The 288358-nt window shown below is 42.1% G+C and overlaps 2 protein-coding genes across 11 annotated transcripts; both read left to right on the plus strand.

The window, feature by feature from the left end:
• Window positions 1–2905: 2905 nt before the first annotated feature.
• scel (sciellin) lies at window positions 2906–81995 on the plus strand. 8 transcript variants are annotated; one of them, XM_055636766.1, is made up of 25 exons: window positions 2909–3099; window positions 20199–20315; window positions 23687–23777; window positions 25456–25527; window positions 26403–26468; window positions 30088–30147; window positions 32165–32224; window positions 38791–38856; window positions 42366–42401; window positions 44417–44464; window positions 45236–45295; window positions 48652–48741; window positions 56201–56263; window positions 57414–57491; window positions 59564–59641; window positions 60129–60206; window positions 63419–63496; window positions 64402–64479; window positions 69279–69362; window positions 70555–70629; window positions 71895–71966; window positions 72901–72972; window positions 75478–75586; window positions 77028–77130; window positions 81261–81995. In XM_055636766.1, the coding sequence occupies exons 2-25, from the start codon at window positions 20258–20260 to the stop codon at window positions 81275–81277; spliced, it is 1692 nt and encodes a 563-aa protein (XP_055492741.1). In that variant the 5' UTR covers window positions 2909–3099; window positions 20199–20257; the 3' UTR covers window positions 81278–81995. The 8 variants fall into 8 exon arrangements, with proteins under 8 accessions (XP_055492746.1, XP_055492747.1, XP_055492745.1 ...); XM_055636767.1 differs by lacking the exon at window positions 2909–3099 and adding an exon at window positions 7433–7581; XM_055636771.1 differs by lacking the exon at window positions 60129–60206 and having other exon boundaries at window positions 2906–3099.
• Window positions 81996–94897: 12902 nt separating this feature from the next.
• On the plus strand, window positions 94898–220848 carry slain1a (SLAIN motif family, member 1a). 3 transcript variants are annotated; one of them, XM_055636776.1, is made up of 8 exons: window positions 94898–95520; window positions 139536–139675; window positions 179315–179464; window positions 184414–184563; window positions 200078–200410; window positions 204769–204900; window positions 213983–214265; window positions 219457–220848. In XM_055636776.1, the coding sequence occupies exons 1-8, from the start codon at window positions 95108–95110 to the stop codon at window positions 219530–219532; spliced, it is 1677 nt and encodes a 558-aa protein (XP_055492751.1). In that variant the 5' UTR covers window positions 94898–95107; the 3' UTR covers window positions 219533–220848. The 3 variants fall into 3 exon arrangements, with proteins under 3 accessions (XP_055492751.1, XP_055492749.1, XP_055492750.1); XM_055636775.1 differs by lacking the exon at window positions 179315–179464 and adding an exon at window positions 101885–101952 and having other exon boundaries at window positions 95405–95520; XM_055636774.1 differs by lacking the exon at window positions 179315–179464 and having other exon boundaries at window positions 94901–95520.
• Window positions 220849–288358: the final 67510 nt, after the last annotated feature.

The raw sequence follows: 288358 nt of genomic DNA on the forward strand, positions 1-288358 counted from the left end.
TGCAAGTATTCAGTGAAATGGATGCCGAAACTGCACTTGATCTTACTGATGTACAGGAAGCCACATGGGGAACACTGGATGCAGTAGTTGAGGTTAGAGGAGGTGCACGTGAACACTTCGTTAAACACGTGCGTTCAGTTTGGAGTTAGACATCAGCGTGTTGTTTCAAAACCTCTTTGCACCAAGTGTTTTTTCCTGCTGCCCCTGCAATTTGTCTGAAGAAGTGTCCCAACTCGAAATGTCACCTATCCATTTTGTCCAGAGATGCTGCCTGACCTGTTGAGTTATTCCATCATTTTGTGTCTATCTTTAATATAAACCAACATCTGCAATTCCTTGCTATTCCATTCCCTCTAGACCTTTCCTATCCATGTACCTGTCTTTTAAATGTTGTTATAGTACCTGCCTCAACTACCTCCTCTGGCATTTTGTTTCATATACACACCAACCATCAGCGTGAAAAAACTTTGCATCTCATTTTCGTATTAAATCTTTTCCGTCACATTAAACCCAAGTGGACTCACTGTGGTGGATGTTAATATGTGTTTATTGTTGTTTTTATTGTATTATATGTATGACTGCTGCAATTTCGTTCAGACTTCGGTCTGAATGACAATAAAGGCTATCTAATCTAATGTCCTCTGGTTTTTGATTCCCCTACTCTGGGAAAAAGACTGTGTTCACACTATCTATTCCCTTCATGATCTTATACATCTCTACGGGATTGCCCCTCAGCCTCTTGAGTTCCAAGGAATAAAGTGCTAGCCTGCCCAACCCCCCTCTACAGCTGATGCCCACAGGTCCTGGTAACATCCTCGTAAATCTGTACTCTTTCTACCATAATAACATTCTTCCTATAACAGCATGATGAAAATTTAATACACTTCTCCAAATGCAGCCTCACCAATGTCTTGTACAGTTGTAACATAATATCCCAATTTCTATACTTAATACCCTGACTGATGAAGGTCCAATGTAACGAAAGCTTACATGTGATGCCACTTTCAAGGAACTATATGTTCTTGTGCTGAGACGGAAATTAAATGCTGGGGGTGTAGATGTAGAGGAAATCAAGAGGAAGAAACCCACACAAGAGTAACATGCTCAATGCTTTTTGGGATGCTTTTCTCTATTTTACTGGTCACAGGCCATGGGTTCCAATGATCCAATGAATTGTTATATATGTTACACAAGACTTTGACAATGTTCCTGAAGCATCTTCTTTGTATTTCTAGAAATCTCTTCCTCTCACAGAAATCAAAGAGGAATGCTGATTCATGGAGTGTAGTCAGGCACGCAGATGAAGTGACAATATAGCTGGATGTGGCTGTCCTGAACCTCAATGATTATAGAAACATAGAAGGTACACAAAAATGCTGGAGAAACACAACGGGTGCAGCAGCACTATGGAGCAAAGGAAATAGGCAACGTCCTGAACCTCAATGATTATAGAAACATAGAAGGTACACAAAAATGCTGGAGAAACTCAGCATTTTTGTGTACCTTCGATTTTCCAGCATCTGCAGTTCCTTCTTAAACATAGAAACATAGGAGATAGGTGCAGGAGTAGGCCATTTGGCCATTCGGGCCAGCACTGCCATTCAATATGATCATGGCTGATCATCCAAAATCAGTACCTTGTTCCTGCTTTCTCCCCATATCCCATGACTCCCATGAGCTATATCTCACTATCTCTTGGAAACATCCAGTGAATTGGCCTCCACTGCCCTTTGTGGCAGAGAATTGCACCGATCCACAGCTCGCTGGGTGAAAAAGTTTTTCCTCATCTCCGTCCTAAATGGCCTACCCCTTATTCTTACCCCTGGTTCTGACTATAGAGTCACCACTCTGCAGGACATTGTCATTCAGAAAGCAAAGGTGCCATGAGGTTCCAGGCACGTGTCACGTTAATTATCCTTGTCACTCCTACTCCAACCACTTTGTCACTGTCTCCAAAACTGTTCCATTAAGCATAATTTAACCTCAAGGAAGAGCATCTCATCTTCCAAAGAGCCATATTAAATGTAACACAAGCCTGAACATTGTTCAACAATTGCAGATTATTAGGCAGAAATCCTGGTTAAAATTACAGCTAAAATAAAGTTACGGGGAAACATTCAGGTGATTCTGAAATGACTTTCTTGCCATTGGAAGTAAATCAATAACACTGGAAGCTAACTTCCGATTGAATACTGGTTGTACCAAAGGGCAGCAAGGAAGATTTACAACCATTACTACTAATCAATCTGAAGATGGGCCCTGACCCGAAATATCGCCTCTCCTGAGATGCTGCCTGGCCTACCGATTTACTCCAGCACTTTTTTTTTTAGTAAACCAGCATCTGCAGTTCCTTGTGTCCCCATCTGGTAAGATATATGGAAACAGTTTAAGAAATGGTGTTGATCACTCCAGTTGAGGCAATTGAAATGCAAAAAAGCTGGAGATGCTGGAAATCCAAAGAAACAGACAACGCTCTGACCCTCTTGCTCCTGTCTGGCCTGCTGACCGAGTGTATCCAACTTTCTCTGTGTCCTTTCATTTATTGACATTTGCATATTAGTGATATTCTGAAAAAAATCAATACTTTGAAATCTTATTTCAGAATTTAGATGCCTGTTGAAGGCATGCTCTTCTGGTCTCTGACCTGCAATTTTACAGTGAAAGAGTTCTCTTATGAAGAGGTTAATCCCTGTAACCTCACAGACAGGTGTATGGCATAGCTGCATTGCAAATATGTATGGGTGGTGGAATCTGCTCAGGTGGAGTTACACTGATATGGAAGGAATGCTTTGATTCGAGAGGGAGTGGCGGAATGTGGAAACTCTACTGCCAATCTAATTATTTCGTTTAAGTGCTTTCTGCTTGTCACAAATTGCAAACTTTTTCTCCACCCAGAGGGAGTGAGAGTGTGAGTCAGTGCCACCGGGGGTGGAAACCTATCAATACAGAACAAATAAGCTGGGAGTGAGCTTTAACTTCACCATTACTCATTTCAGTTGGTCGGGACTGACGCTGAAACGAAAAAAAACCACTCACCATTTAACACCGGAGCCAGCAACAAAATTGCAAAGGAATTTCATTCAGAACTAATTCAGACAGGTGAGTAACAGAAGTTTAACATTTGTATTTTTCTAACACATTGGTAGCTTTGATACAATTTGGTGAAAGTACATCCCAGTACCTTAATTGGAATATTGTATACTGATCATTGTTGTATATACAAGGTCTATTGTAGAAATAACACTAAACTGGCAAATGTTGCCAATAATCTTGTTTAGTGAAAATAGAAGTGTTTGAGAAATAGTCACAGTCTTAAAGAAATTGCTTATCTGCGTATGTTTCATACATAATTAAAATCTTGTTTGGAGTGAAGATATGTTTTTCGCACCATGATTAAACATCAGGATCTCAGATCAGAGAGTGATGATTTTTGGAGGCAGGTTTTCAGAACGTAACGATACCTATTACATGGTCACTGTATATCTTATCTTATCTTATAACAACATGGAAGGAAGCTATGGTGTTGATTTTATTAGTCCCATTCCCCCTTTCATTATTTCTCTGGATCCCTGCTACTTATTCTCTCTCCCGTATGCCGATCATTTCTTTTGAGATTTTCCCTGCCTTTATCCTGCAATGAGGTAATTTACAGTCTCCAATTAACCTACACAAAACCCACAAATCAATTTACAAGCAGTTTCACATTAGGAATTTCACATTTCACATTAGTCTGAAGAAGGGTTTCAGCCCGAAACGTTGCCTATTTCCTTCGCTCCATAGATGCTGCTGCACCCGCTGAATTTCTCCAGCTTTTCTGTGTACCTTCGATTCTCCAGCATCTGCAGTTCCTTCTTAATCACATTAGGATATCATTGGTTTGAATAATAAGGGATGAACGCCCATCACTTCTAAAGAAGTCACTCTTCCCAGAAAATATGGGCAAAACTGGCAAGTGTCGAAGCATAAAAAGATCAAGATTGCATCACAATTACCCACAGGAGTTTAACCATCTACAATTACAGAGCCTGCTAATGCCAAATCCTTGGAACAATAGGGGAAGAATCCCAATTCCAGTTGCAGGTTTACTCCAACAGGTCTTTCTGTCTCATTTAGGTTTTAGAGGAAGAATCTGGAATTGGGAAGCAGCCAATAATTCTCGCAGGCAGCTGAATTCCAAGCCCCACATTTCCTTGTCAATTATATATCAGAGTTCTTCCTTCAGTGGTGTGAATGGGCTAATGCAATACAGGTTGTGACACCTCACTCACCTTGATGTTTTGGAGGCGCAAGTCCAGAGGCATTATTAAGATTTTCTCATCAGCTGGCCTGTGGCAAACCCTTTGCTGGGGGTTTTGACAAGGACTCAATAGACAATACAATAGACAATAGACAATAGGTGCAGGAGTAAGCCAGTCGGCCCTTCGAGCCAGCACCGCCATTCACTGTGATCATGGCTGATCATCCACAATCAGTACCCCGTTCCTGCCTTCTCCCCATATCCCCACTCTGCTATCTTTAAGAGCTCTATCTAACTCTCTCTTCAAAGCATCCAGAGAATTGGCCTAAATTGCGTTCTGAAATAGAAAATTCCACAGATTGAAAACTGTCTGGGTGAAAAAGTTTTTCCTCATCTCTGTTCTAAATGGCTTACCCCTTATTCTTAAACTGTGGCCCCTGGTTCTGGACTCCCTCAACATCGGGAACATGTTTCCTGCCTCTCGCATGTCCAATCCCTTAATAATCTTGTATGTTTCAATAAGATTTTCTCTCATCCTTCCAAGTTCCAGTGTATACAAGCCCAGTTGCTTCATTATTTCAACATATGACAGTTGCAATAGCAAGAATGTCCTTCCTCAAAATTGGAGACCAAAACGGCACACAATACTCCAGGTGTGGTCTCACTAGGGCCCTGTACAACTGCAGAAGGACCTCTTTGCTCTTATACTCGACTCCTCTTGTTATGAAGGCCAACATGCCATTAGCATCGAGACCGTCTGTACCTCCAGAGTACAGAGTGGCAGCGCCATGTAAATCAGAACATTTCTACCTTGCAATTTTCATTTCCATTTGAGTTAGTTGTACACTGTGGCCACATAAATTGGGAGATTAAAATTGAGATTGAAAAGCTAGTTAACATAAAAAGACTCAATATGTTTTTTTAAATGCTGCAAGCTGTAACATGAAAACTGTCAGTCTGTGCCAATTAACTCTTGACTTCCCTTTAACATTTTGAAGTTTTGCTCTTGGTGAGCCCTTGATGAGGATTTAAAGTACTGTCTTTTTATCATCTCTGCTGGAATTGAATTTGAAATAAAGTAAAAAATAACATTGTTGAACAGTATTTCAATAATCTTGCCCAGGTATCCTTTAAAGAATCAACGCTCATTTATTAGTACCTCAAGATGTCCAAAGCACATTTTGAAGTGCAATCATTGTTGTAATGTAGGGAACTCAACAGCTAGTTTGAATACAAGGTGTCCTCTCTGGGTAGACAAAAATGCTGGAGAAACTCAGCGGGTGAGGCAGCAACTATGAAGCAAAGCAAACAGGCAACGTTTCAGGCTGAAACCCTTCTTCGGACTGATGTAATGGGGGGGGGGGGGGGGGGAAGAAGAAAGGAAGAGGAGGAGCCAGTGGGCTGAGGGAGAGCTGAGAAGGGGAGGAGAAAATAAGGACTACCTGAAATTAGAGAAGTCAATGTTCATACAAAGGACAAAGGACAAATTACATTTATTACCAATTGGTGCAGTGAAATTTGAGTTGCCATTGCAGCACACCAATAAAATAAATACAACATTAAACAATTTAACATTAAACATAAAAACATCCCCCCACAATGGTTCCCACTGTGATGGAAGGCAGCAAAGTTCTGTCCACTTCCTCTCTGTTCATCCGTGGTCGGGGCCTATTGAGGCCTCCGTAGTCGCCGCTACGGCGGCCTGATGTTTCAGGCCCCTCTCGCCGGAATGATGGGACTATGGCGTCGGAAGAACACTCTTCAGCGGCTTGGAGTTCCAAAATGGCCACTAGCCACCTGAGACCGCGGCTTTCGAAGTCCACAGGCCGTGCTGGTTGGAGCTCCAACACTGGCGATCTCGGCGAAAGATCCCAGGCTCCGCGGTGTTTAAAGTCAGCGCCGCCACGGCTGGACGCTCCGCAGACCCCACAGCTCCATGATGTTGAAGTCGGCAATCAGAGCACTCCGGAGCTCCACACGGTGACTCGGGTAAGGAATCGCCTGCTCAGCGATGGTACCTCAGTGCTGCGCTGCAGCTGTAGCTACAGCTTGAAGCTCTGGGCGGTCTCCGGCAGGAAAGGCCATGCCAATCCAGGTGGTAGGCCGCGAGGAGGGGGCGAAGATGCGGCTCGGAGGAAGGATGCATCCTGGGTGCAGATGTGGCATAGACGGAGGAATTGGGAATAGGGGATGGAGTCCTTACAGGAAGCAGGGTGGGAAGAAGTGCAGTCCAGATAACCTCACCTTCCACCCTACCAGCCGTCACGTACAACAAATAATCCTGCGTCATTTTTGCCACCTCCAACGTGACACCACCATTCACCACATCTTCCCATCTCCTCACCTGTCCGCTTTCCACAGAGACCGCTCCCTCCATAACTCCCTGGTCAATTTGTCCCTTCCCACCCGAACCACCCCCTCTCCGGGCACTCTACCTTTGCAACCACAAGAAATGCTACACCTGTCACTTTACCTCCCCCCTTGACTCCATTCATGACCCAAACAGCCTATCCAGGTGCGGCAGAGGTTCACCTGCACCTCCTCTAATCTCATCTATTGCATCTGCTGCTCTAGATTTCAGCTGCTCTACATCGGTGAGACCAAGCGTAGTCTTGTCGATCGCTTCACCGAACACCTCCACTCGGTTCACAATAACCAACCTGATCTCCCGGTGGCTAAACACTTCAACTCCCCCTCCCATTCCGTATCCGACCTCTCTGTCCCGGGCCTCCTCCATGGCCAGAGTGGGACTACCGTAAATTGGAGGAGCAGCACCTCATATTTCACTTGGGCAGCTTGCACCCCAGCGGTATGAACAGTGACTTCTCTAATTTCAGGTAGTCCTTACTTTCTCCTCCCCTTCTCAGCTCTCCCTCAGCCCACTGGCTCTTCCTCTTCTCCTCCTTTCTTCCCCCCCCCCCCCCCCCCCTTCCCGCCCACCACCCTCACATCAGTCTGAAGAAGGGTTTCAGCCCGACACGTTGCCTATTTCCTTCTCTCCATAGATGCTGCCTCACCTGCTGAATTTCTCCAGCATTTTTGTCCACCTTTGATTTTCCAGCATCTGCAGCTCCTTCTTAAACAACATGTCATCTCTGGGTAATTGATTTAATGGACATTTGTAATTGCTATTCAGCGTTTGAGAAAGATGTACCACGTGTGCATTGGTGCCATTCCAAAGTGAATACAACCGCACCCAAAACTTGCATAACCAGTTTAGAGATATAGCAAACACACCCATCCAAAGACTCTCGCAAACTTTGTGACTCAGATAGAATTTTAAAGAAGCAAATTTTCTCCACCTAGATAATTTAACTACACAGTTACTCAGATCGACTAAACGTGTAAGTACAGACTCTAAACTTTGGTGTCATTGGCTGGGAGAGAAATTAGATGAAATCAAAAGGGAGTTAAAACTGGACAGATGAGCATTGCAACAAATCTAGTTGTTTATTTAAGTGTCTGCAGATTCGTGGCTGCTGTTACCCAGCATCCGAGAGAATGGTGTTGCTTTTGGCATTTATAATTGATCTGCATGCTAAGATTTATCTTTTGTACTTGTATATGTCTTTTATCTTTGTTTTCAGGGTCAAATAAAATGTTTTACAGGAATCTGATTTTACTTTAAGCATTCATGAAAAATACTGAGTTCTTCAGTGTCTTGTGTGTGTAGTTGATTTTAGGACATTTTTAGTTTTTCTAAAATGGCATCTTAAAATTGCAACCCAGTTTTCCATTCGTTTCCTCAGATTTAGGCATAACTACAGGAGACCTTGTAAGATGCCGTTAAGAGCTCACATTCAACAATTGTGAACATGTAAAATTATTAAATATCTCTCCTTCCAGTTGAGATGTTGTGTGTGAAAGTCCTCCCTTTGTGTGAAGAGGTACCGCTGCCACAATTCCAACTGCTGCTCCAAACTAGGTTGAGAAAATAGAAAAGATAATCTTGAGTGGATATTACCTTACAAATTACTGCAAAATTCTGGTCAGATCTTTGCCGTTGTGTAAGATACGATTGAATTCGGCAGGCAGTAATTGATATGAAAAGAAACAGATACAATTTGAACCATTTTAATGGCAATAAAGCCACAAGTTTAACTTTTATATTTGATCATTTTATTCACATGCTTGTGTATTATTTTATGGAATAAAGGAAAGTGTGTCAATTGGTAGGTAGATTTATTCAATGAATACATACTTAAATTAACAAAGCCTCTCTTCTCAGGTTTGCTGGTCATATGTGCACCTGCTGTTAGGTTGTCTGGGTTATTTGCATAGTACATTTCTATAGTGTGTACACCTAAGTAAATTTATTTTCACTGTTTCGAGACTTGTGCAAACCTTGAGACATCATTTACTTTCATAAATCACATTTAGCAAACAGACACTGAGAACATTACATTTTTCAGGAAATTCAGGGAATATGACAAACCGGGTATTATATGGCAAGAGATGCCTGGTTGTGTAACAGCACCGTCTGGAGTGAGTTTTTTGTGCAAGAGGGGATAGTCCAGAATTGGTGATATACTCAGCTAACGTGAGGAAGTGATTCAATATCCACAGCAATTATAATGCCTGTGCCTCATTTAAATTTTCATATTTGGGACGACACGCTGGCACATGACAGCGCCAGAGACCTAGGTCTGATTCTGACTACGGTGTTGTTTGTATGGAGTTTGTGCATTCCCCCATTGACCATGTGGGTTTTCTTTGGGTGCTTGGTTTCCTACCACATTGCAAAGATGTACAAGTTTGTAGGTTACTTCACTAAAAAGTGTAAATTGTCCCCACTGTGCAGGAGAGTGTTAGTGTATGGAGATCCCTGGTCGGCGTGGATTTAGTAGGCCAAAGGACTTGTTTCCATGCTGTATCTATAAACTAAACCTCTCTTATCGAAAGCAGGTGGTAATTTTATCTGAGCTGGAGTGCGGTGATTAGTAAATAGTGATAACTGGAATGATGTTGGGCAGTGTGCACACTTGTGTGTGTGTGTGTGCACAGATGCACACGTGCACAGTGATGAGTATGATGCAGTGAGGAATTGCTTCCCGTTCAGAGAGGGGGAGGAAATTTGCCGTGAGAAAATCTCAAAGATTCACTTTGGGATCTAAGGAAACAACATCTGCCAATGGCGGAGCTGGCTACACAGTCTGGGACAGTGGGGTGATGATGGGGGTTAACCTTAATCTATGAGCACTCTCTTTCAATTCAGAATTATAACTTACTTGACATTGTGCTATAATCAGGGCATTCATTTTATGGCCTTTGTTTTTAGTAGCGTCTAAACCCTCCAACCAATATACACATAGCTATGCCTACGACACCTCCCCACATGCCCGTGTCTCAGCCATCCATTTTGCAATTCCTACTCACCCTGACTCATAATCTATGAAAAGACAAAACATGCTGCATCTCTTTTATCTATTCATGCCCCCCAATAGCCTCCTCTGGCAGGTTTGGCCACCAGATTAGTCTGTAATCTCCTACCGTATCTAATCTTCCCAATTTACACCATCCACCCCTCCCACCCCTACCATTTGTTTCAGTAAAAAGGAGCACCACTTGGCTGTGATGGCAATTAAAAGCCGATCTTCAGTGTCTGGAGAGGCTGGTTCCTTCCTCCTGGAGAGCAGGAGGCCAACGTTGAAATCAGTGAGAGAAGAATGATTAAGCCTCTGCAAATCTGTCCATTCGTCTTTAGGGATGGGTAAGTTTAACCTGTGAAATATGTAAACTATGATTCACACCCTGACCTTTGGTAGAGACTTTAATGGGCAACTCCTCATTCCATTTCCTTTGTGATATTTGAAGCACTCCAATCTTAACTGTGCTTTATTTTCTGCTTTGGGTATTTCCTGTTGTTTAATATGCCTCTGCCTATACAACAGATATGTTTACTTTGCCTCCACCCACGCAGGCTGTCACACCCAATTGGGCTTGCAAAGAAGCAGGAGCCCAGATTTATATTGGCACTTGGGAGGCATGATGAAGTGCTTCAACTTGGTATGCCAATTGTACTTTCGGTACTGTGGTCAGCATAGCATAACTTGGCAGAGCCCGACCCTCAAAGAGTACGTGACACTGAATGAGCCTGACACACCACTTTTCATGCATTAAGAGGAGGGAGGCGGTCAAGGTGGCACAGCGGTAGAGTTGCTGCCTTACAGCGAATGCAGCGCCGGTGATTCCGGTGGGATTCGGGTTCGACATAGCAAACGATTTGAATAAAAATAATAATAAGTGTCCGAGATGGTAGAGTGACCTCACAGACTGTTCCTCGACCTGCTGGTTCGGGGGAGACCTGTAGATCCCGGATGGTAGGAGGGTAAACGTCTACGGGTGCTGTCTGGTACGAAGTTTGTGCATTCTCCTCGTGACCTGCATGGGTTTTCTCCGAGATCTTTGGTTTCCTCCCACACTCCAAAGAGTGTGGAGGAAACGTACAGGTTTGTAGGTTAATTGACTTGGTAAATGTAAAAATTGCCCCCGGTGGGTATAGGATAGTGTTCATGTGCGGGGATCACTGGTTGGCACGGACCCGGTGGGCCGAAGGGCCTGTTTCCGTGCTGTATCTAGTCAGGTTCAAGGATGATTGTTTGAGATTTCCGGAATCAGAATAAGCAGGCTTGACCAAAGTCGGAAACCCAGTTAGAAACTGGGAGCAGAATTGGACTTGGGCAGGGTGAATGGAACCAGAACTGAGGATTCAGAGCCATTGTTGGAAGACGGGTCATCACGGATGTGGGGTTGAGAGAGATGGGTGGGAGAATCTTTCATGTTGATGAATTTCCAACAGAATTACAACAGACAAATGACAACTGATGAAAATATTGGCCCAAAACTGTTTTGCTGCCTGGTGCTGAGCATTATTTTAATTTTTAATTTTAGATGTCCATCATCTGCAGAAAATTATAATTAAAAATAATACTCTATATGCTCATATCCTGGAAGAATAATCAGGTGCTTTTTGTCATAGTTATATCAAATGCAAATAGTGGATTTAGTATTTTATATGGTTGCTCTTTCAGTTTAGTTTTGTTTATTGTCACGTGTGTCAAGGTACAGTGAAAAGCTTTATTGTTGTGTGCTATCTAGTCAGCGTAAAGACTATAAATGATTACGATCAAGCCATCCGCAGTGCACAGATACATGATAAGGGGAATAACATTTAGTGCAAGATAAAGTCCAGTAAAGTCTTACTAAAGATCGGCCAATGACTATCTTGCTAAATATGGACTCCAGGAGTTCATAACTCTGGTGAGTACAGCAGAAAAAGCCATGTAGAAATAAATAAATGCATTCATATTGCATGGTAGTACCTCGTACCACTCTTTCAGTGTGGCTCAAAATGGATTGCAGCCATTTCAATTATAATCACGTTTGTGGAAAATACAACAGCAAGTCTAAGAGTCATTTAGCCATGCATAGGAACATGAAGGAAGGAGAGATATACACCATATGTAGGCAGATGGGATAGGTTTAAATTTTCATCATGGTTGACAGACATTGTGGGCTGAGGGGCTTATGCCTATGCTGTTCTATGTTCGATGCTCCTATAAGCATCAATGCAATAATGACCAGCTGACTTCCTTAAAGCGCTGTCCCACGGTACGAGTTCATTCCAAGAGCTCTCCCGAGTTTAAAAAAAAATCAAACTCATAGTAAGCTTGGAGAATGAACGTAGCGGGTACTTTGGAGCTCGGGGACGTCTCTTAGCGCTAACGGCGGGTACTCGGGAAGACTCGCTAACGGCAGTTAAGCACGGGAAGACGCGTGAAGATTTTTCATCATGAGAGCCCCGAGTACTGACACATGGCCATTACCGTAAATCTCCGAGTTCGAATCAGAGCAAAACTCGGGCGAACTCTTGGAATGAACTCTTACCGTGGGGCAGGGCTTTTAATAATAAAAGCAGTTACCAAAGACATTGTGAAAGAGGGGTTATAACTCTGAGTCATACAGCATGGAAATATGCTCTACAGGCCAATGTATCCATGTCAACCAGGTTTTATAGCTCAGCTAGTCCCATTTGCTTCGTCCATATCCATCTATACCTTTGCTCTCCATTTATCTGCCTCAATGGCTTTCACTCTCTATATCGTCTGCTGGCAGCTCATTCCACATAAGCACAACCCTATGGATGAAGACATTGCTTTCAAGTCTCTTCTAAATCTCTCCCCTTTCATCTTAAACTATCATCAGTTTAAACCTAGGCCATCTATTATTAGACAAATACTGCCCTGGAAGAAAGACTGTGATGCCTCTCGTGATTTGATATATCTCTATAAGGTCACACCTCAGCCACATGAATTCCAGAGAAAAATGTCCTAGCCTATCCACTCACTTGAGATATAAAATCTCAAGCTCTCAGGTCCTGGTAACATTCTGGTGAGCCTTTTCTGCACCCTTTGCAGCTTAATAACATCATTCCTATAGCAGGTGACCAGAATTGTGCACAATACTCCAAATATTGTCTCATCAATGTTTTCTTCAGCTGGAAAATGATATAATCATCATCATCGTGGAAAACATTAGCGACGCAGTGGTGCTGGTTTCCCTCGGGAACGGTGACGGACGCACCACACATCTCTGTCCTGCAGTTCCTGCGGACATCCGCTGCTGGAAGTATAGGATTTTATAGTATAGGGGGAGACGGTTTAGTCGCTGACTATCCGACCATGGAGCAGGGGTGACGGGATTACACGGTACCCGACTCCCCCGCGACCTAACCTGAACTGACATTCCATGACATTTTTGCATGACAAATATTGAAATAAGAACCTTGGTTGAATAAAAATGTAGTCAGCACACATGCAGGTGGAATGTAAGGAGGACAGGTCACATTGTTCTGATGTGCACATGTCATTGAGCAATAATAACAGACCTGGGCCTTTCCGTGGCAGGGATCCTCATTGAGTAGAATATTTTACTTATCGTCTCTTCATCGTGTCTTTTAGTGCCTTTAATGAATATATGAATAGTTGGTATTTGAGAAAGCAGTTAGCTGCTGGTTGCATCCAGTGACAATTTCCAGTAAAGCCTCACTGGTTTACTTGCAGGTACATAAGAACAAAACAAATGAAAATGGAAGTAGACCATTCAGCTCCTCTACTGTTTGACACAATTGTGTCTGATCTTCTATCTCATTGCCAACCTCCTGCTCCAAACAGATACCCTGTGATTCTCTTTTGAAAGAAAGTGAAGCAATTAAATCATTGGGTGGATAAAGAGTGATATCCCCAAATGCAATGAGCTAGTCCATGTTATTCCCTAGTTGACAGCCAAACAGCATCCAATTCATCCAAACCAAGAACCAACCAAGAACCCTATCTTTACCCTATCATTAATGTGCTACATCATTTATCAATTAATTTCTCAATGTATCAAGCACATTTAATTTTGTATAAACATTAATTAATTGTAATGCAGAAAGGGAAGTGGAAGTTTATAAGAGGGTCTGTTATTGGTACAGACTCTACACAGACAGCACTGAGGGTCAGAATCAAACCCGGGTCTCTGGTGTAGTGAGGCAACAGCTTTACCACTGTGCTTAGTCAATAATGAACTGATAACTGCATGATGTTGGCAACAGGGCACTTTGGGATCTTCTTGCATGGAAAAACCTTAAGACCATACCCTTATGGAGATTTAAGTAAGTGAGAAAAAAAGACTGGGGAACCAAAACAACAATGATGAATTAAAATCAAGTCAAGCAAAGCAAACTAAAGGGAGAGAAACATGTTCCAGATGTTGGGGGAGTCCAGAACCAGGGGGCCACAGTTTAAGATTAAGGGGTAATGGGCCTTTCCCAATTAGACGATTTTTTAGGTGGCAGCAGAAGACTCTGCGGTCGCCACATGTTCGTGGGTGGTTGCCGGGGAGTCACCTTCTTGGTCGTGAGGAGCTCCCGCATTCTGGGAACTAGTTGCGGCCTCATTATGGTCGCTGTTCAAGTTGCCGATTTTTCAGGGGACTGCCGGCAACTTGACAGTTGCTGGCAGTTGCCTGAAAAATCACTTAAGTGGGACCGGCCCATAAGCCATTTAGAACTCACATTGTGGAATCTACCCCAGAGGGCGGTGGAGGCCGGTTTCCTGCATGCTTTCAAGAGAGAGCCAGATAGGGCTTTTAAAGACAGCGGAGTCATGGGATATTGGGAAAAGGCAGGAACGGGGAACTGATTGTGGATGATCAGCCATGATCACATTGAATGGCGGTGCTGGCTCGAAGGGCCAAATGGCCTACTCATGCACCTGTTGTCTATTGTGTATTGAATTAAGATAGAGGTGAATAAACTAAAATCAAAAGATCAATTGTAAGATTGCATAATTTTTTTTTTTTTCACATCAACCACTCTTGGTTCACTTCTAAAATAGAGTGGCTGAGGTGACTATTTTTGACAAGTGCTTACATGTTCATTGTGAAACCTAACTTCCTTGCAATGGTTAATGAGAGATTAATGTACAAATCCTCAAAGTCTTTTAATAACACAGAGGCAAAGGGGAGATGCTGTCTGTATGAGAATCACAGAGAAGTTGTCTAAATTAAACTAGCAAGATTCATGAGATTTATTAGTAATGTGATTATTCTTCCTTTCAATTTTCTGGCTGCATTGCACATTAGTAAGAACATACTATTCCAGGAATAGTTAGTATAAAATAGACAGATTGTCCAGATCTAAGGCAATGAATAGAGATGGTTTGTATGTGTGTTGGTGTGTGTGTGAGAGAGAGAGAGAGAGTGCGTGTGAGAGAGAGAGAGAGAGTGCGTGTGAGTGAGAGAGAGAGAGACAGACAGAGAGACAGAGAGAGAGAGACTGGGCTGGTTGTTTGATTGGGTGTAAAATCTGCCGAACAGTGGAATGCTGTTATGAAAGAGTGCATATGTAAAGGAGGTAATTTATGATAATCCCCACCCAGAAACTCCTTGTTCAAGCAACCAGCTGCACCAGAATAGAATCTGAATCACTGCTTTGGCTGATTTAAGCACAGCTCACGCTGTTTAAAGAGACTATTAAAACACTGGCAGCAGAACAATACTGGTTCAATTTAATATTGGATGGTATTGTAATACAAACAATTATACCTTGATAGTCTTTACACTCAACACCGTCTTCCACTGCTTTTAAAACCATGAGATGAGTGTAAAATAATTTGCCCAATTGCAATAGCTGATTTTTTTATTGTGCTACTTATGGTGAATGGTGTTGCAACCATTACATTAGAGATGGGTGGATAATATGACTCACAGCAAACAATCGATTTTGCAACAAACAATGTCAGTTTGCTCAATGCATTTGTAGAGGTGCAAAAACTAACTTCTACCACTAAAAGCAAGGCGAGTTCTCTGTAGTAAATGTGTGTGGAGGAAGATGGTGAGAAATAAAATGCAGAGAATCAGTCTTAGGTACTTAAAGCAGTGCAGCAATCAAGCAAAATTGAAAGAGAGGTTATTGGCCTGTCCCACTTAGGCGATTTTTTTTGGCTACTGCCGGCGACTGTCATAGTCGTAGCAGGTGGCCGATAAACCAGCGCCTGGAACCCCCTACGACAAAGTCTACAACAACCTACCTCCTAGTCGAAGTCAAGCTATGGTACGCTACTGACAACCATCGAACCATAGGCCGTCCACCTACGACCACACCTACGACAATCTACGTCCACCCGCAACAAGCTACGACAAGTAAGACAAGCTACGACAAGTAATAAATAAGAAGATGATTAGGTCTGATAGGATTGCTCTGCTGGGCGCTGGCTGAATGGCTATCTTCCAGAACAGTAAAACTGCAATAATTTGGTATTGAATTATTTGGAAATTCATTCAGTTCAGCATATGGCTTGCTCTGTGTAGTCTGTGAATCAGGGGTTTAAAGTGCAGGTGAGGCGTGCAATCAGAGCTGAGATCTGGGGTGTGGTTGGTGCTGAGATCTGGACTGTTGGATCAATGTGAGGCCAGAACTGGGGTTGAGATCTTAAGCATCTGGTGTGAAGAATGAGGGGATGATTGCAGCGATACTGGGCTTCAGTTCCTGCTACCTTTAAACTCACTCTATTCATTGCAAAATTTAATATATTACTTTGTAATACGTAAATTAAAAAGAATTGAAAATGTGTGTTAGAATATTAACAGTGGTAACATCCAAAAGTCTGGAAAATATGCTTCTCCGGCCCAGAGGTGCGGGATGATCAGACTTTACAATAGATAACTTCTAAATAAAATACACAATCTAGAAATGTCAGCTGTTTTTAAAAATAATTCTTGGGATTTAGACATTGCTTACAATACATTTGAACTTGAACACTTTCATTTATATCCATTTTCTAGTAGGTTGTGAGGATTTGGTTTTCAATCCTTGCAGCTCATAAATTGAAGCATTATTTATTAAATGTAAGGTAGTTCTTACCTTACATTTGGAAAGAACTAGACTTGTCTTAAATGACAAACTAGAATTATTTGCTGGAATATGGTCTCCATTTATTGATTTTTTGAAGGGGTAAACTGGTCCAGCACGGAATCCTGACTGAAACTTGAACCCAGGATTAGATGAATAGTTATGTTTTATATCCTACGGACCTATCTCCAAAGTTGTATTATTGGTCATTTATTCTATTTTTTTATTTTTTTATTATCGTTTTTTTCCTCTCTTTTCTTCCTATCTATAAAATAAATAAACAAATAGAAGCTGTGTTAATATGTAATTGATAGACGAGGACCCCAGCTATTTTGATAGCCGGGACCCCAACTATTAACAATATGTAATTGATAAACAAAATGTATTATGATATGCATATGCTTCTAATAAAAATATTATTATTTTTTTAATAAATTAAAAAAATGAAGCAACTCCCACATTCTTATTCTGAAGAAGGGTCTTGTTCCGAAATGCCACCTTTTCATTCCCAGAGATGCTACCTGAACTGTTGAGTTACTTCAGCACTTTGAGTTTTGCCCACAATCTTTTTATTTGTTAGATATAATTGTATTATTAATGATTAGGTCATTTAATTGGCGCTTTAGTTTGAGTTTAGACCCATGTAGGTTCTCAACTGTGAAACAAAGGTATGCTTGCATAGAAACATAGAAAATAGGTACAGGTGTAGGCCATTCGGCCCTTCGAGCCTGCACTGCCATTCAATATGATCATGGCTGATCATCCAACTCAGTATCCTGTACTTGCCTTCTCTCCATACCCCCTGATCCTTTTAGCCACAAGGGCCACATCTAACTCCCTCTTAAATATAACCAATGAACTGGCCTCAACTTCCTTCTGTGGCAGAGAGTTCCAGAGATTCACCACTCTGTGTGTGAAATGCTTCCTTCCTGTAGGATTGTAATGAATCATTTTGAGATCTCAATGTGTCATCCCATTTGTTAAACAAATTAATCTCTCCCTTTGCGTTTGATGCTTTTACTTTGCTCTGGTTCCGACTGTTTCATTCAAACTAGCTACATTTATAATGGGCAGAACAAGAAAGTGGGTAGAAATATTTTCAAACAGATCTGAAGAAGGGTCTGACGGGAAACATCACCTATCCTTATTCTCCAGAGATGCTGCCTGATCCGTAGAGTTACTCCACCACTTTGTGTCTGTCTTTAAACATATTAACATTCTGGAATTGTAAATCACATATTTTGAGAATTTGTTACGTGACATGCTTTTGTAAATATGCAGTGCTCCCACTTTATGTCACATTGTCACTCTTTAATTGGTCTGTCCAGAAGGTCTAGGTTCATTATTTACCCTTTGCACTGAGGTACAGTGAAAAGCTTAGTTTTGCATGCTATCCAAACTGATCAGATACATTATACATAAATCCAATCACATCAATCTCAAGTACAATTGACAGAACAAAAGGGAAGATATAGTGTTTAGAATATAATTCTCAGTATTACAGTGCATCAGTTTTGTAGACAAATCGGATAGAGGTGAATTGGACAGTGACCTAGCTTATGTATGAACCATGCAGAAGCCTGATAACAGAGGGGGAGAAGCTGTTCCTGAGTCTGGTGATTGTGCTTTCAAGCTTTCGTGTCTTCTGTTGGATGGACATGGGAAGACAAAGGAATGACTTGTGTGGGACAAATCATTGACTATGTTGGCTGCTTTTCTGAGGCAGCATGAAGTGTAGATGGAGTCAATGGTGGGAAGTCTGATCTGTGTGATGGACTGGGCTACATCTACAACTCTGCAACTTCTTGCAGTCTTGGGCAGAGCACTTCCCAAATCAAATTGTAATATGGCATGACAGTATGTTTTCTATGGTGAATCTGTAGAAGTTTGTAAGAGTCATTGGAGGCATGCAACTCCATGCAACTTGCAACTTCATGAAACCTGACGGTATTTCCAAACCTGACGGTATTGCACGGAAGCTCTGAACCCATGTTTCCATGCTTGTTTGTTGCAGCATTAAAAGCCTACTTATTAAAAGGGCATATGTGGATATGGATAAGAAGGATAATTTAGTGGCAACAAGGGCTATAAACAATTCAATTTTAAAGATTTTTTAAAGAATAAAATGCATTTTACAATGTAACAACGTTGCTGGAATAACCCTAGCTTCAGCAAGCCCAATGGCAATGCTGCTATCTCTAGTGGTTTCAAACATATTCCAAAAATAATATAAACTTACAATGGATTCCATTATAACTAAGGTATAGTTCCGACTGCTGTTCTAGCTTGTCAAAGGGGTAACTTTTCCTCCTATACTGAAGAATATTCCTGGACCAAATATTAAATTAACAAATGTATGCTCTTGAATGTTGCTCCTGTTGACTCTCACCAACAATACTCTGAAATTCATCCAATTAGGTGGAGGGCCCTGTTTTGATGTACTGGTATATGGTTTAAACAGAATGTGTATGAAAGAACTGCAGATGCTGATTTAAACCAAAGATAGACAAAACATTATTTCTCTCCAGAGATACTGCCTGAGTTATTCCAGCATTTTGTGTCCATCTTTGGTAATATGTTCCTCCTTCACATGAACCAAGTGGAACATGTTCACCCATGTATTAATTTTATGGTGGCAAAAGTTTATTTCTTTGATTTCTTAGCATGCTTCACTTCAAAGGAACCAATTGTTAGTTTCTCAAGGTGGGACATCATAATTTTGGCTTGAATCACGCTCAATTGAGTTTGAAAGTGCAGATGGTCATTTATTGGAAGGTTGCACATTGAAGCCTTAGGACTGAAGCTGTACCAGATGTCTTTTCAATGGACAAATGCACAGAAAATACGAAATGTTCATGAAACAATGATAAGGGAAGAAATGTATAAGTTTACTCTGAAAGTGTTCCAAAAAGAAAGTTTGATAAACCAATCAAATTTTGAGCAATTTGGTGCTGTTTTAGATATACTAGACCAGAGGTGGTTTGTGGAGATCTACATCCTTGCTTTGTACATTTTAAGTCAATCAATAAACAGGTTAAAGGTTTATGTGAGTCACTGTCATATTAATCTAATGCTTATTACAACACCTATTTTATATTTAATCTTTAAACTAATTATTTGCTGCATTCTAGAAAAAATATGTTCTTTTGTCTGTGTCTTCATAATGAGTTGTTGTTTTAGCCATCACTTTCTTTTTTTATCTGGTGGGTTTCTTCCATTTTCTTCAATTAGTGTCAAATTTCCTTCTCTACCCCTCAACTGTTTGCACACCCGAGACTTGCAAGAATGCATTTTTCCACATTCACAGTTAGAAAACAGAAGCAGTGCTTGCCTGCTACAGAGCCCTTGGTTCACTGAAAACGCTGATGTTTCATAGCTGCTGCATTCCTTTTGCTTTTGTTGCTGTTGTGACTATTGCTCATTTGATTTTGTAGAAATTCGTTCCCAATTACTCAAGTAAATAAATAAACACATAAATAAATAAATAAATACATGTTAATTAATAAAGAGGCTGAACAGACCTCAAAACAAGAAATGCTGATTAAACCTGGCTCTATTTACTTACAGGAAAACCTTATTGTCGCATTTATTGTTGACGAATCAGCAGCAACTACAAATTGTTGGACATGTCTGTGTTTAAAAAACTAACGGATGCATTCTCCACTGACAAACCAGCCACTTCAGGTTTGTAACAATAATATCTTGCCAGGGCATATATATTTGAAAACTATTATTTATAAATAGCATGGTAATTTAACAGTTAAATCATGAGAATCATTTGTAGAGGCCTGGACTGTGGACTTTGAGATCTAAATTGGTGTAACTGGGAAATTTAAATTCCAGTAATTAAATAGATCTTGAATTTTTTTTTAAACATAATGAGAAGTGATGTTTGTAAAAGGGAAATTTGCAATTCCTAGGAATCAGAAAATACTGCAAACATTGTGCAGGACCGGCTAATGAAAGAGAAACATAAGTAATACTCTGGGGTGTAGAAGCAATCTGGTTCACTGATGTGGAAGGAAATCTCCTGTTGGCCTGGTCTGGGTTGGCAAGCCACTTAGTTAAGGGGAAGTTAGGGAGGGGCAATAAACACTGGCAAGATCCGAAATCAGGTAAAAATACTCATAGTTCAAATCTTGCATATATTTTCACTTATTGCCACCTAATTGGGTAAATCAGTCTCAAAATAATGGGAGGCCTTTAAGAAGATTAATGAGGTTCATTACAATTCATGCTCCGCCAATCTGACAATCCCAAAGCTTTGGCGCCAGACTCGAGTAATCACACTACTGAAACCGGGGAAGAGTTATAGACCCATCTCTTTACTCTGCCACACCTACAAAGTATTTAAGAGACTCATCCTCAACCGCCTTGCTCCATATGTAGATGAACACCTAATCTCAGAACAGGCAGGATTCCGCCCAGGCAAGTCCACAACAAGCCAGCTCCTCAACCTAACACAACATATGGAAGATGGCTTCGAACAAGGGCAAATCACGGGAGCAGTGTTTGTCAAGTTGTCAGCAACATACGACACTATCAACCACAAACGACTCCTCTACAAGATCCTTGAGATGACAAAAGATCTGCATCTAACCGAGCTAATACAAACAAAGCTCCAGAATAGAAGGTTCTTTGGTGAGAAAGGAGGAAAACATAGCAGATGGCGATGACAGAAGAACAGCCTCCCACAAGGAAGTGTTCTGACACCGATCCTGTACAACATCTACACCAATGACCAGCCAACTGACTTGGTAACTAAGCATTTCATCTTTGCAGATGATCTCTATATAACAGCGCAGGGTACACAGTTCCAAGATGTTGAGACAATGCTGACATAGGCACTCACCAGTTTATATTCATACTATGAGGAAAACCAGCTGCGTACCAACCCATTGAAAACACAGGTCTGTGCATTCCACCTGAGGAATCAAGAGGCCAACCATCAACTGCACGTCACATGGTCTGGACTCCCACTAACACATTGCCAAAACCCAGTCTACCTTGGAGTCACACTCGACCGCTGCTTAACATTCAAGGCACAAACTAAAGCAAAAGTGGGCATCCGCAACAACATTGAACAAACTCACGACCATCAAATGGGGTGCCAACCCAACAACAGTACATACTACTGCCTTTTCACTCTGCTTTGCTGCAGAATATGCCTGCCCTGCTTGGGAGAGATCTATACATGTAATGAAGATTGACTCATCTTTGAATCCCAGCTGCCATAGCATCACTGGTTGCTTATTGATTTATTTATGTCCGATCTACGGACATAAATAATGTCTACCTACTGGCTGGCATCACTCCCCCAAACATCAGGAGAGCAGTTGCAAGTAGGACAGAGCATCTGCAACAACTGACAGACGATAGACACCCATTACACAACCATGTGCCCCCTCCTAGGTGGTTAAAATCGAGTATGAGCTTCCTAACCAGCGTCACCCCATTGGAAACAACAACAACTGAAGCACGTCTCCAGATGTGGAAGAACAGACTAGCCACTGTCCCTATTTCCACCAAGATGGGCATACCCATACCAGCAACAGAGCGCTTACCATCAGGTGCTGATAAACAATGGCTGAACTGGAGATGTCTCAACTGACTGCGAACTGGGGTCAGGCGGTCAAGGGAGACAATGCACAAATGGGGCTACATCAAGGGTACAACAACCTATGACTGTGGCACACAGACCCAGACAATGCAACACCTACTGCAATGCCCATTGCTGGATAATCCATGCACTACTGCAGGCCTTGCACTTAACAAACCAATAGTGCAACGATGTGTACAGCAGTGGCGAGCCATTATAGAGCATAAGGACAGGAAAGAAGAAGAAGAATGGGGTTCAAGATAAACATACTACCGGAAAGAAAAAAAATATGGGATTGCCAAATCTAGAGCTGCTGAATGACAGGCTTCACTGACAGTAGTAAAAGTTGATAGGAAGGGTGAATAAGGACAGCCCAAGTGATATGAGAGACAGAGGAGAGCATATACGCTGATTGCAGAGCTGGTTTATGTGGTTGAAAAAGGCAAACTGGATGATGTTCTTTATGTCAAATCATAGAACATATGAGTAGAAAGGTCATGCTGAAACCATATGCAGCACTAATTAGTCTGCTTTAAGTATTGCATAAAATTCCAATTGTTATTTACAGGAAATATCTAATGTGAGTTGAGAGTGTGCTAAGGAAATTTACGTAATGTTTGTTGGGACTAGAAAACTGTAACAATCTGGACTGGATAAACGGACTGGGTAAACGGTTTGCTTTCTTTGGAGCATAGGGGGTTGAAGGGAAAGTTAATTAGGCATGTAAGTTTATGAAGAGTTGGGATGTCTTTTAAATAGAATGGGACCATTTCTCTAATGTGAAAGGTTAAAACTCAGAGGTCGCAGATTTGAAGTCATTGTTAGGAGATCAGAGGGAATAATGGCAGCTCAAAGTTGATTTTGAGCACAGATGCTATATGCCAGGATTGAGTTCCTTGGAATACAGAAAATTCAATAGTGATTTAATTGAAGTGCTTAATATGAATAAAGGATTTGATTAGATTGTGAGAAATACATTGTTTATTTTGATGAGAGGTTCCAAAGAAAAGGGTATGACTTGATAATTACAATAGTCATTCAATAGTGAAATGGAAAGGATAATTCTTCAGATAAAGAATAATGAAAATGTTCAGCCTTTTCACTAAATAACTATTTGAGGCTAGGTTAGAGGGAAATTTCAAAACATGTTGATTAATTTTTTGACACGAAGGAAAATTAAAGGAACTGAGGTGAGTAGATAGAGTTAAAATGCATATTCTCCCTGGTTACTGGAACAGGATGCATGAACTAAATTCTATGTTTAAGAATTGTAAATCACAGTCATAGAAAAAGATAGGGATGAGCTTTTAAAAAAAGGAGTGGACAGCATACATGAGTTTATTGTGTTGAACAGTATTTTATTGCCCATGAGTTGCTTTTCAATGATAGACTTTTAATTTTATCAATAGTGTTTCCTTCACTATACTTATTCACAAATTTTAAACTTCAATTTTAGGTGAAAGGGACCAGGTCATCCGAGAAACTACGAAGAAAACTCGGTTAATGAAAGATCAAGAATGGATTAAAAATAAAGGAGATGACTCTCAGTAGGTATCAAACAACATTGGGTTACCTTGGTTGAGTTGAGCATCAAAATATTGAACAGACTAATTGAATTAATAAATAATTCAGTATTATTAGTATAATGGAAACAAGGGTTTATTTTATTTTTTCAATTTTTTGAGATTTCTTCACATTGTCTCCTTCAATTCTGGACAACCTCCTGCCCAGGGAACATAGTGACTGGAGTTAGGAGGAAGGGAGATCTCTAAAGTCTAAAAGTTAGACTATTAGACTTTTAGACTTTAGAGATACAGTGCGGGAACAGGCCCTACGGGCCACCGGGTCCACGCCAATCAGCAATCTCCCCGTACACTAACACGATCCTACACATTAGGGACAATTTTACTGAAGCCAATTAACTTATAACCTGTCCGTCTTTGGAGTGTGGGAAGAAACCGGAGGTTCTCGGAGAAAACCCACACGGTCACAGGGAGAACATACAAAATCTGCACAGACAGCACCCGTAGTCAAGATCGAACCTGGGTCTCTGGCGCTGTAAGGCAGCAATTCTACTGCTGCGCCACTGTGCCACTCAGTGGAGATGCTGGTAATTTGAGTCAGTTCCGAAGAATCTGCCAGTACCACTGTTGTGTCAACCTTGACAAACTGGTCAGGATGATTATTGACTCTATCTTCTACCTCTTCTCTTGAGAACAACAGTGGATATTTTTAAGGCAGAGATAGACAAATTCTTGATTAGAATGGATGTCAAGGGTTATGGGAGAAAGCAGGAAAATGGGATTAAGAGGTAGAGATCAGCCACGATTGAATGGTGGATGGGCCAAATAGCCCAATTCTACTACTATAACTTGTGAACTTGTTTATTTGGTCAAAACTCCAGCAAAATTTAAACTTGGTTGTACAAATCACAAATATAAAAAGAAAATGCAGGACAAACTCAGCAGTTCATGCAGCTGTAGACAAAAATGCTGGAGAAACTCAGCGGGTGCAACAGCATCTATGGAGCGAAGGAAATAGGCAATGTTTTGAGCCAAAACCCTTCTTCAGACTCAAGCCGAAGTCTGAAGAAGGGTTTCGGCCTGAAATGTTGCCTATTTCCTTCGCTCCATCGATGCTGCTGCACCCATATAACCATATAACCATATAACAATTACAGCACGGAAACAGGCCATCTCGGCCCTTCTAGTCCGTGCCGAACACTTACTCTCGCTGAGTTTCTACAGCATTTTTATCTACCTTTGATTTTCCAGCATCTGCAGTTCCTTCTTAAACATCTTAACTACTGTACCTGCTATTTTTTCCACATCCCTCTATCTGCTAAAAGCAATGGGCCTTTGAGTCTTTACATGCCTTCAGTCTCCCTTTGATCTACATTGATCCAAAGGGAAAAAAAAACCATCCTAACAAGTTTCTCCTCATAATTATAATTCTGCTGTCCTTGTAAATCTTCTTCAAACCCTTTCCAGTGTTTAATCGGCCATTGCTATTGCTTAGGTTTATCCTTGAACCTGTAATCATCATTGATCTCAGATGGAATGCTCACTCCTCCTCCACTGCTGACACTTTAACAATAATCTGTAATTTGGTGAAATATGCCATATCTGCAACCCAGCATTTTATGCTATAAAATTGAAGGGTTGCACCAGTTTTGAAATGTGTGTACATGTATGTTCCTCAAAAACATATTTTCTGCATTCACAGAAATACGTCAGTTGATGTCAACTATGGAAAAAAAGCATTAAACCCAGTAAAGGCAGAAGGAAATCCGTTTAGGTAACAAAAATCTGTTGCATTTTAAATGCTGCATCATAACCTAATCACTGATAAACTGCACACGTTCACCGAGAACTATTCTGTGAGAACTCTCAATGGTTCTGTAATTGCAACTGCTTCATGTATGTGAACATTTATATTATGTTGCTTTTATGTTCCATTGGCCATTACATATTCTAATTTTCAATTTTGCCCATAGAGAAATTAGCAAAAATATGTTTTGCATTATCTTTGGCATTCATGCCGATTAGCTGCAAATCATATTGCCGATGACTGCCACATTATTCCTTCAATATGCATGATATAAATCTGGTAGAACATGCTTAAACAGGCCTATTGTCTGGATAAAGGAGTTTTAGAACATGGAATGACCGGTCATGACTGCATTGTGAACCATTGTCATATTTACAATTATATAAATGCAACTCTAATGTTCTATGGATCATTTAGCAGTATCACTCTGATACTCTTATTTACGGAATAAAGAATTTTGCAAGCTGGTTTTAAAAATCTAATGCAGTAGTATTAACGCCGACTGCCAATGGCAAAAGTGAGTTTCCCAACAATACAAAGCTATTATTGCTATTTACTATTGTTAGTTTGGATACATTTAGTGTAAAGTGGACTTTTGATTTTATTTTTAAGTATCGATTAATTATTTGATGCAATCATGAATATGCATATCCAGTGTCTCTAGATAATCCCACCATGAAGTTGAAATGAATAGGTTCTTTGATATCTCCATTAATTTTTCATACTTTAAAACACTATACCTTTTAAAATATTTTATTTTACTCAAGGAAGGAAAGGACATTGATTGAATTATGTTGCACTTGACATTTTTGATCACAACAATTTTAATGTTTTGCATGCAGGGATTCGACTGGGTCAAGTAAAGTGACACCAACAAAAAGGGGTGACACCCTAGATGGAAGAAAAAGGTATGACTTTTCTTATATTCCACATGATACCATAAAATATGTAAATACAAATATGCACTATTATGTTAGGATGGTTCATCAGTTAATGGACAAAAAGTACAAACTTCAGTTTAACAGAGTTTCAGATGAAAAACCTCAAAATGTGTTATTCCTGTAACAAATGGAGTGAATCCATTTTGGAAAATATGACTCCTACTGGCCAAAGGCAGAACAACATCACTACAAACCAAATGTTGCCGAGACAAATGAATATGTGTTATCAATAGCATTTATACATTTTGCAAAAGAGTGAAACATTCTTTGATATGAGAAACAATACTGTAGTTCATTCTTTTTGCAGTGTCCAACTATACATTCTGCAAAAAATCAAACTTTTGTGGTTCTATTACTGACAAAACTGTTACAGTTCAGTATCATTTCATCATGGAACTGATGTTTTCTGGAATGTACAAATGCACTGTTAAAGTCTGAAAGTTGCTTTCAATAATTCCCATTCCTTTATTTGATACACTATTTCCACTTCCTCTGGTTAAATTCAATGACAACCAGTGAACTAATCTGGCTAGGAAAAAATTATGAAAAACATTAGACATTGTTGGAATGATACGATACAATACGATAAACTTTATTCATCCCCAGAGGGAAATTGGTCTGTGACAGACACAACACACAAGGTACACAAAAACTTGAAATTAAAAGTGAAAACAAAAAGAAAAAGACAAGCGACTGTTGGCTGGCTACCGTGTGCACAGAGCCTTCACCGGAACAAATGAACAAACAAACACAGATGTATCCCCTGGGCAGAGGGTTCTAAACTAGAGTGCCCCCCTCCCACACACCGGGTCCCCCTTTGTTCTCCCACCGCCCCTGACGGCGGTCCCCTCACGCCGGGTCCTCCATAATTCTTCACGGCGGTCCCCCATGCCGAGTCCCAATTGTCTTCCCCTCCCCCCTCACGCTCATCGACCGTGAGGCCCCACCTGTTGCCGCCGAGGGCCACATTGGCACCTGTTGTTGCAGAGGCGCACATTGCCGCCAAGGCCCACGTTACCACCAAGGCTCCCATGGCCGCTGAGGTGCCTGCTGCCGCCGCCGAGTCTCCCGCTGCCATCGCCGAGGCTCTCATTGCCACCACCACTGAGGCTGCTTCGGCCCAGACAGACCTCTCCACCCGGCTTCACCGCAGTCCCCTGGGAGGCCTGTGGGGCGAGTTGGGCCTACCGGGGCGCGTTCCGATCCATTATGGTGCATTCCAGAAGAGGTGTAATTGGAATTTAAGGAACTTCTAGGACATCAATAATACTTCATCATGTCTCTGGCCCAGAGTACTAATTTTATAGGCATAGGTGACCTTTCTGTCAATTAAATAAGTTAACATTTCATTTTGGGTGTCTTTATGGTATTTTAACTTCTATCTTCATATCAAAGTTCACCGTTCTGGGTAAACAGTGGGAAAGAATGACCCACAACACATTTAAACAAAGGCATGTTGCATTTTAATGTTGGTTAATGGTTTCTAATATGTTTTGTAGAAAAGCATGGTTATATATACAATACATGTATTTCTGTAAATAATCTGATTCACCAAATTCTGCAAAGTGTAGTTCAACGTAATGATATACAGATCATATTCTTCTGAAAAGAACACAAACAAAATATTTGAGTTCAATAAAATAAATATACTATGAAATATCTAGAACTGCAAAGGTTATTTTGTTTTTGAAACATTTTTCCTTTACAATAAGAAGATAATGAAAATTGGGAATTTCAATTTAAGTTATATAAATTTTCATGTCTGTGCTTGCTGGCTTTATTTGGGTAATGGATAAATGTGAGGCTTTAATGTATGACCCTTTTTCTTTGTTAAATACAACTCTCTGTACAAAACCTAATACAATTATGCCTGAGATAGATGAATTCAGTGCGGAGAAATAATTTTCCCAATCCTGGACTATTTAGCTCATCCCTATGAATTGATAACGGCAATGTCAAAATTCCTTTCTCATATCTGAATACTGGGAATTGACTATCATATAACCAATGTTGAATCCATTTTCTTAATAGGTTGCAACAACTTTTAAATTGGGAAAAACCCCAATATTTGTCTATTTCAACAGAACTTGAGACATGCTACCAAATGTGACGACTTAGACATAACTGTTTTTTGCACCAGCAGCACATGGGTAATTAATAGCAGCCGTAAGAAAATTGTAATCAATCGATTCCGATCTGAAGAGTTGCTGCACAGGTACCAAGGCTGATGATGTCTCTCAGAGTCTATGGCTCTGATAGCGTATACCCCATCTGAAATCATGATGGCAATCAATTGATCCTGACATGATGCTGGCTTTTTTCCTCCAGTCACCTCAGTCAACTTAATTTTGTCTGATACTTCCTGACACATCAAAATTTACATCTTGAAATAACAAATCAGAAATCATCTAGTCTTGCTTTCAAATGATGCTTGCTTCGTGATATATCGCTGTTTTGCTAATTTCGTTATGTTTAAAGTGTATTTAATGAGAGCAATTAATGGCAATAAAATGAATAATAAATCCTGCAAAATTTGGCACATGAACATCTCCAGACGCTGCATTGCTACATTGTTAAAATCATCGCATCAAACTATTTCTAGTTTAAAACGGGTTAAGTAACAAAAATATTTTGGTATCTGTATCTTTCATTTGGAATATTTGTAGGTGACTATTCTTGAAAAAACATTGTATTAATGATGTGGTATCACAAAAAATGTACCCAGTGTATATGGAAATATTTTGTCATTTAATACACTAGGTGAAAACATGTTTTCCCAAAAATATGCTTTTCCCTATGATTGTTCATGGGTTGTTGTTTGGACCAAGACATTTGTCTTCCTAAACAAAGTCATGTGTATGGAAAGGGGCTGGGGATTATCAGCAAGAATATCTTATTCCAACATGGTAATTCATTGGCAGAACTGGGACGAACTTTATAGATCCTGCCTGGAAAATGGTCTGGAGCTTACTTTTTTAATACTGAACAAATGGGACTGAGGAATGTATTTTGGAAATTGCTGGTATGTTCTCGCTCATCACTCCTTCCCATGTATTCCAGTTTCCTTTGGAATTCCTGACCTTGTCTTGTGGGGGTTCCACAAGAGATGTGTCCCAAATGTGCAGCCCTTCTTGAGTCATTCAGCCTATTCCCTACTCCACATATTCCAAGAGAATCAGGGAAGAAGCTCACCAGAACACACAGCCTGGGTACATGCACTAGAAACAAACTCTTGTAAAGTGTATGCTCGATCAGTAAAATTCTTCAAAACCACGAAGATTAATGTTTGAAACTATGTAATAATAATATTGGTCCACTTTAGATTCCATAATAAAGGTTACGATTGCACATATAAAAATAACATGCTGGAAAGATGTAATAACGTCACCAAATGTTTGGAATTTGCACACACACAAGATGATGAAGAGCTATTTTTGCTTGCATTTCCTATTTTTTACTTTAGCACTTGGCCATTTCTTTCTTTCTTAGCTCATTTGATGCATGATGCAATGCAAATCAACTGACAAAATAAGATGACCATGTACCAGCAATGGAATCACTGTTTTTTTTTTGTCTTTTTTATCAGTGGCAGCACTACTGACCTCCGCAAGGCACCATGGACTTCAAGCCAGGAAAAACTCACAAGGTGACGTCATAACAGCAATTGTAGCAATGGGTCTAGGGCACAAGTGGCAGAGGGCTATATATATCCTTTACATTTGGAATGATTCAACAATCAATAAGCCTATGAGTCTTTCAGATTAAAGGTTACAGTGCGATTCTGTTCGTGGGTATAAGTGGGTATAAATATAAAGGTATATGTGGATTTTCCAGTGAGAAGAATCTACGTGTCTTATGGAAAATAAACCACGATGAAAAAATACATGGGAACTATGTGAAAATTTGTACGATTTATTCCCAATTCTCCATTATTCTTTTAATTTGTTTTGTTATGAAAATATAAATTAGTTTAAAAATGGAGAGAAATTGCTATTTACATTAACCTTTGCCATTTAGGATTTAGTTTGAAATTGCAAAGTAGTATAGTGGGTACAACACTTTAACCAATTCTTGTTGAATTTTCCAACTGAAATCAAAAGCAGGCAGCAAGAAAAAATAGCATAAATGAAGTAGCACATCTATAACACTAGTTCATAAAACTTAGGATGTGGCTATGGCACAACCGTGCAAATATATGTGTACCTGGTGCAGTGTTTCTAGATGAGATCAAAAGATCAGTTCTGGACAAACCTACATGCCTATCTCATGACACTGGCAACTGCTTAAGTTGCAGTGATCCTCAAGCACCCAATCTGATGCTTGAAATTATTTACACACCACGTTTTTACTATCCTTGCCCGATGTCCCTTTAGAAAACCCATATCTTACTCCAAGATGTTAATTATCACTTTTAATAATGTTCTTCATCTCAGGGCTGATTTCAGTCATCTAAATCGTCAATAATAAATTTCAAATTGTCTGAGTTAGCTAGATTCCAGCATGAGGATCCAGAAAAATCCCTACCTTGAGAAGACTTGGGCAACATCTTGGATTGTATATCATGTAAATTTGTTTCTAATGCACCTTAACTATGGCATTATTATTGTGTTTGAGCGGATATTTGAGGAACATTTGAGTCCTGTTAACATGGTATTGTATGATGCAAAAGGAAGTGATAAACAATGGCAGACATACAATCTTGTAATCACTGTGATGTTGTTTTGCCGTGTATGGTCAGATTTGTTAAGTAAAATTGTGTAGCTTTATATATTTCAGGTATAGAACTGTTTTTTCCGTTAGCACCTCTGAGCCATTTCAAAGGCTCCCTAATAAGGTTCTGCTCAGTCGATACAGATCTGAAGAATTCCTGAACAGGTAGAAATAACATCAGTTGCGATAGTGATTGGCAGTGTCCAAGCTGCAGTGACACTCCTGATGAAGAATCAAAAGAAGCAAAAACAATTGTCCCACAATTCTGAATCATTTTTAAATATAGATTGCTTGCTGGGAATGGTGGAAGCATGCTGTTCATTACATGAGTGTTTTAAGCCTAACACGGTAGAGTTTAACCACTGCAAACAAACCAGGTATTTGGATGGATAATAAACAATATGTTAACCATTCCCAACAAGTAGAATTTATACAACTGGTGTTGCACACATAGCAAATTTTCAGGTGTTTTCTAAATGTTGAAGTCATTTTGAATGTTAACATCCTACCCTGCCTATTCCCTACTCCACATATTCCAAGAGAATCAGGGAAGCTCACCAGAACACACAGCCCTGGGCACATGCACTAGAAACAAACTCTTGTAAAGTGTATGCTCGATCAGTAAAATTCTTCAAAACCACGAAGATTAATGTTTGAAACTATGTAATAATAATATTGGTCCACTTTAGATTCCATAATAAAGGTTACGATTGCACATATAAAAATAACATGCTGGAAAGATGTAATAACATCACCAAATGTTTGGAATTTGCACACACACAAGATGATGAAGAGCTATTTTTGCTTGCATTTCCTATTTTTTACTTTAGCACTTGGCCATTTCTTTCTTTCTTAGCTCATTTGATGCATGATGCAATGCAAATCAACTGACAAAATAAGATGACCATGTACCAGCAATGGAATCACTGTTTTTTTTTTGTCTTTTTTATCAGTGGCAGCAGTACTGACCTCCGCAAGGCACCATGGACTTCAAGCCAGGAAAAACTCACAAGGTGACGTCATAACAGCAATTGTAGCAATGGGTCTAGGGCACAAGTGGCAGAGGGCTATATATATCCTTTACATTTGGAATGATTCAACAATCAATAAGCCTATGAGTCTTTCAGATTAAAGGTTACAGTGCGATTCTGTACGTGGGTATAAGTGGGTATAAATATAAAGGTATATGTGGATTTTCCAGTGAGAAGAATCTACGTGTCTTATGGAAAATAAACCACGATGAAAAAATACATGGGAACTATGTGAAAATTTGTACGATTTATTCCAAATTCTCCATTATTCTTTTAATTTGTTTTGTTATGAAAATATAAATTAGTTTAAAAATGGAGAGAAATTGCTATTTATATTAACCTTTGCCATTTAGGATTTAGTTTGAAATTGCAAAGTAGTATAGTGGGTACAACACTTTAACCAATTCTTGTTGAATTTTCCAACTGAAATCAAAAGCAGGCAGCAAGAAAAAATAACATAAATGAAGTAGCACATCTATAACACTAGTTCATAAAACTTAGGATGTGGCTATGGCACAACCGTGCAAATATGTGTCTACCTGGTGCAGTGTTTCTAGATGAGATCAAAAGATCAGTTCTGGATAAACCTACATGCCTATCTCATGACACTGGCAACTTCTGCTTAAGTTACAGTGATCCTCAAGCACCCAATCTGATGCTTGAAATTATTTACACACCACGTTTTTACTATCCTTGCCCGATGTCCCTTTAGAAAACCCATATCTTACTCCAAGATGTTAATTATCACTTTTAATAATGTTCTTCATCTCAGGGCTGATTTCAGGCATCTAAATCGTCAGTAATAAATTTCAAATTGTCTGAGTTAGCTAGATTCCAGCATGAGGATCCAGAAAAATCCCTACCTTGAAACGACTTGGGCAACATCTTGGATTGTATATCATGTACATTTGTTTCTAATGCACCTTAACTATGGCATTATTATTGTGTTTGAGCGGATATTTGAGGAACATTTGAGTCCTGTTAATATGGTATTATATGATGCAAAAGGAAGTGATAAACAATGGCAGACATACAATCTTGTAATCACTGTGATGTTGTTTTGCCGTGTATGGTCAGATTTGTTAAGTAAAATTGTGTAGCTTTATATATTTCAGGTATAGAACTGTTTTTTCCGTTAGCACCTCTGAGCCATTTCAAAGGCTCCCTAATAAGGTTCTGCTCAGTCGATACAGATCTGAAGAATTCCTGAACAGGTAGAAATAACATCAGTTGCGATAGTGATTGGCAGTGTCCAAGCTGCAGTGACACTCCTGATGAAGAATCAAAAGAAGCAAAAACAATTGTCCCACAATTCTGAATCATTTTTAAATATAGATTGCTTGCTGGGAATGGTGGAAGCATGCTGTTCATTACATGAGTGTTTTAAGCCTAACACGGTAGAGTTTAACCAATGCAAACAAACCAGGTATGCCTCTGTCGATGGATAATAAACAATATGTTAACCATTCCCAACAAGTAGAATTTATACAACTGGTGTTGCACACATGGCAAATTTTCAGGTGTTTTCTAAATGTTGAAGTCATTTTGAATGTTAACATCCTACTCTGATGCACTCTTGAATCATTTTGATGCCTATAACAATTCAGTAGCACATAATATGGTTATTTTCCCCCGTAAAACCAATAAGGCAGTTGGAAGCCTCTTTGCCAATTTCTACATTGAAAACATATAATTTGTTTATTTTGAAATAGTCCCTCCTTCAAACAACACTGCTAAAAATATGTAAAGATAGCGAGGTGTATATTTATAATCTTTCATTTTTAATTGCCATTTTGTGATCAGATGCCAGTCTTGTAGATGTGACTTTGGAGTGCAAAATAGTAGGGACTATCCATAGTGTAACAATGCTCTCTTAAGGGCATGTCCCACTTGGGCGTTATTTGTGCGTCATTTACGCGATATCATTTACGCTGCACGACGTGCGCATTATGTGCATTTCGAATGCATGGCGCATGGTGAGACGTGGTGGTGTAGGCAGTGACGCGCGGTAGTGCGCTGCGCTCCAGGATTTTGGGATTCTCAAAATCCTCGCGCGCCACCTGCGTGATGCGCAAATGACGCCCAAGTGGGACAGGCCCTTTACTGATGCACTCCATCTCTCCCTCTCTCACTGACACACTCCATCTGTCCTTTCTCCTAAGGGTGAAAATGCCCAACACAGAGGGCATAGCTATAAGATGAGAGTGGGAAAGTTTAATGGAGATGTGTAGGGCAATCTTTTTGCACAGAGTGGTGGAAAGCACTGCCAGAGGTGGTGGTTTAGGCAGATACAATAGTGGTCATTTGAGAAACTTTTAGACAAGCATATGGAGTGCAGGGAATAGAGGGATATGGATCATGAATAGTCAGATGAGATCAGTTTAACTAGCTTTACTAGGTGGCATAGAGGCACAGCAGGGCGGCACAGTGGCGCAGAGGTAGAGTTGCAGTCCTACAGACCCTGGTTAGAACCTGACTACGGTGCTGTCTGTACAGAGCTTGCACGTTCTCTCTATGACCATGTGGGTTTTCTCCGGGTGCTCCAGTATTTTCCCACACTCCAAAGACATGCAGGTTTGGAGGTTAATTGGCTTCTGTAAATTGCCCCAGTGTGTAGGATAGAACTAGGATATGGGGTGATGGTTTGTCAGCACGGACTCGGCGGACCGAAGGGACATTTTCCCAGCTGTTTCTCCAAACTAAACTAAACTTTTGCACTAGGACTTTTTAACTTTTGCACTCTGCATTCCTGACTTTCAATACTGTGCATTACTTCTTAACTCTGCATGAAATGTGCTACTGGATTGCAAGCATGTGACTGAATGAACTGACTGTATAATTTAAATCAGTCAAGTGTGGTTCAGTATTTAAGGATGAAGCTCCTAGCTCGTTAAATTTAAATAATCCTATTAAATGTTGAATTTTTAGTTTTAATATTACTGCGAGCCTATGATGAATTACTCAATTCACTGAAATGCAACCAATGAAGAATTTACTAACACAATCACCAGTTGCATAAATGAAAGTCATTGGGTCACTAATTGATTGTAAATCAGAATTGACTGTAAATCAGAATTATTTTTACTTGCCGAAAGCTTATTTCAAATTTCTGACAATGTTTTCAATTGACTTGCATGTTGATTTGACTAAATTCATATCTTAATGGTCTGGTACAAAATTTCTGAGAGGGATTCATACCACATGATTGATATTTTATTGATGCATTTGTTGAATGATATTGATTTGATGGGGAATATACCATTTAGCCCACTAGTATAATCTGTCATTTTATTGGCTATGGAAGCTTTCTCTTTTAATCTCTTAGCCTGCTTTTTCTTCCTAAATAAATATCTCTTCTAAACTCTTCAGTTCAAATAGATACATAGATACATAGAAAATAGGTGCAGGAGTAGGCCATTCGGCCCTTCGAGCCTGCACCACCATTCAATATGATCATGACTGATCATCCAACTCAGTATCCCGTACCGGCCTTCTCTCCATACCCCATGATCCCTTTACCCACAAGGGCCACATCTAACTCCCTCTTAAATATATCCAATGAACTGGCCTCAACTACCTTCTGTGGCAGAGAGTTCCAGAGATTCACCACTCTCTGTGAAAAATGTTTTTCTCATCTCGGTCTTAAAGGATTTCCCCTCTATCCTTAAGCTGTGACCCCTTGTCCTGGACTTCCCCAACATCGGGAACAATCTTCCTGCATCTAGCCTGTCCAACCCCTTAAGAATTTTTGTAAGTTTCTATAAGATCCCCCCCAATCTCTTAAATTCTAGCGCGTACAAGCCGAGTCTATCCAGTCTTTCTTCATATGAAAGTCCTGACATCCCAGGAATCAGTCTGGTGAACCTTCTCTGCACTCCCTCCATGGCAATAATGTCCTTCCTCAGATTTGGAGACCAAAACTGTACGCAATACTCCAGGGGTGGTCTCACCAAGACCCCGTACAACTGCAGTAGAACCTCCCTGCTCCTATACTCAAATTCTTTTGCTATGAATGCTAACATACCATTCGCTTTCTTCACTGCCTGCTGCACCTGCATGCCTACTTTCAATGACTGGTGTACCATGACACCCAGGTCTCGTTGCATCTCCCCTTTTCCTAATCGGCCACCATTTAGATAATAGTCTGCTTTCCTGTTTTTGCCACAAAAGTGGATAACCTCACATTTATCCACATTATACTGCATCTGCCATACATTTGCCCACTTACCCAGCCTATCCAAGTCACCTTGCAGCCTCCTAGCATCCCCCTCACAGCTAACACTGCCCCCCAGCTTAGTGTCATCCGCAAACTTGGAGATGTTGCATTCAATTCCCTCGTCCAAATCATTAATATATATTGTAAATAGCTGGGGTCCCAACACTGAGCCTTGCGGTACCCCACTAGTCACTGCCTGCCATTGTGAAAAGGACCTGTTTCCTCCTACTCTTTGCTTCCTGTTTGCCAGCCAGTTCTCTATCCACATCAATACTGAACCCACAATACTGTGTGCTTTAAGTTTGTATACTAATCTCTTATGTGGGACCTTGTCGAAAGCCTTCTGAAAGTCCAGATATAACACATCCACTGGTTCTCCCCTATCCACTCTACTAGTTACATCCTCGTAAAATTCTATAAGATTCGTCAGGCATGATTTACCTTTCGTAAATCCATGCTGACTTTGTCCAATAATTTCACCACTTTCCAAATGTGCTGCTATCCAATCTTTAATAACTGACTAGCAATTTCCCCACTACCGATGTTAGACTAACTGGTCTGTAATTCCCTGTTTTCTCTCTCCCTCCCTTTTTAAAAAGTGGGGTTACATTAGCTACCCTCCAATCCTCAGGAACTACTCCAGAATCTAAAGAGTTTTGAAAAATTATCACTAATGCATCCACTATTTCTGGAGCCACTTCCTTAAGTACTCTGGGATGCAGCCTATTTGGCCCTGGGGATTTATCAGCCTTTAATCCATTCAATTTACCCAACACCACTTCCCGACTAACCTGGATTTCACTCAGTTCCTCCATCTCCTTGCGGTCCCCTGCTATTTCTGGCAGATTATTTATGTCTTCCTTAGTGAAGACGGAACCAAAATGGTTATTCAATTGGTCCGCCATATCCTTGTTCCCCATGATCAATTCACCCGTTTCTGACTGCAAGGGACCTGGCATCTTCACCTAAACTGCGGCATTACATCGTTATTATGGTTGGGACCCATAGAATCAATATATTTTATAAATGATGAAGATCAAGACAGAACTATCAATGTATTTAGAAACAAGGAACAGCAAATGCTGATTTACAAAAATGGACACAAAGTGCTGGAATAACTCAACGGGCCAGGCAGCATCTCTGAAAACATGGATAAGTGACGTTTTGGGGCTGGACCCTAGTCGAGTCTGAAAAAGGATTCTGACCCAAAATGTCATATTCTCCAGAGATGTTGCCTGACCTGCTGAGTTACTCAAGGACCTTGCATCCTCTATTTAGGTACCTAGTTCATTAAAACAAGTTCAACAATAATATGCTGAAATTATTGGCCAACGCATCAGCCATAGCAATAATACTGACAATACCGATGGTATAAAGATTTAAAAAAAGATAAACTTTGGTTACACCTTAAGAAACTTCAAACAATAATATTATGCAAATAGGGTAGACATAAAAAGCTGCAGTAACTCAGTGGGACAGGCAGCATCTCTGGAGAGAAGGAATGGGTGACGATTCGGGTCGAGACCCTTCTTCAGACTGATTATGCAAAAATCTCATTAGAAAGTCTGTCAATAATTGCTCTAAATTTTCTTTCATATTTAGAATTAAGATAGTAGAGGATCAACATGTTGGAACATTAATACAAATTTGCAAAATTATATGAGCACCTGCTGGTATATCAATAATTTAAATCCAAAGTACCTAAAAGTTACTGCAAAATAGCCTCTTGCATGTTGATGATTTCAATTGCAAATCAGGTTGTATTAGACTTTGCATCGATCCAAAATCTGTTTGTTATCAATGTTGTTACCACATTTAACTAGGTACATGTGACAATAAAGTAAACTCATAATTCACTTAGTGTCTTGCTGAAGATTACTTGTGGAAAGCAGTTGGCTTTCTTAGTGCATACTTGAGAATGTCCCTAAATTTCTTGCTCTGCAGTATTCAATTGATGTTTAGCCAATTTCCCTCCACCTGGAAATCCATTCCATGTACGTATCACTCTTTTCCGAAAAGGCATTTGTTCTTTTTGGTCCAAGATATAATAACTACCACCAGTAAAGTGTTACATGTCTCTACTGTACTCTCTCATATACCATCTTTCATTTCAGTGGAACCTAAACCTTCCCAAACTCAAAATGGAAAAATCGACTAAGTTTAGTCAATGGGGGCAGCTTTCAAATCAAGATGCATTCTAAATTTTATGTCTTAGAATTCTCCTTTTGATATTATTTTTTACTTTGTTGAAAGTAGTTGTGTGCTGAAAGAGTGTTTATTTTCTCCCTTGTAAACCAACCCTCTTTGTAACCTTTCATTTCCATGTCAACAGAGATAAAGAGAGCACTGATGTCACCAGTCCTTCTAGGAAATATTCAAGTTCGGACAGACTTAACAGGTATGATGGAAATTTCACCGCAAATTCCTCTCTAAAATGGGAATGGGGTTTCTTGTTATGTCATGTCAATTACATTTTGCAATAATAACAATACAATAGACATAGGTTGTTGTCATAGACAAGATGGGCCGAAGGGATAATTTCTGTGCAATGACTATGACTCTATACTTATTAACCCATTTATTTTGAAACTAGCACTGCACATCAGGGCTCATAAATAAAAAAAGAAAATGTCTGCATACTGATATAAATTTTCTTGTTGATTTGTATTTGACAATCGACTGTTTTGCATTACTTGGCCAACATCTCTGCATTACACGAGTCAGATGGGACTGTGAGAAACATGGGATAACCAAAACACTTACCCACCCAATTTATGTTTAAGAAAGAACTGCAGATGCTGGAAAAATTGAAGGTAGACAAAAACGCTGCAGAAACTCAGCGGGTGAGGCAGCATCTATGGAGAGAAGAAATGTGACATTTCGGGTCGAGACCCTTCTTCAGACTGATGTCGGGGGAGTGGGAAAAAGAAAGGAAGAGGCGGAGACAGTAGACTTGTGGGGAGCTGGGAAGGGTGGGGAAGGAGGGAGAAAGCAACCTGAAGTTGCAGAAGTCAATGTCATACCGCTGGGGTGTAAACTACCCAAGCAAAATATGAGGTGTTGTTCCTCCAATTTGCACTGGGCCTCACACTGGCAATGGCAGAGGCCCAGGTTGGATTCAGAATGGGAGGGGGATTTGAAGTGCTGAGCCACCGGGAGATCAGTTTGGTTATTGCGAACTGAGCGGAGGTGTTGGGCGCTTGGTCTCAACGCTGTAGAGCAATTGACATCTGGAACAGCGGATGCAGTAGATGAGGTTGGAGGAGGTGCAGGTGAATGTCTGCCTCACCTGGAAAGACTGCTTGGGTCCTTGGATGGAGTCGAGGAGGGAGGTAAAGCGACAAGTGTAGCATTTCCTGCGGTTGCAAGGGAAAGTGCCAGGGGAGGGGGTGGTTTGGGTGGGAAGGGATGAATTGACCAGGGAGTTATGGAGGAAACGGTCTCTGTGGAAAGCAGAAAGGGGAGGAGATGGGAAGATGTAGGGTGGAAGGTGAGGACAAGGGGGACTCTGTCCTTGTTACGAGTAGGGGGATGGGGAGTGAGAGCAGAGCTGCGGGATATAGAGGAGACCCTGGTGAGAGCCTCATCTATAATAGAAGAGGGGAACCCCCATTCCCTAAAGAATGAGGACATCTCTGATGCCCTGGTCTGGAACACCTAATTCTGGATGCAGATGCGGCGTAGATGGAGGAATTGGGAGTAGGTGATGGAGTTATTACAGGAAGCAGGGTGTAGTCCAGATAGCCATGGGAATCAGTTGGTTTGTACTAGATGTCAGTCAGTAGTCTTCTACTTGCGATGGAGATGGTGAGGTCTAGAAAAGGTAGGGAGATGTCAGAAATGGTCCAGGTGAATTTGAGTGCTGGATGGAAGTTAGTGGTGAAATGGATGAAGTCAGTGAGCTCTGCATGCGTGCAGGAGGTAGCACCAATGCAGTCATCAATGTAGCGGAGGTAGAGTTCGGGGATAGGGCCACAGTACGCCTCGAACAAGGATTGTTCAACTACAGAGAGGCAGGCATAGCTGGAGCCCATGCACGTGCCCATAGCAACATCTTGGATTTGGAGGAAATGGGAGGATTCAAAGGAAAAATTGTTCAGGGTAAGGACCAGCTCCGCTAGGCGGAGGATAGTATTAGTAGACGGCGATTGGTTGTTTCTGCGGTCAAGGAAGAAACGGAGGGCTTTAAGACCCTCCTGGTGGGGCATGGAGGTGTACAGTGACTGGACATCCATAGTGAAGATGAGGGAATGGGGGCCTGGAAAACGGAAGTCATGACAGAGATGAAGAGCATGTGAGGTGTCTTGGACATTGGTGGGGAGGGATTTGACCAGGGGGGAATAGGATGGAGTCGAGATATATGGAAATAAGTTTGGTGGGACATGAACAGGGTGAAACAATGTGAATTTGTGGATTTTAAGGAGAAGATAAAATCGGGCTGTGCGCGACTGGGGAACGATGAGGTTGGAAGCTTGGGAGGGCAGGGAGCCGGACGCGATGAAGCCAGTGATGGTGCTTGAGATAATCGTTGCTCCCAATTTATGAATTATTTATCTGACGTAGAGTCGGTGATGCTTTATGGGCAAACCTGGCAGCCAGTTATGATACAAAGCTCTCATTCAACAGAGAGATAAACAATTGCAAGACTAGTATCTGCTATTTTTCTAAATCAATAGATGTCATACAGTCTTCTCAATCCTCAGGAAAAGTGTAGGTCTACAGATACTTGGATCATACAATAAATAGATTTATTTTTCCACTAGGGGGTGCTGTCTTCTATAATATCAGGAGCCATGTATTTTTGTGATTTTAATTTTAGAGCATGGTACATTTTCAATAAGCGTCCTTATGCATTCATCAGTGGGATTAAAGGGCCATATTTTGCTCTCATCACCGCTTAAATGGTTTCTAATTTTTGCTGCGATAACTTTTTTTATCAGTTCCCAACCCATAAAGCCACCTGATAAACTGTTAATTGATGGATTGATGTAAGAATTTTAAATATAAGTAGCATATTCAAATTTAAATATCACACCCATCCAGTAAAATGATATTGATTGAAACAAATACATCGATAGATGCTCCTGGACACATCATCAGTGATGTAACCTGGGGTCATTGGGTGATTTGGGTCAGGTGGCATCAGGTGGCATCTCGAGGCCTTCTCCGCTGCCTCTGTGGTGTTCTTGATGGCCCTTCTCCTCGCCACTCCGTTGATGCCCAGTGCACTCAAGGTTTTGTAGAGCGATTGCCCTGCAAAACCTCTGCAGCCAACCTCGATGGGCATACAGCTTGCCTTCCAGCCCTGCTTGCGGCAGTCTATGACCAATAAAATGATATAAAGAATTGCTGCCTTGTAACTCCATAGACCCGGGTCCGATCCTGACCATAGTTGCTGTCTGTACGGAGTTTCCCCGTTGTCCCTGTGGGTTTTCTCTGGGTTCTCCTCTTTCATCCCACATTCTCAAGGTATACAGTTTTGTAGGTTAATTGGCTTTGGTAAAATTGTAAATTGCCCAGTTGTGTGTGTGGGATAGTTTTAGTGTGCGAGGATCAGTGGTCTGTGTGGACTCGATATTCCGAAGGTCCCATTTCCATGCTATATCTCTAAAATACACTAAAAATAAAGCACTTAAGATTATTCACTGCTTTACAATGGTCAGTATCAATTCGAAACCATTCAATATTATTGAACGCCAGGCGATATATGATATAAACTGTCTGAATATTGTGTCAAATAATAAGTTAATCTCTCTGGAATGTGGAATAGCATGTTGAATCTTGCTTCTGAAATTGGTCTTTGTCACTAAAATTTAAGACTGATTATGTTCTTTTTTATGAATCAAAGCCTTGATGTTTTATTGAGGAAATTACCTGATAGCTTGCTTCTTTATGTACAAATTTTAGGTTATCAACAGGCAATTCTGATGACTTGCCAAAGATGTAAGTATTTGTTTCTTTGTCTACTTATACAATTTACAGAAGCCAATTAACCTAAAAACATGCATTTGCCTTTTGAATGTACAAAGAACCAGAGCACCCGGAGATAACTCACGCAGTCACAGGGAGAAACTCTGTAAAGGCTTATGGTTGGAATTGAACCCGGGTCTCTGGCGTAAGGCAGCAGCCCTATTGCTGTGCCACCATACCGCCCTCAAACTTACACGTACATCAGTCATTGCAACTTAACTCAAATAATTTACAATTTGACTTGCTATTAGCTCACAATAAAACAATATTGTTTATCTGTTGATGTGATGTCAGAACGATTACATTAAATTTTGAATTTATATTTAACTCCATGAATAACCCCTTAAAGTTCTGCATGAATACCAAACTGCTGCTACCACCTATTGGCACTACTAATTATTCAACCCTTTGAATCTGTTTGAATCCCTCTTTGTTGCTTGTCAGGCCTTGCACTGTAATTAACATCAGCAAACTTACAGATTTAGCATATGGTACTCTCATCATATTAACTTATTCATTAAAATAGTATGTTAATCTTCGCTCCAATGCTGCAACACACCTTTCTGAGAAATTATGGAGCAGAAGGTGATTCGGCCCCTCAAACCTGTTGAAATAATTCCAAGTACTTTTCCATATCACTTTATCCAAACCTGACCCACAAAAATCCATTGGACTCATATATTCAATTATGCAGTGTTGGGGGGAGAGGATGTTTCAAATTTCCATTACATATTGCTTTTTAATTTTATTCCTGATTTCTTATTTTATCTCTTATTTTGTCTACCCTTGGGTTTGGATGGAGAAACGTATTTAATGATTCCATTCTTTAAATACTTGCCTAATTTAAGCATTGTCAATCATGTGAAATTCTGGAAGACTGAAGCTAATGTTGTACTGTTAATTAAGAAGGGCAGCAAAGATAAGCTAGGAAACTACGAGCCAGTGACATCAATGGTGGATAAGTTGTTTGAGGAAATTATTAGGGACAGATTCTACTAGAATTTGGATAAGCATGTAGTTAGATGTAATTATAGTTGTAACATGAAGTTAATCTAAGCAGTATGTAAGCATTCCTTATAACGGTTAGTCAGCGTGATTTTGTGTTGGGGCAATAATGTCTCACAAATCTGATAGTTTATTTTTGAAGTGTAAGGTGTTGCACTTTGGTATGTCAAACCAGGCTAGTTTTTACACAGTAAATGGTAGAGCCTTGGAGAGTGTTGCTGAAACAAGAGAACTGGGAGTACAGGTGCATGGTCCTCTAAAGGTGGCAAGACAGGGTGAACAGTGCGGTGACAAAGGCATTTGGCATACTGGCATTCATGTAACGAGTACATACTGGTATTCAAGGGTAACGAGTACAAAGATTGGGACATCATGATGTAGTACAAGCTGTCGGAGAGACCTAATTTGGAGGACTGTGTGCGTTTCTGGTCACCCAGCTATATAACAGGCTAAGGGGTGACCTCGTTGAGCTTTACATGGATGAAATTAATGCTAACAGTCTTTTTTCCCCAGGGAGGAGGAAACTCCCTGAGGGCATAGGCCTAAAGTGAGAAGGGAGAGATTTAAGATGAGCTTCAGGGTATCATTTTTCACTCAGATGGTAGTCTGGATTTGCAATGAACTACCAGAGGAAGCTACAGAATCAGATACAATTACAACTTTTAAAAGATATAGGGAAAGCTATATGAATAGGACTATTTAAGGGATTGAATGAATGAATAAGTTTATTGACCAAGTATTCACATACAAGGAATTTGCCTTGGTGCTCTGCCCGCAAGTGACATCATGACATACAGTGATAGTTAGGAATGACACATAAAACATTAAATTATGGGTTAAATGTAGATACTTGGGGCTAGCATATTTGCATGAACAAGGTGAAGTAATGGCCTTGTTTCCATGCTTTATGACTATGACGGTGATGAGAATTGTGAATTATTTCAAATTGAAATTGCATCTTCCCTCATTATTTTTCCTTATAGGACAATAGTTTCATCTGAAACAAAATTTGATACTCCGTCCAGTAAGAGGTAAGGTCATGATTGGATGGTTACCCACTGACCTTCATTTAGCCATTGTTGAATATAGGTTCTTGTAAATAATGGTGGCCCAGTTAATAAAATATCTCTCCCAAATCTATGGTCATTGACAATAGTTATAAGGTCATATGGCCAAAAGTGATAGAATTAAGCCATTCAGCCCAGTGTCTGCTCTGCCATTCAACAATGGCTGATCTATCTCTCCCTCCTAACCCCATTCTCTTGCCTACTCCCCATAACCTCTGACACCTGTGTTAATCAATAATCTATATATCTCTGCCTTAAAAATATTCACTGACTTGGCCTCCACAGCCTTCTGTAGAAAATAATTCCACAGATTCACCATCCTCTGACTAAGGAAAATTCTCCTCATTTCCTTCCTAAAAGAACGTCCTTTAATTCCGAGGCTATGATCTCTAGTCCTAGACTCTCCCATTTGTGGAAACATCCTCTCCAGATTCACTTTATCCAAGCATTTCACTATTCCGTATGCTTCAATGAGGTTCCCCGTCTTATTCTAAACTCCAGCGAGTACAGGCCCAGTGCTGACAAATGCTCGATTACTTCTGTTGCCATGAAATAATGTGAATTTTCATTTGGCTTGTATCCTATGAAACTTGCCATTTCCTTGAACTGGTAAATTTGACAACCAGTTAAACATCTTCTACGTGCTTCAAGATTATTTGTAGAATTAACATTATTTTAAAGGCAATTAAAGACGGAATTATAAATGGAATGAGTTAATTTTTCTGCCTGTTCTAGACCACAGACTAGGCCCTCCCCTGATGGTCAAGTGACAACGCAGGATAAAACATCCACAACGTACGTATCAGCCATTGGATACTTTGTATCATTTCACAAAACAGATTTTTTTTTTGTACTTTATACCTGAATTTCTTATTATCCTACAATGAAGATTCTCCACGGTTTACGAACGGCCGACTAAGGAACACACTGCACCCATGAACGATTGTTTGGGAGATTGGTGGGGTGAATGGGGACTGGGCTGCAGGCACCTTCTGCCTGGGTGGTGACAGGACATTTCCCCTTGCCTTCTCTCCCAGATCCCCCTCCTACCCCTGAGCTGCAACAATTGGGGGGGCTGTGCAAACCAAGCTAAGCTGAGAGCAGTGAGCAGATTCACTCGCTCACTCGCCAAGTCAGTGCACCCACTCTTCCCACACTTGCCTGCTTTCCTGCCACAGCTGTATCTGTGACCATCTTCCACGCACTGTTTTTGTTCATTTCTAACTTGAGAACAATTTGGATTATGGACAGTTTTCCAGAACAAAATCCTATTGTAATCTGGGGACTGTCCGTATTAAGCTTGTTTCTACTAAAACACTTTCACAATGTTGTAAGTACTCATTGTCATTGTATCCTGCAATTGCAATTAAACAGTCCTGTTGCCATTTGTATAACCTCTTAATATCCATTCTATGTTCCATATGAGATGTTTTCTTTTTGCTAAGGAAGACACTTAACGTCATTGAATCATATAGCATGGAAACAGGCTATTTGGCCAACCATGTACATGTGGACAAACAAGTATCTATTTGCACTAATCCCGTTTTATTCTTTCTGAATTCCTATCAACTCTGCCCAGATTCCACCACTCACCCACACACTGTAGAGAATTAACGTTGCCAATCTGAATGTCTGTAGAAGAAACTGGAGGGTCCAGGGGAAACCTAAGTAGCCACAGTGAGAATGTGAAAACTCCACATAAACAGCGCCAGAGACCAGTATAAGCTCGGGCCACTGGAGCCATGAGGAAGCAGCTCTACCAGCTACTCTCCTGTTCCCCCCAATCAATTATAGTATTTGTCACAATTATAACATTTAGAATTCCAATAGATGTGTTATAGATGTGACCCAATCATTATTTCATGAGACCGTAGATGTCCTTGACATTTTGTCTTTATAGAGCACAGACTTCCCTCAATTCCCTTTTCACAAGCCACTATTTGTAAATCTCCGATCTATGCTATATAAAACCCATGCATTATTTTTTTTAAGATCTTTCCATTTTGCATTGATTTGCTCTGGCAAAAATAACATCCACGAGATAAATTGTTTGGCTCCTGTAATGTCTGCCATGTAAGAATGCCTGTGGAGTAGAGGCAAGGCGGTGCACAATGTCTCCATGTTTAACACAGCATAATGGGATAACATTTCTATGTCTTGCTCCATGCCTGGATTCACATATCATCTGTTTCTTGACTAACTCTTTCCTGGAATGGATTATTCACTGTGAATATATACAAAGCAGCCTACTTGCAACTACCAGTTGCCATTTCAATTCCCCTTCCCATTCCCATAATAACCCGAAGATAGACACAAAATGCCAGAGTAAATCAGTGGGACAAAAGTCAGGACTGAAGAAGGGTCTCGACCCAAAACGTCACCGATTCCTTCTCTCCAGAGATGCCGCCTGTCCTGCTGAGTTACTTCAGCATTTTGTACCTATCTTCGATTTAAACCAGCACCTGCAGTTCCTTCCTACCCATAATAACTTGTCTGTCCTCAGCCTCCTCAATTGGCAAAGTGAGGCCCCACCACAACTGGAAGAAAAACACCTCATATTCCATTGGTTAGCCAACAACTCAATGGCATGAACGTACTTTCGAATTGCAGGTAACCCATTGCCAATGATCTTTCCTTCAGATCCAACCAGGTCCTCTCATGTTCATCTTTCCTTTCATAGTCCTCCTGGTTCCCATTTTCTTTCTTCTGCTCATCATCCAGCTGCCTCCTCCCCTCCCCAGCTCTCTTCTGTTCCTTCTTAAGCCCACCTACCCACCATCCCTCCCTCCTATTTTACATTTCACTCTTCACCTATCTTTCTTATCAGTATCCACCACCTACAGCTCTTTGTCTTCTCACTTCTCACCTCCATCCTTTATAATTATCTCCACCCATCCCTCTCCCACCTGAACACCATTTCAAGAATCAATAAAAGTCTAACGTACTGCTAAAATAGTTAAAGTATTAACAATTTTTAAAAAGGGAAAATAAAACAAATAAACTAAATCACTAAAATAATAAGTTCAGATTAAATTGACTCAAATTAAAAAAAATGGAAATCATGGGATGGCACACTGGTGGAGCTACTACCTCATTGCCAGAGACCTGGGTTTGATCCTTACCTTGGGTGCTGTTTGTATGGAGTTTTCTCCCTATGGGCGTGTTTCCTCTGGATGCTCCGGTTTCCTTCCACATCCCAAAGAAATCCGGGGTTGTAGATGAATTAGATTCTGTAAATTGCCAGTATGTAGGGAATGGGTGCAAATGTGGGATAATGTAGAAATAGTGTAAATGGGTGATTGATGGTCGGCGAGGGTTTGATGGGCCAAAGGGCCTTTTCCATGATGTATTTCTAAACTAAACAATGATTATTCCCTCCTATTGAATGGAATTACAGATGCTTGAATCTTGAGCAATAAACACTGCGCTGGATGAACTCAGCAGGTCAAGTAGAATCTGTGGAGAAAAATGGAAAGATGATGTTTTAGGTCAGGACCCTTTTTCCCGAAATGTCATCTATCCATTTCCCTGCACAAATGCCGCTTTATCTGGTGTGCACTTTGGTTTTGGTTTCCTTCCATTGAACCTGATGCACAAGCTTCAAACTAGTTCGTACAGTAGCAAATCTCCCAGTTCTAAATGCTGTGAAAGATGTAGGAATGAACTGCAGATGCTGGTTTACATCAAAGGTAGACACAAAATGCAGGAATAACTCAGTGGGACAGGCAGCATCTTTGGAGAGAAGGAATGGGTGACGTTTTCGGTCGAGACCCTTCTTCAATCTGAAGACTCTCGACCCGAAACGTCACCTATTCCTTCTCTCCAGAGATGCTGCCTGTCCCGCTGAGTTCCTCCAACATTTTGTGCCTACCTTCTAAATACTGTGAACTGGGCTCAATCCTAGGACAAACTGCTGAAGTTCGAGATTTCCTTCTTTGACAATGTTTGCATGAGTGCCCCAAACCACTACATAGTAATGAAGCTAAAATGAAGTGAAATTTTTGAAGCTGAGATTTTTGGCCACATTTCCCTTGGGGAAAATCAGCAATGATACACACTCATTAAATTTCTGTTCAAACATTTTAATGACTCGAATTTAAGATTGGATACGTCACATTAAGAATTAACATTTAAGCATTTTCATTTGATAGGCCAATTCTGAAATGGGATAACAAAAAAGATGAAACACTACCAAATGTCAATACTTCAAAGCCCTCAACTCTGGAGCGAAAGTCAGTCAAGTAAGGAATCTAGCATGATCCTGCCTTTTAAGAATTGATTGTGCTGCATAATGTATATAATATATATTTTTATTCCATAGTTATTAAAACAGGGTGCAATGTTTTAATAACAGAAACAAAGTGGGTGCTTCATTCACACAAACTTTATAGGAGCTGGCAAGCAAATCAGGAAAAATAAACTAACTTAAATAAAAATATTTGAATGTACTATCAGAGATTTGTTTTAGTCTACAGTTTTAGATTGGATACATCACATTAAGAATTAACATTTAAGCATTTCCATTTGATAAGACTTTGGCTTTTAATCAACAATGTTTTGGAATTGGACCCAGCTCCAGAGAATTCAGGCCACTGGTTTTAGTTGACGCTTGATTGCTATATTATAGGGTTCTTTCTTTTGGATGAGGTCTTGAACTGAGATCCTCTCAAATAAATGTAAATATCTCGTGACACTATTTGGAAAAAGATCAGGGAAATTCTAGATTCATCTATCTATATTTATTATAAACAACTTTTATTATCACATTATTTATGGGCAGTGCGCAGGTGCTATAGACCTGCACGGGAAGGTAGACGCTACTGCCCCCATGGGTCTCGGACAGATGGGGCTCAAGCCTGGGAAGGTGGTCCATCTAGGAGAGGGAAAACTCTTAATTTAAAATCTCCACTGCCTTGTGGCCATATCCAGTTATGGAAAAGGCTCCTGGAGTAAACCTCAAGAAAATCCGGAGTCGGAGCCCCTAAGGCAGTTTGTCGTTGTCAACAACCTCGCTCTGGCAGCTCCTGCGATGGCACTGGTGCCAAACTGCAATGGCCCTGCTGTTCCTTTGGATCGATCAGCGACGTGGAGAGGGGGGGATGTGCTGCATGGGCAACAGCCTGTCCTCCATATGACATCACCCAGGCTTGTATCTAACCACACATCACCTGCAAACTAGGATGCATCACCCATGGTCATGCATGACCGATGGGGGCATACTACTATTTATGGGAACATGCTTTGTTTAAGTTGCCTGTAATTATTTCTACATAGCTGCAGTGTTTCAAAAGTCTTCAGACACTTCAAATATAGTCGATTTTGCAATAATTTGAGAAACCCTGAAATGATATACAATAATAATCGTACAATACGATATACAATACAATAACCCTGAAATGATATTCAAACAAGAGGACATGACTTCAGAATTAAGGGACAGAAGTTTAGGGGTAATATGAGGGGGAACTTCTTTACTCAGAGAGTGGTAGCGGTGTGGAATGAGGTTCCAGTGGAAGTGGTGGAGGCAGGTTCATTGGTATAATTTAAAAATAAATTGGATAGGCATATGGATGAAAAGGGAATGGAGGGTTATGGTATGAGTGCAGGCAGGTGGGACTAAGGGGAAAAAAAATTTGTTCGGCACGGACTTGTAGGGCCGAGATGGCCTGTTTCCGTGCTGTAATTGTTATATGGTTATATGGTTATATATAGAAATATAATTAGTATTTTAGATATACTTTAAGGTTTCCACATATATAAAACACATAGTGATAGTCACAGCATGGACACATGCCTTTTGGACCAAGTTGTCTATGGCGACCAAGATGTCTCTCTGGGCTAGTCTATTTGTCTAGGCTTGGTCCAAATCCCTGTGAATATTTTCTGTACATGCACATGCCCAAATGTCTTTAAAATGTGATCGGCCCAATCCTAATTTTGGATTTAGTTTAGTTTAGAGATACAACGTGGAAGTAGTATTCCCACACACTACCACTATCTTATACACACTAGGGACAATTTACAATTATACCAAGCCAATTAGCCTCCAAACTTGTATGTCTTTGGAGTGTGCGAGGGAACCGGAGATCTTGGCGAAAACACACACAGGTCATGGGGAAAATGTACAAACTCCGTACTCCATACAGACAAGCACCCACAATCAGGATCGAACCCGGGTCTCTGGTGCTGTAAGGCAGCATCTCTACAGCTACGCCACTGTGCCGCCCCTGCCTACCTGGGCTAGTTCATTTGCCTATGCTTGGTTCAAATCCATATAACCATATAACCATATAACCATATAACAATTACAGCACGGAAACAGGCCATCTAGGCCCTACAAGTCCGTGCCGAACAACTTTTTTTTCCCCTTAGTCCCACCTGCGTGCACTCATACCATAACCCTCCATTCCCTTCTCATCCATATACCTATCCAATTTATTTTTAAATGATACCAATGAACCTGCCTCCACCACTTCCACTGGAAGCTCATTCCACACCGCTACCACTCTCTGAGTAAAGAAGTTCCCCCTCATATTACCCCTAAACTTCTGTCCCTTAATTCTGAAGTCATGTCCTCTTGTTTGAATCTTCCCTATTCTCAAAGGGAAAAGCTTGTCCACATCAACTCTGTCTATCCCTCTCATCATTTTAAAGACCTCTATCAGGTCCCCACTTAACCTTCTGCGCTCCAGAGAATAAAGACCTAACATATTCAACCTATCTCTGTAACTCAGTTGTTGAAACCCAGGCAACATTCTAGGAAATCTCCTCTGTACTCTCTCTATTTTGTTGACATCCTTCCTATAATTGGGCGACCAAAATTGTACACCATACTCCAGATTTGGTCTCACCAATGCCTTGTACAATTTTAACATTACATCCCAGCTTCTATACTCAATGCTCTGATTTATAAAGGCTAGCATACCAAAAGCCTTCTTTACCACCCTATCTATATGAGATTCCACCTTCATGGTTATACCCAGATCCCTCTGTTCAACTGTATTCTTCAATTCCCTACCATTTACCATGTACGTCCTATTTTGATTTGTCCTGCCAAGGTGTAGCACCTCACATTTATCAGCATTAAACTCCATCTGCCATCTTTCAGCCCATTTTTCCAAATGGCCTAAATCACTCTGTAGACTTGGAAATCCTCTTCATTATCCACAACACCCCCTATCTTGGTATCATCTGCATACTTACTAATCCAATTTACCACACCTTCATCCAGATCATTGATGTACATGACAAACAACAAAGGACCCAACACAGATCCCTGAGGCACCCCACTAGTCACCTGCCTCCAACCCGATAAACAGCCATCCACCATTACCCTCTGGCTTCTCCCATTCAGCCACTGTTGAATCCATCTTGCTATTCCTACATTTATACCCAACAGTTGAACCTTCTTAACCAACCTTCCATGAGGAACCTTGTCAAAAGCCTTACTAAAGTCCATATAGACAATATCCACTGCTTTACCCTCATCAATTTCCCTAGTAACCTCTTCAAAAAATTCAAGATTAGTCAAACATGACCTTCCAGGCACAAATCCATGTTGACTGTTCCTAATCAGACCCTGTTTTTCTAGATGCTTATATATATTATCTCTAAGTATCTTTTCCATTAATTTGCCCACCACTGAAGTCAAACTAACAGGTCTATAATTGCTAGGTTTACTCTTAGAACCCTTTTTAAACAATGGAACAACATGCGCAGTACGCCAATCCTCGGGGACTATTCCCGTTTTAATGACATTTGAAATATTTCTGTCATAGCCACGGCTATTTCTACACTAACTTCCCTCAATGTCCTAGGGAATATCCTGTCCGGACCTGGAGACTTATCCACTTTTATATTTTTCAAAAGTGTCAGTACTTCTTTTACTTTGAACCTCATAGTATCCATAGCTACTCTACTAGTTCCCCATACCTCACATAATTCAATATCCTTCTCCTTGGTGAACACCGAAGAAAAAAAAATGTTCAATATCTCTCCCATCTCTTTTGGCTCTGCAGATAGCTGTCCACTCTGTCTCTCCAATGGACCAATTTTATCCCTCGTTATCCTTTTGCTATTAATATAGCTGTAGAAACCCTTTGGATTTACTTTCACCTTACTTGCCAAAGCAACCTCATATCTTCTTTTAGCTTTTCTAATTTCTATCTTAAGATTCTTTTTACATTCCTTATACTCCTCAAGCACCTCATTTACTTCATGCTGCCTATAATTATTGTAGATCTCCATCTTTTTCCGAACAAGATGTCCAATTTCCCTTGAAAACCATGGCTCTTTCCAATTTTTACTGTTTCCTTTCAACTGAACAGGAACACTAAACCTTTTCAAAACATGTACAGGTACATGTCCAAATGTATTTTAATTGTGATTGGTCCAATCCTAATTGGGGATTTGGATTGGATACTCTACCATTCCAAGAGTGTTTAATTGTCATAAGCACCAGGAAAGGAAGAATAAAATTCTTACCTGTGTGGCTGAATAATGTCACGTAATTGGGTTGGAAGAGATGCCAAAGGGTGGGGAAAGCTTCATATGTTCCAAGCCAGTTATGTACTTCGTCATGGTTTTCATCATGCAGAGCGAAGTAATGTGATGTTTTCATGCACTAGTGGTGGGCATAGCCTCCTCCCTGGAACATATAACTCAGCAAAACATGTTTGCTAGATCACAAGATAATAATGGATTATGAACACCGATAAATCATACTAGTTCATCCAGTAACATCCTGCAGTGTCTCTGTTGCAATCTTTAAATGCACCGAGTTTTTGCCACGGCCATTCCAGGTATTATTCCACTCTTTGCACAAGAAAACCCTCAATACCTCACACCAGGATTGACTGTGGCTGGTTTGAATTTCGCTTTCTCACCATCTGAGCTAAAATAAAGATTTACATGCATATTTTCAACTTTATTTGCTATTTATAATTTATCATTCCCTTTCTAACCCCCCCCCCCCCCCTTTTCCCCCCCCCCCCCCCCCCCCCCCCCCCCCCCCATCTCTGCCAACATCCTGCACTCACTCCTCAAAATCCAAGATATAAATGCTCTGCAATTGGAATGGAACGGGTTGTGTAAATGTTTGTCCTGGCATAGACACCTTCTCAATATTGTTGCATGTCGGTGTCATTTGCTTCAGTTCAGTTCAGCCTTCTGGCTGTTCCTTGTAGCTTCCTCTAGTGTTTGATTGTCTCTCTCTTTCTCAGCGACCAACGCCTAATTCAGTGCTTAGTGTGTCAGAGTATCTTGCAGACAGGTCATGGATTTCATTGACTTGTATTCAACAAATTTCAAATGGGCCATGCTGCTGCAGCATTGTTTACACATTTCAGGGCAGGAGACTACTGTAAAATGCATTCCATATGATAAATAATAGGTTGCAAATATACCCTTGGTTGAAGGTAATACATAATGCATGTTGTGTTCCATTACCTTAAAGCAGTTCCATTATAGTCAGAAACAGAGTGGTTTGTTTAAAATGCTGAACAAATGCCCATATTTAGTGCATATTAGCAAGCATCACTTCCCACCCCAATGCCTGTGTATTTACAGTAATATAATTTTAACACATCAGTTTATTGGCTGAGTGCACTACCAAACAGACTTAGGTTACGTCGAACAATCCTTGTTCAATACATACCAGGGCCCCATCCCCAACCTCTACCTCCGCTACATCGACGACTGCTTTGGTGCCACCTCCTGCACCCGCACACAACTGACTGACTTCATCCACTTCACCACTAATTTCCACCCGGCACTGAAATACACCTGGACCATCTCCGACACTTCCCTACCATTCCTTGACCTCACTATCTCCATTGCAGGTGATAGACTTCTAACCGACATACACTATAAACCCACTGACTCCCATGGCTATCTGGACTACACTTCTTCCCACCCTGCTTCCTGTAAGGACTCCATCCCCTACTCCCAATTCCTCCGTCTACGCCGTATCTGCTCCACGGATGAGGCGTTCCACACCAGGACATCTGAAATGTCCTCACTATTCAGGGAACGGGGGTTCCCCTCCTCCACCATAAATGAGGCTCGCACCAGGGTCTCTTCCATACCCCGCAACACTGCTCTCTCTCCCCATCCCCGCACTCGCAACAAGGGCCGAGTCCCCCTAGTCCTCACCTTTCACCCCACCAGCCATCACATACAAAAAATAATCCCTCCGTCAGTTTCGCCACCTCCAACGTGACCCCACTACTGGCCACATCTTCCCATCTCCCCCCATATCTGCCTTCCGCAAAGACCGCTCCCTCCATAACTCCCTTGTCAATTCTTCCCTTCCCTCTCGGTCCACCCCCTCCCCGGGCACTTTCCCTTGCGGCCGCAGCAGATGCAACACTTGTCCCTTTACCTCCCCCCTCAACTCCTTTCAGGGACCCAAGCAATCGTTCCAGGTGCGACAGAGGTTTACCTGCATCTCTTCCAACCTCATCTATTGCGTCCGCTGCTCTAGATGTCAGCAGATCTATATCGGTGAGACCAAGCGGAGGTTGGGCGATCGTTTCGCCGAACACCTCCGCTCGGTCCGCAATAACCTAGCTGACCTCCCGGTGGCTCAGCACTTCAACTCCCCCTCCCACTCCGCCTCTGACCTCTCTGTCCTGGGTCTCCTCCATGGCCACAGCGAGCAGCACCGGAAATTGGAGGAACAGCACCTCATATTCCGTTTGGGGAGTCTGCACCCCGGGGGCATGAACATCGACTTCTCCCAATTCTGTTAGTCCTTGCTGTCTCCTCCCCTTCCTCAGCTCCCCTGCTGTCTCCTCCCACCCTCCAGCCTTCCGGCTACTCCTCCTTTTCCCTTTCTTGTCCCCACCCACCCCCACCCCTGATCAGTCTGAAGAAGGGTTTCGGCCCGAAACGTTGCCTATTTCCTTCGCTCCATAGATGCTGCTGCACCCGCTGAGTTTCTCCAGCTTTTCTGTGTAACCACCAAACAGACTTAATTTGATCAGTTACACAAATAATTGCTACATCTCTACTGAGTTACAGCCTCATGCCAATGGATTAGTGATTGGGTAAATGCTTTAGTCAATAAACATTTGAGAATTGTAGTCTCCTGCCACAGTATTTGGATAGGACTTAAGCCACACTGTCAGAAGAAAATTGGTCAGACATAATTTACAGGTGCTATCTCTGGAAGCAGACCACTCCTGCAGGACTGGGCTTCCAACTGTGGTGTCTGCAGGTAGACACAAAATGTTGAAGTAACTCAACGGGTCAGACAGTATCTCTGGAGAAAATGATAGGTGATGTTTCGGGTTGAGACCCTTCTTCAGACTCTGACTGCGGGGCCAGCTTCTGCACAAACTATCTGAGCAGTTCCAAGACCTGACTTGATCGAAAAATTTGTCCCACCTTCACTGACCATTTGACCCCACTCCTCTATAGTCCCTCGCTCGCCAGACTTTCCTTCCATGCAGAACCTCACACACTACCAACATTTTGTTATTAAATTCAGTTTCTGTGGCACTAGTGGTCTTGACCCTTGGGCGCTGTTGGCAGGCCTGTGACCAAAACAACCACTGGTCCACTGCACAATCACCAATAAGTAACTCCATCCAAGCACTGGGGAAATTATAGACTTTTAAGCCATCTGAAGAATCTGCAAAGGACTGGCACTGAGCATACAAACCACGGTTATAATCTAATTTTCCCTTCTATTCGCAGAACACCAACCAAGAGTGAACCTTTGATCGATCTGACTCCAACCACACAAAAGACAAGCAAGGGGTAAGCTTGCATTTCATGTACAATAGCTAATGTTTTGGTGGTGGACCATTATCAGTACTAACACCTGACGGCAATACAGCTTTCCCATGCAAGGGAATTTGTTATTTTCTAAAAGTTATTTTATAGATTTCTAAGCATCCTCCTACATATTCCGAATTACAAATTCAATGACATGGTTTGACTAAGTTATCTTTTGGTGAAAAAATGTGATTGCAGGGAGAGATTCACCATAGGTCACTGCCTTTACTTAATGTGAGTAGCTGACAGTTGTTCTCACATTAAGCTAATGGATCAGAGAGCAAATGATGGCCAACACTCTTGTGGACATTCATTACTAATGGTCACAGGTGAACTCCTCTTGGATTTACTCTCCAGTGTTCTCTCTTCCCCTGACGATGCTTGCAGTTGTTATGATGTAAGGGCATTCCTATGCAGTGGTAAATTCCCTGAGCATCCGTTCTTCATGTGAGATCAGTATGCATTGGCAGACAATTCATATTGTTTTTATGACATGGAAGGAGGCAATTTGGCTAATTTCATCAGTCCCATTAACCCATTTATTTCCTTGAAACCTATTTCACTCGCTCGTCCATCAACTCCCCATACTTGTTCTACCAACCATCTACCCTAGAGGTAATTTACAGAATCCGCTCGACCTTCCATCATCTTCTGGGATGTGGCACAAAGCCAGAGTACCTGGGAGAAACCCAAATGATCACAGAGGGAAAACTAAATAGACAGTTCCAGAGGTCAGGATAGAAAATGGGTCAGTGGAACTATGAGGCAACAGCATTACCTGCTACACCATTGGGCCAACCTTTCATCAGCTGAGTACCAGACATAAAAGCAGGGAATCTGTGGAGGTTGGCATGGTTTCTTGGCCGGTGCTTTGCTGAGCAGAAGGCTACACTACGACCTCTGGTCTGCAACAACAGTCAGCTGCTGCCAGGTTGATGTGATCTCAGCAGGAGATTAGTCCTTGTTGTGATGCTAAAGAAAAAGTCAGTTATTTTGCTTTTAAATCTGTCTGCAAAATGGTATGGGGTTCTGGTACCAGCTGAAGTCAAGTAATTAAAAATGCATTATTGTCCAAGTTCTCATTCCATGTGGCTATAATACAACTTCTGTTTTGTTTTTTTTTTGTTTGAAGGTCATCAGATATTTTGCCTAAGGTTGAAAGTAAAAGTCTTATAGATCTGTCTGTTACTTCAGACAAAACAAATGAAAGGTAAGATCCCTTAGGTGGAGAATCATTGACAATTCTACTGTTGGGATTCTACTTGGGATTATTTTTCCCGGCACAATGAAGTGAATGGGAGATTCCAAAGAAATGGTTCAAAACTGTGCAGTGTTTTGATAAGGAGCCATAGTTTCTCACAGCAGCCAGAAGAAACATTTAGCATTATCAGCAAAAAAGCTGAGGGCTGAGGAGGAGGTAATTTTTCATTTATATTATTATGATCATTCACCAAATGTAGCAAACTTTTGGGGCACTGTTATAAAATACCAGTTTTGTTTATCCCATTTTAGTGATGTAGATTAAAACAATGTTGTAGCTGTACAAGACATTGGTTAGGCCACACTTGGAATATTGGATGCTGTTCTTGTCACCACGCAATAGAAAGGATGTGGTTTCACTAAAAAGAATGCGGAAGAGATTTACCAGGACGTTGTCTGAAATGGAGGGCTTTAATTATAAGGAGGGATTGGAAAGGACATATAATGTTGATGAAAGCTAAAAGGTGCAAAATTGTGTAATTTGAAGGAGGGTAAATAAAATACAGAAATGTCTCTTGACATCATCTAAGACAGAGGTTCTTAACCTGGAGGTCGTGACCCCCTATTGGGGGTTGTTTGGGGCTTTGCCAGGGGTCATGAAGGGGACACAAATAACATATCAAATTGTTGAGCCCATGTTTAGGAACCTAACAAAAGGACATACCACATACAGTATTTTTTTTGCATATGTGCGTAATGGTACCAAAAAGGTTAAGAACATCTGATCTAAGATGAGCCTGAAACAGCTCTCAATGATGTCTACCAGTGAATGATAATCAGAATTAGGATTCTTGACTCAGTTTTCCCTTCCTCATCCAAAGGTCTGCTGGCCAACCAGCAACCTCATCTTCTACCCAGGCTTGAACACTTAACATGTGATACTTTTCTGGGAAAGAAAGATCTTGAAATTAATTTTATGGATGATTACATATGATTTCAAGTTCAACAGATGTACTGTGGAAAGCATGCTATTGTGTTGCCATACAGTTTGATTTGAAAACAGCTCTGCCCTGGACCTCAAGAAATTGCAGAGAGTTGTGGATGTAGTCCAATCCATCACACAAATCAGAATGCCCACCATGGACTCTATCTATACCAAGCTGCCTTGGAAAAGAAGGCAGCATAAATAAGGATAATTTTCCTTATTCCCACTTCTCCCCCCTCATCCAGGGCAGAAGAAAAAAATCTTGAAAGCGTGTACCACTAGACTCAGATTCTTCCCCTTTGTTATCAGACTAATGAACTATCCTCCGATAAATTAAGATGTAGTCCCAATCTTCCAACCTACCTTCATTGCAAACACTGGGCTTTTTCTCTGTAACTTTAATGCTACAATGCTGTTAAACTATATTCTGCATTCTGGTATCTGGTGTGGCTTGATCGTTCTCATGTATAGTCTGAACTGATTTAATTGGATGGTATGCATATAAAAGCTTTTCCCTGCACCTCAATACATATGACAATAATATATGAAAACCAATCACCACCAAGTCAAATAAGTTAGGCTGGCATTGTGCATTAAATAAAGTTTCATCATCCATGCTTCCTCATCTGTACGTATTTCTGTGCCATCTATTCTTTCTCCCACATGTGTTCATCCAACTTCACCTTATGATAGTCATCTTTATAGTTCTGATAGAGTATTTACTGATTCCAAAGTTAAAGTACATTTTTGACTTCCACCCAGGCAAAAACAAAATCATCTACTGGTTATATTTTTGTTTTATTCTTTGATTTCAACCTTTTGAGTCAATTAAATGAAAGTCAGGCAGTTTGGTAAACCCCATGTAATACTAGCTGCCGTGTGACTCATAGTGGGTATAGTTGGTTGGTGACTCTTGTGTAAAATCTGCTTCACTTGTACCCCTAGTTTACTCAGCCTCTTACTTAGCAACATCACCTCCATCAAATATATTTGATGAACAGTAAGAGGGAAAGAAGAGGAAAATTACAGCAAAGCAAACATTTTTTAAATTAAAAATCTCTAAACTTTGCAAAGTTGAAGAAATCTTTCTATTTTAGCAGGAACAGTGGAGACTGGGGAAATACCAACTCTTACACCACAAGCACAAAAACAACTTTTGACCCAAAGGCTGGCAGGTACTGTATTGTCTTTACTGTATTGTTTTCCTAATACCATCTGTTCTGACTAAATTAATTTCATTTTTGCAAGAAAATTAACATTCGCTTACCAAATTAAATACAGAATTAAACAATTATTTGGACAAATCAGGAATGTGCAATAATTGCGGGCAGTGCAGGCAATTTCAATACCCACTAAGTAATGGGGTGTTGATATTTTTATTATTCCCATTACACCCATCAACAGGGTCTGTCCTTATCCCCCTGGTACTGTTGACATTGGCAAACTTGGGATATTAACTATTTGTAAAAGATACTTTGTGTGATACCCATTCATTGTTCCATGCCCAAATCTCCTGCCAACAAAAATCACATCTTTAGAATGTTCACGTCTGTTTGCAAACTGGGCAACTGGCAGCAATTGAATAAATATTATATTTGCAACTCACAATATTTGATAATGCACTGTTCAAAACATTAAACATTTTCATCCTAACTGGAATAGTGACGATTGGACCACCATCACGTCTTCCACCACTTCAAGCACAAAATCTAGCATTGACAACACTCCCAAGAAGCCAAGGTATCATACTTTATAATTGTGTTTTGTCATACTATCAATTCTTCTGATATATTTTCTGTGAAGAAATAATATAACATGGCTGGATTTTTCTCCATTCCTTTCTGTGATGTGATAATGTTTGCTCGTGCAGAGTTCCGTTACAAGGTGGATTGCAGCATTTTTCTGCCTTCAATGAATGATGATGATGGAGGCACACAAAGTCCCGTTCAGAGTTGGTTGTACAATGGCTCCTGTCAGGATTGTTCTGACTAAATTAATTTCATTTTTGCAAGAAAATTATCATTAGCTTACCAAATTATATACCGTATTAAACAATTATTTTCTGCTTTATGTGAAACTTCCACACATAATAACTTACCTTTTGGTTCCTGTTTTTTTATTTTGTGGAATTGGTGGAACTTTGCTAGGTATTGTGCAAACGTTGGAGGAGTATCAGCATTGAGTTCCTCCCAGAAAATAGCCAATCATTTCCTGAGATTTTGCTTGCAATTACATGCTAAATAACAGTCTAAAATTCGAGGCCTGGCTGAATTCTTCCCCTCATCTCTGTTTGAGACCATAGACAATTGATAGATTCTATCTTGTAGGAAGGAGCTGCAGATGCTGATTTAAACCAAAGATAGACACAAAATGCTGGAGTAACTCAGCAGGACAGGCAGCATCGCTGGATAGAAGGAATGGGTCACTATTTGAAGAAGACAGGTCACTAGGGGTGACGCATTGACGGCAGCCTCTGCCTACAGTCTGTCTGTTTTTCTGTCTTTTTAAAAAAGACAGAAAAAGTCAGTTTTAAAAGTATGTTTTGGGGATTCTTTAGCTTTTCTATGTGAGGGAGGGGGGTAGGGTAAGGGGGAAACTGTTTCCCAGTCACTTCCAGGCGAGGATGCGACTATTCTCCGAGTCGCGTCCTCGCCCCCCTACCACCTGGATTAGAGTGGCCTTTCCTGCTGGGGACCCGGACCAGAACTTCAGCAGCAGCGGCGCAGCACTAGATACATCGCGGAGCGGGGCGATGCCTACCTGGATCGCCGTTTGAAGCTCCGGAGTGTTGGGCCTGCTGCTTCAACATCGGAGCTGTGATTCGTAGAGCTTCAACATTGCGGAGTCCTGGGGCCCTTTGCCGAGGGCCACCAGCGTTGAATCTCCACCCAGCGCGGCCTGTGGACTTTTGGAGCTGCGGTAGGAGGTGGCCGATTCGGATATCCAAGCCGCTGAGGATGTCCTCTAGTCCCGATGCCAGACTTCCATCACCCCGGCGAGCGGGCCTGAACATCGGGCCACCTGTAGCGGTGACAGCGGGGGGTTCGGGAGCACGCCGACCACGGGAGAACAACAGAGGAGGATGACTGAATTTTGGAGCCTTCGTTCACAGTGGGAAACTTTGATCCCGCTGTGTGGGGATGTCTGTGTTAAAAACTATCATGTTCTATGCTCTGTATTATTTGTATGGCTGTATGGCGACCACACATTTCACTGTACCTATTGGTACATGTGACAAATAAATGTATCTTGTATCTTGGGTGACATTTTGTGTTGAGACCCTTCTTCTTCAGAAGATTTGAAGGTTTCTCGACATAAAACGTCACCCATTCCTTCCATCCAGAGATGCTGCCTGTCCTGCTGAGTTACTCTAGCATTTTGTGTCTATGCTTATTTTGCTGAATTATGTATATATTTCCCATTAGTGCTTGGTCATGAACCTTGTGGAGTGAAGAAAATCTTGTTCACTAATAATGAACAGAGCTTTTCTATATGTGCCTTGTAAATTCAGCTTGAGGCTACCATTTTCAAATCTTTCAGTGGCTCCAGTCTTAATCTTTTTTGTGAGTGTTATTGTCTTCAATTACTTCAAAGAAATTTTTCACATCTGTATTCCAAGAACATATTCTGACATGCTTGGGTCCACTATAATTACATTTTTTTCCCATTCATTTATTTGATTGTTTCCCTTTCTGAAGGCATCATTAATTTCTGGATTCTATATCTGTAAGAGTACATTCATTCTTAACCTTAGCATTTATTCTCTCAATGTGAGTTTAGATTAAGATTGTCGACAGAATATTTGATTCAGATTCAGATTAGTTTATTGTTGTACTCACAAGGGTGCAATGAAATTCCTTGTTTTTATTAAGATCACGGGGTACATTGTATACATGATAATGATAGATACAACAATACATGTTACAAGTTGATGAAAGCATAATGGTGCAAAAATGTGTGATTTGAAGTAGGGCAAAGAAAATACAGAAGTGTCTCTTGACATCATCTAAGATGAGCCTGAAACGGTTCTCATTGAAGTCAACCAGTGAATGATAATAAGAAATAGGATTCTTGACTGTTCGATTTTCCAGCATCTGCAGTTCCTTCTTAAACAGCATAAATAAGGATATTTGTTCACACCAGTCAGTCCCACTTCTCCCCCCTCATCTAGGGCAGAAGAAACAAAAGCTGGAAAGTGTGTACCACTAGACTCGGATTCTTTACCTTTGCTATTAGACTAATGTTAAGAGGTAGTCCCAATCTTCCAACCTACCTTCATTGCAAACACCGGGCTTTTTCTCTGTAACTTTAATGCTACAATGCTGTTAAACTATATTCTGCATTCTGGTATCTGGTGTGGCTTGATCGTTCTCGTGTATAGTGTGAACTGATTTAATTGGATGGTATGTCAAATAATTCAGGCTGGCATTGCTCTCTATTTAAAGTTTCATCATCCATGCTTCCTCATCTGTACGTATTCCTGTGCCATCTATTCTTTCTCCCACATATGTTCATCCAACCTCACCTTATGATAGTCATCTTTATAGTTCTGATAGAGTATTTACTGATTCCAAAGTTAAAGTAAATTTTTGACTTCCACCCAGGCAAAAACAAAATCATCTACTGGTTATATTTTTGTTTTATTCTTTGATTTCTACCTTTTGAGTCAATTAAATGAAAGTCGGGCAGTTTGGTAAACCCCATGTAATACTAATACTAGCTGCCGTGTGACTCATAGTGCATATAGTTGGTTGGTGACTCTTGTGTAAAATCTGCTTCACTTGCACCCCTAGTTTACTCAGCCTCTTCCATTTAGCAACATCACCTCCATCAAATATATTTGATGAGATGAACATTAAGACGGAAAGAAGAGGAAAATTAAAGCAAAGCAAACATTAAAAAAATTATAAATCTCTAAAATTTGCAAAGCTGAAGCAATCTTTCTATTTTAGCAGGAACAGTGGAGATTGGGAAAAGACCAACTCTTACACCACAAGCACAAAAACAACTTTTGACCCAAACTCTGGCAGGTACTGTATTGTCTTTACTGTATTGTTTTCCTAATACAATCTGTTCTGACTAAATTAATTTCATTTTTGCAAGAAAATTAGCATTCGCTTATCAAATTAAATACAGAATTAAACAATTATTTGGACAAATCAGGAATGTGCAATAATTGCGGGCAGTACATGCAATTTCAATACCCACTAAGTAATGGGGTGTTGATATGTTTATTACTCCCATTACACCCATCAACAGGGTCTGTCCTTATCCCCCTGGTACTGTTGACATTGGTAAACATAGAAACATAGAAATTAGGTGCAGGAGTAGGCCATTCGGCCCTTCGAGCCTGCACCGCCATTCAATATGATCATGGCTGATCATCCAACTCAGTATCCCGTACCTGCCTTCTCTCCATACCCTCTGATCCCCTTAGCCACAAGGGCCACATCTAACTCCCTCTTAAATATAGCCAATGAACTGGCCTCGGCTACCCTCTGCGGCAGAGAGTTCCAGAGATTCACCACTCTCTGTGTGAAAAAAGTTCTTCTCATCTCGGTTTTAAAGGATTTTCCCCTTATCCTTAAGCTGTGACCCCTTGTCCTGGGCTTCCCCAACATCGGGAGCAATCTTCCTGCATCTAGCCTGTCCAACCCCTTAAGAATTTTGTAAGTTTCTATAAGATCTCCTCTTAATCTCCTAAATTCTAGAGAGTATAAACCAAGTCTATCCAGTCTTTCTTCATAAACCTGGGATATTCACTCATTGTTCCATGCCCAAATCTCCTGCCAACAAATATCACATCTTTAGAATGTTCACGTCTATTTGCAAACTGGGCAACTGGCAGCAATTGAATAAATATTATATTTGCAACTCACAATATTTGGTAATGCACTGTTCAAAACATTAATCATTTTCATCCCAACTGGAATAGTGACGATTGGACCAACATCACCTCTTCCACCACTTCAAGCACAAAATCTAGCATTGACAACACTCCCAAGAAGTCAAGGTATCATACTTTATAATTGTGTTTTGTCATACTATCAATTCTTCTGATATATTTTCTGTGAAGAAATAATATAACATGGCTGGATTTTTCTCCATTCCTTTCTGTGAAGTGATAATGTTTGCTCGTGCAGAGTTCCGTTACAAGGTGGATTGCAGCATTTTTCTGCCTTCAGTGAATGATGATGATGGAGGCACACAAAGTCCCATTCAGAGTTGGTTGTACAATGGCTCCTGTCAGGATTGTTCTGACTAAATTAATTTCATTTTTGAAGAAAATTAGCATTAGCTTACCAAATTATACACAGTATTAAACAATTATTTTTTGCTCTATTTGAAACTTCCACACATGATAACTTCAGATTCAGATTAAATCTTTATTGTCATTGTGCAGTGTACAGTACAGAGACAACAAAACGCAGTTAGCATCTCACCCAGTAGAGCGAACATAGAATAATGGAACAATAAAATATATATATATGTACATACAGTGGCAGTAGTGCAAATTTCCTGGGGGAAGGATGTCCGGGGGGGGGGGGGGGGGGGGGGGGGGGGGGGGGGGGGGGGGGGTGGGGGGGGGGGGGGGGGGGGGGGGGGGGGGGGGGGGGGGGGGGGGGTACCAAGGTGCAGAGTTAAGTTGTGTAACAGCCGCAAGGAAGAAGCTGTTCCTGAACCTGCTGGACCGGCAACGGAGAGACCTGTAGCGCCTCCCAGATGGGAGGAGGGTAAACTGTCTGTGGCTGGGGTGGGAGCAGTCCTTGACGATGCTGCGCACCCTTCGCAGACATCGCTCGCTGTGGACAGACACAATGGAGGGGAGTGAGCAACCGGTGATGCGTTGGGCAGTTTTCACCACCCTCTGCAGTGCTTTCCGATCGGAGACAGAGCAGTTGCCGTCTATACTGTGATACAGTTGGTAAGGATGCTCTCGATGGTGCAGCGGTAGAAGTTCACCAGAATCTGAGGAGACAGATGGACCTTCTTTAGTCTCCACAGGAAGAAGAAATGCTGGTGAGCCTTCTTGACCAGTGTTGAGGTATTGTGGGTCCAAGAGAGGTCATTGGAGATGTTGACCCCCAGGAACCTGAAGCAGGAAACACGTTCCACCTCCATCCCATTAATATGGATAGGGGTGTGCGTACCACCCCTAGACCTTCTGTAGTCTACAAGGAGCTTCTTGGTCTTCTGGGAGTTAAGGGCCAGGTTAGTTGTCAGCGCACCATGCTGCTAGGAGCTGGACCTCCTCCCTATAGGCCAACTCATCATTGTCACTGATGAGGCCAATCACCGCTGTATCATCTGCATACTTGGTGATGGTGTTAGTACCATGTACAGGTGTGCAGTCGTAGGTGAAGAGGGAGTAGAACAGGGGGCTCAGCACACAGCCCTGTGGAACGCCGGTGTTCAGGGTAAGGGTTGAAGAGGTGTGGTTGTCTGACCTAACAGACTGGGGTCTGTTAGTTAGAAAGTCCAGTATCCAGTTGCAGAGAAAGGGGTCGATGCCCAGGTTGCTGAGTTTGGTGATCAGTTTTGAGGGGATAATGGTGTTAAATGCTGAGCGATAGTCGATGAACAGCATTCTCACGTAGGTGTCTCTGTTGTCGAGGTGGGAGAGGACGGAATGGAGTACCATTGAGATAGCATCCTCCGTACTCCTGTTCTTGCGGCAGGCGAACTGATAGGGGTCCAGTGTGGGAGGTAGGCAGCTTTTGAGGTGTGCCAGAACCAGCCTCTCGAAGCACTAAGTGATGATGGGAGTAAGTGCAACTTACCTTTTGGTTCCTGATTTTTTATTTCATGTCCTTTTTGGAATTGGTGGAACTTTGCTAGGTATTGTGCAAACGGTGGAGTAGAATCAGGATTGAATTGCTCCCGGAAAATAGCCAATCATTTCCTGAGATTTTGCTTGTGATTACATGCTAAATAACAGTCTAAAATGCGAGGCCTAGATGAATTCCTCCCCTCATCTCCGTTTGAAACCATTGATAGATTCTATCTTGTTGGGAGGAATTGCAGATGCTGATTTAAAACGACACAAAATAGACACGATAGACACAAAATGCTGGAGTAACTCAGCAGGACAGGCAGCATCTCTGGATAGAAGGAATGGGTCACTATTCGAAGAAGACAGGCCACTAGGGATGCTGCATTGATGGCAGCCTCTGCCTACAGTCTGTCTGTTTTTCTGTCTTTAAACATTTTGTTTTGTCAGTTTTATAAGTATGTTTTGGGGATTCTTTAGCTTTTCTATGTGAGGGAGGGGGGTAGGGTAAGGGGGAAACCGTTTCCCAGTCACTTCCTGAGACTATTCTCCGAGTCGCATCCTCGCCCCCCCCCCCACCACCTGGATTGGAGTGGCCTTTCCTGCTGGGGACCCGGACCAGAGCTTCAGCAGCAGTGGCGCAGAACTGGATACATCACGGAGCGGGGCGAGGCCTACCTGGATCGCCGTTTGAAGCTCCGGAGTGTTGGGCCTGCTGCTTCAACATCGAAGCTGTGGTTCGTAGAGCTTCCAGTGCGGGCGGTGCTGACTTCAACATTGCGGAGTCCTGGGGCCCTTTGCCGAGGGCCACCAGCATTGAATCTCCGCCCAGCGCAGCCTGTGGACTTTGGGAGCCGCGGACTCTGGTAGGTGGTGGCCGATTCGGATGTCCAAGTCGCTGACGATGTCCTCCAGTCCCAACATCGGACTTCCATCACCCCGGCGAACGGGCCTGAACATCGGGCCGCCTGTAGCGGCGGTGACAGCGGGGAGTTCGGGAGCTCCCCGACCATAGGAGGACAACAGAGGAGGATGACTGAATTTTGGAGCCTTCCCTCACAGTGGGAAACTTTGATCCCGCTGTATGGGGATGTCTGTGTTAAAAACAATTGTGTTCTGTGCTCTTTATTATTTGTATGGCTGTATGGCGACCACACATTTCACTGTACCAATTGGTACATGTGACAAATAAATGTATCTTGTATCTTGGGTGACGTTTTGTGTTGAGACCCTTCTTCTTCAGAAGATCTGAAGGTTTCTCGACCTAAAACATCACCCATTCCTTCTATCCAGAGATGCTGCCTGTCCTGCTGAGTTACTCTAGCATTTTGTGTCTATGCTTATTTTGCTGAATTATGTATACATTTCCCATTAGTGTTTGGTCATGAACCTTGTGGAGTGAAGAAAATCTTGTTCACTAATAATAGACAATTGACAATAGGTGCAGAAGTAGGCCTTCTGCCCTTCGAGCCTTTACCGCCATATATATTTATTTATTGCTCATATTCTATGTCGCTCTTCTAGTGAGATGCTAACTGCATTTCGTTGTCTCTGTACTATACACTGCACAATGACAATAAATTTGAATCTGAATCTGATCTGAATCTGAATCTGAATCTGAATTCAATGTGATCATGGTTGATCATCCCCAATCAGTACTCCGTCCCTGCCTTCTCCCCATATCCCCTGACTCCGCTAAGTGGAGAGAACCTGCCTCCACTGCCCTCTGAGTCAGAGAATTACACAGACTTGTCTCCGTTCTAAATGGCTTACTCCTCATTTTTAAACGGTGGCCCCTGGTTCTGGACTCCCCCAACATCAGGAACATGTTTCCTGCCTCTAGCATGTCCAAACCCTTAACAATCTTACATGTTTCAATGTGATCCCCTCTAATCCCTCTAAACTCCACAGTGTACAAGCCCAGCTGCTCCATTCTCTCAGCATATGACAGTTCCGCCATTCCGGGAATTAACGCTGCACTCGTTCAATGGCAAGAATGTCCTTCCTCAATTTAGGGGACCAAATCTGCACACAATACTCCAGGTGTGGTCTCACTAGGACTCTGTACAACTGCAGAAGGACCTCTTTGCTCCTATATTCGATTCCTCTTGTTGCAAAGGGCAGCATGCCATTCGCTTTCGTCACTACCTGCTGTACCTGCATGCTTACTTTTATAGACTGATGTACAAGGATCCCCAGATCCCGTTGTACTTCCCTTTTTCCCAACATGACGCCGTTTAGATAGTAATCTGCCTTCCTGTTTTTGCTACCAAAGTATTATGTAGTCATTTATTAATATTTGAGATAATTTTCAATTCAAGTATCAAGGCTTTTTTCTGTTGTCTTTTGTTTCTTTCTTTTCTTTCTCTTTTGTTTTGTTGTGTTAAATAAAATTTTAAATTTAAAATTAAAAAAAAAAGTATCAAGGAAACAACCTGAAATGTTGTGTAACTTTCAACTTTAATGAAAATAAACATGATATTCATTATTGCTTATTGCAATATTGCACATGGCCAAAATTCCCTCTTTGGTCCTGTTCCAACCTCTCTTTTCGAGACACTAAGTTGTGTTGCTGTATGGTTCCCTAAGCATTCTGTTCCTATGTGAGGAAACATTTTCTTCAAAGTAAATCTGGTGTAGAAAAATGTTATTCATAAATAATGATATGAGCAAATGCACTAATTGCTGGAAATATAATCTTTAATAGTAATGTTGTGATATTTTAAATATCATAATTGTACTGAATGTACAAAGTGCACATTCTCTGGGCGTTTGCACCCGGGAAGCCCATCTTGAAGTTAGCAGAAGTGTCGCAGATTACAAATAATTTTTGGGGCTCTTTTGACAAATATCCAAAGATAAAATGATGTCCTGGTAAATGATGTCCTGTGAAGGCAAATCCCTTCACAATTGACGACACAATCACAACAAAGGAAATTTAACTTCATTGCAAAGTGGTTGAAGCAAACTAATAGAAAATTACATATAAATTTTGTTAAATAGAATTATTTACAAATGTTTTACCCTTGGTTCTATTTTAGATCTACAAGTGAAAAAGATCTTCTTAATGATGAATCACCATACAAGTCACCAACTTCATATACCAAGACGAGCAAGACTTACAGGTAGAAATAAAGAACTGCAGATCCTAGTTTACAAAAAAAGGAACAGCTATACCTAACTTGCTTAGGCTAACATGAGCCATTCAAATTATGCTTTCATAGACACCAAACTGAAGCTCAACACAAAGTGTACAATTTGCATGGAGAAGTTATTTGTAACTTAATTTGCTTCCATTGGTCGCAGGCACATTCTTTTCATGTTTAGTTTAGTTTATTTTAGTTTAGAGATACAGCGTGGAAACAGGCCACTTGGCACACCAAGTCCATGTCAGCCATCTATCACCTGTTTACACTAGTTCTATGTTATCCCACTTTCTTATCCACTCCTCACACACTGCAGGCAAGTGACAGATGCCACTTAACCCTCAAACATACAAGTCTTTGGGATGAGGGTGAGAATCGGAGCACTCTGTCACAAGGAGATATGATAATAATGAAATATTTAGCTCATTTATAAATGCACTGAACCATGAAGCTGGCCACTATGCTTTGGAGATCTTTCTCGAGTATTCAAGGATTATTGTGTAAACAGGTCACTCTCTCGTTAGCTGATTGGCCTGAGTATGCAGATGTTGTGTGAACCATCTGATCTCCTCCCACTCTGCTCTCTGCTTCCTCTCATTCTACTGTGCAGGTGGGCTTTGGTCTGCTGACAAAAGGTCTTTGACCTGAAGCATTTCACTTACAACAGCTGCTGCCTGATCTGCTCAGTATTTCCTATGTTTACTGGTTTTATTTTAGATTTTCAGCATTTGCAAGTATTGATTTTTAATCTCTTGTTTTTTTCTTTTAGTTTAATTTTGTGAGTTGTGAACTTGTATCTCAGTGCCGTGGCACATTATAATTTATTAGGGATGAGAAATAGTCAGGCTAAGGCAAAGTCTGAATGGTGGGGAGAAATAATTAGTGCTGTGGATGGTTTAATCTTTGCAGGGACTAACTGTAATCATGACAATGGTGTTAAACAGGTTATATTGAAATATACTCTGAACATATACCCCCAATTTATTGACTGCAGAAAGAACTGAGAGTTGAGTAATATGCAGTGTAGTTGATCTTACAGCTTTTCACTGATATCTGAAGAAAAAATAGTTTTAAATATTTGGATAAATTCACACGATAGTTTAACATGGTGTAATTTCATCAATGTATTCAATGTGACCAACTGATGTATGTCAACGATTGTCTGTTTCAGCTATAATTCAAATAATGATCAAAGTCCGGCCGTGGACGAGCCATATAGTTCTCGCTCTTCCTATAAGGAAAACAGGTAATTTATTCAATCTTCTGTTTCTCTTTCCTCCTCTTGCTTTCGCCAATCTGAAAAACTGTGACCATACAGACTCATCCACTATGTCAATTTGGTGGGCCAAATGGATATTTCTCTGCTGTACGTTTCTCCCATCCTGTAAAAAAACAGAGGCCAGGAATGAACTGGAGCTGTGAGGCAGTAGCTCTACCAGTTGCATTAATGTATTGCCTAACTAAAAAGTTATCAACTAAAGTTTGAACTATTGGAATAAATGTATGACAATGGGGATGATGTAACATTAGATTCCAAGATCATAATCAAAAATCAGTGGGTTCAGCTTACAAAAAAGGATTGAAATTCTATCTTTATTGCATGCACATGGTAGTAACGTTTCCTTGCAGAAGTTCAGTGGCATTTATATATGTATATCATGCATTTGTCAATTTGTCCACCCATGGACACATTTCAGATACAGTGAACCCAAGATACGGTGAAAAGCTGTGTTTTACATCCTACCCAGGCAAATCAAAGCTTACATGATTTACTCTTGTAAATGAACAGTGCAAAATATAGCTTTACAGCCACATAGAATGTACTAATAAAAAAAAGTGCATGGGCCACAATTAAGTAGGTTGAAAATCTGGAATGAACTTAAAATTTGATGAATGTTGTCCATTTGTGAGTTTTGATAAGGTCTGATCAAAGTAGATAAAATTTAGACAAAGTGGATAAATACAACAAACACATGTCTGAATATATATTTTGAAGCAGCTGTTCACAACATATATTAATCATTTAGTGGAAGGAAGCAAATATACTGTAGCTATTTTTGTAAATTACACTTAAGTGGGGGAAAGGAAAATGGTGAGGATTCTACAAATAGTTTAAGGAGAGTCATTCATCAGTAAGCAAAATGTTAACAAATGCAGCATAAGGTGGGAAAACAAGGTTATTCGCTTTGTGTAGGAAAGAACTGCAGATGCTGATTTAAATCGAAGGTAGACACAAAATGTTGGATGGAATAACTCTGTGACTGAAGAAGTGTCTTGACTCGAAACGTCACCCATTCCTTCTCTCCAGAGATGCTGCCTGTCCCGCTGAGTTACTCCATCCAACATTTTGTGTCTACCAAATTATTCACTTTGATGGCAAGAGTAATGAAACTGAATATTAAGAAATCAGAATTGCTTTCTTGCGTTTGAGATGCAAAGAAAAATTATAAGAAACCGCAAGGGGAGTGCAGCCATTAAATTTTACTGAAGTGTAACAATTTACATTTTCAGCCCTTATGATGATGATGAATCTTCAAGCTACCAATCCTCAAACTATTCGCTGCCGAAACCCAGGAGCTCCAGGTTTGGCTCTTAGTGCTTATCATGAACTATCTCCATCATAAATACCAATGTTTTAAACATTTGTTAATTGTGCTTGTAAGACCAAGGGAAAATTGCCTGTACAAATTGGGGATTATGGCACAAGATAAGGAAATGTCCTCAGATTAACAGTTTTGTATTGTTTGTGAGTTACTTTTCCAAATTCTTTACTCTTATTTACCCTTTTAGTTTTATGTCAAGAACATTTCTGGAAAAGGGTCCATTAGTCATGTATCTTTGGAGAAATACCGTTGGCCCATTATTCCAGGCTTCACTGGCCTTTCTATTTTACGTAAACTTCTACGGATTGTCTGCCTTTTTTAGAGGTGGAATGATTTATGCTAAGTACTCAGACATAAGGGGGGTGGGGGTGGGGGGGGGGTAGATGGCTAGGTTGAATTGCTGCTAAGAATCAAGGTTTATATTGCGAAGCAGCTAAAGCTTTTTATCTGAAGAAAAGTTCCAACCTAGGACGTCATCTATTGCTTTTCTCCAGAGATGCTGCCTTATCCGTTGAGTTACTCCAACATTTTGTATTTATCTAACTTTTTTTATGATTGTCATGGTTTCAGAGTTCTATTATTATCCCACTTCCTTATCCACTCCTCACACACTACCGGCAAGCTACAAATGCCAATTATCAGAGGTCTTCTGGCTGTAGTGCCTTAAATCTACTCCCAATAAGATGTGGAGAGAGAATTATTCTTTCCTATTAAGCACAAAATGTGGTATTGCAGCCAAATAAGACCATGTGGATCTCAGCAGAGCATTTCCATCTTTCCTATTGTTCTTCCCCATGAAATCCTCTTTTATGTTTTTTGTTACTTCTCTATACAAAATAATCATTTATAGTAGCAACAAAATAGAAACACAACTCCTTAATAATCACAGGAATTTTTTTGGTTTGTTTTTTCAGCTCATCGTTATCAGATGGCAAGAGTCCTGCACAAGTAATAACCTTAACCACTGCATACACCAGCGCTGGACAGTAAGAAAAATAATCCTTACTTTTGCTTGAATTGGTTGTGTGTGGTAAAGATTCTATTTGATTACATGATGGTTTTACATATAATAGCTACCTACCTTCACTGTGTGAAAAAAACGCAGTTTATACTCCAATGATGGGTATGGTCAAATTATGAGGGTCAATGCTTATAGTGATCCTCAAATTTTAAAGGTTTTCTTGATCCTACAACGTTAATGCTTCAAAAGATGAAAATCGCATGTATCTTCATAGTAATCCTTTTGTCAACATGACTTTGATTCAAAGGCAATAGCAGAGACAATCATAAGGCAGGCTGGGAGTAGAACCTTGGATACATGCGGACAGAGCATACAGGACATGGTTTGTACGGAAGAAGCCATGGATCACTAATTTCATAGCCAATTTGTATCAAAATAATTTGTGGATTCATTGGGATAGTAAAATTTACAATAATTGTTTTGTTTTGGGAGGGGGAGCAGAACAATGTGTTGAGATGGTTTAGAGCAAAACCAAATACATTATCTGTCCACTTCAGTCATTTCACTTTTGAAGTGAATTATTTTCAACGGAATGTTTATGCAGCTTTCAATACAAAACTGACCCTACATCAGCCATTTCATTAAATATAGGTAGTACTGGAAAGGAAAAAAATGAAACTGATGTAGCAAAGAATATCCTCCTGAGCTTTGGGTTTGGATTGAAGAGTTAATGCAATGGAATCTTTACCATCTTTATCCTGAGTGTTGCTTGATATTGATGCCTCCTGGTTCCTGTTAAATGATGAATGACATCTTGTTAACTTCGGTTGGAATGACTACATAAATTATCCACCAATTATGGGCCTGCTCTTTATCACGAGTAAGGTCATAAAGGGGCAATAATTTTCAAAATTATGATTGCACAATGGAAGGAGAGTACTTCAGCCATAAATGGAAAAAATAATCAAAAACATAGCTTTTAAAACTGAGAAGATAGCCTTCTCAGGTTGGATTTAATCGACAAAGCCTTGGCTGGGCTCAGAATTCATCAAGTGCTATCCATTGTCAACCAAACGAGGTAATGCCCAGTCTGAACATGGCTGAAGGCCCTGGCATAGAGTTAATGATGAGAAGGCCTACCGGGAGGAGGTGGCTGATCTGGCACTCTGATGTCCGGACAACAGCCTCCTCTTGAATATCAAAAAAACTAAGGAGCTGATCGTGGACTTTAGGAGGGCACATCATCCGAGGACGTACACACCATTGAAGATAAGTGGGGATACTGTGGGTAGGGTGAGCTGTTTTAAATACCTGGGAGTCCACATCTCTGAGGATATGACATGGACATCACATGCTGCAGCACTCGTGAGTAAGGCAAGGCAGCGCCTTTACCACCTCAGGCAATTGAGGAAATTCAGTGTCTCTGAGGATCCTCCAGTGTTTCTACTCAGTGGCTGTGGAAAGCATCTTGTCCCGAAATATCATAATTTGGTTTGGGAACTGCTCTGCCCAGGACAAGAAGGCCCTGCAGAGAGTAGCGCGTTCGGCCGAACGCACTATGGGAACTACACTCGCCCCCCTGCAGGAACTATACATCAGAAGGTGCAACTCCAGAGCCACCAAGATCAAGGGAGACCCCTTACACCCCAGCAACGGATTGTTCCAGCTGCTACGGTCAGGCAAACGTCTCTGTTGCCATGCTGTGAAAACGGAGAGGATGAGAAGGAGTTTCTTTCCAGAGGCCATTAGGACTGGAAACTCCTATCTCTCCAGGGACTAACTTTACTGTACCATTTTACTGTTGTGTGGTGTCTTTTTTTAAATTGCTGTCATTTTCTTTTTCTTCCCTCCCTCCCACAATTATGTAATATGTGAATATGTGATTCTGTTCCATTCTGTTTGTAGTTTGTTTGTTTGTTGTTTTTGCACAATTCGCGAGCATTGCCATTTTTCATTTCACTGCACATCTCGTATGTGTATGTGTCGAATAAACTTAACTTGACTTGACTAATAATATAAATTTAATGTAGGAAATTGATAAAACTGCATTTCTTTGATTTATTGGTGAATTCACATTGTCCTGTATGGATGTTTACAAATAACAATTGTTCCGAACTGATAATGATTGCCCATTCATGGTTGAACATTTCCCATCTGCTCTGGGTCCCATCACCTCTATTTTCTTGGAAAATGCCAAAGGCCGTGCTTGGCATTTCGTCTCCACGCAGAGAGAAAACTCTAAGTTTAAATCCAAACCTGAGCCCAATCTGTGGCAAAGCCAAGTGTGCCATCTGTTTGTGAGTTTGTGTGTGTGTGTACACACACACACACACACACACTATATATAAATATATATATATATATGTGTGTGTAGGTATATGTGTTTATTATATGTTTTTTGTATATTTGTTTTGGGGGTCGGAAAATATATATTTTTAATATTGTATTGACGTGTTCCTTGATCCAATTGTAAAAGTGTAGTGACAGTGTTAAATGATCTTAAAATGAAGCTCCAATGTTTGGTTTGCAGGACTACTAAAGATAAAAATGTTTGCAGCCAATGCTACAAACCCTTCAACGGTGATCCAAAAATGATCTTGGAGGATTTGAACATTAACTGCCATGCATCTTGCCTTAAGGTACAATAATTTGCCATTGATTATGCCATCTCTTACGGACTGGTGAAGTAACCATAGATTACTAGACATTTATTCCATCACAAGAGGTTTTTCAGCCTATTTATTACATGGTGGGTAGAAGAAGAACTACCCAGCCTAATCCAATGTTTGACTTTCTGGTCTAAATCTCTGAAGATCAAGACCATCCAGCACATATACAAGGCAAATAACTGCAGACAGGATCCTTATTCCTGAACTAGGAATAGGAATTCACTAGTTCCCTTTACGTTAATAAAGGGAGCAACATACAAAACCTACCACAATACCACCATGCCCAAGTGCCACTCACTGTAATCATGAGTAAATGATCTTACTAACAATAGTTAAGACTAATAGTTTAGAGTTCAGAGATACAGCATGAAAACAGGCCCTTAAGTGCACTGAGTCCACGCCAACCATCAAACTGTGTCTACCAACCATCAAACACCCATACACTAGTTCTATGTCCTACACAGGGGAATTTATAGAAGCCAATTAACCTACAAACCTGCATGTCTTTGGAATGTAGGAAGAAACCAGAGAAAACACAGCGGTCACAGAGAACGTACAAACACGATACAGACAGTACCTGTAGTCAGGATCGAACAGGGTCTTTGGTGCTGTGAGGCAGCAGTTCTACAGCACAAATATTATCAATTAAGCTTTAACACCATCTTATATGAAACAATAGGTTGCTTCTGCCTTTCCAATATCGCTTTATGCTGAAGCAAAATATGCTTACTCGGTATCTGTGCCATCACAAGCTTTGCTAACATCACAAGGACTCACTGGCTTACATGTGCATTCTAATAGTCAAGTAATGTTTGTTTTAACTGATTAAAAAACAGAATCAGTAAAGCCTGATACATATTTCCACCCAAAATGTCAATAGCGCCTTCCATTTCCATGTTATCTGTGAAATTAAGTCACATTAACCATATACCTATCATCTTTCAGTCATTAATCTTCATGTTTTAGGATATATCCTCCAAAATATTTATTTCCTGTTCATTTATTTTCACCTTGATAATCTAATCTACTCAATTCTTCATACAATTAGTTGGGGATTGATAAATTGATACCAATCTACAGAAACTCCTCCTAAGTACTAATTACAATATGTCTTTCAATTGTGCATAGATGATACTCCGCTAAGGATCATCCTAATTCCATGCAAAGTCTTCCTGAACAAATAAACAACTTAAGGACAACCATAAATAATGTTATCCATCATCACGATCCACTCTTCCTTCCCCCCCCCCTCCAAACTACCACGTCGGACATTAGTAAGACTGTGCCATGCAAAGTAAAATTTATGTTGATCTTTAATTTCTCATTGGAAATATTTGGATAAGTGGTTGCAGGTTTTCTATTTCACAGTTGCTCCTCATAGATTATATAATTACATTTTATTTTACTACAGTGCCAAATTTGCAACCGATCGCTTGAAGATCTGAGTGCTGGGGACAACCTCTGGGTTCACCATCACACTGTGCATTGTGAGAGGTGCTATGATAATGCAAAGGGTGAGTGACAACAATTATTATATCTAATTAAAAGATTGGCCTGGCTTTTGTGGCATGGAGTTTACTGAATTATTTCCATAATTTTTTCATAAATACTGGCTGATTTGGGGGGTGCCTAGCAAATGTGAAATTCGCAAACATATTGAACCACTAAGTCTGGCATTAAGGCAAGAGTTAAGTTGAGTTTCCCAAAAGCCTACATTGGGGAATCTTCTCATGGATCCCATGCGGGTGTTTGATCTTCAAACATTGAAATTAAATTTGCTAATTGGTATTTGATTTGCTGGTGAAAATTCTTTACATACATTATGGTCTTGACATCTGAAAGAACAAAGTGTGAAATCAAGAAAGCCACAGATAGACACAAAATGTCTGCGGAGGGCGCTCAGCATCGCCAAGGACTGCTCTCACCCCAACCATGGACTGTTTACCCTCCTACCATCCGGGAGGCGCTACAGGTCTCTCTGTTGCCGACCAGCAGGTCGAGAAAGCTTCTTTCCGGCGGCTGTCACTCTACTCAACAAGTACCTCGTGACTGCCAATCAAGAAAGCTATGTCGCTCTTCCAGGGATAAATGCATTTCAACTGCACACTGACAATGACAGTAAAATTGAATCTGAAGCTGAAAATGCTGGAGTAATAGCTTTAGAAAGATCTGTATATGTAGCCTAAGTATATATCTATCATTTATATATATTACTAAAAGTCTGATCTTGACCGCTTTTGGCTCACTGTGCTGCGATTTCAGAGAGAACGCTGCCACCTATGGCTGTCATTTTTGGCCACCTCGCTCAGAGCCCCCCTCCGGGACCAGAGGATTTTTCCCATCGATGAAAAATCAGAGAGATATTAATGTTTAAAAAAATATAGCCATTCTCTCTGCTGCCCGTGCTGGAGGGAGGGGGAGGGACTATAAAACCAGGAAGTGGTGTGCCTCAATCAGTCTCTGCAAGATGGAGGAAGCCAGAGGGTCATGTCTCTCTGAGCTCTGAATAACACTAAACACATGTCTACTCAAATGTGAGTGCCCTTAATGTGGTTTGAAAATGAAAATATAGTTGGTTTGAAGTAAAAATGCACTGCAATTGGTTGTTAGGGTTGAAGTAAAAATGCACTACAAAGGGTTGTTTGGGTTGAAGTAAAAATACACTGCAAATGGTTGTTTGGGTTGAAGTAAAAATGCACTGCAAATGGTTGTTTGGGTTGAAGTAAAAATGCACTGCAAATGGTTGTTTGGGTTGAAGTAAAAATGCACTGCAAATGGTTGTTTGGGTTGAAGTAAAAATGCACTGCAAATGGTTGTTTGGGTTGAAGTAAAAATGCACTGCAAATAGTTGTTTGGGTTGAAGTAAAAATGCACTGCAAATGGTTGTTTGGGTTGAAGTGAAAATGCACTGCAAATGATTGTTTGGGCGGGTTTTGGGGTGAAGTGAAAAGGCACTGCAAAGGGTTGTTTGTCTAAACTTGACAACTTCCTGTTTGCACTATATTGATTTTAGGTAAAACGCTACCACTTACGGCTGTGATTTTTTCCCATCTTACTAAGTTCCCCTCCTCTGATCAGGTGCAGGGGATTCTTCCCATCAATGAAAAATAAAAGTGTTATTAGTGTTGAGAATCTCTCTCCTGTCAATCACGCCATGAAGGCCATACCTTTTCCGGTGGAAGGGGGAGGGATTATAAAACCCAGAAGTGTGGGTGTGGCTCAGTGTCTGCATAATGGGGGAGAGGTCACAACTCTGTCTGAGCTGTGAATCAACTGAACACACTGAATGTCTACTGAACTATGAATGTGGTGTTTTGTGTGGTTTTATGGTGGTTTCACCTTGCTTGAAATGGTATTAAACTGCATTTGAATGTGGTGGCCTTGCACCCTGCATGAAATGGTATGAAACTGCATTTGAATGTGGTGTCATTGCACCCTGCATGAAATGGTATGAAACTGCACTTGAATTTGGTGGCCTTGCACCCTGCTTGAAGTGGTTGGAAACTGCACTTGAATTCAGCGGCCTTGCAATCTGCTTGAAGTGGTATGAAAATTTGGATGCCTGCACCCTGAATTTGAAACTAAAGTGGTGGCCTTGCACCCTGCTTGAAATGGTAAGAAAATGGATTTGAATTTGGTGGCCTTGCACTCTGCTTGAAATGGAATTTCAAGGAATAGCCATGAGTCAACTGCCAGCCCACCAGCCGTGAGTGAACTGCCAGCACATCAGGCTTGAGGGACTGAGCTGCCATCCCAAGAATCCATTTGGCCCACATTGTCCATACTAGTCCTCTGGTGACCAGTAGTCCCTGCAGCCAACAACACCCATACTAGTGGTCCAGAAAGCCCCCCCCCCCCCCCACTGGCCACCAATATTGGAATTGATGGAGAGGCGGAATATTGCGTTGGGGGACCAGCCCTCCCTTTTGAACATGGGACCCGATGGGTCCCACTTTGTAAGTTAGATCAGCGTCCTACTAGAGGCCCTTCCTGCACAGATAGAAAAGCCCATGGATATCTTGTTTGTACAAATAGTTGAAAATTGTTTGCAATGCTCTTTATAAACTTGGGCTCATGTGAATTTCTATTGTCCATCTCCTTACTCTTGACCTGTCATCTGTGCAGAACAACTGTTCTGGTCTAGTTTTAGCAACACTTTATATTTAAAATATTCTGTACTGGATTCAAATCCCTCCACGTTCTTGCTCTGTACTGTGTTTGTGAATACCTTAAGTAACCCACTCCCAGGATAATATCTTCAAAAGATATTGAGACATAGCAAATATTGTATTAAATTGATTGAGAGGGTTATTCAAAAGACAGCTCTCCACTGACAAGTATCTTAAGCAGGCAACACATGACTACATCGTCCAATAGAATAACAATATAAATAAAAGCATTTATACTGAGAGAGAAGAAGATATTCCTTGCTTTCTGCACATCTCTCATTCTGTCCTTTTCAATTTAATTGTTCTTCTTCTGGTGACTAAGGGCAATAATCTTTAATAATCCTTTTTTAATGTATTTTTATCCAATTATCTCTTTCCTCCTTTAAGCAGCAACTTAAAATCTTCCTTTTTGACTAAACATTTGGTTATCTGGGGTAGTGTATCCAATGTGGACCATCAGTTTTTTTGTTTGATGTAATCTAGTGAAGCAACTTGGATCATTTTTGCACAATATAATGTAAGCTACCATTGTCCTGAGATATGGTGAAAAACTTTGTTTTGTATACTATCCAGGCAGATCACACCATACATGAGTAAACCAAGTAGTACAAAAAGACAATGAAACGCAGAATATAGTGTTACAGCTATAGAGAAAATGTAGATTAATAAAAAACTGCAAGAACAAAAGTAAAATGAAAGATCATCTTTCAGGTTTTCTTTCACACTGAATCTCCATAAACCAACATTTGCACTTTCTTTAATATCAAGTTTTTGGAGTAGATTAGGAACACAGAAAGAAATATAAAACGGGCGATGGTGAAACTGTTGCTCATTTCGTCTCACTCCTAGATATCATCTCTACTAAAAATAGAAATGGGGATATCAACTGGAATTGATGCAAGGTGTTCTTGGTTAATTTACTGCTGCTTATTTTACACTAAAAGACAAGGTCAACATTTTCTCAGCACTCAGATCGGCAGAGCGTTTACCACACTGTCATTCTTTCTTCTTTCTATCGACAAGATTCACAACTAAGGAATCTGTCTTTGTTGACTTTTGTTAAATAATCACTCTTTTATCAACTGCTTGTTGTGCTCTGCTTCTGATATTTCTTTCCATTGATGTCAATGGAACAAAATTTCAGTAGGAAGGAATATAATAGGCAGCTGGCATTGCTAATGCTAGCGAGCTGAGATCAATTTCCACACTTTCAAATGTCGTGCCACTTAATAATATAATACCTTCGCCCTGCCCCCATCCCCCATCTTCTTTTCTTTTACATTATGGATCTTGGCCAATTAGGAGTACTTCTTTTTTTTTAAATCTTTGATTGTTTAGGTGAAAACTAGACTGGCTCATAGTGATACATTTTTTTTAGTATTTTAGCATTATGAAATATTATTTCACTATTAACACAAAATGTGCCATTGTTATTGTTTTCTGATCCTGAACAACATTTCTGTTTTCTTTTGTAGCACAACTTGGGTATTAAATGGACCCTTGGAACAGAGTATCAGCTGAATCACAAACTCTAAGTTTGATATCTATCGGGAATGGACGAACATATTTACAAAACATTCACATTTTAGTGGCTATCTCATACAAATAATGTTGACTTTCTCAAAATCTAATTTCTGTATTCTATTTTAAAATAAAGGAATATGTATTTCACCTTGTAATGTACTATGGGGCTAAGCTGATAAAAAATCAACTTGTATTATGTAAAGGTAAAAAAAAAATTCTGGTGAAGGTGAACCTGTCAAGAAATAATTTCTTTACTTGTTTGACATATATTTAAAGAAGCATGAGTGTAGTCGGCTTTCTTTCTCAAAATACCATTCACCAGATTATGTGATTAAGAATCAATAACTATTCTGTGTTAATTTTGCTTTATCCTTTATCTGAAGAATAATCTCACCCATCAAATTATAAAAGGTTAAATAACTTTGTAAGATAAATAAATAGAATAGAAATTTTACATTTAATTCAAACCTGCATTTCAAATTGTTCTTCAGTTTTCTTTCAGTTTTCTAATATGTAATTATAGGACTAAAACCAATCAGACTCGCACATGCAAGATTTAACAGCCGATTGGTAAAGATTCAGATGAACTGGTATCTTTGATGACTGTGCTGTAGAAATCTTTGTATTTGCATGGCTATGTTTGGCAATATACTTAAAACAAATTCAATAAACATGATATTCATTAACTAATCGTGACACCCAGTATCATTAGTGCATTGCTAATTATGGCATGCACAGTCCTATTAGTATGATGCTACTCTTTCTTTAAAGGCTTGCATTGTCATTGGAAATCATTTATTTTCTAAATTTTACAGAAACTTGTATTTCAATACGTACAAAAAATTTGTATATGTTATTATCTGTTTATTTCAATTATTGAAGTTATCTTCGTAACAAATAAGTTGTCAGATTTTTCTGCCAGTGTGATTATAATAGCAGAAGCATAGACGTGATCATTCAAACATGCACAATACACTATGTCAAATATGCATTGCAAGTTGTGGATCGACCTGAAGGTAAAGGGAAATAATCAGGCATTTTTCCAAGTCTAACCACCAGCTTGGTAGTACTTATAAAAGTGATTTGAGTTGAATTCAACTTCAATTTATACTTGTCACATTTGATTGTCATAATAAAAGAAAATTTGCATTATTTTTCTGCCGGTAAAATGACATGAATATTGCCTATAGAAAAATATAGTCCATTTGGTCTTAATACATTGAAAGAAGATTTAGATTTTCTAATGTAAAAAAAATGGTTTAAAAATATGGGACCCAAAAAGAAATTGGAATTAACTAGAGCACCAAATCCATGATGCCCAATTGATATTTAGTTAACTCATTGACAAATAAGATTTCAAAAGCAGACCACATGGAAAAAACCCGATGACATTGAGGATGCAGAACTGCAGCTGGTAGTGCCGCTGCCTCACAGCACCTGAGGCCAGGATCAAATATATGTCTCTGGCGCTGTGAGGCAGCAGCACTACCAGCTGCATTTCTGCCACACTATTTAGTTTTAACTCAATGTTAAGTTTATTTACTCATTTGCGGGAATTAGTTGTCGGTGTAGAAGGCCAGCATTTGTTCCACATCCCCAACAGACCTTGCATAGATTAGCCTGTTGGGGCATTTTGGAGGGATATTAATAAACCAACCACATTGCTGTAGATCTGTGATTGCAATGCAACCAGGTCGCGTTAAGATATGCAGTTTTATTCTCTGAAAAGCATTAATAAATCAAACAGTTTACCCTTACAATCTTTCATCATTATTGAACCTAACACTTTAAATTACATAACATTTTCCAAGTCACCTGCTATGGTGGAATCTGAATTCATAAGAATATAAGACATAAAATGAAGAGTTGGCCATTTCGCACCTTGCACTTGCTTACTTGTTCAGTAAGATCTTGGGAGCCACTATCTCAGTGCTATTTTCCTGTGGTACATTTCCTTCACAATTAAAAGTCTATATCAACTACTTAGGCCTTTAGAGTGCACACTCGTTATTATTATGTTGATCTAGATAACATGATTTACTCTTCCATCATCCGCTTTATTTCACAATCAGTCCTTTGTCATTTTGGCAAGTATACCTTTGCTTTCCATTATTCTAATAAGCATTGGGTTCAATCTCAAGATTTGCAGTACGTGTCTCTGTTAGATGAAAGTATGTGACAAAATATCAGTTATTTGGTCATTCCCACTGTTTATTTCATTTTTGAAGAGACACAAAAGCTTTGAATTTGTGCTGTCCATGTGAAAAATGATAAGAGGAAAAGGGTTGTGGGTGAGAGGAAAGGATTGAGGGACAGACAATTATGAAAAAGAGAGAGAGCTGGTGGAAATCCAGCTATCACCCCTGATATTCAATGGTTTTACCATCACTGAATATTCTCTGGGATTCAATAATCTGGGATTATCATTGAACAGAAACTCAAATGGAGTAGTCACGTATGCAATGTCAGCATGGTGGCGCAGTGGTAGAGTTATTGCCTTACAGCGCCAGAGACCCGGGTTCAATCCTGATTACAGGTGGTGTCTGTATGGAGTTTGTACATTCACCATGTGACCACGTGGGTTTTCCCCTGGGTGCTCTGGTTTTCTCCCACACTCCAAAAGACGTACAGGTTTGTAGGTTACTTTGCTCTGTAAACATTGTAAATTGTCCCTAGCGTGTAGTATAGTGATAGTGTATAGGGATCACTGGTCAGCGCTGACTTGGTGGACCAAAGGGCCTGTTTCGATGTTGTATCTCTAAACTAAACTAAACAAAACTAAATGTCACTTGGAGAGTAGATTAGAGGCTAAGAATCCAGTGGTGAATGACTCCTCTCCTAACTCCCCAAAGGCATCATCTACAAGACTGGAGTCGGGGTGTGATGTAATACTCTCTAATTGCCTGGATGAGAGTAGCTTCAACATTACTCCATCACTCCAAGGCATAACATGATACAGGACATAGCAGCCCACTTCATAGGCACCCCATCCACAACCATTCACTCACACTCTTGTCATAAGGAATATGAGTAGAATTAGGCCATTTGGCCCATCAAGTCTACTCCATCATTCAATCATGGCTGATCTATCTCTCCCTCCTAACTCCATTCTCCTGCCTTCTCCCCATAACCTCTGACACCTGTATCAATCAAGAATCTATCTATCTCTGCCTTAAAAATATCCACTGATGAACTCCACAGATTCAAGATTCAAGAGAGTTTATTGTCATGTGTCCCAGATAGGACAATGAAATTCTTGCTTTGCTTGCAACAGAATATAGTAGGCATGAATAAATACAGAACAGAAATGATCAGTGTGACCGTATACCAAAGAATATATATATACACACATAAATAAACAGATCAAGTGCAATGGGCTATTAATGATCAGAGTTTTGTTTGAGTTGAGTTTAATAACCTGATGGCTGTGGGGAAGTAGCTATTCCTGATCATGGATGTTGCAGATTTCAGGCTCCTGTACCTTCTACATGAAGGCAGTGGGGAGATCAGTGAGTGGCCAGGATGGTGTGGGTCCTTGATGAAGCTGGCAGCCTTTTTGATAGATCCCCTCGATGGTAGGGAGATCAGAGTCGATGATGGACTGGTCAGTGTTCACAAATCCCTTGTAAGCACTCCCTGTGACTGAATGGGTTTCCTCCCACATCCCAAGATTAATTGGCCACTCTAAATTGCTCCTCTTAAGAATAAAGGGGAAGCGATTTAAGACTGAGGTGAGAAAAAACTTTTTCACCCAGAGAGTTGTGAATTTGTGGAATTCCCTGCCACAGAGGAGGCCACGTCACTGGGTGGATTTAAGAAATAGTTAGATAGAGCTCTAGGGGCTAGTGGAATCAAGGGATATGGGGAGAAGTCAGGCACAGGTTATTGATTGGGGACAATCAGCCAGGATCACAATGAATGGCAGTGCTGGCTCGAAGGTCCGAATGGCCTCCTCCTGCACCTATTTTCTATTTTTCTATATGTAGTTTAAATGGTAGAATCTGGGGAGAATTAATGGGGATGCAGGGGATCAAAATGTGAAGGGTGGATGGTGCTTGATGGTTGGCCTGGATTCTGTGGACTGAAGGGCCAGTCACCATATGGTACATATCTATAATTCATGGTGCTCCTTTGATTTTGTTAAATTAATGCTGAATCCATGTTCGATTACATTTTTGCATCTTTTATTTTCAAACTGGGATTTTGTCTACATTGGCTTTGGTGTTTCAGCTTCAATTGTCACCTCAATGATTAAAACGTAAATATTCAGACGTTTATTTGACCATGCAGGTTTTGTGTTGATTAGGATGAAAACTGCAGGTGTTGGAGATATAGAAATATTGCATTTCAGGTAACAAGGGGTGGCAATACATTACCCAATTTAGCATTAGGAACTTATTAGATCTTGAAACATTTTCAACAAGCATTCATTAAGTATTGAGCAAGGAAGAATGTGCTGGAGGAAATCAACGGGTCAGGCAGCATCTGTGGAGAGAATGGATGGAGTTAGGTTGAGGTTGAGACCCTTCTTCAGATGGATTGACAGCTGACATTTTGGGTCGGGCCTCTTCTTCAGACTGATTCAAAAGTTCCAGCACTTTGTTTTTTGCTCCTCTCTCCTCCCTACCCCCCCCTCCTATCCCTCTATTCCCCCCCCCCCCCCACTCCTCACCTCCCCCTATCCCACCCACTATCCCTCTTCACCTCCCCCACTGCCCTTGTCTCCCTCTATTCCCCATGCCCTACCCCCCCACTCCTCTTCCTCGCCCTCTACTCCCCCTCCTCCCCACTCTTCCTCCTCACCTCCTCCCTCTTCTTTCCCCTCTCCTTAACCTCCCCAATCCCTCCCCCACTTATCCTTTCCCCTATCCTCAGTCACACCCCCCTCCATGACTCCTCTCCCCTCCCTACCCCTCTCCTCTCCTCTCCCTTTATCCCACCCACTCCCCACTCTCCCATCTCACCTCCCCCACTTTACCATCCCTAGCCTCTTCTCTCCCTCAATCCCCCCAAACGAACTCCTCACCTCCCCAGGATCTCGAGTTGCCGCTCCTCTCCCTTCTTGCGTGCCCCGGAGGAGCATCATCCGTCGGCGCCCTCAGAGCCAGGCTCAGGCCTCGGGATCCCCGGCGGGAAGGCCGTGCCGGCAGGAAGGTGTGCCGCAAACGGCAGGAATGTGGGTGCCTGCAGGGAGGCGGGCCGCGCCGGCAGGAAGGTGGACGCCGGCAGGAAGATGGGGGCCAGCAGGGAGGCGAGCCGCGCTGGTAGGGCGGTGGGCGTGGGCATGGAGGTAGGCCACGGTCAGTGACTGACAGTAGAGAAGATCAATCTGCGCATGCGCGGTTTTTAAGATATTTAAATCCTAATAACATTTAAAATATATCACCAATCGGACCAAAACATGGTGCATTTGCAGCACCGGACAACAGTGAGTAAGGTGGCTAAAAATCGTAGCAGAATCGTGTACCGTTTTTGCGCAAATGTTAAAACAATGCAAACCAGAAGATAAAAAGATGAGAGTTTTAGTTATGTACTAGACCAAGTGGGTCCGGTGGGTCCCGTCCCCTCAACGTGCGGTTGCTTGGTGATGGGCAGCCTGCAGCGTCACACACATACTAACCAATCCCTCACATACACACACTAACCACCCCCCACACACACACATACTAGCCAACCCCATTGATATTATATTAATATTATTAATTCGCGTCTTTTACCCCATCCCCTGCCCTATCCACTTGCATACAGCGCCCAACTAGTGAGGGAGGGGGGTAGAGAACGAGGCACAGAGAGGGGCACAGAGAGTGAAACAGAGGCACAGAGAAGGACACAGGCACAGAGAGGGACACAGAGAGGAACACAGGCACAGGAAGGGAGGGGGGGCGAAAGGGAGCATGAGGGGGGCTGAGAGGGAGCGGGGGGGGGGGGGGGGGGGCAAAGACGGAGGGAGTAAAGTTTGAGGGGAGGGAGGGTGCGGCGTCAGAGGAGAGTGCTGGTTGCAGAACCATACAACATATAACCATATAACAATTACAGCACGGAAACAGGCCATCTCGGCCCTACAAGTCCGTGCCGAACAATTATTTTCCCCTAGTCCCATCTACCTGCACTCAGACCATAACCCTCCTTTCCCAGCCATATACCTATCCAATTTATTTTTAAATGATAAAATCGAACCTGCCTCCACCACTTCCACTGGAAGCTCATTCCACACAGCTACCACTCTCTGAGTAAAGAAGTTCTCCCTCATGTTACCTCTAAATTCCTGTCCCTTAATTCTGGTCATGTCCTCTTGTTTGAATCTTCCCTACTCTCAATGGGAAAAGCTTGTCCACATCAACTCTGTCTATCCCTCTCATCATTTTAAAGACCTCTATCAAGTCCCTCCTTAATCTTCTGCGTTCCAGAGAATAAAGACCTAACTTATTCAACCTTTCACTGTAACTTAGTTGCCAAACCCAGGCAACATTCTAGTAAATCTCCTCTGTACTCTCTCTATTTTGTTGACATCCTTCCTATAATTGGGCAACATACTCCAGAATTGGTCTCACCAATTCCTTGTACAATTTTAACATTACATCTCAATTTCTATACTCAATGCTCTGATTTATAAAGGCTAGCACACCAAAAGCTTTCTTTATCACCCTATCTACATGAGATTCCACCTTCAGGGAACTATGCACAGTTATTGCTAGATCCCTCTGTTCAACTGCATTCCTCAATTCGCTACCATTTACCATGTACGTCCTATTTGGATTCGTCCTGCCAAGATGTAGCACCTCACACTTATCAGCATTAAACTCCATCTGCCATCAGCCATCTGCTTTTTCTTCTTTTTCCCAAGGATTTTGGGTCCAAGTGCTACCCTTCTCTGCCTCCTGCTTCACACTCTGTCTACTAGCTTTCTCTATTTGAGTCCCTCCCCCCAACCATTCTAGTTTAAAGTCTCCCCAGTAGCCTTTGCAAATCTCCCTGCCAGGATATTGGTCCCCCTCGGGTTCAAGTGCACCCTGTCCTTTCTGTACAGGTCACACCTTCCCCAAAAGAAGTCCCAATGATCCAGCAACTTGAATCCCTGCCCACTGCACCAATCCTTCAGCCATGCATTTATCCTCCACCTCGCTCCATTCCTACTCTCACCGTCGCGTGGCACAGGCAGTAATCCTCGCTCCTGGCTCCAGTCTGCAGACTGCAGGCTGCAGAGTTTTTTTCAAATGATTTTCAGCCGCAGCGGACGGGAGCTGAGACCGACCCGAGAGCTCTAATACAGGGCACAACTTGCTCATTCTTCACTCGCAGCCCATGATTCAGCAATGATCTTCGGTGTTCAGTCGACGGGGCAACTTTTGAACAATGGGCGGAGGAGGGAGGGGTGGGAGTGACGTCAGCCACAGCGTGAGCAGACGGCACGGCAGGCAAGCAGATCCATTGTCACGTCATCAGCGAAACAAACAGTTTTGAATTCAAATTTTGTTCGGATTTGTAGATTTTTTTTAATAACTCAAGAAATATAGCAGGAAATTATCAAGTAACCTGACTTTTGACTCCGGGGGTAAATCTCTACCGGAATATGTAAAAATATTCCCGTTAGCGCGTCGTTTTTTTGAGTAGATGTGATCACACACAAACAAACAAACACACACACACACACACACACACACACACACACCACACACACACACTCACACACACACGTGCACACACACACACCAACGCGCACGCACATGCACACACACGCACAGGCACACACATTTCCACATCCAAGATCAGAGTTTTATAGTTCTAGTAGACCAAGTGCAGACCCGTTGGGTCTGTTCCCCCAACGTGCGGTTGTGGGGGGGGAGGCGCATGCAGCGTCACACACTAACTACCCCCCCCCCCCGCACTCACGCTAAGGGAGGGGAGGAGGGGGAGAGAGAGAGAGAGAGAGAGAGAGAGAGAGAGAGAGGGGGGAGAGATGAGCAAGATGGAGAGAGCGAGAACAACTAGGGAGATAGAGAGAGGATAGATAGTCTAGATAATTCAGAGAGACGAGAGCATCAAGCCCAGAGTCAGATAGATATATATATATATAGATATATATATAAATAGATATAGATAGAGAGAGGGGAGATAGAGAGAGAGAGAGAGAGGGGGGAGAGAGGAGAGGGGAGAGAGTAGGGGGGGGAGAGTAGGGGGGAGAGAGAGAGGGGGGAGATGGAGAGAGGGAGAGAGAGAGAGAGGGAGAGGGAGAGAGAGAGAGAGAGAGAGAGAGAGAGGGAGGGGGGGAGGGGGGGAGGGAGAGGGGGGGGGGGTGGAGAGGGGGGTGGAGGGAGGAGGAGGGGGGGGGGGAGGAGAGGGGGGGGGGGGGGGGGGGGGGGGAGAGAGAGTGCCTTTTTACTTCAACCCAAACCCAAACAATCATTTGCAGGCAGTGTTTTTTTGCCTCTAACCATATATTCATTTTCAAACCAAATCAAGGGTACTCACAGTGCTGTAGACATTTGTCAGTGTCATTCAGAGCTCTGAATGAGGCACACCACTTGCAGAGACTGATTGAGGCACACCACTCCTGGTTTTATAGTCCTTCCCCCTCCCTCCAGCAGGGGCAGTAGAGAGAATGGGGAATTTTGTAAAAACATTAATATCTCTGTCAATTTACATTGACGGAAAAAATCCTCGACACACAAGCGGCGGAGGGGGGCTCTGAGCGAGGTGGCCAAAAATGACGGCCGTAGGTGGCGGCGTTCTCTCGGAAATCGCAGCAAATGAAAGCCAAAACCAGTCAAGATCAGACTTTTGGTAATATAGATACTAGACTAAGTGGGACCGTTGGGTCCTGTCCCCTTGGGGGGGGGGTGGGGGGAGGTGGGGGACAGATGTTCACGGAGAGAATGTGTTAATTCCACACAGATATCCAAAGACGAAAACCCAACGACACACAGATAAACTCAAGATCAGGATCGATCCTGTGTTGCTAAAGCCTCGCAGCAGCTGAACTAACACCATTCCCACTTGAAATATGTATACACAGATATGTGTGTGCTATGAGTGCTACACCGTAGAATTTATTGGTATATGCTATTGGGCCTGACATGCTCCAATACAGTCATAAAGTGTTACAACATGGAAACAGGCCCTTCGGCCCAACTTGCCCATGCCGACTAACATGCCCCATCTAAACTAGTCCCATCTAAACCTGCCTGCTTTTGGCCGAAAACCCTCTAAACCTACCATATCCATTGTTCTGTACCTTTTCATATCTCTAGTTTCCCTCTACACTGATTCTCAGTCTGACGAAGGATCTTGACCCGAAACATCACCTAGTCCCTTTCTCTAGAGATGCTGCCTGACGCGCTGAATTATTCCATTTTGTGTCTATCTTCAGAAAAGAAACACAACATGGACCGAGAAGGAAGTCTACGTTAGAGTGTAAATTCAAAGCCAAATTTGGTGTGCTGGATAGAGTAAAAATAGAGAAACCAAACATAAAGCATTTAATTTGAACCTATTTCAGAAAGAGCTGCAGATGCTGGAAAAATCGAAGGTAGACAAAAATGCTGGAGAAACTCAGTGGGTGAGGCAGCATTTATGGAGTGAAGGAATAGGTGACGTTTCAGGTTGAGACCCTTTTTTGGACAATACCTGCATACTTTTAAAATCTCAAGGAACAATTAAAACTTAAGATAATGCGAGTCTACATTTGCAATGATTCATTTTCAGTACCAGAGAGAATAATTAAAGAAGAATCCTGACCCAAAATGCCATCTGCCCATTTCCCTCCACAGATGCTGCCCATGGCCGTCTGAAGGGGGTGTGTGTGGGGTGCGACCGCACCCCCCTTTTTTCCCCCAGAGTAAGAAAAAATCCAGAGAAAAAAAAAAAGAAAATCGAACAAAAAAAATTTTCGGAAAAGAAATCTGGCCCGCGGGATAAGGGAGTGCCCATTTCTCCGGGCCCAGTCCTTGGGGTGGAAGAGGTCTCTCATGAAGGCACCGCCCCTGTTGTATAGTTCCGTGCAGGGGGGTGAGTGAAGTTCCCATAGTGCGTTCGGCCGAACGCACTACTCTCTGCAGAGCCTTCTTGTCCTTGGCAGAGCAATTCCCAAACCAGGCCCAGGTGGGGTGTCTGCCCGCCCGGTCCAGCATCTCCATCCGCGGCATCGGAGCTTCACCAACGGCTTGCTTGGTGAAAAAGCTGGTGCATAAATGCTCCAAAATAAGGCTCAGAATGCATCAGAGAGCATCTAAAACCCCAGAACTTCCAGGGCCCTTAAGCGGGCCCTGGACCCTGGCATCGAAGGACTTCATGCTTTGTGCTCATGATGTGCGCAGTGCGCACACTATTTCACATTAAATTTTTTGTAATCCTGTCATGTCACCCCCCTTTTTGGAAACCTTCGTACGGGCCTGCTGCCTGACATGCTAAATTCCTCCAGCATTTTGTTTTTTGCTGAAGATTCCAGCATCTGCAGTCTCTTGTGGTCTGCAATTAACAGTTATCACTTTGCATAAGAGCACTTAGAAACCCTAAACATTCATGGGTGGATTCAGTGTTGAACCCCAGACAGAAACCTTGGATCGAGCATCACCTGACAAAATTCTTTCATTTTTACATATAGTCACTCATCTGGTCCTGCTGGATATTTCTGTCACATTTATACAATGGGGAGTATGGTATGTGCCTTGCTGGCTCCTTGATAGCAATTAAAATGTGTAAAGTAAATGGACATACACACACAAGGTGTATGCGACTATAAGTGTAGACACATAGAGATATCCAAAACACAGAACTGTGTTCTAAACATAGTTAAGTAAGTATACATACAAATCTCTCTTCTATTTATAGTTAGGTCAAAGGTCATCCAATGTCTCCAAAATGACCAATCAGGTTAGAGGTTCCAAAGAGATTTCTGGCCAGTTCATGAGATAAATAAATATATTGTAAATAAAAGCATAAATATAGAAATATAAATATATTGAAAAAATCCATGCAGAGGTGGATAGGCAAGAATGCACTATTTCAATGATTCAATTATATTTTATTATCACATCTACATAGGTACAGTGAAATGCTTTGTTTTACATACAACCTAGTAAAATAATACAGCAAATCTAACCTAGGCAGTACACAAGTGTTGCCACATTTTGGTGCCACCAATGTTACAGAAGTTCACTGAACAGTCCTATCTATAGCCTGCCCCTGCCGCTGCTCATGGCAGTAGCCCAATCCCCCCCCCCCCTCCCCAAACCACCACCAGGTTCTCCTTCGTTGTCAGTGCTCTCCCCCCCCCCCCCCCCCCCCCAGGAGATCCAGCTGGATCGCACGGATGGAAATGTTCAACACTGGAGAGCATTAAGGTCAAGTCAAGCCAAGAGAGTTTATTGTCATGTGTCCCACATAGGACAATGAAATTCTTGCTTGCTGCAGCACACCAGAATATTGTAGGCATAAATACAGAACAGATCAGTGTGTCCATATACCATAGAATATATATATATATATATATATATACACACATAAATAAACAGATAACGTGCCATAGGTTGTTATAGATCAGAGTTTGATTGAAGTTGTGTTTAATAATCGTCTGATGGCTGTGGGGAAGAAGCAATTCATGTACCTGGTTTCAGATCCAGGTTGCAGATTTCTGGCTCATGTACCTTCTACCTGATGGCAGCGGAGAGATGGGTGTGTGGCCAGGATGGTGTGTGTCCTTGATGATGCTGGCAGCCTTTCTGAGGCAGCCAGGTAGATCCCCTTGATGGTAGGGAGGTCAGAGCCAATGATGGACTGGGCAACCTTTTCCTATCCTGGATGCTCAGGTTGCCGTACCAAGCCACAATGCAACCGTTCAGCATGCTCTCTACATCTGCATTGAAAGTTCAATGGAGATGTGCGGGGCAAGATTCATAAACACGGAGAGTGGTGGGGGCCAGGAACGCATTGCCAAGGATGGTGGTGGAGGCAGATACAATAGTGGCTTTTTAGATGCTTTTAGATAGGCACATGGAAGTGCAGGGAATAGAGGAATATGGATCATGTGCAGGCAAATTAGATCAAACTGAGTATCATGTTCAGCACAAATACTGTGGGCTGAAGGGCCCAATCCTGTGTTGTACTGTTCTATGATCCATTGCTGGCAGGACATCGGGTCTTAAAGTGAGAAAATAAGAAACTGTATATAACCATGGGCCCAAAGCAGACTTTACAGAGATGGCACCAGAACTAGGCAACTCTCTGTGCACTGTTCCAGAAGAGGACCTATTGTACTCATTTATGGTATGATTTGACTGGATAGCATGGAAAACAAGCTTTTCATTGTATCTCGGTCTAGGTGACAATAACAAACTAAGGACATACACATTTATTTGAGCTCAACATACTGAAGGCAAAATATGCAGGTCATAGAGTCAAATAGATGGAAGCAGGTCCTTCGGCCCAACATGCCAACACCGATCAACATGCCCCATCTGCATTAGTCCCACCTGCATGTTTCTGGCCCCTATCCCTCTAAACCTATCCTATCCATGTACCTGTCGGAATCTTAAATGTTGCAATAGTACCTCTATTACCCCCTCCAAATGTTTGTTCCATGCACCCACCACCCTTTGTGTGGAAAAGTTAGATCTCAGGTTCCCATTAAATCTTTCTGCCTTCACCTTAAACATATACAGCATCCTCTGGTTCTCGATTCCCCTCAGCAAAAGACTGTGTGTTTACCTGATCCATTCCTATCATGATTTTCACACCTCCATAAGATCACCCTCATCCTCATGAGCTCCAAGAAATGAAGTCCTAGCCTGCTCAACCTCTCCTGATATCTCAGTCCCTGGAGTCCTGGCGACCTCTTGGTAAATCCTTTCTGACCCCTTTGGAGCTTGACATCATCTTTCCTGTAACATAGTGACCAAAACTGAACACAATATTCTAAAGGTCACTGGACTAATTATACAGAAGGCATACACAGGTAGCTGATCTGTGCGTGCTGAAGGAGATATGCATACATACTTGGCTGATCAGTCAGGAGGCATACATCTGCACTGATTACACCGAAGGCGATGTGCACATATACCTAGGCTGGAAATATTGCTGCGTACCCAGATACTTGGGTTCATTATATTCCAAGGATGCCGGGTTGCCGCGTTGAAACTAACACGGGGCAACAACAGAAATATAATTTGTTGGAAGAATCTGCAGATGTTGGTTTACACCGAAAATAGACGCAGAATGCTGGAGTAACTTTGGAGAAAAGGAATAGGTGACGTTCTGGGTCGAGACCCTGCTTCAGGGTAGAAACATAAATGCAGCGGTGTGGGGTACTGATGCTGGAATAAGTAAACGGGCCAAGGAGGGGGTGTACAGATAAGATGTCAGTGGCTCGGCGTTCTTCCAAGATGACAATGTATCTTTTTGAGATGGTTTGAACCTAACCCCAGTTTTGAATAAAATACTTTCAGATTATACGCACAGACACACACATGCACGGATACACACAAAGACACTCATCGACAGACACATACAGACACATAGACATAGACGCACACACACACAGAAACACACAACGACATATATAGAGACGCAGACACGCAAAACGAAGTCAGCGGGTGAATTTATTGCAAGAAACAGTCCCCACCCCGCAATAGTCGGCGCTGTCATGGAGGGGCGGGTATTCTAGTGTAGAGGAGGGTTCTGCGATCTAGCTCGTCGCAGTGTTTTGCAGCTCTTTGTTGTGTGTGAGGAGAAGAGGAGGGGAGGGGAGGAGGCAGGGGGACACGGATTCGGGAGGCAGCAGCTTCGCTAGGCAGGTGTGGGTAGCATGGAGGCGCCCCTGCTGAAGATGATGGGGGCCACGGGGGAGGTGAGCTCCAAGGTGAGCGCCGAGCTGGAGGTGAAGAAACTGCAGGAGCTGGTGAGGAAACTCGAGTGGCAGAACGAGCAGCTGAAGAGCCGGGCGAACGCCGCTACCGCTGCCGCCGCTGCCGCCGCTGCTGCCGCCGCCGCCGCCGCCGCCCCTCTGCAGGTCTACCTGGGCTCAGGCGGACGGCACCAGGCTCCCACTGCCGCTCTCCTCCACACGATCCCGGGATCGGCTCACCCCCACCCCGGAGCCGCAGCCACACACTGCCCGCTCCCCGGACCCGAATCCCGGGCAGCCAGGCTGCTGCTGCTGGACGACATCGACACCCTGGACCTGGACAACGGACGGTGCAGCGGCGACGAGGACAGCTGGTATTGTCCCCCCCCCCCCCCCCCCCCCCCCCCCCCCCCACCGACAGTGGTTGCTGAAAGATGTCTTCAACTCCCTTTCTCCCCCCGTCCCCATCATCAACATCAGCCCCTTTCCCTCCCCTCATGCACATCACCCCTCCCACCTACTCCCTTTACTTTTATACCCCCCCTCCTCCCTTTCCCTCCTCTATCCCCCCCCCTTTCCCTCATCTGTCCCCCCATTCCCCCTCCATACCATCTCCTCGTCCCCATCAATACTCTCTTCCCTTCTCGCTCACCTCACCCCCCCCCCCCCCCCCACCGTTCTCAGCTTCCTTCCTTTTAAACGTCGCTCTCTCTCTCCCCTTTCCACCCTCTATCCTCACTTCTTTCTCTCCTCTAAACTCTCCCGTCCTCTATCCATCTCCCTTTGCCTATTTACCCCCCTTACCTCTCCCCTTTCCCATCCTCTATCACCTCTTTGTTTCCTCTAAACCCACCCTTTCCCTACTTAATCCCACCTTGCTTTCCCTTCCCTCCCACAGTTCCTTCCCTTACCCATTTCCTTCGCTTACCCCCAATTTACCCCAATCCTTCCTTTTCCTTGCCTTTCCCTCCCTCCCCTTCCACCCCTCTTCCTCCCCTTCCACCCCCCCTTCCTTCCCCCTCCCTCTCCTTCCTTCCTTCCGTCCCCCCCCTTCCCTCCCTCTCCCCCTTCCTTCCCAACCCTATCCCTCTTCCTTCCTTCCTTCCCTCCCCTTCTCACCATCCTCCCATTCCCCCTTCCCCTCCCAATCATTCTTCCTTCCTTATCTCAATATCATCACCATCCCACTCTCCCACTTCTCATCTTGACCCATCTCCTGCTTTTGTGCCCATCCTCCCTTTTGCCCCTCTGTCTCTCTTAACTCCCTGTCACCCTTTCTCTCCGTTCTCTGCCCTCTGTTGATGCCTCTCAGTTTCCTTGCCCTGACAATTTAGAAATGTTTAGGGGACCTGCTGCGACTCTGACAGGTGCTGGCAAGTCGCCGAAAAAATCGAGGTGGGACAGGCCCTTTAGTCACCCCTCGGCTCTCTGATTTTTCTTCTCCACCTTCTTCAGTTTCCCATTACTCCTGGTCAACTTCCCCATCCCCTCTCCCCACTCTCCATTCAGGCCCAATATTTTTTTCTTTCTCCTTGATAGGCAAACAAGATTCTCTTTCTGCCTTATTATATTGCCTTGTATTGTGTTGGTGGTTCACACTATTATGAGTGTTGTAGAGTGTTAGATATTATTGCTGATGTTTCATCTATTAGATTTTCTGTCCGTTCTGCGTTCATGTTTTATAGGATCTGCCAAATGCCACAGCATTTCTTTTTCAGTAAAAAACGCCGTATCATCCTGTTATTGTGTCTAGGCTGATTGGTCACTAATTTTTATCCTCTTTCTGTGATATCTTATTTGATGTAATCTTCCTTTTGATTGACCATGGAGGATGTGTATTATTAGATTCTAGATTGGCTTCCTCATTAAAAATTTAAACACAATTTAAGACCATTGTGTGTTGGAAGTAGTTTGCTGCTTCTCACAATTTGCAACTATTTTTTTATAGTCCTCGCGCTAGAAACCTCCAGTGGTGGAGTTTATGTCTGAGTAGGGAATGCTAACAATAGCAAAACCAAGGAAGGAGGAGATCCTTTAATAAACTCCCGGTTTGCAATTTTAGCGCTTAAGCTGTCTGATGCTGCACAATAACTAATGGATTATTGCAAACCTTGTGTGTGGATTGTGTTTTGCTTTGTTGACAGTTTTGTGCAGGACCTTCTAAAAATTATCCGATGGGATGGATGTTGCTTTGCCCCAGAGTTGCCAAAGAGGAACTTAAAAGCATTAGAAATGCCACAATTATAATACATTGGCAGGCAATAATTAAACAATATGCTTAATACAGCCACAGGAAAAAAACAGCAATTAAATTACAATAATGTAGCTGTCTAAAGCACATGGTTAATCTTTTAATACCCATTGGTCTTGTAACATTTTCATTGATCATTAGAATGCTACCATGTAACTTCAGGTGCCCAATACACTATAATGTACATTTACAAGAAAATAGTTGTGAAATTAAGAATGTAATTGCATGTAAGGTATTTAACCAAAATGGAGTTAGCAACTCTAAGACTTACAGCCAATTCCACATTGTTCATACAATCGTGGCACATTGCTCTAACTACCCAACAGGTCCCAAACATATTACATTTCAATCCAAACAAATAGTGGGTAGTGCTGCAAAATCTGTTGATAATATGCAACTTTATGCTTCACAAGAACAACAAAGGGGGAGATGACAATCTGTTTGGATGTTTTGTGGTTTACTTTCCTTGTGGACCAGGTCGAGTTGGAGCAATGTTTGTAGGAGCTTAGAAGCGCAAGTGGGGACCTCATTGAAACTTACAGAATAGTGGATGGCCTGTGAATGTGGAGAGGTTGTTCCGCTGGTGGGAGAATCTAGGACCAGAGTGCACGGTCTCAGAATAAAAGGACACGCCTTTGAAAAGAAGGAGGAAGAATTTTGTTAGTCAGAGTGTGGTGAATCGGTGGAATTAATTAACACTGACAACTGTGGTGGCCAAGTCCTGGGGTGTTTTTAAAATGGAGAATGACTGGTTCTTGATTAGTAAGGGTCTCAAAAGTTACGGGGAAAAGACAGGAGAATGGGTTTGAGAGGGAAAGATGGATCAGCCATGATTGAATGGTGGAGTAGATTCTTTGGGCTAAATGGCCTAATTCTGCTCCTATGACTTATGAATTATGAATTATGAACAAGAATTACGTCAAGGACCTTCACCATTCCAGGTGATTGCCCTGCCCCTGAAGGAGAATCTCTCTGTTTAAAATATACACCTTAGACTATGTACATCCCCGGGCTTCCAGTGATGGCATCATGCTGGATATTTTATTAAAGACAAGCACTTCCTCCCAAATTCCTGGCTGTTTGGCTCCATCTTTAACATGCACCAAATTGCCATGTAATTGTGGTAGGGAGAGCTGGCTGCTTGACTCTCCTGAAGCTCTGCCTGGGAGATAAACTGGAGGCTGGCACCTCTAACAATTCAGTACTGCTACACTGATGTAGTCAGTTACATTATCCGTTCAAGTGCAAATCAGACAGTGAAAATTCAGCCAATCTGGCATAAAATAGTGAGATGGATCTTTACTGGCTAACCACTGTCATGATGTTACCAAATGTGTTCTTTAAATGTGTAGGAACAAACTGCAAATGCTGGTTTAAACGAAAGATAGATACAAAAAGCCAGATTAACTCAGCGGGTCAGGCAGCATCTCTGGAGAAAAGGAATAGGTGATGTTTTGGGTCAAGACCCTTTTTAAGTCTGAAGTAGGGCCTTGACCCAAAACGTCACCTATACCTTTTCTCCAGAGATGCTGCCTGACCCGTGGAGTTACTCCAGCATTTTGTGACTATCTTCTTTAAATGTTTCCTCAATTTATTAATGGGGTTCTAATGCACATGTTATCAACTGCAAGCTATGGGAGTGTCTGAATAATCACTAAGTAAAAATGGATAAAGTGCTCAGTGGGAGGATATTTTTGGATCTCTGCAATTACATCAACTTTATGCAACAAAATGCAACAAGATATTTCACAGGAATTGTCAACCACAGCAGAATAAATTGGCCAGATGATTGAAAGGGAGACCAAGTAGTAGTTTTTAAGGCAGGAGAAAATAGTAGAAGATGGAGAATTTGGGAAGTTAATTCCAGAGTTTAGAGCCATAGTAACTGACAGGTGTGTAGGTTAATAATGTGGTTAAATTTAGATTTCACTCATTAAACTTTTACTTTTATCAGATTGGTTCTGATTGCAAAGAAGGATACTTCACTCACTGCACATCTATCCACTGAATGTGCCCAATCATCAAATGTTCTCAATTTTTTCCAAGGGACATCATGTTTCTCAATGCTTGCATCAGAATTGTGTGTATAAATGGAACCAAACAGAAGGAAATAAAACGTAGTTTAAATAAAATGGTGTTTTTCTCCCAGAATAAAAGACATAATTGTTTTTAGTTTCTCATGAATGTAATGATATGAATCGAATGCACAGCTATGTAATTCTGCTTTGTTTTATTATTGTATTTATCAATGGAAGGCATAAGATAATTTCTTATTTGGAAGTCTATGCATTCCTTTATGATCAATTAACATTCCTGAAAGACCAAATAGCAAAAGTTTAATGAGTATTTTTTATGGTAATTAAAACTAGCAACATGAAGTATTAGGAACGTGTGGGAAAAGGACACTGGCCCCTCAAATCTGGTCTGCCATTCAAAACAATCAAGATTTTTGTCTCAACCCCCAGTTTCTGAATGTTCTTTATAAACCTCGATTATACCCATGGTCCAAAAATGTGTGTCTCTTGGTGTTGAATGTAATTATAATTGTCCTCCTGAGACAATCTCCGAGAGAAATTCTTCCTCATCTTCGTATTACAGAGGTATATTAAATGGTGAGAGGCATAGTAAGAGATATTGTGGAGAAAGAGATTATTTTCCCATAGCGAGGGTATATAAATACAGAGGGACGATTGAATGTGAAAAGTAAAGAGGTTAGAAGAGATCTGAGAGAAAAAACCCAGTTTTCACCATGAGGATGGCTGCAATCTGCAATGCATTGCCAAAGCAGGTGGTGGAGGCAGGTACTCTTATAACATTTAATAAATATCTGGATGAATTGTCAAGGCATAGAAACGTAGCTACCAAGTGCTGTGAAATTGGAGTAGTATAAATAGTTGAGGTCAGCAAAAACAGGGTAGACCGAAGGGCCTGCTTTTGTGCTCTATGATTTTGTGATTTGAGGATTTATCTAATTAGTTCCAGGGATAACGAAAGGTTAGATTGGAAAAGCTGTTGGTACTATTATAACTCTCTGGACTTTATGGACCATGGATCCAGAATATATGTGTGTTGATTCCCTTCTACGCCACTTGTTAAGGTCCTATGGGAAATCAATGCCAGCAAGCTTGGATAACTATCTTGTATATTGGTTTATAATCTGGTGCAAATTTCATTCCAAAAGGATGTATGGATAAGATAGACACAAAATGCTGGAGTAGTTCAGCGGATCAGGTAGCATCTTTGGGGAGGAAGAATGAGTCGGGACCCTTCTGCAGACTGAAAGAAGGGGTTGGAGGAAGGGGATGTGTGTGTGGTGGTGACAAATTGGAGGCAAGAAAAGACCAGGACCAATCAAGACTGACCTGAAACATCACCCATCATTTTTCTTCAGAGATGCTGCCTCACCTGAGTTACTTCAGTACTTTGTGTCTATCTTTATTATAAATCAGCATCTGCAGTTCCTTGTTTCTACAAGGGTGTATGGATAGTTGGTCTGGCCATTTAGTAGAAACATTAAAATTGGGGATTATGTCCTTATGAGGATGTCCCTAACAAATTGCTTGGAAGATTGTCTGTATCACACTGATATATCGGATTATTCGGGTGTCATGTTTAATATTCAAGTCTCTATTTCTCTTATGGCCTGTGATAATTCATGGCAAATTTAACCATATAGTGAGTTATGTAGAGGCTCAAGTAAAACACTGAAACAGTATGTTCCAGGGTGCTCCCAAATGCCTCACCAGATGAGTAATGGAAGGATAGGAATCTCACTGTCCCAATTCATTATTCTGTGAAAATGTAGCAGCAGCCCTTCACTAAACCTTCATTTATGCTTCACACGTTATTTTCCTTTCAATGGCACAAGATGGTAGGGGGTCGTGTGGCATAAATTTGACCCTGATGATCATTGTAAGATGGAACAGGTCAGCTAAGACCTCACTGTCAACCTCAGTTAATTCTGTGAATGACAGCTTAGTTACTTTTGTGGACTGCCATAAGATAAAGGTAAGTAGATTGCTGTTGACTTTTCATTCCCAGATTCAAAACTGCAGTTGCTGGAAATCTGAAACAAAAACAGAAAATGCGAGAAGCACCTATCAGGTCAGGCAGTATCTGTGCAAAGAGAAACAAAGTTAACATGTGTAGAAAAGAACTGCTGATGCTGGTTTAAATCGAAGGTAGACACAAAATGCTGGAGTAACTCAGCGGGATGGGCAGCATCTCTGGAGAGAAGGAATGGGTATTTTTCTTTCTCTTCTCTCCAGTGATGCTGCCTGTCCCACTGAGTTACTCCAGCATTTTGTGTCTACCAACAGAGTTAACATTTCAGGTTGAAGACCCATCGTTAGAACTGGGAATGAGCGAAAACAAATTGGTTGCAGAGGGATATGCGAAAGGGGTGGATAGTACTGTGAATATCTCTATTAAGGACTTAGCAGTGTTGGTGTGGGGAAAGTTGTTGATGAAGTTATCTCTTTCTTCAGGCAATAAGGGAGTTTAGAGAAAAGGAAAACAAACAAAGGGATCAAAAAGCTGCAAAATGTAGAGTTGGGTAAGTAACACACAGCAAATCAGATCGTGCTAGTGATGAGAAAAAATGCTAGCTTAGTTTTTTTCCCTCGACAAACCCAGCATGACCTGCTGGACATTTCCTACAGTGCACTCCATAATGTTTGGGATAAAGACCCATCATTTATTTATTTGCCCCTGTACTCCACAATTTGAGATTTGTAATAGAAATAATCACATGCGGTTAAAGTGCTCATTGTCAGATTTTAATAAAAGCCATTTTTTATACATTTTGGTTTCACCATGTAGAAATTACAGCAGTGTTTATACATAGTCCTCTCATTTCAGGGCACCATAATGTTTGGGACATGGCTTCACAGGTGTTTGTAATTGCTCAGGTATGTTTAATTGCCTCCTTAATGCAGGTATAAGAGAGCTCTCAGCACCTAGTCTTTCCTCCAGTCTTTCTATCTTTCCAAGTCCCTGTGCCAATGGAAGTCAAAGAAGCCATTCTGAGTCTGAGGAGCAAGAATAAAACTGTTAGAGACATCAGCCAAACCTCAGGCTGACCAAAATCAACTGTTTGGAACATCAATAAGAAGAAAGAGAGCACTGGTGAGCTTATAATCACAAAGGGACTGGCAGGCCAAGGAAGACCCCCCACAGCTGGTGACAGAAGAATTCTCTCTACAATAAAGACAAATCCCCAAACACCTGTCGGACAGATTAGAAACACTCTTCAGGTGTGGATTTGTCAATGACCATTCTCTGGGGAGACTTCATGAACAGAAATACAGAGACTACACTGCAAGATGCAAACCATTGGTTAGCTGGAAAAATAGGATGGCCAGGTTACAGTTTGCCAAGAAGTACTTAAAAGAGCAACCACAGTTTTGAAAAAAATTCTGGTGGACAGATGAGATGAAGTTTAACATATCAGAGTGATGGCAAGAGCAAAGTATGGAGGAGAGAAAGAACTGCCCAAGATCTAAAGCATACCACCTCATCTGGAAACACGGTGGTGAGGTGTTATGGCCTGAGCATGTATGGCTGCTGAAGGTACTGGCTCACTTATCTTCATTGATGATACAACTGCTGATGGTAGTAGCATAATGAATTCTGTAGTGTATAGACACATCCTATAGAGAAAATCCTATAGCAGGGAAAATGTTGGTTACTATAGGCCAGTGAGCTTAAGAAGCAACTGCAAATGCTGGTTTAAACCGAAGATAGACACAAAAGCTGGAGTAACTCAGCGGGACAGGCAGCATCTCTGAAGAGAAGGAATGGGTGACGTTTTGGGTTGAGACCCTTCTTCAGACATCTGTAGTCGGAAAGTTACTAGAGAGTATTCTGTGGGATAGGATATGCAGGCATTAGGGATAGTCAGAATGGTCTTGTACGTGGGAGGCCGTGTGTCACAAATCTGATTGAAGACGTGACATAAAAGGTTGATGAGGGCTGTAGTTGTTGTATTCATAGATTTCAGTAAGACATTTGATGAGGTTCCACATGATAGGCTGTTCTGGACTATTAGATTGCATGGGATCCAAGGAGGAATAACTGAATGGATAGCAAATTGACTTCATGGAAGGAAGCAGAGGGTGATGGTGGAAGGTTGCCTCTTGGACTGGAGGCCTGTAGTGGTGTGCCTCAGGGTTCAGTGCTGGGCCTTGTTTGTCATCTACATCATAGATTTGGATGAGAACATACATGGCAAGACTAGCAAATTTGCTGGTGATACAAAAGTGGGTGATTTTGCAGATAGCGAAGATGGTTGTGAAAAATTGCAGTGGGATCTTGATCGATTGGCCAGGTAGGCTGAGGAATGGTTGATGGAATTTAATACAGAGAAATGTGAGCTGTTGCATTTTGGGAAGTCTAACATGGCAGGAACTACACAGTGAATGATAGGGCTCTTGGGAATGTTGTAGAGCAGAGGGATCTAGCAGTGCAGGTGCATGGTTCCTTGGTCGAGTCGCAGGTAGATAAGGTGGTCAAAAAGACTTTTGGCACATTGGCCTTCGTCAGTTAGAGTATCGAGTGTAGAAGTTGGGAGGTAATGTTGCAGTTGTATAAGAAGTTGGTGAGATCTCATTCAGAGTATTGTGTTCAGTTCTGGGCACCATGTTGTAGGAAAGCTGGAAAGACTACAGAGAAGATTTATGAGGATGTTGCCTGGACTAGAGGGTCTGAGCTATAGGGAAAGGTTAAGTAGGCCGGGATTCTATTCCTTGGAATGCAGAAGGATGAGGGTTGATCTTATAAAGGTGTATAAAATCACGAGAGGAATAGAATGGGTAGATGCACAGAGTCTCTTGCCCAGAGTAGGTGAATTGAGGACCAGAGGGCATAGGTTTAAGATGAAGGAAAATATTTAATAGGTATCTGAGGTGTAGCTTTTTCACACAAAGTGTCATGGGTGTATGGAACAAGCTGCCAGACAAGTTAGTTGAGGCTGGGACTATCACAACATTTAAGAAATAGTTGGACAGCTACATGGAATCAGAATCAGAACCAGGATCAGAATCAGAATCCGATTTTATTTGCCAAGTATGTTTTGCAACATATGAGGAATTTCACTGGCCAGGTCAATCATACAATTAAAAGCAACAGACTCAAAAACACATTTTAACATGAACATCCACCGCAGTGACTCCTACACATTCCTCACTGTGATGGAAGGCGAAAATAAAGTTCAAGTCCTTCCTTTAGTTCTTCCTCGGTCGGGGGCCTCGAGCCCTCCGTTGATGGGACGGTCTTGACTCCCGTAGCCGGCGGCGTTCGGGCCCTCCGCGTCAAGGCGTTCAGCTCCTGCAGCGGGGGAATGTCAGCTCCCCTGCGCCGGGCGATCGAACCTCGCTTCGGGGCTGGTTGAACCTTCTACACCGTTGGAGCTCCCGACTAGCTTCTCCCGAGAATGCGAGCTCTTGATGGTAAGTCCGCAGGCCATGGTGGGAGCGATCCCAGGCAAGGGATCCGTTCCGATGTTAAGTCCGCGCCCCACGGTGGGGCTCACGACAGTCCGAGGCAGCTCCCAGCTCCAGCGATGGTAGGCTGCAGAGCCCGGAGAATGTGATCCGAAAATCAATCACATGTCCGGGAAGGTAAGAACTTGAAAAAAAAGTTTCCCCGATCTCCGCACCCCCCTCCCCCCACATAAGACAAACCGAAGTACATTAAAACAAACTCTTCAGGTTTGGATGGATATGGACCACACGCAGGCAGGTGGGGCTAGTGTAGCTGGGACATGTTGGCCAGTGTGGGCAAGTTGGGCCAAAGGGCCTGTTTCCACGCTGTATCATTCTGTGACTATGACTGTAAGTAACACATAGTCACAGAGAGTGAAAACATTGCATATATAACACCCAAGGTCAGGATCGAACCTGGTCTTTGTCACTGTAGGGCAGCAGCAGCTCTACCAGCTACGTCACTGTGCTGGCCACCTCTGGTCTTTTCTTCTCTGGTCATTGTCCAACCATCTGCCTATCTAAAACCTCCCTCACCTGTATCAACCTATAATCTGCCAGGCTTTGTCCTGCCTCTCTTTGCTTCCAGCTTTTTTCCCAACTCCCCGACAATCGCTGAAAACGGGTTCCAATCCTAAGCATCACCAGTCCATGTTCTCCAGAGATGCCACCTGATCTGCTGAGTTACTCCAGCGCTTGTGTCTTTATTTTTTTTAAGAATGCATTATTGTCTTATAGCAGAACTGTCTGTACTTCAGCTGTGTGGTCATGTTTTGCAAAGCTGAGAATGCAAGATAAATATAGAACATACCTTTTTGCTGTATACATCATATTCTAATTATGATCTTATTATTGTATTCTGCAGAGGCCATTGAGTTGAATGCTCATTTATATAAATCCACCCAAAAAATGCTGTGTTGCTAGAACACGATGAAGAGTAGCAGTACCAAGTTCAGCCCTAATGGCCATTCCATTATTCAATGTGATCATTACCAATCTTTTTACTTCAATACCACTTTCCTGGTGGTAATTTATATATTTTAACTCACTTAACATCACTTAAATCTATCTTTCTGGAAATCGATGGATGCCCTAACTGGTTGGCCCTTTATTTTGAAACTATAGACTCTTGGTTCTACTTACCTTAGCGAGGGGAAATATCAATTCCATATCTTCTCTATGAAGACCAGAGTTGAAAGTCAAGTTATCTTGTAGCAGAGCAAGGTTTTACATGTTCCTTGATATCTTAGCATTGGTTGAGAAATTTGTTTCCTCATTATTTTGGTTGGATTTGGTTCTGCCTCCCACTTTCATTCTCTGGCATTATTCCTCTTCCTACCCCAAAACATTGTCACTGCTCACGTAACATTAAACTTCCTCTGCCATGGTTAATAAACATGGCAGTTCTTATTGATACACAGAATGACCAGTTCCAAGTCCCTCTTTCCTCAGAAAACATGCTATTTAAATGGCAACACTTGAGCTGTATCACATCTTTGCTGACATTGGTGATCTACAGCAACCTTGAATATAACCTGGAGAAACCAGGAATTGCAGATGCTGGCATACAAAAATAGATAAAGTGCTGGAGTAACTTAGTGGGTTAGGCAACATCTCTGGAGAACATGGATATGTGATGTTTTGGGATAGGACCCTTTTTTCAAAGTCCCACCTGCCTGCAGTTGAGGGGTGGGGATATGCCTATCCAATTTATTTTTAAAATCAATGGTTGGGGAAGCTCATTCCACCGACAAGGCCTGCTAAAGAGATCATATTACCCCTAAACTTCTGAGTTGCTCATGTCCTCTTGTGTCTTTTTCTATTCTCAAAGGGAAAAAAATTGTATTGTAACCTCTTGTGCGCCTTATCAATAATATATTGCCCAAGTAGATTGCGTTGCCCAAGTAGACAATGATTAAAGTCACTTTCTGCATCTTAGCCTCAGGATCCTTCGAGGTGGTTGCCACATCACCCCTCATTGAAGAGACCATCTAATCTCCATGCCCAAGGAGAGGAAGTTCATCTTATTTTCCTTTTAGATCACAGAACCAGATAGAGAATGTACAGGCATTGCTGGCTTCACCAAGATATGTCTACATTGGCTACGTGTATTCTTATGTAGACTTTTGACTTTAGAGATGCAGCGTGGAAACGGTCCACCGAGTCTGCGCCGCCCAGCGGCCATCCCGTACACTAGCAGTATCCTACACACAAGGGAGCAATTCACAATTTAGAGACGCCAACTAATTTACAAACGTATACGTCTTTGGATTGTGGGTGGAAATCGATGCACCTGGAGAAAACCCACAAGATCACATGTACAGTAGAATGACCAAACTCCATACAGACAGCACCCGTAGTCAGGATAGAACCTGGGTCTTCAGCACAGTATGGTAGCAACCCTAACGCTGTGCCACTGTGCCACCCTTTTGGCTCTTGTCCTGCCTCTTTGGCTATGTTCTGCCAGGATCCCTTAGGTGTTGGTGGGTCTATTGTGACCCATGTGCAGAAAGAATGTGCTTGTTGTGAGTATTGTTCTTCACCAAAGGTGGACACAAAAAGCGAGAGTAATTCAGCGGGACAGGCAGCATCTCTGGAGAAAGGGAATGGGTGACATTCCCGGTCGAGACCCTTCTTTCTTCACCATTCTTGGAGTACACTGCCACCCATTGCAGCATCCATTCCTTCATGGCCATTACTAATGTGCAGTGTAAATTGTCTGGTGGTATATTCCTTTAAAGAGCTCTCTGTGAAGATAGCGTCTGCTGTGTTACATTGTAACAACTGTGACAACCTTGCAAGTCATTGGGAAAGCTGGAGTAACTCAGCGGGACTGGCAGCATCTCTGGAGAGAAGGAATGGGTGACATTTCGGGTCGAGTCCTTCTTCAGAATGGTTAGGGATAAGGAAAACGAGAGATATAGACGGTGATGTGGAGAGAGAATGAACAATGAATGAAAGATATGCAAAAAAAGTTACGATGATAAAGGAAACAGGCCATTGTAAGCTGTTTGTAGGGTGAAAATGAGAAGCTAGTGTGACTTGGGTGGGGGAGTAATAGAGAGAGAGGGAATGCTGGGGCTACCCGAAGTGAGAGAAATCTAAATGCATACCACTGGGCTGTAAGCGAAATATGAGATGCTGTTCCTCCAGTTTGCATTTAGCCTCACTGACAATGGAGGAGACCAAGGACAGAAAGGTCTGTGCAGGAATGGGAAGGAGAATTAAAGTGTCCAGCAACCGGGAGATCAGAGGTAGACCCGAAATGCTGAACTCAGCGGGTGAGGCAGCATCTATGGAGAGAAGGAATTGGTGAAGTTTCAGGTTGAAACCCTTCTTCAACTTGTCCAGCAACCAGGAGATCAGGTTGGTTCACGCGGGCTGAGCGAAGGTGTTCTGCAAAGTTTGCGTTTGGTCTCCGATATTTAAGGGTCCACATCTTGAACAATGGATACAGTAGATGAGGTTGGAGGAGGTGCAAGTGAACCTCTGCCGAACCTGAAAGGACTGCAGGCCTTAGAAATGCAGGCCTAAAATCACTTCAGACTGGTTTATACAGTGTAATGTCAACAACCAAAACACCAAGACCACAGTAAAAGATGCTTCAGTATAGATGTTACTTAAGATTGCACAATGTAATCTTTAATGAATATTTATGCAAAATGGTTTGCATAATTCACACATTCTTTGACAATTGGTAGCAGTACTTGAGATACCGAAGTCAGCTCTTGGATTATTTCAGAGTTATATCCACTGATGATGAAAATTCTTCTGTTGCACTAACAGGAAAGAAGTCAGCTCTTGATGAGTTGAGTTTAGTTTATTGTCACGTGTACCGAGGTACAGTGAACAGCTTTCAGATCCATTCAGAGATGGTCCCCTCTAACTGACCACCATTACACTGACGAGGCTGACCATTTTACAGTGAAGGCTTCTCGATCCCATATGTGTTGCATTGATTATCCTTCAGAGTGAGCTGAAGGAACATGTTTAAGAAGGAACTGCAGATGCTGGAAAATCCAAGGTAGACAAAAATGCTGAAGAAACTCAGCGGGTGAGGCAGCATCTATGGAGCGAAGAAAATAGGCGACGTTTCAGGTCAAGACCATTCTTCAGACTGATGTGGGGGTGGGGGGGCTGGAAGAAGAAAGGAAGAGGCAGAGACAGTGGCTGAGGGAGAGCTGGGATGGGGAAGAGAAAGCAGGGACTATCTGAAATTGGAGAAGTCAATGTTCATACCGCTGGGATGTAAACTGCCCAAGCGAAATATGAGGTGCTGCTCCTCCAATTTAGGTCAATTTTGGTCGAATATGTCCATGGTACACCTCAAACAAAGATTGTTTGACGTACCCTACAAAGAGGCAGGCATAGCTTGGGCCCATGCCTTGTATTTGGAGGAAATGGGAGGAGTCAAACGAAAAGTTGTTAAGGGTAAGGATCAGCTCCGCTAGGCGGAGGAGAGTAATGTAGATGGCGATTGGTTGGTTCTGCGGTCGAGGAAGAAACGGAGGGCTTTAAGACCCTCCTGGTGGAGGATGGAGGTGTAGAGTGACTGGACATTAATGGTGAAGATGAGGGAATGGGGGCCTGTAAAACGGAAGTCATGGAGTAGATGAAGAGTGTGTGAGGTGTCTTAAACATAGGTAGGGAGGGACTTAACCAGGGGGGATTGGATGGAGTCGAGGAATGTGGGCGCGGGCCAGTGTAGGGGCCCAGGGCCTGCAGGCGGTCGAGTCGCGGAGTGTTGGTGGCAGGAGCAGGTGGGAGGCGGGCGAGTTTAAGGTTCTTGGTGGAGACCAGGTGGGCCAGGAATCGTTTATTGAAGACGTGGATCTGCCGTAGGATGAAGTAGACTTGGGGTCTGTTGCAGGTCTGGGTGAGTGAGGCCAGAGGTATCGGGAGAGTCAAAACGAGGTCCTGCTGGTGCCGGCGCATCGTAGCCAGAGTAGACCGCAGGACACGGACGGAGAACTGCCATGTACCGCAGATAGCCAGTCGGTATCTATAGTCGTTCTTTCTCGCCTTATCCCTGTCTTGACACCATAAGTTATTGCTGCTTGCACAACATTCATTTATAAGTGACGATAGACACAAAATACTGGAGTAATTTAGCGAGACAGGCAGCCTCTCTGGAGAAAAGGAATAGGTGATGTTTCGGGTAAAGACCCTTCATCAGACTTCATCAGACTAATTATTTATTGGCATTGGGATGAATTGCTTAATTTTATGAAAAATATAAGTGTTTTGTTTAATGTAGTGAGAGAATTTTTTGTCAAATGTGAATTTAAGAAACATTTTTGGAGGGAGAATTTGTTTTTGGACATTTGCTGACCAGGTTCAATAATGAAGGCCAGATTAAAGGTGTCTATGAAAGTGCAGCAGACGCTTTGTTCTGTGGTGGAGTAGAATGTAGATAAAGCTACAGAGTTATAAAGTTATACACCGTGAAAACAGGCCCCTCATCCCACCTTGCTCATGCCAAGCACACTGGCTTGTTTCATTTGCCCCCAAACCATTCCCATCCATAAATTATGTCTAGATTTCTTCTAAATGTCCTAGTTCCAATTGTTTTTATAGCTTCCTCTGGCTCATTCCAAATAGGGACTAACCTCGGAACGAAAATCCTGTCCCTGACGTCCCTCTCTCTTCTCTCACCTTAAAGGGCCTGTCCCATTTACGTGTCCTTGGCATGCAAATTACGCGACCTCGTGGTTGCGTTGAGCCGCAACGGTCCCGCGAAGGATGGGCGCGATTACATGCGTATGCACAGCCTTCTGGAGCGTGTGACGTAATTTGAAGATGGACACAAAATGCTGGAGTAACTCAGCGGGACCGGCAGCATCGCTGGAGAGAAGGAATGGGTGACGTTTGGGTCCCACTTACGTGTCCTTGGCACGCAAATGGGCGTCCCACTTATGTGTCCTTGGCACGGAAATTACGCGACCTCATGGTCGTGTTGAGGCGCACAAGCATCGTGTGGTCGCAAGGGGCCGGTCCCACTGAGAAGCGTGGAGGGGTATGTAGCTGAAATTTTGTAGTGAACAAAATCTTTGCGCGGCAACGGTCTGTCAAGGAACTGACGGCCAAAGTGGGACAGGCCCAAGACCCTGACGCGACGCAACGTCTCACCTTCAACAGCAGCAGAAGCAGGCAAACGATCGCCGAACTCAGCCTGGGGCTCACGGCTCTGACATCACACCTCCGGTTCCGCCCTCACTTCTACTCCCAGAGCGGGGCCAAGAAAATTGAAGATGGACACAAAATGCAGGAGTAACTCAGCGGAATCGGCAGCATCATTGGAGAGAAGCAATGGGTGACGTTTCGGGTCAAGAACCTTCTTTTCAGACTGAAGAAGAGTCTCGACACGAAACGTCACCCATTCCTTCTCTCCAGAGATGCTGCCGGTCCCGCTGAGTTACTCCAACATTTTGTGTCCATCTTCAAATGACGTCACGCGCTCCAGACGGCTGTGTGTATGCATGTAATCGCGCCCGACCTTCGCGGGACCACGAGGTTGCGTAATTTGCGTGCCAAGGACATGTAAGTGGGACAGGCCCTTAAGTTTCTGCCTACTAGTTCTTGAATCCTCTACCCTGGGAAAAATGCTTTGAGTGCTCACTGTATCTATGACCCTTGTAGTTTTTACACCTCAATAAATTCTGCCTTCTGTCTCCTAAACTCCAAGGAAAATGGTCCAACCTTTTCCTCTAACTCAAGCCCTCAAGCCCAGTTAACATCCTGCTGCATCTTTTCTGCATCCTTCCCAACTTAATTACATCTTTCCCATAGCTGAATGACCTGTACTGCATACGGTATGCAAAACGTTGTCTCACTTGGAGGCATAGTTCCATTTGAGGTAATACTCGATAGCAGCTTCTTTGAAGAGTAATGATTTTTTATATCCAGCAAAAGTAAGTCATTCACGTCTCTCTCACATATAGGTCAGCTTTAAAAGTATGCCGTTAATTGCATCCTACATTTTAAGAGCTTTTGTTCTGAGAGGGTTTTAGTTGTATTCTGTTTGAAATCTCTGATGGATACCACTAAGTATAACCAGCAATGATAATGCAGTATTGAGAGAATGTCACACAATCAGAGGTTTGACCTTTGGATGAGATCACTTCTGTTAGTTTAATATGAATCATGCACCACTGAGAGATTTTCTTCTTAATATCAAGTCAAATTACAATGCTTTGTCAACCCATTATCTGATCATTGTTCTTTTGTGGGATCTTACTGTGTGCATATTGTAGAATCCTTTATGTTGCTATTTGTATTGGCAAGTCAACATTGACAGAGCTACAAACAGAGCAGGCTTTATTAAAGACATAAGGAACTGCAGATGCTGGTTTACTAAAACAAGTGACAAAGTGCTGGATTGGGACCCTTCATCAGAATGATTCTTCAGACAAAGACCAGAAATGAAAAAGATAAAGTATGAGATGAGATAAGAATAGATGTGTGAAGGCACAGAGAATAGAAGGGGATAAGGGGAAGGAGGAGGGATATTTGCAGGTTAGTTAAAATTAGAGGATCCAATGATCATCCCATTCAGTTGTAAGTTATAGCATATTCCCCCTCTCTTCCCTTGCCCCACCTATGTTCCTTCCTCTGGCTTCACAGTTCACACTTCTTCTATCCACATTTCCATATCACACACTTTTTGCCTTTTCATATCTGGCTTTTGTCCATCCATCTGCCAAACCCTTCTCACCTCAAGCAATCTCTAACTTGCCAGGGTTTCTCCTACCTGCATTCTTTTCCAGCTTCTCCCCACACTTCAATCAGTCTGAAGAAAGGTCCTGACCCAAATCTAGAGTAAGGCATGCAGTTCTGGGTGTCAATGTTTTGGAAACAATGTTTTTGATTCATTTTGTTTCATGCTTATAGAGTCATACAGCATGGAAACAATCGTTCCACCCAATCCTTGCTCATTACAACTAAGATACCATAATCTACACTCATCCCACATGCCTCCTTTTGGCCCACATCCCTCTAAACCTCTCTTATCCATATAACAGTCCAAATTTCTTTAAAATGTTGTTACTGTACCTGTCTCAACTACCTACTCTGGCAGCTCATTTCATTTACCCGCCATCCTCTGTGTGGAAAAAGTTCCCCCTCAGGTTCCCATTAAATGTTTCCCCCTCTACCTTAAACCTATATTCTTCGATTCTTGATTCTCCTACTCTGGATAAAAGACTATGTACATTCACCCTATCTATTTCCCTCATGATTTTGTACATCTCTATAAGATCACCCCTCAGAGGCCTCTTGCACTCCAATGAATATAGCCCTAGCCTGCCCAACTTCTGTCTATGACTCGTGTCCTAGCAACAACCCCATAAACCTTCTTTGCACTCCTTCCAGCTTAACAACATCCCTCCTGTAGCCGAGTAACCAAAACTGAATACAATACTCCAAACGTGGCTTCACGAACAACTTTTACAATATAACATCCCTACTTAAGTATAAATACCCTGACTTATCTTACCTTATCTACATGTGACACCACTTTCTAGGAACAATGTACCTGCACTCCTGGACACCATGGGCACATCAGTCACTTGCCCTTCCCAATTTCCCAAACGCGTAAATCAAGATTTTCCCTTACCCATGTAAGGCCCTCTGCACATTGCCTGAGGAAACTTTCCTGAACACACTTGACAAATTCCACATCATCTAGGCCCTTGGCACTATGATAGTTCCGGTCTAAATTGGGAAAGTTAAAATCCCCAACTATGACAGTCCTATTATTGTATTGTATTGTATTGTATATCTTTATTGTCATTTCCTGAGTATTCGCATACCCAGAGGAAACAAAAAAACGTTGCTCAACCAGTGTCCATTCAGTGTACATGAAAAAATAAGTAGAAATAAAAATAAAAAATACATGTCATGAACAAATTTAACACTCTACTAAACATTCAACAGCCGTTCCGACCGGCAGCGGCACAACAGTGGCTCTGCTGCAGTGTGGGGGTTTGTGCGCGATATTTGGCAGGGGGCAAAGTCCATTTAACAGTCTTATAGCCTGTGGGAAGAAGCTGAGGAGCATCCTGCTGGTTTTGCAGCTAATGCTCCTGTACCTCTTCCCAGATGGGAGGATGGAGAAAATGTCATGCGATGGGTGGTAAGGGTCTTTGATGATGGAGATGGCTCTGTTGATACATCTCTTCCTGTATATGTCCAGCAGGAAGGGGAGTGGAGCACCAATAATCCTGCTTGCGGTCTTCACTATCCTGTCCAGTTGGTGCCGTTCGTACGCCTTGCAGCTCCCGAACCAGGAAGTGATGCCGTATGTCAGTGTGCTCTCGACAGTCCCCCTATAAAAAGTCCATAGGTGTGTGGTGGGGAGGCCTGCTTTACGTAGTCTTCGGAGAGGGTGAAGTCGCTGCTGGGCTCTCTTGACCAGAGCTGTGGTGTTGGCCGTGGACGTCAGGTCATCAGACAGATGTAGTCCTAAGAACTTCATGCTGCAGACCCTTTCCACATCAGCTCCGTCGATGTGCAGAGGTGTGTGGTGTTGTTTCCCCGCCCTCCTGAAGTCAACCACCATCTCCTTAGTTTTTCCCACGTTAAGAATGAGGTTGTGGGATTTGCACCAACCTGTGAGCAGCTCCACCTCCATCCTGTACGCCGATTCATCATTGTCACTGATGAGACCCACCACTGTTGTGTCATCAGCGAACTTGTTGATGAAGTTGTTATTGAGTCTGGCAGTACAGTCATGTGTCAGCAGACTAAACAGAAGGGGGCTTAGGACACAGCCTTGGGGTGAGCCAGTGCTCACGGCTATGGTTTTTGATGTCCTACTGCCCACCCTGACTGTCTGCTGCCGTTGCGACAGAAAGTTCAGGACCCAGTTGCATGTGCCAGCATCAACCCCCAATAGCTCCAACTTCTCCACCAGCTGCTGCGGAATGATTGTATTGAAAGCAGAGCTGAAGTCTATGAAGAGGATCCTGGCATAGGTATTTTTCCGATCGAGATGTGACAATACGAGGTTCAGTGTTGTTGAGACTGCGTCCTCTGTGGATCGGTTGGCTCTGTAGGCGAACTGCAGTGGGTCTAGGTCGGCAGGTAGACTATTTTTGATGTGCTGCATAACTAGTCGCTCAAAACACTTCATTACAATGGGTGTTAGGGCCACTGGTCGAAAGTCATTATGGCAGGCTGGGTTTGGTTTCTTCGGGACAGGGACGATGGTGGCACTCTTAAGACAGTTGGGCACTACTGCCTGGCTGAGTGAGATGTTAAAAATGTCTGTGAAGACATCTTTCAGTTGCTCGGCACAGTCTCTTAGAACGCATCCAGGAATGTTGTCCGGCCCTGCAGCTTTGCGTGGATTGACGCTGGCAAAGGCCTTTTTAACTCTGGCTGCGGACAGCCTGAGCGACTGGTCACTGGGAGATGGCAGTAGTGCACGTGTCTGGGTGCTGTTTTTAACCTCAAACCGTGCGTAGAACTCGTTCAGTTCATCTGGTAGGGAGGGGTTGTTTTGGCATATCCGCAGCGGGGGGGGGGGCTTGTAGTCAGTGATGGTCTGAAATCCCTGCCACAAGCGACGTGTGTCTTTGTCATTTGCGAAGTGGCTATTGAGTTTTTGTCCGTACAGCCTCTTCGCTTCTTTGATCCCCCGGGATAGGTTACCCCTTGCCAGTTTGTATGCTGCGTTGTCCCCAGATTTGAATGCCGCATTCCGGATTCTCAGTAGGGAACACACTTCCCCAGTTAGCCAAGGTTTCTGATTGGCACGCCTCCTGATGGTTTTTACCACCGTTACATCCTCAATACATTTATTGATGTATGCGATGACGGATTCTGTATATTCTTGGAGGTTGATGCCACATTAGTTTTGCAGATGCATGCAATCTTCTGCATATTCGTTCTTCTAACTCCCGTTGACTATTTGTGGGCCTACAGTACACTCCCCATGAGGAGATTTATCCCCTTTTTATTTTTCAAGTTCTTCTATAACCACACACAAGGAGGCTGTTTGGCCTGTCAGTTCTATGTTGACACTTGGGTACACTCCATTCCTCTACTTATTTCTTAATTTCCTTTCAACTTCTTTTCATTCTCACATTCTGAGGAGTAACGTTTTCTACACAGGTGGGTGTATGGAACAAGATGCCGGAGGAGCTAGTTGAGGCAGTATTATTGCAACGTTTAAGAAACATTTAGCCAGGTAGAAGGATAGGACAAGTTTAGAGGGATATGGCCAAACACAGGCAGATGGGACTAGTGTGGATGGAACATGTTGGTCAGTGTGGGCAAGTTGGGCCGAAGGGCCTGTTTCCACTCTGTATCACTCTATGTCCATCAACTCTCTTTTCAAGGTTTCAAGGTCATTTTATTGTCACATGTACCAGTGTGTCATCGAGTTTTGATATTAACCTACACTAAGGTAATTTTCAGTCATCAATTATTCAGAATATTGCATGGACTGCAATGATTGAAACCAATAGCCGAGATTACAGAAGCTAGGTTTGTTTTCTGCAGAATCTGGAAGAGATGATTTGCTTTAAATTCTCAAGATGTGAAGGAGAATTGATAAGATTCAGAGAGAGATGTTATTCATGTCGATAGGAGATCAGCGAACTAGTCTAAAAGTTAGATTTTTTAGCAGTTCAGAAACACTTTTACAAGGTAAAAATGGTTGGCAATGACCATGGATACTGGGTCAAATGTTAATATAAATTTAAGGTTGATAGATTTTGTTAATCAAAATATATTGAGAGATACAGCAGAAGGAAGAAATGGCATTTGTAATTAGGTCATTGCTGACTTTATTAAATGGCAAAAGTGGCTGAAGGGCCACTTTTGCTCCTCTTTACTACATTTGTTCCTCTGTTCCTAATTTGATGTGATTTTTGTTTTGTAGTTTGTTGATGTAGCCCCAGTCATGTAATGGTATTTTATGCATAGTTAACTCTCATAAAATCTCCATATTAGAACAAAACCATTGAAACAAACTACTTTGAATAGTCAATTTCTGGATTTGAAATTGCTTATATTTTGGGAATTACATAATGTAACATTGGACATTCAAATGATTGTCTTTTGTCCATTTAAAATAATAATTATTAGTGACCCTAATTTTCAAATTTATGTTCCCAATGAACAAAGTTCTATGACAGGATATGCATTTGTAAAATTAGTAAATTATTGATATCTAACTTATTTATTTGCTTTCTCTGTTATAATTAAAATTAGCTATTTATTTTGACTAAGCATGCACCAACTGTGACACATATTAGTTTTTGTGGTAAGTTCTAGCAGGTTGTGAAGAATCTTGTACTGTATCTAGTTTGACCCACTTTAATAATCAAAGGGATTGTGATTAGATTGGTGACAACTGAAGGCATGGGAACAGAAGCTGTGTGTGTGAAAACTACCACACAGAAATACATCTCCCACCAGTTATGATAAAATACTATATAATGGCAACAATACATTGTACTCTGCTACCAAAATTAATTTCATTAACTTCATTAGACTAAACTTCACTGGCAGAGAACAACTGTGAATAACATGTATGCAGAAAATGCTTGAAATACTCTGCATAAGTATAAATAGAAAGGTTTGGGTTGTTGACCTGTGTCACCATTAATAATGGTACCTGGCAAAAATAGTTTCCAAGTTGCTAAAATCCAGGAATGAGACACTTTGTGTCAGAAAATTGTGATGCCCAATTAGGATAATTTGCAGAACTATACAGAAAAGTGTGGGCAATGTGATTGCTAGAATTAGTCTACTGGGAACTGGCAGAGGCATGTTGTGTCAAATTGCTGTATGCTTACTAACAATATCTGAGACTGTACAATTGCATCTGTCCCTGCCAAATAGCATGGATAACTCTACTGATGAGGACTCCGTGTCTATGGTCTCCATCTATCCACACTTCACTTTCCATTGCAGCGAACCAGACAAGGCGTTCCCCTGTACCCAAAGGCAATCATTGGGGCAACAGTGTGTGTCAGTTCGAGGTAGAGTCGTCTGATGCCCCGTCCTCTTTGACACTTCTATGATGGTCAAAAGCTTGGGAATTTAGATCTCAGAAATATAACATGGAAACAGGCCCTTCGCCCACAGAGTCCCAGCTGACCAGCGATCACACTGTACACTAACCAACTACACATGCGGGACAATTTTAAAAATTACCAAAGCCAATTGACCTACAAACCTGTATGTCTTGAGAGTGTGGGAAGAAAATGGAGTACCTGGAGAAAACCCATGAGGTCACAGAGAGAACATACAAAGTCCGTACAGATAGCACCTGTAGTAGCAATGTTACAAAATTTTGAGATTTTAAAAATCAAGTCTGCAATTTATCCCATCAGATAAAGCATAATAATAAGTTTAATTTGACACCAAATTCACTTTCATATCTCAAGTATTAAAAAAGTTATGGCCATTTTCATACTCGGAAATTAGCATCTTGTTCCCTATTGATTTTCAATGGACATTACAAAAAAGCTGTGATCTTGGATAATCAAAAGCCCATTTCTTAAGGAAAGATTAACATTTTTAAATAGCCTAAGTGTCCAAAGATTATTCACAAATAATTCACAAATTATTCACAATATAACATGATTTTTATATCTAATTTACATTAATTTATAGGCCAAATGGAAGGAATTTAGTGTTCAATTGCTGTAAATAAATGCCCATTTAAATCGGCTTTCTAGTGGGTTCATGTGAACGCGCGCTGGTTTAGAACGTTGACATCGCGCTAGATTAGTGCCCTCAAATGCCGAGAAAAATACTGCGGGATATAAAAAGCCCAAAATGAACTACTCGCTATAGATAACTTGATATATAGGGTTATATATATATGCCCCATTTAATGTAAAAATAAGGTACATACCTTTAATTGTTTGCTTTATAAAACCCTGGGGCTGCGAGAGGTTGCGGAATGAGACAGTAATTTTAAACTATTATAACTATATTATCGAGGCCTATAAAACTAATAATACCTTTTGCGACCGGGTCTTGCAGCGATTTTTCGTTAATGATTTACTAGGCTGAACATCTGCGATTAGTACAGCCTAGTAAAAATCGCGTTTTAAACCCGCCCCCTCCAAACAGCGCCAAAATCGCGGACCTGGCTGTGGGCAGATTCCCAATGGCGATTCAGGTAGGTTTTGTAACATACCTACCTGTAGCCAGGATCAAACCCGAGTCCCTGGCACTGTAATGCAGGAACTCTATCGTTGCATCACGGTTCTGCCCAGTCCCACATTCTAAAACATTTTTTTTTAAATACACAATTAAAATGTTGAAAATGAAGAAATCTTCCTCTGATCCCCCCCCCCCTCCTCCCACCCCATTTCAGAAATCCAATTCAGATAAATGGTGCCACCATTTTTTACATCGGGCCTACAATCTTAGAATCATACATCTGTGGCTGCTGGCTCCCGACGCCTGGTGGGGAGGGTGGTGCTGGAGCTGGAGCTGGAGTGAGTGAGGGCCGAGCCCGGGGCTTGGGATGCGGCCGTGACTGGGGCCGAGAAAGAAGCCGCCGCTGAACCCAAGAACGAGCCTGGGTCTGGGGTCAAGGACGAGCTGGGAAATGAAGTCGAGGCCTGCACTGGAACCCAGGCGGTGGCCGAGCATGAGATCCAAGCTGAGTTCCAGGCCTTGGTGCTGCACTACGACCTGGGTAGGTCCTGGGGCAGGGAATGGGAGTGAGGGGAGGAGGATAAAGGTAATGAGGAGGAGGGAGATGGGGTAGGGAGTGAGGTGGTAGAGGGAGATGGGGGAGGGGGGGGCTTGAAGAGACAGATAGGGAGGGGTGGAGGAGAGAAATGCCCCCTCCCTATCTTCCCACACTCCCACCCTCTCTACTACCTTCCCTCTCTACCCACTCCCTCTCCTTGCCACGCCCTCTCCCTCTCTACCCTCCCTCCCCACTCTACCCAGATCCCTCTCTGTCTACCCCATCCCTCTCTCTCTCTACCTCCACCCTCTCTGCAACTATCCCTCTCTACCCCATCCCCTCCCTCTACCCTCCTCTACTCCCCCCCTTCCTCTCCCTCTCTCTACCCTTCCCCTCCCCCTCCCTCTCTGCTCCCTACCTCTCCCTCTCTACCCCTCACCCTCGCTCTCTACCTCACACCCTCTCTGCCCCTCTCTCTCTTCCCCCCTCTCTCTCTCTGCCCCCCCTTCTACTCCCCCCCCTCTTTACCCCCCCTCCCTCCCTCTTTACCCCCCTCCCTCTTTACCCCCCCCTCCCTCTTTACCCCTCTCTACCACCCCTTCCTCTCTACCACCCTTTCCTCTCTACCACCCTTCCTCTCTGCCCCCTCCATCTCTAGGGATTGAAGAGGGAGGGTGAAGAGGAGAAGGCTGGGGGGTGAGGAGAAATGAGTCGTGCCTGCACAGTTGGGGGCTATGCGTGAGTGGTGCAATATTGCGTTGGGGAACTGCTTGCGTTAGGAGAATGGGTGAGTGGTGGAATCTTGCATTGGGGAGCAGACCCAACGGATCTGCACTTGGTCTAGTCAATATTACTAACATTCTCATCTCGACCACTTCCTGTTTGCACTGCATATCGATTTTAGAAAAAACGCTACCACTTACGGCTGTGATTTTTGACCATCTTACTCAGAGTCCCGCTCTGCTGGGCAGGACAAGAGGATATTTCCCATCAATTTAAAAAATGTTGAGATTCTCTCTCCTGTCATTCATGCCATAAAGGCCAAGCCCCTTCTGGTGAGAGGGGGGAGGGACTATAAAACCAGAAGTGTTGTGCCTCAGTCAGTCTCTGCAAGATGGGGGAGCGAGACGGTCACATCTTTCAGTCTGAGCTGTGAATAACTCTGAACACATGTCTACTAAACTGTGAGTGCCCTTAATATGGTTTGAAAATGTAAAAATGCAGTTTGAAAATGCAAAAGTTGTTTTTGGTTTGAAAATGCAAAAGTTGTTTTTGGTTTGAAAATGCTAAATGTGTTGATTGCTTTGAACATGCTAAAGTGTTGCCTTTGCTTTGAAAATGCTAAAGTGTGTTGCCTTTGTTTTGAAAATGCTAAAGCGTGTTATAACCATATAACCATATAACAATTACAGCACGGAAACAGGCCATCACGGCCCTACAAGTCCGTGCCGAACACTTATTTTCCCCTAGTCCCATCTACCTGCACAGACCATACCCCTCCATTCCTTTCCCATCCATATACCTATCCAATTTATTTTTAAATGCTAAAATCGAACCTGCCTCCACCACTTCCACTGGAAGCTCATTCCTTTGCCTTTGCTTTGAAAATGCTAAAGCTGCCTTTCCTTATTGAAAAGTGCACGCGCTTGGCGGCCTTGCACCCTGCCTGAAGTGGCATGAAACTGCACTTGAGCTTGGCGGCCTTGCACCCTGCCTGAAATGGAATTTCAAGGAATAGCCGTTAGTCAACTGCCAGCCCACCAGCCGTGAGTGAGTGAGCTGCCAGCGCACCAGGCTTGAGCGATTGAGCCGCCCGCCCAATAATCCATTTGGCCTACAATGTCCCTACTAGCCCTCTGGAAACCAGTCCTTTCAGCCCACAAGACCCATACTAGCGCTCCAGAAAGCCCCCCCCCAACTGGCCACCAATATTGGAATTGGTGGATAGGTGGAATATTGCATTGGAGGACCAGCCCTCTCGTATGAAGCTGGGACCCGACGGGTCCCATTTAGTCTAGTTCATTACTAAAACTCTCATCTTGTTTTCTTCCCATTTGCATTGTTTTTACATTTGCGCAAAAACGGTACATGCCACCTTAATCACCATTCTCCTGTGTTTCAAGTGCAATAAGTTTTGTTCTGATCGGTGCTATATTTTAAATGTTATTAAGGTTTAAAAATCTTAAAAACTGCGCATGCGCAGACTGGTCTCCTCTCCTGTCAGTCACTGCCGGAACAGCGATGCCCCTTCCTGCACAATCGCCGCACTGATTGGCCGCATCCGCTGTCAGTCATCGGCGTTGCCTGCCTCTGTCTGGCATCTGCGAGTGGCTTCCAGTCGGCATGCAGCTTCAGGTCAGCATGCGGCCTCCAGTCGGCGCGTCGCCTATGTCAAGGCAACCTCTGGTCAAGGCAACCTCTGGTCAGAGGAGCGACCACCTCAAGACCCTGGGGAGGTGAGGAGGGAGATTGGGGGGATTGAGGGATAGGAGGGGGTAGGGAGGGAGACGGAGGGGAAAGTGAGGGAGGCGAGGAGGGAGAGTGGGGGAGGAGGGGGAATAGAAGGAGAGGAGAGGAGTTATGGAGTGAGGGAGGGAGTGACGGCATTAGGAAAAGGAGCAGTGAGGGAAGGATTGGGGAGGGTTGGAGTGGAGGGGAAAGAAGAAGGAGGAGGTGAGGAGGGAGAGTGGGGAGAAGAGGGGGAATAGGGACGGGGGGGTGGTGGAGGAGGTAGGGATTGGGGAACAGAGGGAGAATAGGGCAGTTGGGGGACGTGAGGAGGGATAGTGGGGAGGATAGGGGAGGTGAGGTGGGGGCTAGAGGGATAGGAGGGTGGTAGGGAGGGGAGATTATTTATGGAGGGAGGGTGGGAGTGACTGAGGGTAGGGGAAAGGAGAAGGAGGGAGAGGTAAGGGAGGGTTTGGGGGAGGGGAGGAGGAGGAGGGGAAAGAAGCGAAAGGGGAGAGAGTGCTGGGGATGAGGGGCAATGACCTGCGCCTGCACAGTTGGGGCTATGGGCGAGTGGTGGAATATTGTGTTGGGGGAACGGGTTCTGTTGGAGTACCAGGCCTCCCGTGTGACAGGGACCCAACAGATCCCACAGTGTAGTATCTACCATTGTCCAACATTTAGACCATAGTTTTCCCATACTTGAACAATTCAGGTGTGCACTTAGACACATTAAATGTTGTCAGTAATCCAGCTTTAAACGCTGTCTCAGGCAGTGCATTTCTGGTCACTCTCTGCTAATATCCCTTCTTAATCTCTTCTTCCTTACCGTATGGCATTGTCCTCTAGTTTTATCTACTTCTGATATTGGAGATGTTTTTTCTGACGGCCTACCCTATCTATATTCCTCATAATTTAACATAGCTCAATCATCTCTCCTCTTAACTTCCTCAAATTTAGGGAAACAGTTCTATCTTTTCCAGTCTCTCCTCATAAGTCAACTGTTCCATCTCAGCCAACATCCTGCTGAATATCCTCTGCACTCCAGTGCAATCAATCCTTTTACCTTGGTAAACAGAACTGCAGGTAGTATTCCAGCTGAAGTCTGAACGAGGTTTTATAAAGTTGAGCATAACCTCCCTGCTTCTGTATTCAGTGCCATGATTAATGGAAACCTGTCTCCTACATGATTTCTTAACCACATGATCCACGTGCATTGCCACCTTGAAGGATCTAAGAACTTTACCCCGAGGTTGCTCGGTTGCTCACATGGGCAGAAATCCCGTGGGGACGGGGGAGGGATACACAACCCTTCATGTTTTGAGAGGTGGGGGTCAATCCACCCCATGTTTTGTAATCCGGATTTTGAAATTCAGTGAAAAAAACTATTCAAAACCTCTGCATTCTATGAGACAGTGGGGGTGGGACAGATGATCGAGGGCACCGATTGGACAAGAGAGACGTCGGTCAGTAGGGGGGCGGGGGCAGAACATGATAATTCAGCACGATGATTGGAGGAGGGAGGTGTCGGTCAGAGGCGGAAGTAGGGGGTGGGACTTAGCATAGAGCGCGGTGATCGGAGGAGGGAGACATCCTGGTGGAGTAAAGATCATAGAGCGGAGCTTGAATTGGCCCGCTCGCGGGGCCTTTCATTGCCCGGCGCAGCTTAAAATCGGCCGCGAGATCTTCCATCACCCCGCGGTCAAATAGCTTTGTTGAGGCTCCCGATGTTGAAGCCCCTGCCGGGCGATGGAAGATCCCGTGGTTGGTTTTAAGCTGCACCAGGCGATGAAAGGCCCCGCAAACGGGCCGATTGAAGCCCCACGATTCAGGGCAGACGAAGCTGCTGTTGCTGGAGTTCGGAGTTGGTCACCAACCAGGTCAGTTCCCGATGTTACCATCCACAGGGCCCCCGACCAAAGCCTCACGTGTGTGCGCATGCAGCCACAGAGAAATTGTGTACCCCCCCCCCATGTTTTGATAGTGATTTCTGCCCCTGGTTGCTCAATACTCCCTTAGAACTAATGATTCATAATGTATGCCCCAGCATCATGCCTGCTCCCAAAATGTAAAAACTTTCATTTGTCTGGATTAAACTACATTTTTCAGCCTATTTCACCACCACATCAATTTCTCTCTCCTGAGATTACCTTCCACACTATCAACAACCTGCCAAAGACTGTCATCTGCAAACCTATTGGTCCTTGGTGATTTCCTTTTTGATTAAAAGATACAGCATGAAACTCTGCACAGAATATCAAACACCACTGTGCCCTTAGTGTATAAGGAGTGTGTATTATCCCACTTTTGCATTGACTCCTTACATACTCAGGGCAATTTATAGAGACCAATTAATCTACAAACTTGCTTATTTACAAGCAAAGGATGTGGGAGGAGACTAGAGCACCTGTAATCACAGGGAAAGTGTGCTAACTCTGCACACACAGTCCCTGAACGGGACATTGAAGGACGAGAAGCCAAAGCCAAGAAGAGGAAGCCAAGATACCGAAAGTACATCACGCCGAAAGGACACAAAGTCGAAAGTGCATCACGCCATAAGGTTACGAACCCAAACGGACACCACGCCGCAGAGACAAGACGCAGAACGGACATGACGTTGAAAAGCCGCCAAACGGACATGACGTCTCCGGGGATGGGAGTGGTCCGACTCCTTGTCAGTCATCGACAAAGGTCAGCAATTGGTCCAGTCCCCTACGTCCATCACATCACTGGCTGGGGGAGATGTGTGGGAGGTGGGCGGGGAGCTTGAGCGTGCGTTTGAAAAACAGTGGCAATGACTCCAAGCTGCTGCAATTTCCACAGAGGCTTTTTGACGTCATGTTCGTTCCCCGTCAGATTTTAAGCAGAAAAACAATCTGACGCCGAACGCACATAAAGCTGAAATGATAAATAGGTATGAAACACTTTAAAAAAAATCTATATTTGCTGCAAGAATTGTTGTACCTTGTTACATTTTGAAATAGTTAAATTGTTGTACCTTGTACGTCTCCAGGGATGTGAGTTGTCCGACAGCTTGTAGGTCATCGACAAAGGTCAGCAATTGATCCAGACCACCGCGGCGTCCATCACATCACTGCCTCTGTGGTAATCACTGCGGCTTGGAGTCACTGCCACCATTTTCCAAACACAAGCTCAAGTTCCCCCTCCCGTGTCCCCCGGCCAGTGATGTGATGGAAGTGGGGTTCTGGACCAATCGCTGACAAGGTCTACGACAAATCCCGTCCCAGGAGAAGTCATGTCCGTTCTGCAGCTTTTTGACATCATGTCCGTTCTGCGTCTTGTCTTTGTGGCGTCCATTCAGGTTCGGTCCTTTCGGCGTCGTGTCCGCTCGGGTTCGTATCCTTTCACCGTCATGTCCATTCGGTTTTGTATTCTTTCACCGTCGTGTCCGTTCGGTATCCCAGCTTCCACTCCTTGGCTTCGGCTTCTCGTCCTTCGACGTCCCATCTGCACATGGCACACACAGCACCAGGTTCAAACCCGGGTCACTGGCATTGTGAGGCAACAGCTCTACCAGCTATGCCACTATGTTGCCTTTTTAATATTAATTTTGTACATAATTAGGCTCCCATGTGTAAATGTTCTGCCCTACATCTCAAAACAGACTTGTGGGACACCACTGGTCACAAGCACCCAATTAACAAACAATACTTCTACCATCACTCTCTTTCTCCTATTGCCAAGCCAATTTTGGATCCAATTTGCCAACTTGTCCATGATCTCACTGGCCTTAACCTTTTGCACCAGTCTCCCATGTGGAACTTGTGAAATGCTCTAATGAAGTCCTCCTTGGCCATAATCTGAGGATTGAATGCAAAGTGATCCCTGACTAACTCTCCTTAGTGCCTCAATGCCATGCCCTGAATGCTTACAATCACTGGTTACCTGACAGCACACTGAGGGCCATAATGTTTTCAGAAGCATTTCCCAATTAGCGCACTTCACCATTCAGCAAACCTGCCTTGGTTTTCTATTTATAGAGCTAATCCTTTCTTGAAAATGTTCAAAAACATAATCCTTCCACCTCCGTAACACATAGTAATAAAAGCGAGGCAAGGAGAATAACCACATCACAACTGAATAAACTAACTTTCCCTTCCCATGCCCACACTGGGTTTTCTGTCCTGGGCCTCGTCCATTGCTAGAGTGAGACCACACCCAAACTGGTGGAATATTACTTCATCTTCCGCTTGGGTAGCTTGGAACCTAACAGTATGAACAATTAATTCTCCGATTTTAGGTAACCTCTAACTGCCCTACCCCTCCCCCCGTCACCGGCTCCCCCACATCCCCCCTTCTTCCACCCCCTTCATTGGTCCCCTGTGCCCCAACTGGACTGACACCTATTTCTCCCCCCTCCCACCTTCAGGCTTCTTTCCTCCCTCTGGCTTCACAATTTGCAACTCTTCAACCCTGTCTCACACCTTGTTTTTACCTCTGGCCTTTATTCCAACCATCTGCCTATCAACCCCCCCCCCCCACCTCACCTGTGTCCACTATTACCTGCGAGTTGGGAGTAGGGAACTTTACCAATCAAAGTTCGAAATTGCCACTGTAATGGGAGGGGGCAGTTTCAAATTATTTTTGTGTCATATGCGCCACAATTCCTTGTCCACTCAGAGCTCACATAGTTCATACATACAATATACACAAAACAATAATTACAATGGCAAGTGCAAGTCAGCAGAATAGTGCAAGATTGTACTTCAATTTAAAAAAAGTATAACAGCAGACTAACCAAATGAGATGGAGTTAAGAGTTATGGGCCTGCCCCACAGGCGATTTTTTTAGGCAACTACAGGCGACTAGTTTGTCGCCACATATTCGCCGGGGTCGCTGGGAACAGTCTCCTCACTCGCGTAAAAAGTCATAACATTTTTTTGGTTGCCGCTAAATTTTCAACATGTTGAAATTTTTTTGCCGACGTTGAGTTTGACGCCAATGAGCATAGCTTGACTTCTCCTGACATAGGTGCCGTCGTAGGTTGTCGCCAAGATGACGTAGTTTGTCGCCGTTTTTTTGGTGACCTGCTATGATGATGACAGTCACCGGCAGTTGCCTAAAAAATCGCCACGTGGGATAGGCCCTTAAGAGTGTGTGGAAGCACTTCTGGGAAGGGGTGTGAAAGAGGTGAATGGTCCAGAAGTCTGATAGCAGTGGAGAAGGAGCTGCACTTAAAATTGGACATCTGAGCCTTCAAGCTCCTGCATTCTCCCAGAAGGTAGAGGAGAGAAAAGGGAATGGCTAGGGTAGCAAGCATCCATGGTGTTATTTCCAGCCTTCCTAGAAACATAGAAAAATAAATGCAGGAGTAGGCCATTCAGCTCTTCGAGCCAGCACCGCCATTCAATATGATCATGGCTGATCACCTAAAATCAGTACCATATGCCTTGATTCCTTTAGCTCTAAGAGCTAAATCTAACTCCCTCTTGAAAACATCCAGTAAATTGGCCTTCAGTGGCAGAGAATTCCACAGATTCACAACTCTGGGTGAAAAGGTTTTTCCTCATCTCAGTCCAAATGGCCTACCCCTTATTCTTACACTGTGACCCGCTAGTTCTGAACTCCCCCAACATCGGGAACATTTTTCCTGCATTAGCCTGTTCAATCCTTTTCAGAGTTTTATTTGTTTCTATAAGATCTTCTCTCATCCTTCTAAATTCCAGTGAATATAAGCCCAGTCGACCCATTGTTTCATCATATGTCAATCCCGCCATCCCGGGAATTAACCTGGTGAACCTACACTGCACTCCCTCAATAGCAATAATGTCCTTCCTCAAATTAGGAGACCAAATTTGCACACAATACTCCAGGTGCGGTCTCACCAGGGGCCTGTACAACTGCAGTAGGATCTTGTTGCTCATAAACTCAAATCCTCTCACGATGAAGTCCAACATGCCATTTGCTTTCTTCACTGCCTGCTGTACCTGCATCCTTACTTTCAGTGACTGATGTACAAGCACATCCAGATCCCATTGGACCTCCCTTTTTCCTAATCTGATACCATTCAGACAATATTCTGCCTTCCTGTTCTTGCCACCAAAGTGGATAAACTCACATTTATCCACATTATACTGCATCATATGCATGTAGCTGCTTGCAGTGTAGTTGCTGCTGGCGCCTACGATGGCGGCCAGGGTGTACTGCTCCTTGCTGTTTTGTATGTGTTTGTTCATTTGTGTCGTCTGTGAAAACCCTACAAAGATTACTTTCACGAGAGAGGTACTCATAAACATCGGACATACGATACCTCCAAACATCGTTCCGGATTCCTCTCACTTGCTGGATTATTTGGACATACTCGTCGGCGGGGCTGTGGTTGCATTCAAGGTGTTGAGATGGAGGAGGACGTGTCGGAAGCGCTCTGGAGCACTCACCCGAGATCGGCGACGAGGATCACGCACACCACTCCTGAGCATATTCCTGGCAAACGTACGTTCTCTCAAGAACAAAGTGGACGATCTGCAACTCCTGCATCGGACAAACAAGGACTTCTCTCGAGCTGCTGCCCTGTGTTTCACCGAGACCTGGCTGTGTGAGTCGACCCCGGACAGCACGCTGCAACTGGCTGGCTTCCAACTTCACAGAGCGGATCGCAAAGTGGAGGCAGCGGGGAAATCAAGAGGCGGTGGAATATGCTTCTATACCAACCAGGACTGGTGCAGCAACATCACGGTACTGTCAAATTTCTGCTCTCCCAACCTAGAATCCCTCTTTATAAACTGCAAACCTTTCTACTCTCCGAGGGAATTTAACTCCTTTATTCTCGCTGGAGTTTACATTCCCTCCCAAGCCTGCGTACGTGAGGCACAAATGCAACTCACTGACCAGGTAATGAGGGTAGAGAGTGACTTCCCGGACTCCATGGTCATTGTTTTGGGGGACTTTAACAAAGCTAACCTCAGCCGTGACCTTCCAAAATACAGACTTCATGTTACCTGCCCCACCAGAGGGGAGAGAACACTCGATCACTGTTATACAGCAATCAAAAACGCATATCACTCTGTTCCCCGAGCGGGTCTAGGTCGCTCTGATCATTGCATTGTTCACCTTCTCCAAGCAAAACACCTGCAGGCTGCAGCGAATCGTCCAATCAGCAGAGAAGATTATTGGCTGCAACCTTCCCTCCATTGATGAACTGTACACTGCAAGGGCCAGGAAGCGAGCGGGCAAGATCAGCTCTGACCCCTCTCACTCTGGCCACAAACTCTTTCAATCACTTCACTCTGGAAGGCGACTCCGGATTTTCAAAGCTGCCACATCCAGACATAAAAACAGTTTTTATCCATTAGTAGTTGCTCTACTCAACAGCCAAAAATCCGTAGCCTCCCTTTGATCTGGTATTGTGTTGGTTCACATGCTTGATCAATGGTAAAAGTAAAATATCCTTTATTGTCATTCAGACATTTCAGTCTGAATGAAATTGTACACCTTGCAGTCATAACATAGAATAAAATAACAAATCACACACTTAACACAGTTTAACATCCACCACAGGCACCTCCTCACTGTGATGGAAGGCAAAAGTCTTAGAGTCCTTGTCTCTTCCCTCCTCGTCTCCCTCTGCGTTGAGGCGATCCAGCTTTCAATGTAGGGACGGGTGATGGTAAGTCCAGCGGCCGTATATCAGAGCTCGGCGAACGGGCCGGTTCAAACTCCGCGGCCCGGGGCGGTCGAAGCTGCCGAAGCTGCCACCCTCCAGTCCAGCGGACGAAGTTGTCATTGCAGGAACTCCAGAAAACTGGTCACCAACCTGGGACCTGCGAGCTCCCGACGATGTCATCCACTGGGCCCACAGCCGAGTCCACTGTGCCCGCGGCCGAGCCTCCGAGGCTCCGAAGTCGGATCGTCGCCACCGCAACGCCACCACAGCCCCGTAGTCAGCCAGCCCCGCGCTGGTAAGTCCTGGCTCTGCCTCCGGAGCTTCGAGGTCGGTCCCAGTTGGAGGCCGCCAGCTCAGCGCAGACGGGGGAAACGGGGGATACGACAAGAAAAGGTCGCATCACCCCCGAAGGAAGACTAAAAACAGTTTCTCCCACCCCCTCCACACATGCACAACTAAAATAAACTGTAAAGGAGTCAAGCCTGAAACACTGTGACTTTTACTTACTCTTTTATTAAAGCACATGTCACACATGTCCCAGCACTGACTGCATCTAGTGTTCAGGCGTACTGGAACCAAAAGGGAGGAATAAGGGGAGGATATCACAGTTATACTGATATGGCTGGGCGTGGTTAGTGGTGTTGAGGTAGCTACATTATAGGTTGCATGCATAAACCATCTACATCCTTTCCCTTAGAAATTTAAAACTGAAGTCATAACCGTGGCAGGGTGGTTATACAATACCTGCAATCTAAACGAAATCACCGTAACGGACAGGAGGTTTGACAACCCGACCCGAGCGAGTGCGCATAGCACCCTCACCCTCCCCACCCGAAAGAAGAGTAGGAGGAGCAGGAACAGCTGGGAAGGAGAAACCCGGCAGAGACCCAGCCGGGAAAGCGGAAGGAGACCCGACCAGCACAGGCGAGCCAGGGGAAGGAGACGGGGTAGAAAGAAGAGAGCGGGCAGGGGAGGAGAACCCCGGAAGAGCAGATGGAGGAGACGGCGGCAAACGGACTGACCAGGGCATGCAGCAAGCCGACGGGTAATTAGTAGTGGGAGGCATGAAATGCAACGGAGGAGCATATGGGGCCGCAGGAGGAGGCTTAGGCCTGTTGACAGCCAACAAGTGCTGGCGACTACGGCGGTAGATAGTTCCTTCAAAGTCCACCAAGTAGGATCTGGGTGAATTGTCCACCCCAACCATGGTTGCGAGTGGAGAATCCGGTGGCAGTCTGCATGTGGACGACCTGGCCAGGCAGTAGTAGTGAGAGAAGGCGGCAGGAGAGCGGCGCTGTACTTCGTGCCTTTGAGCAATCCATTGCTGGACGGCAGCAGGCTGGAGGACCTTGGGCACTAGGGTTTGCTGGGCGATCGGCATCGGTGGGCGAAGAAAGTGGGACATCAGATGTTGGGCAGGGGATTGCATGGTAGTGTCCCTGGAAATGGTACGAAGGTTTAACAGGCCCTGGTAGAAGTCACCATTGGAGAGACGAGACTGCTCGAGCAAGTTCTTGGCACTGCAGACAGCACGTTCAGCCAGGCCATTGCTCTGCGGGTATTCAGGGCTGCTGGTGTAGTGAGTGAAGTTCCACTTCACAGCAAAAGCTTTAAATTCAGCACTGGTGAATTGACGGCCGTTGTCGGTCTGCAAGCGGACCGGAGACCCAAAAGTGGCGAAGTGTCGGTGCAGCTTACTGATGGCCATTTCAGAAGTGATGGCAGGGAGAAGGTCTACTTCGAACCAGTTCGAGTAGGAATCGACCAACACTAGATATTGCTTGCCTCGCCATTCAAATATGTCCGCAGCCAGCGATGACCAGGGCATGGCTGCTGCAGAAGCGGCTGGCGCTGCTGATGTGGGGCAAGAGTGTTGCAATCAGGACAGGAGGCTACTCGGGCCTTAATGTACTTTGCCATGCCTGGCCAATAGTATTGTTCTTGGGCATGTGAGACAGTGGCATCGGCTCCGGGGTGCCCCATGTGGGCAGTGGTGTAGTACGAGTCGTACAGGGAGGCAGGGACGACCACCTTGTGACCCTTGATGATGATCCCGTCCTGGAGCACCAGTTCATCGTGAACCAGAAAGAAAGGGTGGACACCAGCAGGCAGCGCGGTTCGTTTGCTTGGCCACCCGCGCTGGATGACAGCTGCGAGCTGTTGCAGGTCGGGGTCGTTGGCAGTGTGCTCAACCAGGCACTGCAGCTGCTTAGAGGGAACAAAGTTGACATTGAGTACCTGCAGATCCTCCTGTTCGTAGGGATGTCTGTCGCAGGAAGACCGGGGGGCTCTGGACAGCACATCAGCCACATGCACCTCAGTGCCCCTCTTGTAAACGATCTGAAAGTCGAACCGCTGGAGCTGTAGCATCATTCGCTGTAGTCTGGCTGGAGCGATGTGGATAGGCTTGTTGATGGGTTGATGATCCGTCTCGATAGTGAACCTGGTACCGAAAAGGAAGTCCTTGAACTTGGAGCAGGCGAACATAACCGCCAGAAGCTCCTTCTCTATTTAACCATATAACCATATAACAATTACAGCACGGAAACAGGCCTCTCGGCCAGTGAACCTGGTACCGAAAAGGAAGTCCTTGAACTGCCAGAAGCTCCTTCTCTATTTGTGCATAGCGCTGCTCAGGGTCCGTCATGGTTCGTGAGGCATAGGAAATGGGCTGCAGCAAGCCATCATCATAAAGCTGCAGGCAGGCAGCACCTAGTCCAAAACAGGAAGCGTTGCACGTAACCACAATTGGACACTGCAGATCGAAGAACTTGAGAGTCGGCGTGCTGATCAGCTTAGTTTTGAGGAAATCAAAAGCCTGCTGGTGTTGGGGAAACCAGGACCAGGCAATGTCTTTTTTCGTCAGTTGTCTCAGGGGTGCGCTCAACTCGCTGAGGTCGGGGATAAACTTCCCCAAATAGTTGACCATGCCCAGGAAACGCTGCAGGCTGGTAACATCTGTCGGGGCAGGCAGCTCGGAGATAGCGTTTGTCTTTTGCGGATCAGGTTTCAGCCCGTGGGCCGTGAAAATGTGGCCAACATATGGTACCTCAGCTACACAGAACCTGCACTTTGACGGGTTAAGCTTTAAGTTGATCTGGCGAGCGCGGTCTAGAATCTGTCGGAGGTGGCGATCATGCTCAGCAGCATCTCTCCCATAAACAAGAATGTCATCCACAATAATGGCACATGGCAGACCAGCAAACAGTTGCTCCATGGAGCGCTGAAACACTTCGCTAGCGGAGTTGATGCCGGACGGCATCCGCAAAAATTTGAATCTTCCGAAGGGTGTGCCAAAAGTGGACCGTTTGTCTAGGGGTATTTGCCAGAACGAGCTCCTGGCATCGAGGACGGGAAACACCGTGGCCTGACCGACCTGGGCAGCAACATCTTCTACAGTCCTCATAGGGTAGTGGGGACGTTTTATTGCCAGATTCAAATCCTTGGGGTTGATGCACACCCGTATTTCGTTCTTACCCTTCTTCATGGTGGCGACCATGGTGGAGACCCACTCGGTGGGATCGCTGACAGCTTCCAGCACTCCCATGTCAACCATGTATTTCAGCATGGCTTCGACCTTGCCCTTCATGGCAAACGACACCCTGTGTGGGGCACGGATTACAGGCACTACCGAGGGGTCAGTTGCGATCTTGTACACAAGTGGCAGCTTCCCCAGCTTATCATCGAAGAGGTCAGGGTACTCGGAGAGTGGATTCAGCATCACCCGCACTTCATGGACCTTACGGTCGAAAGACACCAGACCGAGATCCTGACAGGCTTGATTGCTTAGTAGAGTTACACAGTCACAGTCCAGAATAAAAAACGACAGGTCACGGGATGATTTCTGCAGCACACAATGGAAGGTGGCCCTCCCCACAGGTGTTAGCTCCTCTCCCCCATAAGCACGCAATATAGAGCGATCAGCAGTCAACAGCTCATTATTTCTTATCTGTTTGAATAGGGATGTTGACATAACATTCACCTTCGCCCCCGTGTCGAGCTTCGCGGTGAAGGACTTGTTGTTGACAGTAATGAGCACAGAAGGATCGGGGAGGCGAGATCGGCTATGAAGGAGAGTGTAAACACTAGTGTCTCCCATGGAAATGCTGGGCTCAGAGTCGGGGGCAGTGTCGACAGAAGACTGGGAATCGAGTTCATTATCAACTTGCTGAAGGTTGTTTAAGAATTGTCTAGGAGCTGGGGGAACGACAGGCAGCTGCAAAGTGGTTCATCTTCCTACAGAAATTACAAGGTTTGCCAAATTCTGGGCACTGCGACTGCATGGAGTGGACATAATTACAGTTGGGGCACTTCTTGGCAAGCGGGACCCGAGGTGCATGAATGGGCCGAGGAGTAGGACGAAAATTGTCTTGTTTGCGACGGGGCATAGCAACGCCAGTCAGATTAATAGCCCGGTTGTCAGATCCCCTCTGCCCATGTGGCGGGGCAACTACTTCAGCTATATGGCATGCATGCATTGCCTGAATCAGGGTGAGGTCTGGTCTTTGCAGTAGATCAGCACGTAGCTTCTGATCGAGCATGCCGGTGACAAGGATATCTCTGGTGAGCTGGTCATGCATGGTCTCGAAACGGCACCGCTGAACAAGGTAGCGCAGGTCAGCGATAAAGCATTCAACAGGCTCATCAGGCTGCTGCTTCCGTGTAAAAAACCTAGCCCGCTCCAATATGCGGTTGGAGGGCAAGTCACAAATCTCCGCAAACTTGCGTAAGAGACATACCGGGTCATTGGCAGATTCTGCTGGCTCGTTTCATGGCGTCGGGACCGGCAAGGTTCAGCAGGAGGGAAGCTTTGACTGCATCTGGGTCATTTCGGTGCATGATGTTGACAAAGTGGTTGTAGTCCATCACGAAAGTAGCCCAGTGTTCCGCAATGTCAGCGTCAAAGACAAGGGGAGAGGGCTTTCGGCATGAGGATGCCATAATGAATGGGGAATTGAACACTAGTTACACTAGGGACAAATAAAACCCGGTAAACAGGACGCGTGCGTTTAACTTGCTGACACCATGTAAAGGAGTCAAGTCTGACACACTGTGACCTTTACTTAGTCGTTTATTAAAGCACATGTCAAACACGTCCCAGCATTGACTGCATCTAGTCTTCAGGCGTACTGGAACCAAAAGGGAGGAACAAGGGGAGGATATCACAGTTATACTGATATGGCTGGGCGTGGTTAGTGGTGTTGAGGTAGCTACATTATAGGTTGCATGCATAAACCATCTACATAAACTAAATAAACTAAACAACAGGACAAAGGAAAACAAACATTTTTATTAATGTTTGTGTTTTCTGAGTCATTCGTAACTGTCACTGTATGTCATGTAGTTACTTGTGGACGGAGCACCAAGGCAAATTCCTTGTATGTGAATACTTGGCCATAAACTTACTTACTTAACTTACGTACTGACCTGCCATATATCTGCCCACCCACCCAACCTATCCAAGTCAACCTGCAGCCTCATAGCATCCTCGCTCGCAGCTGACATTGCCACCCAGCTTTGTGTCATCCGCTAACTTGGAGACGTCACATTTAATTCCCTCGTCAAAATACCTTGTAAATAACTGGGGTCCCAGCACCGAGCCTTGCACCACTCCACTAGTCACTCTCTGCCATTCTGAAAAGGACCTGTTAATACCTACTCTTTGCTTCCTGCTAACCAGTTCTCTAGCCATGTCAATACCCCACCCCCGATACCATGTGCTCTAATTTTGCTCACTAATCTCTTGTGTGGGGACCTTGTCAAGGGCTTTTTGAAAGTCCAGATCCGCTGGTTCTCCCTTATTGATTCTACTTGTTACATCCTCAAAAAATTCACGAAGATTAGTAAAGCATGATTTCCCCATCATAAATCCATGCTGACTTTGATCGATCCTGTCGCTGCTTTCCAAATGCGCTGCTATAACATCTTTAGTAATCAACTCAAGCATCTTACCCAGTACCGATGTAAGACTAACTGGTCTATAATTCCCTGTTTTCTCTCTCCATCCTTTCTTAAAAAGCGGAGTTACATTGGCTACCCTGCTGTCCACGGGAACTGATCCAGAGTCGAGACAACATTGGAAAAGTATCACCATTGCATCCTCAAATTCCACGATCCATCTCCTTTAGTGCTCTGAGATGCAGACCATCAGGCCCTGGGGATTTATCTGTCTTCAGTGCCAACAGTCCATCTAGCACCATTTCCTGAATAATTTGGATTCCCTTCAGTTCCTCCCTCCCACTAGATCCTCTATTTAGTATTTCCCTAGTATTTAGAAACATACAAACATAGAAAATAGGTGCAGGAGGAGGCCATTCGCCCCTATGAGCCAGTACCGCCTTTCATTGTGATCATGGCTGATCGTCCCCTATCAATAACCCGAGCCTGCCTTTTCCCCATATCCCTTGACTCCACTAGCCCCTAGCACTAGCCACTATTTCCGGGAGATTGTTTGTGGCCTCCTTAGTGAAGTCAGAACCAATGTACTCGTTTAACAATTCTGCAATTTCCTTGTTTCCCATTATGAATTCACCGGTCTCTGACTGTAAGACATTTGTCTTCATTAATCTTTTCCTTTTACAGTTAGTTTTCATTTTCCCTCAGGCTTTCTTTCATGCTCTTAATTGATCCTTTTGTCCTCCTCTGTTGAGTTCTAAATTTTTCCCAGTCCTCCAGTTTATTGCGTCCTCTGGCCAATTTATATGCCTCTTCTTTGGATTTAACACTATCCTACCCCGTTTTATTTTTTCGCCAGAAAGGGATCAACAATTTTTGGAGTTCATCCATGCAGTCTTTAAATCTTTGCCTCTGCATCTCCCCCGTCAACCCTTTATGTATAATTTGCCAGTCTATCTTAGCCAATTCCCGTCTCATACCTTCAAAGTCTCCTTTCTTTAAGTTCAGGACCCTAGTCTCTGATTAACCATGTCACTCTCCATCCTAGTGCAGAATTCCACCATACTTTGGTCATTGTTGCCCAAGGGGCCTTGCACAACAAGATCGCTAATTAATCCTTCCTCACTACACTATACCCAGTCTAGAGTGGCCTGCCCTCTATATATTGGTTTAAAAAACCACCCCGTATAAATTTCAGGAAATCCTCCTCAGCGCTGTTACTGAAAGTCACCCATGATAACTGCTGTACCTTTGCTACCAGCATCCCTAATTTCCTGCTTGATGCTATCCCCAACCTCCTTACTGCTGTTTGCGGGTCTGTATACATCTCCAACAAGCGTTTTCTGCCCTTGGGTATTTCGTAGTTCTACCCATACCGATTCTACAGCATCCAAGCTAACCTCTCTCCTTGTTGTTGCATTAATCTCCTCTTTAACCAGCAATGCCACCACACCTCCTCTTCCTTTCTGTCTATCCTTCCTGAATATTGAATATTGAATATTGAATATTTAGCTCTCAGCCTTTGTCACCATGGAGCCATGTCTTCGTAATTCCAACTATATCATATTCCTTAACTACTAACTGCGCATTCAATTAATTCACCTTACTACGAATGCTCCTCGCATTAAGGCACAAAGCGTTCAGGTTGGTTTTTCTTATCTCCCTTCTAACTTTTGCTTCTGCTTTCCTTTTATGGGCCTCTGTTTCCTTGCATTTGTTCCCATAACCCTTCCTTGTTAGTTTAAACGTGACCTTTCCTACACTCTCTTTCCCGTTAACTGCACGCATTGTTGACTCCACCCTGGCACTTTTTAGTTTATACTTACTCGTGTAGCATTAGCATACCTGCCTGCCAGAATGTCAGGCCCCCTTCAATTAAGGTGCAACCCGTCCCTTTTGTAGAGGTCACCCTGCCCCAGAAAAGATTCCAGTGATCTAGAAATCTAAATCCCTGCCCTATGCACCAACTCCTTATTTAACACATTTTGAAAATGGGGTGGGTGGATGGAAGAGCCTGTGATAGACTGAGTGGTATCCACCACTCTGCAATTTCATTTAGCCATGAGCAGAGCAGTTGCCATACAGGCTTACTAGTATCACTTTTTAACTCGCATCTGTAGATGTTGTGTACATGTTGAATCTTCTCAAATGCCTCGAAAGTGAATACACTAATGTGCTTTCTTGATTATTGCATCAATGTGAGGGCACCAGCTTAGATTGATAATGATATGAATGCCTGGGAACTTGAAGCTGCCGACCATCCCTACAGTGGCTTTGTTAATGACAGTGTTCTGTTCGCACTTTTGCTTCCTTCAGTTACCAACCACCATTTTCATTTTGCAGATGTTAATGACTAGGTATTATCATGGCAACATGACCCAGGATTTTTGATTTTGCTCCTGTACTTGAAGTTATAATGTTGTTGATCCAGCCAACAACAATGGTGAACTTAAAGATCAAGTTAGCATTGCACGGGCATACAATCATGGGTGTACAAAGTGTAGAGCAAGAAACTGAGCACACAACTCTGATCGGCATGAGTGTCAAGGATCAGGGTAGATGACATGTAATGCATTACATATACATTACTGTTTGTTAAACGCCAGACACTCTTTAATACAATTTAAAGTATTACATAGATTATATTACTCCAAAACAAAATTAAACAGCCAAAAATGTCTGAGACCTTACATTTGGAAAAAAATAGATTTGTCTTAATTGACAAACCAGAATTATTTGTTAGAATATGGTCTCCATTTATTGATTTTTTTAAAGAGGTAAATTGGTTCAACACAGAAGCTGGACTGAAACCCGAGATCAGGATTGGATGAATAACTATGCCTTATCTCCAAAAACTGTTATTGGTAATTTTTTTTTTGTTTGTTTTTTGTCATTTTATTTGTTTGTTTTTTCATTATCCCTTCCTTTCTATTAGTTCCTAGATCTTTCTTTTCAGTTCTATCGCTTGAAAATTCTATTAAAAGAACAGAAGCTTCTATGAATGTAATTGATAAACACACCGTGTTGCTATTAAGTGTTTACGCTTCTAATAAAAATATATTTTAAATAAAGAAGACATGTTATGATCAATTCTAACCAACTGAGGCCTACAGGTCAGGAAGTCGAGAAGTTGGTTACAGATGGAAGCTCCCTAAGGCCAAATGTTCAGAAGGTTAGGTGTAACTCGTGATAATGTAAACTGATTTTCATATTATTTCTCATAATTTTGCAAGCAAAGTTTTCAAGCTGCCATGATAACACCTAGACTTATTTTGGGTATTTCCAACCATGAAATAAATTACTAAGAATACCTTTCTAAAAGTTTATTTCCATTGTTATACAGGTGCAGATCATTTATGCCTGAAGAATGTTTGCTTACATGTGTTTATTTGAAACAATACATTATATTCTTGTTCTTTCTTTAGTTAATGACCTTAAATGAGTCTTGTGGATGTTTGTAAACATTTTTATTTTCTGGTTATGAATATAATATATTTTTTGAAAGGCAAAAGATGTTCTGCTGGGCCAGTATGTTGGTCTCTTTAATTCATGTTTTATTGAGTGTTAAGATGTGTGCCTTCCCTGGAATTCTTGTTTGAATCCCTTGAAGGTTACCTTTCATGCTACCCACTCAGAGAGCATTTAATTGAAGTCACTAATGGCACTGCCTGAGACCATAGATATGGTTCATTATCCTGTTCCTTCACTTTACAACCAGGAACATCTTCTGCAATGCCTTTCTATCCTTGCCTTAATGTGTAAATCTGTCATCTTTGCTTATGTGATTGGACTCGGGGGAGTTTGTTTGTTCATGTTAAATGTTCATAAGCCATCAAAGACCAGTGGTTTTGAGTTTCAAAATGTGATTACTAACTTCAATTTTCTTTGATGCAACCATTTTGCTCTTGCCTAGACTGACTGCATAAAGATAAACTGCGTTTGCACTACCTGCGTGATTATATAAATGGGAATTAATTGTGGCCTGTCCATCGACGATGACTGTGAGTGGTGTGCTTTCATTATAGGTTGTATATTTCACCAAGAAGGCCGCCAACCATGGAACAGAAAGCCATGAACCCACTTGAATGGTGTCGACAGGTGCTTGATCATCCAGGCCATGAGATTGAAGCAGCAAAACGATCATTGTGCTTTAGACTTGACCAAGGTGAGAGCAATGTGTGCAAGTTCCCCAAGTTATGTTATAGCCAGCAAATGTCATTAAATAAACCAATTATTGTATATGTTATAATGTAAGCAAAGTAACTGTTTTAATTTGTATTAACTGGAGAATAATTCCCTTTATATTCTCTGTTATTCTATCTGATAGATTTTTAAATGCCATTTCAAGAGTCAAGAGTGTTTTATTATCATATGTCCCGGATGGGACAATGAAATTCTCACTTGTTGCAGCACAACATAATATATGAATATGTAAACATAGAACATAATGGGGGATGTGAAAAAAGAAAGAAAACGTTCAATAAATAACAAATATAGTGCAATAATAATATAGTCTTTTGCAGCTCAGAGCTTATTCGTTGTGTTTAATAGCCTGATGGCTGTAGGGACGAAGCTGTTCCTGAACCTGGACGTTACCGTTTTCAGGCTCCTGTACCTTCATCTTGATGGCAATGATGAAATGATAAAATTAATTTACATTATATGATTAAAAAGAAAAAAAAAAGAATTTTATCAGGTATGCTGAATGCCAGCTGGCTGATTTTGATGGTAAAGTCAGTCTCATTTACTCACTTATCAGGGTTTAAAAATTCTCCTTGTTGTTGTTTCTTGAAGCCTGTACTAATTTATCAGTGACCAACTTGGAGGTGTGTTAGCTGCACCTGGTTCTGTGGGCGGCATTGTGAAAATCCTGAGTGCCAGGAGCGACTCACCCTGCCTGAAGCAAACAAACAATCAATAGATGAAAACAGGAGAAAAGCTGGAGCGTTCAGTAAGTCCACTCGCATATGTGGCAAGTACTTTGTTTCACAGTATTGATCTTTTGCCAAAATGACTCAGTGGAACTGACCAGCTTTCAGAATGCGAGAGGTGAAAATTTGCATTGTTGATGCTATCTCCTGTTTCCTGAAATATATCATTTTTGAATTTCAAATATTGATTTTGCATTTAATAGAAATTTCAGATATAGCACAAGCTATTGAATGATCACCTGAACCTATCAAGGCACTGCTTGAATATTAACATTCAAATGAATTAATTTAAAATTGTTTGAATTGTTATTATTCACAAATGATGACAGAAAATAAAGGGTTTACAGAATGTAATTAATTTTGAATAATAGTGTTGTTGTTTCACATCATAATAAGTTCTTTGTGAAAGCTTGAATCTAGGGGCAGGTCTGCAGTGAATCAAAAGGGCTGTTGTTTTTCCTTTACATGCCTCTAGTATTTATATTTGAAGGGACATAAAGTCTTTGTGCTCTGTTTCTTTACATGGAACATTGGAATGAGAAATAGTCTGAAAAATTTAGAGGAATCTGTAATGTAAATATTTGATCGTATGATTTGGTTATATTATTGATATATGATAAATATTTTAAAATCTTTCTAGAGCGATGCATCCACATCTGGGAACATGGAGCAGCTCTCTATGCTTAAGAGTGAGGAATAATGAAATAGTCCAGTGAAATGCAATTAATATGCAGTGAGTGATCTCTTGAATTGTGGCACTTTGGAATAAATGAGAGGAGGGCTACTTCATAAGGTGGTTAAGAGTCAACCAGATCAGTTAATCTGGAGTTTCACATAGATCATACATGGTAACAAAGGCAAAATTCCTTCCCTGAGGTTATTGGTGACATTTTAACCCATCTGGTTGTTTTGCGATCAACAATATTGATACTTGCTTTTTGATGTCAGACAAATTTCTTTAACTGAATTTGACTTAATTTCCCAAATTACCATGGAGGGATTTGACTCATTTTTCTAAAACATTATTCCAGGTCTTGGATTACCAACAATACAACCACAGTGCTACAGCACATACGTGACTTATTCATTTTGCCTGATGCAGATGATAAAATTAATTTTCATTCATACTGCAAGAAAGTATTGCTATTTAGGTTGCTGCTAGACTTGCTAAAATTGTCATTAGATTTGGCAACGAAACCTATTTCTCCATGTCAGCTCTTGCTCCTCGGGTTTCAAAATGTTAGAACAAGGAAAGATAGCAAAGAAATCATGTAAGATATTTAGAGCTCCATACAGTGTGATAATGTTGGTTTAATAAATTTCATAAATTCAAGTCGGACAGAGGATCTAGGAAGACAGAGGAACTGAAAGAAATTTGCATTAGGCGAGAAATAATATTGGGTAGAATGATGGGACTGAAGGCTGATAAATCCCAGGGCCTGATGGTGTACATCACAGGGTACTCAACGAGGTGGCTCTGGAATTTGTGGATGTGTTAGTGATCATTTTCCAATGTTCTATAGATTCAGGATCAGTTCCTGTGGATTGGAGGGTAGCTAATGTTATCCCACTTTTCAAGAAAGGGGCGAGAGAGAAAGTGGGGAATTATAGACAAGTTAGTCTGACATCAGTGGTGGGGAAGATGCTGGAGTCAATTATTAAAGAAGTAATAACGACACATTTGGATAGCAGTAAAAGAATTGGTCTGTCAGCATGGATTTATGAAGGGGAAATCCTGCTTGACTAATCTTCTGGAATTTTTTGAGGATGTGACAAGTAAAATGGATGAAGGAGAGCCAGTGGATGTAGTGTATCTTGACTTTCAGAAACCCTTTGATAAGGTCCCACACAGGAGATTAGTGGGCAAAATTTTGAGCATATGGTATTGGAGGTAGGGTATTGACATGGATAGAGAATTGGTTGGCAGACAGGAAACCAAGAGTAGGAATAAACGGGTCCCTGTCAGAATGGCAGGCAGTGGCGAGTGGAGTACCACAAGGCTCGGTGCTGGGGCTGCATCTATTGACAATATATATTGATGATTTAGATGGTGGAATTAAAAGTAACAATAGCAAGTTTGAAGATGAAACAAATCTGTGTGGCAGCATGAACTGCGAAGAGGATGCTAGGAGGATGTAGGGTGACTTGGACAGGTTGAGTGAGTGGGCAGATGCATGGCAGATGCAGCATAATGTAGATACATGTGAGGTTATCCACTTTGGCGGCAAGAACAAGGATGCAGATTATCATCTCAATGGTGGCAGATTAGGAAAATGGGAAGTGCAGCGAGACCTGGATGTCCTTGTACACCACTCACTGAAAGTTAACATGCAAGTAAGCAGGCAGTGAAGAAAGCTAATGACATGTTGGCCTTCATAACGATAGGTTTGAGTATAGGAGTAAAGAGCTACTGCAGTTGTTCAGGGCCATGGTGTGACCACATCTGGAGTATTGTGTGCAGTTTTGGTCTCCTAATTTGAGGAAGGACATCCTTGCTATTGAGGCAGTGCAGCGTAGGTTCACGTTAATCCCCGGTATGGCAAGACTGTCATATGAGGAAAGATTGGAAAGACTAGGCTTGTGTTCACTGGAATTTAGAAGGATGAGAGGGTATCTAAAAGAAACATATTAAATTACTAGACTAAGTGTGACCCGTTGGGTCCCATGTTCACACGGGAGGGCTGGTCCCCCGATGCAATATTCCACCTCTCCACTAATTCCAATATTGGTGGCCAGTGGGGTGGCTTTCTGGAGTGCTGGTATGGGTTCTTGGGGTGGCAGCTCAGTCCCTCAAGCCTGATCTGCTGGCAGTTCACTCACGGCTGGTGGGCTGGCAGTTGACTCATTACTATTCCTTGAAATTCCATTTCAAGCAGGGTGCAAGTCCATATCACCCGCCACCATTTACAGTAAGTAGTGCCTTTCAACTTCAAGCAAAGCACCTAAGCCACCATTTGCAGTAAGTAGTGCCATTCAACCTCAAGCCAAAGCACCCAAGCCACCTTTTGCAGTAATTAGTGCCTTTCAACTTCAAGCCAAAGCTCCCAAGCCACCATTTGCAGCAAGTAGTGCCTTTCAACTTCACGCCAAAGCACCCAAACAACCATTTGCAGGCAGGGCCTTTTTACTTCAAACAAACCATATTTTCATTTTCAAACCACATTAAGGGTACTCACAGTTGTGTAGACATTTGTTCAGTGTTATTCAGAGCTCAGAGAGACGTGACCTTTGGCTTCATCCATCTTGCAGAGATTGTGAGGCACACCACTTCCTGGTTTTATAGTCCCTCCCCCTCCCTCCTGCAGGGGTAGCAGAGAGAATGGTGATTTTTTTAAACTTCAAGACAAAGCTCCCAAGCCACCATTTGCTGTAAATAGTGCATTTAAACTTCAAGCCAAAGCACCCAAGCCATCATTTGCAGTAAGTAGTGCCTCTCAACTTCATGCCACCATTTGCAGTAAGTAGTGCCTTTCAACTTCAAGCCAATGCACCCAAGCCACCATTTGCAGTAAGAAGTGCCTTTCAACTTCAAACCAAATCACCCAAGTCATCACTTGCAGTAAGTAGTGCCTTTCAACCTCAAGCCAAAGCACCCAAGCCACCATTTGCAGTAAGTAGTGCCTTTCAACTTCAAGCAAAGCACCCAAGCCACCATTTGCAGTAAGTAATGCCTTTCAACCTCAAGCCAAAGCACCCAAGCCACCATTTGCAGTAAGTAGTGCCTTTCAACTTCAAGCCAAAGCATCCAAGCCACCATTTGCAGTAAGTAGTGCCTTTCAACTTCAAGCCAAACACCCAAGCCACCATTTGCAGCAAGTAGTGTCTTTCAACTTCAAGCCAAAGCTCCCACACCACCATGTGCAGTAAGTAGTGCCTTTCAACTTCAAGCCAAAACACCCACGCCACCATTTGCAGTAAGTAGTGCCTTTCAACTTTAAACCAAAGCTTCCAAGCCACCATTTGCAGTGTAGTGCCTTTCAACTTTAATCCAAAGCTCCCAAGCCACCATTTGCAGTAAGTAGTACCTTTCAACTTCAAGCCAAAGCACCCAAAACAACCATTTACAGGCAGTGCCTTTTTACTTAAAAAAAACATATTTTCATTTTCAAACCACATTAAGGGTACTCACAGTTGTGTAGACATTTGTTCAGTGTTATTCAGAGCTCAGAGAGACGTGACCCTTGACTTCATCCATCTTGCAGAGAGTGAGTGAGGCACACCACTTCCTGGTTTTATAGTCCCTCCCCTTCCCTCCAGCAGGGGCAGCAGAGAGAATGGTGAATTTTTAAAAAACATTAATATCTCTCTGATTTGTCATCGATGGGAAAAATCCTCCGCACCCGTAAGGCGGAGGGGGGCTCTGGACGAGGTGGCCAAAAATGACGGCCGTAGATGGCGGCGTTCTGTCGGAAATTGCAGCACAGTAGGCCAAAAGCGATCAAGATCAGAGATTTAGTAATATAGATAAAAGGACTGGACAGGCTAGATGCAGGAAAAATGTTCCCAATGTTGGGGGAGTCCAGAACCAGGGGCCACAATCTAAGAATAAAGGGGAGGCCATTTAAAACTGAGATGAGAAAAAACCTTTTCACCCAGAGAGTTGTGGATTTGTTGAATTCTCTGCTACAGAAGGCAGTAGAGGCCAATTCACTGGATTAATTTAAAAGAGAGTTAGTTAGAGCTCTAGGGGCTAGCGGAATCAATGGATGGGGAGAAGGCAGGCACAGGTTACTGATTGTGGATGATCAGTCATAATCACAATGAATGGCGGTGCAGGCTCGATGGGCCAAATGGCCTCCTACTGCACCTATTTTCTATGTTTCTAAATGGGCTGTGCCTGTCTGAGAAGGGAAGAAAGTGGTGGAGGTAGTCAAAGTGGACTTCCATTTGCTGGTATTTTTGTTCATACCTAATTTTCAACGAACTGAAGAAGAAGTTAACAGTCAATCACATTTGAAGGATTGTAGATCAATGTTCTCCAGAGATGCTGCATGATCAGCTAAGTTACACAAACACCTTGTGTTTACATTTGTCAAGTGCAGAAGACAGACACAAAAAGCTTGAGTAAGTCAGCGGGTCAGACCATGTGTAAGAAGGAACTGCAGATGTTGGTTTAAACCGAAGATAGATACAAAAAGCTGGAGTAACCCAGCGGGACAGGCAGCATCTCTGAAGAGAAGGAATGGGTGATGTTTCGGGTTGAGACCCTTCTTCAGAGGAATAGGTGACTTTTTGGGTCTAAAACGCTTCTTCAGACACTGTCAGGTACAGGCCACATTGGGTATTAATAAAACAATTTTTACTACAATCCAATAGTTTTATTCAGTATGAGAGATATAGATAGGGTGGGTTTCTCCCAGAGCACATATATCAAATACTAGATGGCTTTAAGGTCGGAGTGGGCAAGTTTATGTGGGACAGTTTTTAACACAGTGTCTGGAACGTGCTGCAAGATGTGATGGTAGAAGCAGATATCATCGTGACCATTAAGAAGAATTTAGATAGACACCTGAATATGCAGGGGATGGAGGGATGTGGTTCACATGCAGGCAGGAAGGATTAGTTTAAATTACCATATTTGGCACAGAAAGTAGACAAAAAAGCTGGAGGAACTCAGTGGGTGAGGCAGCATCTATGGAGCGAAGGTATAGGCGATATTTCGGGTTGAGACCAGTCTGAAGAAGGGTCTCGACCCGAAACGTCCCCTATTCCTCCTCTCCATTGATGCTGCCTCACCCGCTGAGTTTCTCCAGCTTTTTTGTCCACCTTCGATTTTTCCAGCATCTGCAGTTCTTTCTTAAATATTTGGCACAGATGTGAGTTAAGGAGCCTGTTCCTGCACTGTACTATTTGATACTCTACTAGACTAAGTGGGACCCATTGGGTCCCGTCCCCTCAACGCGCGATTGCGAGGGGAGGGGGCTGCCTGCGGCATCACACACACATTAACCAACCTCTCATACACACACACACACTAACCACTCCCCCCCCCCACACACACTAACCACCCCCATTGATATTATATTAATATTATTAATTCACTCCTTTTACCCCATGCCCCACCCTATCCACTCACGCATAGCCCCCAACTCGCAGGCATGTCTAGAGAGGGAGGGGGATAGAGAGAGAGAGAGAGACGCGGAGGCACAGAGAGGGGCACCGAGAGGGACACAGGCACAGAGAGGGACACACAGGCACAGAGAGGGACACAAGGTCAGAGGCCCAGAGAGGGATACAGAGAGGTACACAGAGAGGGACACAGAAGGGCACAGAGAGGATGACAGAGGGGAAGCCCACCCAACCGCGTGACAGATGATCGGGCAAGGGAGGTCATTCCGCGAGACGTCCAGACATCGCCAGGTGGGATCGGGATCACCAGCGGGGAAAAGGCGTCACGGTTCCCCAAGTCTGTGAGATCGACGGAGGAATTGCAGGTCTCCATAGACAGACTCTCCCAGAGGGAGTAATGGCCGCCAGGGCCACCTTCCTATCGCACTATCCCACACCCTCAACTGCCCCTGCGTGGAGATAACAGCGGCATGTTCTAGAACTTCAAGGAGCCCAGCGGAGCGCACAACTCGATTTGAGCAGCATTTTAAAAATGCTAAGTAGGTATAGTAATTGTGGTAAGAAGATCATTTTTAGGTCAGTCTATACCGGTATATATACCAAAATATTTTTTTTTTAAATTAGACTCTAACATTACAAATTATATTTGGGACTATAAATCACATAGAATCACAAAAAAACACTTATGTAAACCAAAAGAGGTCGGGGGACTTTCACTTCCGAATTTTATGTATTATTACTGGGCAGTGCATATTAAGAATATGATTTATTGGTTGGATAGTTCTACACAACAGACAGAATGGATAAAAATGGAGAAGGAGGATTGTCATCCTTGTAATATAGGAACGATCCTCTTTTCCCCCCAAAAAACTGAATAACACAATATATAAGAAGAACCCAATTATATATGGTACAATAAGAATTTGGAAACAAATAAAATTATCTTTAAAATTAAGAAATCTATCACTGTTAATGCCAATTGCGAATAACCCTTTATTTAAACCATCTCTTATTGATAAGACATATAACCAATGGGAAAGTCTCGGAATTAGAAGGATCAGGGATATGTACGAAATAGGAAACCTACTATCATTCCAACAACTACAATTAAAATTTAAATTGAAAAACAACCAATATTTTAAATATCTTCAGATTTGCGACTTTGTGAAAAAATATATACAAGGATATCAAAAAGTAACTCCTGACTTATTGGAAGAAGCAATGAATATTGAAGCTGACTCACAAAAATTAATATCCTATTTATATAATAGTATTCTAAATATAGACCTACCATCGACAGAGGTACTTAGAGAAGAGTGGGAACGGGAATTAATGATAAAAATTACGAAGGTTAAATGGGAAAAATACCTGATATATATTCACAAATGTTCAATTAATGTAAGACATAATCTAATACAATTTAAAATTGTACATAGATTATATTATTCAAAAACAAGATTGAACAAATTTTATCCAAATATATCCGCCACTTGTGATAAATGTCTAGCCCAAAAGGCAACTATAACACACTCCTTAGTTTCCTGCATAAAACTTTATAGATTTTGGAATGATATTTTTGAAATACTTACAAAATTATTCAAGACAAGAATGGAACCTAATACTGAAATGATTATATTTGGTGTAATGGAAGATGGGAATAAATTGAACGCGTCTCAAAATCTATTCCTTAATTATGGTTTAATAATAGCAAAAAAATTAATACTTAAATTTTGGAAGGGTACATCAATACCAACGCTTAAAATGTGGATTGCAAGTATGTTGGACACCGCTCATCTTGAGGAAATGCGATTCCTCCTAATGGATAAATCAGACTAATTCATAACGAGTTGGTCTCCATTCGTCGTTTTTTTGGAATCATATGGTGCAACACAATTGTAAAAAATAACTGTTTCAGGACTGGACGAGGGTTGGTCAAGACTATAAATAATGATCTCCTTTTCTTTTCACTATTTTCTCTCTCAACTTTCTTCATTTACTCGTTTTCTTTCTTCACACACTATATATTTCACATTTTTCTATCCTTTACTATCTAACTTCTTTTTCTTATTCTCATCTTTTTTCAATGTAACAAAAAAAAAAGAAGTTGTACATAAAATGTATTATGAAAATATATATTAGGCACTTTGGTGCCATATGACTGTGCTTACTTCTAATAAAATAAAATATTAAAAAAAAAAAAAAGTGACAAATTTAAAGAAGTGAAAATTAAGAAGCCAAGAAGTACAGAAGACAGAACAGGGTGACGTCACTCGCAGCGCGAGCAGAGGCAGGCAGTCAGATCCATGGTGAAGTAATCAGCGAAACCATCTTGTTTATTTTCGAAGTTATTTGAGATTTTGAATATTTTCATTAATAACGCGAGAAATAATGCATGAAAGTTTCAGATAGGGTGATTTTTGACATCACGGCATAAATCTCTATCGGAATATATAAAAAATTCACCATTAGCGCGTTGAGTTTTCAAGGAGATGTGAAACGCACACGAACATTGCACAAATACACACACATCCAAGATCAGAGTTTTATAAGTATAGAGATATTCTAGCAACTGCTGAGTTAAGGTTCCAGGCTTCCTTCAACCCACTACAGATAATCATTAACTGAACTTTGAATGTTGCAGTTCAACCCTCAATTTCAGGATTTGTATTTCATTAAAGTGCAAATTACTATATGCAAATCCATGATGCATGTTCGAAGTTAAACCCAACATCATGATAGATGTCATGAAATTTATATTGCAGCAATTCTCTATCATCTTTGCCTCAGCACAGTTGGTAAGTTACCGGCTATTTGCACACATAAATTGCGTTTCGCAGTCATTAATTCTTGTGATCAAATTATACCACTGTGAAGTCCAACTCAGGCAGAATACTTGAGAGCTTAAAAGGAACAGTTATGTTCTTAACACAGACTAATGGGCGGTAGTGTGTGACTGTGTTTGAGATGAGAAATCCTCCTGATCTATGCCTTTAATAATTCTGACCTGCAAGTTGAGGCTACTAAGGTAGGCAAGTCCAAGTGTAGGAAGGAACTGCAGATGCTGGTTTAAACCGCAGATAGACGCAAAATGTTGGAGTAACTCAGCGGGACTGCATCTCTGGAGAGAAAGAATGGGAGATGTTTCAAGTCGAGAAGTCTGTCTGAAGAACAGTCTCGACCCGAAAAGTCACCCATGCCCTCTCTCCAGAGATGCTGCCTGTCCAGCGGAGATACTCCAGGCATGTCCAAGTGTTGCATTCTGATAAATGATACATTGAGTCCCATCATGAGAGAGCAGACTTCGGAGATCTCCAAGAACGTCCTGAAACTTACATTGAGGTTTCATAATTGCCTGTGAACACCTTAACAAAATATTGCGGTTAACTTGTGCAAAGTTGACCTGGTGGTTGCATCCCCTGCACTCACTAGAAGATCACCAGTTGACTATAAGGTGATGATGCCAAGTGCTAGAATAGAATGTTGCAAAAGTTATTAGTAAGTTCCTCCACCATATCTCAAATGTATAGGTAAATGGTGATTTTGGAAATATTTCTTATCAAGACTCATCTTTAAAAGTGGATTGGTCCTGTAAATGTCTCGTGTGTGGAATTCAGAACTGAAACCAAGTAATCAAATAGACCTCCTGGTGAAGTTGGAAGGTTAACAAGACAGAGTAGGTAAGGATACAACCAGAAGGCAGGAATAATTAGACCACAGCCATTAACTAATGGTGTATTTTTTCTATTAATAGGATAAAAATAATGTACGGTATGTATAATTTAGTTTATTACTGTTGCAATGGTAAGTAAGTCCTGGCTCTGCCTCCGGAGCCTCGAGGTCGGTCCCAGTTGGAGGCCTTCAGCTCCGCCATTAGGCCTCAGCGCAGATGGAGACGGAGACGGGGGATACAACAAGAAAAGGTCGCATCCCCCCGAAGGAAGAGACTAAAAACAAGTTTCTCCCATCCCCCACACATACACAACTAAAATAAACTGAAATAAACTAAAACAAGAGGACAAAGAAAACAAAAAAAGAAAAGAGAAACGGACTGTAGGCGACTCCAGAAGAGTGTTTTCTCTGTGTGTTTTATGTGAACAAGGAATTTGATTGTACCCTACTGTGCATGACAATAAATTAAGCTGAATTTGTCGGGTGCTTACATCCAGTAGAAAACAAATAACTTCTATATCTTCAATGACCATTTTTTTTCCTCCCAAACATTCTTTATTTTAGTTTAGTTTAGAGATACAACGCAGAAACAGGACCTTCGGCCCACCAGGTCTGCGCCAACTGCTAATTAATTCTATATTACACTAGGGAACATTTTTACATTTATACCAAGTCAATTAACGGTACATCTTTGGAGTGTGGGAGGAAACTTTTAGGTTCGCGGAGAAAAACCACGTGGTCACAGGGAGAGCGTATAAACTCCGTACATACAGCACCTGTAGCCAGGATTGAACCCAAGTCACTGTAAGGCAACGCTACCGCTGTGCCATCGTGCTACCCCTATTATTATTGAACAATGCAGATATATCAAACTGGAAATTGCATTGTTGTCATTCATTGGACCAAACATTATATTTGCATACACAATTTACATTATGTCAACATGGTACTTCTCATTTCCATACCTTCCATCAGCAATATGCTTGACAGTTTGCTATACGGGGGTAAGCCCCTCAGTGTACAGCAATGGGAGACACCTCAAATCCGTGGCCTTTCCTCTTGGAGACTTTGAGATGAACACACCAATTTTGGCACATCATTTAACACACGGTTCTACAGTGCCAGTCTATTATTTAATTGTGGATAACTCCTTGTACTGGATGACCAGTCAGTCAGTCCCAGGCAGACTAAATTAATGGTCTTCCAGCAATCGATATTTGTATCGATATGCATCCTTGGAAATGATGTGTAGATAACAAACTCCAGTATTACGCTCCTGTCCAGGATGATGGTCTCACTGCACTGCGGTTACCTTGAGAACAGTATTTGCTCTGCAGATAAGATCTGACAAGATGGGGCCATCTCACCACCAACCAAACAAGGTCTTGGAGCTTATTTAAGGCTTAGGAAACCAACCAATGTGATCCATCATCTCTATTTCCTGCAGGACCTTTGTGCATTCCAAACAAACTACTGCCAGATTGACATGTGGATAAATGTACTTTCTGAACAAATATTTCAATGAGAAACATGTATTGTGGCATACAGTCTGACTAAATGGAATGTTCTGCACTGTGGCGAGGCCTTTGCAACACTCGGGACAGGCAGAACCTTGGCCTGGAGTGACAATTGGAGATTGTGTACCTGGGATCTACACACAGTTTGATACAACTTGTGCATGGGGTCGGGGGTTAAATTGGGAACAGATTTTTGCCCCAATCTCTCTGGAGATTTTTACACCATAATTTGTGGACATGGCCTCTACAATTTTCAGATGAAATACATGATGGCTCAAGTGACTGTTGCAAGTACAGTAGCAGGGTATGGATCACAGCTGGACCACATGCAATTGCATTGAGAGCACCTCACACTTGTTAACTTCCCTTAATGAAGAGGACATGCTGCCATCCACATACTCAATGTTGGTTTCACCTTGATCATGTACACCATGGATTCTGTATACTGTGTATTTTGTTTGTCTTTAAAATGTAAACTGTGTTTGCCTTCTTACCACTTACAGTATATTTAATCCCAGCTTTTAACAGGTGGCATAGTCAGGGAAGCGGAAAAGAATTAATAGGAACCTGAGGGGTAATTCACACAAAGTAGTGGGTGTATGGAACAAGCTGCCAGAGGAGGTAGTTAAGGCAGGGACCATCCCAATGTTTAAGAAACAGACAGGTACATGGATAGTACAGGATTTTAGAGATATGGACCCAACGCATCCCCAATGTTTAAGAAACAGGCCCTACAGTCCATGCCGAACAAATACATGGTCCCACCTGCCTGCAGTACCAGGATTTTAGAGATCATGGATACCCATGAACGCAGGGAGCTCATTCCACACCGATGGAAGTTCCCCTCACAAAAACTGTAGAAGTCATGGGAATCTTCCCTATTCTCAAAGGGAAAAGCTGTAGCTGGGACATGTTGTGTGGACAAGTTGGGCCGAAGGGCCTGTTTCCACATTGTATCACTTGATGACTCTCTCCATGACTAAAAAGCTGGAGTAACTCAGCGAGTCATACAGCATCTCTGGAGAATAGGAATAGGGTCGAGTCAGAAGAAGTGGTCTTGTAAATCGCTCGTTCTAAGCTTCCCCCAGTCTAGTTTCAGTCAATCAGATACTGAGTAAAGCACTTGCGCATCTAAACTTTTTGTAAAAACACAATAACAGTTCCCCATTACTATACCTAACCACCTTGGGTTTGATCCTTGTATCTGCTTGGCCAAGCCCTCCTAGCCTCGTGCAAGCAGAGACACTCCAAAAGGTCACGCAATAGACAATAGGTGCAGCAGTAGGTCATTTGGCCCTTCGAGCCAGCACCGCCATTTAATGTGATCATGGCTGATCATTCCCAATCAGTAAAGTATGATTGGGAATTCCCCCAATCAGTATGGGGAGAAGGTTCCTGCCTTCTCCCCATATCCCCTGACTTCACTATTTTCAAGAGCCCTATCAAGCTCTCTCTTGAAAGCATCCAGAGAACCTGCCTCCACTGCCCTTTGAGGCAGAGAATGCCACAGACTCACAACTCTCTGTGAGAAAAAGTGTTTCCTCGTCTCCGTTCTAAATGGCTTACTCCTTATTCTTAAACTGTGGCACCTGGTTCTGGACTCCCCCAACATCGGGAACACAGTCCTAAGCGTTCTCCCAGATTGACACAGGACCTCGTGAGAGCTATCTTTTATAGGTCCCTGAACCTTGAGGGGCCCGAACCATATGGTGGTGACCTCTTTACAGTCGAATAACAGATATCGATTAACACAGCACATGATAGACATTTCCCTAACCCAATAATACAGTGACTAAAACATTGTATTCAAACGGAGCTTCTGAAAGGAAGCAAACATAGCAACATTTGCCCAGATATTCAAGAAACCTAGACACGGCTCAACATTTAACCCCATCAACATCTAGCAAAGAAAAGCTTTGCAACAATATTTACAATGTGTATGTCTGGTTTGCATTCACCCAATCCGTTTCATGCAATTTACACCTAATTGTCAGAACTGCAGATGTCCTATTCTCTCCCAGCAACTCTTATCTAGGCTCGAGACAAGCTGGCACAATTCTGTCGCTTGTCCCATTTCTGCAGAAGGCACATTTAAATTGACCAAATGGCCTAGCAGCCCAGAAGCCTTTACTCAATGTTAGTGTCCTGGCATCTCCAATTTGGCCAGAATTAATAGTCTCGACCCGAAACGTCACCTATTCCTTTTCTCCAGTAAGGTATGCCAGTGGTAAGAGTAGGGGGTAGGAATTGGAAACATTCAAGGTATGAGGAGGTCCAAGATATCCTCGAGGGGCAAGGAAGAACTTGATGAGCACCGGTAGGAAGTACTTCATCTCTGATTTATTTTTCTCTCCGGGGCTCTGTGTCTGGTGAGAGTCAGCACTTGCATTTTGCTTTCTTTGTTGCTATAGCACCAAGTGTGGGGGGAGGGTGGATCTCTGTGCACAAACTTTAATTGTGGTCTTGGGTACAGATGGTCCAGACCAGTGCAGAGACAGCCGTGTAGATCAGTAATTACACAATGGCTTGTTACTGTTGAATATACATTTTCAGAATTTCTGATGATGTAATTGCATGTTGGAAGAAAGGATGCCTGTTTAGATGCTTTAATTGATCCTGATGAGTGGTGGCTTTTTAATAAAGAGGGGTATTTTATCGGAGCACGTTGTAAAATTATATTTGGTAATTTCTTCAAATAACATTAAAATATGGGGAAAAAACTGTAATTCTTCCAGAGCAGAAATTATACTGGATGCTTTTCATTACTAAATATAACCTCTGTGTACAGATAATATGCAGTGAGATATGTGCTCATTTGTTTGCTGATTATTCACTGCCACTAAATGCTACACAGTTTAATTACAGATCTTTGTACTTTGCACGGAGGGGTGACGTGATAATCATTATGTTTCTTGGCCTTGTTCATTTGCAAATATTGTAAAAGAACAGATGGTGAAAGTGCATTGAAGACAATTCTTTCACTGTGACTTGCATTGTTTTGGAATGTATTCTTTGTCCACAAAAGATATTGCCTTTTCGCGTTGCAACCATTTCTGGCTGGTAGAGGAAATGTAAACCAGCAGCATTTGTCAGTATTAGTTGCTTGTTCTATAATTCCTTGTTTTCTGGGATTATCGGGGTTAAGGACACTCTCAAGGTGCACAGCTTTAATTGACACTTTTGGTGTAACTAACATATTGTGAAGGATATGTGAAAGATCAGGGATGTGAGGGCATGGAAGAGGAACTGAGGCCGGAAACAGATCAGCTATATTGAACAGAGAGGGAAACTTGAGGGGCCTATTCCTGCTCACATTTACTTATATTTTTATAGTACCATCGTAACTTGACTATCATAATAAATAGATGGAATATTAGTGTGTACAACTCCATTGTTATAGGTGATCATTATCAAGTGAATAAGGTACAATGTTTTTTCATTGTTTTGAACCTTTTCATCTGAACAAAATCATAAGACTGTTCTCTAGAATAATAGAATTGCAACCTTATTCTTAATACCTTTGGGTAGTATTAAAGCCATTTGAATTCCTTCCAGTAGCCACATATTTGGAGGCATGCCATCTTTGGAGGCATGTTCATTTTAAATATATATGCTATTTAATTTTGGAAAAGACTGGTGTATAATTTGTGGACTACGGTTGTAAATGCAGTTGCCGAGTTACTGTTTGTTGGCAGCCTGCAACTAATGTCTTAACGTCAAATGACAAATGCTTAATATATTGAGAAGCCAATCTATGTTAACTGGCTTTAGAGCAACCCTCTGGTGGTCTAACCTACAGACTGATCCATTGCTTTATTCTTTGAATTAAATTACTTTTTTCATTATAGAGCTTTTTTTAAATCAACTTTACAGCAAAATCTAATTGGAAACTTGAAGTGAATAATTTACCCAACACAATAATTCAAATTATGTTTGGTTATATCTTCCATTTATTACACTTAGTACATTTATATTCACAGGAGATACACTAAGTTTATAATTCTATTCTCAGTTGTTTTCTTCATGCTTTCACCTGAACAATAGATGGGCTTGGAACAAAATGTCAGTGTAGTAGTTAATGGAGCAAAAAGATAGTTGGAAGAAATTGGACAGGTGCCAGGAGCTACTAACTCAATGATTGTGAGAATAGGTTTACGACACCTAAAGAAAATGACCAGGCCAGCAGAGGTATTGGTTGATGGCGAACATTTTCCCCTGGGCCAAATCATATCCATGATCATATTGAATGGCGGCGCAGGCTCGAAGGGCCGAATGGCCTACTCCTGCACCAATTTTCTATGTTTCTATGTTTCTATGTCTCACCCACCTCCTTTTCCTCCTCGCAATCAGTGGCGGACTGGGTCTTAAAATATTGGTTGCCAGGAGACAAAGGGCGCCCACTTCATCAGGGGCCAACTTGCCATTGGGCAAGCTGACACCCTGGCCAGTCCGCCACTGCTCGCAATGTCTTTGGCCTAACTGGTTAGCAACCCTCTTGTGCTATTTTAATACCACTGAGGTGTATTAGGACATTCTTTTAGGAAGGAGATCAGGAGAAATGCCTTTAGTCGTAGGGTGGTGAATCTGTGGGATTCAGTTTTGTTATGTTTTGAAGGCAGATTGATACAGGTGTCAGAGGTTATGGGGAGACGGCAGTAGAATGGTGTTAGGAGGAAGAGATAGATCAGCCATAATTGAATGGCGTAGATGATGGGCCGAATGGCCTAATTCTACTACTATCACTTATTAACCTTATGATCTTATGACAATGATCTGTTGATTACCTATTTGTTCTTTTGGTCATATGCAGTGTTATTAACTGGGAAGCACAGAAGTAGGATGTTTGCTAAAGGGGCTGTCCCACTTGGGTGACCTAATTGGCAAGTTTAGAACAGTTTGAAAAAATGACATGTTGAAGGCCTCGACTATGTAGAAGACCTCCTTTGACCTCCTTCGATTATGTTGAAGACCAGCTTCGACTAGCTACGACTAACTTTGGGAAAATTGGACACCGAATAGTGGAGCGTGAAGCCAATCTCCTTTGACCTCCCTTCGACCTCTCTTCGACTATGATGAAGACTATCTATGACTACCTTCGACTACCTTTGACCACCCTCGATTACCTACAACTAACATGCCGACCTACTACGACTAAACCTACGAGTAAAAAAAGTATCTATTTTTTCCATGGCGACCTTTTTTTTTACTCGCGGGTCAAATTTTTTTTAACATATTGATAAAAGCGCCGCAACCTAGCTGAGGCCTCGAGTACGCGGAGACCACTCTCGAACATGAAGGAGAGTTACGCCAGAACTCGTGGATTAGGTCGCCCAAGTGGGACAGTCTCTTAAGGTAACTTGAAAGTGGAAGAGAGGAAAAACCACTGCAGGTAGCTCATGGAGGGTTATGGTATGAGTGCAGGCAGGTGGGACTAAGGGAAAAAAAGTTGTTCGGCATGGACTTGTAGGGCCGAGATGGCCTGTTTCCGTGCTGTAATTGTTATATGGTTAGTAATACGCAGGCAATAATTTGTGCCCATAGTGATACTGATCCTAATAGAATGGAAGGATGTTTTTTAAAAAAAACCAAAATTGCAAGCAAGGTATGTTGTAAGCATTTTAGTGACATTCACTCACTTGAAGGTGAACATTGGGAATGCATGGGTTAGTAGCATCTTTCCAGATTTAAATATCTAGAAGTGGTACATACAATTTGTTTTGGAGTATGTTGCAGAGATGAAATGCTGAGGGCTTGCTACACTCATCCATCAGTGGTCATTAGATAAGTGAGTATTTGGCTTGTTTTGTTTAATCCCAGTTGAATTGAGAAGAATTAACCGTTACACGGGTTGAGCAGTTCAAATTGGGTCTTGGAATCATTCGTATTCACTTGAGCCAGAATCTGTGTAGTTCTCTCCTGAGTGCCCTGATCAACAGACACCATCTGCAGTAGTGTGCATATGCAATATGCATGCACCTTCTGTTGGTTGCAAGTTTATTGCTTGCTATAATCAGTGGGCCACAGGGCAAAAACATAGTCAGTTCGGAGTGTTCATGCCTTTATGTACATGAAAATTTATTGGAGTCATCACGTCTGATATATGCACTCAATTTAGGGTGCTGTTGGTGGAGTGATTGCCAAGGTAAGTTGAGATTGAAAAGAAAGGGGAAACCCATCCACAGATGCTGCCTGACCAATTTGCCTTAAGGGCTTTCCTACTTGGGCGTCATTAGCGCGTCACGCAGGTGGAGCTTGATCAGTTGTTAGACCATTGTCAACAGTAAGCTCTCAACCAATATTTCCTTCAATTTACAGACAATGTGGTGTCTTGATTGCATTGTCAAGAAACCCATCAACGATGCAAACAACTCAGTTCTTTCATCGCTCCTTTGGTTCCTCTACAATATGTCCACATTTTCCTAACTTGTTGTATGGCACAAGGGCATGGTCTGTGGCAAGATCACCACCTTGGGGAAATTGGATGCATTCCACCTGTGGCATCAGTGAACCTGTCATCATACAGCTCCATTGTTGAACACTGATGAACACAGGCTGACTGAATTGGTTAGCATTGGGACACTTTGTTCTTCAGACACATTTCCCAGGCTGACACCACAGCCTATCCTATTGAATACCAGCGATGATTACTGTGTGACTTTGCCAGTCTGGCAGATGGTTGTAGGTTGTCTGGGTGGTCGATTGGATTGTTTTTTCATATGTTTTTGTTTTAACATTGTCGTGGGGGGGGGGGCGGGGGGGTCCAGTCACTGTTTTTTTGGTGACCTGATATGACTGTGACAGTTGCTGGCAGTCGCCGAAAAAATTGCCTAAATGGGACAGGCCCATTTACACTTCAACATAATTGCTCTTTTAAAAAGTTGTTAGACCATTGTCATAAGCTCTCAAATTTCTTGATGGCAGAGGTCAGATAACGATGCAAACAACTCAGTTCTTTCATCGTTTTGGTTCCTCTACAGAGTTGTATGGCTTTCTGTGGCAAGATCAACACCTAAAATTGATTCCATATCAGGTGTCATGTGTTGAACACTGATGGGCTGACAGAATTAGTTACATTGGGACATTCGGGCTGACCATCAAGGAATACCAGCGATATTCCAGTCATTCAATGGGTATTGGATTTTTTTCATGATCAATCTCATGCTAGATTATAAAAAATGATCTAATAAACTTGATGGCAGAGGCAGATATGATTGTTTAAGAGGCTTTTGGATAGCCATAAGATCATAAGGTCATGTGGTAGTGGCAGAATTAGACCATTCGGCCCATCAAGGCTATTCCATCATTCAATGAAGGCTGATCAATCTCTCCCTTCTAACCCCATTCTCCTGCTTTCTCCCCATAACCCCTGACACCTGTACTGATCAAAAATCTATCCATCTCTGCTTTAAAAATATCCATTGACTTGGCCTCCACAGCCTTCGGTGGCAAAGAATTCCACAGATTCCCCACCCTCTGACTAAACAAATTCCTTCTCGTCTCCCTCCTAAAGGAACATCCTTTAATTCTGAGGCTGTGACCTCTAGTCCAAGACTCTCCCACTGGTGGAAACATCCTCTCCACAATCACTCTACCCAAGCCTTTCACTATTCAGTACGTTTCAATGAGGTCCTCCCCTCATTCTTCTAAATTCCAGTGAGTACTGGCCCAGTGTCATCAAACGCTCATCATATGTTAACCCAATCATTCCTGGGATCATTTTTGTAAATCTTGTCTGAACTCTCTCCAGAGCCAGCACGTGGATTTGCAGGGAATGGAGGGATGTGGATCAAGTGCAGGCAGATAAGATTAGTTTATTTCGGCATAATGTTCAGTGCTGACATTGTGGGCCAAAGAGATGCTTTGCTTTACTGTATTCTTTTGTGTTTTATGTTAGTGGAGCATGGGAACTGGGATCCCAGTGAACAGGAAGTGAGCATGGGGCTGGGACCTCAATGAGTGGAAAGTAAGCACAGAAACCAGGGTGTAGGTGAGTGGAAAGGAAATGTGGGAACCGGGGCCAGGATGAATGGAAAGGAAATGTGACAGATATCATCTAGTGAACCAAATGCCTATGCACTGGGATTTTTAGACAGTCGGATAATGGATTAATGGAGAGGTGACCCTCATTTTCTCTTGTTACAACAAAACAAGGTAAAAATGAATGAGGAGCAATTATTGTATGATTCTTAATTTCCTCAGGAACACTCATGGGTGTTCATTAACATCCATATCACAAGTACTCTGGATTTGTCAGAGGTTTTGCTTTTAAGATACATTTATGTAAATCTGATTGTATTTTTGTTGGATATCTTCCCTTCTGGTTAAGGATACAAAATGAGGCCAACTGTGCACTTAATGCTGCCCTGTATAAGCCACTGTAGCTGCATTTAATGGACAGTGACCCTTTATTCCCCAAAGGAGCCCTTTTGTTGGCAAGATAGCCTGCCGCATATCATCGGCTGGGATGGTTCAAATGCATTACGTTGCTGCTGTTGTTTCTCCTCCCTCTCTCTTTTCAGTTGCATACGAGCATTCAGGGCTATTGCACATAATAACTGCATGAACCCAAATGTGCGACCAATATGCCATGCATCACATGCCAGAATAATGAACTGACATCGCACTATATTGTGGTGTTAGCTCTTGTAGCAATAGGTATTAATTATAACTAATTTGAGGAAGGACATTCTTGCTATTGAGGAAGTGCATGAGGTTAATTCCCGGGATAGCGGGACTGTCCTGTGATGAAAGAATGGAGCGACTGGGCTTGTATCCACTGGAAGTTAGAAGGATGAGAGGGAATCTTATAAAAACATGTAAAATTATTAAGGGATTGGACACGCTAGATGCGGGAAAACATGTTCCCGATGTTGGGGGAGTCCAGAACCAGGGGCCACAGTTTAAGAATAAGGAGTAGGCTATTTAGAACTGAGATGAGGAAAAATGTTTTCACACCGTTGTGAATTTGTGGAATTCTCTGCCTCAGAAGGCAGTGGAGGCTGATTCACTGGATGCATTCAAAAGAGAGTTAGATAGAGCTCTTTGGGCTAGCGTAAACAAGGGATATGGGGAGAAGGTAGAAATGGGGTACCGATTGTGGATGATCAGCCATGATCACATTGAATGGTGGTGCTGGCTTGAAGGGCCGAATGGCCTACTCCTGCACCGGTTGTCCATGTATCCTCATTCTCAATCACAGCAGCAACAGTTCCAGAGTCTTCCCACGGTGATTGCATTTACAGTGGATACATCATTCTTCGAGCTGTACCCATGAGTGCTGTGTAAAAGGATGAGGGAGAAGTCCAAATATGCACTAGGAAAATATAAGATATATTTAAATTGTCTTTTTCTTAATATTTTTCTTTTATGTTTATTGATTATCCTCCAGGAGCCACAGAGGTTGAATTATTGACTAATACTGATTTATTTCTCTTCAGTTACTTCTAAATCATTATTAAGAAGGAGGGTTTTTTAATAATGTACCAGAAGAGATAATTAACTTCCACTATATTCCAAAGAAATATCAATGTTGGGGGGACAGGGAACAATCTTACATCTGCAAGAGCTCTCAAAATAGCTGCAGAATGCTGGACCACGTACAATTAAAGTGCAATTAATGGAAGGGGAGTTTGTGAGATTAATCGTACTCACTTCAGAAGCTAAAGAGAAAACATGATTTCTTTAAATATTGACTTTAATGTCTGTCCAAGGTAGAATTAATTAATACTGTAATATATCTTTTGGTTCCTGCAGAAATTTCATTCTTTCCTTGATTGCAGTTCTAACCTGAAAATGTCAGTCCACAGCACAGAAATTACCATTTGATCCAAATCTCTCATTCAAGTGTTTACACCGCGCTCCCCATCAGCCTCCTCCCCACCCTTCCATCTTATCCATTCAGATTTTCTTCTCTATACATTTCCTTTCCTCCTTCATATGTTAATTTTGCTTTGCCTTAAATCTACTCGGGCTATTTTTTCTTGAACAAAACCATCTAAGTGTGATATGAGCGTTAGCTGTAAGATTTTCCACTGGTGGTGTTTCTTGCTAGCTATCTGTTCTGTAGAGGACTACTAAACTAACTGTTGGCCACCCAACTCCTTGCCCTGCCCTGGACTCTGTCAGTGCAAGGGTGTTCCATAATGAATGGAATTGTTGACCTTTACTAAAAATAAGAGATTTTAATTTTAGTTTTAGAGATCCAGCATGGGAACAGGGCTTTTGGCCAACCGAATCCACATCGATCATTGATCATCCTTCACGCTAGTTTTATGTTATCCCGCTTTCACCTACACCATTTACACACTAGGGGCAATTTACAAGACCAATTAGCCTATAAATTTGCACGTCATTGGGATGTGGGAGGGAACCGGAGCATCCGGAGGAAACCCATGCGACCACAGGGAGAAAGTGCAAACTCCACACAGACAGCACCCAAAGTCGGATCGAACCCGGGTGTCTAGCGTTGTGAGGCAGCAGCACTAACAGCTGTGCTACTGTGCCGGCCAAAAAAAAGTTGTTTTAAACTTTGTTTCCGTCATTGTGATTAATTGATTTCTAGAATTTAAATCTCTCTATGATTTAACCACTGGATATTTAATATTCTTGACCTTGGGAGGGAGTGATCCTCATTCTCAATCACTATTCAGACATTTCAACAACAGTATAAGTGTGGGTAAGCATTATGACACAACAAGATTGGACTCAATTGTGATATTTTTCTTATCTGTGTGTGGGAGAATGGGTTGCTGGGATTTCCTGCCCACGTTAGAAAGCATAGAAAATAGGTGCAGGAGTAGGCCATTCGGCCCTTTGAGCCAGCACTGCCATTCAATATGATCATCCAAAATCAGTACCCCGTTCCTGCCTTTTCCCCATATCCCTTGATTCCTTTAGCCCTAAGAGCTAAATCTAACTCTCTTGAAATTCAGCACTTAGGCTGAATAGTTTGGATGGACACATAATTCTGGAGTAACTCACGGGTCAGTCAGCATCTCTGGAGAAAATGGATAGGTGACGTTTCGCGTTGGGGCCCTTCTTCAGACTGACTGTTGGGGGAATCTGGGGGTGGGTATAAAACCAAAACAAATCATGGAACGGATGACCTCAGGCAAGGAGGTTCCCTGATAGGTTGATTGTCAGCTAAAGATGGTGTAAATCTAAGACGAATACATGGTTGTGAACTGTTTAACTTTTAGTGGCAGGGGGATAGTTGATTGTTGATGCTGCCTGACTCATTGAGTTACTCTAACATTTTGTATCTATCTTTGGTATTAATCAGCATCTGCAGTTCTTTATTTTTACATTCTGAAACTATATTTTAGCACCAGCATGGAAGAATGAAAGGGTAACATTATGCAAAGTGATGGTGTTCTGCATGTTTTTTGAAGATAATAAAAATGTTACATGAAAATACAATGATTGCAATTGGCCTTTAGACATGTTGTGGCTGATTTGACCCTATCTTTGTCTCTGTGGTAATTTCCGTTCCCTGTCAGTCTGTGGAAGAAGCTGTAGTCCAGAGATTATTGTGAGTGAAGGGTTGGTGACACACTGTTACATGGAGGCTCCTGTGACAAACACTAAAAGAAACAAACATTTAAACAAATTGCAAACTCTGAAAATATGAAATAAAACCAAATATGTTGGAAATGCTCAACAAATCAGGCAGCATCTGTGAAATGATCTTTCCCGTGATCATCTGATGTCTCTTGTGGCGGTAGGCGGCGCGACTTTCGTCAGCAGCGCCCTCTGCAGCCCGTCTGCGTTTTTATTATTTTTGTCTATGTTTTTTATGCAGTTTTTGTTTTTTTTGGGGGTATGTGTGTGTGTGGGGGGGGGGGGGGGGGGGGGGGGTGGGAGGGGGGGGGGGGGTAACTTTTAAATCTCTCCCTGCACGGGAGACCCGACCTTTTCTTTGTCGAGTCTCCGTTGTCGTTGGGGCTGCAACGAGGAGCGGCCTCCAACAGGAAGACCGGGGGCTCTGGTGCCGACGACTCACCTCACCGTCGCGGAACTGGCCGAGTCCAGAGCGGGTGGAGCGGTGGTGGAGCGCTGCTGCGGCCCGACCTCCGGAGATTCGGAGGCTGCAACTGCGGGTCTGGCGGACGGCGGCACCGGGAGCCCGGCGGACGGCGGCACATGGAGGGAGACCGGGTCCATGGAGGGAGACAGGGCTCCCGCAACGGCGACTCTCCCGCCCGAGTTGCGGGGTTGAAGAGCTCCTGGAGCGGGGCCTTACAGCACCACCCCGCGCGGCTTGGAATGGCCGCGGGACTCTGCGAGCGCACGCTGGGGGCTTTAACATCAAGACCCAGTGTGCGACCTTGCATCACCCGGCGTGGCTTTAATGGCCGCGGGACAATCGCCATCGCCAGCCGGGGGCTTTGACTTTGACTCTGACAACGGGGGGGGGGGGGGGGGGGGGGGGGGTGAGGAGTGCAGTGGAGAGATAAGTTTTTTTGGCCTTCCATCACAGCAATGTGATGGATGTTTATGTAAATTATGTTGTGTCTTGGGTCTATTTGTTTGTAATGTATGGCTGCAGAAACGTCATTTCATTTGGACCTCAAGGGGTCCAAATGACAAATAAATTGAATCTTGAATCTTGAATCTTGTGTAAAATGTGTTTGAGATTAAGGTGCAGCAGGTCTGAATCAGAGTATGGAGGTCTCCATTCAATGATAATAAAATGATACTCTGTCTGTCTACTCTCCATATTGGTCCAATCCTATTGCACATGATTTGTTGGTTCTTTTTGCACAGGAGCACATCCAAACATCACCTTTAGGAATGCTCAATTTCTTACTTGGGCCTTGATATGGGCATGCTTGCTCTATCTTATTTATCATTGAGCCAGGCAGTTCCTCTGTGTAAATAACATGGAGCAATGCCAGATTAACAAATTAACAACTTGTTTTTCTTATTCTGAACAAAGAGCAGGAAACAACTTCATGTTCACCATCAAGGTGCCAATGTGTAAGGCATACACATTTAACACTTGTGTATGATACTTTACACTCTCGTGCTAACATTTATTTCAAGAGGACTCGAATATAAAAACAGAGATGTAATGCTGAGGCTTTATTAAGCACTGGTTAGACTGCATTTGGAGTTTTGTAAGAGGTTTTGGACCCCATACCCGAGGAAAGATGTGCTGGTGTTGGAGAGGGTCCAGACGGAGCCCGCGGCTTCCACTGAAAGCTCCACACACTGATCCGGCAGAGAAGGCTGATGTAAAGTTCAGCATCGCAGCTGGCCGTTCCGCAGAACCGCGGCTCACCGATGAGTTTTTCCCAGATGGCAGTGGCGACCCAGGGAAGGCATGTACTCACGCCGGCCGCCGCCAGCCGATTTCTGAAAAGCCGGATGGGCAGGGGGAAAACTTCCAGGACCCGCTGGTAGAAGCTTAAGACTGAAGGAAGGCAGCCCCTAGTTGAAATTTCCCTAGATAAGATTAGTGGATGTGAACTAAAAATAACAAAAAGAGAAAAAAAAAAACAGATGTTTCCACGCCTAGTTTGGAGTTTTGTAAGAGGTTTTGGACAGAGTCTAGAGCCATTTCCTCAATGATGAGCGTTTGATGGCAGTGGACATGTACTCACTGGAGTTTAGAAGGATGAGGGGGAACCTTGTTGAAGCTTACTGAATAGTGAAAGACCTAGATAGAGTGGATGTGGAGAAGATGTTTCCACTAGTGGCAGAGTCTAGGCCATTTCCTCAAATAAAAGGATGTACCGTTAAAAAGGAAATGAGGAGGAAAATCTTTAGTCAGAGGGTGGTGAATCTGTGGAATTCATTGGCACAGAAGGCTGTGGAGGCCAAATAAATGGATATTTTTTAAGGCAAAGATTGACAGATTCTTGATTTGTATAGGTGTCAGGGGTTATGGAGAGAAGGTAGGAGAATGGGTTGAGATGGGAAGATAGATCAGCCATGATTTAATGGCGGAGTAGACTTGATGAACCAAATAGCCTAATTCTGGTTGCATCACTTATGAGCTTATGATACACAAATATGGAAAACTTGTCCACAACAAGAATAATTACCAGACATGCTGCTTAAGGTGATAATTGCATATTGTGCAAAATGGAATTTGACTTTTTAATTATTTACCATCAAATCATAAAATTGTTGCCAATATTAATATTTTTCAAAGGGGAAATTTACCAAGCACACCAGGCCTATTTACAATTGCACTGTTCAGGCCATCTATGGAGATCGGAAGATGGTCACAGGGAGATTTGGGGAATTAACAAAGGGCACAAGAACATCAGGTCACCCTCTTCGCTATAATGATACATGCAAGGTGTTTGTGAAGGTGTTTGCATCAATTGCAAACACCTTCACAAACACCTTGCATGTATCATTATAGCAAAGACTGAGAGGGGATCATGGTGAATGCTTGAAGCAAGTTCCCAGCATGCCGTCAAAGATTGCGGCAGGAAATGGTCACAGAAGCTTGAAGAGAATGAGGATTCTCAACTCTTCACACTGTTGACACACTGATAGATCATACCAATCTCAGATTGAGCCATTTAGTCAAATGCGACACTGCGAGCCATCTGAGTTGCATCTCCTGAAGGTGAAAGGTTGCCAACTTTGTGAAATATCAGAAAGATGTTCATGTAAATGAAGAATTTGGCCAACTCACTCGATGGGACTTTAATGGAATTCCTTCATACTCCCAGGTCCACTTTTTTCCCCTACCAAATATATTTCTCTCAATGACTGAATTATTAAAATTCCCAATTACATTTTAAGATTTTAATAGCTGATTTGGAATTGAGAGTGCTTCACCCTGTGAATTGGTGGGAACAAGATTTAATAGACCAATACCAGGGTATGAATTAAATCCACATGCTCTAAATCCTCAATCTCTACTACTGCTGGACTCATTGAAATAAAGCAATTTTGTATTTCAAAACATCATTGCCCAAACCATTAGGGCATTGGCCACTTGCCCCAGCAAATGAAACCCACAGCAATGTACAGCACAAAATTAATCTGCAGTGAGATTTTCTCTGAACAGCTGGCAGTTCTTATTTATGGACAGATCAGCAAGCTTTCACTCACATAATTTCCCTTGACACAGTGCTATTTAAAGAGGAGTTTTTATTTCCTTTTCTTACAGTCCATGTTAGCAGATATTATGGGCATGAGCACTTGCAACGACCAGGTTCAGGGACAGCTTCTTCCCCACAGCCATCAGGCTATTAAACTCGGCTCGGACAAAACTCTGAACAATAATAGCCAATAATCTGTTTATTTGCATTTTATCAGTTTAATTATTCATGTGTGTATATATTTATGCAATGGTATATGGGCACACTGATCTGTTCAGTATTCGTGCCTACTATGTTCTGGTGTGCTAAAGCAAAGCAAGAATTTCATTGTCCTATCAGGGACACATGACAATAAAACTCTCTTGAACTCTTGAACTCTTGTGTGCATTGATGACTTCCCACAGGGTGGCACGTTGGGGCAACGGAGTGGCATGGTGGCGAAATGGTATAGTTGCTGTCTTACAGTGCCAGAGATCCAGGTTCAATCCTGACTATGGGCGCTGTCTGTATGGGGGTTTGTACATCCACCCTGTGACCCCATGGGTTTTCTCCGAGTGCTCCGGTTTCCTTCCACATTCCAAAGACATACAGGCTTGTAAGTTAATTGGCATCAGTAAAATTGTACAATTGTCCCTTGTATGTAGGATAGTGCTAGTGTACCAGGATCATTGGTCAGCATGGACTCAGTGAGCCAAAGGGCCTGTTTCCATCTGTATCTCTTAACTAAACGAAAAAGATTACATATGCCTTTACAGAGATCTACATATCAGAAAGGTATTCTCCCTGTATTGTTCTCATCAAAGCTTCACGGTACTGTAGATGTGCATGCAATAAGACTTTGTTTTGCACACCAAGCCAGTTGGATTTTTCTACACAAAAGGGTAGTGGGTATATAGAACAAGCTGCCAGAGGAGGCAGTTGAGGCAAGGACTATCCCAACATTTAAGAAACAGTAAAACAGATACACGGATAGGACAGGGTTGGAGGACCAAACGTGGGCAGGTGGGACTAGCGTAGACATATTGGTCGGTGTGGGCAAGTTGGGCCGAAGGGCCTGTTTCCACATTGTATCACTCTATGACTATGACACCAATATCCTTACAATAAAGGCAACATTCCATTTCCTGTCGCAATATTCATATGTCTATAAAGGATAGAAGGAACCCCTTCCAGCTCATTGAGCCTGGGCTGACTTTCAGAGCATTCCCATTTCTCCCACTTATTTTTCCTGTAAACTCTTCTCCCCAATTCTCTTCCAATTCTCCCTGAGATTCTAGCACTCACTTACATGCTGGAGGCATCCTACTGTAACCAATTAAACTATCAACCAGCATATTTTTGTAATGTAGGAGAAAAGCATTTTATCGTGATGTATCACAGTATGGTTTGGGAACAGCTCCATCCAAGACTGCAACAAATTGCAGGGAATTGTGGATGCAGCCCAGACCATCACACAAACCAACCTCCCTTCCATTGACTCCAATACACCTCACTGCCTTAGCAAGGCCACCAGCATAATCAATGATGAGCGCACCCTGCCACTCCCTAATCTCCACTCTCTCATCAGGCAAGAGGTGCAGAAGTGTGAAAACACACACCTCCAGATTCAGGAACAGTTTCGTCCCACTGTTATCAGGCAACTGAAACATGCTACCAACAACTGGAGAGCAATCCTGAGTTACTAACTACCTCATTGGAGACACTCGGACTATCTTTGATCAGACTTTACTGGAATCTATCTTGCATTTAACGTTATTCAATTTATTCCTTTACCCTCAATCTGTACACTGTGGATGGCTCGATTGTAATCATGTATTGTTTTTCCGCTGACTGGTTAGTACGCAACAAAAGCTTTTCCCTGTACCTCGGTACAAGTGATAATAAACTCAACTCAAACCAAAGCACTAAGATGTGACCCATTTGGAGAATGGATCAAACTCCACGCCAGGCAGCACCTGAGCTCGGGATCAAACTCTAGGTCACTGACGTTTTTAAAGCCCCAATCCCACAAAGCTGTGCCGATTGTTATCCTTTCATTTATCATGATCCATTGCACAAAGATCTCTCCAAACATTCACATTTACTAGTTTGTTTTTGCTTTCTGTTTTTACTATCAATGCAAGTCAGTTCAGATTTTCTAGCATTAAATTTTGCCTGCCATTGTTTTGAATATGAATTATATGATTAAAGGTCTATATCCATCTGCAAATACTTCACAGCTCTTTCCCACTGACCTGAGAAGTATGTCCCTATCAGGAAATTCTATGTATGGTGCCACTGACATGTTATCTTTACAAATGAATGAATGGAAAATTGAAGGCTAAATTCCAGTGTATACATTCCTCTGCATGAATGAATTCACTCCATTGTTGTTGATTCAGAACTGGCCTAGAAATATCCATAATCAGCTCTACATTTTTGTTGTTAAATAACCACTTGACATTTTCCTGCCATTGTTTTGATCTTCCTCATCTTCTTGTTCCATGTACTGCTACTGTGGAGCATACCTAAACTATTTAATCTGTCTGTATCAGGACTCTCAAAATACACCACCTTTCCAAGCTGTGCGCTTACTATTGAATATTTGCATCTTGGAATCTTCTATTATTCTTCTGAATTAACTCGTGTCTTCTGGCTATCTTTTGCTCGTCTACTTTTCTTCGTCCTAAATTCCTAGCGCTCTGATTTCAATAACATGGGGATAAAACAATTGCTTCAGAAATGCTTCACATTTCTACTGAACTATCTTTAGACTTTCCAATCCCCTTAATCTTCTGAAAGCAGCAGAATCAAAACCAATACATTTTGTGATGTTTTCTTCACATCTCATTTTCTCACTGTAACCCAACATGAAATACAAATTTATTCAGTTTAATTGTTACTTTACAACACAGATGGAAAACATTCAGCTCATTGGGCCAGAGCATTACCATTTCCTCACGCTTATTTTCTCTAACATATTCTTCCCCACAACTCTGCCAGATTCTGCCACTCACTTGCGTACTTAGGGCAACTTACAGCAGCCAAATAAACTATCAAATCCATGTGACTTTGGGTTGTGGGGGAAACGGAAGCACATGAACAGACTGGTACACAAAATTTCTGGAGAAACTCAGCGGGTGCAGCAGCATCTATGGAGCGAAGGAAATGCATTCAGGGTTATTTCTGTGTATGGTTTCACTCTCCACTACAGAATGATTTATTAGTAGAGAACAGACTGTTGGTCAGAAACTCCATATCAGTAGCATTTTAAGGTCCGGATTGAACCAATGCAATAGTTTCTTACATGACAACCGTGACCATACTTCAAATGAACATCATTGACTAGATAATACTTTGCAGCATTATGGGGGAATCTTATATCAAAACTAATACTTGACTCTCTTCTTTTCAAGCCTAGCCTATTTTTGTCCTGTTTTTTCACCTTCCTGTCCCTCTAACAGTTCTGCCTATATTGCCTTGCAAATAACCTGACTATATCTTGGCCTATAAATCCAAACTTTCCAGTTGACATGTAGCCTTGATCAATTGGTCTCTGCAGAATTGCTTTCATTTTCATGGCAAGGTCAGTGTGAAAAGCAAATCTAACTTTAAAATCCTGGCTCATAAGGATACCCCTCCATTATCATTGTTGCGTGCAAGATTTATTGCTACTTTCAGTACTTGATCAAATAACAGGGGCAGTGGAGAGGATCTTTATTTCACTTTAACTATGATCTAAACTGTGCTTTTGGGTTCCCATCCAACCCTGCAGCTTTCAGGCATTTGATATTGATGTTTTCCATTAGTCAGATAAGGTTGTCAGGTGTACCATTCATTCTCGGGGTACAGGGTGTCACTTCTCATCCTGCACGATCAAAGCCCTGCTTCAAATCTACGAACCCAGTTGTCACAATAGATGTTGTCTTCCACGTATTACTCAAAATCTGTCTTATTGGAAGCACTTGATTTATTCTCCTGCAAACTGGATTGAAGTATTATTTCCATGCATTCAGTGTTATTTCTGTGTATGGTTTCACTCTCCACTACAGAATGTTTATGATTTATTAGTAGAGAATCTGAGCATACATTTAGTTATATGATGACTTTTGCACATATCTCTCACCAGCGAGTTATGGCTACATTTTCATGACTGAATTGCAACCTATGGAGCACATTTTCTTTTGTTTTGTTTAAATGCTGCATCAAATAATGGCACGGTGGTTAAATTCCTGATCAGTAGTTCAGAGTGACTTTCTTAACCACCTGTGCATAGAGACTGGGGAATCTAAATTCAGTTAACACTCTGGAAGTTGTGAGAAAACAAAACAATTTACCTTTATAATTATCAATCCGTATTCTCCAGAGATGCTGCCTGACCTACTGAGTTACCCCATCACTATGGTTTTGTTGGAAACGTCTATTTTTGGAAGCAGGAAATGTTCAAAATGGCAATGCACACAGAAGTAAGTCGGAGAAACTGGACAAAGAAATAAACAAATAATTGATTCAAGAGAAGTGGAAATATGTTTTGTGGGATGGCTGTCAGGTACTGAGGGGGCCACCTGATAGAAGTATATAAAATTATGAGAGGCGCCCAGGAGAGTCTTTTTCCCCAGGGTGGAAAGGCCAAATACTAGTGTCCGTAGCTTTAAAGTGAGAGGGGGAAAGTTTATAGAAGATTTGCGATACAAGTATTGTACAAAGAGACTGTAGGGTGCCTACAATGTACTATCAAGGGGAATGATGGAAGCAGAAATGGTATCAATGGCAGCCATGCACATGAGAAGGTTGGGAATGGATGTACATGGACTGTGTGCAAGCAGATGGAATTAGAAATATATATACATAGAACATAGGTGCAGGCATAGACCATTTGGCCCTTTGAGCCGGCACCGCCATTCAATATGATCATGGCTGATCATCCAAAATCAGTTCACCCTTCCTGCTTTTTTCCCTTGATCCCTTGATTCAGTTAGCCTTAAGGCTAAATCTAACTCTCCCTTGAAAACATCCACTGCCTTCTGTGGCAGAGAATTCCACAGATTCACAACTCTCTGGGTGAAAAAGATTTTCTTCATCTCAGTCCTAAATGGCCTACCCCTTATTATTAAACTGTGACCTCTGGTTCTGGACTTCCCCAACATGGGGAACATTTTTCCTGTACCTAGCCTGTCCAATCCCTCAAGAATTGCATGTTTCTATGAGATTCCCTCCATCCTTCTAAATTCCAGTGACTCCAAGCCCATTCGACCCATTATTTTCTCATGTGTCAGTCCCACCATTCCGGGAATTAACCCGGTGAACCTACGCTGCACGTATTTGGATTAACAATGTGGGCAGCAGAAAAATTATGGGCTGAAGGGCCTCTTCCTATTCTAGACATGAAGCAGCTCTTGAGATACTCTCCCATTTTTACATGTCGAGGCAGGGGGGGGGGGGGGGGGGGGGGGGGGGGGGGGGGGGGGGGGGGGGGGGGGGGTAGGGGGGGGGGGGGGGACGGGGATGGGATTCTGCAACTGCTCAGAGATATCTTAGACCCTGGCACCAGCAAGGCACCACCTGGTACCTTGGTGTCACAGTCTCAAAAGGTAGATCATTAATTCTGAACAAAGATATTTCTTCACTCAGAAATGCAAAATCTTTGGAATTCTCTACCTAAGCGACCTGTGGTACCTCTGTTTTTGATATTGAAAGCAAGCTACTCACCCTCCATCTTAAATATTCTGCAACTGCTCAGAGATATCTTAGACCCTGGCACCAGCAAGGCACCACCCTGGTCCCTTGGTTATGGTCTCAATCTCCTGTATGTTCCTCTAACTAAAGAGTCTACTATCACTGTAACTCTCTTTGCCTCCATCCTTACCTGTGGTACATCAGAATCAGTCATGATGCCCCAGACCTGACTGTTGCTGCTGCTAAAACTTCCTTGGAAGATCATCTACCACAACAGCATCCAAAACGGTTTAGTTTAGTTTAGAGATAGAGCACAGAAACAGGCCGATTGGCCCAATGAGTTTGCATGGACCAGTGATCTCCGTACACTTGCACTATCCTACACACTAGGTACAATTTACAATCTTTTACTGAAGATAATTAACCCCTACAAGCCTGTATAAAAATCATCTTTATTGTGATTTGTGAATAATCTTTGGAGGCTATTTAAAAATGATAGAAAACTATCCCACAGCGTATGTCCACAATGTCCAGAAAATCAATAGGGAACAAATGCTAATTTCCGTATGAAAATGGTCAGAGATATGAAAGTGAATTTGGTGTCAAATTAAACTTATTGTTATGCTTTATCTGATGGGATAAATTGCAGACTTGATTTTTTAAATCTCAAAATTTTGTAACATTGCTAACAACAGCATCTAAAACGGTTTAGTTTAGTTTAGAGATACAGCACAGAAACAGGCCGATTGGCCCAATGAGTTTGCACGGACCAGTGATCTCCGTACACTTGCACTATCCTACACACTAGGTACAATTTACAATCTTTTACTGAAGATAATTAACCCACAAGCCTGTATGTCTTTGGAGTGTGGGAGGATAGAAAACCCACGCGATCACAGGGAGAACGTACAAACTCCGTAGAGACAGAACCCGTAGTCAGGATCGAAACCGGATCTCTGGCGCAGAAACTCCACCACTATGCCACTGCCATCCGATGTTATACGTTATGAAGGGGGATGGCCAGAGTGTAATCCTACAGCTGTGCCTGCCCCCTCTACCTGTCTCGGTGGTCACCCAACAACCTGCCACCTGCACCTTAGTTGTGACCACCTCACTGAAACTCGTATCTATCGCAAGCGCTCCTGGCTACGTCCTCAGCAGTTCTAGCAGATCATGTGGTCAGTCAGGAGCTGAAGCTGAACGCACTTCCCACAGATACAGTCACCAGGAACACTGGGTCCCACCCTGAGCCCTCACATCCTGGAGGGGGAGTATACCACCGCCCTAACTGCCATCCTGGCTATAGTAAGGCTGGAGAGTAAAATTGAAAAAGATTTAACCTTATCCTACCTTTCCACTGCTCAGCACCTCGCCAAAACATCACGAGACAAAGCCTCAGCATTTACTACTCAATCACTGTGCTTAGAACTCACACATGCCAACTTTAAACTGTTCATTATTTTCCTAGTTTAATGGAACAGAATGGCATAGCTCCTGAGATTGCAGGACATTATGAACCATACCTTTGCATTTATAGATTTAGGTTGACAGGAGCAATAGATGAAATGCATCATTTTAGTTTATATGTCCCATAATTGTCTGCACATGATGGAATATGCAGTATCAGTTTGGAGATATGAATTGTCCTTTCCCACTCATAAAGAACCAATTTTGGATGTAAAACAGAGACAACCACTGACATTTAGCAACAGCTTCACTGACTTTACAGACCTGGGCTACACAGTGGCTCAGCAAACGCCTCACAACGACAGACAATCAGGTTCAATCCTGATCTCGGGCACTGTGTGGAGTTTGCACGTTCTCCCTGTAACTGCATGGGTTCCATCCAGGTTTTTTAGTTCCCCGCGACATCCCAAAGACGTGCGTATTGGTGGATTACTTGGCCACAGTAACTTGCCCCCAGTGTGTAAGTGAGTGCATGAATTTGTGGGAGGTTGATGAGAATGTGAGGAGGAATGAAAACAATTAATATAATCTATGATTATTATAAATGAATGGTTGATGGTTGGTGCAGACTCATTGGGTCGTAGGGCCTGTTTCGGTGCTGCATTTCTATAACTCAATGCCTTATTGGTTTAAAGTTCTTTTTGCTTTCAGTGTGCTGCTGTCTGTTAATAAGATAGTCTGACAAATGGTGACTTTTGACCAGATATGTAGATATTTTGAGATTTAAAAAATCAGAATGGTGCGTATTTCTATAACTAATCTGTACTTTGGGCATTTTCTCTTTGAATTATGACTTGCAACTGAGCATGCTCTTCTTCTCTCTGAGATTCTGTGTTATAGTGCATATGTTCCTGCTTAAATTATGTAAATCTGAAACCTGTTATTTCAAGAGCCAGCCAGCAAATGTAAGAGCTCTGTGATGAAATCTAGGCCAACAGGATAAGTTCTGCTCACATCACAGGGAGGAGTGAAGTGCATTGGAACCATCATCTCATTGTGTTGCCATGGTTACCCGAGGTGTACGCTTGCAGTCTGAAACGTGAATGCCATCTCATTCATGTTCACGTTATTGCAATTTCAGCAGAGTCTGAGCTTTGGGGGAAATCGTTATTGTTGTCAATATATGCAGCAATTAAAGGAAAGCAGTACATGCATTAAGTCTGCTGCGCCGAGGTAACTGAAATGGTGGCTCGTGCTTGAATGGCCAAATTGCCTTCTCCTTCCATAGCCAGTTTAGTAGCAATATAATATACTACCCAGAAATATTGAGCAATAAACTGATGGTGCTGAGAATACATGATATTCAGGCTTTAGCTACGACTGTCTGTGTTGATAATTGAATGTTCCAGACATAGGCATTGAGATCACCATCCATCAAATGTATTGACGCATTGCCAGAGAATTACTAGAATAAATTTTAGTACGGGACTGCGCGCAATACCCAGCAACCAGCATCTGCCGTTCTTTGTTTCTACTGAATCAAAGATTCTTGTCTAGAATCTGTTGTGGTTCGGTATTATTTGACCATTTTTCTACCAAGGAGGAATGTTATCCCTAAATATTATGTTTGCAATAGATTCACAATGAGAAGAATTCCCATGAACAAAGTGGGAGTGCAGAATGCTTTGATTCATCATCTGCTTGAGGAATTACACAGCAGGTCAGGAAGTATGTGACAAGGAGAAATGGGCAAATATTCATCTTAGCTCCACTATTGCTGGATGTTGTGTACATTATAAAAAATATTGCTTTTAGAAAAATAATGTGCCTGGTTGGTTTCAGGATTAAATATATCTTTTTCTATTATTGATCAGCAAGAAGATGAAGGTTGTGTAATTGTGGTTGCTAAATGAGTTTGTAATAGATAATGGCCAAGTAGAGGGAGAGAAAAGACTTGGCATCCCTTGGGCCAGAGGAGGCAGGAATTGAGGATGTTGACTGATGTTTGAAAGAACCATCAGATCAAATTTAATGCATAGGAAGGAACTGCAGATGCTGTTTTACACTGAAGATAGATCCAAAATGCTGGACATGCACACAATCTGAAGAAGGGGCTCGACCCAAAACATCACCTATTCTTTTTCTCCGGAGATGCTGCCTAACCCGCTGAGTTACTCCAGAATTTTGTGTCTATCTAGATCAAACTTAATCATGGTAATATTACTCTATCATCTGAAATATGGTCGCAATGCTGTTTCTTCCAAAACAAGTAGAAATGTGAAAGTTGGAAAGAGCTAGAGTAAAACAAGATTGACGAATTTGAAATGCAAGAAGATTTTTCAACATCCCATGGACAACGAAAAGGACCAACCATTCTTCCTAGTTCATGTGAGGATAACTGCTACCATGGTCAAATTAGAACTGACATATGTTGAACATGTTATGAGAACAAATGATGATATGAAATAGATAATCATGCTTGAAAGGAAAGTGAAAGGAAAGTGATGATGGTGAGCATCAGATGAATGAGATCAAATCAGTCAAATGTTTGGCTTTGCATTAACTTTGGGATATAATTAATGATTGGGAATGTTGGAGTGAGTCAGTTCATTATGTTATCTGGAATCATTACCCAGTAGCAGATCTAGTGATCAGCTAGCAGCAGTTGACAGCAACCTGATGGTATTTGGCTAGCATGAACTGCAACAAGGGCTAACCAGGAAGACTCATGTATATGTTTACACCTGACTGTAGTTTAAAGATGCAGCAAAATTACAAAATAATGTAGAAAATCTTGGCAGAAAATATTCTAGTTGTTGAAGCCGTTGCTCTGTTGCAGCAGTATAATGTAGCTGGCTTTTAAACAAAACTTTTAATACTAGATCTGATACTGGGTAATAATTAAATTACTTCTCCAGTCCACCCTATAATTAAAATCTGTCATCCCTGAAATAATTCTAGAAAATCTTACGATGGGCTGAATGGCCAACTCCTGCACCTATTTTCTATGCTTTTATGAATTCCTCTTAAAGCCGTTACTTTGCCCCGTAGTCTGGAACTCAGAAGTAAACACAGTGCTTTAGTTCCGTATAATCGAACAATGTTTTAAAAAGATTCATCCTGACTTCCTTGCTCTTATATTCTGTTGATAAAGCCCAGCACTTTCTCAATATGCATGGTTACTTTCTAAGTATTTGGATAGATTTCATCCCCATTAAAGATCAAAATTGCCAGATTTACTTGATCCACGTAACTATTTCAGTTCTATGTTGAATGTCCTGCCACTCCATCTACAAGAGATGGATGTATCCACTCTTGGAACAAGGAAGGCCTGTTTTTCTCACTGTCAGACGCTTACCTTGTTTCAAACAACATGGATGAAAAACCAAGTGAATTTGCTCTGAGTACTTTTCACTTAAAATAAAAGGACCCTAACAATCTTTCAACTTTCCTGCCCATTCTCACATTGACAATTATCACATTGGGTTGAGTATAATGATATCGGGCAAGGCTGTGTCTCAGTTAAAATGAAACACGAGGGAGGTTGCAACAAAAATCAATTAATATTTGCTGCTTTTTTAAACCTAGGGTCTAAAATGGAGACGGAGAGAAACAGGTTTGAAGTAATGGGGAATATAACCCAGAATGATTTGAAGAAAAGGTTTTTCTCATAGAGGGCACTCAAAATTTGGAACTGGCTGCCCAGAAAGGTGGTGGAAGCAAATCCAATTGTTGGTTTCACATATATCCGGAGAGATGTTAAAGAAGCAACAATTACAGAGAGATAGCCAGAGGAAAGGACATACACATATTTTTCTTTTGAAAGCCAACACAGACTCAATGGAATGAAGAGCCTATTTTCGATCAAGTAATTCTAGTAGGCACATCATTAAAGAGTCATTAAAATATTAGGTCATCCGTAGAGGCTGAGGTATTTGCAATGTGGCTGAACCTGGAAAATTAATCTTGCAGAAGATTCTGCATTACAGGTAAAACCTTCAATTGTGGTTTAAAAATGATTAAATATTCTTACTTAATTGTTGGTTGGGTAAGGTATTGGTCTGTGAATGGCATCAGCAGCATGCTGTACTCACTACTCACTACAAGTGAATGTACATGAGAAGTTGCTGCTTAACTTTTAACTACTGAGGCTGGGAGTTTCATCCCCTATTGGAGGTGGAGGCACAGTGGGACTTGCATATATTTATTTAACTCTGACATGACCCAGTTTTTCAGACTGAGTTAGTAACTAGGGCACACAGGAGGGAAACAACACAGGAATCTGAACTAGATATTTCTCTTGGTAGTTAAATTAAAACATGTTTAGCCTGCACCAGAGTCAAGCTCAAGGACACTTGATTATTTTAATATGTGGCCTTAGTCTAACATAAAATGTTGGGTCTCATCAGGTTCAGTTCGGGTACCAATTTTCTAACCTCAACTATTGCCTTATCTCAGACTGAAGCTTTATGCTTTATTCAAAGCTGCCTCGCCAACAATGGCTGCCTCGCCAACGGTCTGTCACGTCCCTTCCTTCTTTGTTGTTTTGTTAGTATGTGTTAAATGTATGTTTTAGTGTTGAACCTCAATATTAAAAACAGGAAATACTGGAAATATTCAGCAGATCATGCAGCGTCTATAGAAAATAAACAAAGTCATCAATTTCATTTAGCTGCCTTTTATCAGAACTGATTAAATGCTCTAAACCAGAAACATTAGCTCGTTTTTCACTTTGCAGATGGCACCTGACTCCAGCAGTAACTGTTTATATTGAAGTATTTTTGCTTTTTGATTGATTAGCTCAAATATTCTATTAGATGAGATTCACCTTTAGCATTGCATCATCAATTAATCCGCTAGTTGTGATTCGAACAATGTGGTTACTGTGGTTACTGCAACAACCCAAGGTGTGGAAATGGGAAAAACCATCCTGTGATCCTAGTCCCTGATTCACCTCCCATTTTGCCTTCTACAAAGTATTCAATGCCGACATGACACTCAACTGTGACACTCATGACCATTGAACAATTTGTGGGCACTCAGTTGCACAAGATATTTGATAGTATGACAGACTCAGTTTGTATGTTATTATTTAATACTAATCAAAACAGTTTGGAATGGACCAGCTTGCTCCCAAAATCCTATCTTGCCTGAAGATTTACTAGCAATTGAGGGACATACTTAGAAAATATATAATTAAAATATTTTGTCTTTTATAGGGTGAGGAAGCTTTTAGCGTAGCATATTTGAAATACAAAGTAAAGCATCAAGTTTTGCTGATTATCTCATTGTAAATCTAGTGAGCACATGTCCCTTAGAAATCTTAACAGTGTGATATGAGTTGTCTATTGTTATTGACTAGATTTGTGTATGAAACACGTCTCTATTTTTATGTATTTATGTTTTTTTTTTGTCTTTTTATTTTAAGCATTCATTTCAATGGAGCTTTGTCAAATCTAATTTTGTGTCTTTGCTTTCTTTCCCTCAAAAGCTAATCGATGGAAAAGTCTCTTTTCAAGTTCTTACTCTTCTGGCCTTCCATGTAGTTCGTTTGCAGGGTATAGACCATATACCATTGGGTTTAGCTCTCAAAGCCTCTACAAACCTGTTACTAAACAATTACTAATCCCTGAAAGAACAGGTAGAGTATAAAACGGGAACAGCTCAAATATATTTTGTTTCGCTTGATGTGAGCTTTGCATATGTACTGCTATCTGCATGCGCCATCTAATATAATTCCATGAAGGAAAACCTGGGTAATCATGTCATCTCTTTTGATTAAGAAATAAAAAGTGCAATCAAGCAACAGGAATAATTCAAATGCCTTAAAATGATGCTGACAAAGTTAATGTCTTCATTTCAATGATTCTTCTTGAGGAATAATTACTCCATTAATGTGTAGCCTTAAATGTGTAAAGTTGGCTTTGAATACAACTGTTGTCCCTGTTGCTCTGCCTTGGGTATGGAAGGCAATTTATTTATAGTCATATCCCAACGCTATTCCAGAATAGGGTAAAAATTCATGCTTGGTAGCATGATCAATATATGTAATATTATAACAAGTGCATATTGAATATTTTTCTGAAAGTTTGGTTCCATTCCCTGAATAGCAAACAAATCAAAGTTTTTCATTGTATCGGGGCACATGCAGCAAAAATAAACCAAAAGCAATACCAATAAAACTTGCAATCACACCTTTGAAGGTGAATTTAATGCTTTAATTTACCACATTGTAATACCAAGAACTTTAAAAAAGCTTCTCCTTTTTTCATCACGTTCTGGGAAAGTTAGAACAGTACAGAGAAGGCAGGAACGGGTTGTTGATAGGGGACGATCAACCATGATCACAATGAATGGCGGTGCTGGCTCGAAGGGTCGAATAGCCGCCTCCTGCATCTATTTTCTATATTTCTATGTTTCTACAGTGCATGAAAGTGCTCTTCAGCCCACAGAATTTATGCTTCACATGATGCCAAGATAAACTGATCTCTTCCGTACGTACATGATCCATATCCCTATATTCCCTGCACTTCCATGAGCCTATCCATTTGTCAACAAAATGTAAGACTTTGAAGATGAATGACGTCTTGTGGAGAAATCCTAACACAAAACATTTCTCTGATAAAACCTCAAATGTGCAACTGAAAATTCTCTATGCATTGTTTTAATAACCAACTTATGTTCATTTGGGTATTCTAGAAAGAAAGGCAATGTTTTGAGTCATTTTCAAAAGTGTGACTCTTGTGAGTTGCTGAAATCAGGTCCACGCTCTGTGTTGAAGTCCATCATCTTGAGAATTTGTAACATGTATTTTCCCTTTGCCCGCAGATCTTATACCACGTATTAATTGTGATGACTGGCCATAACGGCAGAATCTTTTCCAGTCAGTAAACCATCCTTCTACAATCTTGTAAACACAAGAGGATGCAGATGCTGGAATCTGGAACAACAAGCAGTCCACTGGAAGAACTCAGGGGGTCGAGCAACATATGTGAATAGAAAGAAATGGTCAAGTCTTAATATTGCGTCATTCCCTTCCACCCACAGATGCTGCTCGATCCGCTGAATTCCTGCAGCAGATTATTTGTTCTTCTACATTCCTGTGCCTGATTTTTAATTTTGGCTCCATCGCCAAGTTTTGGCAGCAATGTGTTGCTTTTTCGCTGTTCTCTACAAAACACAACACGAGGGCATGAATACTCCACCTAGAGTAGAGTTGCCATCGCTGCTGTGGTACAGCAGAACACAGGCAGAATCTTATCCACAAAGACTGCCAATGTACAAATTGCAGCACAGAAATGAACTTACCAACTTGGGGTACAATTTGAAGAAATTCGCTGTCTTAATTTATTTATTTGTTTATGAATCTCCATTTTTATCCAAGTTCTTGCTTCACCCCTTCCCCTTGTCTCTCTGTACCAACGATCTCCCTCTACTTCATCAATCAGATGAAGAGCCCCAACCCAAATCTGGTCTGTGTATTTCCTTCCACAGTTCTTGAGTTTCTCCATAAGTTTGCCTGTTGCTCAAGATTGCAGTATCTGCAGTCTCTTATGTCTCCATTTTTCCTCCCTGCCTTTAAGACTTTTATGGCATCATCTGGAGATCATCGCACCTTCAGCACGTGTCTCCGATAACATCTAGGATTGCAAAAAAAAGTTTAGCAAGGTTTAATCTTCACCATATTGTTGGTCCGAGAAATAAAGAGGATGGAAATGTGAGGCAGAAAATAAATTTAGGGCTGTGGGGAAAGAACGAAGGATTGGATCTGACTTGAATGGTCTTGTAGAGAGTTTTCACAGGCTTCATAGGCTGAATGGGACCGTATCATCTTCCAACAGTTCTCTGATGTGAAAATCACAGCGGGAAATTTAATACAAGCGGATTCATTTGTGTCATTCAAAAAGAATTGGACAGATATTTGAAGGAATAAAATTGCAAGGCGATGGGAAAAGAACAGGGTAGAAAAAATAAACAGACAGCTATTTCTAAGATAGTCATAAAAAGCTGGAATAACTCAGTTGGTCGGGCAGCGTCTCAGGAGAAAAAGAATAGGTGTCTTTTCAGGTCGAGACCCTTCTTCAGACTGGAGAAGGGAGGGTCTGAAGAAGGGTCTTGACTTGAAATGTTACCTATTCTTTTTCTCCACAGATGCTGCCGTTGAGTTAATCCAACTTTTCTATTCTATCTTCAGTCTAAACCAGTATCTACAGTTCCATCCTACAGTTTCTAAGAGATGCCACCGGCCGAATTAATCATGTGTCACTGGGCTTTATTCTGACAGTTTCAATTTCAACAAGAGCAAGGTACAGGGAGGAGGAAAGTGTGTTTTGTCTGTCCCTGAGCTTGCGATGCAGAAAATATATTTCAGAGGATAAAAAAGGATGGTGAAGCCAGTCATTTTCTTTTAGCACCACAGAGCTGGATTCAATCCTTACCATGTGTACTATCTGTGTGTAGTTTACACACTACCTCTGACTGACCTCGTGGGTTTTCTCTGGGTGCTCGGGTTTTCTCTGGGTGCTCGGGTCTTCTCCTGCATGCCAAAACCATAGGATAATTGGCCCGTGTAAATTGTCCCAAGTGTAAATAAATGGGTAGAATCTGGAGGGAGTTGATGAAAATGTGGGGAGAATAAAAATGGGATTAAGGTAGGAGTGTAAATTGGTGATTGAAGGTCGGCACAAACCTGGTGGGCTGCATCTCTTTGTGACTATTATTCAGAGAAGCAACACCTATTATTAGCACTAAGTAGGATGGGAATGTGAAGGAGAACGGCACCACAAATTAAACGTTGCAACAAGTTTAAAATCACAAATCTACTTTATACTGTAGTTAATTTGCTTCAAACAGCTTAAGAATCTGTCAACAGCATGAAATATATCTGAATGAACCAGTCACATATTCTGTGAAACTTGTCTGAAGTCTCCAAATGCTTGAAGAGCTGATCCATTGTAGAAGAGTTGACGAAGTAGGAGTCATTCTGTGAGCCCACCACATTCCTTCCGTGGTGAGATGACAGGATGGATTGGGAAGTAGTTGCAACAGGCAGTATGCCAACTAAAGGTTTTTATCCTGATTTATAAGCTTGCAACATAGTTGATGCTGGTTAGAGGCTTCGCATATATCATTCGGTACAACCAATGCAAGCTCCCACTGTTAGGAAGACATGTGGAGGCTACAGTGCAGTGAACCTGCATTAAACCGGTAATAATCTCATAAATATTAATGATGTCGAGGAGAAAATAAATCAAAATGAGCTCCTGGTTACTGCTATGTGATTAAGCAGATTGTTGCAAAACACAAGTTCCAGCATTGCCTGTGAATCATATTGAGAACAACAAATAATCTTAACTGCATTTAACCTTCACACAGACGTAGGTTTTCAACTTTAGCAGGGAAGTAAGAATGAAGTCATTGGAAAGGAAAATTGGGAAAAGTAATAATGGTCAACTGAGCCAAAACAAAAAGAAAATCTACATCGCACCCATTACCAAAGTTGAAAGTTGCCCCGTGGAGTTTAACAGTGTGATTACTTTGGTTTTCCTTTCACCTTGTTACATGCATCAAACATATGCCCCCATTCCCCCAACCCCACACATATCATATTGGCTTTTCATACCTCTTCTGGGTCTGAAGAATGGTCCCGACTCAAAACGTCACCTTTCCATTTTCTCCAGAGATGTGTCTGACTTGCTGAGTTACTCCATTATTTTGTGTCCATCCAAAAAGTACAAGACTGCCTTTGGGAAAAGATAATCCGGACAATGAATCAATGGTGTTGTCTCTGTAAAATGACATTCTAAAAATGGTGGCGTTGCAGTACAAAACCCAAGGATCATTTTGAGCCAACTATGACAATGTTGAGACCACGTTATAGTTGCGGAATCAAACTTGTATGATAGCATTTTTTACTGCGTCACCAAAATATTTCTTGCTGAATATAATTAAAACATCAAACCTAAGGCCAACCACATTGTGTTGCAGTTTTGTTCGAACCCATTAGTAGATTGTAAGTGAGAGTTAAAATGGGCTGTTTTTGCTAGCTTTGCTGAGTTCTGTTCATTTGCTGTGACATCCATGTAAGTGTAGTTACAAACAAATCTACTGGAGGAATTTAGCAAATTGTTTGTTGCTCCAGATTCCAGTATCTGCAGTCTTTTGTGTCTCCAGGCAAGAGTAGTTTATCTTTTTGCTAATATGCCATGGCATAAGAACTACAACAACTCAAATTCATTAAACTCCACAAAACAAGTATCCAGGAAAGTATGAAATTGGAATAATATATTCTCTTTGAGGAAAACAAAAAGTAGTTTTTAATCAGCTTCCACAATTCATAGCACAAAAGCAGAAGTATTTTTCCATCTGTTTTCATGCCTGATGTGGCCACAATGCTGATTACTGCCAATTTTCTAGCTATTAACAGGTAAAACCTAGATCTTTTGACTTGATTTACAGTATCCTCTCAGTCAGTCTTAGCAAGGGATGTTGGAAGTCTTGGTTCAGTTTCTTTTTTGAATAGATGACATTTTTAATATACCAACACCCCATAAAATACTAATACCTGTCTGTGTTTAAATGTATCCACAGGATATGCAAGTAGAAATCTTCCACTCAGCCCACAGTCATCAATTGACAGTGAACTGAGCACTTCTGAACTGGATGATGAGTCCATCTCCATGGGTTACAAACTACAGGACTTGACAGATGTCCAGATAATGGCAAGACTACAAGAGGAAAGTAAGTGTGCTGTAAACTGATAGTGATATATGGCAATTTGTTAGCAAGTACATATTGTGTGTCAAATTGTATTAGCAATTTTAGCAGCTACAATGGTTTAGATATATGCCTTCAGTTGAAACCTGATCCCATTTTGTAGGTCAAGTCATGGTTGAACAACCGTAATTGATTTCTGAAGTACAACACATTTAATAAAGCACATCTTGGAAAATTGTTGAGAATATTTGATACAAAACGTGGTCTTGAAATTCTCTGTTTGAATTTGCTCAGATGAAGCTCAACTCAAACCACTCTACAATTAATAAAATACTTTAAAATACTAACAGACAATGCTGGAATCTGATGATGAGGAGGAATTTCTTTCGCCACAGAGTAGTGGAAGACATTGCCACAGATGGCTGTTGAGGCAAAGTCCTTGGGTATTTTTAAAGCAGAGATTTTTAAGGTTTTTGATTAGTAATATTATCAAAGGTTATGGGGAGAAGGCAAGAGAATGGGCTTGAGAGGGGAAATAGTGACTCCTTCAACGCAGTTGATATTGTCACTATTTTTTCTCTCAAGCCGATTCTCCCCATAACCTTTGACAATATTACCAATCAAAAACCTTAAAAATCTCTGCCTTAAAAATGCCCACGGACTTAGTTGATATAGTCACTGTTTTAATGGAAAAAAAGTGAAATAATCAATTCATGTGTGAAGAAACATCATCGGTCCTTTCCCTCCACAGATGTTGCCGGACCATTGAGTTTCTCCAGCACTTTTTTTTGGTTTGACTTGTGTATGGGTGGCTTCCACACGCAATAATGTTATCCCATTTAAAAGTGTGCATTACATTGATGTTTACTGAGGAACAATGTTTGAGGAATAAACACTGACTGGCCTCTTCAAAAACGTGCTGTTGGATATTTTACATCCCCATAAGAGAGCCTGAAGAGGGCCTTAACAAGGCATCTCATCTGATTGAAAACGTGTCCTCAACTTCAAGAGCTTTACCCTCGATTTTAACACACAGACTTGCTTGTCAGATTTGAACTCTGCTCTTTCTGACTTGGAAGTGTACAGGTTCTTGGGGTGGAGAGGGGTGATAGCGGTATAAAGGGGAGGGTAGTGTCTTGTGTTCTGTGTCTTGTGTCTACTGTTTGTGGGTAAGTGTGTTTGTTTAGTGTTCAGCCATGAGCGAATGGCGGTGCGGGCTCAACGGACCTGGTGGTCTGCTCTCGCACCTACTTTCTATGTTTCTATGTTTCTATGGTCTTGGTGAGACCACGTATAGAAATTTACAAAATTCTTAAGGGATTGGACAGGCTAGATGCAGGAAGATTGTTCCCGATGTTGGGGAGGTCCAGGACAAGGGGTCACAGCTTAAGGATAAGGGGGAAATCCTTTAAAACCGAGATGAGAAAAACTTTTTTCACACGGAGAGTGGTGAATCTCTGGAACTCTCTGCCACAGAGGGTAGTTGAGGCTAGTTCATTGGCTATATTTAAGAGTGAGTTAGATGTGGCCCTTGTGGCTAAAGGGATCAGAGGGTATGGAGAGAAGGCAGGTACGGGATACTGAGTTGAATGATCAGCCATGATCATATTGAATGGCGGTGCAGGCTCGAGGGGCCGAATGGCCTACTCCTGCACCTATTTTCTATGTTTCTATGTTTTGATGAAAGGAAAGTGCTACCAATTGAGCCACAGCTGACACTTGTACACTGGAGTGATTATAGCTCCAGGTAACACTGCTGAATCAATTAGAAAAATGTGTTAATTTTCATTTTAATTAAGCAGTTGTGATGTACAGTCAACGCTAAATTCAAGGTGACAATTCAAATTACCTGATAACTTAGTTTAGCACTAAATCCCCACCGGACTATGTTGCTTGAAACACTTATTTTGAATTACTGAATTATTGAATTTTACCACATACAATTTTATTCTGAATTATCAGGGGTAGGCTCTGTTAGTTTCTTGTCCGATTAATCTTGTGTATAATGCTGCAATTCTTGGAGATGAGTGGCCCCAGAGCTACTATAATTATGGATTGTATATTTCCTATAAAATTCCTGAAGTGGTATTTATAACTTTCTCCAGTAAGATTTGCGTGCTTGGTATGATAATATGGCCTATGAGATATTTGTATCAGAGGCTATTTATTGTTATTTCTAGTAATCCAATGAGAATTGATCATAATATTAAACTTCATCTCATTGCTAATTGGCCTCAATAAAAAATGTATAAATTGTCCCTAGTATGTAGGATATTGCTAGTGCATAGGGTGATGGCGGGCTTGGTGGGCCGAAGGGCCAGTTTCCACACTGTATCTCTAAAGTCTACGGTTTTATAGCATTCACAGAAAGGGCAGGAAGTAACAACATTTCAAGAGACAGGTGACTATATTTGACCAGGCTGTTAAAAAGACCAGCAGAAAGTTGTTCAGTTCTGAGTAGAAAACTCTGCAGGAGGGAATTTGGACACCTGCCTTTGATTGAAATGACAGATATTCTAAATATGTATGCTGATGTGCATGTTTTAGAGTAAGTACAATGCATTGTGTGATTATACTGGCTAATAATGATAGTTCCCAAACGGCAGAGCAAATTGCAGCACCAGCAAGGACTGCTTTGGCTGACAAGGGTAAATCAGAAATTGTGTTTAAAACGCAGGTGGACACTGCAAATTTACACTTGGGTTACACAGTGCCTAGGCAATTAGCACTGTTGCCTCACAGCAACCTGGGACTGTGATTCAAGATCTTGAGTACTCTCTGTGTGAAATTTGCATCTTCTAATTGTGACTTTGTGGGTTTGCTTGCACTGGTGCTAATCCCAGTGACGTGCTGGCAGGTGAATTGGCAGGTCTAAATGTCTCATTAGTGTAGGGATGTAGCAAAGGAATCAAAGGGAAGTTGATGGGTTTATGCAAGATAAAATAAATTGCAAGACTACAGGGAGACAAGAAGAGAGAAAGATAAGGATTGATGTGATTGCTGTGCTGGGAGTCAGCATGATCCCAAGGGATGAAATATCTATGTCATATCAAGCGAGGAATGATATCTATCTATACTATTACTAAAACTCTCATCTTGTCCTCTTCCGGTTTGCGTTTTTCAAAATCTACACAAGAAAGATACCCTATAGATACCCCCCCCCCCCCCCCCCCCCCCCTTCCCCCCCCACCTTACTCGCTGTTCTCCTCTGCTCTAAGCGTACGAAGTTCTGTTCCGATTGGTGGAATATTACAAAAGTTTAAAATCGTGAGATCAGCAGATAGGTCTTCTCGCCTGTCAGTCACCATGAATCTGCTGATCTCATGATTTTTAAACCTTCATAACTTTTGTAATGTTCCACCAATCGGAACAGAACTTTGTGCGCTGGGGGGGGGGGGGGGGGGGGGGGGGCGATATAAGTAACTTTTTTGCGTAGATTTTGAAAAACGCAAACCGTAGAGGACAAGATGAAAGCTTCAGTAATAGTATAGATACAGTGGCTTGCAAAAGTATTCATACCCCTTGAACTTTTCCACATTTTGTCATGTTACAACCACAACCGTAAATGTATTTTATTGGGATTATATGTGATAGACCAACACAAAGTGGTGCATAATTGTGAAGTGGAAGGAAAATGATACATGGTTTTCAAAATTTTTTACAAATAAAAAACTGAGAAGTGTGGCGTGCAAAAGTATTCAGCCCCCCTGAGTTAATACTTTGTAGAACCACCTTTTGCTGCAATTACAGCTGCAAGTCTTTTGGGGGTATGTCTCTACCAGCTTTGCACATCTAGAAACTGAAATTTTTGACCATTCTTCTTTGCAAAATAGCTCAAGCTCAGTCAGATTGGATGGAGAGTGTCTGTGAACAGCAATTTTCAAGTCTTGCCAGAGATTCTGAATTGGATTTAGGTCTGGACTTTGACTGGGCCATTCTAACACATGAATATGCTTTGATCTAAACCATTCCATTGTAGCTCTGGCTGTATGCTTAGGGTCGTTGTCCTGCTGGAAGGTGAACCTCCGCTCCAGTCTCAAGTCTTTTGCAGACTCTAACAGGTTTTCTTCCAAGATTGCCCTGTATTTGGCTCCATCCATCTTCCCATCAACTCTGACCAGCTTCCATGTCCCTGCTGAAGAAAAGCATCCCCACAGCATGATGCTGCCACCACCATGTTTCACAGTGGGATGGTGTGTTCAGGGTGATGTGCAGTGTTAGTTTTCCGCCACACATAGCGTTTTGCATTTAGGCCAAAAACTTCAATTTTGGTCTCATCTGACCAGAGCACCTTTCTCCACATGTTTGCTGTGTCCCCCACATGGCTTGTGGCAAACTGCAAACGGGACTTCTTATGGCTTTTTTTCAACAATGGCTTTCTTCTTGCCACTCTTCCATAAAGCCCCGATTTGTGGAGTGCACGACTAATAGTTGTCCTGTGGACAGATTCTCCCACCTGAGCTGTGGATCTCTGCAGCTCCTCCAGAGTTACCATGGGCCTCTTGGCTGCTTCTCTGATCAATGATCTCCTTGCCCGGCCTGTCAGTTTAGGTGGACAGCCATGTCTTGGTAGGTTTGCAGTTGTGCCATACTCTTACCATTTTTGGATGATGGATTGAACAGTGCTCCGTGAGAAGTTCAAAGCTTGGGATATTGTTTTATAACCTAACCCTGCTTTAAACCTCTCCACAACCTTTATCCCTGACCTGTCTGGTGTGTTCCTTGGGCTTCATGATGCTGTTTGTTCACTAATGTTCTCTAACAAACCTCTGAGGCCTTCACAGAACAGCTGTATATATACTGTGATTAGATTACACACAAGTGGACTATATTTACTAATTAGGTGACATCTGAAGGCAATTGGTTGCACTGGATTTTATTTAGGGGTATCAGAGTAAAGGGGGCTGAATACTTTTGCACGCCACACTTTTCAGTTTTTTTTATTGTAAAAAAATTTGAAAACCATGTATCATTTTCCTCCCACTTCACAATTATGCACCACTTTGTGTTGGTCTATCACATAAAATCCCCAAAAAATACATTTACGTTTGTGGTTGTAACGTGACAAAATGTGGAAAAGTTCAAGGGGTATGAATACTTTTGCAAGCCACTGTAGATATCATTCCTCGCTTGATATGACATAGAGACATAGCGCCAGGGAGAATGCAGCTCTGCTGGCAGTCTGATCGTTTTTTTCATTTTTGTTATTTTTAGCATTTGTTAAAAGTTTGTTTTAATGTACTTCGGTTTGTTTTATGTGGGGGGTGGGTGGAGAGGATCAGGGAAAACTTTTTTTCAAGTTCCTACCTTCCCGGAGATGTGTTTAATTTTTCGGATCACATTCTCCGAGCTTTGCAGCTTACCATCGCTGGAGCTGGAGACCTCCTCGGACTGTCGTGAGCCCCACTGCGGGTCGCGGACTTAACATCAGAGCGGATCCCTTACCTGGGATCACTCCCACCGTGGCCTGTGGATGTATCATCAGGGGCTCGCAGTCTCGGGAGAGGCTAGTCGGGAGCTCCAACACCGCAGAAGGTTCGACGAGCCCCGACGCGAGGTTCGATTGCCCGGCGCGGGGAGCTGACAACCCCGCGATGAAGGAGCTGATCACCTCGACACAGAGGGCCCGAACGCCGCTGGCTACGGGAGTCAAGACCGTCCCGTCACGGAGGGCTCGAGGCCCCCAACCGAGGAAGAACAAAAGGAAGGACTTGAACTTTATTGCGCCTTCCATCACAGTGAGGAATATGTAGGAGTCACTGTGGTGGATGCTCATGTTAAAATGTGTTTTTGAGTCTGTTGCTTTTAATTGTATGACTGACCTGGTCAGTGAAATTCCTCATATGTTGCAAAGCATACTTGGCAAATAAAATTTGATTCTGATTCTTAATCCGGCACCAGGAGAATAAAGCCGCGGAGGCGGGGCTGAGTCCAGAGTCCGTGAGTGAGAGATCCCAGCCCTCCAGCCGCCCGGCTCAAGAACCGCCCAGCCCGAGAACCGCCCAGCCAGAGAGCCGCCCAGCCTATTGTCCCGAGAGTCGCCCAGACCGAGAGTCGCCCAGCCTGAGAGCCGCCCAGCAACCCAGCATGAGAGCCCCCCACCCAACCCCTCCCCCAAACCACTCCTCCCCCCACACACACACCCGTCCCCCCCACACAACGCCTCCCCCCGCAATGCCTCCAAACCTCTACAACCCCTCCCCCCCTCAACCCCTTCCCACCCCACACCCCCCTCCTCTTTCTACACTCTCCCGCCCACACACACACACACCCTCTCCCCTCCTTCTCTCACACCTCACACCCCACTTGCCACACACCACTCACCCCCCTTGTCACACCCCCCGTCTATCCCCTCCTTCGCCTCCCACCTCCTCCCCACCCCTCCCCTCCTCCCCTCCCACACATGAAGAGGAGAGGGAGCGAGTGCTGGGGGATGAGGGGAAATGAGCCGCGCCTGTACATTTAAGGGCTATGGGTGAGTGGTGGAATATTGCGTTGGGGGGTACGGGTTGCGTTGGGGGAATGGGTGAGTAGTGGAATATTACGTTGGGGAATGGGTTGTGTTGGGGGATCAGGCCTCCCGTGTGACTGAGACCCAACGGGTTCCACTTAGCCTAGTATTAAATAAATATAAGAAATTCTTAAGAGTTATTATATTGGAAAGTACCAGCTACAAGTGACATAGCCACATTCTACCCATTGCCAAGAGTGAATATTGCAAACCTCGACGTGCATTATCCACTTAAAGGATAAATGGATTGGCAAGGTGACGAAGAATGAGGCTCAGCAAAAACAACTTAAAATAAATGCGTAATCCCAACCGTGAGTTCTCACCCAAAGCTGACAAATGAGTTTAATTATGCAGTCGATATAAAGTGTTTCTCAACCAGGCTGATGACACAAAGCAATAAATTTACCATCATTCCCCCTGGATTTTTGCGTTGAGTTGACAGCAGGAATTAACTTCTTCATAAAGTAAGAGTTGTTTGTGTTTTCCCATGAGAGAGAGGGAGTCAAACATTATTTCACTACAATTGCACATAGTGGTCTGCACTTTCACATTTTACTTCGGAGTCACGTGAGTGACTATGTGAAGAACCCACCCAGCGCGCAGGCGCGGCATTACGTCAGCAGTGCAACAGCGGCAGCAGCTGGAGCCAGGCTCTCCAGCGGCGGCATAAAGACAGGACCTCAGGTAAGTGTCTTTTTGTATTACAGAGTCGCTCAACGGTGAGAATTATGGCCACCAGAAAGCGACCAGCTAGAAGGACTGCCTGCCCAACTCCACCCGAGGATGGGTCTATATCTGGGCGGCAGCCACCAGTAGCGGAGGAGCTATTTCAACGCTCCCGCTCACCCGACACCGAGCCGCTCCCTGTGCCGCCGATTTCGACGCCCCGCACAGGGAGGAAGGCAACCCGCAAAACGGACCGGCCGGTGTCCTCCGACTCGTCGGAGGAACGGGAACGCTCTCCACCGGCGAAACGGGGAGACGCCCGCATCAGCTGCATGAGGCAGCTCCTGGAGCAGATGATAAATGAGGAGATGCAGGCTAGGCATCTCCAAGGAGGACGGGCTTTGGCCTCCTCCATACCATCGCCACACCCTTCTGTACCCTCTCTGTTCGAGGGCAGTAAGGGAGGCCAGGACTGGGCTGGCCTATCACAAGGGCAGGCGGACGACAACATAAGTATGCCGGGCGAGCTGGAAGAAGAGCTACTGGGTGTAGTCGGTCGGTACGCAGCGCCCCCAACGACCGGGATGGTACTACCACCTAGAATGGCGGCCAGTATCAATAGGCTTTCCAACAAGCCGCTGCAGGACAAGGTCGTTCAGCAGGCCCTTGACACCTACACAGCGCCAGAAAATTGCGAGGCGCTGCGGGTGAAAACTGTCAACGGGCAAATATGGAACCAGCTGGGGCAGCAGATCAGGACTCAGGAGGTAAAAATGCAGCGGGTCCTGAAGCTCCACTCTGCAGCCATCACCGCCTTTGCTCGGTCCGTCGGTAACGAAGAGCTCTCCATACCCCAGCAGGATGCGCTGGCGTTAATGTGCAACACTACGTACGAGCTCAACAGCCTACGGCGGGATAACATCAGGCCTGCCCTCAATCCCAAATACGCGGGCCTCTGCAAAGCTCCAGCGCCGGAACGGGAGGCGCTGCTATTTGGAGCAGACTTGGCCAAGAAACTCAAAGAATTGGAAGAGGCGGCCAAACCTGTAGGCCTCATGAGGGCAGCGCCAGGACCGAGCAGGGTGAAGACACCCAGTTGGCAGCACGCCTCGGCATCCACCAGTAGGTACCGAGCTGGTGAAAGCCTGGTGACCGCCTCCCACTACCCCCAGAGCTCTTTTTTAGAGCGGGGCCCAGGGCGGAGCCGTGGGAAGATGCGCCGCAGCACCAACACGGACACCCTTGGGGCAAACCCATCGGAAACGCCCCCACAAATAAACATGGAGGTAGGTGGGTCTGGTTCCTGCCAACATGCACAGACAAAGGGTGTTGTGTTAACAGGAGGGCGTTTGAGGTTCTTCAAGCATGTTTGGTGCTCCCTTACTAACAACAGGTTTATACTCAACAGCATCAGTGGATACAAAATTGAATTCAAACCAGGCATAGAACCGCCAGTTCAGCACATGCCCCAAAGGGTATTCCTTCCCTCACAATTAGAGAAGGTAGAAGGACAAGCTGAACTAGACAGGCTCGTGGCTAAAGGCATCATAGAAATGACCACACACGAGCCGCAGGAATTTGTATCGAATATTTTTCTCAAATCCAAGAAAGATGGTGGATGTCGTATTATTATTGATTTGATGTCACTTAATCAGTCTGTTGAGTATCAACATTTCAAAATGGAGACATTTGTCACTGCCAGACAACTGATCTCCAAGGGATACTACATGGCAAGCATAGACATCAAGGATGCTTACTATTTAGTACCCATTCATAAGGATTATTGCAAATATCTGAAATTTATCTGGATGGGCCAGCTATGGCAGTATAGAGCATTGCCCAATGGTTTAACGACAGCTCCCAGATTATTTACAAAAATTCTTAAAGTGGCCATGAAAAAATTGAGAGAACAAAAACATTTAGTCGTGGCCTATCTGGACGACGTTCTCATATTAGGGAGAACAAGGGAACTAGCTGTCGCAGGAGTTTTAGCCACTAAACAACTCCTTGAAACTTTGGGATTCATTCTACACCCAGATAAATCAATATTGGAGCCTACTACTAACATGGCTTACCTAGGCTTCACTTTTGACACTATCCATATGACTGTCACTCTGCCTAGAGACAAAAAAGTTACCCTTACAGAAGCCTGTAACCATTTAATTGCAACACCACAACCAAGGATACGGCACGTAGCCAGAGTCATTGGTACTATAGTAGCAGCATTCCCGGCTGCCCAATATGGGCCTTTGCATTATCAAAATTTGCAAAGAGCAAGGACACATGCATTACGTCTTAATAGGGGGCATTATGACCGTAAAATGGAGTTACCCGCTGAAGCCAGATCAGAACTTCAGTGGTGGGTAGATAACATTTGGCACAGTCACAGTCCTATCGCCGTCGCCAATCCTAACATAACCATTACAACGGATGCCAGTGCTTTAGGCTGGGGAGCTACTAACTCTATAGACAGCACAGGTGGCAGATGGACTAACTCAGAGGCATTGCTACTACAAACACTGGGCATTAACTTCTTGGAGATGCTTGCCGCATTTTATGGGCTAAAAGCATATGTATCCGACATGCGGCATGTACATGTCAGGGTTATGATTGACAACACAACGGCGGTGTCTTACATTCAGCACATGGGTGGTATAAAATCAGTATCATGTGACAAATTGACTACTATAATCTGGCAATGGTGTGTCGAGAGACATATTTGGCTATCAGCTGCCTATTTACCAGGCAAGCTAAATTTAGTGGCGGACACCAGGTCACGAAAATTCAATGACAACATCGAATGGATGTTGGACCCGAAACTATTTGCTAGAATTGTTAAGCAATATGGTACGCCAGATATAGATTTGTTTGCGTCTAGACTAAATCACCAACTACCCATGTATGTGGCTTGGGAACCAGACCCAGAGGCAGCAGCGGTAGATGCCTTCACGCTGGATTGGGGAAATTTCTTTTTCTATGCTTTCCCTCCCTTCTGCCTCATCAGTCGGGTACTCCAGAAAATTCAAGCTGACTCAGCCTCAGGCATTCTGGTCGTACCCGACTGGCCTACCCAACCATGGTTCCCAATTTTCCACGACATGGTGGTAGAGACACCTATGGTCCTTCACAACCACCCCCAATTATTGACTCACCCGGTAACTGGCATAAGTCATCCATGCCATCAAAAATTGAACCTCCTGGTTTCCAGATTCTGAACAGACCTTACCAGGGATTGGGGTTATCAGAGAGAACAATCACCACCATGTCGGCATCCCTGCGAGTTTCCACCAAGAAACAGTACCTGACCTACATCAGGAAATGGGAACAGTACTGCCTGAAAGCAGGGACATCTTACAAGACGGCTTCAATCACGGATGTGCTGGAGTTCCTGGCCCACCTGCACCATGACCAAAAGATGAGCTACAGTGCCATCAATGCAGCTCGGAGCGCCCTGTCCGCATACCTTATGCCCACAGGACAGCATAGTATTGGATCCCACCCTCTGGTTATCAAACTCCTTAAAGGGATTTATAACACCAAACCCCCTACACCTAGATACACCCATGTATGGGATGTTAGTGTAGTATTGTCACACCTTCGAGGTTGGCCTCCGGTGGGATCCCTGAGACTGGAACAGTCCACTCACAAGACCCTCATGCTCATGGCGCTTGTCTCTGCTCAGAGGGTTCAGTCGCTGCATCAGTTAAGTCTGGACCACATGGTGACCACCCCAGATTCCATTGCTTTTACCATGCCGGGGTTGGTTAAACAGAGCAGGCCAGGTATATCCAACTCCCCGTTGATTTTCCGGGCTTACCCTCCAGAACCTAGGCTGTGTGTGGTGACCCACCTTTATGATTACATAGACACAACCCAAACACTTAGAGGGAGAGAGAAAGCCTTATGGGTCAGCCATAAAAAGCCTTTTGGACGGGTTACCAGCCAGACAATATCCAGATGGTTGAAACAGGTCCTTAATACGGCAGGGATTAACACAGATGTTTTTAAATCCCATTCAACCAGGGCAGCGTCCACGTCAGCGGCGGATCGGATGCAGGTTCCCCTAGACAACATCCTTAGTGCAGCGGGATGGTCAAGGGAATCGACATTCCAAAAATTCTACCACAAACCGCTGATGGAGAAGGACGTCTTTGCGGAGAGAATTTTAGAAACCGCAAATTTATAATTTAAAGCCCAGGGGAGCTATTTTTTGTTGTTGTTAATAAACATTTGTTGTTTAAAACTAACAAATTCGTTGGTCTTTAGATACCACTTCCTCCCTCGATGATCTTTCGGCAGTGAGTGATATAACTGTTACACGGTTTGAAATCACAGACCTTTGAAGTCTTCACGTAGTCACTCACGTGACTCCGAAGTAAAATAGTGAGATTAAACGAGTACTTACCAGTACGAAGTTTGATCTGTATTTTATGAGGAGTTACGATGAGGGATTACGTGCCCTCCTCCGCTCCCACCCTCATTGTATAGATCAAACTCGGCCTGATGTCTCATTAATCTTTACTATCTTTACTTCAATTTGTGTCTATCTGTGATTCCACACCGCTGCTTGGAAGTATGCCGCGCCTGCGCGCTGGGTGGGTTCTTCACGTAATCCCTCATCGTAACTCCTCATAAAATACAGATCAAACTTCGTACTGGTAAGTACTCGTTTAATCTCACTATTAAATTGCTCTGTGGAGTTGTTTTCACTGAAGATTTTCCAATTGACCGAGGGTAAGATTCCACAAAACATAGAACATTGCTTATTTAATCTGAATTAGGTCCTTTAGCATTGAAGATGAAAACCATCACTATCATCAAAGGATGATGTCACCAGTATGGAAATGTTAGACCGTTGTTTACATTGGATTGTCGTTGGACACCATTGGTTTACAATCCTTTAAGAATTAAGAAAAATGATTGTACATTGGGTCGCTCAGCTTACTTTTTGGCGTTTGGTTCAGTATTCCTTCAGTTTCTTCCAGGATTTAACACTAGTGAGCAGTCTCTAAAAAATAAAATGCAGCATGGAGATGGAATGAGTATCAATAGAGAGCAATAAAAGACACAGTGCTGATGTCTGAAGAAGGATCCCAACCCGAAACATCACCTACCCGTGTTCTCCAGAGATGCTGCCCAACCCATTGAGTTACTCCAGCACTTTATGTATTTTTTGATAAACCAGTATCTCAGTTCCTTGTGCCTACATCAATGGAAAGTATATGGCTTACACAAGCAGAGCTTAGCTACCAAGGCTTACTGGTACATTACGACCAGCAAAGCATATTGAAGATTGTGTGTCATTCCTCAACATGGAGCATGCACTATTATTAGTTATAACATGAATGATAGCCTGGGGAAGCTAATGCATTTGAAGCTTGCATTTTAACTACGTGGATATAACCATGCATGGAAGAAGACTGAAAACATCTCACCAAGTTATGTTGGGAACACTTCAATTTCAGTCATGGACCACAGATCATTGTCAGTCCAACATTGGTAATTGCAACCAGGACAGCTTTTACATAGGGGAGAATCATGGACATGTCACCATCTTTCCATTATTGAGCATCGATCACATATTTGCAGATATTTCATCTAAGCTAATTCCTGAGGATCCTATTTTATGTAGTGAGAATACGTACTTTACCTTGCAACTGGGAGATGATGATTTCCCAGGTGCAGCTGAAGAAATCACTGAGATGACACGTTGAGACATATTTCAGCAGAAAATTAATGTATAAATTCAAGGGTAGACCAGTTTAAATATGTGTCCACGCTAGCATATGCAGTCACTATAAAATAGATTAAAATCGTTCACCGATCAAAGATTTCTGAAGGAAATTTCATGGAACTGTCATCCCACTGTTCAGCGAAGACAGATCTTAGATAACTTTTGGACATCCTGGTATTTTTTTTTTTTTTTTTTTAAATAATATTTTTATTAGAAGTAGACATATTATAAAGTATAGTTGCATATTATAGTAAAAAAACTTTTCATATACATCAGTCATACATTATTAAAATTTTCAATTGTCGATTACTTCTGCTTCTAGTGTTTTTTTATATAGAAAAAGGGAAAAAGAGAGAATAAAGTGTTACAAATATCAAAAAAACAGAAAAGGTGGAATGGATTACTTATAATACGTCAGTGGAGGTTCGTAGATTATAAAGTATGACTTTTCATCTAATCCTGAGTTCAAGTTTCAGTTGGGTTTTCGTGCTGGGCCAATCTATCCCGTCAGATAATTAATGAATGGAGCCCATATTTTATCAAAAAGTTCTTGTTTGTCCATTACGACAAGTCTAATTCTTTCTAGGTATAGGGTCTCCGACATTTCCACAATCCACATTTTAATTGTGGGGGTTATAGGGACTTTCCAAAATTTTAATATTAATTTTTTCTCGGTTATTATACTGTAATCGAGGAAATGTATTTGGCTTGTTGTGAGTGTTAAACTTTGTTCTGATATTCCAAGTATTATTAATTTTGAGTTTGGATCCAGTTTTGTATTAATAACTTCTGAAATTATTTCAAAAATATCAGTCCAGAAATGTTTAATTTTTATACAATTTGTAAACGTATGTGTTAAATTAGCCTCTAGATGTAGACATTTATCACAAATAGGAGAGATTTGTGGGAAGATTTTATTTAGTTTTATTTTAGAGTAGTTACTATGTAAGACTTTAAATTGTATTAAAGCATGTCTGGCATTTAACGAACATTGATGTATATGTTGTAAACATTCGTCCCAAATATCTTTCGTTATGGGATGACCTAATTCATTTTCCCATGTGTGTCTATATGGTTCCGTCGGTGGTACCTCGTTGTTTAGGAGGGTGTTATAACCATGAAAGTTACTGCCATCTGGTTAGTATATTGCTGGTTATTGCCAAAAAGATTGACAGCATTGTGTTGACATGTCCAGCTCATCAGAATGATCAATGACACCCTCACAACCATGACAATAGCTGATGTGCTATTTCAGAAGCTATGTTGTTTTGTGACAATAAAGTAATGATAATTTTCTATTCCTCATCTATGCTCGGTCTAGATGTATTGAAGTGAGAAATGGGATCATGCACAGTAACAGAAATTTCATAAGATGAGGTTGATTAATAAGCCATGCTGTATTGTTGATGAATTGGTATCAGGTTCTGGTCCTCAATTTGTGTCATAAGAACTAATTGAATACTTAAATAGTATTCTTAAGGAAGACACCAGGCCATAAATTTTCCATGGTTACTCAAACTTAATAATCATTTGGCTAATATGTTGTTCAAATATTGTACTGAGCTCTTGTTGCATTGCAGATTTTGAATGTAATTGCGTTTGGACTTCAGCTTAGATGAGAGAATTCATATTCCAATAACTCAATCAGAAAAGAAAAAAAAAGCACTGAGACAAAATAAGAAATTGGGAGTGTTAAGATTGATGGTAATAAGTAGGATATGGGCAAAATAGTACCAGTTTGCAGTTTTAAACTCTATAATTGCATCTTGGCACGAGTATCGATGCTGACCAAATGATTACAGTGACAGACATAACCATGCAGGTTGAAGAAATACTGGTATATGATGACAAATTCATTCCAGAACTGAATACAAAACCAGCTTCAGTAGGAAATGTGCTAACAGTGAGTTGCCAGAATTTCACATATTTGTCAAATCATGAAGTAATAACACAGGCCTAAATAATGTTAAAACGGGTCAATGGTCTAAGAAACCATGCTGACAGACTGAGCTAATAATTTCTCATTTTATGCATTTTATGCATCATACCTTATCAATTGATGCAACGAGCAACTGGTATAATGAACTATTGGCTGCTGTTTACTATATTATATGTGCACTATATTATATGGATAGCAGGTAGCAGTGCTAAAAACTGTGTCACAGGCCAACTCCAACTGTATTATTGTAACTGCAGAGCAGGATTCTGCAGAAGATTCTCCAAATCCTTTTCCAAATGCTGCAGGTACTTTGTAGGCCAGAGAGATTACGGGGCAGTATTTCACCATTTCATTCCAAAAGTGCAGCACTTCCTCAATATATCCCAACCTAATGCCCAGATCTCTTGAATGGTATTGGAAATTCTGACCTCTGACCCTGAAGAAAGATCATTATCAACTAATCCAGTGCTAATACCTCAGTAATTCTACATATTTTTGACTGTGCGGTGAGCAGACTTCATATTTTGTCAGCTGCCTTGCATGTTCTATTGTAGTGCTATCAATAGTGTTATCAAGGTTTAGTGTTTAGAACAGTAAACATTTGTATTAATTATTAAATTGTGAGCTTCTACACAAAGTGGCAAATTGTTTCCTAATCCTGTGTGTGCTCCTCCTTCCTGACCTTCAGGTCTACGGCAAGATTATGCTTCCACTTCAACAACCATCTCTCAGCGCAGTTCCAGTACATCACTGTATTCAGTAAAGCGGGGGACAGGCAGTGACCAGGAATACGACTGCTGCAGTCTTGAAGACGAAGAAGAATTTGACCAACTTCCGCCACAGCCTCGACTCACCCGATGTTCCCCACCCTTGCGAAGTATGCCGCATTCACAGACTTTTTCCAGCATCAGAGACTGCAGAAGAGGTCCAACGACTTCCTCCTATTTGAATTCTAGTGCTTATCCATCCTATTACTCACAGGGTCACACAGCTGAGCAACACCAGTACCGAACAAGTGCAGGTAAAATTCTGAAGATCACCTGTGAGTGTTTAATTTAGAATATATTTATTTTCAGTATATGTCAAGGTAGATATCGTCATGTTGGGGTACAGAGGTCTTCTTATAATATTCTGTGCTGGGATTGAAAATAAACAGCAAGGGGACAACTACGTAGTAAAACCACATTGAAATAGGTGGTTTGTGATTAGCACGAGAAGTTTGCACTTCTGAAATTTAACCTTATTATTTCAGCACACAATAAAACTTTGTGGGTTTTGTTCACCATTCAGAATAATGATTTCTACCCACCATTTGTTAATTTTAATTGTGGGAGAGGACCTTTATTTATTTCATTACGTTTATTAATTCACTCAGCGAAGAAACTACCAGACTTAGTTAAAGTACTGTTGCAATCTAATTGTGAATTGTAGAGTTGCACTCCAAAGTAGCATTTGATAAAATTTAAAAAATGTTTTCAGCATGCTCAAAAATGTATACACTGTTTGCCTTGTGCACCTCAGATATCCTTGTGTCATTTTCACTCTCCACAGAACAAATGGCTGTGAAATATTGATTCAAATCTAAATGTATGCCTAATGTCTATAAAATTGAAACTTGACCTGTTTTCAGTACTTCCCAAATCCGAGCTGTACTTCCAGTAACCTTGAGGACCATCCCCATTGAATTGCAATGGCAGAAACTTGATAGTGGCCAAGGATAAAATGTCATTGTCACATTTAACATAACGTTGCTTCCATCTGCAGGTGCTGCCATTGTAACTTTTTAAATTGGCTCTCAAAATATGCTGAAGTGTACACAAAGCTATGCAGAGCTATAAACATCAATTCACTCGGGGACAATGCAAATCCATGATGCTGTTCTAAATTATCATTCACAATGTTTCATTGGAGAGAAAATAAATTGCAGGTTCAGCAACAAACAAACAAACTGCTGGAGGAATTCAATGGATCAAGCAGCATCTGTGGAGGCAAATGGATAGTCTACGTTTTGGGTTGTGAGTGTACATCAGGACAAAGAGTGTGGAAGAAAGATAGCCAGTATAAATCTGTAGAATGGATGGGAAAGGCATTGGCTGGTGTGTAACAGGTGGAATGAGATGGGGGTGGAGTGGGGGAAGGGCTGAACTGCAGATGGAGTTATTTAGGGGGGGGGGGGCGGGGATTGGAGGGGGAAGAAAAGCTGGTGGAATAGATGGAAGCAGAAAAGGAAAAAAATGTACAGCTGGGGGCAAGTTGGGGAGTCGAAGGGAAGGTGATAATTGGGACTAGATAAGGTTCTAGTGGGCAAGATGGAATCAAATGGAGGAGGGCATAGGAAGGGTGGTCCAGGCGAGAAGATACCCAGAGGGATAGGCATGTGGGTGATGGGCAGGTGAAAATGGGAAGTTAGACAAGGGGAGAGAAAGTGGAAAAGAACATAGAAAGTGGGGCTCACTTGAATTTTTTTCATTATCTGCTTCCAACTATCAGCCACTGTGTCCACACTCCCCCTCCCATCCCCCTAACTTGCCTCCATCTGCCCATCATTAAACCCTTGTCAGGTTAGCCTATCATAACTTTGCTTCTTTGTCACCAATCCCTCTCATCTCCTTTTACTGACTCTATACGGTATTTAAATGTCTTCGATTGCATATCCACCGTCAACCCTTTAAGAATCAATTGCCTGTCTATCTTGGCCAATTCACATCTCATACCCTCAAAGTTACCTTTCTTTAAGTTCAGAACCCTTGTTTCCGAATTAACTATGTCACTCTCCATCCTAATGAAGAACTCAACCATATTATGGTCACTCTTGCCCAAGGGGCCACGCACAACAAGGCTGCTAACAAACCCTTCCTCATTACTCAATACCCAGTCTAGAATAGCCTGCTCTCTCATTGGTTCCTCTACATGTTGGTTTAGAAAACTATCCTGCATGCATTCCAAGAAATCCTCTTCCTCAGCACCCCTGCCAATTTGATTCACCCAATCTATATGTAGATTGAAGTCACCCAATATAACTGTTTTACCTTTGTTGCACGCATTTCTAATTTCCTGTTTGATGCCATCCCCAACTCCACGACTACTGTACACAGCTGCCTGTACACAACTCCCACTAGTGTTTTCTGCCCCTTAATGTTTCGCAGCTCTACCAATATCGATTCCACATCTTCTAAGTTAATGTCCTTCCTTTCTATTGTGTTAATCTCCTCTCTGACCAGCCATGCTACCCCACCTCCTTTTCCTTTCTGTCTATCCCTCCCGAATATTGAATACCCTGGATGTTCTGCTCCCAGCCTTGGTCACCCTGGAGCCATGTCTCCGTGATCCCAACTATATCATATTCATTAATAACTATCTACACATTCAACTCATCCGCCTTATTACTAATGCTCCTTGCATTGAGACACAAAGCCTTCAGGCTTGTTTTTACAACACTTACCCCTTATACAATTTTGTTGAAAAGTGGCCCTTTTTGATTTTTGCCCAGGATTTGTCTGCCTGCCACTTTTACTTTTCACCTTGCTACCTATTGCTTCTACACTCATATTACACCCCTCTGTCTCTCTGCTCATGCTCCCATCCCCCTGCCACATTAGTTTAAAACCTCCCCAACAGCGCTAGCAAATACTCCCCCAAGGACATATTATTGAATGAAGAATAAAATATCGATCCTCAACACGATGATTTTATAAATTTAATATAACATTGAGATTTTACACAAATCAATATTTTGCAGAACAATGACACCAGAGTTGCATTCTATCCAATGGCACTGCTAACTTTGCAACAATTTCAGGATTTTGAACTTCTTCTCTTTGAATCATCCCCTAGTCCCATCCTCGTCTTTTTAACTATAAACCCCAACCACCACTCCTAACCCTGGTTGTCTGATCAGCTTTTCTGTCTGCCTGTCAGACATTCACTCTGTGATCTCTTCTCCCTACAATGGCGGAGATTGAAGAGGCTTGGTCTTTTTTCAGGGTTGACGAGGCCAGGCCCATTCTATCCTGCCCCAGCCATGGGCACCACATTAAGCTGATTGCAAACTTCCTGCAGATGACCTCTTCAATTTGTAGGCTCATCTGCCTGAACCTGTCTGGATGGGAAATGTCAGTTCAGGTTCACAGAGCAGTATATCGTAGAACTATTAAAAAAGTAATTAACAATTCAACCAACCTTTGAAAAAACAGTAATATAATACACACACCACAAATAATGTGACAGATAATGTCATATGAAGTTACGGAAGATATTATTTAAAATAAACTATTATATTCTAATATGTCCTGTTGACTTCCTTTGCATGTTACCCTTTATCTTTAAAATATGCTTTATCCTCTGTCTCTTCCCCTCTCCTCCCCTCTCCTCCCATCTCCTCCCATCTCCTCCCATGTCCTCATTTCCCGACACAACCTTCCTTTGTGTTTGTCCCACCTCCCCACCCTGTTTATCTCATGTAAATATTTGATATATATCTATTAGCCCAATAAAGATGTTTTAATGGAGAAGAGCTGTTGGTCAGCAGTCTAAAACCTGTAAATTATTATTTCTCCTGCTCATTATGCTTGAGGCTATTGAGGACAGAACAAAATTCACCAGAGTAACCGTGTTATTTTGGCATGGCCTGTTACATTATCACAGAGCAGTAGTCCAGAAGAAAAATTGAGGATTTTTCTTCCAGCTCACAGCCAGTTTTAAGAGTTAAGAACTGACACCGACTTCCCCAAAATATCTTGGTGTAGGAATCGCACTAAATTTTTCACAATTTCACCATGAGTCATGCATTCGCTCCATAGATGCTGGTGCACCCGCTGAGTTTCTCCAGCACTTTTGTCTACATTCTTACTGCAGACATTTGAACATAATAGAAAAAAAACCACGTTAACACTTTTTTAGACAGGGTCTCTTTGCTTTTCGTCAGGCAAATTGGGGCAGCACTGTGACTCAATTAGTTGAGTCACTACCTCAAAGATCAGAGACCAATATTCAATTCTGACTTGAGGCATTGCCTGTGTGTAGTGTTCACATATGACTGTGGTCTTCAGTCATTTTTCTTTCATATCCCAAAGACAATGGAAGATTAATTAACTACTTTAAATTGCCCTTTTTGTGAAGGTAAGATGTAAAAAGTGGGGGGAGTTAAAGTGAATGTGGGGAGAAAAATACGGGATTAACTTAAACATCAAATTATAAACTAAAGGTTGGTTGGGATGTATTATCTTCTACTGTAACTGCCCTTTATTAATATCCGATTTGCATGATAAGTAGTTTCTCACTCTCATTTCTAAAATACTGTTAATGTGTAAACTTGCTCCAAAGTGTGAGATTGTACAACTTTGTATTTGTATTTGAACTAACTAGTTTTTTCTGTTGTAGAAAAACTCAGACGCAGCATGCCAAACCTTGCACGTTCATTCAGCGCCGCCAGTTCACCCGACTCTTTTAAGAATAGCAGAAGTTTTGATTCAAACTTGCAGAATGGAACATCACGACTGCAGTCACCAGCATGTGAGTATAAACTGCTAGTGAGCAAACCTTGTCACGTAGCTTTATTTGGTCTGTCTGCTGAATGTTTCCCCTGCTAATGCAATGTAAGGTCAGTTATCAGTGGTGGCATAAGGTAATAAGGTCATAACTGATAAGAGTAGAATTAGGCCATTCGGCTCAACACATCTACTCCGCCATTCAATCATGGCTGATCTATCTCTCCTAACCCCATTGTCCTGCCTTCTCCCCATAACCTCTGACACCTGCATTAATCAAGAATCTATCTACAGTATTTCTGCCTTAAAAATATCCATTGACTTGGCCTCCACAGCCTTCTGTGGCAAAGAATTCCACAGATTTACCACCCGCTGACTAAAGAATTTCCTCCACATCTCCTTCCTAAAGGAATGTCCTTTAATTCTGAGGCTATGACGTCCAGTCCTAGACTCTCCCATTAGTGGAAACAGACTCTATCCAAGCCTTTCACTATTCAGTAAGTTTCAATGAGGTCCCCCCTCATTCTTCTAAACTCCAGCAAGTACAGACTTAGTGCCATCAAATGCTCTTGTAAACCTCCTCTGGGCCCTCTCCAGAGCCAGCATATCCTTCTGCAGATATGGTGCCCAAAATTTCCTCACAATAATTCAAATTGGTATGATTGTAAAATTAGGCAAATAACTGCAGAGACCAGAAATGTACATTTGCACCCGCCATAGCAACTAAAAATCTCAGAAATGGTGATGGTGAAACTCAGATTATCAAATTTAAAAAAAATGTCCATAAAATGTACTCTTGGAAAAAACAAAGAATTTGAACATCTCCTTATGTATGCCCCTTGTAATGTTTTATACCTCTTTAAGGTCCCCCCCCCTCAGCTTACTATGCCCCAGAGAAAAAGCCCCAGCCAATACAATCTCTCCTTATAACTCAAGTCCTCCAGTTCCAGTATCATCCCTGTGAATCTTTTTAGCACCATTTCCAACTAATGACATCCTTCCTCTAACAAAGTGACCTGAACTGCTTGCAATACTCCAAGTGTGGTGTCACCAATATCTTGCTGCAATATGGTGCCCCAATTCCTGTACTTTATGCCCCAACCAATGAAGGGAAATGTGCCAAACACCTTCTCCACCACCTTGCATACCTGTGTCTCCACTTTCAGGGAACTTTATATTTGTACTCTTAGGTTCCCTAGTTCCGGAACACTCTCCATTTACTGTGTAATGCCCCTGTCCCACTTAGGAAACCTGAACAGAAACCTCTGGAGACCTTGCGCCCCACCCAAGGTTTCTGTGAGGTTCCCGGAGGTTTTTGTCACTCTCCCTAATGGTTGAAAGTGGTTTCCACGTAGTCGAGCTTCTTCTATGTTTCGGAAATTATTTCAAAAAATTCAAATCCGGCCTCGACTAAAAATAGGTTTGCCATTTTAAAATCGGTAATTTTTTGGTCGAAGCCGGTTGCGATGCTAGTTGAAGGTGGTTACCGGAGGTTGCAGGTAGTGGATGGTAAGACCTCCTTGGTGGAATAAAACTGGGTGAAAAAAAGGTTAATATTAACATAAGCATGTGACCTCTGTCACTCCTGAGCGTGCTCAATCATAGTTGCAGAGTTCTTTTAGCAGAGAAAAGTTTTTTTTTCTTACAATATAGGTTATATATAATACAATATACAATATAGACCTCATATAGGTCTCCTTTTTTTTTTCCAGCAGGGGACCCACAGTTTCCTTCAGCTCATTAAACAGCTCAGGTGTGATTCGTAGAAAGTTTTTAAATGCAGACAACTCCTCCTCTTGCAGCACATTCATCAGGTTATCATACTGTCCAATCATCAATCTTCTTTGCAAGAAGGGCTTCACCCACTGACACCTCTTCTTTTGCTTCCTCTTCACCCTTGTGCTTTCTGCCTTTCTTGAAAGGCTGATGAAGCAAAAGGGCTGCTGCTGACAGCAGAATATGTACTTTTAGTAATATCCACCTAACTTGTTCCTTCTCTGCTCTCATGGTTTAGAATGATTTTTTAAAAAAACCTGGGAGGCTTTTATTGTAAGAAAAAAAAACTTTTCTCTCCTAAAAGAACTCTGCAACTATGATTGAACACGCGCAGGAGTGACAGAGGTCACATGCTTTTGTAATATTAACCTTTTTTTCACCCAGTTTTATTCCACCAGGGAGGTCTAACCTTCCATTACCTGCAACCTCCGGTAACCACCTTCTACTAGCATCACAACCGGCTTTGACTTAAAAAATACCGATTTTTATAACGGCAAACTATTTTTAGTCGAGGCCTGTTTTGAATTTTTTGAAATAATCGCCGGACATAGAAGAAGCTCAACTACGTGGAAACCACTTTCGACCATTAGGGAGAGTGACAAAAACCTCCGGGAACCTCACGGAAACCTTGGGTGGGGCGCAAGGTCTCCAGAGGTTTCTGTTCAGGTTTCATGGTGAAGCATGTTTCGAGGTATCGGGACACATTTGTGGAACTTACCAAAGCCAAAGCATATCTTGCTATATTATTTTCCAGAGTGGGGAGAATTTAGGTTTTAGCAACAAATATAGTATTCACTGTTGATCTAAATATGCCTGAAATTAGTTTTCTTATAATATCTGGCAGCTGGGAGAATCATGAATAGAGAGATAGGACAACCTCTGCACTTGAACCAGAATGTGCTGGAAAAGAGCAGCAGCGCGAAGATAAATTAAGGTGACAGAATGGGATTGTGTTACCTGCAGAGCAGAGAGAGGCGAGGAGGAAGGGCAGTTAGGTTTTGTGTGAAAATCCTGGATCGAGACTCAGTGATTGAAGACGTTCTCGTCGAATAATGTAAAATGAAATTCTAATAATATGGCATGGTGTGGCTCTGGTTGGGCCAGTCTGGCAGATCTTACAGTTTACTTTCATTAATACCCTATATGCAGCTTTAATTCACTGTAAATTAATTAGATGTAGTACAGTACACTATATGTAGTACACTCGATGTAGTACAGTATTACAATGAATTTTCAGGTAAATTGGGCATAATTACTGGGAGTTAGAACCATGATCCACAAAGTGTGACTGAAACACTAAGGGGCAGAAAACGCTGGTGGGTGTTATGTACAGGCCACCTAACAGTAGTAGTGAAGTTGGAGATGGTATCAAACAGGAAATTAGAAATGCGTGCGACAAAGGCAAAACGGTTATAATGGGTGACTTCAATCTACATATAGATTGGGTGAATCAAATTGGCAGGGGTGCTGAGGAAGAGGATTTCTTGGAATGTATGCGGGATAGTTATCTAAATCAACATGTAGAGGAACCAATGAGAGAGCAGGCTATTTTAGACTGGGTATTGAGTAATGAGGAAGGGTTAGTTAGCAATCTTGTTGTACGTGCCCCCTTGGGCAAAAGTGACCATAATATGGTTGAGTTCTTCATTAGGATGGAGAGTGACATTGTTAATTCAGAAACAAGGGTCCTGAACTTAAAGAAAGGTAACTTTGAGGGTATGAGACGTGAATTGGCCAAGATTGACTGGCAATTAATTCTAAAAGGGTTGACGGTGGATATGCAATGGAAGACATTTAAAGACTGCATGGATGAACTACAAAATTGTTCATCCCAGTTTGGCAAAAGAATAAATCAGGGAAGGTAGTACATCCGTGGATAACAAGGGAAATCAGGGATAGTATCAAAGCGAAGGATGATGCGTACAAATTAGCCAGAAAAAGCAGCATACCGGAGGACTGGGAGAAATTCAGAGACCAGCAGAGGAGGACGAAGGGCTTAATTAGGAAAGGAAAAATAGATTATGAAAGAAAATTGGCAGGGAACATAAAAAATGACTGCAAAAGTTTTTATAGATATGTGAAAAGAAAGAGATTAGTTAAAACAAATGTAGGTCCCTTGCAGTCAGAAACAGGTGAGTTGATCATGGGGAACAAGGATATGGCGGACCAATTGAATAACTACTTTGGTTCCGTCTTCACTAAGGAAGACATAAATAATTTGCCGGAAATAGCAGGGGACTGCGGGTCAAAGGAATTGGAGGAATTGAGTGAAATCCAGGTTAGCCGGAAAGTAGTGTTGGGTAAATTGAATGGATTAAAGGCCGATAAATCCCCAGGGCCAGATAGGCTGCATCCCAGAGTACTTAAGGAAGTAGCTCCAGAAATAGTGGATGCATTAGTAATAATCTTTCAAAACTCTTTAGATTCTGGAGTAGTTCCTGAGGATTGGCAGGTAGCAAACATAACCCCACTTTTTAAGAAGGGAGGGAGAGAGAAAACGGGGAATTACAGACCAGTTAGTCTAACATCGGTAGTGGGGAAACTGCTAGAGTAAGTTATTAAAGATGGGATAGCAGCACATTTGGAAAGTGGTGAAATCATTGGACAAAGTCAGCATGGATTTACGAAAGGTAAATCATGTCTGACGAATCTTATAGAATTTTTCGAGGATGTAACTAGTAGCGTGGATAGGGGAGAACCAGTGGATGTGGTGTATCTGGACTTCCAGAAGGATTTTGACAAGGTCCCACATAAGAGATTAGTATACAAACTTAAAGCACACGGCATTGGGGGTTCAGTATTGATGTGGATAGAGAACTGGCTGGCAAACAGGAAGCAAAGAGTAGGAGTAAACGGGTCCTTTTCACAATGGCAGGCAATGACTAGTGGGGTACCGCAAGGCTCAGTGCTGGGACCCCAGCTATTTACAATATATATTAATGATCTGGATGAGGGAATTGAAGGCAATATCTCCAAGTTTGCGGATGACACTAAGCTGGGGGGCAGTGTTAGCTGTGAGGAGGATGCTAGGAGACTGCAAGGTGACTTGGATAGGCTGGGTGAATGGGCAAATGTTTGGCAGATGCAGTATAATGTGGATAAATGTGAGCTTATCCATTTTGCTGGCAAAAACGGGAAACAGGCTATTACCTAAATGGTGGCTGATTGGGAAAGGGGGAGATGCAGCGAGACCTGGGTGTCATGGTACACCAGTCATTGAAGGTAGGCATGCAGGTGCAGCAGACAGTAAAGAAAGCGAATGGTATGTTAGCTTTCATTGCAAAAGGATTTGAGTATAGGAGCAGGGAGGTTCTACTGCAGTTGTACAGGGTCTTGGTGAGACCACACCTGGAGTATTGCGTACAGTTTTGGTCTCCAAATCTGAGGAAGGACATTATTGCCATAGAGGGAGTGCAGCGAAGGTTCCCCAGACTGATACCTGGGATGTCAGGACTGTCTTATGAAGAAAGACTGGATAGACTTGGTTTATACTCTCTAGAATTTAGGAGATTGAGAGGGGATCTTATAGAAACTTACAAAATTCTTAAGGGGTTGGACAGGCTAGATGCAGGAAGATTGTTCCCGATGTTGGGGAAGTCCAGGACAAGGGGTCACAGCTTAAGGATAAGGGGGAAATCCTTTAAAACCGAGATGAGAAGAACTTTTTTCACACAGAGAGTGGTGAATCTCTGGAACTCTCTGCCACAGAGGGTAGTTGAGGCCAGTTCATTGGCTATATTTAAGAGGGAGTTAGATGTGGCCCTTGTGGCTAAGGGGATCAGGGGGTATGGAGAGAAGGCAGGTACGGGATACTGAGTTGGATGATCAGCCATGATCATATTGAATGGCGGTGCAGGCTCGAAGGGCCGAATGGCCTACTCCTGCACCTAATTTCTATGTTTCTATGTTTCTATGTTTCTATGAATGAATCAGTTTATTGGCTAAGTATGTACACATACAAGGAATTGGTGCTCCGCTCACAAGTAACAACACAACATACAGTAAACAATTAAGAATAAAACATTAAAACATTATAGTTTAACCATGTGAATTAAATAAAATACCAGAGCAAAAGGAGGCTACAGACTTGTGGTTATTGAGTAGAGCTACTGCTTGTGGAAAAAAAAGCTGTTTTTATGTCTGGCTGTGGCAGCTTTGGCAGTCCAGAGTCGTCTTCCAGAGGGAAATGCTTCAAAGAGTTTGTGGCCAGGGTGAGGGGGGTCAGAGATGATCTTACCTGCTCGCTTCCTAGCCCCTGCAGTGTACAGTTTGTCAATGGAGGGAAGTTAGCAGCCAACACCCTTCTCAGCTGAACAAACGATTCGCTGCTGCCTCCGGATGTCGTGCTTGGTGGCTGAGTCAAACCAGATGATGATGGAGAAGGTGAGGACAGATTCTATGATGGCAGTATAGAATTGGACCATCATTGCCTGTGGCAGATTGTGTTTCCTCAGCTGCTGCAGGAAGTACATACTCTGTTGGCCCTTTTTGACTGTGGAGTCGATGATGGCCACCCATTTAAGGTCCTTGGAGATGATGGTTCCAAGGTACTTGAAAGACTCCACAGATGTGGCTGTGGCGTTGGTGATGGTGAGTGGGGGGAGGGGAGGGGAAGCTCTCCTAAAGTCTACTATCAATTCCACTGTTTTAAGAGCATTGAGCTCCTAAAAGAGTGAAATGGATTATTGTAGGTAAATCATGCTTTGATTGGATGGGATTATGTACTGTTGGAAGAGTGAATAAAATGTGGGAACTGGGGGACAATGAGGGGGAATGGAGAGCAGAACTGGGGCCCCAATGAGTGGGAAGGGAGAGTGGGAACTGGGGCCCAGTGAAGGGATAAGGACCGTGTGAATTTGGGGGCCAACGAGCAGAAATAAGCACAACAACATGGGCCTGGTGAGAAGGAATGGAAGGTAGGAAATGGGGTTCTGACGAATGGAAATGAAGGGCGGGAACTCAGGTAGCAGTGAATGGGAATGGAGGATGGCTTTAGGGGTGCCGGTGAATGGCAAGTGTGAGCCAGATACCAAACCATTGGGTATTCTTGATAGCAGATTAGTGGAGTTTTACTGCATACCTAAATCAATTTATCAATGAGCATGAGTTCTGATGAAGGATCTTCAACCTGCAACATTAACTCTCTTTCTCTATCCACTGATGCTGTCTGACCTGCATAATATTTTGACCATTTTCCTTGCGAAAGATTGAGAGCAAGAATTTTATTTTAAAGTAGTACTGCTCTAATACTGGAGGACTGTAATAATTTTTCTCAGTGGCTGACCTGCGGTTGAAACAGTGCTTATAACCCCATCCAATCAAAACAAGATTTACCTACAATAATCCCTTTCACACGATTCATTGATCTTGCAAAGCCAAATAGAATATGTTTAGCTCTCCCAACAGGAATGCAGACGATTAATGTTGTTTCACATGGTGGAACAGTATGTGTCAGCAACATGGGAGCTGCTGAAAGAGGCAGCGTCTTGCTTTACTCATTTAATTCCTTGGCAATAGATCAGATGCTAGCATGTTTTAAAGGGAACAATGGGATTAAAGTATTGCTACGTCTGTAGAAAGGAACGTTGTGTGATAGGATAATAAGGATCTGATGAATAGCAGCAAAGGGGATAAAAGATCATTTTAGCTTCCACAGCATTTTCTAATGCGTGGACTGAAATTTGGAGACAAACGTAGGAATTGTGTATGTAACCATATAACCATATAACAATTACAGCACGGAAACAGGCCATCTCGGCCCTACAAGTCCGTGCCGAACAAATTTTTTTCCCCTTAGTCCCACCTGCCTGCACTCATACCATAACCCTCCATTCCCTTCTCATCCATATGCCTATCCAATTTATTTTTAAATGATACCAATGAACCTGCCTCCACCACTTCCACTGGAAGCTCATTCCACACCGCTACCACTCTCTGAGTAAAGAAGTTCCCCCTCATATTACCCCTAAACTTCTGTCCCTTAATGTATGTGGGATATAGTTGTCGGTAGTAAGGAAGGCAAATGGAAAGGTATCATTCATTTTGAGAGGACTAGAATATGAGGGCAAGGATTTAATGTTAAGGGTGTATAAGGTGCTGGTCAGACCAGATTTGGAATATTGTGACAGGATAACATGGAATCATACTCCTGATAGTGCTCCAAACAAGGTGCATTGCACGTCATTTGATGTGCATGTGATGCATGTGAGATTGATTCAATTGAATTTCATAGTTCAAACTGAGTTAGTCCCATTGCATTTCATTCTGGGGCAGTGAAACAAAATTATTTTCAGACCTGTTGATAAACATTACACAATCAGATTTTAGGGCTGATTTCTAACACCCAGTGGACTTACCCTGTGAAAATGTCAACACCATATGGAGCATTTCTGTTGAAATACAGCAAATTAGATCAATCAGAAGGGGCTGCATCTTGCAATCTTGGCCAACTTTGGGTTTATAACTTTTGTTATCAGGCTCAGACCTGTGGTAGCAAAAATGTGGTTATTAAAACATAAGGCAGCAATAACAGATAATGTTGGAAAAGCTCAGCAAGTCAGATGGTATCTACACAAAGAGAAAGGGTCAACATATCTGGCAAACTTGTTAGACACACAATGCTGGAGTAACTCAGAGGGTCAGGCAGCATCTCTAGAGAGAAGGAGTAGGCGATGTTTCAGGTTGAGATCTTTCTTTGGACTGAGAGTCAGGGAAGAGGAAACGGGGTATGAACAGGTACAAAGAATAAATGAATGAAATGTATGAAAAGAACAAATCAAAGCCAGCAAAACGATCAAGGAAATGTGGAGCCCACAATGGACCATTGCTGGCTGTGGAAAAGCTATGGATCATTGCAGGCTCCATTTTTCCTCAATCGTTGCTGGCCTTGATTTGTTCAATTCATCCTTTCCTCCAGAGATCTTGCCTGATCCGATGAGTTACTCCGGCATTTTGTGTTTATATTCATTGTAAACCAGCATCAGCAGTTCCTTCCTACACAGGCAAGCTTGTTAGTTTTTCTCGCATTATTCATTTTTCTTTTCATATTTCTACCATCTGTTTCTTATTATTTTCATAGTTTCAGACAGCAGCGGCTTCAAACAGGCTTTGGATCTAGCATGGAGGAATTACAGTAAATATACTACCAGCAAATTGTCTCAGGCACATAGCTGTTGAAAATTTGCTGAAGGGCAATATTTCAGTTTAGAGGCTACTGCTGCTGAATGTAAGGGCGAAGCAGTCCTTAAATATCCATTTAAAATTCAGTGGGTACCAAGGAAAAATGAATGGCACTGTTGGTTAAATACACTTAATCCTCATTTCTTTTGTAGGCCCTTCTGCCAATAAACTTCAACACAGAGTCAACAATGTCAGCCATTTCCCACTGTCGGTAAGGCAACCACCGAAAGCAACTGCATACGTGAGTCCAACTGTCAGCAACACCAATGGGATCCACACATCTGCAAGTTTGCATTCCATCTCAAGTTCTGGCATACCCTTACCAAACAGACCTGGAACCACAGGGATCCCATGTCGGAGTGGCCTTCCCAGACCAACCTCCACCATCGGGGGTAGCGGAATACCCAGGAGCAAATTAGCACAACCAGTCCGCAGGTGAGTGGGGCTTTTGCTTAACAAGAAGAATTATTTATGAATAGGCGTAAAACAAATGGCGTTATTTAGTTTTTTAGTTTAGCTTAGTTTAAAGATATAGCGCAGAAACAGGCCCTTCGACCCACCGAGTCAGCGCCGACCAGTGATTCCCACACACTAACACTATCCTACACACAGAGGGGACAATTTACAATTTTACAATTTTACCAAGCCAATTAACCTACAAACTTGTACGTCTTTGGTGTGTGGAAGGAAACTAGAGCTCCTGGAGAAAACCCATGCAGGTCATGGGGACAAACTCCACAAAGGCAGCATCCGTAGTCAGATCGAACCTGGGTCTCTGGCGCTTTAAGGCAGCAACTCTACCGCTGCGCCACTGTGCCACCTGGGTGGCTAGGCTTTGCAAAAGTGTAGAAGATGATATGCAGAATGATTGATTAAACTCCCTAAAGGCTTTTGACTGGAAATCTGGAATATAAATGCTAGATTGCTGACAAAATTAAATTGTTGGACGTCATTGAATCCAGAAAGTTGTCATGTGAGATGAGGTGCTGTTCTGAAGCTTATATTAAGGTGCATTGGAACAGTGTAGGACATTGAAGACAGTGTAAAAGTGGCAAGTGACCAGATTGCCTTGCTCACCGTTGTTGCATGAATGGTATGTTCTGCAATGTAGTCAACCAACCCACATTTGTTCACAATTTATAGTGCATATTTTAAAAGAAGCATTGAAATAAGCCCAAAATAAGTCACCTGTAAAAAGTGTTAAAGCATCTCTTGAAGTGAGTTTTAGGAGCTGATGAAACTCAACTTCATTCCTGAAGGCATGTTTCCTGGACACTGTCCTATAAGGTTCATTGAGAATTTATTTTACCAGAGCAGTAATGTAAATTTTATTTCCCGATCTGGAGAAACAACTTCAATAATAGTTTGTAGAAACAAGGACCTGCAGATGGTGGTTTACACAAAAAAAGACACAAAGTGTACTGGAGTAATTCAGCCGGTCAGGCAGTAGGTCTATAAGATATGGTTCGTTTGAAGAAGGGTCCCAACCCAAAATGTCACCAATCCATGTTCTCCAGAGATACCGTACTGTGTGACCCACTGGATTATTCCAGCACTTTGTGCTTTTTTTTTCAATAATACAGTGCATTCAGAAAGTATTCAGACCCCTTCACTTTTTCCACATTTTGTTACGTTACAGCCTTATTCTAAAATGGATTAAATTATTTTTTTTATCATGAATCGACACACAATACCCCAGAATGAAGAAAAACAGGTATTTAGAAATGTTTGCAGTAATTAAAAAGAAATAACTGAAATATCACATTTACATAAGTATTCAGACGTTTGCTATAACACTCAACATTGAGCTTAGGTTCATCCTGTTTCCAGTGATTACCCTTGATGTTTCTACAACTTGATTGGTCCACCTGAGGTAAATTAAATTGATTGGATATGATTTGGAAAGTCACACACCTGTCTATACAGGGTCCCACAATTGACAGTGCATGTCAGAGCAAAAAAACAAGCCATTAAGACGAAGGAATTGCCTGTAGACCTCCGAGACGGGATTATGTGGAGACACAGATCTGGGGAAGGGTATAAAACAATTTCTGCAGCATTGCAGGTCTTGAAGAGCACAGTGGCCTCCGTCATTTTTAAATGGAAGAACTTTGGAACCACCAGGACTCTTCATAGAGCTGGCTGTCCAGCCAAACTGAGCAATCGGGGGAGAAGGGCATTGGTCAGGGAGGTGACCAAGAACCCAATGGTCATTCCGACAGAGCTCCAGAGTTCCTCTGTGGAGATGGGAGGACCTTCCAGAAGGACAACTATATCTGCAGCACTCCATCAATCAGGCCTTTATGGTAAAGTGGCCAGACGGAAGCCACTCCTCAGTAAAAGGCACACAACAGCCCGCTTGAAGTTTGCCAAAAGGCACCCAAAGGACTCTCAGACCATGGGAAACAAGATTCTCTGGTCTGCTGAAACCAAGATTGAACTCTTTGAACTGAATGCTAACTGTCAGATCTGGAGGAAACCAGGCACTACTCATCACCTGGCCAAAACTATACCTACGGTGAAGCATGGTGGTGGCAGCATCAAGCTGTGGGGATGTTTTTCAGTGGCAGGAACTGGGAGACTAGTCAGGATCGAGGGAAAGTTGAACGGAGCGAGGTACAGAGAGATCCTTGATGGAAACCTGCTCCAGAGCGTTCTGGACCTCAGACCGGGTGGAGGTTCACCTTCCAACAGGACAGTGACCCTGAGCACACAGCCAAGAGAACGCAGGAGTGGCTTTGTGATCGGTGTGTGAATGTCCTTGAGTGGCCCAGCCAGAGCCCGGTCTTGAACCCGATCGAACATCTCTGGAGGGCCCTGAAAATAACTGTGCATTGATGCATTGATGCTTCCCATCCAACCTGACAGAGCTTGAGAGGATCTGCAGAGAAGAATGGAAGAAATTACCCACATACAGGTGTTGTATGCTTGTTGCCAAGCTTGTGGCATCATACCCAAGAAGACGAGGTTGTAATCACTGCCAAAGGTGCCTCAACAAAGTATTGAGTAAAGGGTCTGAATACTTATGTAAATGTAATATTTCAATTATTTCTTTTTAATTGCTTTGCAAAAATTCCTAAACGCTTGTTTTCACTTTTATTATGGGGTATTGTGTGATGATTAAAAAAATAATTTAATCCATTTTAGAATAAGGCTATAACGTCACAAAATGTGGAAAGAATAAAGGGGTCTAAATACTTTCTAAATGCACTGTAAATGGTTGCACTCTAAATACTACATTTTCAATCAAATATAAAAAGCATACATCCGTCTTAACACAGACTCTGGCAACGTTTCAATATTAATGCTATTAGACCTCAGTGCTGCATTCAACACTGTTGATCACTCAATACTTTTGGACAGGTTGGGAAAATGGGCGGGGCTTTCAGGCACAGTCTTAAGTTGGTTCAGGTCATATCTACAAGCTAGGAACTATTTTGTTTCCATTGGCTACTTTGTATCGGAACCAAACAACGTGACATGTGGTGTCCCGCAAGGTTCGATCTTAGGGCCCTTTTTATTCAACATCTACATGCTCCCACTAGGGCAAATCATGCGAAATAATAATATTGACCACCACTGCTATGCCGATGACACTCAAATCTATGTAGCGCTATCACCAAATGACTATCGCCCCATAGATCTGCGGTGCCAGTGCATTGAGCAAGTCAAAGACTGAATGTGTCAAAATTTCCTCCAACTAAATAAGGACAAAACGGAGATAATTGTTTTTGGTGCTAAAAAAGAAAGGCTTAAAGTAACCAAACACCTTCACTCTCTGTCCCTAAAAACTTCAAACAAAGCCAGAAATCTTGGGGTTATTATGGATTCAGATTTGCATTTCGACACACATCAAATCAGTAACAAAATCGGCCTACTATCACCTCAAAAACGTAGCAAGATTAAGAGGACTCATGTCAGCTCAAGACTTAGAAAAACTTGTACATGCCTTTATTACTAGTAGGCTAGATTATTGTAACGGTCTCCTTGCAGGTCTTCTGAAAAAAACTGTCAGGCAGCTACAGCTTGTTCAGAACGCTGTTGCTAGAGTTCTAACAAAGACCAAAACATTTGAACACATTACACCAATTCTTAAATCCTTACATTGGCTCCCTGTATGTCAGAGAATTGATTTCAAAATCCTGCTGCTCACCTATAAATCGCTACATAGTTTAGGGCCAAAGTATATCACTGACATGCTTCCACTATATAAGCCTGCTAGACTGCTAAGATCTTCTGAGACCAATCTGTTAGTGACTCCCAGAGTAAATTCAAAACATGGGAAAGTAGGATTTAGTTACTATGCAACAAATAGCTGGAATAAACTTCCTGAAGATTTAAGACTTGCCTCAACTTTGATCACTTTTAAAACAAGACTGAAAACTTTTATGTTTACTTTAGCTTTCAGCTAAATCTTAACTACATTACACTTTTAACTTTTGCACTTTTTATAATGCATTTTTAATTTTGCTTTATTTTCGTTTAATTCTTCTATTTTATTTCATTTTATTATTTCATTTTATTGTATGACATGTTTTTTATGTGAAGCACTTTGAGTCCATTGTATTGTATTGTATATCTTTATTGTCATTTCCTGAGTATTTAGCTTTCAGCTAAATGGCTTAACTACATCCATTTAGCACACTTGGGAAGAAGCTGAACTTTTTTGCACTTTTGTATAAGGATGCATTTTGGTAATTTTGCTTGCTATTTTCGTTGGAGCACCAATAATTCTTCTATTTTATTTCATTTTGCATTAATGTCATTATTAGGTGTGTATGGGGACATGTTTTTTGAGATGGTGAAGCACTTTGAGTCTGCCTCATGTATGAAATGTGCTATATAAATAAAGTTGCCTTGCCTTGCCTTGCCTACTTAAAACATTCCTCATGTTTTACTTAGTTGTCTCCCAGAAGTGGCTAGTAGGAATGGAACCCAGTTTGTTGTTCCCGGTTGCCCTGTAATACCACCTAACAGTACAACAGTACATAAAGTACTCAGCATTTTTAAAAACCTTAAAGCATTGCAAACGAAGGTAGATGATTGAAAAGGTTAATTATTTTTATGCCTGCTCATATTTCCTGTCAATGTTTTCTATTTAATCAATTATTTTGTCTGCAGCTAAAGTACAATCTGTCTGTTCAAACTAGTTTCATTTTTATACACTCGTGGCAATGGAGGAGTTTGAGCATGGGAGGGATAAAAACGGTGAAATATGTTTACATAAGCACAATGCATTTTAAATGCAACCATATGGAAATGAAAAATGAAGAATAATTAGTTACTTTGGATCAAGGCTGATTGAGTGTGAGCATCCTGAGCTGTGACCTATTTTACCCAGGTTTACTGTTTAGTTTAGAGATGCAGAGTTGAAACAGGCTCTTCGGCCAACCAAGTCCGCACCGACCAGCGATCCCCGCACATTAATACAATCCTATACACATTAATACAATCCTACACACATTTAATGCAATTATTATTATTAACCACTAGAAATATCTCGTGGAGCAAAACCAAAATTAATTTTCTGTCAGGTGACAAATGTTCACTGGCATTTAATGTATTATTTCAGTCAGAATGACAATTTAGTAGATTGTTATTTATTATTACTTTCTTTTATTTACAGTTTTCTTCAGCCTCCAAAGCCCCTTACTGCACTCAGTTCTCTCAAGGATGGAAGCTGGAAGGATGGGTGTTACTGACACTCACTACTACAGAAACTGTTGAGAGGTGAAGCAGCAGCTGCCACATATCGATGCCCAGCTGGCTGGGTTTAGACACGTCACTAGATGTTTGTAGCAACAGTTAATTTCAGAGAAAATGCAAAAGACAAGGCACGGCCCAGAATTACATGGGTTTTGCTAATAAGGTGAAGAAATACTACATGAACTAATGGTTGTGATATTGTGCATTCAAACCCTGGCCCTGTGCATTTAAATTATTTCAAATTTGTAGATGAAGATTTAGTACAAAATATCTTTCAATTAAATTCACTTTTTTCAATGCTCATTTTATGTTTCACAATCAATATTGTGATGAGCATTTTCCCACAAGGGTTTCTTTTTAAATAATTTGAACAATATCTGTGTTGAATTACATTTGAACAAAACTGTTAACCCGTTGAGTTGACATGACTTTGTTTTAATTGTGCTGCATGTTATCACTTGCTAAACAAAAAAGTAATACCGAAACTGCAGGCACTAATGGTTTAAATGAGGTTTAGAAGTTCCAACTCTATAATGTGGAAATAAAATGTTTCCACATTTCTTATACGATGGATAATCTGTAGAAACTGTTGGTTTAGGCTCCCTAAATCATGTGTAGACGTGGTGTCGAAGGACGAGAAGCCGAAGCAAAGAAGTGGAAGCCAAATAACCAAATGGAAACAAATCCGAAAAGCCAACTAACCGAAAACATACGAGGCCGAAAAGTCATCTAACCGAAAGGGTGGGATGACTAAATGCCAACTAACCGAAAGGGTGAGATACCTAAAAGCAAACTCACCGAAAGGCCGCTATGCCGAAATGTCAACTCACCGAAAGGCTGCTCTGCCAAAAAGTGAAATAATGGACATGATATCACTGGGGTGGGACTTGTCAGCGATTGGTCCAGATCCCTGCGCCCTTCACATCACTGGCCGGTGGAGACGGGAGGGTGGGGGTCACTTTCCCACACAAGCCATAGATGACTGGGCAATCCGAACGCAAGCACCAAGTTGTAAGCGGCCAAAGGAGCGCATCCCTCGGGACAGCCCCCACTCTCCCACGGCCACGGCTGCTCTCTGCCTTGTCTCCCCTGTGCGGCCGCTTGTGACGGGCTGTGGGTCGGCAGCGCCGGGTGGAGTAGAGGTGTGGGACAGGCTGGTCCCTCCGCCCACCCAGAGTCACTGACTGTGATGCGCCATCATCGGACCCCAACCCCCACACCAGGGTGATTCGCCCCCCTCCCAACCCCCGGACCCTAACCCATACATGAGGTGATTCACCCTCCACCTCAGCAGCAGGGACAGATGGCTCAGGGCATTGGCAGCAATAGCAAATTGCTTTTAAAACATGGGGGGGGACACACAAATTCCCTGGTGGGCTGATGACAAGTGTGCATGGCAACGAACAATTTTATTTTCTCCCACTCTCCCCCTTTGACAACAAGAAGCACATTTTATTTATTGTTGAAACACAGTAATGCCGTCTGGTTGCCTGCGTAATGCACACAAGCTCCCATGCACAAAACACCAGATAATCTGTAATCTGTTTTAACCGAAGATGGACACAAAAAGCTGGTGTAACTTAGCGGAACAGGCAGCATCTCTGGAGAGAAGGAATGAGTGACGTTTCAGGTCGAGACTATTCTTCAGACCTGAAGACTGAGTCTGAAGGGTCTTGATCCGAAATGCCAACCATTCCTTCTCTCCAGAGATGTTGCTTGTCCCACTGAGTCACTGCAGCATTTTGTGTCAATCTTTGGTGTGACAGTTGTCTCATTTCATCGGCTTCATGTATTGCACGCATGGAAGAGACGCGTTAAATGTCGCTTGCACCTATTCAAGGGAGGGATGGAATGGATGTGACCACCGGCTAAAGCAAGGCATAGTTAGGACAGGGAAATAATCCCACCACTTAATTAACCAGGTTCCTGAATGTAAGAACTATTTTACCTGTAATGTTTTTGTTTTTAAATCAGTAACTCTCATTTGAGTTTCAATGCCGACCCCGTCCTGTGGGGAGGGCTTGCAGCAGCTGGTTTCATAGTGCCTACATTGTTGGTAGGTGTTGATCTTTCACATGGACCACTGTCAGTGCCAGTTCCCAACTTCCAGAGCTGCTCTGCATTAGTGGAGTCACATGTGAATCCTCTCTATGACCACCACAGAGGCTTTTCAATGTCATTTTCATCACCCGTCAGATTTTAAGCCGAAAAACAATCTGATGCCGAGCGGACATGACGTCAAAAAGCTGAAAAAAAAACAAAGATGCTAGAGCAAGGTCAATGATCTTTGGAAAAAAAGATCTTGCTTATTGAAAATAAAAGAAATATCAATCTCTTTGAATCGTAGACATCGAAAAGTTGAAAAAGAATATTACATATAGAGAATAAAATTGTTTGTGGTCATGTACACTTTTCTTTGGCCCGCCAGGGAATTGGTGTCCCCCCCCCCCATGTTTTAAAAGCGATTTACTATGGCTGCCAATGCCCCGAGCCTGTCTGGGTGGGGGTTGAATGACACCCAGGTCCGCGATGTGGGTGTCGGGGGCAAAAATCACCATTTATCCACATGTGTGGATCAGGGTCACCCAGGTGGTCACCTTGGTCTCCTAGGTGAATCACCCAGCTGGTCCGCAAACTTGGAGGGGTAAATAGCTGGGGCCCGATGGTGGGTGCCCCATCGCGGCCTCAGTAAAAGGGTGCTTCCTGGCTGCGAGACCCCCAATGCCTGTCCCACCTTGTCCCCTGCTCCACACCAGTGCTACCCTACCCACATCTCGTCGACAGTGCGGCCACATGGTGGAGACGAGGCAGAGAGCAGCCGTGGTCGTGGGAGAATAGGGGATGTCCCGAGGGATGCGCTCCTTTGGCCGCTTACAACTTGGTGCTTGGGTTCAGAGTGCCTAGTCACCTGTGGCTTGTGTGGGAAACTGACCCCCATCCTCCCGTCTCCATCGGCCAGTGTTGCGATGGACGGGGGAATCTGGACCAATCGCTGACAAGTCCCGCCCCCACGGTGACATCATGTCCGTTATTTGACTTTTCAGCAGAGCGGCTTTTTGGTGAGTTTGCTGTTAGGCATCCTTCCCTTTCGGTTAGTTGGCATTTCGGCTTCGTTTCCGTTCAGTTATTTGGCTTCCACTTCTTTGCTTCGGCTTCTCATCCTCCAACGCCACGTCCAGGTACACCCTAAATTGTTCTTGACTGTCAATAAATAACATCGATGAAGCATCTGCAGATCCTGGAAATCTGAAAAGAAAACATTAAATGCTGGAAATACATTGCTGGTCAGGCAGCATCTGTGGAAAGAGATACAGATCCAGTGTTTCAGGTTAATCATCGGAAATGGAAAAAGGGTAATTGACAAGAAATATTGATGGTTTATTGACGAAATATTGACTCGATTTAGCTGATCTCAGATGGTGCCTGACCAAATAATATTGATTTCTCTATTTTTCATTATCTTTGATAATTTCCCTTGCTCCCTCTCTATAACATTGGCTGGAGCACCGTTGGTTGGATAGAAGTCATCACCTAACTTATTGATGAGAAATCAGAGGTAAAATATCAACTTAGATTTTTAATGTCCAATGGTGATTCTACTGTTTAGACAATATTGGTAATTATCCCAAAGTGATTAACATAGTATTGTAATGACGCTACAACTAAATATGATGGTGGCACAACATAAACGTTTCTTTACATTCATTTTTGGACATTCATTATGCACATTTCAGTGTGTTTGTACAATTTTGGTTTTGAAAGCAAATTTCTTTTTAATAATAGATTGGATTCCAGGTTTGTTAAACAGGTATAACTTCCATAAATCATTTGGGATAGAGTCACTTTTAACTCAGAAATGTCGACTGAAAATTTGTTGTAGGACCAATTTATTTTTTGCACTGTAGCAATACTTCATTTCGATAGCTCACAAGTACCCATAAGGTCAACACGTCTGTGATAGTCAAATATGAACCTCTTCTCCTGCCATAATTCACATCACAAAGCCAGAAAACACTGCTAGAGTGTAATGAACACCTGGGGCTGAGAAAATTCACAGTATGCCACCCAATTTCTGACTTCCTTGTTGGTTTTATGAATGTTAATTTATTATTCATAAATTATTTGTGTTTATCCTACCAGTTAAGAAGAAGCACATTGCACTTAAACCCAGCAATGACCATGTATGCGATAGGTTGTCGGATTTTTTTACAACAGCAAGTGAGCATTTTGAAATGTTTTATTAATATTGAGAACAAGGTGCACTTTTTAACGGACACTAAACAGCTTAATTTTTATAAAGGTTTTACAGGATTACTCAAACATATTCATCTTGTAATAATGCTGTACAGAAATGTATTGCCATTGATTTGCATTTTATTAAATATTGCTTATAAAATAAAATAAAATATTGCCAATGGATGTAGGAATGTATTGATGATTTTATGCAATAAATGTTTTCTCTTCTCTGTGGTTGGGTTATTCTTTACATGTTGACTTGACTTGGCTAAGATTAGAAATGTTATTACCAATATTATTTATCATGCACGCGTACAGGTTTGTATCATTGGAGTGAAACACTTATGTAGCAAATGTCATTTGCTTGCCTGATTATGTTGCATATTCTCTATAATTTAACATTTCTAGTGATTAATTCCAAGGTAATATTCCCAGGAGAATGAACTAATCTGCAGTGGTTAAGAACTTGGTTCACTTACCACCTTTTCAAGGGCAATTGGGAGTAGACAACAGATGCTGGCTGGTGTGGGAAATTCTGAAAATTCTAAGAATAGTTTGTAATATGTTTAACCCAAGAGCCTATGAACTGGGAAAACATGATGGGAAAAGATGCTAACATTGTGAAGGGAATCTAAGGATGTTACTAGAAGTAATAAATGATTTATCGGGTGTAAATTCCACATGCAATGGGAAAGAAAGGTGTCCTTTATTGCATCCATCTCTTCGTGAAATGGAGGAATTGTTTCCTAATGACCGGAAACATGAGGTTGAAAGTGGTCAATGGTGATACGGGTGTAGGATTTGCACCCATTTGTTAAGTACATGGAGGAATTGTTTCCTAATAACAGGAAACAGGAGGTTGAACAATGATCAATGGTGAATTGAAACATATAAGATTGTTAAGGGATTGGAAAAGCTAGGGGCAGGAAACATGTTCCCGATGTTGGGGGAGTCCAGAACCAGGATCCACAGTTTAAGAATAAGGAGTAAGCCATTTAGAACGGAGACGAGGAAACACTTTTTCTCACAGAGAGTGGTGAGTCTGTGGAATTCTCTGCCTCAGAGGGCGGGTTCGCTGGATGCTTTCAAGAGAGAGCTAGATAGGGCTCTTAAAAATAGCGGAGTCAGGGGATATGGTGAGAAGGCAGGAACGTGGTACTGATTGGGGATGATCAGCCATGATCACATTGAATGGTGGTGCTGGCTCGAAGGGCCGAATGGCCTACTCCTGCGCCTATTGTCTATTGTCTATTGAATTGGGTGTGAATACATACCTTGCAGGACAGGCAGTGCTAGCAGAGGGAGGAAATACTGAGAGAAAATCACAGATGACAGGCAGAAATGGACCGTTTTGATAATGGTAGAAGGTAAGTGCGAGTTAACTAAAGTTGCTATTGGTCACTGAAGGATACATCATGTGAAGATAGTGATGTGTTCCTCAAGTATGTTGAGCCGAACTCTAACAGTCCAGGATGCCACATATGGAAAGGTTGGAGTGGGAGTGGAATGGAGAATTATAGTGACAGGTAACCGAAGCTCAGGGTCGTGCAGACTGAATGCAGATGCTCAGTCGGGTGAATGGACATTCGGCATTTTGATACCCAGGTATAGCGGACACGACTTTGTGACATCTGACTGGAATGCACCAGATTAGAAGAAGTGTAAGTGGATTTCTGCTTCAACTGGAAAGATTGTTTGGGTTCCTGGATGGTGGGGAGAGATGAGCTGAAAGAACAGGGTGGCACAGTGGGCGCAGTTGATGGAGTTGCTGCCTCACAGCATCAGAGACCCGGGCACGATCCTGTACTTGGGTGCTGTCAGTATAGAGTTTGTACATTCTCCCTTAACTGCATAGGTTTCCTCCAAGTGCTCTGGTTTCCTCTCTCTTAAAAACATGCATGTTTGTAGATGAATTGGCCTCTAAAATTGATTGTATGGTCTGGATACGAAAGTGGAATAATGTAGATGTGCAAATGTGTGATCGACGATTGGCATGGGCTCGGTGGGCTTAGGGCCTGTTTCCATTATGTACCTTTATGTTCGAAAACAAACATTCTGAACAGGTGTTGCACCTCTTGAAGATGAAACTGGCATTGACCAGGTCACTGGGAGGATGTGTTGGCATCTTGTAGTGTCCATGGCCATGATCCACTTAAGTTAATCTTCTCAACTATCCATTCAGTTCTCTTTCAAACTCCCAAGAAAATCTATGTTTAACTGTGTATATGTTGTGGCCATTTGAGACAGAAGAGGGCAGCAGAGGCTTTTGGTCAAGGCTTCTTGTACATGGAATAATTTCTGACATAGTTATGGCAAAATATTAAATCCTGCAAACATAGGAGTCAGTTAATATTAAATCTTTTTGATAAATATTCGGCTTGCTCCAATTCATGATGGTTGGAATGTAGACACCATAACTTTATGGGCAGCACAGCTACTAGAGCCACTGGCTGGCAATACCAGAGATTTGTTTTAATCCAGCTAATCATGCTGTCAGTGTGGAGTTTGTACATTTCTCTTTGTGACCATATTGGTTTACCCTGTAAGCTCCAATTTCATCCCATGACACAAAGATGCCCAGGTTGGCAGGTTTATTGGCCACTGTAAATTGCCTTGAGTGTGCAGGTGACTGGTAGAATCTGGGGGGAGGTAACGACAATGTGGGAAGATTCAAAATGATGGATTTATGTAAATGGATGGTGGATGGCACAGACTCGGTGGGCTGAATGGTCCATTTTCATTCTATATCTCTTTAATTATCGTTTTACGTTGGCAATAGATTTTGAACATTTTGTCAAGTCAATTGAGGATAAGTACTGAAAGCACAGCAATATATTGATGCAGGACTGATTAGTGATCTATATGAGGTATGATATAGTTTGTACTGTACCGTGGTCGCTCATTATATTCAGTGTGGAAATAAGCCCTTGGCAATACAAGACGTTAATCTGAAAGTAAACACAATATAAGCAACAGTTCTAAGTGCAGTTTAGAAACAGAATTCTGGCAGTAGTCTGAGGAAAATTCCACACAACGTGACTGACGGCAATAGAGAATTTGGCTCTGAAAATAAAATAAAATCTAATCTGTGGTAATTGTGTGCACCAGGTGTGAAACATGGTTATGATGTTGCTCAGTCCCAGGTTATGTTGACATTGTGGAGGCATTTATAAAACTTAAACTAAAATGTAAACTGACATTCACCAGTTTCCTGAAAGGCATGAGAGATAAAGAAAATGTCAACAACACCCTTGTGATGAAGCAGGAGGAAGAATGGGATTTTTTAAACCCCTGGGAAATAAGTGAGTCAGAGTGAAAGCTCTGGTAAGATCTTCAGAAAAATCAACACGATTGTCAAGCTGAAGTGGAAACATCGGGTCCACGGATACAAGATCCGAAGTGTAAGGCAGGAATCAGATGTGCTTGCTAATAATTTTTATACAAGGCCCAGAATCACAGCTGGTAAACCCAAATTGAGGGAAATTGATGAAAGGCAAGTGCATTTGGCCTCAGTTTACCCAGACATGCAAATGGAGGAGGTCACTACAACACTGGTTACAGACACAGGCAGGTAGGTCACAGTTTATGGATTCAGCCAGAGCAGAGGTTGTAGATGCAATCAGAGCATAGGCTACTGATACAACCAGGCAAACAGTCTGCAGATACAGGCAGAACCAAGGGTAAAATATGATATCAAAGCGCACTCCATAGATGCAATCAGAGCAGTCCACAGATGCAGCCAGAGCACAGATTAATGATACAGCTGAACACAACCTATAGATGTAGTCAGAGCCCTCTATAGATACAACCAGGCTACATATACACTAAAGGCACAGTCTAGATAGAAGCAGAGCACAAGCCACAGATACAGTAAAGGCGCAGTCTTTACATACAGTTAGGGCACTCTATAGATACAACCAGACCACAGGCTACAGATTAAGTGAAGGCACAGTCTTCACATATAGTCAGAGCAATCTATAGAAACAAGAAGTGCACAAGCTGCATAAATAGTTAGAGCACACGCTATAAATACAAAGAGTGCACAACGATACAACCAGAGTACAGTTAAAGTTATAGAAAAGCACTAATGGACTAAGCTGGGCATAAGACACCATATGGTACACAGAAAAGCTGGAGAAACTCAGAAGCACTACGAAGGAAATAGGCACCGGGCCGAAACCCTTCAGAACAGTGGGGGTGGGTGGGGAAAGAAAGGGAAAAAGGAGGAGTAGCCGGAAGGCTGGAGGGTGGGAGGAGACAGCAGGGGAGCTGAGGAAGGGGAGGAGACAGCAAGGACTAACAGAATTGTTTATTTCATAATTTGTACATCTTCTCCCAGTGGAGAAGAGGAAGCAGAGGAAGGGGAGCAGAGGAAGGGGAGGAGACAGCAAGGACTAACATCGACTTCTCCCAATTCTGTTAGTCCTTGCTGTCTCCTCCCCTTCCTCAGCTCCCCTGCTGTCTCCTCCCACCCTCCAGCCTTCCGGCTACTCCTCCTTTTCCCTTTCTTGTCCCCACCCACCCCCACCCCTGATCAGTCTGAAGAAGGGTTTCGGCCCGAAACGTTGCCTATTTCCTTCGCTCTATAGATGCTGCTGCACCCGCTGAGTTTGTCCAGCTTTTCTGTGTAACCTTCGATTCTCCAGCATCTGCAGTTCCCTCTTTAACATAAGACACCATATGTAGGAAATGAAGACACTGACCACCCAAACAGTGAATGTTCAGATTACTCACTCTTGGGGAAGGATGCAAGTTGATGTAACAGAATCAGAAGGTTAAAACCAGATTGAAAGAGAGCTGTGCAGGATACCATATGATTTTACAGATAGAAAAAAAAATCCTGTATAATGATCAAACTGCCGGTTATGTGGCAAGCTCGACCACTGGGAGAAGATGTACAAATTATGAAAATATTGAAGAAATGCCAATGAATGTTCAAAAATCCTAATGAAAATGAATCAGAAAGTTTATTTCATGGAAAGGTGACCAAATGTTTGAGGGCAAACTAGGTAATGGAAACAAACATCTACATGAAGTAAGTGGATATGGCAGTTTGCAGAAATGTAAATTTCACATCGTAATCAAAGTTTTAAAAAAAGGGAAACAAACACCACAAAAATCAACCTCAAGTTAAACTGGGCTACCTATTGATATCATGTCTCAATTGCACCAAAAGATCTTCCCTGAAAACCTAAAAGAAAATTTTAGGAAATGTTGGATGATCACCCATGACCATTTAATGAGGAACCCGGCTCAAATGAATAAGACTCTAGTATCTAGTCCTACTTTAGATGTTTCTGTGGAAATTGTCTTGAAACAACGAAATGTCATGCAGTTGGCATCTGAAGGAAGTAAAACTACAGAACTTGGAATGGCGTATATCAGAAGGTTGGAGCCAATGGACATGTGTATCATGTTTCATATCACAGAAACTGATTGCAGTACCAGAGATTGCAAGGTGCTGCTGCTGCTTTCAGTCAACCACAAGGTGTAGAAGACCTCATTGAGTACTGAAAGCAAGAGGCGTCAAAGTAGCCAGAGACCTGATAGAAGTTTATAAAATTATTAGGGGTATAAATAAAATAGACAGCCAGAACTTGTTCCTCAGGAATTAAATGTCAAATGTGCAAGAGTATAGCTTTATAGTTAGAGGGGGAAAGTTCAAACGATGTTTGCAGGCAAGTTTCACACAGTGAGTGGCAGGTGCTTGGTATGCATTGCCAGGAGCAATGGTGGATTGATCAGTGATCAATCATGATCAGCCATGATCATATTGAATGGCGGTGCAAGCTCGAAGGGCCGAATGGCCTACTCCTGCACCTATTTTCTATGTTTCTATGGAAGCAAATATAATAGTGCCTTTTAAGAGGCTTTGAAACAGGCACATGAATATACAGAGAATGGAGGGATATGGATCACATGCAGGCAGAAGAGATTAGTTTAATTTGGCATCATGCTATCCACCCACATCACGGGCCAAAGGGACTGTTCCTGTGCTGTATTGTTCAATGTTCTTTGTTCGTAAACTCCCCACATTTTGAAAAAAGACCTATCCAAATTTGATGAATCAGTTGGATGCTTGGAGGTTTTTGAATATCATGTCTTCTTTACTCCCTCGCCTCACCCTTAAACCTTTCCATGTAAAGCATTGATTGTTGGAAGAAAAATGGAAAAAACGCTCCAAAAGGCAGAGCGGACAAGGGTAACTTCAAAGTCACCAAAATCCACTGCCTGGATAAAATTTGTTGTATTGAACGAAGCCTAATGGGCAGCCAAGGATGTACTGTAACTGGATACAAGAGTCCTGCCATGAGGAATCACTATTCAATTTCAGCTTCACCTCTGGAAGATACTGCACCAGTACCGGGGATGTGAAACGACATGGAGTGTTTTGACAGCATTTAATACACTAATTCTTGCTAAACAGAATTCCTTAACTTTAAATCTTTCATCTGCCTTTGCAAGTTTTAGTCAATCTGGTCAACCCATACCATTTCCTCCCTATGCATCAAATTCCAAGTAGAAAAATAAAGATTTTCCTAATGAACATACACATTTCATGATAACTTATTTTCCCAACCTATGAAACTGGATGCATTACCCCCTAGAATGCTCTTTCATGAGAATGATTGATATTTTTCAAAATGCTGGGGAATGTGACAGTGGGAATAGGATCTTAATGTAACTGTTATTTTGTTTTACAATGTGCTACTGGAGAATAAACAAGGGAATCATTTTTATACTGTTACAGAAACAGAAGTTACTGATGGTCCCTTATGTTAACTCTGAACTGCATTATTGCTGTTTGAAATTGTGTTTAGATCATGCTAAATTGCACCTGCAGCTTGTGTTTGTTTTGTGGCTGTTTATGTTCCTTTCAGGAGGCAGTTTCCGAAATGGTGCAACTTTTGGGTCACTAGACGCAGCATTAGTTTATTGAGTGATATTTTCGTTCAGGATGTGTATGTGTGTGTGTGTACGTTCGCACATGAGCCTGCGTGCTTGCATGCATGCATATGTATGTGGGTGGATGGGTGTGAAGGAGATCCTCTTAAACAAAATTAAACCTACTCCTGTTACATTGGGAGGCTGAGCTGGGCTTTATTTGCTTCTGATACATAGAAAATAGGTACAGGAGGAGGCCATTTGGCCCTTTGAGCCTGCACCACCACCATGGCTGATCATCCACAATCAGTATCCACCGCCTGCCTTCTCCCCATATCTCTTGATTCCTCTAGCTCCTAGAACTCTAACTATTTTTAATTCATCCAGTGAATTGGCCTCTACTGCCCTCTGTGGTAGAGAATTCCACATATTCACAACTTTCTGGGTGATAATTTTTTTTCACATCAGTTTTAAATGTGTAACCTGTAGCCCCTAGTTGTGGACTCCCCCAACATTGGGAACATTTTTTCCTGCATCTGGAGACCTAGATGTCTGCAGATGTCTCTAGTTGGGGACCTCCAGAGAATGTGATATTTATAAGTGTATGGATCATCTCTGCAACACCATGTTCCTTCAGTTCAGTTCAATACCATATGTAGTTGTGCAAGAATCAAAACCTCTTCCATCAGTTAAAATCAAACATACAGGTCATTATAACAAGATGTTTTTCTGGCTTGGTGCGTTTATTTTATTGGGATAAACTAGTTTTGCTGTGTGACAGATGTTCACCAGGCTGCCTGTTTTCAATCTATCTGCACATTTAGAGACTTACGTTTCAAGATGGTCATTTTTAGGAATAATACAAGTTGATCACATTGGAGTCAGCAGTAACATCTGGAATACAACTCTTGTGTCAATAACAATGACTATGAAACCACCAGATGGCTGTAAAAACACATTTGGCTCTTTAATCTTTATCAAGAAACCAAATCTCTGCTTTCCTTCCTAATCTTTCTGATACATTACTCTAAGTCCACATCAATGATCGCATCCTTGGGAAATAACCTGTTGAATCATACAATTCCGAGACAATTAGGAATAGGAACAAACGCTGGCCTAACCAGTGACACTCACAACTCATGAAGAGATAAAGAAAAACTTGGAACAATTCTAAGGGCATAGCAATTGTCATATGTACCTTTGCTTTTGTTTTAATTTTTTTTTTTTAAAGAGAGGCAAGACACCCAGGATACCCATTCCTATGTTGTTGTCTGAAATCACCCCTTGAATGGATGCTTCAGCTTTGTCACATATACGGAGGTACAATGAAATTCATTTTTGTACACAGTTCAGTACAAGTATCACAATACATAAGCACTTAGACACAGCTTAGATAAGCATCTCAGATACAGTACAAGTGTATGGCAGTAGTACACTGAGACAATTTACAGAGTCGCCAATTTGGCATCATTTTCAAGTCCCAGTTGTAAGTGCAGGGTTCTTGGCCTGACTATGAAGGCCCGTTGTCCTTACGGTGTTGCGGAGTTGGCCTGGCCTAGCCTGGCCACGGTCTCCTCCGCCGCCAGGTCCAGCTGAGCCCCAGGCTGTTGCAGGGTCTCCAGCGGTCTGCTCCACTGTCGATGCAGTGCACTGCCTCTCATAGATGATCTGCTTACCGGCCCTCCATTGGACTCCTTCCATTATAGGTGGCATGCTTGGGACATCTGGTCTGTGCTGCAATTCCTTTGTCTGCTGTGGTCAAGCTTGGCCTGTGTTCATAATAGAACATACATGAGTATAGCCAAAGAATTATTGTATTATATGTATGACTGCTGCAATTTCGTTCAGACTTCGGTCTGAATGACAAGAAAGACTATCTAATCTAATCTAATCTAATCTAATCTAAGAACAGGCTCTTGGGGCTACAATGTCTGTGCCAAACATGATGCCATGACAAACTCTTACCTGCCTGCATATCATCCATACCCTTCCATTCACTGCATGTACAGTACTATGTCTGTCCAAAAGTCCATTAATGTCACTAGCTTATCTTCCTCAACAACCACCCGGCAGCGTGTTCCAGGCACTCACCACCCTCTGCATAAAAAAACTTGCACCGCACATGTCTTTTAAACTTTGGCCCTCTCACCTTAAAAACATTTCTCAGCCTATTTCTGTAGCCGATTTATATCCATCGCACTGTGTACTTTCACAGCCTTCCTCATCGTCTGCGACCCCAATAATGTTGGTGTATTCTACAAACTTACTGAGCAACCCATCCACCTTTACATCCGAGTCATTTACATATATCACAAGCAGTGCGGGACTCTGCTGGTCACAGATCTCTCCCAGCCTGATATTGTCCTTGCGCAATAAACCTTTGTCTTCTATCAGTAAGCCAGTTCAGAATCCATACAATCAAGTCACTGTTAATCCCATGCATCTTAATCTTCTGGATCAGCCTACCGTAGAGGACTTTATTAAGTGCCTCACTAAAATCCATGTGGGCAATTGGCCTACCCTTATTGATCACCTTCGTCATTTCCTCAAAAAAAAATGTTTTGCCATATCAAACCCTCCAGTATGTCCTCTGTGCCGCTGTGGTAATCTTCCTGAATAGTAGCTCAACTCCTCCACCTCTATTCCCTACCTCTATATCATATCTGAAACATCAAAACTCCAGATCATTGAACTGCCAGTCCTGCCCTTCCACAACCACATTTCTACAATGATCACAACATCATATATCAGGCCCAACATTTCATTGGGGCAGAACAGTGGTCCAGCAGTCATGTTGCTGCCTTACAGCGCCAGAGACCCAGGTTTGATCTTGACCATGGGTCAGTTTGGAGTCTGTACGTTTTCCCTGTGACCGTGTGAGTTTTCTCCAGGTGCTCCCGTTCCCTCCCACATTCCAAAGTTGTGCAGGTTTGTCGGTTAATTGGCTTCTGTAAATTGTCCCCAGTGTGTAAGATAGAACTAGTGTACTTGCGATTGCTGGTTGGCATGCATTCAGTGGGCCAAAGGGCCTATTTACATGCTATATATCTCTGAAACAAACTAAACCAAATCTGTATCTCGGTACACAAGACAATAATAAACCAATACCAATATATACGCTCAATTGTGCCGTCCTTCTATAGGATGGCACAAGTGAAACTCCAAGACAGTATGTAGTCTCTTGAATGCCAAGATCGAGGATGTCTCTGGTCAGTTGCAGAATTTTTTTAACACAGGGAGGGTGGACTGCCAGAGGTCATTGCACACATTGGTGCCAATGACATAGATAGAAAAATGGATTAAGTCATGCAGAGTGAATTCAGGGAGTTAGGCAAGAGATCATAAAGCAAGAGATCATAAAGCAAGTGTTATAAAGCAGAGTTGTATTATCTGGATTATCCCTGGTGTCACACTAATGAGGGTAGGAATAGAATAATTGAACAGATGAATGAATGGCTGAGGAGTTGGTGCAGGAGGAAGGAATTCAGATTAGACAATTGGAATATTTTCTGGAGCAAAGGTGACCTGTACAAGAGGGAGGGGTTGAACTTGAACTGGAGTTGGACCAATATCTACAGCAAAAAGAAAGGAAAGCATTGTGGCTGTGAGGCCCACCACTCCGGTGTCACTCTTGATGAATGCTGGAGCGTGAACAACAGAGATGGCTCCGAGGTCATCTGTGTGTCTCTTCCAACTCTTACTGTAGGAGGAAAGTCCAGTAAACCAGTTGCATAGTGGAGGAACAAGGCGGAGCTGAAGTCGATAAACAGCATCCGCACGTAACTGTTTTGGTTTTCCAGATGAGCCAGCTTAGGTGGAGTGCTGTTTGCTTATGGCATCATCAGTGGAATGGTTGGGACGGTACGCAAACTGGAATGGTCAAGTGTAGAGGGGAAACTGGATGTTAACGGATGAAGTGTATTGACCTGAGATGTTAACTGGTCAGTTTGCTGCACAGATGCTGCGATGACCTGCTGTTCCTCCAGTTGCTTGCCATTTTTTGGTGAAGAAGGCATGAGGAACAATGACAATTCTTAAAATATATTTTGACTAGTATATGGATCGGAAATGTTTAACAGGTTATGGGCCAACCAGGACGAGCTTAAGAAGGCACCTTGGTCACCCTGAACGAGTTGGGCCGAAGGACCTGTTTCTGTTTTGTATAACTCTATGCGTCAATTTTGTAGGCTTAAATTGGTTTTGTCCTGGGTATTTTGCAACTGACCAGTTGTTTTTGTAATGATGATAGCTTTGATGGATATGTGAGGGACATGATTACAAAAAGCCTTTATATAATCTAACAAGGAACTCAAGGAAACAAAAATATTTACTCAGAGAATAGTGAGAATGTGGAGTGATACGAGGTTGGTGCAAGGATTATCTTTGTGTGGTCTCAGTCTGGAGCTGATCTATGAAAACACTTTCATTCCACAAGGGTGAAGAAATTTCCTCTGCAGTGCTCCGCATGAAATGATGCGTGGGGAGTGATGTCTCAATGTGCGTCTGATGCAGAAACCATAGCCAACACACAAACACAAATCATGCCAGGAAGTGCCTGGTCAAATTTCTATAGTGATGTGAGAGAGCACAGAACTGGCTACCGACACATTATCTTCCATCTGTCCAAACTCCATTCTCAGCCACATGATGCCGAAATAAGTCATGAAACACTATCATATTTCTGGACCACTTTGTTGTTTCAGGGTTTATTACTTTCACATTTTTTAGTAGATTTCCAAAATTATTACAGTAACTACTCTTCAGAAAATACTCTATTAGTAGTAGAATGCTTCGGACAACATGTTGGCATTGCATAAATGCGGTTTCTTATTTCCTTTCTTACTGAAGCCAAAGTCGAAATGTTGGGTTCTTGTGAGGACATCCATGTATATATTAACTGTTGCTATCTATGTGGGGCTTATTGCTGTACTGTCTAATCTTTGCCTTGTTAACCATGTATGCTGAAGTGTAACCATGTGTGCTGATGATCTATATTATTAATACATGTCTCCATTCATTACTGCCATAGTTAACTTTCTCTTAAGTCTGCTTTTGTATTTAATGTTGTGATCATATTACTTTTATAGGGCATCAAACAAGGTGTTGTACAAAATACTTTAAACCAAGGTTTAGTACAACAATCATCATTAGTATTTGAATTACTAAAGCATGCAGGCAAACCACTGACTTTTAATAACTTTTCATTCTTACACTAAATCATAAACCTCATGACTTGGACTCAAACGGGGGAGGGGGGGGTGGGATGATCTTCAATGAGCTTCAAACTCAGGACACGCCTTCTTTTGATGGTTGTTCCTGATTTGTTGCCCAATGTTTCAAACTGTCCATGTTCCCTTCAATCTTTCTTATGACTGTCTTTGTCAATAATTTCAATTGTTACATCCAAGGGCTGAATATATGAAATACTGTAAATCTTTTTTCCTTATGCTAGAACATTTTTAATTATGTTTCCTGTTCGTATTTTCCTTTTCACTATATAGTCACTTTGCAAAATGGCCATTCCCAGTCATCTTATCTTTTCAAGGCTACACTACATTGCCACGAAGTTATCTTTAGCTATGATAACACAATATGTCGATCATTTAAGGGCCTGTCCCACTTTCACGACCTAATTCACGACCTTTTTTACTCGTGGACATTTTTCATCATGCTAGAAAAAACGGCCCGACCTACTTGATGCCACGAGCACCTAACGACTAGCATCACAAACTCCTACCTACGACCTCCTACGTTCTCGTGACGATCATGCTGCGAGTTTGAATCAAAGGCAAACTCGGCAGAGGTCGTGAATTAGGTCGTGAAAGTGGGACAGGCCCTTTAACCTTTTCTTTACTGTACCTGACTTTTTTATCCCTGCATTCTTCTATCTCTCTCACTCTAGCTTGCAACTTCCTTCCACAGTCTATCGAGATACTCGACATCTTGTCTGCAGCAACAAAGTAGTTTCACTCCTTTGTAAAAGAAGAGGTTGCATGAAGTAATACAAAGTAATTACAAAGATAATTCCAATCTTATTTCTTAAAAGTTTTTGCTGATTTTCAATCTAAAGCAGGTTGAATTGGGAAGCTCCCGAAGGTCCTGGTCATTATTGTCTCTAGAAATATCCTCCATTTAAGATACAAGGATTACAGTTATAGTGTGTGATCCATCTAATTAATAGAGTGCTATGCAGATTTTGCACTGAAAGTATTAAATATTTATAGCAAGCTATTACAGTTATTAAAGAAGGGTCACTTTTAATCGTGAGAACATTATTGCCTTGTTAATTGTCGTATTAGTTTATAGCAGGCATTTAAAAATGAAATATTTTGCAGTACAGCAATTGCAAATAGGTCTCTAATCTAATAAAGTTACATGGATACAGATGCCTACATAAGGGCTGTCTGCTGTGTTGTCGAACTGAAAGACATTAATGGTGTGTGAGTTAGTGGTGAGCAGCAATTTCCAAGACAAATTTGTGTTTCTAAGGGACATTAAAAACTTCCATAAATTACTACTGTCTACTATCCAAAGCAAGCAAATGAAAACTCTGGACTTACTTTCGGAATAATACTGAAATCCCGAGTTATGTAAATAGTGTTAGATGCAGCTGATAAACCTAAATTGGCAGTCAAAAATAGCACTAAATAAAAAGTACTACAAGGAGAAATTACGCCAGCTACAAATTCAGATTTCAGATTCAGATTCAATTTTAATTGTCATTAGACAAAGGCAACAAAAAAGTGATTGCTACAAATGCTAGAAATTGAACATAATGATATTTGTATATAAGGCATAAAATAAGCTAAAAGAGATTTAAAAGCACAATGTCTTCTCCACCATCAACTGCCTTCGGATTGCAATTTCTGCTAAGCTGTGTCAGGTGATTTTTGTTCTATTTGGGAATGAGGTGTCAAGCTGATCTCTGTTTGCAAACCATGGTCAGGCATTGCAAGACCCTGTTGTGAAGATTGAAGAAATCTGCATCTGAAGCTTATTGCGCACAAACACTTTGTTATTGTGCCCCTGAAACAGATTAACTTACTGTCCTCAACTCGGCACAGTGGCGCAGCGTCAGAGTTGCAGCCTTACAGCGCCAGAGACCCGGGTTCCATGGGGCTGTCTGTACAGAGTTAACACATTCTCAGTGACCACATGGGTTTTCGCCGGGTTCCTCACACATTCCAAAGACGTGCAGGTTTGTATGTTAATTGAGTTCTGTAAATTGTCCTTAGTGTGTAGGATAAAACCAGTGTATGGGTGATCATTAGTTGGCGTGGACTTGATGGGTCAAAGAACCCGTTTCCATGCTGTATCTCTAAACTGAACTAAACTCAAGGGCAGAAGAATAAAGACTCACATTTTTCAATCATACTTGCGCTCATTTTGAGAACACCCAGATGAATAGCGGGGATCAGCCATTGAATGGCGGTGCAGGCTCGAAGGGCCGAATGGCCTCCTCCTGCACCTATTTTCTATGTTTCTATGGATACAATTATTGTCAATTGATAGGATGTGTTTAGCTCCTCTCAGGTGGGTTTTTGCCTCTGCCCTACCTGGGGCCTTCTGACTCTCCCCTCATCTCAAAATCTATATTGATATAAAAGATACTTTCCTTGCAACTGCAGGAGATGCAACACCTGTCCCCGTAACTCCCCCCTCAACTCCGTCCAAGTACCCCACAGGCTTTTCAGGTGAGGTAGAGGTTCACTTGCATATCCTCCAACCTCATCAACTGTATCCGCTTTTCCAGGTGTAGACTCATGTATAGCTTCAAGTAACCCTTGCTTTCCCTCTCTCTCCATCCCTCCCCTTCCCAGTTCTCCGACCAGTCATACCGTCTCCGACTACATTTTACTTCTGTTTCCTTTGTTGTTACCTTCTCCCAGCTAACAATGATTTATTCTTCATTTTCCTTAATCTTTATTCCCTTTGTCCTGTTTTCACACCTAACACTTCCTTATCTATCTATCTATCTCCCTCTCCTCCTGACGTCAGTCTGAAGAAGGGTCACGACCCAGAAACGTCACCCATTCCTTCTCTTCAGAGAGGCTGCCAACTGAGTTACTCCAACATTTTGTGTCTATCTTTGATATAAAGATATATTGCAAGGATATCATAGAGATCACAAGCTGGCAGAAACAAGTGATCAATTGGCATCAACAGCGCCATATTCTACATCAGGCAGTGGTCAGACTTGAGGAGCAGAACTCTGACTGAAATCTGAAAAGTCAGAGAAGAGGAAGGAGAGTTATGTGACCTGCAAGAACATTTGTAATTCCAGGATTAGATTTTTGAGTCATCTCAGGACTCAAATGTAAATCTGTGGTGAAGAACATCCTAGTATTCAGGGATCGCGGATGAAGTGTGATTTAGAAAAGAATTCTCTGTCCTGACAACAATTGTACAGCGTGGGAAATTCTGCCTGAGTGTTGTTCAGGGTGGAGTTGGAGGAAATGTTTTTTTTTAAATAATAGGACTGCTAAAAATTAAGGTTGAGGAGGAAAATGTTACTGGAAGTGCGATTGGTACATTTTATAATTATTAATACAAAGGGTGAGGGCTTTACTGTCAAACCAGTGAAAGTGAACCAATTTCTTGAATCAATCCCATTTTTTAGCACAATTAATTATTTATCATAATTTGCAACTGCAAATTATCTCCCACAGTGATCCACATATATAATAAATAGGTTATTTAAAATGGATAGTGCATTTAACACTTCTCTGTTTTGGGACAAAACCACTGAATAGATTTCATGGGGTGGCATAATATTTTGGGGGGTTTCTAGTGAAGGGTTAGGTAACAGATCTTATATTCATTCTGACTTGTCCATTACATGATTCTCCCTACACTGCCATCAAAAATGTACTCAGATTTTCACACTTAAGCCATAAACAAAATGATCCATGTCCAAAGGCAAATCACCAACCCCGCAGATACTGAAAATCTGAGATAAAAGTAGAAGATGCTGGAAAGACTCAGCTGGCCAGACTTCACGTTACAGGAACAACACCGATCATTCAGTATGCGATTATTCTGAAATTACGATTGTTCGGCATCTGCCTCGCTAATAATGTGTGTGAAATGTGCAGTCAGAGCCGGGGGTCCAGAGGGATGGAGCGGTGTATGGCTGGAGCCAGTGCCATTTGACAAGCTGAAATTAACAAAATGAAAGTCACCCGGTTCTATTTCCTGCTTCCTTTAAACTCAGCCAGACTTATTTCCCCTCTTCCATTAAACTCATTGGATCCACTGAAAATTCCTACTAATATTCAACTTTAAAAAAATGTGTAGTGGTATTAATAGCAGTAATATTGAAGAGCAAGAAAACCTGCTACTCTGACATGCTGAGTTATGTGCCATCTGAGGGAAAGATTCTTCTCACATCTCTGTCTTAAATGAATGACCCAAGATTCTACTGTAGATTCTCTCATGTGGAAATATCTCCTCCACATCCACCCTGTCAAATCCTCTCAGAATCTTTTACACTTAAATCAAGCCTTTTCTCACTCTGTTTCACTCAACAGGATACACCTAGCTATCTAATGGCTCATAATAAGGCAATCTGTCCAATTCGAGGAAATCTTTTCTCAACTGTTTTTGGCAGAGAATGGCTGCGTACAAGGCTTTTCTATCATAGCTAAAGGCAGATGAATTGCTTTTCTTTGAAATGCTGCAGAAAATCAACAACATGTCCTGAAGGGACATGTTGATGAATTTCTTTCCTGTTGATGTTGCCATCTTATTAAGCCTTGAAGTGATCAGGATGGGCATGATAGAGCTAACAAAGATACCATCTGTATTGTGTGTATATCTTTAAGGATCTTTGGTTACAAGTACCATTTTGTTTACCAGCCTTATGCGGTGATATTATTAAGAAGAATCCATGGATGCTATATACGAATTAGTAGCAGGAATAGATCATTTGACCCCTGAGGCCTTCATCACAACTTCGTAAGATCATGTCTAATCTGATTCTGACCTTTATCTGAGTCTCTCTCCATCCATACAGTAGTAACAATTCCCCCTTTGCTTATCAAATATCCATCTGCCACTATCTTAAAACTAATCTCTTTGCTTTACCCTTCTTTGAGGAAGTTCAGGTCTGACGGCCCTCTGAGAGAAAATATTTCAATACTCGTCTATCTTAAATGGTGTCCCCATATTTTTAAACTGTGACACACACTTCTAGATTCCAGCATGAGAGGAAATATTCTCTCTGCATCTGCTCTGTCAAGATCCTTCAGGATGTTCTATGCTTCAACAAAGCCCACTCACACTTTGTCACTCATTCATCATTAGGTAACCTGCCCAATCCAGGTAATCATTTAGTAAAAAGCTAATGTGGATGCTGTAACGGGTATTTTTGGGCTGAGCCGATCATAATGTTAGCCTAAGAGCCTGCAGATAGGATCAAGTGTTGGACACAAAATGCTGGAGTAACTCAGTGGGTCAGGCAGCATCACTGGAAAAAATTAATCGGTGACGTTTCAGGATGGGACTGATTGCAGGAGTAAACGAGACAAAATAAGCTAAAAAAAATGTTATTTAGTAAACAGCTTCCAACACATATGCCTCCAACAGGTCACAGGTCTGACGTTCATGAAGCAAATATCTTTCCATTCCCGAGGTTTAACAACCACATAATTGAGTGGCTGCTTAAGGCTGGGAGCAAGAATGACTCCAGGTAATCAGGCTAAAGATTGTACTAATGGATATTGCCATAGAAAGCAGCATTAAAAACTACCACTATTGGCAGTAAAGAAACAAAGGCTCAGGCACATCAGCCACAATCAACATTATCTGTTTTTAACCAAGCACTAAGTGTGGGTACTAGATGGATTAGCAGACAGTACGCTGAGTAAGCTTTGCTGGCTGTTTACTGCAAAATTGTTACACTCTTGGGTTAAATGAGGCTTGTCATATTCTGTGCCAGAGCTGCTCTTGAGGTATCATTTCATAGAAATGTTTGGGTTATTGGCCCTCACAAGATCATTACTGAAAAAGCACAGAAATATTTTGTGTTTCGGCCAGACTTTGATGTTCATGCCAAGAACACAAAACCTTTTGCAGCTGTACCATAGAGCTCGGTGAGAATTAAAATAAATCTATTCTGAAGTTGCCCCATTGAGCAACCTCATCTAGTTGATCTTTGTCCACTTGCTTGATTGCATCGCTCAGTGGTATCACACGACAGACATTTTCTGGATCAATGAGTAAGAAGTGGGTTAACTTTGTTGTCATTATTCATTATCTTACTGATCGCATGAAATGTCTGCTAGTAGATATTGCAGTGAGGTTGCTGTGTCAGATGCATCTTACTCCATTAGCTTGAAATCTCATTGGTTTGACTCTATACACAATTGATGGCCGTTCGACTGCTAAACCCACTCCCACCTTGAGCAAACTTCTTTAAGATCCCAGGTCTGACCTGATTGCTAGGTCCTGTGCTGCATGCTACCAGCTTTTCAAATAGAGGATTTGGTCCAAAGAATCCTGATCTCACACAACATAAAACATTCAGACCATCCTACTTGTACTACCTCTTTGGAAAAGGTTTTTAACTTGATCCACTGTTCTGCGCTTGCACTATGACATTACTTACCATTTTTAATATCCAAATATATTTCTAGTTCTCAAGACTATGTTCAAATACTGCTGGTAACAACGTTGACCGTTGTATTGATCTCAACAACATCTGGATTAGTATTCAGTTGAGATGGTATTCAAAAAGCTGATTGATGTTGTGAGCAAGACAGAAAAGCAGAAGTTGCAAAACAAAATAAAATCTAAAGAGGCTGAGACGAAAATCTGGCTTTTAATCTGGTTGTAACTATAAAAATTGCAATTGTTTAAAAACAATTATTTTGTTTTTGCTTTGAAAATTATACGTAATGACTTGAATAAGCGTGTCTTTAAAACTTGGCATAATCAATCCTGTTGATTCAAAGTTGTGGGAGTTTGCTCAAAAAGTCGTCCTGAATAAAGAACAGCGGATGGGCTTGTTGTATACGAGATGGATTGTTTGTGGTAGTAAGGATTTATTCATAGTTTAGACTGGGAATTATAACAGCATTTGTTTTCCTTACATGGACTTTAAATCCCACAAGATTCTGTGATAATTACTCCTTGATGTAAGAATGACATCAGCAACTTTTGGCTTTAATCCAGCACCTTTCCCTCATGCACTGAGAGTTGCTTTGGTCAGATTTTGCTTCAGGGACTGTCCCTAATTTTTGTATTTCAATGCACGAGAAGAAGAAAAAAACTCCTTCTACTACATTTTAAACATTTTGCTACGGCCATTTTTTAGAGTACCCTTTTGCTTCTTTTTCCGCCCCTTTTTGCCTTGGAAATCATCGGTCATTTAATCTTTCTACTATTACAAAACTTCCTATTTGCTATTTGTTGCAACTCTGCATCCATCACACCACACCCTCCCACCCTTGCTTCTCCGACTATATTTGCTGTAAACCAATCTTTTCCCAATTCTGGTGGAAAGGCCATTGATCATCCCTCCAAAGATGCTATCAGACCTCTGAGTTTTTCCAGCATGTTATCTGCACTTTATCTGTTTATTTGTGTGTATATATATATATATGGTCTATGGTATACAGCCACACTGATCTGTTTTGTATTAATGCCAACAATATTCTGTTGTGCTGCAGCAAGCAAGAATGTCATTGTCCTATCTGGGATACATGACAATAAAAGTCTCTTGACTCTTGACTAATCAGGGAGACTATCATGGCAGCACTCGGAGAGGACATACTGGAGTAAAACTCTGTAAAACTAGGTCTGAAGAAGGGTCTCGACCAGAAACATCACCTATTCCTTATCTCCAAAGATGCTGCCTGTCCCGCTGAGTTACTCCAGCATTTTGTGTCTATCTTTGGAAAAACTAGTAAAACTGTTTATCCCAAATGAACTTTTAGTTTAGTTTATTATTGTCACGTGCACTGAGGTACAGTAAAAAGCTTTTTATGCGTGCTATCTAGTCAAAGAAAAGACTATACATGAATACAATCAAGCCATCCACATAAATTACAAAGGGTACCGCATTTAGTGCAAGATATAATATTGAGATTTGAATTGTGCCTTCATTTGCCAGTCATTAAGTTTTTGAATTTTGTCTCAAAGCCTCTCTGCCACTATTTCTCCTTTAAGATATTTCCAACCATTTGGCTAAGTTTGGGACATCTCTGACGTTCCAGTGAAGAACTTTGGAATGTTTTGCTATGCTAAAGAAACTACATACAAATAAATGGAAGCTGCGCTTGTTGTTTTTGGACCAGTGCCTTGTTCTACAAAGTGCAAGTTCGGAGCCCAAATGTGGATGTATTCAGCACTTGAGAGAAAAGATGCACCAGCAGACAACATTTTCTAAATAGATTCTATAAATTAGGTTTGGATTTACTGGATATATGTATTCTATGAATTAGGTTTGGAAAAACTTGATGATATATAGACATACAAAGCTGGAGTAGCTCAACGGGTTGGACAGCATCTCTGGAGAAAAGGAATAGGACATTTCAGGTCAAGACCCTACTCCAGATATAATCAGCTTTAAAACTGATTGTAACATCGAAAGAGAAAAGGTATTAATTTTTTAACATATCCTTGATCACAATGATTATGCATCTTGTTTTGCCATTGTACAGTCAAGTTCGGATTCTTACATGAAGCTAATTGAGGCTGCAAAGTAGTTATCAGTTAGAAGTACACATACTTTTGACCAAGATCTGTAACACAAAATTCTAGGTCAAATAGTAAAAAAATCTGGATCTCTTTACAGTGAACAGATGCTTGGTGGGGAAAAAAACATTCCTTCTTCATTTTGCATAAAATTATTGCTAACACAATTTGTTCATTTCTGTCTGATTCATTAGCACAGGGGAAATCATTTTCAAAGTTCAAAGTTCAAAGTAAACTTTATTGTCAATTCAAATAAATTGGATTGAAATTGCGTTTTCCCATACTCCAAATGTGCAAGTAATATTTATAACGGAGACAGACAATATACCAATAAGATAGACAATATACATTATTTAAAATATTCACAGTGTGCCAGACTGTAGTAAAATTTTGAGGTATGTTATTAAAGTGCAATAATAAAGGTGCAATATAGAAAAGTGCAAATAGCATACTGCAGACATTGAGTTAAAGTTAAATGTTCATGGAATTTTCTTGAGTGTGTTGAGTAATCTGATGGCCTGAGGAAAAAAGCTGTTTTTGAATCTGGTGGTTTTGCTCTGCATGCTGCGGTAGCGCTTGCCAGATGGTAGGAGAGTGAACAGTTTGTGTGCTGGGTGAGTGGTGTCTTTGATCATATTGATTGCTCTCTTGCGACAGCGAGATGGGTATAAGTCCTGGATTGCAGGTTGGGGTGATCTGGTGATCTTCTCCGCTGTCCTCACCACTCTCTGTAGTGCCTTCTGGTCAGCAGCAGAGCAACTGCCATACCAGACTGAGAGACTGCTGGTAAGAATGCTCTCAATGACACCCCTGTAAAAAGTGGTGAGGGCAGAAGGGGGGAGGTCGGCTCTCCTCATCCGTCGAAGGAAGTGGTGGCATTGCTGAGCTTTCTTGACTAGGGAGATGGTATTGGTGGACCATGTCTGATCATCTGTGATGTGCACTCCCAGGAACTTGGTGCTTTTCACAGACTCCACTGCACTGCCATTGATGGTGAGTGGGGTGTGTGCTGTCTGTTTCTTCCTGAAGTCCACAGTTATTTATTTTGTTTTATTGACATTGAGTTGAAGGTTATTGATGTCACACCAGCTGATGAGTTGTTGTACCTCCTCTCTGTAGGCAGAGTCGTCATCGTGGCTGATGAGGCCCACCACTGTTGTGTCATCAGCGAACTTGATGATGTGGTTCGAATTGTGTTTGGCACAACAGTCATGTGTCATCAGCGTGAACAACAGAGGGCTCAGCACACATCCCTGTGGGACCCCGGTGTTCATGATGGTGGTCTCTGATGAGTTTTTTGCCAACTCTTACCGTCTGTGGTCTGTCAGTGAGGAAGTCCAGTAACCAGTTGCATAGTGGGGTGCTGATGCCTATTTCGCTGAGTTTATTCACCAGGTGTTGGGGGATGACTGTGTTGAAGGCGGAGCTGAAGTCGATAAACAGCATCCGCACGTAACTGTTATTGTTTTCCAGATGAGCCAGGCTTAGGTGGAGTGCTGTTGCTATGGCATCATCAGTGGAACGGTTGGGACGGTACGCAAACTGGAATGGGTCAAGTGTAGAGGGGAGATTGGATGTTATGTAGCCGGCCGGTGACAGACTGGATGCCTTGCCACAGGCGCTTGGGGTCCTTAGTGTCTGTGAAGTGAGCTTGAATTTTCTGTCCATAGACACGCTTGGCTGTTCTCACACCCCGGTTCAAGTTGGCCCTAGCAATACTAAGGGCATCTTTGTCCCCGGACTTGAAAGCAGCATTCCGTGCTCTCAAGAGCTCACGTACCGCCCTGGTGAACCACGGTTTGTTGTTGGCCCACGTGGTGAAGTTTTTGATGACTGTCACATCTTCCATGCATTTGAATATATATCCAGTCACAGATTCAGTGTATTCCGTCAAGTTGACATGATGGTTGGTAGTGGCAGCCTCCCTAAAAAACGGTCCAATCTGTGCAGTCGAAACAGTCTTTGAGAGCTGAGGTGGCTCCCTCTGGCCAAGCTCTGATCTGCTTCACAGGCGGCTTGTTCCTGGTCAATAGAGGTCTGTAAGCTGGAATTAGCATAACAGAGAGGTGGTCTGAGTTCCCCAGGTGGGGATGGGGAGCAGCTCAGAATGCCTGTCTGATGTTGGTGTAGACTTGGTCGAGTATGTTATTTCCCCTGGTTGCAAAGTTCACATGTTTGTAATAATGTGGTAGTACTGTCTTCAGTTTGGCCTGATTGAAATCGCCAGCGATTATGTAGACAGAGTCCGGGTTAGAGTTCTGCATTGAGCTGATAGACTGATACAATGTAGACAGTGCGTCCTTTGTGTTCGCACTGGGTGGAATGTACACAGCTGTGATGTTGATGGCTGTGAATTCCCTTGGCATGTAGAATGGTCGGCATTTAATTGTCAGAAATTCTATATCCTCAGGACAGTGGCTTGACACAATTACGGCGTTTGTACACCAGTTGTTATTGATGAAAATGCATACACCACCCCCCTGAGATTTACCGCTGAGAGCATGACTCCTGTCCGCCCAGAATGTTGTTAGTCCGTCCAGCTGAATGGCGTTATCCGAAACGGAGTTGTTGAGCCACGTCTCTGTGAGGATGATGGCGTTACAGTCTCTGACCTTTCTTTGTGTAATTAGATCCAGTCTAAGGTAGTCCATTTTGTTTTCCAGCAAACGAACGTTGGACAGCTGAATAGAAGGAAGTGCAGGTCTCTAGGGGTTAACTTTTAGCCTGGCGCTGATACCCGCTCGGCTGCCCCGCTTGCTAGGTCTAGCACACCGCTTGCGCCGCAAGCTAGGTCTCACACGCCGCGTACACCGCCTCCAGTGTCGCCTCCAGTGTTGACCTGTGATGGGAGGAGAGTCCGCTGCCTTGCAGGCCCCTGGGTCTTGCCGGTGTAGGATGCCTAGCTCACAGAGTGCCTCGGGTTCCAATGCCAGTGTTACTCCAGAAAGGTTTACGGAAAAGTCGAAGTTTCTTAGTCCAAGTAGAATAGTTCTGTTATAGACTACTCTCGCACAAGACTGTGACGGTACAGACAACATATTAAACATAAAACGCACATCGCTATCGGGAGCTGGAGTAGCCGCTGCTGTACAGGGCGCCGCCATTTTGCGGAATGGGAAACAATTATAAATTATAATTATGTTTTCCAGATAATCTTCTAATCTCTGGTAAAAATTTATACTGGGTTTTCTGTTTTCCAGCAAAGAGCAACTACAGCAGTCAACACTGGCCAATAAATCTCAGATCAAACTTTGTAGAGACCAGCGGCCATCATAAACAAGGTACTGAGTGAGGGCAGCACTTGAGTCAATTAATGCAGATGGGCAGTGGGCCCATAGCTTCCCATGTTTTGATATCTGAAAGGTTACTCCATGCTATGGATGCCTCATTATTGACTCATCTGGTTTGACATACCAAGTGTGGGTAACTGCTAACTTTATTACTCATAGAAACATAGAAACATAGAAATTAGGTGCAGGAGTAGGCCATTCGGCCCTTCGAGCCTGCACCGCCATTCAATATGATCATGGCTGATCATCCAACTCAGTATCCCGTACCTGCCTTCTCTCCATACCCCCTGATCCCCTTAGCCACAAGAGCCACAAGGGCCAGATTGTACTCAGATTGTACCCTTGAGTAAGAAGGAACTGCAGATGCTGGTTTACACCAAAGATAGACAAAAAAAATGCTAGAGTAACTCAGCAGGACAGGCAGCACCTTTGGATAGAAGGATTGGGTGATGTTTCGGGTTTGAAGAAGGGTCTCGACCCAAAACATCAGCCATTCCTTCTATCCTGAGATGTTGCCTGTCCCACTGAGTTACTCCAGTATCTTGTATCCTTTGGAATGTGTTCAAATCATATTACAGTTATTTTGTTGTTGAACCTCTCACAATGCCATGCTGTATGACATGCAACCTTTGAATGTTGGGACCGACATTTGTTCAGGTAGGGTTGGGTGACACAACAGTGCAAAAATTACTGCAACAGCTTCAATCTGAAATAAAAACAGAAAGTTCTGGAAACACTCAGCAGATCTGACAACACAGAAGCATCTGATGAAGGGTCCCAAACCTGAAGTTTAGTTTTTAGTTTTAGTTTTAGAGATACAGCACAGAAACAGGCCCTTCGGCACACCGAGTCCGTGCCGACCAGCGATCCTCGTACACTAACACTATCCTACACACCGGGGACAATTTTCAAATGTTACTGAAGCCAATTAACCTACAAACCTGTGCTTCCTTGTAGAATGGGAGAAAACCCACATGGTCACGGGGAGAACGTACAAATTCCGTATGGACAGGATGGAACCTGGGTCTCTGGCGCTGTAAGGCGGCATCTCTACCGCTGCACCACCATGCCGAAGCATTAACTGTTTTTCTTTCCATAGATACTGCCTAACGTTGAGTGTTTCCAACATTTTCTGTTTATATTAAACATGAAGCAGATCAGTCCATTATGATCTATCTTCAATGAGACCATCACAACCCTATCTGCAGGCAACCCTATCTGCAGGCTAAGACGGTTAAACATCATGATGGGCTCAACCCACAAACACCCATCCAGGCCCTGTGTGTACATTACACCACTCACATCAGATTTTTTACAAGGATCTATCTCCTGACTTTGAGCCAGTCTGTCCTATTGGATTTACAATAGGAACATGACTGTAGCCACAATGATAATGACAATGTTTTATTTTTGGGATCATAAGGTCATAAGGTCATGTGATAGGAGTAGAATTAGGCCATTCGGCCCATCAAGTCTACTACACCATTCAATCATGGCTGATTTATCTCTCCCTCCTAACCCCATTCTCCTTCCATCTTTCCATAACCTCTGACACCGGTACCCATCAAAAATCTATATTTCTCTGCCTTTAATATATCCAGTGACTTGGCCTCCACAGCCTTCTGTGGCAAAGAATTCCACAGATTCACCACCGAGGAAAATTCTCCTCATTTCCTTCCAAAAAGAATGCCCTTTAATCTGTGGCTATGACCTCTAGTCCTAGACTCTCAGACTAGTGGAAACATACACTCCACGTCAACTGTATCCAAGCCTTTCACTATTCTGTATGTTTCAATGAGGTCCCCCCTCATTCTTCTAAACTCCAGCGAGTACAGTCCCAGTGCAGCCAAATGCTCATCATAGGTTAACCTGTGTTTTTTGGGAGTCATTTCTGGGATCATTCTTGTAAAAAATGTTACTTCAATTCTGCCAAAAGAAAAATGACTCAGTAGATCAACAAAGACTGCATGGATGAACTACAACAATTGTTCATCCCAGTTTGGCAAAAGAATAAATCAGGGAAGGTAGTGCATCCCTGGATAACATGGGAAATCAGGGATAGTATCAAAACAAAAGATGAAGCGTACAAATTAGCCAGAAAAAGCAGCCTACCAGAGGACTGGGAGAAATTCAGAGTCCAGCAGAGGAGGACAAAGGGCTTACTTAGGAAAGGGAAAATAGATTATGAAAGAAAACTGGCAGGGAACATAAAAACTGACTGCAAAAGTTTGTATAGATATGTGAAGAGAAAGAGATTAGTTAAAACAAATTTAGGTCCCTTGCAGTCAGAAACAGGTAAATTGATCATGGGGAACAAGGACATGGCAGACCAATTGAATAACTACTTTGGTTCCGTCTTCACTAAGGAAAACATAAATATTCTGCCGGAAATAGCAGGGGACCGCGGGTCAAATGAGATGGAGGAACTGAGTGAAATCCAGGTTAGCCGGGAAGTGGTGTTAGGTAAATTGAATGGATTAAAGGCCGATAAATCCCCAGGGCCGGATAGGCTGCATCCCAGAGTACTTAAGGAAGTAGCCACATAAATAGTTTTTCAAAACTCTAGATTCTGGAGTAGTTCCTGAGGATTGGAAGGTAGCTACTGTAACCCCACTTTTTAAAAAGAGAAGGAGAGAGAAAACGAGGAATTACAGACCAGTTAGTCTAACATCGGTAGTGGGGAAACTGCTAGAGTCAGTTATTAAAGATGGGATAGCAGCACATTTGGAAAGTGGTGAAATCATTGGACAAAGTCAGCATGCATTTACGAAAGGTAAATCATGTCTGACGAATCTTATAGAATTTTTCGAGGATGTAACTAGTAGCGTGGATAGGGGAGAACCAGTGGATGTGTTATATCTGGACTTTCAGAAGGCTTTCGACAAGGTCCCACATAAGAGATTAGTATGCAAACTTAGAGCACATGGTATTCGGGGTTCAGTATTGATGTGGATAGAGAACTGGCTGGCAGGAAGCAAAGAGTAGGAGTAAACGGGTCCTTTTCAGAATGGCAGGTAGTGACTAGTGGGGTACCGCAAGGCTCAGTGCTGGGACCCCATCTATTTACAATATATATTAATGATCTGGATGAGGGAATTGAATGCAACATCTCCAAGTTTGCGAATGACACGAAGCTTGGGGGCACTGTTAGCTGTGAGGAGGATGATAGGAGGCAGCAAGGTGACTTGGATAGGCTGGGTGAGTGGGCAAATGCATGGCAGATGCAGTATAATGAGGATAAATGTGAGGTTATCCACTTTGGTGGCAACAACAGGAAAGTAGCCTATTATCTAAATGGTGGCCGATTAGGAAAAGGGGAGATGCAACGAGACCTGGGTGTCATGGTACATCAGTCATTGAAAGTAGGCATGCAGGTGCAGCAGGCAGTGAAGAAAGCGAATGGTATGTTAGCATTCATAACAAAAGGATTTGAGTATAGAAGCAGTGATGTTCTACTGCAGTTGTACAGGGTATTAGTGAGACCATACCTGGAGTATTGTGTACAGTTTTGGTCTCCAAATCTGAGGAAAGACATTCTTGCCATAGAGGGAGTACAAAGAAGGTTCACCAGACTGATTCCTGGGATGTCAGGACTTTCATATGAAGAAAGACTGGATAGACTCGGCTTGTACTCGCTAGAATTTAGAAGATTGAAAGTTTTTTTTTATATAGAAACTTACAAAATTCTTAAGGGGTTGGACAGGCTAGATGCAGGAAGATTGTTCCCGATGTTGGGGAAGTGCAGGATAAGGGGTCACAGTTTAAGGATAAAGGGGAAATCCTTTAGGACTGAGATGAGAAAAACAATTTTCACACAGAGAGTGGTGAATCTCTGGAACTCTCTGCCACAGAAGGTAGTTGAGGCCAGTTCATTGGCTATATTTAAGAGGGAGTTAGATGTGACCCTTGTGGCTAAAGGGATCAGGGGATATGGAGAGAAGGCAGGTACAGGATACCGAGTTGGATGATCAGCCATGATCATATTGAATGGTGGTGCAGGCTCGAAGGGCCGAATGGCCTACTCAACCATTTATTTTCTATGTTTCTATGTTTCTATCAACCTAGAGTAATATTATTAGAATGAAACAAGTTATTAGAAAAAAATACTTACCATAAACTACACGCAAACTATCTCTGGTGAACTGAAAATAGTACACTTACTCCTCCATGATTAAAAGTTTCCCTAATCTAAAAGGCTTTCAAAAACTGTGGTCTTGTGCACATGAAAGAAGAAACATTGGGGCATAATTTAACACGTGGTCATTCTCCATATTAATCGTTGTGATCTTTTTCAGATAAGGCAACAATATTAAAAACAGTAAACCACCGCAGCATGGGAAAGTTCTTTGCACTGTGATTGTTAGTTGTTTGTTGGTTTTGTGCCTTAGACCATCACACTGAGTTCCTTGAGAAAGCAAACACTGAGGAGAAAAACAAGACTTACTGCTCTTGCACTTGCTAAGCCTCCCCCACCCCCCTTCATCTTTTGTCCTGTTTTACTCTGACCTATAATGAACTATTCACATTTTAGAAATGCATAATTGCATCACTGCAGGGGGCCAGTTGGTTCAGATCATAATCACTCGCTCTATGAAAACAAGTTCCCCTCATCTCTCCTTCGGTTATTCAACCATGAGGCTTAGATATGTCCTCTGGACGTTAATCTTTTTACAAATTAGAACAGATTTCCATTTCTCACCCTTCGTGATTTTGATCTATCTAATCACCTCTGATCCAGGCTGCTCCTAGACAAGCATAGTTTCCTGGAAATACTCCAGCAAAGTTTGTTACACTTATTGCTTGGTTGATGCTTTGAGATAACTAAACACAATCGGCACTTTCTATTTTCTATAAATTGAATTTGGCAGCTTGTGATGTGAATAAATTAATTTTACTTACAATGTCTCTTCAAAACTTTTCAGCACATAACTATCGAGGCGGCCCTGATGTTTATTCTGTCACAACACTAAAGAAACACACAAAGTGCGGGAGAAACAAAGCGGATCAGGCAGCATCTCTGGAGAAAAAGGTTGGGTGACGTTTCAGGTTGGGTCCTTTCTTCAGACAGAGCACAATAAAGTCAAAGTATTTTGCCCATGGTATGGGAGTAAAGAGACAGAGGACATAAGTTTATGGCATGTATGCTTGATGGTCAGTACATATTTGGTAGATCGAAGGGCCTGTTTCTATGCTGTATGAATCTGTGTTTCTATGTTAATGTCTACCTCTGTGAACAGATGGTGAATGCCAAGATATGCTATGAGGCATGAAGGGAGAGGTAACAAAACCACAGGAAATTTCTAAATGAGGTAAATTGCCTGGAATATAACAGTAGAACTTAGTTTTCTAAAATGTGAAATATTTTTCTGAGTCAAATCCTTTAGTGTAATGTTTACTATTAATATCCCCCTTGGTGGTCCATTCTTTTTGGAATGATTTTCAGTAGGTCATTCCCTTTCTATGTTCAGACAACTGCATATGATGCAGAGATACTATCAAAGGCACATGAGAATATCTTGTTTTCAATTAGATATGGTGTAAAGTGATACAACTGAAACAACAGCAACAGGTTGCCTCCAATGTTAGTACAATTCAAATCACCGTGGATTCAATATCCACTCTGAAATTGAAACACATTTCACCAGGTTGATCAGATCATGCAGTGAAAGTGTTGTGTTTTGGGAGATACCATTATCAAGATGGTGCAGTGATTTACACAAAACTAAGAACTCTGTGTTTTATTTGAAAAATGCAAAACGTTTTATCTGATGTATCGATGAAAATTTATCCAGCAAATAAGACATTTGACTGATAACTCATCTCATTATTATGGAAAATATTTGATAAATTGACTGCTATGGTCAATAGGGCAACAACCATAACATATCAAAGCAATTCTGTGACGTGTGTTAGAATTAAAATGAGTTGTAGCTTGGTCATTATCACATTAAAGTAGACATGGTTATTAGTGGTTAGATGGAACAACAAGTGCCATATGTTTTCCAGTAATAGTACTGATTTTCCGGGATTAGCTAGGATGTCTATTGTCTCTTTGTAATGTCAGACAGGAAATATTGGGTTAAAATGAGTAGCAATTAAGACATCAAGGCATGCATTGTGCCAAGGTTGGGACGTTGCTCAGAAGGAATCTCATTTTATTACACATTCTCAGCAAAATTTTTATGTTTAAGGAAGATGTTGGACTTGAATTGTGAAATGGGATTCATGAGCATAGTTCGCAGTCACCTTGCATATGGACAGTCAGAAGCCCAGCAGTTAAAGAAACCCGGTTTGATCAACTTGGGTCTGCAGGTGACCAGGCTCCGAGAGAATTATAAGATAATTGCATTCCTGATAATTGTAGACCTGATACAGGATCTCCACCAGAAATCACAACCCCTACGTATGCTGCCAGCAGTTTGTTTTTTTCTTCAGATTGCAACATCTGCAATCTCTTGTTTCTGGAATTGTTTTGTTATTGTTTTAATTGTGAGGAATATTTTTTTATGAGGTTATTATTACACCAAATATATCAGGAATCACTTAATTAAAACCATTCACAAAGTGAAATATTCTGAAAGTCATGGGAGATTTATTTGAAGAATTCCTTTATTTTTACACAATAATATTTCTTTAATCCATCACCGAAGTCAGTAATAAATGTTGCTTTGTGTATTAGTTTAGTTTAGTTTAGATATATGGTGTGGAAACAGGCCCTTCGACCCACTGAATCCGCACTGCCCAGCAATCCTCGCACATTAACACTACCTTACACACACTAGCGACAATTTTACATTTATACCATGTCAATTAACCTACAATCCACTCCAAAACCAGCAACCCTATCCTCATGCACAGCACTGCTCTGGAGGAGGTAGTAACATTCACAAATCTAGGCAGTGTTGTGGACATCACCGAAGGGGCAGAGGCAGACATAAAAAGTAGAATTAATTAGGCTAGGGTGGTGTTTAACCTGCTCGGGAAGATCTGGAGCTCAAAACACATCTCAATACCAAAATACGAATCTTTAACTCAAATGTGAAACAGGTGATGCTGTATGGATCATAGACATGGAAAACAACAAAGCACACTACAAACAGGCTGCAAACATTCATTAACAACTGCCTTAGGAGAATAATTAACATCTGGTGGAGAGACAAAGTAAGCAATGTGGACCTGTGGAAAAGAACAGGCCAGGAGCTCATTGTAGCAATGTTACAAAACTTTGAGATTTAAAAAATCAATATCTGCAATCTGCAATCTATAAATAAATCTGCAATTTATCCCATCAGATAAAGCATAAAACGAAGTTTAATTTGACACCTAATTCACTTTCATATCTTCAGTATTAAAAAAGTTATGGCCATTTTCATACTCGTAAATTAGCATCTTGTTCCCTATTGATTTTCCATTGACTTAACACAAAAGCTGTGATCGAGGACAGTCTAAAGCCCATAACTTTATTAAAAATTAAGAGAACTGAAAGAAATTTTCAGTTATTATAGATTGAAACATTCTGAAACAAATATTAAACAATCTTACTTGGATGACCTGAAATTAAAGCATATAATTAGTTAGTTACCCACTTGTAGCTAATTCCAAAATTCAATTACTAGATCTAAACATCTATCCATTTCTTAAGGAAAGATTAACATTTTTAAATAGCCTAAGTGTCGAAAGAACATTCACACAAGAATTCACAATAAAACATGATTTTTAAATCTCATTTACATTAATTTATAGGTCAAATGGAAGGGATTTAGTGTTCAATTGCTGTAAATTAATGGCCATTTAAATCAGCTTGCCAGTGGGATTCTGTGGAACGCGCTGGTTTAGAACGCTGCCATTGCGGTGAATTTGTACCCCATGTCGGCATGAAAGATACTGCGGGTTTGAATGGGCTCCCAAGTCAGCTACTCGCAACATAAAATTTTCTATAAAGGGATCTTAAGAAGCCCTTTTTAATGTAAAAATAAACAACCTACCTTGCCTTGTCCCCTACATGAGATCCGTCCCGTTGTCGGGGTTTGTGGCTTTAGAGGATGATTTTTAATCTACTATAACAATTAAAAAACCTAATTTAGTTTAAAAATACCTGCAGCAAACGAATCTCGTAGCGATCTTTCATTAGCAACTAAGTAGGCTGAACAACATCGATTTCAACAGCCTAGAGAAAATCGCGTTTTAAACCTGTTCCCCTCCCAAAGGCGCCAAAGCCGAGCACACGGGCAGCGGCAGAACTGCAGCGCCGCTGAAGGTAAGTTTTGCAACATACCTACTCATTGACTTACAAACTCGAAGGAGTAAATGGAGTTCGATTGGACACACCTTCAGGAAACCTGCCACAAAAAAAAAATTGGCTAGCCCTGAAATGGAACCCCCAAGGAAAAAGGAAAAGAGGTCACCCCAGGAACAGCTGGAGAAGAGGTGTCCAGATAGAAATGTCTGAGAGTGGGCTCAACTGGGGAGATCTTGAAAGAACTGCCAACAACCGAGTGAGGTGGGGGACATTTTTCAATGGCCTACGTTCCCTAGAGGAGCAAAGGTCTTAAGAAGAAAAAGAAGAAGAATTAATCTACAAACCTGTACGTCTTTAGAGTGTGGGAGGAAATCGAAGATCTCAGAGAAAACACACTCAGGTCACGGGGAGAACGTACAAGCTCCATAAAGACAGCACCCAGAGTCAGGATCGAAGTTTGGGTCTCGAGCGCTGTAAGGCAGTAGCTCTACCGCTACACCACCATGCCGCCATATTGTCTAGGCAAATCATACCAGTCATGTGTACATCAGGTGATGCAGAAGAGAAAATAAACAGAGAGCAGAAGGCAGTGCTACAGCAGCAGAGAAAGTACATAAAACAAATTTTGAAGGGCTGCAATAAATTTCTCCAAGGGCTGGTTAAAAACGAGTAATTGGGTGTGAAGTGGTGATTGGAGTGGGATGGGTGTAGAAGGGCCTAGTCTTTGCAGACTGAGGTCAGGTGTGAAGTGTTGGGTGGGGGTGGGAAATGGTCCTCTCTTTTCATACCGGAGGTTTGCCTTAAGTAGGTGTGGTGGTAAATTGGAAGGAGAGGGTGTTGCAGACTGGGGTCTGGCTGTGTTTGTTGGGGAAGGGGTAACAGGTTTACGTTTCTGATTTTCAAACCTGCAGTAAAACTGATTCAGGTTGTTCGTCAGCTGATGATTGTCCAAAGAGCGGGTGGTTTTCCTCATAGCTGGTGATTTCTTGCATGCCCTTCCAAACTGAAGAAGAGTTATTAGCTGAGAACTTGCTCCTCAACTTCTCAGAGTACCTTTCCTTGGCACCTCTGATTCCTCTTCTCAGCTCTTTATCGATTAGGCTATCTTTTAACTCTTTAACGATTAGGCTATCGGCTTGACGCATATTTGCCCCCAACCCCTCCCACCGATCTCGAAATTGAAATGTTACATCTGTATATAATGATCCCATTAAAATGTGTATTTATGTCACAAACGATGGAATTCATATTTTTCAATATTGTTATCAAGGAAAAGAAAGCAGTTCCAATTGTTTGATATTGTTTAATATTATTCATATGGAGGAGAAAATATAATAGCTCTAAAACCTACCTTAATTTTGCAATCTCACGAAAGATAATCCCCCTTTCCCTCTCCCCTCCTTCATCTCTCTCTCCCCTCCCTTCCCCTCTCTCTCTCCCCCCCCTCTCACATCCCCCCCTCTTTCTTGCAGGGGAGGGCGAAGATGAAGGTGGCGCGAGCCCAGCGGGCGGAGGGGGCTGAAGGTGGCATGAGCACAGCGGTGGTGGAGGGGGCACAGCGGGGGTCAGTGGGGGTGGCGTGGGGTCAGCGGGGGTGGCATGGGCCCAGCAGGAGTGGCGTGGGCGTGGGCCCAGCGGGGGTTACGTGGGCCCAGCAGGGGTCAACGATGGTGGCGTGGACCCAGTGGGGGTCAGCGGGGGTGGTGTGGACCCAGCGGGGGTGGTGTGGACCCAGCGGGGGTGGCATGAGCCCAGCGGGGGTGGCGTGGGCCCAGCGGGGGTGGCAGGGGTGGCTTGGGCCCAGCGGGGGTGGCATGAGCCCAGCGGGGTTGGCGTGGGCCCAGCGGGGGGTCAGCGGGTGTGGTGTGGGGGGGGAAGATGGCTTGGGCCCCGGCAGTGGGGGGAGGCGAGGGGAGCGGGCTCTGCCGCAGCGGCGTCTGGTGTTGGGATTACAGCCATTGGGTTCAGATTCAGCCACTCTTGCCCCGCGACGGGAGAACAGAGAACTGGCCATTTCCAAAGTGGAAACGTTGATTTGTTTTCCCGATTTTTTTTTCTGTGATTATTTCTTAGGGGGAAAAAAAGGGGGGGGTGCGCGTTAATCTACAATTACTCGGGTTGATTGTATGCACCATGTTTTTGTTGTTTATTTATTTATTTATTTGTTAGAAATATCTTATTTATTATAAGTGAGTACAATGCATTGGTACAAAAATGATGTTAACATATTACATTCTCTGTATAACTTCCCTTTTTTTTAAAGAGAGAAGTGAGAAAGGAAAAGAAAAAAAGGTTGTGAAAAGTGAAGAATAGATTAGTGTACGTGGGTGAAAAACCGATAAAGAAAAAATGAAAGAGAAGGAATAAGTGAAGAAGGAAAGCAGGAGGGAGATTGTTCAATCGCCACAGTGAGATGATTTTTTTTAAATATTCTAAATCATCTTTCACCCATACCTGAAACTGTTAGTTTTCATGATACTATGTCACCACATGAATCCAAAAAATTAATAAATGGGGACCAACTCCTTAAGAATAGATGTTGTTTGTCTATTAGGAGGAGTCTCATTTCTTCCAAATGTGCTGTGTCCAGCATATTACTGATCCACATTTCAAATGTTGGTATATTAGCATTTTTCCAAAATTTAAGTATAAGTTTTTTTGCTTTTATTAACCCATAATTGAAAAAATAGTTTTGGTGTGTATTTAATTTGTTCCCATCTCCACCTACTCCAAATATAATAATTTCAGTGTTAGGTTCCATTTTTATCTTAAATAGCTTTGAGAATATATCAAATATATCACACCAAAATTTATAAAGTTTTGTACAAGTTTTGTACAAGAGACAAATGAGTGTGTAATATTGGCATTTTGAGAAAGACATTTATCACAAATGGTAGAAATATTTGGATAAAATTTATTCAACCTAGTTTTGGAATAATATAATCTAAGTAATATTTTAAATTGAATTAAGCCTAGCGTTGAATTATGTCTAGCGTTGATCGAATATTTATGTTTATGTATCAAATATTTTTCCCATGTTTCTTTTGAGATTTTTATCATGAATTTTTTTTCCCAGTCTTCTCTAATTGCCTCTGTTGATGGTAATTCTATATTTAAAATACTGTTATACAAGTATGATATTAATTTTGTTGACTCTGCCTTGATATTCATTACTTCTTCCAGTGGGTCTAAAATTATACTTTGGAATCTTGGTATATATTTCTTCATAGTCACATACCTGTTGGTATTTAAAATATTGATTGTTATTCAATTTAAATTTTGATTTTAGTTGTTGAAATGATAATAAAAATTTCCCAATTCCCATACAAATGCACCCTCACTTTTTGGAGGTAAGGTTCCCACTTTTTTGCCCATTGTTTATATGTTTCCATCTTCAATCCATACCAGATGGTTTAAATACTGGGTTATTCACTATTGGTGTTTTTGAGCACTGTCTAAATTTCTTAATTTTTTTGGTGTGTAACGTTAATTTTATTTGTTTCCAGATTCGTATTGTATTTTGTATAATTGGATTCTGCTTATATAACATATTATTCAGCTTTATTGGGGAAAAAATGATCACTCCTAGATCGTCGGGGGCGCAATCCTCTTTCTCCATTCTTATCCATTCCAAATGTTGAGCAGAACTGTCCAACCAATAAATTATATTTTTAATATGTACTGCCCAATAATAGTATAGAAAATGAAGTAGTGCAAACCCCCCCCCCCCCACCTCTTTGGGTTTGCACAAGTGATTTCTTTTAATTCTATGTGCTTTATAATCCCAAATAAAATTAAAAATATTTGAGTCTAATTTTTTTTTAAGTGTTTTGGTATATATATCGGTATAGATTGGAATAAAGATATTATTTGTGGTAGCGCTATCATTTTTATAGCGTTTATTCTGCCGATTAGTGACAGTGGGAGCGTTCTCCAAAATTTAATCAGTGAATCAAATTTATTTAATAATGGTATAAAATTAGCATTAAATAATGATTTATATCTTCTAATAACTTGAATACCCAAATACTTAAATTTTTCAGTTGCGATTTTAAATGAAAATTTTAATAGATGATTCGCTTTCTGGGATTTTAATTACATAATTTCACTTTTATTCCAATTTATTCTATAACCGGAGAAAGAGCCAAATTCCTCTATTAGATTTAATAGATTTGGAATGCTCGTTTGGGAGTTTGTAATATATAAAAGTATATCATCTGCATATAGTGATATTTTATTAATAGTATCCTTAGTATTATATCCCTGAATATCCGGATGCCTTCTTATTTTTTCAGCAAGCGGCTCTATCATAAGTGCAAATAGCAGGGGTGATAAAACACAGCCCTGCCTATTGCCCCTCGATAATTGAAATTTTGAAGATAATATATTATTAGTTAGTCTTCTTGCCATTGGTTTACCATATAGTAATTTAACCCATCTGATAAAATTCTCTCCCATATTAAATTTTTGGAGTACTTTGTATAAATACTGCCATTCTACCTGATCAAATGCTTTCTCTGCATCCAGAGATATAACTGACAAGTCTTCCTTTTCCGTTTTGTATGAATACATTATATTAAAAAGGCGTCTCAAATTGTTAGATGATTGTCTTTTAGGTATAAACCCCGTTTGGTCCGGATTTATCAATTTATTAATATATTTAATCTTCTTGCTAAAGTTCTTGCTAAAATTTTCTGATCTGTATTTAGGAGTGATATGGCTCTATATGAGCCCGGTTCTTCTAAGTCCTTATCTTTTTTAGGTATTAACGTAATTGTGGATTTGGCTAATGTTTCTGATAATTTATTTTCGGTAAAGGCATATTTATATAATTTAAGTAACCGTGGTACCATTAACTCCTGGAAACCTTTATAGAATTCATTATTAAAACCATTTGGTCCTGGCGTTTTCCCATTTTTCAGCTCTTTTATTGTTTCACTTATTTCTTCCCTTGTGATCTGCGTTCCTAATTCCTCTTTTTCCAAAATATCCAATTTTGGCAGATTACAATTATCTAAAAAATCTACAATTATATTGTCTTGTATTTTAATTTTAGACGTATACAAGTTTTGATAAAATTGGGCAAACCTTTTATTAATATCCTGGGGTAATGTTAATAGTTTCCCATTCTCTGATTTGATTTTAGTAATCGTCTTTTCCTTCTCCTGTTTCTTCCATCGTCTAGCCAGAAGTTTATGTGGTTTATCACCAAATCCAAACTGTGCCTGTTTTGTGATCTGAAATAATCTTATTACTCTTGCCGATAATATTCAATTAAATTTAAATTTCAATAATGTGATCTTATTATGTTTATCTATAGTTGGGTCTTTTGCGTTATCTAATTCTAATATTTTAATTTCCTTTTCTAAAGTCTCTTGTTCTATGGAGTTCTTTTTATTTTGGTAACTTTGATATGAGATTATAACTCCACGTATAAATGCCTTAAATGTTTCCCATAATAAAGATGGTGAAATGCCTGGAAAAAAAGGGGGGGGGGGCGGTCGCACCCAACGCAACCCCCCCTTCGGACGGTCATTCTGAATAACTCAGGTTGATTGTATGCACCATGTTTTTAATGCACTTATAATTAATTATAACACCATTGAGTAAAAATTGATCCTAGGCCATGTTGAATTCAAGTGTGAGGTGCAGCCTCTACCATACATTATAAGACTGGACTTGATCAGCCCACACCTGCTCCTGCTATCACCCCCACAGCTGCATTTACTTGAGATTGTTTGTTTGGACATCAGGATGTGATAGTTGTCATAGCCATCTTACATGACCACACCTCTGGACAGATGTCAAAAGCCTTAGAGAAATTAAAACAGATTGAAATAGTTGAAGCATGTATCACTAGCTACAGGAAATTAATTAAAAACATGAAGCATGGTGGAAAACCAAGAGGTTTGTTTGAAAATTGTATCTGGCCTCTGAGCCACTACTCTACTCTTTACTGCTCTGCATCTGAACACAGTACTGGATTGGGAGGCCAAATGCACACTCCAATGTACAGGTATGAAAGTCAAAACTGAGTGGGCTTGTATGTTGCAGTTAACTGACCTTCCCCATGTGAACAACCGAGGATGTACTTCTACCCTCAAAAATAATATAAGAGTTACTACTCTTCAAAAGTATTTATTTGAGTCCAAAGCACTTTGAAAAGGATGTGATTAGCCCCTCTTATGGGTAAATTGTGGTAATAACTTTTATTCTGGGGGATTGTATAAAATACAGTGGCTTGCAAAAGTATTCATACCCCTTGAACGTTTCCACATTTTGTCACGTTACAACCACAAACGTAAATGTATTTTATTGGGATTTTATGTGATAGACCAACACAAAGTGGTGCATAATTGTGAAGTGGAAGGAAAATGATACATGGTTTTCAAATTTATTTACAAATAAAAAACTGAAAAGTGTGGCATGCAAAAGTATTCAGCCCCCTTTACTCTGATACCCCTAAATAAAATCCAGTGCAACCAATTGCCTTCAGAAGTCATCTAATTAGTAAATAGAGTCCACTTGTGTGTAATCTAATCTCAGTATAAATACAGTTGTTCTGTGAAGGCCTCAGAGATTTAGTGAACAAACAGCATCATGAACCCAAGGAACACACCAGACAGGTCAGGGGTAAAGTTGTGGAGAAGTTTAAAGCAGGGTTAGGTTATAAAAAAATATCCTAAGCTTTGAACATCTCACGGAGCACTGTTCAATCCATCATCCGAAAATTGAAAGAGTATGGCACAACTGCAAACCTACCAAGACATGGCTGTCCACCTAAACTGACAGGCCGCGCAAGGAGATCATTGATCAGAGAAGCAGCCAAGAGGCCCGTGGTAACACTGGAGGAGCTGCAGAGATCCGCAGCTCAGGTGGGAGAATCTGTCCACAGGACAACTATTAGTCGTGCACTCCACAAATCGGGCCTTTATGGAAGAGTGGCAAAAAGAAAGCCATTGTTGAAAAAAAGCCATAAGAAGTCCCGTTTGCAGTTTGCCACAAGCCATGTGGGGGACACAGCAAACATGTGGAGGAAGGTGCTCTGGTCAGATGAGACCAAAATTGAAGTTTTTGGTCTAAATACAAAACGCTATGTGTGGCGGAAAACTAACACTGCACATCATCCTGAACACACCATCCCCACTGTGAAACATGATGGTGGCAGCATCATGCTGTGGGGATGCTTTTCTTCAGCAGGGACAGGGAAGCTGGTCAGAGTTGATGGGAAGATGGATGGAGCCAAATACAGGGCAATCTTGGAAGAAAACCTGTTATAGTCTGCAAAAGACTTGAGACTGGGATGGAGGTTCACCTTCCAGCAGGACAACGACCCTAAACATACAGCCAGAGCTACAATGGAATGGTTTAGATCAAAGCATATTCATGTGTTAGAATGGCCCAGTCAAAGTCCAGACCTAAATCCAATTGAGAATCTCTGGCAAGACTTGAAAATTGCTGTTCACAGACGCTCTCCATCCAATCTAACTGAGCTTGAGCTATTTTGCAAAGAAGAATGGGCAAAAATTTCAGTCTCTAGATGTGCAAAGCTGGTAGAGACATACCCCAAAAGACTTGCAGCTGTAATTGCAGCAAAAGGTGGATCTACCAAGTATTGTCTCAGGGGGGCTGAATACTTTTACACGCCACACTTTTCAGTTTTTTATTTGTAAAAAAATTTGAAAACCATGTATCATTTTCCTTCCACTTCACAATTATGCACCACTTTGTGTTGGTTTATCACATAAAATCCCAATAAAATACATTTACGTTTGTGGTTGTAACGTGACAAAATGTGGAGAAGTTCAAGGGGTATGAAAACTTTTGCAAGCCACTGTAGGCGATGCCAGTTCTGTTGTATATTATGTGCTTCCCCTCACTGTTATTTTGAGTAATAGATAATAAATTACTGAATCAATAATTCACCCCTTGTTTTCATTACCTAAAGCCAAAACTTCCACTGTACATTTTGAATCTGTGCAAAGTCTACAGACTGAGAACATCTTTGAATTGTTTCCACGGTCCTCCTGGTTATCTAATACAGTGACAGAGACTAAATAGTAAAGGGCATGTCCCACGTAGGTAATTTTTTCGGTGACTGCCAGCGACTGTCACAGTCGTAATTGGTCGCCGAACAAGCGGCGACTGGACCCTTCCTACGACAGTCAACAAGCTACGACAACCTACCACCTAGTCGACGTCAAGCTACGGGAAGCTACCGACAACCAGCGACCCATTAGGACGTCCACCTACGACCATACCTACGACAACCTACGTCTAACCGCGCCAAGCTACAAACAACGACTCTGTCGGCGACAACTGAAGACAACTGAAGGCAATTCAGTCGCCGGTATCTGTCGCCGATTGATGTAGGTTGATGTAGGTAGTCGCCAATGGAATTTACCGAAGTCAGCACCTGGCGACACCCAGCGTCATCCTGGTGACAACCTACGACAGCACCTTTGACAGGAGAAGACAAGCCACGTCAAGCCCACAGTCACCGAAACGTTTTGAACATTTCAAAATCCAGCGGAGACCAGAAAAATGTTATGACTCTTTAGGTGACTTGAGGAGACTATTCACAACCATACAGGCATCACCCCGCAACCATGTGGGGACAGCCTAGTTGCCTGTGGTTGCCGAAAAAATCGCCTAAGTGGGGTAGGGGCTTAAGTGTCTACTTTTGGAGTCTGGTTTCCATTTGGTTAACAGCATGGCTTTCCTGCTGGAACTGACTGTATGTAATTAGGGCCTCAATGATTGGAATGGTGGTCTGGAGAAGGACACTGACATCAGTTCACTTTTCTTGCCTTTGGAGTTGAATGATTTTACAGTGATGCCTTCAATGTTTTGATGTGCCTACTTTAGCAAATAATACATCTAAAAATCTTGCACTTCCAGATTTCCAGACAATTGGTTTTCTGCCATGTTTTGTAGTCTTAATCCTCAATTTCTGTTTTCCTCCACTGACCAAATGCTGAGCTGTAATATTGAATACAATAGTGATTTTCATCATAGATGCCTGGTTTTATTGTGTAGGAAGGAACTGCAGATGCTGGTTTACACCGAAGAGACATAAAAGTGGAGTATCTCAGCGGGACAGGTAACATTTCTGGATGGAAGGAATGGGTGAGACAGGTCTCGACCTAAAACGTCACACATTCCTTCTATCCAGAGATGCTACCTGTCCTGCTGAATTATTCCAACTTTTTGTGTCTGGTTTTATTGAGGTTGGCTTCTGAGATAGAAGTAGTCAAAAAAATATGCTAAACTCAATGGAGCCAAATAAATGTGATTAGAGTCTCAATGCTTGTGATGTTAACCTAAGAAAGGATTTTGCCATTGGTTTGCTTATTCTTCCAGTGTATTTGGATGACTTACATGGTGTTACGACTCCCGAATGCAGGTACTTCAGAGCCGCGTAACACAAGGCAAAAACCAGGTTCAAGTTCAAAAATAGTTTTAATTATACAATGGAACACAAAACCCAAACCTGATTTAAACAACCCAGTCAGGGATATGGATGAACTGACAAACAATTTAACAATGCTCCAGCCAGCCACGTGATGGACCGTCGAACCGGAGACTCTAAAACCTGCCTAAAGAGATATAACCCTGAAACAAAATACACAAAAACACTAAGGTCAGCCCTTATCCGTCCCAATTCAATATTTGTTACCAAGGAATGGTGAAAGTACACAAAGTTCTATGCCATGCGGCCAGGCCTCCCTCGGCTCACACCAGCAGTCTGCTCATTAGTCAGGGTCGACGAAGAAGAGAGAGAATCCTGGGAAGCTCTGGTATTTAAGCTTCAGATGAGTCACCCGTCACCTGACGCAGCTTGGCCAATCGGGTACAGGAGCCTTTAACCCCTTGATTCCAGACTCACAGCCACGAGGCCTGTACTCGGGAGAGAAACAGAGAAAGGTAAGTACATAGCATTCACCGGGCGGGGGAAGCGCCTAACACATGGACAGCAGTACCTTGAGGTTCTTCTGTAAGATGTCTAAGTCTCAGAAGTACAACGCAACAATGGGATTACTGCTGCCTGGTAGACTATGAATTTTGTACCAGCATTGAGGGTTTTAAAATAAAAATGTATTTTCCACAATCATTTGCTGCATGATGGCATGCAGGTCACTGTCCTAACCAAAATGCGCCTAAATGCTTTGAGAATCAGAGAACATAGGTTTAAAGTTGAGAAGCAGAGGTCATAGGTTTAAGGTGAGGGGTGAGAAATTAGAAGCACCATGGGCCACTCAGCCTCTTGAGCAAGCTCTGCCATTTGAGAACATGCGTGGTAACTTTTTCACACAAAGTTGGGTGTATGAAACATTTATGAAATATTTAGATAGATACATGGATAGGACAGATTTAGAGGGATATGGGTCAAACACAGGCAGGTGGGAATAATGTAGATGGGACATGTTGGTCAATGTTGATAAGTTGGGCTGAAGGGCCTGTTTCCATGCTGTATGACTATAATTCTATGACTATTTAGTGTATAGGAGGAAAAAAAAAAAGAGAAATACCATAAGGTCAACTCATGACGGTCATGCTATTTTAATCAAAATGGAAATATAAGGGGTATATTGAATTAAGATTGGGCTATGGTCACATTAAAGAAGAATGCAAGCTGCATGGTTAGTATATAGTGATCAGAGAAATGTTGCTGCATCTCCCTTATTAACACCAATCCAAATGGTTCTCCTACTTTGACTCCCACAGCTTTGACCTGACCCAAATTCACTCCCACTGGCACATTTGATATTCATTTGCCACTCAAGGAAACCACTCATTCATTACTCAGCATGAGCACTTTTAATAAACTTTATTAATAACGTAATAACATGTTATTAAATATCTTACACCATTAGCAGTCGGAGCCACGCTCATATCAGTTTGATCTCTATCGAGAATGGTGTTAAAAAGGTTTCTTTTTACCCATGCAAAATTCAAAAATAGTTTGGTTTGGTTTAGTTTATTAACGTCATGTCTACCGAAATAGAACAAAAAGCTTTTGTTTGCATGCTATCCAGTCAAACAAAAGACTATACATGGATACAATCAAGCCGTCCACTGTGCACAGATCAAGGATAACGGGTACAACATTTAGTGGAAAAATAAAACATTGATTTTTATTCTATAATGAATAGTTGGGTGGTAATTTACCCTTAATCATTTGGACTAAATCTATGAGGTCGGAACTATTGTAGAAAATGTGTTGAAATCTGCTTCCAAAATATAAGATACTTCTATTTTTTGCCCTTTTAATATCTAGATTCTAATTGTTATGCCATTTGTCATGAATTGTATTTTATATTAACATAGAAACAGACAAATTAGAAGCACCATGGGCCATTCAGCCTCTTGAGCCAGCTCTGCCATTTAATTGGATCATGGCTGATCTCTGGTGGTAACTTGAACTCTGCCCCATGGCACCCTTTCAACCCCTTGATCTTCAATTATCTATCCACCTCTTCCTTAAAAACATTGTCTCTATTTATATTGTTCTTTGAGGAACAGATTTCCAAGAAATATATTTTTTCACAAGCTCCGAAGAAATACATTTTGTCTTAGTTCTGTCTTATATGTGTGACTGATATTTTTAACCACTGACCCCAATCACAAAATGATTAATATGATTACATTGGCATTTGGCCCATTAAACTTTGGTTGAAAAGTCTCCAGCATGTAAAAAGAAAGTATTAACATTAAATCAGCTTGTTAACATGCATTAAGTCAGCTTGCTTCAGAAGCAATTTTAGAAACATGGACAGATACGTATGAGTAAAATGACCTCATTTTAATGTATGCTATGAGTGTGCACAAGACCAATGTAACTAATAAGCAATTTTACCCCTGGAGATTTTGTAACGCCAAGATCTTTATTTTACTCAGGCTCACCATGACCAATGATGATCATGATCTTCAAATAAAATGATCTATTTACTTTTATTATCAAACAAAGCTGTCTGAAATTGGTGAACCTGCTTACGTTTGTAATATTTACAAGTTATTTTATATTTAGTACACAAACCTGCTTTTTTAACTTCATCATATGCAAATTATAAATGAATTGCACCATAATTGGTCATCCTTGTTCCAAGCTGAACTCTTTTAAATAATGAGTGAATTTAGTTTGCTGACTGGGTTGTAGTTAAATTAATAATATTTTCTGGAGCAGTGATTAATACTGAAATTGGTAAATTAATAATACATAATTAATATACTCCCCTTCTAATACTGTTTGAACTTACATAGTCAGTAGTTCATAGTTGCAAATATGTGTCCATGACATTGTTCTAATTATAACTGAATTCTGAAAATTCATCTAATTCCAAAGCCAACAGTAATCATTCATATGATCACAAACAAAACAGCTAATGGATATCCATAGATGATCATGATTTACAGTGCTGTGAATGTATACTAAAATTATTCCTCCTGGCTTAGAGTTAACCAATAAACTCTTCCTGATGCAAGCATTGTTACTTTAACATGCAATACATGATAAAGTTCACCAAGGACGGTCACGGTGGCGCAGCGGTAGCGTGTCTGTCTTACAGCGAATGCAGCACTGGAGACTCGGGTACGATCCCAACTATGGGTGCTGTCTGTACGGAGTTTGTACATTGGCCCCGTGACCTGCGTGGGTTTTCTCTGAGATCTTCGGTTTCCTCCCACACTCCAAAGATGTACAGTTTGTAGGTTAATTGGCTTGGTAAATGTAAAAATTGTCCCTAGTGGGTGTAGGATAGGGCTAATGTGCGGGGATCACTGGCCGGTGTGGAACCGGTGGCCCGAAGGGCCTGTTTCTGCGTTGTATCTCTAAACTAAACTAAACCAGAGAATAATGTAATTATGAGGACCAAAATGTCTGAGAAAGCATCTGGTTTTTGAAGCTGGGATACTAAATACAAAAGGAAGATACAAAATATTGCATGTCCCAAACATTTAAGCAGCTGTAAGACTGGGACGTTGGTGTATGACGCAGGTTTTGTCAGTTTGCTCTGCCACTGAACCCCACAGGGGAGCCCAGTTGTGCTGAGATTTCTGTATACTTACTCCGACCCTATGCTAGGTTCGATTTAGCACAAGTTCTGAAACACCACTCCCTCCCCTCCATTGATTTTTAATTGTAAGGCGTGAATTAGGAGGTAACGGTCAGATTATGTTTCTTTAAAATTGTTTTAATGCATAATGTTTTTGAATTTTTTGTTATTTCATTTTTTAACATGTGAAAAATTATATATATTTTTAATAAAACTACAATTTTAATATATATTAAAAAAAGTCTCTGAATATTACTGAACTCTAAAATCTATATTACTAAAAGTCTGAACTTGACCACTTCCTGTTCTGTATATAGAGTTTAGAAAAAAGCTGCCACTTACGGCTGTGTTTTTTGGCCATTTGTCTCCCTCTACTGCGCAGGACAAGAGTTTTCACATCGATGAAAAATAAAAGAGTTATTAGTGTTTAAAAAATGTTGAGATTCTCTCTCCTGAAGGCCACGCCCCTTCCGGAGGAAATATTAAACCCTGAAGTGTTGAGTGCCTCAGTCAGTCTCAGCGAGAGGGTCATGTTTCTCAGTATGAGCTGTGAATAACACTGAACATAAGTCTACTAAATTGTGAGTGTGGTTTTACTGACCTTGAGTGCCCTTAATGTGGTTTGAAAATGAAAATGTGGTTGGTTTGAAATAAAGCACAGCAAATAGTAGTTGGTGGTGGTTGGTTTGAAATAAAGTGCAGCAAATGGTTGTTGGTGGTAGTTGGTGTGAAATAAAGCACATTATTAAAAGTCTAAACTTGACAACTTCCTGTTTGCACTGTATATTGATTTTAGATAAACATAGATAAACATAATCTTCTGAAGGGGGCGCTGTTCTGGCGGCAGCCATGGCAGCAGCGCGTCAGCCTTTCAATTTTATTTTTTATTTTTAGTATGTTTTAAAGTGTGTATTTAGTGGGGTTTTTTGTGTTTTGTGTGGGGGATGGTGTTGGTGGAGTAAGGGGGAAACCGCTTAGGTCGCCTCCTCCATGTAGAGGCGACTTTTTCCAGGTCGCCTCCCCCATGGCCTACCATCAAGGATCGGCGAGGTCTTTCCCGGAGACGTGCCCGGGGCTTCAGCGGCAGGCGCAGCGTGGACTCGGCGTGGAGCGGGTGAGCCCTCGCTGGGGCTCGCCGGAGGGGAGTGCTCTGTTTCACTAGCCCGGGGCAGCCGGCAGCCTGAAGTCGCAGCCTGAAGCCGCGGTCTGCAGAGTTCCAGCTGCTGCGGCGTCTACAGCCCGGGATCCCTCGTGGGGGACCCGGGGGAAGAAGAAGCCGCCATTGCCAGCCCGCGGATAACTTCTACCGCGGGCCCGGCATGGACTTACCATCACCCCTGGAGGGGAGCTTCGACCGCCGGCCCTGCAGTCTACAGTGCTTCTGGCTGCGGCGGGGACTTTAAATCTCAACCGCCGGCCTGCGGCCTACACAATTTTGAAGCCGCGGTCTCCGGTGAGGAAAGACCGATTCTGGACTGGACTCTGGACTCTGGTCTTGTCCACGGGGGGGGGGGGGGAAATGGAGGAGGACGGCCAAAATTTTTTGTGCCTTCCACCACAGTAATGAATGCTGTGGTGGATGTTTATGTTACATGTTGTGTCCTGTTTATGCATTTTATTATTTTGTTAACCCATCTTTATGCTTTGTATGGAACTGATTTTTAAATTATGTAAAGCATTTTGAGGTCAATGAAAATTGACTATAAATGTGCTATATAAATAAACTTATTATTATTATTATTATTATTATTATTATTATTATATAGAACATAGAAAATAGGTGCAGGAGTAGGCCATTCGGCCCTTCGAGCCTGCACCGCCATTCAATATGATCATGGCTGATCATCCAACTCAGTATCCTGTACCTGCCTTCTCTCCATACCCCCTGATACCTTTAGCCACAAGGGCCACAAAGCCAGTGAACTGGCCTCAACTACCTTCTGTGGCAGAGAATTCCAGAGATTCACCACTCTCTGTGTGAAAAATGTTTTTCTCGGTCTAAAAGATTTCCCCCTTATCCTTAAACTGTGACTTTAAATTTGTTCTGGACTTCCCCAACATCGGGTACAATCTTCCTGCATCTAGCCTGTCCAACCCCTTAAGAATTTTGCACGTTTCTATAAGATCCCCCCTCAATCTTCTAAATTCTAGCGAGTACAAGCCGAGTCTATCCAGTCTTTCTTCATATGAAAGTTCTAACATCCCAGGAATCAGTCTGGTGAACCTTCTCTGTACTCCCTCTATGGCAAAAATGGATTTCCTCAGATTTGGAGACCAAAACTGTACGCAATACTCCAGGTGTGGTCTCACCAAGACCCTGTACAACTGCAGTAGAACCTCCCTGCTCCTATACTCAAATCCTTTTGCTATGAATGCTAACATACCATTTGCTTTCTTTGGTGGCCTTGCACCCTGCTTGAAATGGAATTTCAAGGAATAGCCGTGTCAACTTCCAGCCCACCAGCCGTGAGCGCACTGCCAGCACATCAAGCTTGAGTGACTGAGCTGCCACCCCAAGAATCCATTTGGCCCAGAATATCCATACAAGCCCTCTGGAAAGCAGTCCCTTCAGCCCACAACACCGATATTAGCGCTCCAGAACCCCCCCCCCCCCCCCCCCCCAACCCCCCCAAACTGACCACTAACATTGTAATTGGTGAAGAGGTGGAATATTGCGATGGGGGACCAGCCCTCCCCGTGTGAACATGGGACCCAACGGGTCCCACTTAGTCTAGTCTATTATAAATCTCAGATTTTGTAACCAGTTGTGGTGGGGCTTTGCCAGCTATCAAAGCTCTCAGGCGTATTCTGGAATTCAATACACTTCTGGTCCTGGCATTAGGCAGACCACAGTAAGTGAGACTAGAGCCCTTTCATCCAGACCAGAGTGCAGAGTGACCATTGGAAACAATATGGGCCATGGTTTATCACGGTAGTAAGATCTGACCTGGAGAATAATAAGTTTGGTGGATGGGCAGGGATTTGTTGCAAGGCTAGATAATTGCAAGTCAGCAACTGCTTAAATTAAATCAAAATAGTTATATACTAAATTTAAAAAAAATCTGATTCATAAATGCTTATATGATATGGTACGATCGAACATTATTTATCCCAGGAGGGAAATTGATCTACCAACAGTCATTATGTTGACATATGATCTGCCTTATCCTTAAGGATAAGGGGGAAATCCTTTAAAACCGAGATGAGAAGAACTTTTTTCACACAGAGAGTGGTGAATCTCTGGAACTCTCTGCCACAGAGGGTAGTTGAGGCCAGTTCATTGGCTATATTTAAGAGGGAGTTAGATGTGGCCCTTGTGGCTAAGGGGATCAGGGGGTATGGAGAGAAGGCAGGTACGGGATACTGAGTTGAATGATCAGCCATGATCATATTGAATGGCGGTGCAGGCTCGAAGGGCCGAATGGCCTACTCCTGCACCTAATTTCTATGTTTCTATGTTTCTATTAAAACACACAATTATGTATACCAGATTTTAAGTACTGTTGAATATTAAGAATGGTACATTACAAGGATTGTCAGACCTGTCACAAATGATCAGTGTTGTTTTCTCAATATAATTGATTGTGCCTCATCCCCCTTTAGGTAAAGCTGTCTAAATGTTCATTATGGACTCTCCTTCGATAATTGCTCATGGCAAAGAATTCTACATTTAAAGCCCCCTGCCGTTCAATGCCCATAACGTTTTTGAAGTCATATTTTGCCTTCTGAAACTGGCTGAGATTTGCTATAGTTGTGCCTGTGAAGGAGTTGTATTCTGGCATTAAGTGAAACTGACAGATGTTTTTTTTCTGCAGCTAGAGCTTTTATAAGAATGCTGACATTCCTGTTACTAGTCTCAGGTACGTTTAATTCAATACTTCTTAGGCAGCCTCGGGATCAAGGATGGCTAGCATCCATGCTACTTTTGTGGGTTCTGAAAGGTGACTGATGTCAATGACGGACCTGTAGACTCTCTCCCAATTTGGGTAACTGGTAGTAAAGTGGTTAATAAGGTTGTGTGTTCCTTGTGCTGCAATACTCTATGCAGGCCTCCCTCTGAAAAATGGTCATGGCCCAAAGCCAAGCTGTTCATTCCCTCCACAGATGGTGCCTGTCCATAGATGTTGAGTTCCTTCATGTTTTGCTCAAGATTTCAACATCTGCAGTTCCTTATATCTCCCTGCAAACCTTTGGAAGGTTAAATAACTAAATCATCAACATTCTGAAATTGTGCCTACAGACAGAAGTAATTATTCAGCAGCTAACCTGTTGCTGATGATCCTTTTAAATAATGGTATTGGATAATGATGCCTTGTTCCCTCCTGCTGTCACCTCTGCAATGTCACATTAACATGGATGTTATGATCTGCCTTATCTGCAAAGGTCCAGGGAGATATTCCCTGTGTGTGTGCAGATATCCCAATGTTGTTTTGGAAACTGCACCACCGATTCCCATCTAAATGCCCACCCACCTGATGTCTAATTGAATAAAATCATGAGGTCTAGATAAGGTGAATGAGCACAGTATATTCCCCAGGGTGAGAGTCTAAAATCAAAGGGACCAGGTTTGCAGTGAGAGTGGAAAGATTTAAAGGGTATCAGAGGGGCAACATTTTTTTTATACAGAGCATGGTGCTTTTATGGTATGAGCTGCAAGAAGAAGTGATAGAGGCAGGTACAATAACAATGTATCAAAGTCATTTAGAGAGGCACATGGATATTAAAGGTTTATAGAGATATGAAACATACACAAGCAAATGGGATGAGCTCAGGCAGGCAATTTGGTTGATATGGACCAGTTGGGCTGAAAGTGGATTAGTTATATAATAGACTAAATGCATACAAGTGATTTGCCTAGTGCTCAAACCTATGCTCCTAGCGTGCAATACTCTGTGCCAGAAATTTAAAAGGAGAAAATTGTCCACAGATTTGTGTCCAAACAAAGAGACCGAATATAATTTGACAAAAGCTGGAACAATTTTTGAAACTATCCTTTAATCTATAAAAATGATGTATGTTTGTAAAAGGCTTATTAAAACATCAGGTAATAGAACCCATATGATCACAAACAATCGAAAACAGCATTGTGATTTGCCTCTATTTGCCAAAAATATCCGCCTCTGTTAACCAGCCTGTGAGGATTGCTGCATGGTACACTTTAGATTCAATGATAAAGCAATTTAACTTAAAAAATGTTTAATCAGCTGTTTCCTCCATTAATGTGTGGAATTATGAATTTCATTCATGCAATCAACAGTTAAGTAACAGTGATGGGCAACAAGATATTTATTTACACTGTGGTTTAGTTTTGTTTATTGTCATGTGTACCGAGGTACAATGAAAAGCTTTTGTTGTGTGCTAACCAGTCAGCGGAAAGACAATTCCTGATTACAATCGAGCCATCCACAGTGTACATGGAACCACATGATAAAGAGAATAATGTGAATGACGTTTGTGCAAGATAAAGCCAGTAAAGTCCAATCAGGTTTAGTTTGAGGGTCTCCAATGAGGTAGATAGTAGTTTAGGACTACTCTCTAGTTGTGGTAGGATGGTTCAGTTGGTATCAACTGATATCAGCTGGGACCAAACTGTCCCTGAATCTGGAGGTGTGCATTTTCACACTCCTATACATTTTGCCTAATGGGAGAGGGGAGAAGAGAGAATGGTTACGGTGCGATTCATCCTTGATTACGCTGGTGACCTTGCCGAGGCAGCATGAGGCATAAATTAAGTCAATGGAAAGGAGGTTGGTTTGTGTGATGGTCTGGGCTGTTTCCACAATTCTCTGCAATATCTTGCGGTCTTGGCTGGAACTGTTCCCAAACCATGCTGTGATGCATCCTGATGAAATGCTTTTTATGTCGTATCTGTAGAAGTTGGTTAGAGTTGTTGGGGACATGCAGAACTTCCTAAACCTTCTGAGAAAGTAGAGGTAAGAATGTGTTCTGTTTACATGCTCTTGCATTCATATGCCTGATACTGATGATGTATACCTTGGTTCTCTCTGTGCAGTCTAACCACAGATCCTTTTACGATTGTACCTTGATACCTCCAAATAGCATGAACTCTGCAATCGATATCTGGGATGAGAGATATCAGTGGTGAGGTTAGACCATAGTCACTGTTATTAATTTCATAGTAAAGAGGATGTCAACACTTTATGGCATTTAGTCCACACCCTCCTCACAGACCATTGCATCAGTCCCATGCCCCCATTCATTCTCACATCCCCATCATTCTCTCATTTTCCCTCTCCCATTGGGGAGTAGATACAAAAGCTTGAAAGCTCATATCGCTAGTTTCAAGAACAGTTCCTTCCCCACTGTTATCATATTCTTGTGCCGACCTCTCATATGCTAAAGTTGAATTCAACAATCTTCCAAACTTCCATGTTGCCGCCATATACTGTCTATACCTGTAACTCTTTATTCTGCACTCTGTTTACTTTCTCTTCTGCAGTGCCTGATATAGTCATGTATGGTATGATTTACATGGTTTGAATAATAGTCAAGTCAAGTCAAGTTTATTCGTCACATACACATACGAGATGTGCATTTAAATGAAAAGTGGCAATGCTCGCGGACTTTGTGCAAAAAGACAAACAAACAAACAACCAAACAAACTACAAAGAGAATGGAACTGCAAATTTGCACGTTATCCCTTCAGATGCTTTTCCAATTTCCTCTTGATAATGCTGATTGATTACGCGGTCCGTATCCTCACAAGCAATGCTTGTGAGGATACAAACCACGTAATCAATCAGAATTGTCAAGAGGATTTTGAACCATTTCTGCAAAGCAACCGTAAGGCAAAGAAGGTTGAGAGTAGATTGGATGGAGGTACAGAAAGTCATACTGAGTTTAGGTAAAGGTAAACTGCTCCTATTTGTGGTGGTTCAAAGACCAGGGACAAAGCTTTAATATTTTGGGCAAAAGTTACAAGGGAGCTTGCGAGGAAGAATGTTTATGCAAATGAATTATGAACAAAATTCACCTCCTGTGGAAATGTTGAAAGCAAAATCAATCAGTACATTAAAAATAAACTGGATAAGCATATAAAGGAGAATAATTTGCTGAGCCATAAGGAGGATGGAACGAGTTATGAGATTACTCCACCAGAAGCCAGCATAGAGTCAATGCGCCAAATAGTCCCATGTAATGCCATAAAAAATGTATGATATTATATGCCGGCAGTTTCTCTGAAATATGTTTAACAATATATTTATGTTTGTGGAAGGCTTGTTGTGATAGATAGGTTTCCCTATTCCAACTATTACCAAAGTCTGTAGGAAGGAACTGCAGATGCTGGTTTAAACCAAAGATAGACACAAAAAGCTGGAGTAACTCAATGGGGACAGGCAGCGTCTCTGGAGAGAAGGCTGAATGTCTCGACCCGAAATGTCATCCATTCCTTCTCTCCAGAGATGCTGTCTGTCCCGCTTTGCTCCAGATTTTTGTGTCTATCTTGAAATTTAGTTTGAAATACAGATTTGTTTTTTAAATCAAGGACAATAGACGTTGGTAATGCCGAACTAAATTTCTTAAATCTAAGTAAATATTGAGAACTGCAAATGATTCATATTTCCTGACTAGCAAGACTAGATTTCACATCAGCTATAATAATAATAAGCCTTTATTGTCATTGTACTTAGAAATACAACGAAATTAGGAGTGCTACTCCTGATCAGTGCAATCAAAACAAGTCCAAATCGAATTCTCCCAATTTTGTTAGTCCTTGCTGTCTCCTCCCCCTCCTCAGCCACCCTGCTGTCTCCTCCCATCCCCCAGCCTTCGGGCTCCTCCTTCTTTTCCCTTTCTTGTCCCCGCCCACCCCCGTCCCCGATCAGTCTGAAGAAGGGTTTCGGCCCGAAACGTTGCCTATTTCCTTCGCTCCATAGATGCTGCTGCACCCGCTGAGTTTCTCCAGCATTTTTTGTGCAACCTCCAAACAAGACAAAGTCACATCCAATGCATTCAATACATTATTTTGCACTGGGAGAATATTACATTTTAAATTTAGTAAATACTTTAAAGGATTTACAAAAAGAGGAAATATTAACTGAGTGGTCTGTTTTATAGTGGAATTGATGACAGCATTCTCATGTCAAGTGGATAGTTGAGGAATTTGGAGTTCTAATGGCCCATGGAAAGATACTGTCCTTGAGTCTGTTTGGCCCACTTTTGACGCACCCGTACCACCTACCAGAGGGCAGGAGGTTGAACAGTGACTGTCCAGGATGGAAGGGGTCTTTGATTATTTTCCTGGCTCTACAGAGGCACCAAGAGTTAGAGATGTCTTCCAGGGAAGGCAGAGCGCAGCCGATGATTTACTGGGCAGTTTTGATCATTCTCTGCAGTGCTCTCCTTTCTGCTGCTGAGCAGCCGGCATACCACACCGTGATACAATATGCCTGCACACTCTCGATGGTGGAGCGGTAGAAGGCCACCAGCAGCTTCTCCTCTAAACTGTTCTTCCTTAGCACTCTCTGGAAGTGCAATTGCTACTGGGTCTTTTTTACCACCACTGAAGTGTTGGCAGACCAGGAGAGGTTCTCCGCGATGTGCGTTCCCAGGTATTTGAAGGTGGAAACCCTCTCGACATAGATGAAGAGCGGGACATGGTCTGCTCTGTGCCTTCAGTAGTCGATGACCATTTCCTTTGTTTTGCTGATATTAAGTGCCAGGTAGTTTGCGAAACACCACTGACAGCTTCAGGACCTCATCTCTGTACAATGCCTCGTCTCCTCCTGATACGAGTCCGATCACTGTGGTGTCATCCACAAATTTAATAATGGAGTTTGTGGAGTGGATGGGAGTGCAGTCATAAGTGTACAGAGCATAGAAGAGTGGACTCAGCACACAGCCCTGTGGAGAACCAGTGCTGAGAGTGAGGGTGGAGGAGCAGTGGGGGGCCCATTTTGACTGTTTGTGGGCAGTTATTGAGGAAGTCCTTTATCGAAGCGCAGGTGAGAGGGGGGAAGTCTAAGTCTGACAGCTTGTTGACTAGTATGTCAGGGATGATTGTATTGAAAGCTGAACTATAGTCAATAAAAAGGATCCTTACATAGATCCCCAAGTGTTCCAGATGCCTCAGTGCAGTGTAGAGGGCTATGGCGATTGCGTCCTCCATCGATCTGTTTGCTCTATAAGTAAACTGATGAGGGTCAAGGTTTGGAGGGAGGCTGGCTTTGATTTGCTGTGAAATTAATCATTCAAAGCATTTCATGACTACTGATGTTAATGCAATTGGTCTGTAGTCATTGAGACTGTTTATGACTGGCTTCTTAGGGACAGGGATGATGGTAGCTGACTTCAGCCAAGGTGGTATAATGGCTTGTGTCAGGGAAAGATTGAAGATCTTGGTAAAGACCCCGGATAGCTGGTCTGCACAAGCTTTGAGCACTTTACCAAGTACACCATCAGGTCCAGCGGATTTCCTTGGGTTCACCGACCTGAGCGTGCGCCTCATGTGGTGTTCCTGGAGAGTGAGCGAATGGGAGCTGGAGGTCGGTGGGAGCAGCGTGACTGCATGGGGCCTCTTTATCTCAAAGCGAGCAAAGAAATGGTTTAGTTCTTCCGCCATATCATGAGTGGGGAGAGATTGATGCTTTCTAAAATTCAATAACATGTTGTTGTTTACTGTCTTGACTGACGAGAAGGCTGAATACTTGGGTTTGTATTGGATTGTTGTGACTTCAGTTTCCAGAAGGAAATATCATGAAGCTCAGATTGTTAGTGAGCCAACTTTGTCAGGAAGAGAAGGAGCCAAAGCAAGAGAAATGGAAGGATCTGTTTAGAATAAAGCCCAGTGATAGTTCGTAGACCACTGAGGTTTCGTTGCTTATTGATCATTTATATAGATTTGCACAAATATCATCCTCATTCATGCTGATTTCCATAATTCATCAGGACACATTATGTTAGTACATTGAACCTAGACAGTACAGACTGAAGAAGGGTCCTGACTCATAACATCACCTATCCATGTTCTCCAGGCATGCTGCCTGACACACTGAGATGCTCCAGCACTGTGTCTTTTTTATAATCAACATCTGCTGTTCCTTTTTTCTATATCTATAAAATAGTACAGCACAGGAACGGATCCTTCAGCCCAGGATAGTAGCAAAGATGATGCCAAATCAAATTAATTTCTTCTGCCTGTACATTCATATCCCTCAATACTCTACTTATCCACTAACTAGTCTAAAAGCCTATTAAAAGCTACTATCCACTTCACCCCTGGCAGTGTATTCCAGCCACCAACACTCTCCTGCACTTCACTATAGCTGTAATATTATATTCTGCATTCTATTTTCTTTCTCTCTTGTACTATCTCTTCTATTTATTGGTTGTGCGGAGGTGCAGCAGAAGAATTCCTGCCTTACAGCTCTTGCAGCTCCGGAGACCCGGGTTTGACCCTGACTATGGGTGGGGTCTTTAAGGAGTTTGTTCGTTCTCCCCGTGACCGCGTGAGTTTTTTCCGCATTCTTCGGTTTCACCCACATTCCAAAGACGTACAGGTTTGTAGGTAAATTGACTTGGTGTATGTGTAAATTGCCCCTGGTGTATGTAGGACAGTGTTAATGTACGGGGATCACTGATCGGCATGGACTTGGTGGGCCGAAAGACCTGTTTTCAAGCAGTATCTCTATACTAAACTAAACTAATCTATATATGATTTGATTGTACTGATGAGAGTACATTAACTAATTATGTCTGATTTGCTTGGATAGCGCACAAATATATGTTGATACAGTATATATGACAACAATTAACCAATATCAACCAATATTAATGTGGTCTCAACAAAGTTCTACATAAATGTAGTCCCTATAAAATTATCAGCTCCTTCACCAAGATTATGTAACGTAGTTTTGTGGAATAGCTATAGCTGAATATCAGTTGTTCTGATTCACTCACACAGATATGGAGCTATGCAAAACCAATAATTTATTGTGCAGAGCTGAATAAGCAAGCTCTGTCACAATCTTAGTACAGAGAGCTACCATCCATTGTTTTTTTAGGATAGTAACAACAAGATCAAAATTAAGATAATAGTTTTGGTTACTGCCAATAGTGAAGCAGAACCTGCAGTAGGAACATGTTTAATTCAACGTTAGTGGACTTAAATGACAATAATGTAAAGTTAGATTTGTGAGCTTCATGTTTAAAATTTCTACCCCAGCAAGTTGTAAGGAAACAAAGGACTTTACAATGAACTTTTAAAACAGACAAGGATCTGAAGGAAATGTTGGTTTAGTTTCATTCTTCTGGTCTGATTACCCACAAAGGTTACCCACAAAAATCTCAGGGATGTGGAAGCCCTGGGTCTGACTTTTGGATTTATTTCCAAAGCCTTTGGAAATGTTTAAGCTCAATATGTTGCTGACTGAAACTTATTCATTAGCTTTTCAAAATATTGATAAATCAGAATTTGACCCTTCAAAACATGTATGTGTCTGTGGTAAAACATTAAACACAATGACATCTCCTGAATCAATCAAATCATGGATACACAACAAACAAAAAAGGATGTGTATCATCACAAAGTGGGTGGGGATGAGATGGGGATGGGTGGGAGTACCAAAAGGGTGGCATGAACAGGTGTGTAGGAAGTCAGACAGACAGAGCCATGTTACATATCTTTCAAATTAGTTAATTTAATTATAAATCTATGATTTATTGAATTGTACCAAGGCAGATGTGCCAACGATGATAAGATAACATATTTCCATTGAACTGTTGCACAATTAAGGGCAGGTGGTTGAAAGATTTGACAAGAAAATGTTCAGCCTGTGAGCACATTCACGTAAATGGGAGTGGAGAACAAAGAGAAGTTGTGGAAATAACTGATTATGACTTGCAATATTCAGCCATAAAATATTGGGTTCTCAGCTACAAATAGATTGCAGTCATGTAGTTATTGCAAACTCTCAACTCAAGTAAAGGTAGACCATCACAGAAGATCATCAAAATTTTCCTATTTGCAAATTCCATTAACTTGAAATTGTCAAAACTCTATTATCCTTATCCTAACACACTCCTACCTTGCTTTCAGTGTAAATAGCATTCATCTCAATTTAAAAAAAAAACCTCACCTTATTCTTACATTGCCCATCCACTCTTCCATGCTCAAACGTTTCAAGAAAGATACATTCTAATTCTGGCCCCATGCACATTCTCACATTTTATCATTCCACCATTGGTCATGCTTTTGATAATTGCTCGTTTCTAAGCTTCCCCCCAGTCTAGTTTCAGTAAAAACACTGAATCAAGCACTTAAAACAACTAACTTTTATTTTACCGAAAGCGCGTTACATATCAACTACTGTACCTATCCCACCGCGGGTTCGATCCTCGAGCCCTCTAGGCCTTGCTCAGACAGAGACACTCCAAAAGTTCACGCAGTCCCAAGAGTTCTTCCAGAAGACCGACGCTGAGCCTCGTGATCGCGGACTTTTATATGTCCCGGGACCTCGAGGGGCCAAACCACATGGGGGTGGTCTCTCAATAACCCAATTACAGATATCGATTAACCCCATACATAACAGGCATGCCCCTAATCCAATGCTGCAACAGTTCAATATATTGTATTCAAAATGGACTTTGAGAGGAAGCCAATTTAGGAATATTTACCCTGATTTACAGAAAACCCAGACAAGGCTCAACACCTCATCCAATCAACACTTGGCAAAGTCAAACTCTGCAACATTATTTACAGCTATTTACAAGGTGTATGTCTGGTTTTCAGCTATCCAATCCATTCTATGCATTTTGCACCAAATTTACAGGGTTTGCATATATTCCCATTCTTTGCGTGCAATTTTTACCAGACACTCTGGCACCTCTCCGCAGCTTGTTCCAGCTCTGCAGAGAGCAATTCCAATTTGACCAAATCTGCCTGCAACCCTGAAACTTAACCCCATTTTGAATTCTTAGCAGCTCCAATTTAGCCAGGATTAACACCATTAGCTGCATTACTTCTTAGCTTTGAACTTTCTTCTCTCAACATATCTGCTCATAGCTTCTTCTCTACTAACATGCTCCTTAAAACCTCACTATTTGATCAAATCTTTGATCTCTTGCACTAATGTTTCCAAGAAATCACCAGCCTTAAAACAAAAGGAAAAAGCTACAAAGACTTAATCTCACTGAAAACCTTTCTCTTCATAAAATTTAGGATGTAAATATTGTTTTTAGTGCGAATGCCACTGGGAGATGTTCCAAATGAATCTTTGGTGGAACTCAGGGTTACAGTTTATAGAAATTAGACATTAAATCAGAATCTAGAAAAATCATGAAGGAGAAAGAAACGGAAGGCTATTATGGTATCAAAGGATCAAGGGAAGACTATTACCACAGCAAGAAGCATGGAAATACCTTGAGCAGTTTATCATTTCCGATTTTTTTTGCCTCAACAATCCTCCACAACACCATAGAATGTTCAGAGATGGACTCTTTTCAGCTGCACCCTCTTCACCACACGGACACCAGTGGGAGTAGGTGAGGCAACAGAGAATAATCAGATAAGCGGCACGGTGGTGTAGCGGTATAGTTGCTGCCTTGCAATACCAGAGACATGGGTTCCATCCGAATTATGGCTGCTTATCTGTACGGGGTTTGCACGTTCTCCCTGTGACATGCGTGGGTTTTCTTGGGGATTTCCAGTTTCCCCCCCACACTCCAGACGTACAGGTTTGTAGGTTAATTGGTTTGGTACAATTGTAAATTGTCCCTAGAATGTGTGGGATAGTGTTAATGTGCTTGTCGGCGTGGACTCGTTGGCCAAAGGGCTGGTTTCTGCACTGTACCTCTAAACTGACTAAACTAGTCTCTGAATGATTTCTCTTCGTTATTACATTTTCACCCTGAGAGTTGTGAATTTGTGGAATTCTCTGCCACAGAAGGCAGTAGAGGCCAATTCACTGGATGAATTTAAAAGAGTTAGATAAAGATCTAAGGGCTAGCGGAATCAAGGGATATGGGGAGGCAGCCACGGGTTACTGATTGTGGATGATCAGCCATGATCACAATGAATGGCGGCGCTGGCTCGAAGGGCCAAATGACCTCCACCTGCACCTATTTTCTACGTTTCTATAAGAGTCTGGAGAAGCTATGATTGTTCTCCTTAGAACAAAGAAGGTTAAGAGGATATTCAACAGAGGTGTCCAATATCCTGTCTGATCTAGATCGAATAAATACTGACCATTAGCAGATGGTGCAAAGACCAAAAGTCACAAAGTTTTGGGATAAGTTCTGACCCGTTGGGTCCCATCACCCAACCAGGAGGGAGCACACAGTGTCACAGGGGAGGGCTGGTCCCCAAACACAATATTCCACCACTCACCCACAGGTTCCAATACTCACCGCTCCCTAGAGAGGGGGGTGGTGGAGAGGGGTGGAGATGGAGGGGGTAGAATGGGAGAGGGATGGGAGTAGCGAGGGAGGGTAGTGCGAGGGGGAGGGTGGTAGAGAAGGAAAGGGGCAGAGAAGGAGTGGGGTAGAGACCCTACCCCATTTCCCTCACCCTACTACAATTCCCTGCCCCAGGGCCTACCCAGGTCGTAGGGCAGCGTTAGGGCCTGGAACTCGGCCTGGTTGTCGTACTCGACCCGGCCCTGGCTGTAGACCCAGGCTCGTCCTTGGTTCCAGTGGCAACCTCCAGCTGTCAGCTCAGTCGCCGCCTGGGCTCCAGTCCAGGCCCAGTCTCGTCCTTGGTTCCAGTGGCAGCCTACAGCCATCAGCTACGCCGCCACCTGGGCTCTAGTGCAGGCCCAGGTTCGTCCTTGGTTCCAGCGGCGGATTCTTTATCGGCCCCAGTCATAGTCGCATCCCAAGCCCCAGGCTCGGCTCTCAGCCCAGCTCAAGCACGAGGCTCGGCTTCAGCCAGGGCCCGTGGCACCACCATTGCGACCAGGCATCGGGCGTTGGTGTTCATGGCCCCATCCCAAGCCCCAGGCTCGGCTCTCACTCCAGCTCAAACAGCAGGCTCGGCTCCAGCCAAAGCCCGCGGCTCTATCCTCGCCACCATATGTCGGGCGTCGGCAGCCGCCCCATGAGCGCTGGACTGCCCCTCCATCCTCGAGTGTCCCGTCCTGCCTTGCGAGTCCATTGTGACATCACTCGCAGGTTTTATTTTCCGTAACGGGTGAGTTTTTGGACTGCTTTTAAAACTTTAAAGGATTAAAAAGTTCAGAAATATAGGTGGGAATGCGACTGGAAGAAGTTTCTCACATCGAGGGGAAAAAAAATGTGAGTAGAGTGTGTGAAAATGGGAAGGCTGTGGCCTAGCGTTTGTAAGGAAATGAGAATCAAGCAAATTGTGCCCAGATGACACACACACACATACATACACACAAACAAGATGAGAATTTTAGTTATATATTCCATGGATATGAGGAAAACCATTTTTAAAGAAAATATCCCTGTGATTTGGAACTAACTGCGTGTAGGACCACTGGTGGAAATTTCAATTCCTTGACCTGTTTATTATTTTCAGCCTTTTTAATGATTTATTTTTTCCAGATTTACGGCATCTACAGTATTTTGCTTTTTGCATTATTAGCTTAATGCACTTTTTTGCACACGTTCAAATTCTTATAGTCCACACCATTAGTTAGTAGCATCATGTTACTGGAAAGATGAATATCAATGTCTAAACTTCAGTGCAATATTAAGCGAGTTCTGCTTTTCCAAAGCTTTCCTTTTTTTGCATGAAGTTTTAAGATGTGGCACCATTTTTCTCTCAGGTGCAATTAAGATATTCTATGGTGAAAATTTTGAAGAGCATTTGAATTTTTCTGGTCAGTATTTATCTATTATTCAACACAAAGTGCTGGAGTAACCCAATAGGAAAGGAAGTATCTCTGGAGAACGTGGATTGGCAATGTTTGAATTCACACTGGAGAAGGATCTTGACCTGAAACATCATCTATCCAATTTCTCCAGGGATGTAGCATGACCCGCTGAATTACTCCAACACTACATTTTTGCATCTGTAGTTCATTGGTTCTGCTCACAAAAACACTTTGTCATAATCACATTGTTATGTGTGGGATCATTATGTGATTCACCACTGGAATTTTTGATATTGCAGCTCTGATAGATGTCAGGAGAATTTAATTGGCTATAAAACATTATAGGACATCATGAAGTTGCTAATGAAATTCAAGTCTTTCTTGCTTTTACTGAAAATAATCACCATACGTGTGCATCACAAATGATAGCTATTTTAATGCTGTGAAATATAGTGTGCAAAACATACAAACATGCCATTTCAATGGTAGGATATAAAAACCTATGAAAGGAAAGGCGGTAACTGTAACTTTGAGAGATGCTGCAAGATATTAAACACTGCTCAATTTTCCTCTCTATTGTAGACAGTTGGAAGGAAATGGAATGGTTTGGGAATTTGATCAGGTGTGGTTCATTTTACACCCACATCCAAAGTTAAACATGCCTTCAATGCCAGAAGAGGAAAGTATACCCGTGTAGGAAGGAATAGCAGATGCTGTTTTAAACCAAAGATAGACACAAAAAGCTGGAGTAACTCAGCGGGACAAGCAATATCTATGGAGAGAAGGAATGGGTGACCTTTCAGGTCGAGACCCGAGTCTGAAGAAGAGTCTCAAATCGAAACGTCACCCATTCCTTCTCTCCAGAGATGCTGCCTGTCCCGCTGAGTTACTCCAGCTTTTTGTGTCTATCTTCGAGGAAATTCTACCTCAGGAGGTCAGTACCACTAGAGGGCAGTCGCAGCACAAGATCTTGTGAACACAACTCACAACTGCTTTTGAAATGTTTGTGTTCGCTTGAAAGTCACACAATTGTAATTAATTTTGATTCCTCTTTTTGCAATAAAGTTTATTTCAGACACAAGTAGACAGCTTTGATTGTGGAACCTGATTTATAATCAGACACACCATGCAATTAAATAACTTATTTCAAAAGGTAGGACAGATAAAGTTGTTTCAGCTCTCATGAATCACAACACTGAGATTATGAGGCCCTATCAGATTCTTAAGTAGAGGTGAAGTTGGTACGACAATGTTTTAATGAAAACCAGGGGTGATACCCTGATGTCCTGAGCAATATTTAACACTCAAACCACATTACAAAAATAGATTGACAGATTGCAGGTACAACAATAGGTTATCAGTTCATGATCACCTTGGTAGTATTGGCAATGGTTTATTATTGTTACATGTATCAAGATACAATGAGAAGCTTTTGTTTCCATGCTATCCAATTAAATCAGATAATGCCGTACATGAGTACAATCAAGCCATATGCAAGTACAGCAAGTAGTGCAAAGAGTATATTTTGCTGCATTGTGGCCTTACAGTCCCAGTGAAAAAGTCCAATGTCTTCAATGGGGTAAATTGGAAAATCGGGACTACACCCTAGCTTAAGGGAGTATCATTCAGTGTCTGATGTCAGAGGAGAAGAAACTGTTTGTGCATCTGGTGGTGAATCTCTGGAATTCTCTGCCACAGAAGGTTGACGCCAGTTCATTGGCTATATTTAAGAGGGGGTTAGATGTGGCCCTTGTGGCTAAAGGTATCAGGGGGTATGGAGAGAAGGCAGGTACAGGATACCGAGTTGGATGATCAGCCATGATCATATTGAATGGAGGTGCAAGCTCGAAGGGCTGAATGGCCTACTCCTGCACCTATTTTCTATGTTTCTATGGTGGTACATGGTTTCATGCTCAGCGGTGGCACAGTGGTGGAGTTGCTGCCACACAGCGCCAGAGACCCGGGTTCAATCCTGACCACGGCTCCTGTCTGTTCGGCAAGGGAAAGTGCATGGTGCTAAAATGCATGATCTGCTCATGATTTATTCCAAACAGCTCCATCACAGAGGCCTCTGTAATTTAGGGACTGTTCTCAGGGACGCATTCAGAGGCGGACATTGAGTGCTGCTGAAAAGTCATCAACTCGGTGAAAGATGCTCTGTGGTCTGCCCGAATTTTGTTGCAAAAGTATGAGTTGTGGGACACACTGAAGCTTGGTGCAGCCAACGCCAAGGCTCTGCGGGGGAGGGAGACAGTCGAGGATCCTTCTGCTGCTGGACATGGGGGGCAGGGTGTCATGGAGATGACCCTCAAAATAAGTGAAGGGATTTCATGCCAGTGGCCCAAATGAGTGGCAAGGGTGTGGGGTAAAATTGTGTGATTTGGGTAAACAATATTGAATGTATATACGCCCTCTGAGAATGTCACATGACATTTTTTTTTCTCTCTCTGCCCATTGGGAGAGGGAAGAAGACGGAACGACTGGATAAAAAAAGGTCCTTGATTATGCCGGCTGCTTTCCCAATGCAGCATGAAGTGTTGATGGAGTCGACGGTAGGGACTCTGGTCTGTGTGACAGACTGGGCTACATCCAGAATACACTGCAATTTATTGTGGTATTGAGCAGAGCTATTCCCTAACCAAGTTGTGACGGGACTCGATAGTATGCGTTGCCTCTGTAGACTCTCATAACACTTGTTGGAGATATGCCAAATTTCCTTAATCATTTGAGAAAATAGTGATGTTGGTATGCTGCTTGACCTGCCGAGCTCCTCCAGCACTTTGTTTTTGCTTGTTATGTAACTGCAACTTTGATTAATGTTTCAGCTCCCAAATAATTACTTGGACTCAATATAAAAGATTGTTTTTACCTCTCATAAAATGCAAAATAATGATCAATGAAAGAATTTCTGATTTATACTTTCTACATTTTGCATAAAGTCATTTAAATTTGATTGGATCACAGATACGATAAATTAAGTTTAAATGGCCATTGCTGCAGGTAGGAAGTGCCTACTAATTGCACTACACATGCATTGGATTGGAGTTCCCATGAGGATTTTAATGCACATATTGGAAAGAACAAAAACATTGAAGAGTATAAAAAATGAAGTGAATATCAAGAAGTTTCAGTTACTGGACTGCTCCATAATCCAACATAACATGACAGCAGAAAGTAATCAATGAATACAATGGTTGATGGCCTTCTGTACAGTGACCTCCTCCTGTGTTTTCATTGCCATACCTGCTCCCTTGTGTCTTTCTTGCTGTTCCCTCCAACAGTCTCAAAGACAGCCATTTCGGACCACCCAGGAGTGCAGCCTAATAGCCCTGTCCCACTGTACGAGTTCATTCAAGTGTTCTCCCGAGTTTAAACAAAAATCAAACTCGTGGTATGCACGTAGAATGAACATAGCGGGTACGTCGGAGCTCGGGGACATCTCTTAGCGGCTCCTAACGCTAACGGAAGGTACTCGGGAAACGCGGTCAGCTCGGGAAACGCAGTCAGCTCGGGAAGACTCGTGAAGATTTTGAAAAATGTCCACGAGAGCCCTGAGTACTTACGAGCGGCCATTACCGTAAATTTCCGAGTTCCAATCAGGGCAAACTCGGGACAAGTCTTG

This window comes from Leucoraja erinacea, chromosome 6, assembly GCF_028641065.1.
Source record: "Leucoraja erinacea ecotype New England chromosome 6, Leri_hhj_1, whole genome shotgun sequence".
Taxonomy (NCBI): Eukaryota; Metazoa; Chordata; class Chondrichthyes; order Rajiformes; family Rajidae; genus Leucoraja; species Leucoraja erinaceus.

Excerpts from the sequence above, each read along its gene's own strand:
- scel (XM_055636766.1), top strand. The coding sequence starts at position 20,258 with ATGTCTGTGTTTAAAAAACTAACGGATGCATTCTCCACTGACAAACCA. Across the intron at positions 25,528-26,402 it reads GCAGAAGGAAATCCGTTTAG|GGATTCGACTGGGTCAAGTA; the intron begins GTAACAAAAATC and ends TTTTGCATGCAG. Across the intron at positions 32,225-38,790 it reads AGCCAGGAAAAACTCACAAG|AGATAAAGAGAGCACTGATG; the intron begins GTGACGTCATAA and ends CCATGTCAACAG.
- slain1a (XM_055636776.1), top strand. The coding sequence starts at position 95,108 with ATGGAGGCGCCCCTGCTGAAGATGATGGGGGCCACGGGGGAGGTGAGC. Across the intron at positions 184,564-200,077 it reads GGCAAGACTACAAGAGGAAA|GTCTACGGCAAGATTATGCT; the intron begins GTAAGTGTGCTG and ends CCTGACCTTCAG. Across the intron at positions 204,901-213,982 it reads ACGACTGCAGTCACCAGCAT|GCCCTTCTGCCAATAAACTT; the intron begins GTGAGTATAAAC and ends TTTCTTTTGTAG.